General features: G+C 46.0%; 8 protein-coding genes, 1 long non-coding RNA gene, 2 other non-coding genes and 1 pseudogene across 20 annotated transcripts; 5 read left to right on the top strand and 7 right to left on the bottom strand.

Moving 5' to 3' along the window:
• Positions 1-8,826: 8,826 nt before the first annotated feature.
• Positions 8,827-24,073, top strand: Scnn1b (sodium channel epithelial 1 subunit beta). 2 transcript variants are annotated; one of them, XM_026392150.2, is made up of 12 exons: positions 8,827-9,137; positions 10,250-10,532; positions 11,695-11,885; positions 16,051-16,154; positions 17,779-17,942; positions 18,264-18,371; positions 20,342-20,459; positions 21,623-21,698; positions 21,795-21,852; positions 22,549-22,610; positions 23,413-23,488; positions 23,702-24,073. In XM_026392150.2, the coding sequence occupies exons 1-12, from the start codon at positions 8,827-8,829 to the stop codon at positions 24,071-24,073; spliced, it is 1,923 nt and encodes a 640-aa protein (XP_026247935.2). The 2 variants fall into 2 exon arrangements, with proteins under 2 accessions (XP_026247935.2, XP_077658878.1); XM_077802752.1 differs by lacking the exon at positions 18,264-18,371.
• Positions 24,074-28,717: 4,644 nt separating this feature from the next.
• Positions 28,718-92,546, bottom strand: Cog7 (component of oligomeric golgi complex 7). Its single transcript, XM_026392087.2, has 17 exons — positions 92,211-92,546; positions 88,226-88,374; positions 87,792-87,908; positions 84,712-84,880; positions 76,502-76,584; positions 75,616-75,738; positions 66,878-67,076; positions 61,376-61,503; positions 60,158-60,312; positions 54,882-54,998; positions 52,530-52,595; positions 49,736-49,922; positions 47,251-47,391; positions 41,734-41,817; positions 38,205-38,319; positions 31,249-31,392; positions 28,718-29,098 (listed from the first exon to the last, which is right to left on the bottom strand). Exons 1-17 carry the CDS (start codon positions 92,377-92,379, stop codon positions 28,932-28,934), a joined length of 2,313 nt encoding a protein of 770 aa, XP_026247872.1. The 5' UTR covers positions 92,380-92,546; the 3' UTR covers positions 28,718-28,931.
• LOC113185168 (small nucleolar RNA SNORA42/SNORA80 family) lies at positions 70,353-70,486 on the top strand. The gene has a single exon (XR_003301098.2). It is a non-coding gene; the product is annotated as a small nucleolar RNA SNORA42/SNORA80 family (small nucleolar RNA).
• Positions 92,547-101,285: 8,739 nt separating the features above from the next.
• On the bottom strand, positions 101,286-135,451 carry Gga2 (golgi associated, gamma adaptin ear containing, ARF binding protein 2). The gene is made up of 17 exons (XM_026392088.2): positions 135,276-135,451; positions 126,338-126,422; positions 124,964-125,039; positions 123,386-123,484; positions 122,188-122,311; positions 120,283-120,386; positions 119,224-119,304; positions 118,610-118,747; positions 115,691-115,772; positions 113,597-113,722; positions 112,682-112,786; positions 112,390-112,418; positions 111,879-112,012; positions 111,084-111,241; positions 108,449-108,618; positions 107,005-107,115; positions 101,286-106,519 (listed from the first exon to the last, which is right to left on the bottom strand). Exons 1-17 carry the CDS (start codon positions 135,373-135,375, stop codon positions 106,409-106,411), a joined length of 1,833 nt encoding a protein of 610 aa, XP_026247873.2. The 5' UTR covers positions 135,376-135,451; the 3' UTR covers positions 101,286-106,408.
• Positions 135,452-151,260: 15,809 nt separating this feature from the next.
• Ears2 (glutamyl-tRNA synthetase 2, mitochondrial) lies at positions 151,261-169,176 on the bottom strand. The gene is made up of 9 exons (XM_026392162.2): positions 169,020-169,176; positions 165,891-166,046; positions 161,862-162,051; positions 160,843-161,315; positions 159,530-159,638; positions 156,583-156,736; positions 156,336-156,466; positions 152,267-152,402; positions 151,261-151,810 (listed from the first exon to the last, which is right to left on the bottom strand). Exons 1-9 carry the CDS (start codon positions 169,156-169,158, stop codon positions 151,727-151,729), a joined length of 1,572 nt encoding a protein of 523 aa, XP_026247947.2. The 5' UTR covers positions 169,159-169,176; the 3' UTR covers positions 151,261-151,726.
• LOC113185165 (small nucleolar RNA U13) lies at positions 155,225-155,326 on the bottom strand. The gene has a single exon (XR_003301096.1). It is a non-coding gene; the product is annotated as a small nucleolar RNA U13 (small nucleolar RNA).
• A 196-nt stretch (positions 169,177-169,372) lies between the features above and the next one.
• Ubfd1 (ubiquitin family domain containing 1) lies at positions 169,373-181,414 on the top strand. 5 transcript variants are annotated; one of them, XM_026392074.2, is made up of 8 exons: positions 169,382-169,583; positions 169,772-170,104; positions 171,181-171,389; positions 174,469-174,534; positions 174,676-174,781; positions 176,077-176,141; positions 178,594-178,676; positions 181,032-181,120. In XM_026392074.2, exons 1-7 carry the CDS (start codon positions 169,559-169,561, stop codon positions 178,672-178,674), a joined length of 885 nt encoding a protein of 294 aa, XP_026247859.2. In that variant the 5' UTR covers positions 169,382-169,558; the 3' UTR covers positions 178,675-178,676; positions 181,032-181,120. The 5 variants fall into 5 exon arrangements, with proteins under 5 accessions (XP_026247858.2, XP_026247856.2, XP_026247859.2 ...); XM_026392071.2 differs by lacking the exons at positions 178,594-178,676; positions 181,032-181,120 and adding an exon at positions 177,376-177,653 and having other exon boundaries at positions 169,377-169,583; positions 176,077-176,121; XM_026392075.2 differs by lacking the exon at positions 181,032-181,120 and having other exon boundaries at positions 176,077-176,121; positions 178,594-178,677.
• Positions 181,415-192,794: 11,380 nt separating this feature from the next.
• Positions 192,795-200,523, bottom strand: Ndufab1 (NADH:ubiquinone oxidoreductase subunit AB1). The gene is made up of 5 exons (XM_026392176.2): positions 200,322-200,523; positions 196,518-196,640; positions 195,229-195,316; positions 193,923-194,022; positions 192,795-192,958 (listed from the first exon to the last, which is right to left on the bottom strand). Exons 1-4 carry the CDS (start codon positions 200,487-200,489, stop codon positions 193,931-193,933), a joined length of 471 nt encoding a protein of 156 aa, XP_026247961.2. The 5' UTR covers positions 200,490-200,523; the 3' UTR covers positions 192,795-192,958; positions 193,923-193,930.
• Positions 200,524-200,635: 112 nt separating this feature from the next.
• LOC113185124 (uncharacterized) lies at positions 200,636-227,927 on the top strand. Its single transcript, XR_003301093.2, has 3 exons — positions 200,636-200,709; positions 218,965-219,034; positions 227,855-227,927. It is a non-coding gene; the product is annotated as an uncharacterized LOC113185124 (long non-coding RNA).
• On the bottom strand, positions 206,566-233,825 carry Palb2 (partner and localizer of BRCA2). 5 transcript variants are annotated; one of them, XM_026392126.2, is made up of 13 exons: positions 233,687-233,825; positions 231,595-231,654; positions 231,378-231,477; positions 227,699-229,162; positions 224,488-225,167; positions 224,067-224,138; positions 222,214-222,375; positions 220,142-220,227; positions 219,088-219,249; positions 217,091-217,207; positions 213,100-213,187; positions 210,569-210,717; positions 206,566-207,153 (listed from the first exon to the last, which is right to left on the bottom strand). In XM_026392126.2, exons 1-13 carry the CDS (start codon positions 233,732-233,734, stop codon positions 206,943-206,945), a joined length of 3,399 nt encoding a protein of 1,132 aa, XP_026247911.2. In that variant the 5' UTR covers positions 233,735-233,825; the 3' UTR covers positions 206,566-206,942. The 5 variants fall into 5 exon arrangements, with proteins under 5 accessions (XP_026247911.2, XP_077658577.1, XP_026247912.1 ...); XM_077802451.1 differs by lacking the exons at positions 227,699-229,162; positions 231,378-231,477; positions 231,595-231,654; positions 233,687-233,825 and having other exon boundaries at positions 224,488-225,210; XM_026392127.2 differs by lacking the exons at positions 227,699-229,162; positions 231,378-231,477; positions 231,595-231,654; positions 233,687-233,825 and having other exon boundaries at positions 224,625-224,688.
• A 170-nt stretch (positions 233,826-233,995) lies between these two features.
• On the top strand, positions 233,996-260,307 carry Dctn5 (dynactin subunit 5). Its single transcript, XM_026392160.2, has 6 exons — positions 233,996-234,151; positions 235,081-235,149; positions 247,151-247,269; positions 249,673-249,784; positions 256,273-256,375; positions 259,045-260,307. The coding sequence occupies exons 1-6, from the start codon at positions 234,104-234,106 to the stop codon at positions 259,140-259,142; spliced, it is 549 nt and encodes a 182-aa protein (XP_026247945.1). The 5' UTR covers positions 233,996-234,103; the 3' UTR covers positions 259,143-260,307.
• On the bottom strand, positions 242,629-244,804 carry LOC144256931 (general transcription factor 3C polypeptide 4 pseudogene; annotated as a pseudogene).
• Positions 260,308-264,806: the final 4,499 nt, after the last annotated feature.

The following is a 264,806-nucleotide window of genomic DNA, read 5'->3' on the forward strand; positions in this document are numbered from 1 at the left end:
TGGAGCGGGATTCCAGTCATTGGCCAATGCTAAGCATGATCGGTCTTCTAGTGAGAAGTGGTACCCACTGTGGTGTTGATTTCCATTCTCCAGATGGCTAATGATGTTGAGAAGTTTCTCATGTGTTTAAGACCCATTCATCTCTTCTCTCTACCAAAGTGTCACTTCAAGTCTTTTGCCCATTTTTTAATGTGTATATATTTATTGTTATTACACATGTACAATCAAGAATTAACTAGGAAGATGATTTTTATTTTGTTCAAGTCATAAAATGGGACTAGTAATATTAGTTGTCATCATTATTAGTACTAAGGATATGAGTGAACTTAGTGAAATTTTTAATATATTAAAAAAATTTTAGCCAGGCGCCATGGCTCACATCTGTCATCCCAGTGACTCGGGAGGCTGAGGCAGGAGGATTACAATTTTGAGGTCAGCCTCAGCAATTTAACAAAGCCCTAAGCAACGTAACAAGACCCTGTCTCAAAATAAAACATTTTTTTAAAGATCTGGGGATGGGGCTCAGTGGTTTAGTACCCCTGGGTTCAATCTGTAGTAACAAACAAATAAACAAAAGTTAGTGGACACATAATTGTATATATTTATGGGGTACAACATGGTATTTAAGAACCCATAGATAATGTGCAATGATCAGATCAAGAAAGACGTTTGTCTTTTCTTTTTGTTGGAATATCCAAAGTCATCTCAACTAGCTCTCTTTAAATATTGAATTAACTTTTGTCCACCAGAGTTACTTGACTGTGCTATAGGACATGAAAAGTTATTTCTCTTGTCTAATTGCACCCTGTACCCATTACATCCGTTCTCCATTCCCTTTCCCTGCCCCACCACATTTCCCAACCTCTGGTGACCACGTATAAGTGAGAACACATGATATGTCTATGCCTGACATTTCACTGAACATAATGTCCTCAAGGTTCACTCACAATATTACAAATAACAGGATTTCTTTCTTTTTTAAAATTCATTTTACAGTAGGATGCATTTTTACACATTGTACACAAATGGAGCACAACTTCTCATTCCTCTGGCTGAACATGGTGCTGAGTCACACCAGTAGTGTAATCATACATGTGTATAGGGTAATAATAATGGCCGTCTCATTCCACCATCTTTCCCATCCCCACAGCCCTCCCCCTCCCCCCACTCCCCTCTACACAAACCAAATTTCCTTCATTCTTCTCTATACCCCTGCCCCACTATGGATCAGCATCTGCTTGTCAGAGAAAACATCCAGTTTTTGGTTTGGGGGGATTGGCTTGTTTCACTTAGCATGATATTCTCTAGTTCCACCCATTTATCTGCAAATGCCATAATTTCATTCTTCTTAAAGGCTGAGTAATATTCCATTGTGTATATGTACCACATTGTTTTTTATCCATTCATCCGTTGAGGGGCATCTAGGTTGGTTCCATAGTTTAGCTCTTGTGAATTGAGCTGTTATAAACATTGATGTAGCTGTGTCCCTGTAGTATTTTGATTTTAAGTCCTTTGGGTATAAACCGTGGAGTGGGATAGCTGGGTCAAATGGTGGATCCATTCCAAGTTTTCCGAGGGTCTCCATACTGCTTTCCATAGTGGTTGCACCAATTTTCAGTCCCACCAGCAATGTATGAGTGTGCCTTCCCCCCACCCCCCCATCCTTGCCAACACTTACTGTTGTCTGTATTCTTAATAGCTGCCGTTCTGACTGGAGTGAGAGGAAATCTTAGAATAGTTTTGATTTGCATTTCCTAATTGCTAGAGATGATGAACATTTTCCCATCATGTTTGTGGATCAACTGTATTTTTTCTTCTGTAAGGTGTCTGTTCAGTTCCTTAGCCCATTTATTAATTGAGCTATTGTTTTTTTTTTTTTTTAGTGCTAAGTTTTTTGAGTTCTTTATATATCCTGGAGATGAGTGCTCTATCTGAGGTGCATGTGGCAAAGATTTTTTTCCCATTCTGTAGGCTCTCTCAGCACGTTATTGATTGTTTCCTTTGCTGAGAAGAACTTTTTAGTTTGAATCCGTCCCATTTATTGATTCCTGATTTCGCTTCTTGTGCTTCAGGAGTCTTTTCCAGGAAGTCAGGTCCTAAGCCAATGTGATGATGAACATTTGGTCCTAGTTTTTCTCCTATTAGGCACAGGGTCTCTGTGTCTAAGTCTTTGAATAACTTTGAGTGGATTTTTGTGCAGGGTGAGAGAGAGAGGTTTAATTTCATTTTGCTGCATATGAATTTCCAGTTTTCCCAGCACCGTTTGTTAAATAGGCTATGATTTCTGTCTTTTTTTTTATGTCTGACTAATACTCCACTGGGTACAGATACCACATTTTCTTTATCCATGGATGGAAACCTAGATCGATTCCATACCTTGCTATTCCATGCCCCCCCACACACACACACACAAACACACACAGAATCTTTTGTCTTCTCATTTATTTGTCAGAATTATTTATATATCCTGCTCATAATTTATTTATCAGACATGCATCACAAGTATTTCCACCAGATGCATGGCATGCTTCTTCATTTTTCTTAAGTATCTCTGAAAGAAGATTTTAAAGAGAAGATTTTAATTCCAAGAAAGTGCAATTTACAAGTTGTTCCCTTTGGTGATGCATAATTTGAGGGTCTTATCCAAAAGACCCTCTCCTGCTCCAAGTTCACACAAGTTTTATCCTAGAGTTTCTTATGTCTAATTGACAGTTTAGGCCTTGTGTTAAGGTCTCTGATCCATTCCAAATAATTTTTGTACATAGTGTAGTGTACAAGTTGAGATTATTATTTTTTTGAATGTGGACATCCAACATCCACCTATTTCAGCATCTTTTGTTGGAAAGACTATCACTCCTCTGTTGAATTACCTTGGTACCTTTGTAGATCTATTTCTGGACTCCCTATTTAGTTCCATTGGTGTGTGTGTGTGTGTGTGTGTGTGTGTGTGTGTGTGTGTGTGTATTTGGTACCAGGGGTTGAATGTAGGGGTGCTTAACCACCAAGCCACATCCCCAGCCTCCCCTCTTTCTTTGAGACAGGATCCCATCAAGCTGTGTAGGTCCTCTCTGAGTTGCTGAAGCTGGCCTCAAACTTGTGATCCTCCTGCCTCAGCCTCCCAAACTGCTGGGATTACAAACACAAGCCACAATACCCAGCTAATATGTGTATTGTTATACCAATACCACACTGTCATGATTACTGTACATGATAGTAAGTCTTGATATTAGATAGTATTTATCCTTCAACTTTGTTATTTTTTTTTTTCAAAAAGATTTTAAAATTTTGCATATGGGTGGGTTTATTTTGTTTTTGTTATTTTAGTTCCTTTGTTTTTCCATATAAGGTTTAGAATCAGCTTGTCGATTTCTACAAAGGGTCTTATGAGATTTCTATTGTAATTGGGTCTAGAGACTGATTGGGATTGAGTTGACTGTAGAGGCTGATTCACATCTTACCATGTTGAGCCTCCTGATCCATGAACATGGTATAGCTCTCTGTTTATTTAGATTTCTTTAATTTACATTAAAAAAAAAAAACTAAAGGTGCAAACTAAATGGGGCCAAAAATATACTCTTGCTGGGGAAAGTGGGTGTCTACAGGCAAAAAAAATAAATAAATAAAGTCGATCCCTTGCCTCACACAACATGCAAATGAATTCAAAATGGAACCAAAGACATAAATGTAAGAGCCAGAACTATAAAACTGTTAGAATAAACATAGGAATAAACCTTCAGGGACCTTGGCAATAGATCCTCAGTAGGACACAAAAGCACAAGCAACAAAAAATATATAGCTGAGCACAGTGGTTCACAGATGTAATCTCAGCAGCTCAGGAGGCTGAAGGAGGAGGATCACAAGATGGAGGCCAGCCTCTTTCTCCCACTTAACAAGGACCTAGCAATTTATCAAGATCCTGTCTCCAAATTAAAAAAAAAAAAAAAAAAAAAAAGACTGGGATGTAGCTCAGTGGCCGAGTACTTGCCTAGCATGCACTAGACCCTAGGTTAGATCCCCAGGACCACCAAAAGAAAAAGAAGGCAAATATAGACAAATTGAGAATCATCAAAATCCTTTGTGCTTCAAGAAAGTGATAAGACAAACACAGAATGGAGGAAAATTTTTGCCAATCCTATGTCTGATAAGGGACTTGTATACAGAATATATATATGTCACTTAGAACCCAATAACAAAAGGACGCAAAATCCAATTTAAAAATCTGCCAAGGATCTGAATTGTCACTTCTCCAGAGATGATATATGGACCATGCAATTGATAGAATGACTCTAATCACATGGAAAGATGTTCAACATCATTCGCTATCAAGAAAAGCGCGATCCAAACTATAGTCAGATACCAGTTCACACCCACAAAGATGAATGTAATAATTTTCTTTAAAAAAACAGATAAAAATAACAAGCAATCATCAAGGATCTGGAGGAATTGGAAGCCTGGCACACGGCTGTAAAATAGTACCATCATTTCAGAAAAGACTGGCAATTTTTCAAAAGGTTCAGCATGGAATTGCAGGACGGACCGTGGGTAAATCCACCCCTAGGTAAACACCGGAGAGAAACGGAAACGTGTCCACACAAAAACTCTCCTGTGATCATCCAGGGAGGTATTATCAGAATAGCCCCAGGGCAGAGGCAGCCCGAATTCCCATCGCCCGATGAGTGGGTAAATGAGATGCGGTCTATCTGTAACATGGAGCAGTACTTGGCAGTAAAAGAAATGAAGTACTAGCATTAGCTATGGCAGGGTGAATCCCCACGACCTGCCAAGTGAAAGAAGCAGGTCCCCAGAGACCACCGAGTGTCTGACTCCATTTATTGGAAGTGTCCAAAATAGAGACAGAAAATAGATTCAGGTTTGCCAGGGGGCGGAGGTGGGGTGAAAAGAGGAAAAGCAGCTGCTGGTGGGTATGGAGTGTCTTGGGGGAAAAGAAAAAAAATCTTTTTTTTTTTTTTTGGTACCAGGGATTGAACTCAGGGGCCCTCAACCACGGAGCCCCATCCCCAGCCCTATTTTGTATTTTATTTAGAGACAGGGTCTCACTGAGTTGCTTAGAGCCTCACTTTTGCTGAGGCTGGCTTTGAACTTGCGATCCTCCTGCCTCAGCCTCCCGAGCCTCTGGGATGACAGGCGTGGGCCACTGCGACCATCAGAATGTTTTAATCTTGGTGTTGGGGCTGTCACTCAGTGGCAGAGCGCTTGCCTAGCACATGTGAGACACTGGGTTCCATCCTCAGCCCCACATAAAAATAAATAAATAAAATCAAGGTATCGTGCCCATCTATAACTAAAAATTTTTTTAAATATTTTAATCTTGATTGTGTGGCACTAGTTGAACAACTCTAGGAGCATACAAATTTTACACTTTATAAATGGGTGAATCATTTGCCTTGCAAATTAATGAAGTTTTTTTTTTAAAAAGTGGGAATTATTAAAATATTGAAGTAAATAAATACTGTGCAAACAGTGACAACCAATAAAACATTTTTTGGTCTTGAGTTATCCAGTTGCAATCTCTCATGCACAAGAGGAATATAAAAATTGACCCTAGAATAGCATTGCTTTGGATTTTGTCCAAATAAGAAGCTCAGACACACAGTTATACTTGGGCCAAAGCTCTGGGCTCTGTGTTATCAAATTGTGGGGATGGGGTGGGGGGAAACAATGTTTCCCCAAGGGAGTAGTCGTTGCCTCTTCTAAGAAAACAAACACTGCTGTGTGCAACATTGTATCGGAATCTGTTGCCAGTGACGCTCTCCCAGGTTCATGGCCAAGGTCTAGACAGTCGTCCAGGACTCTCTGGGGCTCGGGCAGGGGCTGCGCATCAGCCAGGTCCACACGGGGACTCCATTTCCACTTTGCTGGGTTGGTTGAAACTGTAAACTGATGGAAACCCTCTCACCACCCAACGGTGTATACACTCCAAACACAGACCTTATCGCTTGGAGGTGAAATCTGAGGCTGTTTGTAGTGTTTGTTGATTTATTTCTCTCACTTGTCTAATGACCCAAGGGACCACGCTAGTTAAGGTTCAGCCTGCGTCGAACAGCCCTGTTCCTTACCTCCCAAGTGCTCACAACTTTGGCTACAGGTCATACCACGGTTTACTTAATCTCGTTCTTTAAATCTGTCCCCCCACACCCCCCCACGTACACTTTTTTGGGGGTGGGGGGGGGGGGACTTGATTTTGTTACTTTATTTGGAACCTAAAGCAAAAATCCAGATCTACGAGCCAGGAGTACAAGGTCACCCTTAAAGCGTCAGAATTATTAAGTGAGAAGAGAAAAGGTGGGGGTTTTTTAGAGAGGCCCTTAGTTTACCTCTCCCACAAACTGCTCGCTGGAGCCAAACGGGCTCTTTGTCTGCACGAGACTGGCAAAGCCCTGCTCTTTCCGCACGGGCACACTTAGAGTCGCCGAAAATAATGTGTGAGGACGAAACAACCCGAGCCTCTTGCCTGGTGCCTGTGTGGTGGTACGTGGTGCTTCAGTGTGGCTCTTGTCATTGTTGCTACGACAATTATTATTATTATTATTATTATTATTATTATTATTATTATTATTTATTATTCTATGATGTCAGGGCAGGAAATGGACCAGCTGAGCAGAGATGCAGGGGGAGAGGGTCTGAACGTCCATCTTCTAGCCGTGACGGCCAGGGGAGGTACTTGGAGCTGGATCTCCATCAGGGGACAGAGGCACGGGGTTGGAGAGGAAGCCTGTACCACTCCCATCTCATTCCACAAGGGAAGAAAGGGCAGGGATGTTACCGTGCCCCAAATCAGTCCAGCACTGAACATGGGTGGGTGCTTAAAGACCCCCGTGTGGATACGGTCACCCGACATGATCTATTGAGCTGTTTGATGGAGTGCCAGGCCCCATGCTGGACATGGTCGAAGACGCAAAACTGCTGTCCTCAGTGGGTTTGAGATCTCATGTGGGGGGGAGCCCTGGGCACTAATAACTAAGGCACAGAGTCAAACCAGGTGAATTTCTTTTTTTGTTAACATTCTAATGACTGCAAATGACAGGTGTCCCGTGTGGATCAGCCGACCTAAGAACACAGAGGAAATGTCTTGGTTTCCCTATCCCAGGGATAAGTTGCTTTCAGGCACGGCTGGATCCAGATACCCAGATGGTGTGGCCAGGAACCTCTTCTGAGGCTCTGCTTTCCGGTGTTGGTTTTGTTCTCAGGCGGGCTTCCCATACGTGTGGTGCCAAATATCTCTAGCCTAGAAGTCTTGGCTAAAAAAAGTCGAGGTCTCTTCCTTGACTTTGTCTTTAACTGAGTGATGGAACTAAATCCCGATGGTCCGTATAACACTGATCACGGGAGCGTCCCCCAGAGCTGGGGTGGAGGGTTCCGGCAAGTCACACCGAGGAAGACCTGGGGGAGGGGGGTCCCCCTGCCACATCAGAGCAAGGGGGAGAGGCCACTGGGCCAGCAGGTGCCACGCTGCCTGCCATGGTGTCCCCAGCACGGAGTGGCTTTCTGAGGAGGGTGAGGGTCGTCCCCATGTGAACTCCGGAGAGCTCCCTGGAGGCGGGGGCCTTTGATCTGCATCGAAGGTAGAATTCAGTTGTCCCTGGGAATCCATCTCGAGTGTCCTGCTTCCAGGCTGGGGACAGAGCAGGGAGGAATTGGGTTTCCTGGGAAGCCACGCCCACCAGGCCCTGTGACACCGGTCTTCCTGTCACCTTGGGAGTCTGGGAGAGCGTTCCTCCCTCACCCACAGCAGCCACCTGACGCTGGGCAGCCGGCCTCACCCCATTCCAATCAGTACCCGCGAAGCTGCTGGAATGTTCTTTCCCAACCCCGATGACCTCACCCCCCCACACCCCCGAAGTCCCCGTCCTCCCCCAACAAATCTCAAGTCCCCAGTGTGGCCCGGGAGGCCCGTCAGTCCTGACCCCCCAGCCTGCGCCCTGGGACGTCGCCTGGGCAGCCCCTCCCCGCCTAACAACAGCAGGGACACTGGCCGCCAGGCAGTGCCCACGCGGTGGCTCTTGCCTCCCAGCAGCCTGTCGGGTGGGAGATGAGGATCACGGCCACTTCCCAGCCCCGGGAACTGACCGCCCAGAGAGTAATCGGCTCAAAGGGCCAGAGAGCGGCCGAGCCCAGGTTCAAAGCCAGACGCCGTCACCTGGTGCTTCACCACCCACCGCCCCCTCCTGCCCCTGGGGTCTCGGGGGACAGGACCCCAAGGCTGCCTGTCACCATCTGAGGTTGGCCGTCGGATGCAGTGGGTTCACTGACATCGTCCTGGCCACGGCCAGCCACTGGGCAGGGCAGCGAGCACGTGGAGTCCCGGGTCCGTGCCAGGTCCCCTGGATGGCTGGCACTTTGTCTGCGACTCCCGATGTCACCCTCTCGGCGGATTCTATGAATGAGGCAGGATGGGGCCGGGGGTGCGGCACGGGGGTAGTGCACTTGCCTAGCATGCCTGAGGTCCTGGGTCCAATCCCCAGTACTGCAAATAATAATAATAATAATAACAATAATAATAATAGAATTTGGCATGATCATTATCCCTGTTTTGCACAAGGAACACCCGAGGAGCTGAGAAGTAGCCTGTCCAGTAGGGTGTGAATTCCCACAGCAGCGAGAAACTTCTGTTTTGCTCATCATCGAGCAATTAGTGGCTGGTATACAGCAGGCGCTCCATAGGACCCATTTCGTGGCTGGTATACAGCAGGCGCTCAATAAGTGCTTTTTTTTTTTTTTTTGGTGGGACGGTTGGAGGGATGGAGGGCAGGAAGGACAGCAGGAAGGGCGGTGTCCCACGGCCCCCGTGTCTCCGCAGGGGCCACCATGCACGTGAAGAAGTACCTGCTCAAAGGGCTGCACCGGCTGCAGAAGGGCCCGGGCTACAGCTACAAGGAGCTGCTGGTGTGGTACTGCAACAACACCAACACGCACGGGCCCAAGCGCATCATCTGCGAGGGCCCCAAGAAGCAGGCCCTGTGGCTGCTGCTCACGCTGCTCTTCGCCGGCCTGGTGTGCTGGCAGTGGGGCGTCTTCGTCAGGACCTACCTGGGCTGGGAGGTCAGCGTGGCGCTCTCCCTGGGCTTCAAGACCATGGACTTCCCGGCCGTCACCCTCTGCAACGCCAGCCCCTTCCAGTAGGTGGGCCCTGGAGCGGCCTCTGGGTCCTCTTCCCCTTCCCTCGCTCCCGGGCCTCCCGCCTCCGGGGTCTGTCTGTCTGTCTGCACAGTGCACCTGGGCTTCCCGGGCAGGGCAGCCGCGAGGAGCCCGCACTGATCTGGGCGCTGGGAAGGCCGCAGAGACCAGCTCAAGCCCCCACCTCTCCCCCCACCAGAGCAGACGGGCTGCAGCGGGTCTCAATGTGGGATGGGTCATGATTGTGACACTTCTAAACTCCCCAGGGAGTGCTTGGGGTGTGCTAGGCGGGCTGCCGAGGGTCCTTTGGGGGAATTGGTCTCATGGTGACCCACACCACTTCCCCAGAGGCGGGCGCTATGTCTGTACGAGCTCCAATCTGCAGGTGAGGAGATGGAGGTTCAGAGAGGTGCATGAACTTGCCCAGAGATGCACAGTGGGCCACTGTGAGACGGGAACCCAGGGCTGATCTGATTCCACTTTTTAACGGCTCTGACATATTGCCCCTTCCCTATTTGACAACAAGGCTGCTGAAGGGGACCTGCAGGGAGAATCAAACTCATGAGGGTTGAGGACAGGCAGCGGGTCAGAGAAAAGTGAAGAGGAAGTGAGACAGCGCCCCAAGTGGCTGCCACGGTGCATATGCAAGGGCCCTGGGGCAGGCAGGGGGTTGGGGCAGGTGTTCCAGGAACAGAAAGGAGGGCCAATGTGGCCAAGCCATGGAGGACATTCTCATCCCAAAGAAAGTCCCAGAAAAGGATTCCCACCTCCTGATCACGATGATAGAATGTGGCAAAACAGAAAGCGCCTGGCATCTGGCACGTGGCCAGCGATCAGTGACCGCAAACTGAGTTTCACAGGGAAAGAGAAGCGGTCCCCTTGGGACCAGTACCTGGCACATAGTAGGTGTTCATTAAAGACTCCGTGAATGAAGGAAGAAAGGAAGGAGTGGGCGGTGGGAAGGCACGTGGGTGGGCGGGTGGGTGGAGAGAAGGACACTCGGGCAGGGCATCCTTCTGGACCTGGTGGCACCGCGCCGGGGGCAGGAGGACCCCAGGTTCCTGTCCCCCTGCTCGGCGCCCTTGCCCACCCGACGGGGCCTCTCCCCTTCCAGGTATTCCAAAGTCAAGCACCTGCTGAGGGACCTGGACGAGCTGATGGAGGCCGTGCTGGACAGGATCGTGGACCCCGAGCCGGGCCGGGCCAACGCCAGCCGCACCCTGAACTTGACCATTTGGAACCACACGCCCCTGGTCCTCATCGATGAGCGGGACCCCCGCCACCCCGTGGTCCTCGACCTCCTGGGGAGTGACAACACCATCAATGGCTCAGCAAGCGGCAGCCCAGCCCCGGGAAGGACGTGTAGCGCCCAGGAGTGCAAAGTGGCCCTGAGACTAGTGAGTGGTCCCCGGTGCACTGGGAGCACGGGCTCCTCTTCTCCTGGATGACGTGGCTCCACACAAGCCAGCAAAGGGCCTGGGGCCAGGAGCTCTGTCGACTCTGCCCAGGGCCCTGCTGCCCGGAGGGGCAGTTCCCGGGCTGCCGACGCCTGGGTTCTCGTCTGAAAAGCCAGCCTACCCCCGGGGGCTGCACGGCTCTCAGGGGCAGCAGTGTGTGTGTGTGTGTGTGTGTGTGTGTGTGTGTGTGTGTGTGTGTGTTTGTGTGCACGCGTGTGTGTTGGGGGTGAGGAAAGGCTGTGCTGCCGTTATGCCTTCCGTGACCTCTCTGGGCCTCAGCTTCTCCAGGATGAGGAGGATGATACTAGCCAGGCGCGTGCCTACAGTCCCCGCAGCTGGGGAGGCTGAGGCAGGAGGATCACAGTTCAAGGCCTCGGCAACTTAGCAAGACCCTGTCGCAAATGAACCTGAATTTAAGAGGCTGGGGATGTGGCTAAATGACCATGGGCCACCGTTTCCCAGGCAGAGGCAGGAGCCTCGGGGTGGCCTGAGGACACTGCCCGGGTCTGGCCAGGTCTGCAGGGCTGTGACTGGGAGGCCGAGGCCCCCTCTGACCTGGTTCCAGAAGGAAGGTCCCCGGCGAGGGCCCACAGAGGCCCAACGGCTGGCAGAGTTCCAGGGGACGGCCACCCTGCACCTCTGCAGTGACCAGGGCTGGACGGGCCCAGCGAGGTCCGTGGCTCCGTCTGACCAACCCCAGGACAGACGCCCCAGTCTGAGCCTCCCCGAGGCCCGTGCAGCCTCCAGGGAACCGTGGGAGTGTGCGCCCGGGGGCACTTGCTCAGGGGCTCGTGGGTGTGAGGTCACACGCGTGTGAATGGGGTCCGGCTTGTGTGGATCCAGGTGTCTGAGGCTGGTGGCGGACGAGAGCACACACCGTTGTGACGTGGCCCTGTGTGGCCCTGGGTGGGGGACCAGGTGGCCCTGTGTGTGCAGGTGACCACGCATGGAGGTCCCCGTGACCCGCCGCGGGGGGTGTGAGCAGGGAGCACACGGGTCACCCTCGCCCGGCTGGGTGCCTTGGGGGCAGTGGCTGGGGACCCGCAGAGGCGGAGCGCGGTCAGCAGCCCCCACACCCACGGGACCCCCTCGGCCCCCACAGTGCAGCCTCAACGGGACCTCGTGCGCCTTCTGGAACTTCACCAGCGCCACCCAGGCCGTGACCGAGTGGTACGTGCTGCAGGCCACCAACATCTTCGCGCAGGTGCCGCGCCAGGACCTGGTGGCCATGGGCTACTCGGCCCAGCGGATGATCCTGGCCTGCCTGTTCGGGACCGAGCCCTGCAGCCACCGGTGAGCCGCCCCAGCCACCCGCCGTCCCCTGCTCTGGGGGTGCTTTGGTTGGGGCTGCAGGGGGTTAGGTGGTGCCTGGGTCAGGGCACCAGGCTCAGCCTCACCGTCACAGGCTGAGCCTCACCCGTGGCAGGGGCTGGAGGCAGGGAGGCCGGCCTCCGGGGAACTTGCAGGGGGCCCCCCACAGGTGGAAGAAACCAGGGGCCGCAGGCCGCCTTGCAGGCTACCGCTTGGCTAGCAGGCTGCAGGCCGGATTCCAACAAGTCGCGATGATTGCTAAACCTGTGTGTGACAAGGACTTCAGATTATTGGCATCTCTGGGCCCCTCTTTTGCTCTACTGTAAGCGCTTCACAGTATAAAACTGCTTTATCCCTATGTCTAGAAGCCCCAGAGAAACGCCCTGTAATTTCCCCATCCTCCGCTTTATAGAGGATGAAACTGAGGCCCAGAGAGATTAAGTCACCTCTCTGAGGTCACACAGCTGGGCAGTGGCAGAGCGGGCAGCCCAGGGCCAGGCCCACCCCACGTCACTCTGCTACTCGCTGGAAAGGAAGACCCATTCTCTTCCCTCCCGGTCAGCCCTCTGCGTGAAAGGCACCCCCCAGCCAGCCTGGCCCAGAAATTCCCCCAACCTGTCTCTGGGCTGTCTCTCCCTCCCAGAGCTGACTGGACCCGGGTCTTCCCCACTGGGCCCTCAAAGGTGGCCCAGGAGCATGTCCTTCTGCCTTTGCCAACGCTGGGCTCCAACGGCGTGACCCTCCGCCCCCACTCTGACCCCGACCTCTCTCTCTGGGGCATAGTACCGTGGTCTTAGGGGCGCTCAAGCCACAGCTGGACCCTGACCAGCCGTCCGGGTGGGGAAACCTGTTCTGGGCAGTTTGCTTCTCTGTGCGTCGCCCAGGATGAGCACCCTCCCTCCGCTCTGGGGTCACACAAGCTTCCACAGGAGACGGACCACGTTCCCCTCCCTGGGCACTCCAGAAGGCGTCCCTAAGTCCAGCCTACACTATGGGGACAAGGACAGGTGGACAGGGCAGAGAGAATCGAGCTCCACCTCTCCTGGAGAGAGGCACAGATAGGATCTGGAATTTTTCCTCTAAGAAAGATTTATTTTTGCCAGGCCCCACGGTGGATGCCTGTGGTCCCAGCTACTCGGGAGGCTGAGGCAGGAGGATCGCAAGTTCAAGGCCAGCCTTGGCAACTTAGTGAGGCCCAGTCTCAAAATTAAAAATAAAAATAAAAAGGACTAGGGACGTAGCTCAGTGGTAAAGCACCCCTGGGTTCAGATTTATTTTTTTTTCTTCTCTATTTATTCATTCAAACATTTAATTATACCAAAATGAACGCCTTTATATTTAGGCTCTGGTTCAACACCACTGACAGCTCCTCCAGTTACCTCCTGCATCATTTGATATATCCCAATCTTCCAAAAAAAATTTATTTTCAGCACTTCCTTACCTTCTGACATCACAAGGTGCCTGAGCCATTCTCCAAGGATCCCCGTGTCCTTTTATTTGAGAATCATATTTAGAAAATAGGATCTGGGCATTGATATACCTTTTAAAATTTTTTTTTTATTGCTTCAGGGATCAGCTGACTTGCAACCACACAGTACCCCAGTTGTTATACTGCTTCCGGCTGAGATGGCCCATTTCCTAGTTTTGGGATTTTGGGGGGGCAGGGGGGTCTGGCTGTGTTTCCCAGGTGAACCTGGAGCTCCTGGGCTCCGGCGATCCTCCTGCCTCAGCCTCCCCAGGAGCTGGCACTTCAGGCCACCCCTGCACACCGTCTCTCCCTGCCTCTTCTGGAGACCTGCTGGTGTCCCTGGGCCCGCTTGGTTCCTGTCCCAGGAGAGGGTTTTGGAGGGAAACCTGGCTCTGGAACCGGAGGGGACCGGTGCTAGGAGCAGCCTCCCAGGGCCAAGAGCATGATCAACAAGCAAACAGTTGGCACCGAGGAGGAAACCCACTACGAGGCCGGGGCGGGAGGGACCTGGCCACACCCGCGTTCCTCCAGGCTGCATCTGCCCTCGCAGCTCCTGGGGAACACCGTGTCCCGGAGCCGGGGCGCGGTCAGCCGCCTGGCGTTGGCCGGTTTGTCCTGCCCGCCCCTCCCCCGTGGCCGCAGCCCGGATCCCACCCGGTGTGCGGGGGCTGCCCACAGCTTTTCCTCCCCCCAGGCTTGGCCCAAGCGGTGCCCCTGCCTGACGGCCCTGTCCCCTCCCTGTCCCTAGGCCTTGCCACCTCCACGGCTGCGTCTGTCAGTCCCCTGTCCCCACGGGGAACTGGGTGTCCCTCCTGGTGCTTATCTCCGCGATGCCCTTATCACACATCACAGTTTATTCAACAAATATTTACTAAGGGTCTGTGTCCTGTGTCAGGCCCGGGGCGCAGCCCTGTCAGCGGTAACAGCCACCACACACGTTGTGAGGCGTCTAACACCTCGGTCCCGCAGGGTGGCTGCTGCCACTATCCCGGGGACATAGTAATAGACAGGGAAAGGGAGACACAGAGCATTGAAGTCCCCGAGCTCACCGGCTGCTAACGGACAGAGTTCCAGGTCACCTGCTCTTGACCTTGAGCTGCCCAAACTCAGATACAAGGTCACACGGCCAAACTGGGCTCGCAGCCCAAGCGGAGGGAGGCAGATGACAAGTGAGCAAGATGATGTCACACTGGGGTGCCTTCGATCGGGGAAATCTAGAGGCGGGCGTGAGGGAGGCCGGGCAGGTGGGCTATGATTTGTCAGAGCCGAGGTTCTAGGAACTGATCGTCAACCTTTGTCACTTGACATCAGGGAGGGGCCATGGGAGTTCTCAGAGCAGGTGCCAAGGGGCTGGGGTTGGAAACATCTGGTGGAGGAGGGTAGAAACCCAAGGCTGCAGTTTGCATCTTCTTCTGAGAGCAGCCAGGGAAGGCTGAGCAGGGGCGTGGCTTGTCTGATTGACAGTTGTCCACAAGGGGCCCTGACTGCTGGCAGGCAGCAAGGGGGGCGGAGGGGACACCACACAGAGGCTTTGGCAGGGGTCTGGGTGGCAGGCGCTTCTCAGGCCAGCCCTATCCAGTTCTCCTCACTGCCTTCGCCCGGGGAACCCACCTCAGTCAATGTTTGTTGAGTGAAAAAATGTGGTTTCTTCCTCATTCCCCTTTCACCAAGGAGGAAGGCAAAGCTCAGAGGCAGAGAAAGCAGCTCAGCTCTGTCAGCCACGACAGAGCCAGCCCAGGACAGTTCTCAGATCTGATTTCTCGGCGGCCTGGGCTGGACCCACCTCATTCTGCTGACCCAGAGGCTGAGATGAAAGATACAGGAAATGGCTTCCTTATCGGGAAAAATCAGTGAAAACAGCCCTTGACTTTATGAGGTTATTTTGAGGATGAAGTGAGATTGTGTGTGCAGAAACCTTCAGCATGGGCCTGGCCCGTGGGAAGTTGCTCAATAAGTGTTGCGGAATATAAGGCTTAATAGACAGTTCTGCACAGCGGTTAATTTTTAACATGATTTCCTGTGCTTATCCCTCAACCACCCTTTTTTTTTTGGTTTTGAGACAGGATCTCAGTAAATTGCCGAGGCTGGCCTCAACTTGCCATCCTCATGCCTCAGCCTCCCTAGTTGCTGGGATCACAGATGTGCCAAGCTGCACCCCAGCTTATATTTGTTTTGGCTAAATATAAAAGAACAATATAAACACGTTGATAAGTATTTTTAAAGCATTTATGGTGGGCTTCTCTGCATCAGGGGATTCTCTTCTAGGGCCAACCTGAATCACCTCAGATAACGACCTCTCAAGATTTTTGGTTATACCTGCAAAGACCTTTTCTCCAAACAAGGCCTCATCCAGAGGCTCCAGGGGGTTAGGATGTGGACAGGTCTTTTTGGAGGTGTCTATGAGACCAGATGCAAACGCCTAAGAAAGTTCTTTCTCATGGCTAAACCAGAGAGCCTGTCCCCCAACTCCTGAGACTCGCTTCCTCCCTCTTTCCCAAGGGATCCTGGGAGTCACCTCTCTCTGGTTTCTGCAGGGGGATGGACAGAATGACCTGCTGCTCATCTCTCCCTTTCTGAGCCTCTCTGAGCAACGCAGGGAGGGCGGGAGGGCGGTGGGATCCCCTCTGCAGGCTGGGGAGGCAGGCCGGTGCCTCCCCCAGCCAGTGGCTCTTCTCTCAGGAACTTCACGGCCATCTTCTACCCCTACTATGGCAACTGCTACATCTTCAACTGGGGCATGATGGAGAAGGCGCTCCCCTCTGCCAACCCGGGGAGTGAATTTGGTGAGTCCTGGTTCTGGATCCAGAGGCCAGATCCAGGAGGCTCTAAGCCCTCTGCCCACCCCCACCCCCCAGGGTTAGACCTGGGCTAGCTCAGAGAGGCGTGGCCATAATGGAGCACCTGCTGTTTGCCTGGGGGCTGGGGAGGCGGAGCCAGGCGACTTCTCAGCCCCCCCCTCCCCACGCTCGCGCCCCTGGGGAAAGGGGCTGGTGTCCCGTTTTGCAGCCCCGCAAAGTGAGGCTGGGGACGAGGTGCAGCTTCAAGGTCAAGCTCCAGGCCAGGTAGAATCCCAGGTCCACCCCTCACTCCCCGGGTGATCCTGAGCTCAGGAGCTCTTCACTGGGAGAAGAGGCTCTTGGTAGCACCGCACAGAGAGGTCACCTTGTGAGTCACTCTGTCACCCTGCGGTGAACTGCTTGGCCAGGCCTGGGAGGCAGAAAATGCTGCATGTGCGAAGGGGACTGACTCTGAGAAGCCTTTGGACAGCTGCCCCGAGACCACCCATTAGTCCAGGGCACGCACTTGGCCTCTCCTACCCACTGCCTAGGGAACCCCAGGGACAGGGCGCGGAGGACTAAAGGAAGCAAGGAAGGACAGAATGGCTGACAGGGCGCGGTGGCCTGTCCCCCAGGGCCAGGCTGGCAGGCTGTGGCTCTCAGGCTTATGAGCTGGACACAGGTGGGAGCCAATCCTCCTCCCACCCCTCAGACTGTGACCTCCCCTCCCCCCCACCAAGAAGCAGGTCATCATTCAGTGACCATCAGGGCTCTTAGCCAAGAGGGGGTCAGTGACCCCCGTTCCTTAAAGCACTGTCCTCCAGGGACCCCTTGCTTCAGGGGGCAGAGCATCACAACCAGGAGCCAGCAGCCTGGGGGAGGACCCAGCGGCCCCGCCTCCTTCATGCGTGGTCTGGACCAGTCCCTTCACCTCTCTGTGCCTCGTTTGCTCTTCTAAGTGGGAATGATGATGGTGCCCATCTCGTGGGCCTCCCAGGAGCATCCAACAGCATCGGGTCCCTACAGCACTTCACACTGCTCTGAGCATGGGGCCAGGGCTCAGGCCACGCCGGCCCTTTTTGTCCTAAGCCCTGGGACTCGCTCCAGTGCCCACCTAGGCCAGGACTAAGGGGCACAGAAGGTCGGGTCTGATCCCCCAAGAAGGGCCCGGTGGGGAAGGAAGACAGAATCACACAAGGGAGGCAGGGGCCGGGAAGGAGAGTTTCAGAGCTAGGGAAGCCCCTGAGACCCGGTGTGGACAGTCACTTCTGCAGGAAGAGACACGGGGCTTTGATCTGAAGCAAGAGCAGGAGGTTCAGGTGAAGGGTGAGGCCGGCAGCCTCCAGAGCAGGAAGGAGCTGGGAGCTCAGAGGCCCTGAATGGGGAGAATGAGGGCCTGAGTGAGAGGGCACAGGGTGGGGTGGCTGGGTGGGTGGTGCTGTGTCTCCAAGATCTACCTGTTGTGGGGAAAAGATTATGGGGGCGGGGGCCAGGAACAGCCCTAGGAGGGGACAGGGGCGATCTGGGGTCTGGAGTTTGCCGGCCCCTCCGCAGGCCCTGGGGCACCCCTTGCTGCAGGGGGCTTGGACCAGGGGCTGGTGGGCTTCCCCTCACCCCCCCTTCCCCACAGGTCTGAAGCTGGTGCTGGACATCGGCCAGGAGGACTATGTCCCCTTCCTCGCCTCCACGGCCGGGGCCCGGCTGCTGCTTCACGAGCAGAGGACGTACCCCTTTATCCGAGAGGAGGGCATCTACGCCAGGACGGGGACAGAGACCTCCATCGGCGTGCTGGTGGTACCGCTGGGGCGCAAGCGCGGCCCGAGGGCGGCTGAGGGTGGAAGCCCATCTGTTAGGGCCAACCTGGCCGAGAGGAGGGGATCCGGGGCCCCAGCCCTGGCCCTGCCCCCCAGGCCCCGGACCCTGGGGGAACCCTGCAGCGAGCCCCGCTCTGGCGGAGGCTGAGCCCTCTGGCGCCCCCTCTGGCGCCTGCGGGTACTACAACTCCCCTGCCCCATTCAGCATCCCCCCCCCCCCCCGAGTTTGATGGGCGGGACGGACAGAGGGGGCCTTCCAGGGGTGATCAGGGGTCCTCTTGAGCAACCTCTCTTGCTCCAGGACAAGCTGCAGCGCATGGGCGAGCCCTACAGCCCGTGCACTGTGAACGGCTCCGACGTCGCCGTCCAAAACCTCTACAGCGACTACAATACGACCTACTCCATCCAGGTGGGCAGGTTGCGCAGGACCCTGGACCCTGGGGCCCCTGTCCACGTCTCCCGGCCGCAGGCCTCAGGTCTCTGAGAGCGGGCCCGGCAAGGCTGGCTGGGCTGGATTTTTGTAGGTAGCCACAGGCACAGTTCCTGGGTTGTCACCAGGGCCCAGGGCGGGCTATCTGCAAGTCCCCAGTTGGGCAGATGTGCCCTTGGGAACCCAAGATTAGAAAGGATCTTGCTCTGGGGTCTCCCAAGAGGGGGAAAAAAAATTACGAACATTACTGAGCTCTCAATTGTGTGCTTTGCATGCATCATATCATCCATCATCTGATCCCTTCAAACCTCCCAGGCAAAAGTAGAGTACTAATAGCCTTTAATAATACGTTAATGAGTTGGCTTATCACGTGTGAGGCAGGCGCTGTTGCAAGTATTTTACATGCTTTACCTCATTTAATCCTCACAACCACCCTAGGATGTAGAAACTATTATTCCCGTTTCAAGATGGGGGAATGGGGACATTTGGATTTACAGACCCCAATCTGAACACCTCATCGGTTTACCTGGGATGTCCCTCTTTATATCTGCCCTCGGCCTCCCTTGCTGCAGCTGGAGGTTTCCTTCTTGACCTGGTCTCCACTTCCACCCCTGTCTGTGTTGATAGAAAAGAAATGGAGTCCAACAAGGGGCAGCCCCGTACCTGCCTCCAAGTCTGGGAAACCCACATTTAGTGTTTTCCCTTTGGAAATTGACCACCACCCCCCACCCGCCACTGCCCACTTGCCCAGCTGTCTCACTGCACACTCAAGCTGGCTGGCCGGGCCTCCTTTGGTCTGCTGTGGACAGCTCTGGGAATCTTCCGAGTCTCGGAAGGGCTGGACAGACAGGCAGGCAGCAAGGGGAAGTGGGAAAATGGAGGAGGAGGCCCCAGCTCCAGAGGCCTCGTTCCTGGGAAACCAGCTCCTCCAAGACTCACCGGAGTCAGGGTGCCCAGCCGGACCCCATGGCCTCCTCTGGGCCAGGCTCCAGGTCCTCCTGGCCATGCCATTGACTCTGCTGTCAGTCCCACCCGCTGCCTGCAGGGACCCCACAAGCCCCTCAGGGAGAGCGGAAGGCCACACAGTGACCTGGGGGAGCAGGACAGGAGGACACAGAGGAGCAGGGTTGGAGCCAGGAGTCCATGGGAGCTGGCAGTCAGGACAGTGGACAGCCGCTGACTAAGGGCCTGATGCCACGCAGAATCCTCTGGACCCCAGGAGGCAAGGGTGACTGTCACCCTGTTTCCCCGTGAGTGAACTGAGGCTGAGGTTAATCACTTGCCCTAGGACACATGATTGGTCCCTGAGTGGGCTGAAGCCAGGTCACAATGACCTGAACACCCCGCAGCGTGCTGGGGCCCAGTGAGTGGAGACTCCCCACATCCAGCCCCAGGGCAGGGTGCGCCGTGTGCCCTCTCCTCGCTCCCCACCAGGGGACACTCTGCAGAGCCGTTGCCCATTCTCCTCCTGTCCTGGGCGGTCAGAGGTCCTTCTCGGGCTCTCCCTGGCTCTTCCCCCAGGAGGAAGGTGCTCAGGCCTGGCTTCAAGCTGCCCTCTGGGTCCCTGGATGCAGAGAGCTTGGCAGGGCGCTGGCACCTGAGGAGGACAGGTGGTGCCCTAGGTGTGAGCTTTGTGGATTGGGACAAGCCACTTCTGCTGTGTCATTTTTGGGGTGCCATCTATGGAGAGTCCTGGACTTCTGGGGCCTCGTCTGGGTCTCTCTGAGGTTCAGTGATCTGCTATGAGGCCCAAGGGGGAAGGACGGCCACACCCCAATGTCAGGGTCCGTCGCCACAACGTGGTCATCTCAAGCCTGCATCTTAGGCCAAAGGGCCTCTCTCCGGGGCCCCAGCTCCCTTGACCTGGGTGTTAAGTTCTTGGGGTCCTTCTCCTGCCACCAGAGAGGGGACATTACTAGCCAGGTCTGTGTTCCCTCCCCAACCTCCAGGCCTGTCTCCACTCGTGCTTCCAAGACCACATGATCCATAACTGCAGCTGCGGCCACTACCTGTACCCACTGCCCCAGGGGGAGAGCTACTGCAACAACCAGGATTTCCCAGACTGGGGTGAGTGCAGGTTCACGACCGCTGGGGCCAGTGTCCACAGAGCAGAGAGGAGAGCTGGGTGCCCCGTGCAGGGCCCTGGGGCGTGCCAGGGCGGCCCCGCCTCTGTCCACAGTCTGCTACCACCCATCCCAGGCCTGTCTGCAGGAACTCAGCCCTGTCTCCCCAACTCCATGAAGTGCCTGCTTGAAACACACAGGAGCGGGAGTCCGTCGGTCCTCCAGGGCATGTGTCTGTGTGCCACACAAATGCCAGCACAGGCATGAGCCTGGGAATGGGCCCGGGAGACAGCACGGTGTGTGTGTGGTTGTGTTTTCCAATGCACGTGTGCAAGGGCGTGTCTGTGTTTGCACCTGAGTGTGCAGGAGCACTTGGGGATGGCAGGACCTGTCTGTGCGTGCTGTGCTCAGGCACAGGTGGCTTCCAGTGTCTGCGTCGTGCATCCTGGCTTGGGTGCACACGTGTGCACAAGGCCATGTGCGTGCTTAGCAGGTGTGTCCATGTCTGAGTGGCATTGCTGGCCTCTCGGTGGCATGCTGGGCTCGAGGAGAAAGTGATGGAGTCCCGATGGTGATGCCCTCCAAGGGCTGCCCCCTGGAATCACAGGACAAGGAGCCCCTGCTGGGCTCCCACGGAGCTGGAGCCCAGGCCTGAAAGCCCTGGTGGCCTGGAATCCAACAACCTGGGTGTGGTCAGCAGTAGGGGTCCCGCCACCTCTTAAAACAAACATAAGTGCAGTGGCCCACACCTGTAATCCTCAGCCTCTCAAGAAGCTGGGGCGGGAGGATCGTGAGTTCAAATCCAGCCTCAGCAAAAGCGAGGTGCTGAGCAGCTCAGTGAGACCCTGTCTCTAAATAAAGTACAAAACAGGGCTGAGGAGAAAACCCCATCCACGGGCAGAGACGGAGAGGGCTCCCCAGGGGGTCCCGAGCTGGGTCTAGGGCACCCGAGGGAAGCATCCCAGGGTTAGGCTGCGGCAAAATGGCTGGAGATGGCTGGAGTCAGGGTGGCAATGATTCCCCATGACCATGGAGCGTGGGTTGAGACACCACATCCCCATCTAACCTCAGGCCTCGGGTGGCCCTGGGCCAGGAGGGCAGAACAGGGTGAAGGGTGGAGCCCCAGACCACCGTCCACCCCTATTGTCCATTCCTCTCTCCGCCCAGCCCACTGCTACCTAGACCTGCGGATGAGCGTGGCCCTGAGAGAGACGTGCATCAGCATGTGCAAGGAGTCCTGCAAGTGAGTGTGGCCAGGGGACGTGGGCACTGCCGTGGGCCAGCAGGGAGGGGGGCCGACGTTGGCAGGACAGCAACAGGGCTGGCTTCTGTCTTCCAGTGACACCCAGTACAAGATGACTATCTCCATGGCTGACTGGCCCTCTGAGGCCTCCGAGGTGAGACGGTGGGAGTGGCCACTCTCCTGGTCCCCATCTTTGGGCTGACGACAGGTCCCCATCTTTGGGGGGTGGTATTTTCCTCCTTCCTTCCCTCCCTTCTGCTCTCCCACCGACATTCCCCAGGCACCGGGCCAGCGACACTGCAGAGGATGAGATGGGCCCCAGGGTCCTGCCCTCGTGGAGCTTACAGTCTAGTCACGTACACAGAAGTAAGATCAAGGTCAATGGTGGCTGTGAGGGAGTAAGCAGGAGAGCACACAGAGGGGTCAGGGTCGCCCCTCTACAAAGGCGACATCTGAGCTGAAACCCAGAGGCTGAGCCAGCGGTGGGCAGAGCCAGAGGAGCCACGCAGAGGGGACGGCAAGTTCAAGGGGTGGGAATGGACCTGGGACAAGGTCCATTGTGGCCAGGCCTGCCCAGAATATGGCTGGAGACCCGGGCTCCCCTCCTGCCAACAGCAGCCGCAGCTTCCCCGGCGGCCTCCTCCTAGGGCCCCTTCCTGCGGTCCCTGGGGGCTTCAGGAAGGTGCAGGGCTGTGTTCCTCTTCCCCGCTGGTAGCATGGACCACGATGGACCATGGACCGCGATGGACCATGGACCGCGATGGACCATGGACCACAATGGACCATGGACCGCGATGGGGGGAATGTGAGGTGTGAGCACCTTGTTCTTAGTTGCCTTCTTGGGTTCTAGGACTGGATTCTCCACATCCTGTCTCAGGAGCGGGACCAGAGCCCCAACATCACTGTGAGCAGGTCAGCCTGAAGCCTGGGGGGCTGGGAAGCAGGGAAGGGGAGGAGCCAGGGCCTGGGGGAGGGGGTCAGATCCAGGAGCAGGGCTAGGGAGGGAAGCCCCGAAGGCAAGAGGGAGGAAGGCAGCCAGGAGGATGGGGTCTTCACCAGCCCCTCCCCCATCCCTCCCCCCCACCCCTCCCCGTCTCTCTCCACCTGCGCAGCACAAATGTGTGTTGAGCACAGGGAAGACACAGTCCATAGCACCAGGATGCTCAAGCCCAGAGACAGATGCAAAAAGGGCTCACAGCAGTGAGGGTCTGTGGAGCCCCCTCCCCTTCAGGGACAGGAGGGAGGGAGCCTCAATGTGCCTGAGAGATCAGGGGGGTCCGTGTAGGAAGTGGGTGAGAAACGGGGACTGTTCAAATAAGAAGCAAAGAACACACATGAATAGGGAGACCCCTCTCAGCCACCCTTCCCTGCCCCAGGGGCCCTAATCCCCGCAGAACTCCTCAGCACTCTGTGCAGGGTCACCGAATGTGGGCGGGTCACCGAATGTGGCCTGGCCTCCCTAGACCTGGGGAAAGGGGAGCTCAGAGCTGACCCTTGGGGCTGTCCCAGGCCAGAGCGTCCAGGAAGATGGCAGGACAGGGGTCCACAGGGTAGGTGCTGTGGCCCCGCGGTGCAGGGAGGCTGGCGAGGTGACCTGTTTGGTCACACTCCTGGCAGTGTGAGCAAGTCAGAGCAGGGGAGGGCCGGGTGGCCCCGTGGCTTCCCTCCCGGGGTGTGCAGGGAGCCCCGGTCCCAGCCTCCTGCTGCCTCGCAGGAGCGGCATCGTCAAGCTCAACATCTACTTCCAAGAATTCAACTATCGCACCATCGAGGAGTCAGCAGCCAACAACGTGAGTTTGGGGAGGCTCGTGACACCCCAAAGAGTGGCCATCAGGAAGGTCCCTCCAACCAGCTGAGCTATTTCCCCGGGCTGAGGTGGTCACCCTGTCCCCTTCCCTTCCCAGTCAACTGCGCACCCCACAGGAGCCCCTGAGCTGGGCGAGGGGCCAGAGCTCGTGCCCACTCTCCGCCCGGCCAGGCCCTCAGCGCCCCATTCCCCACAGATCGTCTGGCTGCTCTCCAACCTGGGCGGCCAGTTTGGTTTCTGGATGGGGGGCTCCGTGCTGTGCCTCATCGAGTTTGGGGAGATCATCATCGACTTCCTGTGGATCACCGTCATCAGGCTGGTGGCCTTCCTCAGGAGCCTGCGGCGGAGGCGGGCCCGGGCTCCCTGTGACAGCCCCCCGCCCACCGTGGCCGAGCTGGTGGAGGCCCACACCAACTTCGGCTTCCAGCCCGACCCCACCAGCCAGGCCGAGGGCTACCCCCACGGGCAGCCGCTGCCCATCCCGGGCACCCCGCCCCCGAACTACGACTCCCTGCGTCTGCAGCCGCTGGACACCATTGAGTCTGACAGTGAGGGTGACGCCATCTAGACCCTGCCCCTGCCCACCCCGGGCGGCTCACGAACTTGAAGCTGAGAAGCTGAGACCGTGGCTCAGGGCCTTGCTGTAGGGTGCCCTCTCCAGAGAGCCAGGACCACCGGTGTCCAGGGCCCGTGCCCCCTCCGTAGAGAGGCCAGTAGCCACTGCCAGGCCCAGGCTGCAGGGTCCGCAGGGTCACGGTGCAGGACGCCAGAACTGGGCTCTCACCTGGCTCCTGCCCTTCCTGTCCTGGGCCCACCTGACCTGCCCCCTGGCTCTGGAGACCCCTCTCCTGGTGTCAGGCCAGTGTCAGTCACTGCCCCAGAGACGCCAGGTGGGTCTACCATGTTCCCCAGAATCGGTGGCCTTTCCCTTACTGGCCTTGACTGACCTCTGTGAACAGGCTTTTAGCAAACGCAGCAGTGGAGGGGGGGCAGGGGTAGCACCAGGAGTGGGGGCCTACAGGTGGCACATGCGTCGTTCTACAAAATAAAAGTGGAAGACATTGCGTCCAGCTTTGCTCCTTGTCTTGGTGGGCAGCGGAGGTCCTCAGCGTGCCTGGGACAGGAAGGGTGTCTGTCCTGGCTGAGAGCCAAGGTCTTGAGCAGGTTAAGAGCGTTCTCTCTTGTGATTCCTACAGTTCCTTTCCAGCTGTTCCTGAAGCAGAGGCCTAGCGGCTTCTTCTTTTTTGGGGGGGAGAGGGGGCAGCAGGGATTGAACTTGGGGCACTTGACCACTGAGCCCCACCCCCAGCCCTACTGTGTATTTTATTTAGAGACGGGGTCTCCCTGAGTGGCTGAGTGCCTTGCAGTTGCTGAAGCTGTCTTTGAACTTGAGATCCTCCTGCCTCAGCCTCCCGAGCAGCTGGGATCACAGTGTGCCACAGCTAATGGCTACCATGCCACCCAACTATTTCTTTGGGTTTCAAGGACAGAGACAGCAACTCAAACCAGCTTAACCCATCAAGTCTCAAGTTTTCAGTTCTGTGAATGTTTCAATGAAATTGACACAGGTGCATTAAAATAGGTTAGAAGTCCCAGTCTAGAGCTCTTGTCTATTAAATACTAACATAATTATGTTATTAATAATTGTATATTGCACACTATGTTTAGATTTTTGTAGTATCTCACATCAAGGACAGTGGGACGAAACGGGTTAAAACAAGACACTCTCAAGCAGCTCAAACCGTTGGGTCTCCTCTGCTCCCCCAAGGCCACCTGTCCTTGCATTTGCAGCCCCCAGGCTGATGCTCATTGGCCCCTGACTGGGTCACGTGCCTGTTTCTGAACCAATGAGTGGTCCAGCTGGGTAGGCTGACCGACTGGTTGGCCCCCAGCGGAATCACCTGGTCCCAGGTAATGGGAAATGGCTCCTCGGGTTGCCAGAGAAAATTTAAGCTGCTCAGTTAAATTAGAATTTCAGATAAATATAAAAATGGTTTTCGGTATAAGTATATCCATGCAATATTTATCATATACGAATAAACCATTTGTTGTTTTTTCTGAAATTTAAATTTAAGTGAGCGTCCTGGATTTTTTATTGCTAAATCTGACAAACCTGATGGTTTCCCAGGAAGAGATCAGGGAGCAATTCCCAAAGAAACGGGCCTGACGGTCTAGACAGCTGACCACTGCAGCCAGCCCCCTGCTGCCACCCACCAGGTTCAAGTCTTGAAGCAGCTCCGGCTTCAGAGCCTGGCCCACATTCACAGTTAATGGTTCTTGGAGGTCACTGGGATTAAAGTCATCGGGGTGAGCACCTTTGATGGCATTAGTGGCTTCGTAAGAAGAGGAAGAGAGACCCGAGTCAGCACACCTGCTGTGTCTCGCCATGGGACGCCCTCTGACATGTCACGATGCAGCAGGAAGGTCCTCAGCAGATGCAGGCCCCTCGATCTTGAACTTCTAACCTCCAGAACCTTCACCTAAATAAACCTTTATTCTTTATAAATGATACAGCCTGTGGTGCTCAGTTATAACCACGGAAATCAGAGAAGTGGCAAAGCCGCCTTCCCAGCTGCCGGGCGCGGTGCCAGTGGCCCTAACAGCATCGTTTCCGGATGGGAGCTCCGGCATCTTGTGTGACCTGTGGACAGGCAGGTGCTGATCGTCACCTCCTTTTGCAGCCCAAGGTCACAGGCCCATCTGAACTGGCTTAAGCTTTGAAGGGAATTTATTAGCTCTTGTAGGCAAAGCCCAGCATGGCTGCGTGCAGGGTTCCCTGGAGCTGGTGTTTCTGCATCGACGTCCCCTTAAACAGGCTCTCTCCACGTTCTGCTCCTCCAGAACGTCTTTACGTCCCTCAACCCAGCTCCACCCCCATGAGCTCAGCAACAGAGGAAAGAGAGCTCGCTCTCCTTCAGCACCCCGTGAGAGCTCCAAGGAAGCAGCTCAGTTGGATCCATCTGGGCCACACGCTCATCCTGAACCCCTCACTGTGACAGGGTGCAGGAGGTGCTGCCTGACCCGGGGACCCCAGGGGGATCTATGGAGGGCAGCCCTGACAGACACCATAAGAGGATCTGTTTAGAGATATTCTGGAGCTGCCTGTGGGCTGTGAGTGGGGACCAGGCTGATGGTGGGCCTCATCCTGCCATCTTGCTCTCAGTGGGGCTAGGCCTTGGGATGATGGCCCCATCTCTGAAGGCTCCATCAAGCAGCCTGGCAGCCCTCTCCCCTGGGGCCATCCCAGAGCTTTTTAGGAATGAGAACTCAGGCTGGCAATGCCCAATTGTCTGGAAAATGGCATTCGATGACTCACTTCTAATACAAAAGGGAAGTGAGGTCATAGACGCTGGAGGACTAAGATGAGCATCGATCATGAACTTACTGGGCTCCATTGCCTCCACTGTATCTCAATGGCTTTGCAAATAATCCTGAGTTGGGCACCATTATGACCCTTGGTTTTCAGATTAGGGAAAGTGGCACAGAGAGTGGAAGTGCCTTTCTTGAGGTCACACAGCCGGGAGGTGGTAAAGCCACATCCAGCCCAAGCCCGACCATTCCAGACATCTCTTCTGTGGTTCTCACAGAGCAGCACGAAGGTCACCATGGTGAGTTTCCATCTTCCAGGAGCAAGTCCCATTTCAGGTCTCCAGCTCTCGCTTCTTCAAGGAAGGAGCCAGGCCTGCCTCCTGCCAGGGGCAGTCTGTGCTCCACCACGGGAGAAACCCAAATGTCGCTCTCAGCGTGGGTTCCCAGTGGGTGCTGTGTTGGGCAGTCAGGCTGGTTCCAAGGATGCAAGAACAGTCCCAGGGGACCCTCGCCCTGGAAGCCTGCGGAGGTGCAGGGTGCAGCTCTACAGAGCAGGCACAAGCACGCTGACCCGCCAGGACCAGGTGTCCACAGTGGGTCCCCTCACCACATACAAGGAAGGCTGCCTAGCATGGGTCAGAAGTGCAGATGCCATCGTCACCAGGCTCACTCCAAGCCCCAGCTCTGGTAGTCGAGTGACCCCAGGAAGACCCCAAACCTCTCCAAACCAGAGATAATACCTCTGCCTTCCACAGCTGTGGTGAGGATTAGCTGAGAGAATCCAGAGGAAGTGAAGCTTAGCTGGGCCCAGGGACCCCGAGAAGTGTTCACTTCCAATAAACGGCCCCTGAGACAGACAGCTGCTACTTCCCTTTTCCTTGCCAAGGAAAACTCGCTTTGTGCAGGGAGGCAATCAGCCCAGCCCAGCAGCAACTCCTGATGGATCTAGTCACGCTGCAGTGAGTGTGCCCCTCAGGGAGTTTCTGAAGACGTCCTCAGGAGGCCACTAGGGCTCCGCCACTGCTGTCTGCGCCACAGGCTGGGCACGCTGCCCCCCCACCCCCCCGCAAGACATGGGACAGCTCCACAGGGACGAGCTCTTAGCCCAAGGCATCAGGAGGGCCAGGCTGAGAAACGCTGGCTGAGCTGGTTCTGCTCCTGTTTTCCCAGCATCCCTGGCCGCTGGGGAGACGTCTGGGCGGGGCTGCTGGCAAAGCCCCTGCCCTCACGATGGGAAAGAGAGCGCTGCTGCTCTGCTGCCCCTCCCGCCTCCCTCTTCTCAGAGCACAGGTGTAAGGGGTCCCTGCCATGAGGCGGAGTCCAGCCCCGGGAAAGGGTGGAGATGACCCTGGCTGGTCCTGCTCCAGGCTGTGCAGGCACAGAATGAGTTCTGGGAGGCGGCCTTTGTCTTCTCCTTGTTGAGGAAAGTCAATTCCTCCTTGTTCTCGTCACTCAAATCACATTATTTTCTGTTACTTTTAAGCCAAACACAATCTTAACCAGTTATGAAAGCAACTGACAAAAAACAAGAAAAAAGAATGCATGCAGTTCACATCGCCCCACAAACCTCTAAAGGAAAAAGCCAGAGTCCTCCCGGGGCCTGCGAGACCCCATGTGGCCACCCACCTCCCCCAACCCAGCTTCCTCCCTCCCTCTGCCTTGTCCTGCTGACCCTGGGCCCCGTCAGCGCCCAGCCCAGAGCTCCCTGCTGCACAGCTGCACCCTGAAGGTCTGGGGTGGCCCCCGCTCACCCTGCAGCCTCCCGCCAGCACTGGGCCTTGTCCCCTGCTCACGGCCCCCTCACAGCCACATGCCCGCTGCCCAGCACGGACCCGTGGGCAGCACTCAGAGACTCACTGGGGGAAGAAACAGCCTTCTTTCATTTCGTTTATTCATTCCATTTTTAAAACGAGATCATTTTTTAAAAATCATCTGAAAAGTCCTTTGTAATAAATAAAATACCTCTTACGTACAACCTTTTTCATTATACAAAAGAACCAAGTCTTTTTAAAGCAACCTGTGCCTCATTGCTGGCAGGTTTTGAGGGGAGTCCACTCTGTAGAGCCGTGGTGCCCCCAGATACCAGCCCTGAGCCTCTCCTCGGATGGGCCGTGGGGTCAGTAGCTCACACCCCGCATGGCGGCCACCGTGGTGCTGAGGCGGCGCGGCAGACCCTTGCTGACCTGCCTGTAATCCTCAGGCTTGGCCTTCAAGAGCGTCCCGATGTTCTGGAGGGTGCGGGATGGCTGCAGGCCCAGGGCGTCCATCACGTTGATCAGGTAGTCTGCGGGGCAGGAGGAGGCAGATTGAGCAGTGTGAGGGACGGGGCCCCGAGGCCTCCCCTGAGCAAGGAGGGAGAAGCCCCCCAGGTCCCCAGAGCTGGGTACCTGCTCTGCCCCAGGGAGGCAGGCCTCCAGGCAGGGCCTTTCCAGCAGCGGCACACTGGACTCAGAGCTTGGCCAGAGTCAGACGTTAAAAATGTAATGACAGCCTAACTGACCCTTACCACCTCCCCCATGCCACCCACCCCCTTCCAGTGCCAGCCTGAAGGACAGAAGGGCCTCACCCAGAGCTCTGGGCTCTCCTGGGTTCCTGTCCCTGTCCCGGTGCATCCCAGTGCAGAACCCAAAGGGCAGGACACATGGACCCAAGGCAGCAGTGACCACCCCAGTGAAGACAAGGGCAGTGCCAGGGGCGGTGGCCTGCTATGCTGCAGGTTCCTGTTACAGGATCACCCCGGGCCAAGTCCATGAGAATGTCCAGGAGAGGACTCTAAGGTCCTGTCATTGTGAAAAGGAGCCCCAGTGATTCTAACAACCAGCATCTCGAAGGCAGCACAGGTCCGGGACCAGCAGGGACAGAGGCCACGAAAGCACCAGTGTGTCAGAGGTGATCAACCACTGGGTGCTGCCTGTCCTTCCTGGGCGGGCCCAACCCCAACCTCAGGGAAGCTTCAGCAGGTGGGCAAGGGCAGCTCCACCTTCTTCCTGCTTTGAGGGATGGGGAAGCTGCACTGTCTAGAATGTCCCCATCACCTCTGATCACTGCCTGTCCCTTCTCTCTGGCTAGACAGGAGCTGCAGGCCAGGCCTGGATGTTCCATTGTGTCTTCTGTTTAAGGCCCTGCTCAGGGCAGGAACCCCGGAGGTGGCTGCTGTCCTGAGGCTGACTCATGCCAACCCGGGATGAGCTGCTGCCCAGGAAAGAAGCTCGGCCAGGCACCTGCTCCTTGGCGGGTTCGCCCTCCAAACTGCGCTCCACTCGACCGCAGGCCAGGAGCTGCAGAATGTGAGCTGGCGGTCTACTGTGACATTCTCTTGTTTGGCCATCAATGTCCTCTGCTGGCTGTGTTCATGCCTGACCCGAATGCCTTCCAGGTAGGCTGCACCACCTTGGACCTCGCCACTCCCCCATCCTGCACCCTGACACCTCACGCATGGGGTCCCCCTCCCAGCTTCGTCCCCTTACGATGTGGCTCAATGAGCAAAGGAACCATCTAAGTCTCTGTTGCAGCTCATCTCCTAGCACCATGGCTGGCACACAGTAGGCACTCAATCAATGCAGAATGAGTGAATCCATAAATCTGAAGCTTAACAGGGAGGGGGAAACAACATGGACAACTGAAAGCCAGGGGCAATCCCGAATCTCACTCGCACACGAGTTCTGGTTGCTTCTCTCGGGGTGCTCCAGCCCAGGCTCACGGGGAATACCAGACGGCGTCTGAATTCCCTCCTCTGTCCTCCGAATGCTGTTCCCAGAGAAACAGCCAAACAGCTGCTCTCCTGTGCTAACTGCTGGGAGCTGACTAGGAAATGAGCAGGGAACCAGGCAGCGAGACTCCAGGCCCCACTGCATCCCTAACCACCCAGGGACCCAAAAGATGGCACCTCGCTTCTATTTCTTTTGAAGAAAAATGAGAGGCAGGAGTTGAGCCTGGCTCCGCTCTACAGCTGCCCATGTCCAAACTCACCAGGTCCTCAGGGGGCCGATCTTTCAGGCTCCCTCCACCTCCCTCCTGACCACCCAGGACTGCCTTGGGCTTGAGCGCAGGCAAGTGGATGGAAAGAATTCCGGGAACTGAACCTCTCTCCTGCCACCTGCCAGCAGCAATCAGTGCAGCTGGGAACAGGAGGCACTCGGCCCTGTCTCCTGAGGGAGCCCACCCAGCGGCCCTCACTACAGCCTTGTTATGCAAGAGCACCCGCCTCACAGGACTGCACAAGGTTCAGCGCAGAAGGCCCGGCAGGGCCAGGCTGCATCGCGCTCAGACTCCTCTCCCTGGAGCTCCCCTTCGTGGCTCTGGGCCTCAGGCTCATGAAGTCTGCACCTCTCAGGGTAGGGCCAGCTTCAGAGATGAATCCAGAACTGAAGCTAAACCCAGGACTTGGGATAAGATCCCTGGAGGGCAAGAGGGCGAGTTGCCCATGGGACCCACCAATGTCGGTGGCCAGCTGCTTGGTTGAGTGTGGGGTCAGCTCTGGGATCTGGAGGATCACGTCACAGTAGGTCTGCATGGTGGCTCTGGCGATGGAGCCCAGCCAGTTGTCGGCCATGTTGTCCAGCTCGGGCAGTTCATCCCCTGGAAGAGGAAAGGAGGTCACCAAAGCAACCCAGAACCCACTCAGAAAAAATTCACCTCTTCTGGGTGACTTGGCCCACGGCAGGAGTGGGCCAAGTGTGCAAACTCGACAGGGAGCTTATGGCCTCGATGGGAAGAAAATGCCAGAGACAGAGAACAAGGAAACCTCAGGTCAGCTGGTCCTGAGAAAGCACAATGTGGATCCAGAAATGCAAACAACCAAGCGAGGACAAAGGTTCCGCGCAGGCCACGAGAGCAAGTCCAGCCACGCTGGCCAGGGGGCTTCCACAATCAGGGAGGGAGACAGACAGCAGGAGAGGAAACCAGGGAGAGAAGAGCCCCAACCCGAGGGGGCCTAGGTGGGAGTGGGAGGGGCTGGAGAGTCATGTGGGAACTGAGACAGGCTCAAGGCCAAGTCCAGACTGAGCATTACCCAAACCCTGGGAGCTGTGTGTCTGTCACCTGCACAGTAGAGAGAGCCAGAGCCCCAACTTCCAGGGCTACTGTGGGAACTACAGCCACACGCAGGGCCCCCTGCAAGGTGCTCACACACTTGGAACTCAACACGCGGCAGCTCCTAGTTCTAGAAGGATCACAAGGAGAGGAAAGTGTCTCACAGGGTCAATGGGAATAAACTGTGGGGGAGGAGGCTGGTCACGGAGGCTGCCTGATGGGGCAGGACAGGGGGCACCTGCAGGATCGCAGTGAGGCTGCCACAGGACAAGCCCTTGCAGGGGACCCGGTCAGGCTGCGGCAGGGCAGAGTGGGAGGTGAAGCTCCAGGCCAGGGAGATGGCCTGGCCTCCAACGGGGAGGGACACCTGTCAGGAAAGGAAAGAAGGGGAGACGTGAGAGCCACATTAAAGAAAAGAGAGAGGAAAAAGGGGGGAGAGTATGAAGCCGACTGTGAAGAAGAGCACACCGTGGTCCTGCTGTGACCACCACTGAAACCAATGACACACGGCCCAGGCTCCGTGAGGACCGCTACCTGCACTCGGCGCCGGGGGACGTGTGGGAAATGGAGAAGCGGCACGGTGTGGCGTTGTTAGGTCGTGATCTTGTTTACACACCACCTGCCCCACAAATCTAAATTAGAAGGCTGAAAAGACAACCAGGGCTTGGTGGCAGATACGCACAAGGGCAACACGTGCAATCTCACGTTTCCCAGGAAACTGGCCGCTGGGGCGCTGCAGGGGCAGGGGAGCAGGTTTGGGAGAGGAATTTCTGACCCGAAAGTGACAGAGAACGGCAGAGAGCGCCTGCGTTTCAGAGCTGCTGGAGATGAAAGGTGACCAGTGTCTGGTGTGGGTCTCAATTGTCCCCAACAGCGTTGAGGCTTGGTCCCCAATTCAGCGATATTCAGAGATGGGGCCTCTGGAGGTGACTGGGTCAAGGGCTCTAATCCTTGATGAATTCATTGAATGGCTATTGGGAGGAGGTGGGAAGTTAGGTAAGGCCTCCATGGGGGAAGTAAGTCCTTCGGGGTGTGACCTCAAAGGCTGTCTTGTCCCTGGCCTCTTCCTCTTTGCTTTCTGGCTGCCGTGAGGTGAGCAGCTGTCCTCTGCCATGCTGTTCTGCCTCGCCACAGGCCAAGAGCAACGGGGCCAGTGAGGAACCATGAGTTGGAACTTCTGAAACTGTGAGCCAAGATAATCTTTCCTCCTGTAAGTTGATTTTCTCGGGTATTTTGTCACAGCAATGGAAAAACACAACTTCATAAAAATGGATGAAAAGGAGAAAGGGAAATGAGCAAGAGACCAAGGCTTGTGCCCCAGGAGACAATCCAGATGGAGGGGGATAAGCAGGCAGAGGAGGTCCCACACTGGGCATAGAGCTGCACCGTCCCTGTTTACTGAACGGGTGGGTATGGCTCTTCCACTCAGTGGCAGCAGTTCATGAGTCTGCACCTGCCCACAGACGAACACAGAGGAGGCTCAGCCCCAGAACAGGAGCCACCTGCCACAGCCCCCGGTCCAGGTATCCAGGGAGTGGGTGGACCTCTGCACCACGCTGTGCAGCGATTTCGTCCTCAGCCCAAGCCACAACTCCTGCCCCACTGCCAGCCAGCACTTGGACCATGACAAGGACACAGGTCTGAGGTTTCCTGAAAACAATTGCTACAGCCCAGTGTCTGTGCTCGGGAGCACGGGGGCAGGGGGCCCCCGGGACAGTGTAACTTCCCCAAAGGTCAGTGTCCTTGTGGGGAAAGGCCTCGTCAAGGTCTTTAAACCCTCCACGGCAGCTCTCCGAGAAAGCCCTTTCCCTGTGACAGAGGGCTCCCACTGGCTGTCACCACCCAGTTCTTAAAACCTAGAAACCGCCAGGTGCTGTCGGATGCTCACTGTGTAATTGTTCCCAGTTTTCTGTATGTTGGAAAATTTCCATAACAAAATGTTGAGAAAGGAAAACAAAAAATAAAGAAAAAACGAAACGCTCAGCCTGGCTGTTTTTGATGTTCTTATGTTCTTTTCAACCATGTTGAAATCCACTTGGGGTGGCCACCTGGGCAGTGCCCAACCCATGCCCAGCACACAGTAAACAATTCGCACACATCTGCTTGGTGAATGAGTAAATGAATGGGTGAAGGGAAACAATGGCTGGCTCACTCTATCTTCGTTTTTTTTCCCCTCTTCGGCAGTGTTGGGGATGGAACCCCGGCCTGGTGCATGCCGGGCAATCGCCCCACCACGGAGCCCCACCCGCCCGCAGACACAGATTCTAGGGAAACAGAAGCAATTCTGTCCTTCCTTGTGATGAAACCAGAGTACACACAGCACCACAAGTTTGCCAAGGAATCTGAACCAGCACTTAATCCTTAAACTAGACACAGAGAAGCAAGATGTATGAGTTAAATGATTAAGAGATTTGCTTCAAAGACTCTAGTGAAAAACATGAGAGAAATAGAAAAACCAGGGGCCATTTTTGAAGCTGGGCTTTGAGTACCTGGGGCTTCGTGACACTATTTGTGTGTGTGAAATTCCTATGAAAAAAATGTTTACATTTTTTTTTTAAATTTAAAAGCACATTTTAAGGGGCTAGGGACATAGCTCAGTGGTACTTAAGTGTGAGCAGACCCTGGCTTTGGTCCTCAGCACCAAAAATTAAAATAAATAAATGAAACTTAAAAGTACACTAGAAAATAGTTGAAAATAAAAATCACTGGCATGACCACAGAGTCCTTCAATAATAATAATTAACATTCTAGAGTACAGATACTTCTTGCACACAACAGAGAAATACATTCTTGTAAAATAACGCAAGAGGCACAGAAATATGAGTAAAATAACCATCCTTCACATCTTTGCTCCCACGCCCTGTGCCAGGCCCCTGGTCCCCCGGGACGGATTCTTCCAGGCCTGTTCCCAGGGCTTTCTCACTGTATGTACTCAAAGGGTGGGTTTGCTTTACTCTTGATAAAGACCACCCTCAGAAAGCCTTTACCAATTTACTCTCCACCAACAGGCTCTTCACTTTGGTTTTCTTCTGGTTTAAGTCATGAGCTACATTGTACACAGGACAGAGGTAGAAAGCACATCACAAACGTTTGAGAGAACAACTAAACGCCACTGGCCACGACACACCTCCCTGGGCAAGAGCAAGGCCCCTGCAGTGCCCAAGAGTCCCCACATGGCCCTGCAAGTGCCGCAGCAGGTGTGAACTGGGCCAGGTCTGAGATGGCCTCCTGCTCTGCCCTGCAGTCCGCCCCACAGGTCCCCCACCCCAGCATGCTGCCTGGCTTTGGGTAGCAGGGACTCTTTGGAGATTTGCCCATGCCACTGTGCGTAGCTCTAGCTCCCTTGCTTTCCAGGGTGCAGTGATTTTGTTGGACAGCCATATCATAATGCATGTACCCATTTTAATGCTGATGGACACCTGGGTTGCTTCCAGATTGGGCTACTACCAAATCATTATGAAGACCTTTATGATGTATCTGGGGCACATATGGATCTGTATCCAGGAATAAAACCTGACGGGCCAAAGGGTCAGCACATTATCACTCTTATTAGAAATGCCAGACTGTTCCCAGGCAGATATACCAATTTCCTGAGGTGGATCAAAGCTCTCTAGTCTTTTCTTCTTATATTTATATTCACAGCAGTTCTGAAAATGGAACCACATGGCATATGGTATACTTAATACACTGGGAACACCTTTCCAAGTCATTAAATATTCTTCTATAATATTTTAATGACTACATAGCATTTTATTATATGGATATACTAGAAAATTTTAACTAATAGCTGTAGTTTCTCATAATGTTTCAATGTTTTGCCTTTATAAAAAGTGCTGGGGTGAAAATTCATAGTTATACTCATGATTATTTATTTTTCCATGTTTTTATTGTGGCGTAGTAATCATACATAATAGTGGGATTTGTTTTGACATATTTGTACCTGCACTCATGATTACTTTATGAGCATAATTACATAGCAACAATCTAAAAGGTAATTCTGATCTTTTGTCAAACAGCCCTGCAGAAATTCAAATAATACAATATAAACTGTTATCCGTCACTATTGCCAATACTAAATGTACTGGCTTTAGTATGTACATGGCATCCCTCAGGATCCATGGGTGATGGATCTCAGGAACCCCAGAGATACCAAATCCAGATATTTAAATCTCTTATAGTATTTGCATATCATCTCCACTATCATCCTGTGTACTTTAAATAATCTTTAGATTACTTATAGCACCCAATACTATATACCTGGTTTCTATGCTATTGTTTAGGGAATTATGACAAGAAAAAAACCTGCATGTTTGGTACAGATGGAGATTTTTTTTCCCAAATATTTTTGATCCATAGTTGGTTGAATCCACAGATGCAGAACTCACAATCAGAAGCCCGACAGTATACACACACACACACACAATTTGATCAGTTAAAAATAGTATATTCCATTTTCATTTGCAGTTACTTGAAGATTAATAAAGTTAAATAAATCTTAATTTGGGGGAGTTATGTGAAGGCCTTCATGTTATTTACTGTATTTCTCTACATAATTGTCACAGATTTTATGCCCGATTTTTTTGCAAGTGGAGTGCGACCATTATGTGAAGCTTTTTTTTTTTTTATATTTTTTTAGTTGTCAATGGACTTTTATTTTTATTTATTTATATGTGGTACTGAGAATCGAACCCAGTGCCTCACACTTGCTAGGCAAGCGCTCTACCACTAAGCCACAACCCCAGCCCAAGCTTTTAATTGTGCTGGTATTACTTAAAAATCGTTTTTTACTAAACTATCTTTGCTGCAAGATTAGTATATTCAAAATACTCATGAATATGTGTTCATATAATGGTGATGATCATGCAGTGAAATGCAGCCCTTATTTTTCTGTGGGGGATTCGTCTTTGTCTTTCTGATCTGTAAGATCATTTATAAAATAAAAATATTAACCATCATTAGTCACATATGTTGCTGTTTCTTCCAGTTGACCATTTACCTCTTAATTTCCTTTTCAAAATTTCTATCTTCCATTTCAAAAGGTCTTCCATTCTCTCCCCTAAGATTATATTATATCCACCCATCTTTTAGCTTAGTAAGTTTCACATTTTAAATATGAACTGCAAATACTAGTCTTTTTAAAAATAATGAGTGTCTTTTGTTTACGGCCCTATGAAACCTATGGAAATTTCATTTGTATCATTTTTGCAAATGATTTATAGACATGAGACAACAATGTCTGTTCTCTGTGGGACCCAAAGCTTTCGTTCTGACGATTAAGCACACCAATTATCCTGCTCAATTCCTCTTCGCATCCTAAGTAAGTTTTCTTTTTGATGTCCCAAAGCCTAAAGGAGAGGTCTCCCCACAGTCCTGTGGTTTTGTCAAATTCTCATCGTATGACTGATCAGGTATGTATTACATGGTTTACCCTTTGTGTATTTCAGTGCCTTGTCATCCGACACTGAAGAGTATGTGACTATTGCAGGTTTACTGAAGGACTCACCTTTTATCAACATAAAAGAATCACCCAGGTCCCATCTGCTACCTTTTGATTTGAATCCAACTTATTTGTAACAATCATCCTGCTTTTTTAAAATTTTAGGCTATCTTCTGGCATTCTCAGTTTCGGGCCTTCTGGGGTGACTAGTTTATCGTCAGTGTGGAAACTCCCTATGAGCTGCTGAATCTTCCACATACCAGGTTGCTTCTCCTTGGGGCAGGGGGCCAATATTAGAAATTAGGATAATTTTTTGATCAATAAGTTCATGATCCCTGTTCAAATCTGTCAGGCCCAAATAACAAAAAGGAAGTATCTAAATGTATTATATTTTTGTCTGGTCAGTTTAGAGACTGGGGAGCCTTGGGAGTCAGCAGCAAGCTAAGGCTGCACAGAAGGTGTTGCCTCTATGGGGAGAGCTGATTTTTGACGGACCAAGCAAATCTGTTCCCATGAGGTGACACGTGACATGGCACGAGGCCCACATGTCAGGGAGCCGAGGGAGGTGAATGCTCAGCAGATCCCCATCCTGTGAGCTCCCTGCCACCACCAATCACCCAGGACCCTGGGCACCACCTCCCCAGCTGAGGGGCCCTGGGTCCACTGCAGGGTCTCCGCACTCCTCCAGGGCTGCCCTGCCTCCAGTTCCTTCCCCAACAGCCTGGCAGGAGCTCTGCCCTGCTGGAGTGCCGCTGCAGGAGCAACCAGTGGCCTGACGTTTTTCGGTCTCCACTGAATATTCTGACAACTATTTAAGTGGGGTTGAGAAAGAGACATTGGTGAGGAGTGAGGGTGTTAAAAACAAGCCTCAAGGGTCACTGGTCCCTTGGCCACAGGAGTCGTGGCTCCCTGGTCCTCTTACCTTGCTCAGGAGGAAACGGGAGCTTTCCGGCGTGCAAAGCCAGCTCTAAGGCAGAGTCCTCCTGAGTCACAAATGGCTCAAGATTCAGGGGCAGGGACATGATGTACTGCCCGATCTGAAACAAAAGAATGCACTTTCAGCTGGACACTGACGCATACGGGCACTACTTACGTGGGACACTTGTGCAGAGTCAATAACAGAAAGACAAAGTGGCCAGAGTTGGGTGAGCACCAGTGTGTGGCAATGTCAGCTATGGCGACACCTTCAAAAAAGCCAATGGCAGTTTGCGGAGGACTGTGGATTCACCCTTCTCAGCAGCGGCCCCGATATTCAGGGAGGCGTTCACACAATGCCCCCCAGGGAGGTGGTGGGTACCAAGGTGCTGTGTGAAACGTGAAGCACTGTGTGCACAGAAGTTCCCCATCCTGCGCACAAGGAAAACCAGGAAGTGCGCACGCCAACCAGAGCTGGCCCAGCAGGGACTCAGAGCCTGCCTTCCACACTGCATCTGGACGATCCAACAGGGGAAGGAAGGGGTTCTATTTGAAAACAGCCACTTATAACTGCAAACTCACTTGGCAAGAAATATGCAGTTTTCACAACACAAACTAGAAAGTAAAGATTGACAAAACCAGGCTGGGGCTGAGCTCAGCGGCAGAGGTTCAATTATCAGCATCAAGTAAATAAATAGATAAATAAATTAATTAATTAATTAAAGGCATTCTGTCCATCTACAATTACAAAAAGTAAAAATAAGACTGACAAAACTTTCTTGGCTGACAGGGAATCACAAATGGTCAGGTAATGCGACATTTGGGACAAGCCCACAATCATTGCAGCATTTGTCCTGTGTTGTCAGATACTCCTGTGACAGTTATCACGGGTATCTCTGACGCACCTATTTCTATTACAGCTCATAATTGTTTTGTGTTTTAAGGTAAGTATATATTTTATCTCAAAATAAGGCTGATTTGGGGGTTACAACAATATATACGTTCTAGAAAGGTCTTTTGAGACTGTTGTTGCTTTTCTTTTTTGGTGACATATTCTACGACATTCACCTTATGGACACTTAATTCCACAAGCTGCAAGTCAGAGGGGTACTAAGGACCTTCTCCATTGGGCTTCATACACACCTCACAGTGGCAAGCGCCTCTCAGAACGAGGGCTCCAGGAGCTCATGCAGAATCTACAATCCACCAGCCCAGAGGCCTCTGGGATGTCCACCCTCACTGCCCACCATTTAGCATGGTCTCAGCGTTCAGTGGTCTGTGTTGCCAACAAACAGTTCTTAGACTGGTGTCCCTCTAAAGAATTCCACAGATGGGAAGAATGGCATTTCTTTTCTTTCCTCTTCATTCATTTACTTAGCACACTCTCTCACTCTAACCAGATAAGTGGCCTCTTACCTCGCAACCACCACTATGGGACATTTCAGCTTGAAAATGGCAACAAATCATCTTTCTCCCCACAAGGCTAGGGGAAAGGAAAGTAGTCTGCTACTTTCTGCTGTTGGACTTTCCTTCTAATTCCATTCAACAAGCATTTCCTGTGTACCTGCTATGTTCAAAGACCCAGGCCAATTCCTGAATTTGGTACCTTTAGGTACCAAACTTTCAGGTTAAATCCATGGGCCCAGTTTTGTTTGAAATAGAGTGTCATATTATTATAGTTGGTATATATGTGGTTTTTAAATTTCCAAGATCTTCTCTCATTTTCACCCCTTTATGATGCTCACATGATTTTGGGGGGAGTGGGGTGGGGTGATGGTTTACCAACAAGGCAAAAAAAATTTTCAACAAAGCTCGACATTTTAATAATCTGACATCTTAAACTTCTATCAACTGGCCTTAGATGATAGGGCAGCCATCGTTCCTAGACAGATCCCAAGGCTCCAGCTTTCTCTTAGGGACTCTTGCCTCTATTTATTCTCTGGAACTCGGTGTGGAAATGGATGCTTATCATCACACCTGTGGGTATTTATCTACTATGCTCACATAATCAGTAAGCTGTTCTTGTCATCCCATGCCTGGGGAAAATGAAAATCTCTGGGATCAGACAGGCCTGGGTTTGAGCCCCAGCTCTACCTCTGCGCGACCCTGGGTGACTTACTCTGTTGGAACCTTGGTGTCATCACTGCTCATATGAGGATGAATCGAGACCTACTTCAAAGTGCCGCTGAGAAGGTGAAATGGATACTGTGTGATATGCACATAAAGCACCTGGCGTCCCTACTGGGTGAGTGGCTGCTCCCTCCCGGCTGCCCTCTTGTTCACTAGAGCCTTAGCCACTCCTAGGAAAGAGGCTACTGGACAAAACTGAGACCGTGGACCGTCTCACAGCACTGTCCTGGCATTTGGTGCACATTTAGTAAAGGTTCCTTTCCTGCTTCCAGGGGTGACAACTTCCACCACACGGCAGGGCATCATGGGTGGCAAGGGCCTGGACCTGGGTCTCATCCAGCTTCCTCACTCCCTACACTTCATTTCTTCAACCTTAGCATCAAGGCAGTTGGTTCTCACGTCCTTTCCAGAAACATCACTTTCTGAATCAGTCTAGATCACAATGCCTATCCTCCTAATCCTGAAGATATAAGCACTCCAATGCCTGGAAAGACCACCCACAGCTAGTCTCGTCCATCCGGGATGGCAGGCAGTGCCCTGGCACACAGGAGGAGGATGGCCACCGCAAACTCGTGCTGCTGCAAACAAGCCCCCGCTGAACACCAGCCTTCCCCCGCTGCAGAGCGGAGCTGCCATTCACTACTTCCAACTTAGAATAATCACTTCTCGAATTCCTTATCTGTTACAATTAAGTCACAACCTACACAGGAGCTGGATTCTAAGAGCTTCGGGTAGATAACCTACAACACTCCAGAAGTTTCTTACTATGTGAGGTATGCACGGCTGGGGTGTGTTACTCCTGTACAGTCAGTTATCTGCGCACACTGACAATTAGGAGCAAGGGAGCGGGGCTGCAGGAAGGAATGGAAGTAAAGGCCATATGCAGATGACCAGGGTGACTGTCAATTCCTGGGGGTGAGTGAGGAAGGCGGAAATGATTCTAAGGCCCCTCCCCCGCTGAAGGTATTTCCTGTTCTCTTTTCACTTTAAGCTTCTAGGTCTACCATTCTTCTTAAGAGATGTGCTTGGTGCCGTGAGGTTCACCACAAACGTACCCAGCACCGAGCCTGGCACAGGGTAGGAGCTCGCTAACTGTGTGCTGAACTTGAATTCAGAAACAATACGCACTGCTCTTCTCCAAGGCAAGAAAGAAGAATGTGACCACTGGCTCCTTGATTTCCCAGGTCCCAAGTTCTTACTGGACTCTCAAATCTAAAGCCCTCAGGAAATGGCCAATCTCATATTGGGAGAGAGGGAACAGGGTAAAAATGTCTTAGGGCCTGAAGTGGTTGTGTGTGTGGCTCTGCTGTCCAGACAACACCAAGGGGCAGTGAGCACCTTACCTAGAAGGCCAGAAACAAAAGACCAGGTGAGACCACCCTGGAGAAGCACCCGGAAGCCCTTACGTTGCTGATGTACTCCAGAGGGGTGAGGCTGAAGGCGGGCAGGTCATCGGTCAGGGTCTCGCCGATGCCAGCTGTGGTCCAGCTCTAGGGGAGGAAGGAGAGAACGCCGTTGAGGGCGCGTCTGGCAGTGCTAGAAACGCCACGCGAAGGCACTCGTAGAAGCGGCCTTCCTGAAAGGGGTCAACTGCGATCAGAACTGACTTCTGAACAACCCAGCGGCCAGGGGTTTCTCTTCTTCAAATCTCCTTGAAGCCCAGAGAAAGTAATCATTTCTCTCTCGCTGGGAACACCCCCCCTCAGTCCAGCTACTGGGTGGCTCGGCTCCCTTTTATCTCACTGGGCACATGAAACGAGAGTCAGATATCCTCGGATCCAAGTTTCTCCACGTCGTGAGGCCACCAGACAAGAAGCCATTGGGTACAGGGAGCCTCCTAGCCTTGGACCTTGGCACCCTGATGGGACCCCCCACGCCGTCTCAGGGACCATGTCAAATCCTGCATCTTGGGAAGGAGGCTCAGAAGCCCCTGGGCTGCAGGCTTAGCCCAACGGCAGTCCCCAAAGCAACTCTGCCTCAATTAAAGCTGCTGTTTGTACTCCTATCCGCCTTCTGGATCTATTTCTCCACTGACTCAGGCTCAGAGGGAAGGGAGAGGATGGAGCCTCCAAGCCTCAGCAGCCACCCTCCATCCTCTCCGTGACTCCGTGACCTCTGACGGACGAGGACCTCAGCCCCTCCACATGGCTCTGGCCAGTTATAGCAGAAACAGGCCGGACGTTCTGCTGGAGCTTCTCAGCACCCTGCAGGTGAACTACCCCCCACACGCGCTCACAGACCCCAGCTGGGCACCCCTCCTACACAATGCTGGCCTCCCGGACCCCACTTGAGCTGCCCTAACAGCAGCCTGGAAAACAGGTCCTTTCCTGGTGGCCCGTGGGAGTGACTCCTGAGGTCACCATGTAGCTGCTCTCAGCAGCCACCTGATGCCTGATCCGGTTGCTTGATCCTTTAAGTAGCATTCCGGGAATGGAATGACCACGTCCACCCCCCCACTGGGCTCCCAGCCCAGGCTCAGCCCGCAGGCCTCCGTGGCCGCCAGCACCGACTCCGCTGCTCCTGGGTCTCCTGGTCTTTGCTGTGGGTGATTTCTGTCCTTCTCCACCTCTTGAGGTTTCCTTGTTCTTGTTTGAGAATTCTTTCATTTCAAAAGATCCCACCTTTTTCCCAAGTAACTCAACCCACTGAGAAGCAACTCTAACCATCCACACTCACCAAGTACCTGTGAAGTGCGAGGTCTCGTGCTAAGCTCTGTGGAGCAGATACAAAGAAATCTAAGACTTGCCCTTGTCCTCAGAAGCTCCTTGGAGAAGCAAGATCGCCCTGATAGGCCCATGCTGCCTGCCCCCCACCCTGTGCACACACATGCACGTGTCCATGAGAGCTTTCAGGGTCACATGGGAGATTTTATCCCGCAAGAGCTCAGGCAAGCAAGAGCTCAGGGTGATCAGAGAAGGGCTGGCCATAGGATGTATGCAGTGCCCTGAGGCAGGAGTAAGGCTGGAAGGCGAAAATCAGGCTAGGGAAAGATCTTACCTCCAGCACATTGACTGCAAGAAGAAATGGGGGGGGGAGAGAAAGAAACAGAAAAAGAGACAGAGAGAGAAGAAGAGGAGGAGGAGGAGGAGGAAGAGGAGGCAGAAAAGGAGGAGGAGGAGGAAAGGGGGAGGAAGAGGAGGAGAGAGAAGAGTCAGAGGCAGGAGAGAGACAGAAAGGAAATCTATAGTTCAAAAGAGACCCAAAAAGACATGCCAGTCAATCCCCCTGTGCAGGATCCTGGATCCTGATTCAGTTAAAATGACTATGACATTTATAAGACAGTTGGAAAATGCACACTGGTGGATGATATGGAGGAGCCACGTTCTTCTTTTTCAGGGGTGATTGTAGTATTGTGATTATTCTTAGAGTCCTTAAATTTTAGATGATAGTTTTTTACAAAAAGACTTAAAAATAAAAAGTCTCTAAAAACAGACTGCCAGACTGGCCCTGGAGAGTGGAGGCAGGGGGATGCTTTGAATGGGGCGGGACCTCACCACAGCAATGCCCTGTGAAGACCGAGGCAGCAGCTGAGGAGGATGGGGTGCACAGGAGATGAGAAGCTCAAAAGCGGCTCAGAGATGGCAGGAGCCACGGAAACTGCTGGGAAAGACCAGTGACAGTTGGTGGTTCACTGGCAAAGAGGGCACAGAGAGGAGGCCGAGAAGTCGCCAGGCGGGAAACAGAGGCTCCTGTTAAGACCAACAACGGTGCCACAGGGCAGGGCAGGACCACTGTGGGGGCAAAGACCAGCGTGGCCACCATCCAGCCAAGGGATGGGTGCTGTGGGCTGGAGGCCGGAGAGGGCGCTGAGATGGCAGGAGCAGCAGCATCAGAATGGGATCCGTGCAGGAGGAAGAAGGGAGCAAGGAAGAAGTGTGGAAAGGGGAGAGACAGAGTGCGGAGCCTGGGAGAGGCTTAGGCCAGGCAGGAAAGGCGACCTGAGGAGGGCGACAGGGAAATGAGGTAGGTTATTTCTTAATTGTTCAAGTTTATTTAAAATGCCCTTCAAATGGGCTTTTCTACCCATCTGTCACCAGGTAATACAGATGAATGTCAATGATCTGATCTGAAACTGGATACGGTGTTGGTTTATAGTCTTAAAACATAAAAGGGCAACACAATTTACAGCAAATGTTAAAAGCAAACATCTAATGACCAGGGTTTAATTTTCAGATCCTTCAGGCCCAAGTGTTTGCCTTTGTTTTGTGTGCTCTGCGCTGGCTCGCAGAGAACTCCTTCTAATCTCCAGAGCTGCTGGGCCCATTCCCAGTGGCCCTCGGTGCTGCGGTGAGGCCCAGAGGTGAGATCCCAGCCACTGCGACTGAAGCATATAATAAAGAACTCTGGAATGCAGAAATGGAGGGGAGAGGACAGGTGGGAAGCAGAAACCTGTTGAAATGTAGAAGTCGGACCAAATAACTGAGGGAATTAATTTCAGAACAGAAGGTCAATATCTTAAGCTTTGAGAAAATAAAAATAATAATAGCAACCAAATCTTGAGGCAGAGCAGGGGAGATGAGTGATACAAGGAAAGCTAATACCCTCAGCGCTCAGAGCAGGTGATCAGTGTCAGTATCTGTCTAAAATGGAAACACAATTAACAAAAAGTAATGACTCCAGTCTTCAGAGTTCTCATCAACTTTTTTCTTAACCATGCAGATATCTTCAGAGAGCTAATATCTTTTGTGATGAAAAAAACAATGATCTCAAGTTCAACAATTTCATTTGTTCTCTTTTTTTCCCATTAAGTTCAAATAAAACTTATATTGTACGTGTTTTGCTTTTAAAAAATCAGCATGTACAGCAGAGCTCCATTTCTTCTTATGGATCTATCTGTGACTCTGTCTGGCAGCATTTAACACGTGTATGAGCAGGTGTGAAGAGAAGTCCAGATTGCCAGATCATTTCTAGATGGTGCAATTTTGAAGGGATTTCTTTGCACTTTCCTATATTTTTTGAGTTTCTGAAAATGAATATATGCATAATTTTTATTTTTAAAAATCAAGTCATTTCTTTTAAGACTAAGAATCATAGCAAGGGGCTGGGGTTGTGGCTCAGTGGTAGAGCACTTGCCTAGCATGTATGAGGCACTGGGTTTGATCCTCAGCACCACACAAAAAGAAATAAATATAATAAAATGATTGTGTCCATCTACAACTAAAAAAAAAAAAATGTTTAAAAAGAATCATAGCAGGGGCTGGGGATGTGGCTCAAGCGGTAGCGCGCTCGCCTGGCATGCGTGCGGCCCGGGTTCGATCCTCAGCACCACATACCAACAAAGATGTTGTGTCCGCCGAGAACTAAAAAATAAATATTAAAAATTCTCTCTCTCTCTCTCTCTCTCTCTCTCTCTCTCTCTCCTCTCTCACTCTCTCTTTAAAAAAAAAAAAAGAATCATAGCAAGGAAGAAAACTTCTGCTTATTAATAAGCGTCTACTCTGGGGCTGGGGCTGTGCTAAGTTCTATCATATGAGTCCTCACCAATCTGTACGTGAGAACGACTGAACCCTCATGGTATAGACGAGGAGGTGGAGACCTCAGAAGAACGAATAACCTCAGTCTTGCGAAGCAACGCGACCACGCATGGCAGGGACCAGGCCCTGAACACTCGCCGCAGCAAAGCTGCCAGGCAGCCCATCGTTTCTGCTCCAGTCTCGTCTAGTTTCACCCGCCTTCAATGCCAGAATGAGAAATGTGATTGGAGTAGACCCCTTGGCCCTAAGGAAGAGTGAAAACCACAGAACCTCAGGCACAGGAAGAACCTTACAAACATGGAGTTAAGCTGAGCCATTTTATTTATGGAAATTCTGGTACCCAGAGAGGGGGCGAGACGAGACTGACGTCTTATAGCAGCCCAGGCTCCTGGCCTCAGGTGCTTTCTGGAGGGCAGCAGACGGCAGAGAATGCATAATCATGCCATGAAAGTTCTTGCTGCTTCCTCGGGGGACATTAAAGGCCTATAACTCAGTATTTCCCAAAAGATTATTTTTCAAAAGAGTGGAATCCAAATGTACTTAGGAGTTGATTAAGCAAGGGGCAGTCCCACCCCATAATCCAAAAGGAAAGTGGTAAGATCTACGCTGGGTGGGAGGAGGAGACAGAGCAAGGGGAGCCCAGGACTCCTAGGCGATGCCTCCAAAGGGGTCGGGACAACCAGGAAAGAGCAGAGGGTGCAGGACGAGCATGAGAGACAACCCAGAAACAACCAGACTCAGGGTACCAGGAGAGAATGCAGCAGAACCCTCCAAGGCCTCCTCAAAAACACAAGATCAGATCTGATAAGGCGCTCTCCTGAGCCAAGCTCCAGGACCAATTCTCCAGAGACTCTCCTGTGGCATGAAAACAATTCAAACTCAAAAGGCAGCACGGCCTCCTGAGCTGGCCTGAGCCAGGCAGTGGCACACCCTCTCCCTTCCTCCCCGGGAAGGCAGGCTGTGCTTTCTGAGCAGGGAAAATGAATCAAGCCACACTAGCAATCCTAGAACACATCCTGCAAAAAAGCATCTGAGTAACTACAATTAAGATAAGAAATTCATGCTAAGGCCAGGGACAGCGGTGCTCTCCTACTGTAATCCCAGGGACTTGGGAGGCTGATGCATGAGGATTGCAAGGTCAAGGCCAGCTTAGTAAGACCCTCTCACGAAATTTAAAAAAAAAAATTTTTTTTTTTAAATGGCTGGAGATGTGGCTCAGTAGTAGAGCACCCCTGGGTTTAATCCCCAGTACCACAATAAATAAATAAATAAAGGAAATTCATGGGTAAGCCATGAGTTGAAATGACAACGTGGCCCTCTGCAGCCTAGGACAATCAATGTAGGATCCTCCTGAAGCAGGTGCGGTCGGGAGGGTTAAGGCTAGACTTAAATGTGCTCGAGGAGGAAGCAGAACCTGGGAGGAATCACCAAGGTCACAGGAAAACTCACCTCCATCTTGGAAACGAGTAGCAGCTGCTGTTTGATGCGCAGGAAGACGGAGTCGAAGGCCAGCTGGTGGGCCTGCTGGGTGAGCCGAGTCAGGGCTACCCGCGGTGCGGCCAGCAGGTTGTGATTACTGGAGCCTTTTTCCTTAGACAAGAAAATCAAAAGGCACTTTGTGAGGCCCTGAAACCAACCAAGGTATCAGCTACTCATGTTGAGAGTTACTGAGAGCAAAACAGTGAAAGGGGTTCTGTGTACACCAGTGCCTGAGCCTGGCTGCGCCCCAGGTCCCGGGGAAACATCCCAGACCACTGAATCCGAGTCCTCCAGGGTTGGAGCCCTAGAACCTAAATCTCTGACTCACTTTCCCAAGGTGATTCGGATGCATTTGGGCTAATATTTTGGGCTCATGGCTTGGCAGTTTAGGAAGACACAACCTGTGACCCTCCCTCAGGGATAGAGGAGGAGGAGAAAAAAACAATCAGAGGCTTCACACATGAGCAAGAGTGATGGACAGAGCCCTGATTCCCAGGGAGGTCAGGTCAAGTTACTCGGCTGAAAGCCAGGTTACGCACAACCTGTGTGAGTTCCAAGGAATGCCAAACAGCCTGAGAAAATACAGAGATGGAAAATGTAACCTTAGTTTTGCTATTACAAATGAACTGATTACAACAGACATGAATCAGATTAGCAATAAAGATAAATAGAGCTGCTTTAACCTAACCTCAGAAGCATGGATGAATGAGCTTACAGAATTGCCTTAAGAAGCATGTTTGTCAAGCTCAAGTGCAGCCAGTTGGTGGGCCACAGTGCAGAGACAGGGAGACCCTGGGAGGGAGAACCGGAGCCTCGGCTGTGTCTAACCTCACTGTGCAGTTCACCCCAGAGCTCTGGGCTGGTCAGGAGCACTGGAGACTGCATCTGGTGGGACAGAGAGAGCCACACCTTCTCCAACCAGACCACGAGGTGGGGAGGGTTCTGGACCTGATGACCACTGCCCTCTTACAACCCTGGGAGCCATTTCCAGGAAACCCTGACTTATCCGATTTGCTGGGAAGTTCTCCCATCTCTGAACCCAAGAGGCCCAAAGTGCAAAGTTAAAGGGAGCTTTACAGCAGACAAATAAAGATCTCAAAGAAGGGAGGAGGGGACCTTTATCCCCAAGTCCTCCAGACTCCTTGTGGTGGAACTCACAGCACAGAGGTTCCTGGGGTCTCTCTGGCCCATCTCTGGGGAAGCAGTGACTTCTCCAAATGCTGATTTGGGGTCCTCCTGCCTATACATATGGTCCCTCCTGCCATTCAATAAAAGGGGACCACACCAAACACGGGCCAGGGGCTCCCAGCTCCACCCATCCTGTGGACAGGTCTGCTCTGGAACGAAATACAGCAAGCCCCCGGCCATGGTACAGAGCCACAGTCTCAACCTGGCTTCTACCAGTAAGAAAGATCCATCTATCGAAGGGCCTCTAAGTTGCTTTTGTGAATTGAGCTGCCATAAACACTGATGTGGCTGTGTCCCTGTGATATGCTGACTTTAAGTCCTTTGGGTATAGACCAAGGAGTGGGATGACTACGTCAAATGGTGGTTCCATCCCAAGTTTTCTGAGGAATCTCCATAGTGCTTTCCAGAGTGGTTGCGCCAATTTGCAGTCCCACCAGCAAAGTACGAGTGTGCCTTTTCCCCACATCAACACCAACACTTATTGTTGTCTGTATTTTTTTTTTTTTTTAAAGAGAGAGTGAGAGAGGAGAGAGAGAGGAGAGAGAAAGAGAGAGAGAGAGAGAATTTTTTTTTTTAATATTTATTTTTTAGTTCTCGGCGGACACAACATCTTTGTTGGTATGTGGTGCTGAGGATCGAACCCCGGCCGCATGCATGCCAGGCGAGCGCGCTACGGCTTGAGCCACATCCCCAGCCCTCTGTATTCTTAATAGCTGCCATTCTGACTGGCGTGAAATGAAATCTTAGAGTAGTTTTGATTTGCATTTCTCTAATTACTAGAAATGTCAAACTTTTTTTTTTTTTATTTGTTGATCGAATGTATGTCTTCTTCTCAAAAGAGCCTGCTCAGCTCCTTAGCCCATTTGATTGGTTGTTTGTTTTTCTGGTGTCAAGTTTTGTTCGTTCTTTATATATCCTGGAGATCAGCTCTGTCTGACATGCGTATGGCAAAATGGTGCATCGGTACAACCAGAGAAATGAAAAGCTGTGCTGTAATTGTGTACAATGAATCAAAATGCATCCTGCTGTCATATATACCTGATTAATATAAAATTAATTCATTCATTAATTAAAAAAAGAAAGATCCATCGCCCTCCCAGCAGCATCTTAATGGTTTCAACCTATTTGGGTGATTAGCTCCTTAAAAGCCCAAAATGAATGAGAAAGAGAAGTGGTGGCAGGACACACAGAGGGCCTGGAACCTAGAGAGGGTGGGTGACAAAGGAGGACCTTTCGTTTGCAAGAACGCCATCGTCTGCTCTCCCACCTTGAGGGTATAGAGGGTCTCCATTAAACTGGCGTACTCGGCAGGGTCGTCTTTCTGGAGGTAATTGTACTCCTGCCACGGGTTCTTGGCAGAGCTCCTCTTGTCTGTCAAGATGCTTTCCTGAAAGCCAGCCAGGCTCCGAGGGCTGTAGGAGTCGGACAGATACTTCCCCGCTGTGGACAGAATCCTGTAATGAAAGCGATGGCTGTTACGCCCCGGGCTATTTTTAAGGAGCTCTTTTTCGCTGAGCAGTCAGATTATTCCTTTCTAAATTGTAAGACATCAAACGAGGCAGCAGAATGAAGGTCCAGTTCATAAGGGAATGAAGACAGCCTTCATTACTCAGGAGGGAACTGGACTTCAGGGGCGCAGTAGGGCCAGGTGATTCGGTTTCCTATTGAACACCCTAATGGACACCGTCTTCCTAATGGACACACGGCCTACCCAAGGGGAGCTCTCACACGCTGCCATCTGGGACGCAGTGTACTTTCTATGTAGAACATTCTTGCTATATGCGCATCACAGTGTGGAATAACCAGCTGCCGGGATGAGCCACCAACACTAAAGTCACAGAGACCACTGGGCAGGGCAGCGGGTGATCTGGTCCCTGGAGAATAGTGATGACTTGCCACATGCCTCTTTACCCACAGGATGCACAGTCCCACATGCTAGCTGCTTGCCGGGGAAATGCATGAGCGTGCACCGAGGAGGGAAAGCCACAGTTCCATCTATTTCCTTAGCTCATTTCCTTTTCACGATAAGTTGTTGCACACTCTTCTGCCCTAGGAACTAGGACACTTACACTGGATTCCCAAAACCTGGATGTCCATTCAAGTTGTCCTACTATGACACTTTCCTGATGAAATACAGATGCCCCTAGATTTACGATGGGGTTACGTCCAGCAACCCTTTATAAGTTGAAAGTGTCCCAGGTACAAAGTGCATCTGATCCACCCAACCTACTGGTCATCTTCGCTCACAACGCAGCACACCATAGAGCACCAGTAGCTTCCCTTCTGGACCGCATGGCTAAGGGTAGCTGAGCCTCACTGCTGCTACCAACATGGTGAGAGAAGATGGTAGCCTGAATATCACCAGCCCAGAGAATACCAAAACTCAAAATTCGGAGTGTGGTTTCTACTGGATGTGCATTCCTTTCAGACCATCCTAAAGTTGAAAAATTATGAGCAAAACCATAGTCAGGGGCCTCTGTACCAGTGTTCCAAAGTGAGTGGCGGACACAGGAACGCACAGAGAAACTGCAGTAATCTCCCTGTGTCTCACCCAAGCTGCCTAGGACTAGAGAATCTCTCCAGTGACACCCAACCCAGCCCTGCTTTACTCAGGCCATAAATCACAAAATGACTCCTTCTGCAAAGAGGTGAGAGCCTGGTGGCAACATCGGCTATCACTGCCGCAGACAGGAGTGTTCTGAGCCCCGGGGAGTGGTCCTGGTGAGAGTGTGGGTTCCCAAGGGGAGACTGATGGGGAGATAAGATAAGCTTTACAGGCGGCCACCACACAGGCCACACAGGCTGTGAGGCCTCCCAGACAGGAACACGGATGGCAACTGTCCCTTTCCAGGCTCAGAGCAGTCAGAAGGACATCACCCCCTTCAGAGGCTGCTCTCGTCTTTAGCCAAGGTGGAGCCAGGCTCTCGCTTCTCAAGGACGCAAAACGCAGCCAGAGAGGTTCACCCTCTCCCTCTCCTCCCTCTCACCTTCCTAACGGGACCCACCTTAGCCTTTGGATGGTAAAGATCAAGGAAACCCCGCATGTCCCGATGAGAAAAGATGTCTGGTAGATATACTCAGAGAAATGCCAGCACAAGGTGACACGAGGGTCGCTCACAAGCTCTGGTGACTCGGGCGACATCAAGGCTCAAGTCAGTGCCTCTCGGACAAAGCTATTTCTACAATTTTTTTTTAACTTAGAAAGTTATTACCTATAGCGAAGTCTACGCCTCAATGTCCCTTTGCCTATAAAAATGAGGTTAGAGTGGTAAGTGCCCACCTCCTCAGCCACTGGGGGGATTCATCTTAGTGGGGAAGCTCAGGAAGTGTTATAAAGGGGGAAGGGGACACAGGTGTAGGCCCAGCTGAGACAGGAGGATCACAAGTTCAAGCCAACCTGGGAAACAGTGAGACACTGACTTAAAATTTTTTTAAAAAGGGGGCAGGGGGTCATCTGGGGATGTAGCCAGAGTGTGTGCGTGTGTGCTAGGCAAGCACTCTAACCACTGAAAGAAAGATGGAAATATGGGAAGTTGGCACCCTTTGGACGGAAAAAAATGGGCCAACTGGGCCGTCTCAGGGTGATGTAAAAGCCCTAGCAGCATCACAGAAGAGGGGGACAGGGGACCAAATTCTCCTTGCACACACACCTGCTGCACAGGCTTTTACTGCAGGCTGGGGAAGGCTGTCTGGTTCCCTGCTCCTGAGATGGCCCAGGCCCTTCCCCACCACTGGAACACTGGAGCCCAATAACTGGCTTGACAAACATCAGTGAGTGCCCAGCCCATACACGATTTGGAAACAACGTGTACTGTTTCCTCCTTTAGGCTGAGACCTCCACAGCTAACCAAAATCACATGACTGGTGCCAGTAGAACAGCCTTGCCCTTTATAGGTGCTCAATAAATGTTTAATGATGACAATAATGACACCTTGTATCTAGGTTCAGACAACTCATGAGCTTTCAGATTTGACCATATGCTGCCCTTGTTGTACTGTACTGGATCAAGTTCCTCCAACCAAGAACCCCAGGGCCTGGACGACATGACACCCCGCTGCTACCTGTTGGCCAGCTGCTGCTCAAAGTCCCCACACTGCCGCAGGAGCTCTCCACAGGTGGCTATTATCCTAAACAAAACAAAAAGCACTTCAAGTTCAAGTACCTGGAATGCCAACATTTACCAGACAAACATTGTCTCATTCATAAAAATTCTAACTATTCACTCCTTTTGGTGGAGCTGTGCTCTGGTGAAGTCGTGAACCCTCTGCTGGACCACCTGAGCCATTTCACTAATTAGTAATTAATATAAAGGTAAATGGTGGTCCCCCCAATACCTTCCATGTTACTAGTATGAACCACAATTCTATCCAAGTGACTTTACATTCCAAAAACATTGGGCTTTATCTTTGAGAAAATGGGTTGGAAATTTCTGTATAATTTTAAAATCCACATGTATTACTTACAATCTGTCAGATGCCTACTATTTATAAGGCATAGAACTATTTTGACACTAGAAGTCTCTCTCTGCCTCTGGGCCCGTGAAGGCAGATGAAGATTAATCCATTTGCTTCTCAGAAATAAGCCTAGTGACCATCACGTCTGTATTTCATGATATTTTAATTTCCAAGTAATTTTACGCTAGACCTTAAACCCCACCTAGAGCCCTTCAACAGCAAACTCATAAGGTCAGGACAAATCCAAGGATTAAAAATATCTTTAGTTAACTTTTAACTTTCTCTAAAAGAGCCTGTCGTCACCAGGGTATCTGGGCATTCCATCATAAGAAAGGTTTATGAGAAAGTAAAATATTCCACTAGCCTCAGGTGCACAGAAAAAACCTGTGCAGAATATGTCCCTGTGTGCTACGCCACCACAGATGACAGGGGACTCAGTTAACCTCTAGAACATCACAGGTCATTAAAAATTAAAAGTCCAAAACAGAGTCCACGAGGTGGTGATCCAACACGGTCCTGGGTGGTCCCGGGTCACTCTGGACAGCCTTCAGTGGGCCTGGCTGTGCTCTGGCATGGGTCACTGCATTGCACACTACATGTGTCACCAGTATTTGGGCCAGGGACCAGGCAAGAAATGTAAGTGGGTGACATGGGCCAGACGAAGAATGGCTAGTCCCTTTAGAACTTGCATCCATGAGATTTCTTTTTATCTCAGCCAACAGAACAGCTGTTAGGCCACTTGGGAGCAGAGAACCTCGGCACTACAGAGAACACATGCCAGTCTCACAGGGACCTCGGCTGCCACCGCAGTGCCACATTGTGACAATGCAGGCATGATAACACCAGAGCATCCAATTTTGTAGGCAACATTAGAAATTTGGGCGATGTTAAATCCGGTTTGTCAGTGTTGGTGACTAATCCAATTTAAATGCTATGATCAAAAAACATGTCTGTAGGGCAAATCTGGCCATGGGCCACAGTCTGTACCCTCCAGCTGGACATGTCCAGGGCCAGACCTTCTCAGGCCACTCCTGATTGTACTCCCACCTACCTACAGGCTTGGAGCAACAGGCTTGGAGCACCTACTCAGTGGCCCACAGGTCACAGGACTTCCCCAGGATCTGGCCACTGACAATGGCTTGAGAGGGTCACCTGGGTGCCTCTCACAAAACTTTTGTGTGACCCTTTCCAGGACACACGGTGTTGTCATACCACAGAATGTGTGGTTCTCAGATCCAGAGGCAGGACCGCTGTCCATCCTCTAAAATATAAGCCAAATCATTTCAGGGCTGAAAAAGCTGCAGGCTAGAAGAAAAAACCTCACAACAAACATAAAAAATTAAGTCATTAAAGAAGATGAAGCTGGGCACAGTGGCACACTCCTGTAACCCCAGGGACTCAGGAGGCTGAGGAAGGAGGACTGTCACTCCCAAGTCAGCCTGGGCAACTAGTTAACCCCTTCTCAAAATAACAGATGAAAAGGGTTGGGGTGTAGCTCAGTGGTGGAGGGCCCCCAGGTTCAATCCCCAGCACCCTCAAAAAAGGGAAGACAAAGCTTTCCTAAGAACTTTAATTTATGAGCGGAGGAGTCCTTTTGGTGTTTTGTTGCTGCTGTTGGTTGGTTTGGTTTGTTTTTTGTTTATTGACTTGTTTTTGGAATCCAGAGTACTAGCTTTTTTAAAAAGGCAGTTGAAAAGCTGAGTGTGGTGGTGCCCATCTGTAATCCCAGCTACTCAGGAGACCAAGGCAGGAGGTCACCTGGGCAACTTAGCAAGACCCTATCTCAAAATAAAATTAAAAGGGTTGGGGATGTAGAGCACTCCTGGGTTCAATCCCGAGTAATCTTAGAAAAATAAATAAATAAAAGAGGCAGTGAGATTAAAAAAAAAAAAAAAAAAGCCTGATAAACACGTTTATTGTACAATTAGGCCCATGCTTAAATTGCAACCCCCACGTTACCTAATGGAGTTCTGAAAAGCTGTCCAGTCTTCTTGAAAAAGGGAGTTGGGAGGAATATCGTCCAGTTTGCACTTCTTTCGTATCGACTGGAGAGCACTGGTGAAATCAGACACATACCTAGAGGGAAGCGGAAAAATGACAGGTATGTGAATAAACTCCGCCACTCCAAAGACGCCTGCAATTCCACAGCTTTGGACAAATTGCTGATTACCTTGAGAATGTCTGCAAGTGGCTCCCACCATGGGAGGAGATCACTAACAAACCTCTGACCACAAAAATGCCTTCTCATTGTGGCAAGACCATCCAAACCACCTGGCAGGGCAACCTTGAGAGATGCTCAAGATGAAGAGGAAGGCAACAGCCACTAAGTCAACTCCAATGACAATCAGGCAAGAGACGGTGCTGGTAAATTCCCCTCATTCTAACAGATGCGTGTCTTTGGAAGCAGATTTGAAGAACTATTTTGAAAACCATGTGTCTACTGTAATAACCAAATGTGACGCAGGACACTGCGGGGCAGCTGCGGACATTCAGGGTACTTTTGTAAGCAAATCCCCTGAATTTAGACCCAAAGCCACGGCAGACGACCACACCTCCACAGCAGGCAAGGGCCCGGCTTCATCAGCACAGGATGGTAAACGTGGGCTCAAAGCCGGAAGACCTTCCCTCATGGACCGCAGCCTGCCCTCACTGAGTGAACATGCTTCTTTCCTTGCACCCTCCACGCTATAATCAAACAACTCAGTTAGTGTGTGTTTGCTCAGTGCGTGTTGCTGTGGGGGCCTGTGAGGTCTGTGAGATCAGGGACTGTGCCTCTGTAACTCATGATGGGTCCTGAGGAACTAGCACTGGGCAGAGCATAAAGGAGACACTGGAAATAGTTCCTGAATGAATGACAGACTTGCATGGCACTGTTGGACAAGCGCCTCTGGGTCATTGGGCCTCAGTTTCCTCATCCTTAAAGTGGATTTAATGATGTCTTCTGTATCACCTCACACAGTTGTTGTGGTGATAAAATTAAATAAATGACATAATATACATTCTCTGGAAAGAATAAAATGACTGTTGATGCGGAATGGGTGGTGTTTCTAAGGATTTAAATTTCTTGGAACATTAACACATCAGTTCATGTCCTTGGGCGGGTTTGGTGGTGGCAAGGATGAAGTGAGGGTTCTGGCTTTTGGAAACCAAAAAACTTGTGACTTTGGGTACATCGCAAGCAGCTTTCCCTCTCTGCCCTCTAAATCAAAAGCTCTGAGCGAGGGAGGTAGAACATGAAGCCCAGGGCCTGAAGAGTACGTGTGTGCAGTGGAGAGAAAGGCCTTTCAAGGTGCCAATGGAAGGAAGTACCTCAGACCACGACCCCACCTGCAAGCCACACTGCTACTCCCTCCACACAGGCTTCGGGCTTTAAAGCAGAAAGCTACAAAACTTGTGTTCCAGGGATGGCACCTTCCCTACCCACCAAGAGAGGGGACAGCTCCCTGAGGGAATTAGTTGTTAGGGGGCGGGGCCTGGGCCTCAAGGGCAAATTAGCAGGGCAATGCCCAGGAACACCAGCTTCAGCTGTGGGAGGGTAAACAACTGTGTCACACCCTGCAACTATGACAAGCATGCATTAGGAGACTATGCCATGCACAGTCCCCACGCTCTGCAGAAGTTCCTGACAGCATCCCGGGGGAAGGTGAGCAGACAGGACATCTCATTATCCTTCCATCTGGAACTGAAAATGGGTTTATCATGAAATCTCAGATGAAAGGGTAGCCTTTACCACATTATTTTTGTCTTCAAACTCTCCAACTCTCTCTCACTATGCACATTTCCAAATGTCTACACACAGAGTTGCTCTGTTCGGGATTTTAATTACAAGCTTTGCTTAATATCAAAACCACCATGGAAAGAAGGTATTATTATCATCAATTTACTCAGAAGGAAGATATTAAGACTCAGAAAAGACTGGTGACATGCTCAAGATCCTAACCAGTAAGTGCCAGGACCTAAGCCCAGGCTGGTCCCATTCCAGGGCCCTCCCACCCACCACAGCTGCCAAGTCCCTCATTCTGTGGCCAGGACATCGCCTGCTGTATTCTACAGTTTCCCTCTAGTTCAAGCCAGGCCAGTCTGCTCCTCCCTCCCCCTCCGCCCCTAACACCCTCCCAAGCCCGCCTCACCAGTGAACCATGTCCCATCTGAACCCTGCTTGAGTTAGCTTCAACCTGGTTTTCCTGACTAATTATATAAACTTTAGCTATTTTAGTAAATCTTCCCTCCTAGAGGAGATGACCTGATTTCACCATACAGTTTGAATTTTTAATATGGATATTATTTTTTAAAACAAAGTAAACAAATAATGAACAGAAGAACTAAAAGCAAAACTGTAAGAAGCAAAAGCTCAGAGAAGCAGGAGTTAGAGCAGCAGCCTTAAGAAATCTCAAGACCTCACCTTTCATGTGGAGACAACATTCAAAGTTTGTTAAAATTTTTTTTCCTTAAAGTTTGCAGGGAAGAATCAGAAAACTAAAAGCAAAATGTTCAAAACTTAGTTACTCATGAGGTCTAAAAAGTGATTAGGAAGGGAGAAGACTTTTACATTTTTATGTCTTTTCACATTTTAGGGGGAATTATTTCTAAAAGCATCATTTCTGCTATTTCATAATAAAATTCTTAGATCAAAATTTAAAAATTCTTTCAAGGCTAGGGTTGTGGCTCAGTGGTAGAGCATTTGCCTAGCAGGCATGAGGCACTGGGTTCAATCCCCAGCACCACATAAAAAGTTAAAGAAACTCAATAAAGGTCTTGTGTCCATCTACAACTAAAAATAGTTTTTAAAAAATCTTTCCAGGACTGGGGCTGTGACTCAGTGGTAGAGCACTTGCCTAGCAAGTGTGAGGCCCTGGGTTCGATCCTCAGGACCACATATGAATAAACAAATAAAGTGAAAAATCCATTGGCAACTAAAAAAAATTTTTTTTAAAAAATCTTTCCATTCACAAAATCCTGATAGTGACACGAAAGAGTTAAAACTTTGATTAAATTTGCTGCTGTTGCTGCTGCTTCTCTTTTTCTGGGAACACATCTGGACTCATCTGGGCACAGTTCCAGCCTTAATGCCGACACTTGGAGCTGCCCTGTGAAGGTGGTGACAGCTCATGGCAGTGACCAAGCGCTCTGGCTCAACAGCCCTTAGATCTCCCGGGGGTGAGCTTGGTATTTCTGGAATGACAAGAGCTTTCTAAACTCCCCCAGCAAAACTGCTTCAGTTCAATACGGGGAGTTCTGAGACTCAGGGCAACTTCCTTGTGGAACACACTGCGAGGGAAGGTCCCTTGGAGAGCATAAGAACATACTTGTCTATAAACTAAGACTGGAGCCCGTAACTTCCTGAGGACCCTTGCACCTCAATTAAACAGGTCAGAGGATCCAGCCTTTTACAGCTTTCTTTTTCTTCTTTCTGACAAAATGAAATTTAACTTTCCCTTTATTTTCCTTTCCTTTGGGAAACAGCATGTGTGTGTGTGTGTGTGTGTGTGTGTGTGTGTGTGTGTGTGTGCCTAAGCACATACACACGCAGGCATGCACACTGAGCTCTGCACATGCAAAGCATACAGTCTACCACTGAGCCACACCCACAGACCCTTCAGTAACAGCTTTACTGTGATATAACTCACACACAACAGAACTCACCCATTTTAAAGAACACAATCCAACAAGTTTTTAGTGTATTCCCAAAGTTGTAAAACCACGGCCACACTTTAAACCGTTTTCCTCAGCCCAAAAAGAAACCCACTCCATTTAGCAACCATCTGCTGTCTTCTCTCAGTTCCCCTGGCCTCAAGAAACCACAAATCTACCTTTTTTAAATCTTATTTACAGACTTGACTACCCCGGGCATTTCATATAGATGGAAGGACATAATATGGACTTTTGTGATTGGCTTCTGTCACTCAGCATGATGCTTATGTTGCTTATTTTATATTTTTAATTATATTGGAATATATGTTTGTGCTCATTGATTTTAAAAAATAAAAAATAACTAAAAAAGCTAAATCTCCTATGACTACAGTCTCAGTTTCCCCAGAGATAACCACTGTTTGGAGTGTCTTGCCTAACATGGGGTAAAAGTTCAGCAAACTTTTTCTATTAAGATCCAGATGGTAAATTTGTTGTTGTTTTCTCTATGCTGGGGATTGAATCCTGGGCCTTGCACATGCTAGACATGCCTCTACCACTGGGCTACATCACCAGCTCCCAGACAAGAAATACTTTTGGACTTTTGAGTCACAAGGTCTCTGTCCCAGCTACTCAGCTCTGCCTTCACAGTGGGAAGGAGCCAAATGTCCCAGGCAAGTGAATGGCATGGATGTGTTCCAATAAAACTTTATTTATAAAAACAGATGGCAGAGCAGATTTGATTCATGAGCTGTAGTCTGTCCACTACTATTTGATAGGAATATGAGATACATTTTTAAAGTATAAAAAAAGGACCAAGGGGGCTGGGGCTGTGGCTCAGTGGAAGAGCGCTAGCCTAGCATGCATGAAGCACTGGGTTCGATCATCAGCACCACATAAAAATAAACAAATAAAATAAAGGCATTCTGTCCATCTACAATCACCAAAAAAAAAAAAAAAAAAAAAGGAACTAGGACAGCACTCCTGGTTTTTTGTAAGTAAAGTTTGATTGGAACAAAACCACATCCATTTTTTCTGCATTATTTAAGACTGTGCAGGGCTGGGGATGTGGCTCAGAGGTAGAGCACTTGCCCAGCATATGCAAGGTCCTGAGTTCAATCTCCAGTGCCTCCAAAAAGGACTATGCTGCAAAGGTCTCTATTACAGCAGAGACTGTAAGACCCCAAAAGACTGAAATATTCACTATCTGCTTCTTTTTAGAAAAACTGCAATCTTGCTCTAGAAAATGGACCCTACATTTTGTGTGTTCTTTTTGCATAATATATTAACTTTCTACATGATTCTTCAACTTGCTTTTTTTCACTGAATACTGTTTTGAGATCTGTCCATGTTGATATGTGTAAGTCTAATTCATACTTTGCCACACAGGGTTACCTCGCGAATATACCGCATCTTATCTAGCCACTGCCTAATGGATGGTCATTTAGGTTTCTTCAAATGTTCCACCTTTACTAATGATGCTGCAATGAACATCCTTAAGAACATCCTCTTGGGCCCAGGTACAAGTGTTTCTCCAGTGTATTTTTAATTGGGACAGACAGTGCCTTCCAACATGGCCTACCCTGTTTTAGTTTCCCCAACCTTACTTGGCAAAGAGGGATTTCAGGGCTGTCAGCAGGCCGCAGGTCCCCAAGCCATTGGTGAACCTGGCACATCTGTCAACAGCTGCAGATGCCAGACTGAAGAGCTTGTTCACGGAGTGGCTCAGCTCCTGCACACAGTCCATCACTTCCCCGTGCTCCTGGTCAGAGGTGGACAAGCAAGAGCCACATGAGACTCAAGAATACCATGACAGACAACACGAAGCAGGCAGCCCACCCAGCCCTCTCCTCTCTGGAAAAATCACTTGAGGTTATCAGAAATACTGTCCTCAACCAGGACAGCTCTTCTAGAGCCCAAGCCCCATGGAGAAGGACAGTTGATATGGCCAGTGACACCACAGAAATAACTCACGGCAGAAAAGCATGACCAAATGTCTAGGCTGTCCCTACATTTTACATCTCTTTCCCCTTTTCCTTAAGATAGTACTTCCTCCTCTGGCTCTCAAGCTAGGACTCTAATTCTCCATACCAGTCACTCTAAATAAAAAGGTAGCAGAAGGAAAATGTTTCCCTCAAAAGCATGAAAGTAACTGAAGCAGAAGGAACTTTCTAGGTAAAATGGGGAAATAGCAAGAGGCAGCAGATTTTAACTTCTGTAAGATCAGTTCCTAAATGTCAACGCACTTCATGCTGGACAACCTCAAGTGACATGAAAACAAAATCACCTTTAAAAGGAGAAGCGCTCGATCCCCTCCCTCCTGCCCACACAGTCCCCTGAAAGCACTGTCCATGGATGTTAAGCTCCTGTGCCATCCACATCATCTTCCATAAACAGAAGTCCCCCTTAAAAATAAGTTACTAGGGGGCTGGGGTCTCAGCTCAGTGGTAGAGCACTTGCCTAGCACATGTGAGGCACTGGGTTCGATCCTCAGCACCACATAAAAATAAATACATAAAATAAAGGTATTGTGTCCATTTACAACTATTAAAAAAAAAGTTACTAAATCAGAGTAAGCTTTCCAAAGAATTTAGGCCTCTCATTTTACTAGATCTCTATGAGGGATTTGAAATGGAACACTGGTAGCATATTTGCGGCCTCATTTTACATTTGGATGGCAAGAGCCCGTAAGGATTGAAAGCCATCTCCCCACTCAGCTCTTTCTTTGTATACTTGACCTCACCCCCAACCCTCTGCCAGACTTGGCCGAAAGATCGGCGCACAGAATGCTTCCCAAATGGCCAGTGGTGGCACTGCCACGTTACCAAGGGCACAGCGCTGATCTGGATGAGGAGGTTGCTCTCCTCCATCTCGCCATACTTCAGCTGGTAGGGTCTATAGGGTCCGTACACGGCATCCACCAGCTCCACGACTTTCACCAGGTTGTGCTCCTCTTTAGGGAATCAGAAATTAAAAACAATAATGAACAAAGGATCTGAATTAATTGCTACAGAGCAACGGGAGAGAGGTACACTACTGGAACTCTTCTTGTTTTATCTTCAGGGGTGTCTACATTTTGTTAATCTGCTTTGATCATTCCAGGTAGCTTCTTCAACCTCATTTCAGTAAATATTTGGATACATTTGGGTTTTGTGCATTGTGTGCTGAAAGTACAATTGAAAGTACAATTAAGACACCCATCCCCTTAATCCTCCAACTCTTGGTAGTTGAGGATCCCTTCAGTGAAAACTCTGGTCAGGGTTAGGTTCTGCTACAGAGAAAGGTTCTGAAGGAAGTCCATCTTACTCTTCCGAGTGTCCTTGGACTTTAGGGAAACAGGAGGGCCCAAGTTCAGTTACATACAAATTTAAAACATGTTTGTATCCAAAATGTACATGTGCTTATTCTACAGTGCAGCAATTCAACTTCTAAGGATTACACCCAAGAAACAAACAATAGTGCAGGAACACAGTGTACAAGCAAGAATGTTCACGAAAACACTGCCAGGACAGGGCTGTGGAAGCAATCTGAAGGCGATGAGTAAGTGCAGCAGCCTGCTGACTGATTCCTCACAATCTCTGCTCCCCTCCAACCTGTCCTCCACACCGAAGGCAGAACACTCCCCAACAGAAGCCTGGCCACATCTCTGCCCTACTCGCCTCTTCCCAAAGATCTCTACTGCTCTTCAGCTGCAAAGCCTGACCTCAGGAAGTGGAAGATGGTGGCAATTAGGAGTGAAGGCCCTGGTTATGCATTCAGATGCCCATTCCCTCAATGACAAAATGAGGGAACTGATGCCAACAATCTTAAAAGGCTTTTGTTGAGTAGATAAAATGTGCCACATGCCACATCTTTAATATTAATTCTATAGCCACCTCCTCCTTCACTCTTCCCCTGGCTTCCAGCCTCATAGGAACTTCTGGTCCCACACTGAGCCTCCTGTGTGGAAGGACCCTCTGCTTCCCTACCTCTTTTCATCAGCTAATATCTTCAATACTCAACCAGCTTGATTCTGTTGGACTCAATTATCTTTCTTTGTTTATAAATGCTTAGGACCACCTGTTTTCTTGATAGTGCTCATCTCACTTTGTAATCATACATCCGTCAAGTGTGACGACTTGATTCTCTCCCACTGCGTACTCTAGGATGGTGTCTGCTTTTGTTCATCTTTGCATCCTCAGCTTCTAAACTTCAGTACAGTCCTCTGGTGTTTGAATGAGTAAGTTAAAAACATGTCGACCTATCCAGAATGTGGTCATGAAAAATCATTACATATATATTTGTGTATGTGTGTATCCTGATTGGGAACCAGGATTCTCACTGCAGGAAATGGGAGATGTAAATGGGCTTGAAAAAGCAAAAAGTAAAAATTTTATAGCATTAAATCTGACTGGGAAATATCAGTATAAATTGCCAATTTTTAAAAAATATGTATTTCCTAGCTCTGTCCACCAAAAGAGCCTAGAAGTAATGATACCTCAGCAACAATGAACAGCCATGGTGTTCAGACTCTCATTTCTAAATGCCAATTTTCACCAGAAGAAATTAGTCTCCCTGGAAAAACAGCTGACTCCAGGTGAGGGGTAAAGGAAAGCACAGGTGCTTCTGGAATAGTCTGTGCCAAAAAGCAAGGAAGCATTCAAAGACTGATTAGAGACATGCCAAAAAGATATGAGAGTCAGCTGAATGGGGACCCACAGTCCAAAAATGAAATAATTTGGACATCAAAATGATTGGTAACAATGAGGGGGCTGGGGATATAGCTCAGGTGGAAAAGTGCTTGCCTCAAATGCACAAGGCCCTGGGTTCAATCCCCAGTATTGCCAAAAAAAAAAAAAAAGAATGGTAACAATTAAATCATAACACACTGGATTTTTTAAAATCCATGAATTTTTGTCCATAAAGTGGGCTTCTTTGTAAGTATTAAAAAAATAATAAAATATTTTTAAAAATCCATGAATTCATAGTGACATCAAAGAGGCAGAAAGGGGGGCTGGGTGTGGCTCAGTGGTAGAGCGCTTGCCTAGCATGCATGAGGCACTGGGTTTGATCCTCAGCACCACATAAATGTAAAATAAAGACATTGTGTCCACCTAAAAAAACTTAAATAATAAATATTTTAAAAAAGAGGCAGAAAGGGAAATTCTTCTTCATAAGAGAATGCCAGCAGATAATTGTAGAATGAATGATATAATTACGAAATCACTATTTTACAATCAGCACTGTAAGAATTCATTAAGGCAAGGCTCATCGATGGGTGCTGATATCACTGGGCAATTGTTTCTTGGGGAATGGCATATTCCTATGAGCTCACAGTATCACCCCACAAATTACCTAATAATTACAAAGAGGAAAAGGTAACGACAATGGGGAGATCTGGAGGATACATTTACAGTGTGATTAATCTAACCTGTCACCGGCAATTCGACATTATGTGTTTCCTGAGGTGATGCAATGGGAAGTCACATCAGCATCAATGCAGCAGTTTTGCTAAAAATGTTTGAGATAAATCTACTAATAAAAGCCTGGAATGTGGGGCATTCCATAAGAAAACGACTTTTTCTTCTTCAAAAACGTCCATGTCATGAAAAACAAAAGAAAAATGAAATGACTGTTGTAGATTAAAAGAAATTTTAATCTACAGAAACAGGACAATCGAGGCAGTGTATGTACGTGAACCGGAGGTCAGTGCGAGGCAGAGGTGGGGAAGCCGCTATGCAGACAGACACCTGTGGAACTGGGGAAACCCGAGCACCCACTGCACGTTAGCTGACAATATGAAATCAAAATTAAGTTCTTGGGTGTGATAATATTCTACTGAAACCAAATTTAAGAATATAAACATATGGATACTCATACACAAAATCTGCACATATATATAATCCCAAACTGCTGTTTTAGAAGGCAGGTTGAGGATGATTTTTTCCCCCTTCCTTGTATTTTCAGGATTTATCTATAATAAATACATATTGCTTGTTAACTATAAAATCAACTTAAGTTACATTTTAAAAATTTGCTTTCTTTTCCATAATCTTTTATATTTTAAATTATATCATGTATGGGTATTTGTTAGTAAAATAACAGAAACATGTTAAAGGTAAAATAAAAGAAAATATATCAGAAATATATTTGATAAACAATAGGAAAAAGTCCACTACATAAGAATCTTTTAGGAGTATGTCAAAATTTTAAACACGGTTATTTCTAGCAAATAGGAATATAGGAGACTATGTAACATATATTTTCGTTGCTTTTTACAAACATATTTAATAACACTATTTTAAATAAATTACTCTAAGATATTAACAAGAAATAGATTAAAACTCCAAGCAGAACAGGCAAATAAGCAACCAAAAAAGAAAAAGAGATCATTTTTATAATTTTCAAACTTGCTAATGCTGAAGTAAATTAAAATGATATATTATTAACTGTATAAGAATCTGACAACGATGGAAGAGGCAGGAACGACCTGGTGCCTTTATTCACTACTATACAAAAATTGGCAGAAACTTTCTAACGAGCAAAGTAGGAAAAACATCTTTCAATTTTTCCACTTCTTCATGACTACAATTTAAAATTTATCCTAAGGACCAATCAGAATTAGGTTTAAACATTAATGGGTAATATAGTTCATAACAGTTGTACTTATAATAGTGGCTAAAAAATTCTAAGCCACCGCCAGGTGCGGTGGTGCACACCTGTGATCCCAGTAACTCGGGAGGTTGAGACAGGAGGGTCATAAGTTCAAGGTCAGCTTCAACAACTTAGTGAGACCCTGCCTCAGAAGAAAACATTTAAAAAGGGTTGGGGATAGAGCTCAGTGGTAAAGTACAGATGGGTCCAATCCCCTGTACAAAAAAAGATTAATTTAAAAAACAATTAAATATAATTGTTTATAATTAAATATAAAATTTTTAAAAACTTTTAAAATATATGTGTGTGTGTGTATATATATCTATATAATAAAGGTATTGTGTCCATCCACAACTAAAAAAATATAGATTAAAAAAAACAGGTCTTGGGCTGGGGCAGTTGGTAGAGTGCTTGCCTCACATGTACAAGGCCCTGAGTTCAATTCCCAGCACCATAAAAATATATAGCACAAGCTAAATATTTTTATTAATGCTTAAAACAACCTGCATTTACATTTGAATTACTGGGAAGAAATGCAATGCTGTCAGTGACTCCGAGTGATGAAGCTATGGGTCACTTTTAGCCTCTCTTTTATTTTTTGTGTTTCCAAAGTATTTTTCAATTAAAAGTAAAACAAAACATTATTTTGAAACCTTCCACAGCCATTGTCAGAAATCTGAACTCCCATGGCCGACGACAAAGCACTCCTCTATCTGACTCTGCAGAGGGTGGTTCTCCTCACTTAGGAAAGTCCATGGCCGTGGGCGGAATGCAACCTGTCCCCTGCCCTGCCTTCGTCCCACTCTGCTCCAGCAGGATCCACGGCCTGCACACTCTGTAGCCACCTGCCAGGGCAGCGTGGTCCTCTGGAAGCCGCCCACATCCACCGTGCCTCTCCCACACCTAAGGCGAGTGTGCCAAAAACACCTGTGACTCATCAGGAACCTGAACAACAAACACACTCCCTGGAATGTCCAGGCAATTAAGCACAAATGTCATTAAAGAGAATAACTATTAAATAAACGAAGTGAGTGACACACAGCAGCCACATGGCAGAACAAGGCCTTCCTCAAGCAACTTCCTGATTTGACAGCAGCATGTGTCACGAGGTCTATGATATCTAAAAATTTACGATGGTTTTAACACAGACGGAAAACAGCTGGGAAAACGCACCGTCCCTTGCATCATCCCCCCACAGGGAATGAGGTTGAGTGCTTTCCTCTCGGCCACCAGGAGAGCCCTTTTCCACACAGCTACCTGTAGTCCTAACACGGCTCCGCTGTCACGACAAACCTGCTGTTGCCCCTTCAGAAGCCCCTACAACCTAAGTGTCCCCTCAAACTTACTTTTGAGGTTGAACTAAGGTTTCGTGACTCGAAATGAAGAGAACACTATCCTCCCAGGAAGCCTGTTGCCAGCTCCTGCCACCTGCGTCTACCTGCCTCTTTCACATGCTAAGCCACAGCAGAAGGTCCATCAGTTCCCAGAGCCGAGAAAGCACTAGACAATACCCGGGATACTAGACAAGTATATTACAGCCACTTCCCTAAGGGCAGTTTCCATGGACAGCCTTCCATTTGTGTTGGAATCCTCCCCTTTCTGCACAGTCCCCTGAAAAAGAAACAAACCCAGGCCCCAGAAGCTGCAAAACAGCAAGTAAAGACAAGTCGGAGAAGGGAGGAAGGAATGCCTACGTAGGTGGGGGAGCAGTGCCACCTCCAACCCCTTGGCAAAGTGGGCAGTGGTGTCGTAGAACTCCAGCAGTTTGGTAAGCTCCAGCTCGGGTCCCGCCCTCTCCACGCCAGCGCTGAGGCAGATAGGCAGGGAGGGCACCAAGGCCCCCAGGGTCTGGATCAGCAGCACTGTCACAACCTCGTGAGGGTTCTTGAAAACCTGCAGTGGGAAACAGGCAGCTGTGTCAGCTCGCGCCACCAACAGGACAGAGTTCTTAAAGAAGCTGTTTTCTGGATCACTCGAAGAAATCCCCTTAATAGGTAAAAAGTGACTAGTCAAGAGCTACAAGCCCAAAGTTCCCCTCACTGCAGAGTGAACGTGATCAGAAAGCACAGCAAATCTGCAGGACCTGGAAGGTGTCTGGAATGATGGACAATGTCCTGTCCTGTCTACTGCTGCCACCACCCCCCAACCAGTGCCTTCCTATTTACAAATTTACTAAAGGCTTTCCTGCGGTGTTTAGATGGTACCAGAAACTGACTGGAGGGAGGGCTATGAAGGTGCCAAAGGAGAAATGGCTTTGGGGCAGGGGTGGGGGCACCAATTAAAGAAAAGCAATTCGCTGAATCACAATTGGAAGGATCTTTATGCAGACTCAGTCTGGCTGCAGCCTCTCCTTGACACTGATCTTGATGGATTCTCTTAAGGACCACACAGAAGAGTGTACCTAGACCCGTTAAAATTATTCATTGATAATCGTCTTTTCTCTCTCATTATATGTACTTTAGATTTCTTGGGAAATTTTTGAATAATGTACATAGTTCACTTAGAAGGGGGTTCTGTCTACACCACCAGGGTTGGTTAAGTACTTTTTTGTTAAAACATAACCTAGATATGTACAAACATGAGATGATACAAGAACTTTTTTTTAAGGCAAATCCAAGGCCAAAAAAGTACAAATTTAAAACTATAAACCCAAAAGAATTCAAAATTTCACTACAAAATACTCTGAGATAAATGAAAATGAAAAGAACAAAACAAAACTTATAGGATGCAACAAAAGCAATACTAAGAGGCCTGCAGAGCTGCAGGTGTGTATGATTAGAAAAAGAAAAATCTCACATGCACGACCTAAGCGCACACATTAAAGAACTAGGGGGAAAAAAATCAAATTAAACCCAAAGTTAGCAGAAGAAAATAATATGGATTAAAGTAGAGATAAATAAAAGGATAGAAAAATCAACAAAAGTAAAGTCTATTACATCAGAAATTGCAGGGTGTTTTTGCAAAGATTAATTAAAAAAAAAAACTGCTTTTACCTGGACTGATTAAGAAAAAAAGAGAAAGAATTTAAATTACTAAAATCAGATATAAAATTAAGGCATTGTACCCATTTTACAGAAATAAAAATGATTATAAGGGAATTCTGTGAACAACTGTATGCCGACAAACTGAATGAAATGGACATATTCCTAGAATACGAATAGAACACAACCCACCAAAACTGGCTCAGGAAGAGAGAACTGGAATCCTCCTCTACCTATAGTAAGGACATTGAATCAATAATCAAAACCTCCCCTCAAAAAAAGATCAGAATCAGATGACTTCACTGGTGACTTCTACAAAATATACAAGAAGAATTAAGGCCAACCCTTCTAAAACACTTGGAATAAAGCTGAAGAAGAGAGAATATGCTATGGTTTGAACTGTGTTCCCCTGGAATCTGTACGTGAAGTCCCAATCCCAATAACTTGAATGTGACTATATTTGCAGACAAGACCTTTAAAAAGGTAGCAAAGGGGAGCTGGGGCTGTGGCTCAGTGGTAGAGTGGGCACCTAGCACATGTGAGGCACTGAGTTCAAACCTCAGCACCACATAAAAATGAAATCAAGATATTATGTTCAGGGCTGGGGATGTGGCTCAAGCAGTAGAGCGCTCGCCTGGTATGCGTGTGGCTCCGGTTCGATCCTCAGCACCACATACCAACAAAGACGTTGTGTCCGCCAAAAACTGAAAAATAACAATCCTTATCTTGGACTCCAAGACTTTAAGAATTTTGAGGAGATTAATTTCTGCTGCTTAAACTTGCCAGTCCAAGATACTCCCTTACAACTAATACAGAACACTTCCTAACTCATTCTGTGTGGTCAGCATCATCCCAATATGAAAAGCAGATAGAAACTGTTGGGAAAACATATAACGGCAGCAGCACCCCAGAGAAAAACCCCAACATGGCGCCTAACGACCCTCTTTCTCCTCTTTTTTTTTCTTTCACTGGCGCGAAACGTTCCCACCAGCGCCAATGTTCAAATCCTGCTGGTGGGAAACCTTAGCCCCAATAAGAATTAACTTCTTGGGCTCTGGAACTGACATATGGAAGAGCTTGCCAATAAACGGGCGACCCGTTATCTACCTCAGTCCTGCGACCTCTCCTCAGACCTACATAAACCCACAGCCTTTTGTAATAAAGCGGAACCTCTCGGGTGATCTGTGTCGTGTGGTGTCTCCCATTCTTAGTGCGGTGCGGCGTCTTACAGAAACACTGCAAGAAAACCACAGACCAATATCCCTTGTAAATGTATAAGCAAAAATCCTCAACAAAGTACTAGAAACTGAATTCAGCAGCACATTAAAAGGAGTATGCACCATCGTGAAGTGAGATTTACTCCTGGAATGCAAGAACAGTTCAATGTATAAAAATTAATCAATTTAATATATCATGCCAACAGAATGAGGGGAAAATACATATGACCACCTCAATTAATGCAGAAAATCCATTTAACAAAATACCCTTTCATGACAAAACATACAAGAAACTAGGGATAGAAGGAAACTTCTTCCAGATGCTAGGGCCATAGGTGAAAACCCAGCTCACATCAGACTCAATGGTGAAAGACTGAAAGCTTTTCCTTCTAAGTTCAGGAACAAGTCAAAGAAGCCTGCTTTTGCCACTCTATCCAACATAGTACTGGAAATTCTCGCCAGAGCAACTGGAAAAGAACAAGAACAAGAAATAAAAGGTGTCCAAATTGAAAACAGAGTGATCTCTGTTTACAGATGACATGGTTTTATGTGTAGAAAATCCAAAATAATCCACAAAATACTGTTAAGAGTTAAAATTCAGCTATGTTGCAGGTAATAATATCAACACACAAAATCAGTTGTCTGTCAACACACTAACAATGAACAATCTGAAAAGGAAATTAATAAAAACAAGTCCATTTGCAATAGCATCAAAAAGAACCAAGTATTTAGGAATAAACTTAACCAAAAAGCTGAACAACTATACACTGAAAACTATAAAACAGGAAGAAATGAAAGAAGACAAATAAGTGAAGACATCCCATGTTCATGAATCTGAAGACCTAGTGTTCTTAAGATGTCAACACAACCCAAAGTCACCTTCAGATGGAATGCAAGCACTGATCAAAACACCAATAGTATTTTTTTTGGGGGGGGGGGATAGAAAAATCCATTCAAAAATTCATTTGAATGCATGGGTTTGGATTTATCTAGGCTTGTCCCTGGGGCCTCTCATAGTGTCCCATGCCAGAGCAAACTATGCCCCCAAACCGTTGCCTGGCCTCTGTATCCGCAGGCTGCTGGCACTGAAGTGGGTTGCACAGTGCATAAAAGGAACAACCACAAAAACAACTCATGTGGAAGCTCAAGGTACCCCAAGTAATCAAGATCGTCTTGAAAAAGGAGAGCAAAGTTAAAAGACTCGCCCTGTTTGGCTTCATGAAGAAAGGGGAATGTTATGGTCTGAACTGTGTTCCCCTAAAATTTATAAGTAAAGTCCTAATCCCAATACCTCAAGTGTGGCTGAAAACTTCTTCAAAAGTATAGTGATAGCATAAGGACAGACACACAGACCAGTGGAATAGAACAGAAAGCCCAGAAGCAAACCCAGACATCTAAGGCCAATTGATTTAAACCTGGGTGCCAAGGCCATTTCATAGGAAAAGCACAATCATGGCAACAAATGGTTCTCAGAAAACTGGATGTCCGCATGCAAAAGAACAAGGCAGGCCCCGGATCTTACAATGTGTAAAAAGTTAACCTGAGAAGGATTAAAGATCCTTAGCAACTGGTTATAGGATGGCCATGCACATGGTCCAAAATATGTATATATTTTTTTAATTCTCAGAGAATTTACAAAACTGCAAAGAACATTTGTTTCCCTTGATACTTCCCACATTAGACTCCACATAGTGCCACCCTGCTAGAGTCTGGGACAAAGAAATAGGGGGAAAGAAACAATCAAATCCAATAAATTATAAAATGACCAACTTGTGGCAGATGCTCCAATCTGTATTTCCTGAGGCAGTCATCCAGCCATCTACTGGAAGTCACGGTTAGACTGACATTTGGGAACTTAAAAGCACCCAAAATTAGAATCCATCATGTCCCCACTGAACTCCACAGGTGTTCCCTTCAACTTCCTACTTCTGTCAATAATGTCTCCACTCACCAGGATGAAAATCTCCCTTTTGACTTTCCTTTCTTTGAATCCCTTTATTGGTTACTAACAATTGTTTCAACGATTGTTCCTTCTTCAACTTGAACAGCACCAGCATCATCCCTACCAGGCAAAGGCTCTGTCTCCCAACTCTCCTTAGCAATTCACCCTATGTATCACCACCAAATTCTTTTTTTGTGGGGTGGGGGTAGGGGTGGGAGGCAGTACCAGGGATTGAACTCAGGGGCACTCGACCACTGAGCCCCATCCCCAGCCCTATTTGGTATTTTATTTAGAGACAGGGTCTCACTGAGCTGCTTAGTGCCTCACTTTTGCTGAGGCTGGCTCTGAACTCTAGATTCTCCTGACTCAGGCTCCTGAGCCACTGGGATTATAGGCGTGCTCCACCACGCCCAGGTCCACCAAATTCTTTATTTTAAATTTACTTCAAAAGTTCTATTATATTTTATATTTTTAAATATTGCGAGATTTGCCCATTATTCATAGTTTGGTATTGTTACTCTTTTTTATTGTAGCCATTCTGGTGGGTGTGTGCAGCAGTATCCCACTGTCGTTTTAATTTGCATTTCCCTGATGACTAAGGGCACTGAGCACCTATTTGTGGGCTTACTGGCCATTCATATATCTTCCTTTGTGAAGTGTCTATTCAAGTCTTTTGCCCATTTTAAAAAACTGGGTTGTTTGCCTTTTTGTTTTTTAATTGTAGGAGTACTTTATATATTCTGGATATAAGTCTTTGTCAGATATGTTTGTAGATGTTTTCTTCCAGTCTATGACTTAAGCAGAGGTTCTAATTTTGATGAAACTTAATTCATCAGGTTTGGTTTGTTCTGGTCTGGTTTTTGCAGTGCTGGGGATCCAACCCAGGGCCTCACACATGCTACACAAATGCCCTACCACTTAGCTACACCTCCAGCCCAGTTTTTCCATGTCTAGTTACTATTTTCTACAGCTAAGGGTCATCACTGAGCCCCCAAGTTCCAAGTCTGTAAACTTCTGTTGTTCTTTCGAAATGGCCACAGAATCTTTTTTGTCCAGTTACTTTAAAAAAGGGGAAACCTCTAAACATAAGGGGTTTAGGGGTCTTAATTGAAACATTCATTTTAAAAAAATGCCACTAGAGGTCTAGACATGACTTCACATATCGACCAACCAATGAGAACTCTCTGGAATACAACCATAGTGTAACTTCGCCCCCACCCCCAAGTCATTTAAGTTAAACCAGTCTTATCAACTTGGGCCACAGAAAGATAGTCCAGAGCTGCATTCACTACACACAAAAGCTAATTCAGGATGGACCACAGATCTAAATGTTAAAAGCTAAACAAACTCCTAGAAGAAAACATGGAAGAACATCCTTGAAACTTGAGGACTAACAATGACTTCTTAGGATACAGAAAGCAACAACCATAAAAGAAAAAACAAAATGATAGGCTTCATCAAAATCGAAACTTCTACTCAGGGCTGGGATGTAGTTCGGTGATGGAGTGCTTGCACAGTGCCTGCCCAGCACCTGCAAGGGCCTGAGTTTGATCCCCAGCATTGCAAAAAAGTTAAAAAATTAAAAATAAAACCTCTTTCAAGCCACAGACTGGAAGAGAATGTGCAAATGTCTACGAACATATCTGACAAAGGACTTGTGCCCAGAATACATAAAGAACTCCCACAACTAAATAATAAAAAGGCAAACAACCCAATGTTTCACATGGGCAAAGGACTTGAATAGACACTTCACAAAGGAAGACATCCAAATGGCCATGAAGCACATGAATAGGTGCTTAGTGCCCTTAGTCATCAGGGAAATGCAAATTAAAACCACAATGGAACACTACTGCACACCCAGCAGAATGGCTAAAATTAAGAAGAAAGACAACACCTCATGTTAGCAAGCACAGGAAGCAATCAGAACTCTCACACTGTGTGGGAGTGCAATAAGGACGACTACTTTAGAAAAAGGCCTGGCAGTTTCCTATAAATCCAAATATACACCTGCCCTATGATCTCAGAATTCCACTCCTAGGTGTTTACTCAGGAGATATGAAGACATGTGTCTTAAAAAAAAAAAAAAACACTTATAGAACAATGTTCATAGCAGCTTTATTCATAATAGTCCCAAACTAGAATGAGATCAAGTAGATCAAGTGTCCATCAATAAGAAAATGTGCAAACAAAACGATGTCTCAGTGGTAGAGCTCTTGCCTAGCATGTGTGAGGCACTGGGTTCAATTCTCAGCACTGCATATGAATAAATGAATAAAATAAAGGTTCATCAACATCTAAAAAAATTTTTTTTAAATGATGTCTATTCACATCATGTAACAGAATGTAACAGAATTCAGCAATAAAAGGGAACAAACTAGCAATACATACAAATGAGTAAGTCTCAAAAACCCACCAGATGAAAGAAACCTTGCCACAACAATAAAGATGCCTTGCCACAGGGTGTCTTCAATCTGTGTGAAATCCCACAGCAGGCTAAATTAATTTATGTAGGGGGAACATCAGAGCAATAGCTGCCCAGGAAGAAGTGTGAGAGAACTTTCTAGGTGGATGGTAATGATTCATGTCTAGAAAGAGGATAAGGTCACATCTATTTGCATTTGTTTGAATTAATCAAATGGTATATTTAAGATCACTGCATTTCATAATTTTACTTCAAAAAAACACAAATACTTGAACTCTAGTTAATAATACACACACACACACACACACACACACACACACATATATATATATATACATATACGTATTCTTAAATGAATGTTATATCCCAACTTGTTTTGAAATGAATCAAAAAATAAGGTTTGATGAGTAGATAGACGATGGATAGGATAAATCTGTGACAAAGCAAACAGCAAAATGTTCACTGTCCAGCTGTGAGGTAGGTACACAGGTATTCACTGTAGAATTATTTCAGCCTTTTTATATGTTGGGTATTTTTCATACTAAAATACTGGGGGAGGGCCAGGGGTGCAGTTCAGTTAGAGCATCTGCTTAGTATGTGCAAGGCCCTCATTTGATCCCCAGCAACAGGCGGGAAAAGGTTCATTTAAAACCTAGGGGAACAGAAATGTGGAGGAGACACACCTACAGACCCTGTGGCCCTTGGCCTCACCTGCACTCTGCTGAGCTTCTGGAGATGAAAGCCCACCTGACATGCTCACATCCCGTAAAGAAAACAGGCCACGGCCAAAGGTATAAATAAGCATAAACTTATGCCTTCAAAAGCAACAGTGAGGACCAAGCAGAAGTCTGAGAAGCCCCAGTTCTTTCTCCTAGATGATTCTCAGACGAGGAAGGGCATTTGTATGTACAGGCACGAGCCGTTTTTCTCCTGTGGTTTGAGCGGTGGTAGAAGAGGCCCGGGCAGTAAACGGGTGTGAGCAGATAGGCCTGCTGAAAACTCGTGATCACACAAAAACCACTGAGGTTCTTTTTCTCCTTAAAAAAACAAGCAAACAAAACCTTCCGAAGTTTGAATTAGGTTAGTTCAAGGAAGAAGAAGCCAGGATGGAGAAAAGGGCTTTAGCCATCCTCAACGCCATGACCCTGTGCAGGGAATCTCTCGGGTACATTTGAGTTTATTCCACCAAATGACTGATGAACATCTAAAGAGCAATCCACAACTAATGACGAGAAAAATAATAAGCCACACCACCAATAAGCCCAGTCCGTCATCACCCCAAGTACTCGGGCTGCTCCCCTTCTACAAGAGGGTCTGCTGCCCTCCTGGCCTGCAGACAAAGCAGTGACGCTCCATTCCCCTCAGTCTGGAAACGCCTAGAGACCTGGGGAGGGTAAGGGATGGGAAGCTTCCTCCTGAACCCTCTGCTTCATTGCCCCTGCTCTGAGGGTGCCCTCAACACTATACTCTTCCTCTAACTCTTGATGTCTCATGAGAGAAGGGAAAGTGACTGCAGGCCAGGTAAGCTTTACCTGAGGTTGAGATATGAACAGCTGGTTCACCCCACCACCGCCTGACTAGGGGCCTCCTGCCTTCAGATGTGAAGATAACGGCTTCCAGGAATTCCAAAGGCTCCCTTGCTGAACCACAGGCAGCACTGTCACATTAGATTCCACTTAAGATACGGATAAGAGTGATAAGAAGAGCTTTAATGGAAACCTAAGGACTTCACTGCCCTGGGTTTCCAAGCCTGTCTTTTAACCCCTTGGGTGTTGGTGACAGATGGGGACGTTTCCCGTGGGGCTCTGCAGCTGAGAGCAGGTGCTCCCAGCCAGTTACCCATTCCCCTAAAAACCAAGTAAGCTGTTACCTGCGTGGCCCACTGGATTTGCGTGTGCCAAGCAGCGAGCAAGGCGTCATAGAGGCCGGTGAGCTGGCGGTCCAGGGGCAGGTCACTCTGGCACAGCTCTTGCCAGGCTGCCAAAAGCTGCACCTGCAGAGGCACAACAGAGAGGACCTTGCTGGGTGCACTGAATAAGCGGCCTGCTCCAACTGCCCTTCCCTTCCACCACCCCAGTGAGCACTGCTGCCTGCTGTCCAGAGCCAAGTGCCCACTGAATCCATTCTCTTTTTTTTTTCCTAAAAAGGCAGAAAACAACAAAAACAGTAATCTCCTCTAATAATCATCCAAACCTTGAATCTGTCACCTTCAAGTACCTCTCTCCTTTTACCCTGCCCCAAAGACACGCCAGGGTGCTCCACCCAGTGCGCTGCGCTCTTCAGAAGAGACCTTACAGGTGGCTGTGAGGTGGTGCTAAAGCTTCATGTCCTCCCCTTACTGCCTCAGGACACAGGGGCTTGAAGGACTGGGCTTCAAGGACTGGAGGTCAGCCTAGGAAGCTGCTGAGTGTTTTGGTAACCTAACTTCATCAACCCCACAAAACTTAAAAAAGTCTTACAGTTTGCTGAAAGGCACAATAAAGCTTAAGACATGAATCTCCCTTAAGATACAAAAATGGGAATAAATTAAAACAATTTTTCAAGTCTGTTTGAATCCATCTAAATGAATCCAGCTGTAAATACAAAAGAGGATGAAAACTGATGAAATGTTTTCCAACTGGCAATTAGATGTGTCCATACACTGGACCAAGGGTGCCCCCTACTGGTCAACAGGAAGAAAAACAGCCCTTAAGTCTAAAACTGCTGTTGCCAGAGCTATGAGCACTCCACAATTGTAATGGTTTGCAGCTTCTTACCTTGTGACACTTGTAATAGTATGCAAGGAGCTGGGGCATCCGGTCAATTTCAGTAAAAACCTTCACAAATATTTTGGACTGATCTAAAGAACAACATAAAACACATATAAGACTGTTACCAGGTTTTCTGGTATAGCCAAGAGAAATAATTCACTAGGTTAAATTTCACAGGTTCTAGGGCTGGGGTTATAGTTCAGTGGTTGAGCACCTGCTTAGCAGTGTGAGGCACTGGGTTTGATCCTCAGCACCACATAAAAATAGAATAAATAAAATAAAAGTATTTTTAAAATGTGGCTCTATGTAACTAGTATTCAGAAGTTCCTAACTAGATAATGAATTAACTCATGCATGGGGATCATAAATATGAAAAAGAAGTAATGTTAGGAGCAGAGTATGTTACCCAATAATCAGACACCACAAGCTCTGCTTGTTAAAGTCAACAAGCATCCCTGACAAGCGTCACAAACAGAGCTGACATTATACATCAGCAAATCAATCAGCACATCTGAACAGTAAAATGAACTAGAATCAGGGTTGGCACTGGGCTGGGGGGCAAGCCTGGGGTATGAAATTTAAAGAAGCTATCACTCTCAGGGTTGTGCAAGCACACAACCACTTGCCTCACCTAGTCCTGGCCCTGATTTGAATCACAAACTGTTAGCGACAAGTACCTAAAATAACTGATAATTGACCTCATTTTGTAGGCAAGAAAACTGCAGCCCAGAGAGTTTTAGTGACTTGCAGGACTGCAAACTATAGCGGAGGTTGAAGTGCTGGCGTGCAATGTTCTGGCCTACAAAAGCAGGGATTTCATCTGACGTGTCAATCCAGTATTTATATGGTGTCAATCCAGTATTTATATGAACTGAAAAACACTGAGACAAGCAGGCCGTCTGTCAGGTGCCAAGAACAAACCTAGCTCTTAACTGCCTCAGGGTCTCTGTACTTACTGTATCTAAGACGATCTTCTGGTTTCTCCTCAGCCAACCTAGACTAGGTTCCTCCTGCAGTCCTGTCATGCCTTCCCTTCACAGAAATAATCTCAGTCTACATTGTTTTATTTATTATTTACATAATATCTGTCTTTCTTATCCACGCACACAAGCTCCAAGGAAAGCTGTATCATTTCCTATCTTGTTTCACTGTCCCCAGAAATTAGCACCAAACACAGCAGACACTTAATAACTGCACTAAGTTGAAGTCTGTTGAAATAGCATTGTTTCTCAGCATTATCAGAAACATGTTCATGGAAGAAAAAGTGGAAAAAAGAATAAGAAGAAAAAATCTACTGATAATACCATCACACTCTGACATACTAACGTTTAGATGGACATTTAAACAACACTGCTACAATGTGTGCCTTGTCTCAAGGTATAATCACAACTTTCAAAATATCTACCCTATAGAGTAGAATTTCTTTAAATGAATAATAAAGCAGAATTTGCCAAAACAGCAAATGGCATGTGCAGAAGTTATATCAAGATAGAGAAGATCAATATGGAAACAGGAATTGAACCACAATCTAAACCAATTAGACCCAAGAGCCACAAACAGCAAAATATGTTCTTCCCAGTAAACAGGGAATATTCTCCAGGACAGACCATAAGTTAGACCATAAAATAAGTGCTAATAAATTTTAAAAGATGGAAATCATACAGCATCTTTTCTCATCACAACAGAAATAAACTAGAGATCAATAGTAGAGAGAGAATTAGAAAATTAAAAATATGTGAAAATTAAACAACAAGCTTTTAAACAGCAATTAGGTTAAAGAAGAAATTCTGAGGAAAATTAGAAAATGCTTGTAGACAGATGGAAATGAAAACACAATATACCAAATTTATGGGATGCAGTGAAAGCAACTAAGCAAAGTAATTCATAGCTATAAACACATCCAAAAAGACCTCAGCTGGGATATAGCTCAATGGTAAAGCACTTGCCCAGCATGCACAGGCCCTGGGTTCCACTCCCAGCACCACAAAATAATAATAATAATAATGATAATAATAATAACAACAACATAACTCTAAATCTTAAAAAGAAACAAGATAAACTAAAACCAAAGACAGCAAAAGGAAAGAAAAAATAAAGATTAAAGCAGAGATAAATAAAATAGAGAATAAGAAAATAAAGAGAAAAATCAATGATTCTTTGAAAAGGAATCTTTGACAAATCTTTACTTAGATTCACTATGAAAAAGAGAAAGGACTTAAGACAACTAAAACCAGAAGTGAAAGAGAAAGCATTACTACCATTGCCACAGAAATAAAAAGGATCACACTGAGTACTTTAAATAATTATATATCAACACACTGAATAGCCTAGATAAAATGGATGATTCTTAAAAAAAATAAACTTTATAGAAATAGAAAAACTCTGAATAGACTTACAACTAATAAGAAGATTGAATCAGTGATCAGAAATCTCTTGAAAACAAAAAGCTCAGGACTGGATGGTCTTCTTGGTGAATTCTTTTATACATTTAAAGAAGAATTAACACCAATTTTTTCAAGTTCTTCCAAAAAAATTACAGAGGAACACTTCCTAATTTATTTTATGAGACTAGCACTACCATGATGCCAAAAATAGACAAAGAACTACAAGAAAACTATAGACCAATATCCCTGATAAATATTGACACAAAAATTCTCAATGAAATCTTGATAACATTAAAAGGATTATACAGGGCTGTGGTTGTAGCTCAGTGGGCTAGGGTTGTAGCTCAGTGGTTGAGTGCTTGGCTCACATGTGTGAGGCACTGGGTTCAATCCTAAGCACCACATAAAAAAATAAATAAATGAAACAGAGATATTGTGTCCACCTACAACTAAAAACATATTTTTTTAAAAAAAGGATTATACACCATGACCAAGTGGAATTTATTCCTGTGTGCCAGGATGGTTTAACAATGCAAGAATCAATTACTACTCCACAGTAACAAAATGAAGGGGGGGGTGATCTCCTTAATTGATGTAGACAAGGCACTTAACGCAATTCAATACTCTCTCATGTTAAAACACACTCAACAGACTAGAAATACAAGGAAACTACCTTAACATAATGAAAACCATATACTTTCTCTTTTCAATTCATTACATTTTTGGGGCACTGAGGATTGAGCCCAGGGGCACTGTACCACCAAGAACACTCCTGGGTTTACATTCCCATCCCTTTTTATTTTGATATAGGGTCTGGCTAAGTTGCCCAGGCTAGTCTTGAACTTGTGATCCTCCTGCGTCAGTCTTCCAAGCAGCTGGGATTCCGTGTGTCACTGTGCCCGGCTGCCCATATAATTTTGTAAAGCTCACAGCTAACAAAATATTCAATGGTGAAGATTATTCCAAGTCTTTCCTCTAAAATTAGAAACAAGAAAAGGATGTCCACTTCCTCCAAGCTACTGAATGTATTAAGGGAAGTATTAATCAGAGAAGTTAGCAAGGAAAATTAAAGTAATTCAAATAGGAAAAAAGAATTATCTCTGTTTGCAGGCAAAATCTTTTTTTTTTAATATTTATTTATTCATTTATTTTGGTTTTTGGCGGACACAACATCTTTGTTGGTATGTGGTGCTGAGGATGGAACCCGGGCCGCGCGCATGCCAGGCGAGTGCGCTACCGCTTGAGCCACATCCCCAGGCCCCAAAATCTTATATATAGAAAACCCTAAAGATTCCGCAAAAATCCTCTTAGAGCTGAGTACAGTAATGCACACTTGTAATCCCAGCTACTCAGGAGTCTGAGGTTGGGAGGATCACAGGTTTGAGGCCAACCTGGGAAACCCAGCAAGACCATGTCTCAAAATAAAAATAAATAAAAAGGGCTGAGAACATAGCTCAGTAGTAGGTAGTCCAACCCCCAGTACCACCAAAAAAAAAAAAAAAAACCTATTAGAAATAATAAGTTTAGCAAAGTTGCAGGATGCAAAATCAAATCAATACACAAAACCAAGTTGTTTCTTTACATTTAATGAGCATTATTAAATATTTTTAAAATTTAAAAAAATATTTTTTTAAAAATTTCAATTACACTAACATCAAAAAGAATAAAATACTTAGTAATAAACTTAACCAAATAGCTAAAAGACACACACTGAAAACTACAAAGCACTGCTGAAAGAAATTAAAGACACAAATAAACAGAGAGACAGCTCATGTTTATGGTTTGGAAGACTTAATATCATTAAGATGTCAATACTAGTCAAAGTGATCTACAGATTTAATGCAATTCCTCCCCAAATCTCAACAATCTTTGCATAAACAAAAAAATCCATCCTCAAATTTATATGAAATCTCAAGGGTCCCTGATAATCAAATCATTCTGAAAACAAAATGAAAGTCTCATACTTCCTGACTTCAAAACTTACTAAGGGGCTGGGGTAGTGGCTCAGTGGTAGAATGCTCACCTAGCATGTGCAAGGGCCTGGTTTCGATCCTCAGCACCACATATAAATAAAGGTACTGTGTGCAGCTACAACTAAAAAAATAATTAAAAAAAAAAAAACTTACTATAAAGTTACAACAATGAAAACAGTGTAGTTCTAACATAAGTATAGATATACAAACTATGTGTCTTTATGTAGTTTATATATAGACTATATTCTGTGGATTCAGATCAACAGTGGAACCGGAAACAAACCCCCATATACATGGTCAAATGATTTTCAACAAGAGTGCCAGATCAGTCAGGCACGGTGGCACATGCCTGTAACACCAGCAGCTCAGGAGGCTGAGGCAGGAGGATCACAAGTTCAAACAGCCTCAGAAAAAAGCGAGGCACTAAGCAATTCAGTGAGACCCTGTCTCTAAATAAAACACAAGAAAGGGCTGGGGATGTGGCTCACAATGGTTGTTAAGCGCCCCTGAGTTCAATCCCTGGTACCCTCATGCCAAAAAAAAAATGCCAAGATCATTCAAAGGAGAAAGGAAATTTTTTCAGCTCAAAAAACTGGATATCCATAAGAAAAAGGATGGACTCTTACAAAAATAAGATATTCAGGAGGCTAAAGCAGGAGAATCCCAAGTTTGAGGCCTGTGTGAGCAACTGAGCCAGACCCTCAGACTTTAAAAATTATATGTATAAAAAAAAGCAGAGGCTGGTAATATAACTCAACGGTAGAGCAACTTATCTAGCAAGCACAAGGACCTGGGTTCAGTCCCCAGGGCTGAGAAAAGAACTAATCCCACAGAATGAGAGAAAATATTTGCAAATCATTATCTGATAAGGGAGACAGGGAAGGGCAGGAGGCAGAAAGAGGAATGTAAGTACACAGAGTAGGGGAACCAGATATGACAGTATTTCAAATTATCTTTGAGAAAAATTATAAAGAAATCATACGGCATAGAGAACAAAGGAATGGAAAAAAGCATACAAGCAAAAAATATAGAAATAGACACATAAAAGACTGGAAATTTCTGTTTAAAAAAATAAAACCTAGGTGGGATGAAAATTATTACTAAAAGACATACAAGGACTAGACTTAAAAACAAAATTTGGACTGGAGTGTGGCTCAGTGGTACAGCACTTGCCTGGCATGTGTGAGGCCCTGGGTTTGATCCTCAGCACCACATAGACACATAATATAAAAGATCCATTGACAACTAAAAAATATATATATTGGAAAAAAAAAAGCAAAATTCAACTATGTGTCATTTGTAATAGACCACTCTAAAATAAAACATCTCAGAAAGTCTGAAGATTATAAACAAGGCAAAGACATACTAAAGCAAATAGAAACAAAAAGAAAGCAGAACTCATAATATTTAATACCCAAGTTGAACTGAGATAGAAATCATTCAATGGGGCCATGGCAAAATTTAATAAAAATGCTGTTTAAATACTAATAGAGCAAGAAGGAAAAAAATGAAGGTTTTCCAAGGTGGCTTCCAAGAAGCCAACACAATCATCATACCACAACCCAGCAAAGATATTCACTTATGGCATCTCAATAAAAAAAATCTAAATAAGATTAACAAATATCTAGCAGTACATTTATACACATACACATACAGAGTAAACACGCAAGGTTTGTTCTTAAAATGCAAGAATGAAGTCATACTCGAAATGTTATTTATGATTTATCAGTTAGTCAGTGAGTGGAAATAAAAATAACAAATTAATTCTGATAGATGCTGAAAAGGCACTTAATAAGTTTGGTAATAATTTTTATTTTTAAAAAATTATCCTTAGATAATTTTTAAAAAAATAAAAATGCTCACTTGATAGTATAATAAGTAAATAAATCTTACCTAACACAACAGTGCCTTGTTGCTGCCTCTGGAGTTACTGCATAACCCAGGAACTACAGAGAAAGATTCTCAGTGGAAACAGAGGCACACAGTTCTCCAGAGCTGAAGTGAAGGGACAGCAATTTGATAAGGCTTCACTACCCGGAAGGGGGCCAGACCTTCCAGGCCTTACCTCTGGAGCCAAGAGTGGGGAGAAACTGCCTTCTAAGGGAGCAGTGTGACCACGGGCACAGGCGGCTAAGCTCACTCGTCCACACTGCTTACCAACTATCCAAAGGGCCCTTCTCCAAGAGTTTTGTCCCAACTGGCCCTGGACAGTCCTGGTTTATGTTGTCCCAGATTAATTAGGAAAGCTCTCCCTTCAGTCATAAAAAAGTGTTCATCTGCAGCAACACAGATGACCCTGGAGGGCATCATGTTAAGTGAAATACGCCAGGCAACGAAATACAAACAACGTATGACGACTTCTGTGTGTGGAATCTATGAAAGCTGAACTTAGTGAAGGACAGTGGAATGGTAGCTGCCGGGGCAGGAGGTGGGGGAAATAGAGGATGTTGGTCAAAGGGTACACACTGTCAACAGATGAGTCAGTTCTGGGGATCTAATACACAGCATGGTGAATATACAGCTACTAACAATGTGCTATGTAATTGAAATTTGCTAATAGTAAATCTTAAGTGTTCTCAGCACAGTAAGAAAAAGTAGTAACTATGTGTAGCAGTTTAGACATGGTGTCCCCCAAAAGCTCATGTGACACAATACAAGGTTTGGAGGAGAAATGATTGGGTTATATCTAACCTAATCCCTGATAGGGATTAACTGAGTGGCAACTGAAGTGGTGGGTGTGGCTGGGAGGAGGTGGGGCAGTGGGGGCCTGGCTTTGGGGTATCTATTTTTCTCTGGTAAGTGGTCTCTCTCTCTGCTTCCTGATCACCATGTGAGCTGCTTCCCTCTACCATACTTTTCTGCCATGGTGTTCCACCTGACCTCCAGCTTCGAGGAATGGAGCCGCCATCTATAGACTAAGACCTCTGAAACTGTGAGCCTTCAAATCAACTTTTCTTCCTCTACAACTGTTCTGCTTGGGTCTTTTAGTCACAGCAGTGAAAAAGCTGACTAAAACACTATGTGAGGTGATGGATACACTATCTAGGTATCAAATCCTCATATTGCACATCTAAATATACACAATTCTACCAGAGAACTCAACTGCTGAAAAATAATATAACATCACAGTATTCTTGATAAGGGTCAAAACTTATTCCAATGTCACATTTAAGATTTGTACATTTCTCTAAATATAAACTTTATCCAATAATTATAATCTAATTTTGAACTGTACTTATTGATATGAATACTGAAGTATTTAGGACTGAAGTGTACTAATGTTTGCAACTTGAAATGGCATCAGAAAGACTAAGATGGGTCGATGGATGGTAGATAGACACATGATAAAGCAAACTGCAGCATAATGCTAATGCTAGAATCCAGAGAGTAAGTTCACGACATTTGTTTCAACTTTTCTGTATGTTTGAAAATTTCACATAAGACGTTCAAAACACATAAGCATCATAAGTTATAATTTAGTTCCATTTTTTTCCCTTTGTAGTACTGGTTATTGAACCCAGGGTTTTACACATACCACCCAAGAGCTATTCAACTGAGCTATACCCCTCACCCTTTTTTAAATTTTTTTTAGTACTGAGAATTTAACCCAAGGGTGCTTTACCACTGAGCTATATCCTTGGCCCTTTTTAATTTTTTTTCATTTGAGATAGGGTCTCACTAAGTTGCTGAGGCTGGCCTCAAACTTGTGATCCCCCTGCCTCAGCCTCTTGAGACATGTGCCATGGTGCGTAGCTACTTCCAGTCTTATAATCAACATCAAGACATTTTCAAGACTGAAGACTCAGAAAGTCTTACCTTTATAAAGAAATGTGCAGACACAAGAAAGAGCCATACTCACCTACAGACTGAGAAGTGAATGCTGCTACAATCTGAGGACTGGCCAGGGCCTCCAGTCTGTTCTTCAAGGCCTCTAAGTGCACACATTTTTCTGAGTAGTCTGGTGTATCCACAAGCATTGTCAAGCTGTTCTGCATGCCGGTTAGCTTGGCAGAAATCACAGTGATATCCTGTAAAAAAATGAGAATAGAGGGTATTTTTTTTTTTTAAAGATTTAAAAACCCGAATATTTATTTTTTAGTTCTCGGCGGACACAACATCTTTGTTGGTATGTGGTGCTGAGGATCGAACCCGGGCCGCACGCATGCTAGGCGAGCGCGCTACCGCTTGAGCCACATCCCCAGCCCCGAGGGTATTTATTTTAAAAGACTCCAGCTACCTCAATTGGGATTGAATAAAATACAGGAAAAGGCAACTCTTAATATAATAAAATGGCCAATAAACATTATGTTCAACATTATTGGTACTCAAATAACTGCAAATTAAAACAAGAATGTGCCATTTTCCTCTAAAAAACTGGGAAAGTTTTTAAAAAATTATGATAGCTATTGTTTGGTGAAGATGTAAAAAAAAAAAAAAAAAAAAGACACTCTGGTGTCATACATGTCTGCTGACTTACTCCAATAGCAACGTGACAAGAGTCTTAAAAATACATCATTTAACTTGGTATTTTCTCTTCCAGAAATGATTATTTCTTTAAAGGATATAGAGATATTGCTGTATTATAACTAATGTGATTGTAGTGTTAAAATAACAAAGCCTAGAAGCAACATAAATCTTCTATTACAACAAATAAAATATAAATTATGGGTCACTCATAATGGTATATGGAATACTGTACAGCCACCCAAAATTATGTTTTTGAAATGTACTAAATAAAGGTATTGTGTCCAACTACAACTAAAAAATAAATATTAAAAAAAAATTTACAACTTACTATTAAATGAAATAAACACTATAAAAAAGTATATAGACACAAGTCCCAATTTTATTTCATATACATCAATGTAATATATGTAAACATACAAATATATTTGTTATACACAGGTATAACTGAATGTACACAGTCATTACATCTGCATACATACAAAAATACATACCTAAGTAAAAAAGTGTACAAACATGTATAAAAAATACCTAACAGAGGCTGGAGCTGGAGCTCAGTGGTAGAGTGCTTGCATAGTATGGGTAAGGCACTGGGTTTGATCTTCAAACCACATAAAAATAAATAAATAAATAAATAAAGTTATAAAAATTATTTTTAAAAAATCCTTTACAGACTTAAAAAGTATATTTCTGGGGTCTAGAAATATGAAACATTTTCTTTCCTTCCTTGTGTACTGAATTCCTCAAATCTTGTAAGATACACATGAGTTTTTTAATTAGAAAAATAATTAATTAAGAAAGTACTACGTGATAGTATTCCAGCATTCAATGAGCTGTGATGTATCAGACACTGTATCAGACATCTGAGACTCCCAGATGAGTAAGGTCGCATTACAAAGATGTGGTCACAACTCAGTGGGATAGAAAGATTCTGATGCAACTTCAGAACAATGGCTCACGTGTTACAGGAGCAATCAGTTTTGCCTTGGAGAGTCAAGGAGCCGTCGTAGGGCAGAGCTGTGAAGGGTGGTGCTCTGACTGGACCTAGAGGGACGAGCGGAGGTCCACTCTGATGCAAAGAAAAGCAGAAGGACAGTTCAGGCAGAGAACTGAAGAGCAGAAGGAGATGGCACGTTGGTCTGGAACAGTCTCGGGGTGGGTGAACAGACATGGAGGGGTCAGCCAGGGAAACGCTGAAAGGCAGGCCACAACCTGTCCTGAAATAGGCTGCTCAAAATTAGGGGCTCAAAATCTATCCAGAAGAGAATGGGAAATCACTGAAAGTTACAATGGAGGGGAGGGAGACAAGGAAATGGCAAGTGCCAATTTATGCTTTAGGATATCCCCGTGGTCGCATGTGGAAGATAAATCAGTGTGGCAAAGAGACCAATGGACAGCTGTCGTAATGGTCCAGGAACAAATGATTAAAAGCATGACTAGAATCCTAGCACAGATAAAAAGAACAGATATAACTGAACAGGAAAGAAGGAGCAGTTAAGGCTTCTGGCGTTTCTAGGCTAAATGCTTGGATGGAAAATGGCCCTATTAACCAGGATGGGGAACACAGGAAAGAGTGATGGTTTATGGCTTTGGAGAGAAATAAACAAATCAGCCGGGCATGGTGGTGCACCCCTGTAATCCCAACTACTCAGGGGGCTAAGGCAGGAAGATCCTAAGTTCAAGGTCAGCCTGGTGACTTAAAAAGATCATGTCTCAAAATAAAAAATAAAAAGGGCTGGAGATGTAGCTCCGTGGTAGAGCACTGGCCTAGCATTCATAGGCCCTGGGGTCTATGCCTAATTCTGAAAAAAATAAAAATAAAAACAGAATTCAGTTTTTGAAATGCCAAATGCTAAGGAGAGTCCAGCTGGATATTGCTGGTCTTGTGGGCAGTTAGTTTCAAGTATCAGGAGAGTAAAGGGCAGAAAAACAAGATGTATTTAAATGACTAATTGACATTAGTAGTTAAAACAGTAAACCACTAATGTCAATCATTACAACCAGAAACCTTATTTATTTATTTACTGTAGGCCTTGGGGACTGAGCCCCATGCACGTCAGGCAAGCACTCTACCACTCAGCCGCATTTCCAGGCCTTTTTCTTCCTTTTGAGACAGGGTCCAAGTTGTCCAGCTGGTCCCACACTTGCCATCCCCCAGTGTCAGCCTCCAAGTAGCTGAACTGCAGCTGTGCACACCACCCCTGGCGGGGGCATGTTGGCTGAGGCTTCTCCTCCACTCACTCTCCATGACCAAGAGGCTTCATCAGGAAAGGTGTGCAAAGTGTGCGGGGGTGGGGGTGGGGACCTGAGAGCAGTTTCAGATTTTCCCTCAGGACGTCTGAACGTTTCTGTCTGCCGCGAATGACATCCCTGGAGGTTGGGGATATTCTGATGACAGGCTATCGCATTTGCTTTCCCCAAATCTCAAGCTCTCGCCTAAATGAATTTCCAACATCCCCTAAATAAAATGCCTACTTGAGTCTTAAATGTCTCCTCAATATCGGCGCTCAGCGTGCTCCACTTGTCCGCTTCTTGAAGAGATTCAGCAGCAAGCTGCATCCTGGACTTCACCTGGTCTATTTCCACCAATACCTGAAAGGAAATGAAGCAAAAATGAGGCAGGGTTCCTTTTCCTCTACCTTCCCCCAGTGACCTGAAGCATGAGTCTCGTGGCATGCTCCTTCTTCGGGTAGTTTCTGTACCCCAAAGCACCAATCACCTAGTCAATTTTACTCAGCATGCTGAAGAGATACGTAAGTGGAAAGGACGAAGCTGGAAGGTGACTAAGGTGATGGCTAGAATTCTGAGTTCAGGCTGGCCTTTGGCAATGCTGTGCTGTCCACCATCCCCTGTGAGAGTGAACACCTTCCAAAAACCAGAATCCCCACATAGGGCAGGAGCCGAAATACCTGCATCGACTGCGATGTGTCCTGTTCAAATTTTTTAATGTCTTCTTTGACAAGAATCATTTGTTCTTTTAGAAAAGATGCCTCCTGTTTAAGAGCTTCAACATCACGGAGCACTTTGGGCATGTTCTGAAGGGCCTGGTGACTTGTTTCTGTAGCACAAATCAAGAACAGCAACATGCACAAAAGGTAAAAAATGGAGCAGTCACCAGTGATAACTTTGAAATATAAGAGACAACAGAGAGAAAACTGCCGGAAGCAGTGCAAATCACACAGCTTTTAGAGCCTGCACCAAGTGTCAGGCAGGAGACAGGATGGGAGGGGAGAAGGCCTTAGTAAGGTCCATGTCCTCCTCCTGCCTCAGTGTCCTAAGTATCTTGGATCATAGGCATGTGCCACCACGCCCAGTAACTTTTGGCAATTCTTAGGATAAGTAACACTTTCCTAGGTACCATGGCTACCATATTGCAGACCCTGAAAACAAAGTGAGTCACATACTGAATCCAGGTATTTTATAAGTTTGAGGGATTATGAAGGTCAAGGGTGACCCTAGTTGACGAGCAGAGTCCACGGCAACCAGGTTGCAGCATATAAATAGTGGGAAGTCTCTAGTTAATCCAGTGGTTCTCAAACCTGAACCTGTTTCAGAATTACCCAGTTTCTCTCTCAGTAGGTGTGGGGAAGACCCAAGATCTGTATTTCTAATCCATCTTCAAACAACAATGCTGGCCCCAGGACCACACATAAGAACCACTAGCCTGCTCCTTCTGCTCCCCTCATCAGACTGAGAAGGCAAATTGTACCCCAAGAACTATGGCACCAGAGTCTAGGTGGCCACTCTGTGATCTACACAGGGACATGCCAGGGACATGACTGGTTTCTTCAGGCAGTCCTTTCAAAAATGATGTCATCCATGACCAGGTGATGGTGCTTTACCACTTAAACAATTTTATGAAATAGTCAAAAGTATGATGAGAAAGTAGCAATGCTGATTCATGGTCATTCCAAAATGTAGTCCACCGAGCATCAGTGTCAAAGGATATGGTTAAAATGCAGGTCCCGGGGCCATGGGCCAGAGACTTTTATTTAGTAGGTTTGGTTTGAGATCAAAGAATCTGTGTTTTATAATGAATATTCCAAGTATAGAATACAATTTGAAAATCTTTGCAGACCCTGATGTGTAATCTGGATTGGGAGGTCACCAGCAGAACCCTTTAGCCCTTGAAGAGCAATTCACTGGGAATCAAGCAAAGGAGTCCACAGTCTCCTGCTCCACCCGTGCACTGATTGGAACCTTAATATCCTGATGACATGCTGTAGAAACCTGCTCATTCAACTCTGCCACAAAATAGCAATACTGACCCAAGTACGGGTCTAAGGCTGAGGGACCAGGGTCAGAACATGTGAAGGTTTCTTCAACTGACTCAACAGGGCTGACATGGCCCCAGCCACGTCTCCCATTGGCTAAACCTCAGTCACTCTTCAGGTCCTGCTGACCCCCTGTGAACCTCTTTTTCCCTCTCCTTAGCATCCCCAAATTTAGCTGATTCCTATATCTATCTTAAAAATTATTTCTGACAGATGGTAGCACACACCTGTTATCCCAGACACTTAGGAGGCTGAGGCAGGAAGAATGCAAGTTTGAGGCCAGCCTCAACAACTTGAAGCCCTAAGCAAATTAGTGAGACTGTCTCAAAGCAAAATAAAAAAGGTCTGGGGATGTGGCTCAGTGGTTAAGTGTCCCTGGGTTCAATTCCTTGTACCAAAAACAAAAACAACAACAACAACAACAAAGAAAAAAAACTCTGTCTTTGGGGGAAGTGCTGGGGAGTGATATTGGGCAAATCATATTCTTATATGTGTGCATGTACAAATGTAAAACAAATCCCATCATTATGTACAACTATAATGTACCAATAAAATATGTGGAAAGAGGAAAAAAAAACTCTCTCTTCCAGTGGTTGCCTCCCTCTTGAAGGGTCAGGGCATTTTCTGGAGTGTCAGCAACATTCTATGTTTTGGGGTCAGTCTAAGTTATAGTAGTTGAATACACTTGCCCAAACTTGGCAAACTCGTCAGATAAGACCCATGCATCTCACCTATGTAAACTTTAGCTAAAAGAAAATGGTAAATAAATATTGAACTCTACTGTTTCGGGTTCTAACTGAAACTTCAAGAAATGAAACATACCAATATATATACCTACAACTGATTTTGAAATACACCAAAAAAATTAGATGGATCAATGAATAGAGGGAATGATGGATCAATGGACAGATTTGTGGTAAAGCAGGTACAGTAAAATGTTAATTGCATAATCTAGATGGTGAGTTTATGGATGTCCACTTCACCGTGGCTTAGTTCAAGAATCTGCTATAATCCTTCATTTTCTCTCCCTCTTATCCCTCATTCCAGAATCCATCAGCAAATTCTCCCCTTTCTTGCTCCTAAAAATATCCTGAAGTTCCTACCTCTCACTATGTTCACTGCCATTACCCCAGTTGGAGCCTCATTATCATCTCTCTTTCACAATCATGAACATTCAGTGGAAGGACCCAGCAATGTTTTTGTTTGTTGTTTGGTACCAGATTAAACCCAGAGGTGCTTAACCACTGATCCACATCCCCAGGTTTTTTTAATTTTTAATTTTTTTTTTTAAATTTTGAGTCAGGGTCTCAATAATTTGCTTATTGCCTTGCTAAATGACTGAGCCTGGCTTTGAATTCGCAATCCCCCTGCCTCAGCCTCCCAAGCCACTGGAATGACAGGTGTGTGCCACCATGCCCAGCTGTTCAGGGGCTCTTTATCACAGAGCTACCTCCCCATAATTAAAAAGGCTCTCACAAATTTCCAAATATTCCCAAAGATGAGGGCAAAGTGGAAGAAAAGGTTTTGTAGCCCACTTTCCCACTTCCTTAACACATATAAAGCACTTAGAACGTCATGTGATATACCAAGTCCTCAAGTGTCTGTTATTATACTATTATTCATGTCCTCCCTTTGCCCTAGAAAGTTCTCATTCAAGGCCTACTGCAGGGAAAGCCCTTTATGATTCTCCCAGACAAGAGATAACTGCACTTTTCGGCCAGCTCTCTGGGCTCCAGGTTCTGGTCTCCTTAAAGCCACCCTTCATTAAAATTTAACTATTTACATACTTTCCCCTCAGGCAGCAAGCTGCAGAGAGTTAACTTTTCCTCCCCAGGACCCATTTCTTGATACAAGACAGGAGATGCTCCCTAATTACTTAAAAAAAAAAATGCAAAGTACAATAAAGAATCTGCACTGAAAGAAAACCTCTAGTTCCTTTCCTTAAACAATGGGCTTATCTATAAAACAAAGTTCTATTTACTATTCGGTTTCAGCGGAAGCAATGTGTTTGCTTTTTCCAACAAAGCCTAGCAGAGGGCTGGTGTGCGGAATGTACTGAATCAACACAGAGCAAAATAAAGTCAAACAGAGGAAGTATTTGACGTGGCTACTGATAGATATTTTTTTTTATAACTATCCTTTAAAAAAATGGCTGAAGTTTCCATTCTGGCCAACCTATCTTCTCCCATTAACATAAAGATCCATTAAAATATTGTTTCATCCCGGCGGCTCAGGAGGCTGAGGCAGGAGGATCTTGAGTTCAAAGCCAGCCTCCGCATATTAGCGAGACCCTAAGCAACTCAGTGAGACCCTGTCTCTAAATAAAACACACACAAAAAAAGGGCTGGGGGTGTGGTTCAGTGGTTAGGCGCCCTTGGGTTCAATACCAGGTATCCCCAACACCCCCCTAAAAAAAAAAAAAAAGAAAGAAAGAAAACTAATGTGCAAAATTTGCAAGTGTTAAAGACAGTGCAGCAGCAGGCTGAGGCTTCCTCCTGGATGCAGTCGGGTCTGCAGGGCTATTTACTGCCCAATCCGGGCACGGCCAGGGCACCCCAGCCCAGCTCTGCCAGCCGGGCTCAGGGGAGGGGCTGGGGGGCCGGGCCCCCGCGCGACTCACCCTCCACGGCGTGGTTCACCTCCTGGATGAACAGCTGCAGCTTCATCACCAGGGTGGCTGCGTGGCCGTCCGCCTTCCCGGCGGCCGAGTCTTTCGGGCCAGCCCTGAAGGCCGCATTGATCCACTCTTTCACGTCGAAGTCGTCGGCCAGGAACTTGGAGAAGTCCATGGCGACACGGCCTCAGGCCTGGCGTCCAGGCCCGAAGAGTAGGCTCCGGGCGGCCACGGGGACGCTGAAGCGGGCGACACGGCGAGAAATACTGAAGCTGGCCTCTCTAGCGCCCGCAACTCGCCAGGGTGCACCCCTCAGTCAACCGGCTGGGGCTGCGACGGGAATGAGCCTCACCGCGCGCCGTACTCCTTCCGGAAGTGGGCGGCCATTACCATAGCGACTGCCGGCGCTTGGGAGGCGATCCCGGAAGCGCGAGCTCCTGGCAAGTAGGGTCGTCCCCGTTCGTGCTAATAGGTTTTAGCGCGTTTAATGTGCACAGTCCTTGAGTACTACTGGTCTCCCCAACGTCTAGATGAAGAACAGAGGCAGTTAAGTAAGACTCGGGCCTGCTGGCCCTGGCGCCTGGTGTTCTACTGCTCTCCCAGGGGGAGCAGGGGAAGCCCGCGGGTTCTGGCCTCTGCCCACCACTCTTCCTGCGGGTCTCACGTCGCTGTAGCCTCCTTTGTTGGCCTCCTTTCCCAACACCACCTTGAAAACCACCGGTTCTTGCTCTTATGGTTTCTTCTAGCCTAAAACAAACAACCACCTTGAAAACCACCGGTTCTTGCTCTTATGGTTTCTTCTAGCCTAAAACAAACAACGCGACACCTAGGAAAGGAGAGACTATGTGGGAGGCTTCCTGTGTCATAGGAACCCAAACTTTATTCAACTACTTGAGAGCCTCCTGCCTCAGCCTCCCAAGTAACAGGGATTACAGGTGTGTCACCGCGCCCAGCTAAGTCACTAGATTTTGACAAAGATGAAAAGGCCATCAGTGGAGGATTTCCAACAAATGATCCTGAGATAACTGTATATTGGAATGTAAAAATTTTTGCTATTCCTTCAATCAGCTGGTATTTGGGGCCTTTCGAAAATTTGCCCATTTCATTTAATTCTATAATTTGGGGCATAAGATTGTTCATAATACTACTACCTTATAATCCATTTTAATTTCTTTAATTTTATCACTTGTTTTTTTTTCCCCCTTGGTCAATTTGGTTGATATTTGTCAGTTTCATTACTCTTTTCAAAGAACCAGCTTTTCCTTTATTGCAACCTTTTCTGGTTTTTGTTTTCTACCATTGATTTCTGCACTCATCAGTTTCCTTTCTTCTGTTTTCTATGAATTTAGTTTGCTCTTCTTTGTCTACTATATTAAACTGGAATTTTAGGCTACTGATCTGAAACCTTTCTTCATTTTTTTTCTTTTTTTGGGGGGTGCGGTGGGGTTGGGTACTGGGGATTGAACCCCGGCTGTTTAACCACTAAGCCACATCCCCAGCCCTCTTTATTTTGTATTTACAGACAGGATCTCATTAAGTTGCTCACTAAGTGGCTGAGGCTAGCTTTGAACTCGTGATTCTCCTGCTTCAACCTCCTTAGCCTCTGGGATTACAGGCATGGGCCACCATGCACAGCACCTTTCTTCTTTTCTAATATCTTTAAATTACTGGTGTAAACGAAAAAAGCACTGGTTTAGCTACATCCCATAAATTCTGATGTTTTCATTTTCATTTGATTCAACGTATTTTCTTTTCATATTCACAGTATGACTTCTTTAATCCATGGGTTAAATGTGTTATTTCATTTCCAAATAGTTGAATATTTCTCAGATTTTTTCCCTATTGTTGGTTTCTAGTTTAATTCCATGTGTCAAAAATATTCCTGGTGTGATTGAAGCTCTTTTAATTGTGTGAAGACTTGTTATGACCTAAAATTGGCCTATTCCATGAAATGTTGTGTGTACTTGAAAAGAATATGTGGGCTGGGGATGTGGCTCAAGCGGTAGCGCGCTCGCCTGGCATGCGTGCGGCCCGGGTTCGATCCTTAGCACCACATACCACATACCAACAAAGATGTTGTGTCCGCCGAGAACTAAAAAATAAATATTAAAAATTCTCAAAAAAAAAAAAAAAAGAAAAGAATATGTATCCACAGTCACTGGGTGGAGTAGTAAAATTGATTACCAGTTTGGTTGAAATGTGTTAATTCCTTATAGTTGTTCTATCAAGTACTGAAATCTCCAACATTTGTTGAATTTATTAACCTAATATTATTCAATGGACCTTTGTCTCTCATAGAGTTTTTATTTTTTTCTCCTGGTGGTGGTGCTGGGGATTGAACCCAGGACCTTGTGCATGCAAGGCAAGCACTCTACCAAGTGAGCTATACCCCCAGCCCTCTCAGAATATTCTTATCTTAAAGTCTATTTTGTCGGATATTAATGTACCCATTTCAGCTTTCTTAGGGCTACTGTTTGCATGGCTAATCTTTTATATTCTTTTACTTTCTTTTTTTTTTTAAGAGAAAGTGAGAGAGGGGAGAGGAGAGAGAGAGAGAGAATTTTTAATATTTATTTTTTAGTTCTCGGCAGACACAACATCTTTGTTGGTATATGGTGCTGAGGATCGAACCCGGGTCGCACACATGCCAGGCGAGCGCGCTACCGCTTGAGCCACATCCCCAGCCCTATATTCTTTTACTTTCAACCACATTGTGACCTTAGAGGGTCTTTCATAAACAGCATAGAGTTGGACCTAGTTTTGCTTTTCTTTTTTTTTTTTTAAGAGAGAGTGAGAGAAGAGAGACAGAGAGAGAGAGGAGAGAGAGAATTTTTAATATTTATGTTTTAGTTCTCCGCGGACACAACATCTTTGTTTGTATGTGGTGCTGAGGATCGAACCCGGGCCACTTGCATGCCAGGCGAGCGCGCTACTGCTTGAGCCACATCCCCAGCCCCAGTTTTGCTTTTCTTAATATGGGCTAACAACTTCTGCCTTTAGATGGGGATGCTTAGATCATTCAAGTTTATTGTAACTATTTTGAGATAATTAGGTTCACCTTTGCCATTTTCTTCTTATATCCTTTCTATTCCATTTTTATTTCTTTGTCTCTTTTTTGGACCCTCTGTTCCTCCTTTAGTATTAAATGAACATTTTTTTCAGTGCTAGGGATCAAACCTAAGGTCTGATGCATGCTAGGCAGGCACTCTATCACTGAATCAGACCCCCAGCCCCCAAATGAGCATTTTAAAATATACTATTTTGACTCTTCTGATTTATTTACTATATATTTTAATCATTTTGTTATTAATTGTTCTAGGGATTATAATATACAGTTTCTTTTTCTTTTTTGGTAGCAAGGATTGAACTCAGCGGCACTTGTAACATACCCAGCCCTTTTTATATTTTATTTAGACAGGATCTTGCTAAATTGCTTAGGCCTTGAGAAGTTGCTGAAGCTGGCTTTGAACTTGCAATCCCCCTGCCTCAGCCTCTAGGATTACAGGTGCGTGCCTCCACGCCTGGCTGATTGAGTCATTCCTTTTTTTTTTAATATTTATTTTTTAATTGTAGTTGGACACAATACCTTTATTTTATTTTTTTTTATCTTTATGTGGTGCTGAGGATCAAACCCAGGGCCTCACACTTGCCAGGGGAGCGCTCTACTGCTGAGCCACAACCCCAGCCCCTGATTGGGTCATTCTTATTGATCTGTTTTCAAGTTCGTTGTTTCCTCTGTCATCTCAAATCTGTTGAGTGACAGTGAAGTTTTCATTTCAATTTACTGTACTTTTCAACTCCAGTATTTTTAGTTATTTTTATGCTATCTTGGTATTGAAAATCACTATTATTTGTTGTCATATTTTCTTTTTTTAAATTCAGTTTTCTTTTTTATCCCTGCTGCTGGAGATTGAACCCTTGAACCCAGGGCCTTGTCCCACTGAATCACAACTGAGCAGTAAACATGATTTTCTGTTTTCCTTTGGGGGAAAAATTTATAGATAATGAATGAAATCGCTGCTGTGAAGACCATCTGCCAAGTCCATCCTCTGGAGACATTCAGAGAGTTTCCATTTACTGCTCTTTCTCCCTCAGTATGAGTCATCTTTCCTGTTTCTTTATGTTATGTTTTTATTGAAAACTGAACGTTGCAGTTGCTATACTGTAGTACTAGAACAGATTCTGAACTTCTGGAGGTCATTGCTGTCCTTGCTCAGTAGCTTGCCTGAACTGACTTTGTGAACTATCTCCCTTATGGTATGTGGTCACTGATGTCTCTGCTCAGATTTTTTATTCTATTTTTGTTTTCTACATCTAGCATCCTACCTCCACAAAGCTTAGTGGCAGTTAACGATCAAACTAAAATTGTGCTACCGTTTTGAGACAGTAAGTCTGCATGGCCGGGAGCACATTCAAAGTTCAGGCCATGTTCAGGTGTGGCCCGGCACGTCCTGGCCACTCTGCCCTTCTGTGCTTGTTCAGTGTCTGACTGTGGGTTCAGTGTCAGCCGGGATCGTGTGGCTAGCCTGGGCTCTCTGGCCACTTATGAAGCCGTATACCACCTCAGCAAGGAATACACTCTCTCTACTGATGACCACACCTCAAACTTGCCCTCCCCACTTGCACACCTCAGCCCCTGCCCCTAACGTCAGGAAAAAAGAAGCCGCCAGACCCTCTGAGTTGGGGGGAGTGGAAGGGGGGGAGCACCCCCAGGAAAGAGTGACACAGACTGCAGATGTCCATGTCCAAACTTCAGCAGTTTTTCCGCAAGCGTGAGGGCTTCTCACATTGTCAACTCCCTTTGGTTTCCACCACTGAAATGATCACCCCAAATTTCCAGGCTCATAGCTGCTTTTTGGAAAGGGGATTTTTCATTCTCTTTACTTGACCACATTCAAAAGTTCTTCCCCTAAGTCCATCCTTTTTGAGACATGCAAGAGTGAGTTGACCTTTGCTACATGGCCCTAAGCCATGTCCAGGTCCCCCAGATTAGCTTAACATGGGGAAGTTCCACTTCCTACCAAATGCGCCCAGGAGGCCCTCTCTGATGGACATGTGAAACGTTGCTGGGGTAGAAGAAGTGGGCATCGGAAGGTGTGGGATGTTGAGCCACCGATCCTGACTTTGCTTGATATTCTCCTGTGATCCCGTGAATAGGAAGGAATGCCAGCATGTCACAGCATGAGACAGACCACAGTCACCAGCACCACCACACGTATAATTCCCATCTACCAGTTGTGTCTCTGATGAGCAGAGCGTAGGAACTTAACAGAAGAAACACCTGAAAATGTTAACAGGACCTGAGGCGGATGCTCAGGGACCAGAATTAGGTGGCAGCTGCATGTCTTATCCTTGGGATTAGCCCCATCACTAGCAGGAGAGACATGCTGTCCTCTTCAGAGCACCCCCTCCAGCCCTGCAGGGTCAGTGAGGAGTGCAGGTTAGCCAGAGTTCAGGATCTGTCCATCCAGGTCAGTGAACAGAGCAGGAAGGATTCCTCACATGTTTTTACAAACTTCTTTCACAGCTTAAAGCTTACTTTTTCTTACCCATCTTTCTAATCCTCCCAACCTTTCAAGGTGTTAGTCTTTCTTTTCTGCAGAACTGGGGGCTGAACCCAGAGGCATGTTCTAGCTCTTTTCATTTGTATGTATTTATTTTTGGTACCAGGGATTGAACTCAGGGGCACTTAACTATTGAGTCCCATCCCCAGCCCTTTTTTGTATGTTAGAGACAGGGTCTCGCTGAGTTGCTTAGGGCCTCGCTAAGGGGCTGAGGCTGGCTTTGAACTCGTGATCATCCTACCTCAGCTGTCCCAGCCACTGGGATTACAGGCCTGCGCCACCCGCCTGGCTTCATTTATAATTCTGAGACAGGTTCTCAATAAGTTGCCCTGGCTGGTCTCAAATTTATGATCCTCCTGCTTCAGCCTCCCAGGTAACTCAAATTATAGATACGTATCACGGCATCCAGCATTTTTTCTGTTTCAGAAAGAAGAAATTGAAGTTCAGGTGTGGCTGAGCTTGGATGAGGCTATACTGTGGAGACACTTAAATGCTGGGGAAATTGGTTTTATTTAATCAAAATAATCAAAGGTCATAATTAAAGAAATGGCAGATTTGTACTTCAGGGAGATTTAGTAGAGTTGGGAAGATGGTGGAGGACAGTACACTTAGCAAATGGCTGTCCTGGGAGAAGTTACAGAATAAAAATAGAAGTGAAGAGTGTGTAAGAACCACAGGGCAAGAAAGCACCAAGGGGCATGGCAGGTGCTGCTAGTTCTCCCCTGATTTCCGCTTCACACACTGGGCCTGTAGTCTCCAGAATAAAGATGAATCCCAATGTCCTTTAAAATTAGGGATGTTGTCGTCCCAGCTACTTGGGAGGCTGAGGTGGAGGATGGCTTGAGTCCCAGGTTGAAGGGCAGCCTGAGCAACATAGCAAGACCCCATCTCAAAAACGGATAAAGGAATTCAGTGAATGAAGTTGGGTGTGCCCAGGTGACTCAATTCTGGCCACTGGGATTTGAGAATTTCCACGTGGATGTCATGGAAGTGTTCTTTAAAGGATCAGGTGAACAACTCTCCTCCTCCCCTTCTTCCCCACTGGTTGGAATTCAGGTGTAAAGGCAGAAATTATAACTGCTGTCTTGAATCGTGACATGATATCTGGAGTGGCACTCTCTCCTCATGGCAGAGCAACAAGATAGAAGGAACTCAGCTGCCTCCCACCATGGATGGCATAGCAGCCCTCATCATCTCTGGACTGGGTTCTGGAATGAGAGTTATGTGTCAGCTCAAAAAAGATACAACATGGGGCTGGGGATGTGGCTCAGTTGGTAGAGTGACTGCCTCGCCTGCACAAGGCCCTGAGTTCAGTCTCCGGCACCACCCACCCACACACACACACACACAAAGATATGACGTCCTGGGGCTGGGATCGGAGCTCAGTGGTAGAGCGCTCCTAGCCTATGTGAGGCCCTGGGTTCCTTCCATCCCTAGCCCGGAGGGAAAAAAAAAAAAAGCTGCATTTCCCCTCAAAACAATTGTATGTTGAAATATAATTCCCAGTGTGAATTTGTGTGTGTGTGTGTGTGTGTGTGTTTTGCCGTTCTGGGGATTGAACTCGGGTCCTTGCTCATGGTGGGCAGCGCCCTGCCACTAAACTACGTTTCAGAGGCTGGCCTTGAATTTGAGATCCTCCTGCTTCGGTTTCCAGGTGGCTGGGATGACAGGTGCACACCACCACACCTGATCCCACTTGAGTGCATGTCAAAGTGGGGATCAGGTTATGAGGTCAGAATCCTCACAAATGGGATTAGTACCCTTATGAGAGGATTCAGATTCCTCACCCCTTCTGCCATGTGAAATACAGTGACAAGGCCATCGAGGAACCAGAAAGTGGGTGGTCACCTGACACCAATCTGCTGGCACCTTAACCTTGGACTTCCCAGTCTCCAGGGCTGTGAATAATAAATTGGCTGTTGATAAGCCATCGAGCTTATAAACCAAGAGAAAGTCCTAACCCGCCTCCATACCTCAGAATGTGACTTCTTTGACATCATTGCAAATATAACAAGATGGAAGTCATAGGTTGGGCCCTAATCCAATATGGTTGGCATCCTGAAAGGATGATCATGTGACGATGAGAACGTGACCATGAGGGCAGGGACTGGAATTCTGCATTTGTAACTGAGAAACACCAAAGTCTGCCACAAACACCAGATTCTCCTACAGGTTTCAGAAGGAGCACAATCATGGCCCCAAGTTCACACTTCCAGCCTCCAGAACTTAGGTATTTCTGTAGTCTTAAGCCACCCAGTTTGTGGTACTGTCACGGCAGTTCTGGAAGATAATACAGAGGAAACTACTAAGCATGTGTAAGCCACTACTGCTTTGGACTTTTTCATTTTTACAGCTGATCTTAAGCCTAACAAGTAGAGGGTATGAGTCAGATTTTATAAAAAGCGTCAACCTTTTCTGCTGCCTCTGGAAATATTAGATTATTGGCATCCTTAGCCCAATTTCAGTGGTCCCTTGGGAGCAGGAGAGGCTGTGAAAGGAATGAAGTGATAAAACAGAAGCTACCATTCTTAAGGTGCTTAGAGAAGCCTCAATCTCAGATGATTTTTTTTTTTTTTTTGTACTGGGGATTGATTGTACACTGAGCTACATCCTCAGCCGTTTTTGTTTTGAAGACAGGGTCTTACCAAGTTGCTGAGGCTAGCCGGGGCCCCTAGTTACTGAGATCACAAGCATGCAGCACTGTGCCTGGCCCAGTTGATTTCGACAAATAATTGCACCTAAATTTAGAGTCCCTATTGTATCTGGTATTTTGCTCAACTCATTAAATCCTCACCAAAACTTACAAATTGTTAACATTTTTTCTTAAGAGTATAAAACTGAGGCTGGGTTCAGTAGCACAGACTTGTAATTCCAGCAACTCTGAAGGCCAGGACAGGAGGATCCTGAGTTTGAAGCCAGCCTCAGCAACTTACTAAAAACTGAGGCCCAGAAAGGTTAAGTGGCTGCTCAAGACTCTTCAGGTGGCAAAAGACTAAAACCTGAACCCACCTGGGACTCCTAAGCCACTCTATCCCACTCTATCCACCAGGCCAGGCCCCTAAACAAGGAGGGAGAGGCTAGAGATTCAGGAAGCTACCAGAAAGCGACTCTGCCAGTTCTACTATGCTGCTCTTTGAACACACAGCCGCTTGGTTATGCCACAGGTTGTCAGGGGAAAGGCGAGCAGGGGGCCACTCACTTCTGTCAGCATTACTTAACTCATAGATAGATAATGGTGTCATCACAAGATGAAAAACAGCGAATCTGCTCGAGCTTGCCTAGACCCTCTCTGAAAAGGGACGAGGAATGTACTTGGCGAGTAGGAACTTTTACCTTTTGTATTTTAATTTTGAATCACGTGACTTTTACTGTTAAAAAAATTAACACTGAACATATATAAGTTTTATTTTCATCTTAGAAATGACAGAGAATGAAGAATAAATTCAAAGAAAACTTACATAATTCTGTGACCCAAAGATGACCACCAGAATGTGGACACAACACCTTGGTGGGCCATTTGGCTTTAAAATGGGGGTCTGTGCTGGGATACATCGTGGAGTGCTTGCCAAGCACGGCGAGGCCCTGGGTTTGATCCCCAGCACCACAAAAAGGAGAAAAAAAAATTGAAAACAGATTCTATGATAAATATAAAAGCCCGATCTGTTCTTCACTAGCAGCAGCTCTGAGGGCAGCTTCCTGCAGCCCATCTCATGGTGGACTGCTCACGTACTCGTCTCTTCTTAGTGACCAAACCCCCATTCCATGTGATGCGCCAATCTGATGTTCTTGGTTGTCTTTGCACCAATGTGTGAACACATAACTGAACAGGACAGGATGTGAGAGCAAGTGTCAGCACACCCTCTAGGAAGCCCTCAAAACAATGTTGGCATTTTCCCTTTCCTTTCCTCCAGCTCCTTCCTGCAACTCACAGTACAGACACCGCTGTGGAGCTGAGCCATCTTCTTGGAACAGGACTTCGAGGAGCTCGTCCTCAGGGCCTTTAGGGGATGGCAGGAGCCTCCGTTCTTATTGACTGTGATGTCTGCAGCAGAGATGGTTCTAGACAGCCTCTGGCTTCCTTTCTCACGGGAATGTAAACTGGGTGTTCTGGCCACTGTGGTGTATTGCCTTATTAAGCAGTAAGTGGTGCTGGGTGATTTTATTAGAAATAAATGTGATAAATGGCTTCTCTACATCTACTGAGAGGACTGAGGAGTTCTGAGCTATTAATGTAGTTGATGGCATTCCCAGAAATGCTTTGTGCAGTGTATTCTTTCACTATACTGCTGGCTCCAAAGCAGTATTTTAGCTAAAACGTCCCGCTCTTCTGCCTGTGTATAATCCCAGCAGCTCGGGAGGCTGAGGCAGGAAGATTGCAAGTTCAATGCCAGCTTCAGCAATTTAGCAAGACCCTGTCTCAAAGAATAAAAGGGACCTGGGGATGTGGTTCAGAGGTTAAGGGACCCTAGGTTCAACCCCCCATGCCAAAAACAAGCAAGCAAGTAACAACTGATCCGTCCACTACCTGTTCCAGATTTTGGTGTCAAGGTTTTAAATTTCAGGACGTTTACAAATTTGCTAAATAAATTCTCAATTTGTACCTCACTGAAAATATTTTTGTAATTTACAGTGACTTTGGCTTAAAATAAAAAGGACTGCATTATGCTTTTTAATTTCAAGAAATCCTTTTCCCTAGGTCACATGGCTAGTGAGAGCATCAGGGAAGCCCCTGGACTGCAGGAAGGGTTAACAGTCATTCCAAGCTGCTGGGGCTTCTGACCTCCACATTTGGGTCTGTCTCTGGGCCTGTATTCTGAGGTGTTATTTCAACTTCTAAAATTCTAAGTGGGATGAAGGAAGTGAAGTACATGTTCCTCTCAAGACGGAAAGTCAAAGGAGAAAGTCCATGCTTTCCAAAATGCCACCTTTCTAAGAACGAACATGGTTGGCTGCAGTCATGGCTGAGGTAGAGCACTCGCCTAGCATGCGTGAGACACTTGGTTCCATCCTCAGCACCACATAATGAATGGACATGGGATAACTGGCAATGTGTTGGACGAATGGCACGAGAAGCCTGAATTCTCAAACTCTGGACCTTGAGTACCTGAGTTAGGAAACCAAAGGCTTGGCTCATCTGAGGATGATGCCTGTGCTGTCCTACCTGGCCACACCCTGCTCTAGGTGAAAATCATCAGGCTGAAAAGAAACCCACAGCAAGCATTCCAGAATTCTCTTAGTTTAAAACAAAAGCAACAACAACAACAACAACAAAAAAAATCACCTGGTTGATAGAATTCATACTTCTGGGGCTGGGTAACTAATTCTTCATTGAATATACTTAAGAAACTTGGAACTAACATTGTAGTAGTTAAGTACGATTTGTATTTTAGATATTATCTTTGCTATCTACCTTTAATATTTGCCATTTCAATTAGTGCTATTTTATCTTAAATGGGTAATAATCATTTCCTTTTGGTTATCATTTATACTTTTATTTCTGGGCAGGGGTACCCAGGATTGAACCCAGGAGCACTCACCTACTGAGCCACATCCCCATATTTTTAAGGATTTTATTTAGAGACACAGTTGCTTAGGGCCTTGCTAATTTGCTGAGTCTAGCTTTGAACTTTCAATCCTCCTGCCTCAGCCTGCCGAGCCACTAGGATTACAAGCATGCACCACCCTCCTGTTTTCAATTTACTATCTATACCTCCCATTTATGTTCAAAGAGTGGCAGAGAAGGTGTGTGTGTGTGGGGGGGTGGAACCCAGGGCCTCACACATGCCAGGACAGTTGTTCTATTCCTGAGCCCCAGCCCCAGAGTAGCATTTTAGAATAGCATTTTGGCTGAGTCTTAAGTTCAGTGAAGGGATACAGGAAGAGGAATGAACTGCATATATAGTCAAAAAGATAAGAAAAAACATTTACCAAAGAGCTTGAACAACTTTATTGTTGCGGGGCCATGTGGGCTCTATTCTTGGCAGGTGATGACAGGAGAGTAGGGAGCAAACTTGCAGAAGGGCACTGGACGCCAACACAAGCAACCTGGATTGTTCCTACCCACCTACAGGCATTAGGAAGCCATTCAGAATTTTTCAGCCTAAGATCAAGTGCTCTGATTTGCTAGAGAATTCTGGTGGTGGCAAGTATGAATCACAACTGGGAGGCTACTGCAGTATCAAAACAAAACAAGAAAAAGCCAAATTAAGGCATGGAAATGTGAATGTAGGGGAAACAGACTACATGGGACAAAACCAAGTGGATGTACGTGAAGCACAAATGGAGGACCCAGGAAGTCTCAGACAGGTGCCTTCGGGTCAAAGAGCACGTAAGGAAACAGGGAGAGAAGGAGGGGTTCTGTTCTAAGCAAGAGGGGGGCCTCCGGCGGAACCTCACCTGACAGTCAAATCGGATCTGATGTCAGCAGGGAGAGGGAGCTTGAGATGAGGGTTAGGATCCACCTAGTGGTCTAGGGGGGCTTGGTTGCCAGGCTCAGTGTGTGGACTCAGAAAAGTCCGAAGGACCAGCCCTGGGAAAGCACATTAAAGGGGCAGAGGTAGGTCAAGAAATAAAGGTAAGCAGGATTCCAGACAGATGAGGACAGGAGACAGCACTGGCCATCAGTGCCAGTTCTCCAGCTGACACAGGTAAACTCGTCTCTCTCCGGAGGACCAGAAGATCCAGAAGTCCCTGCTCCATCCGCAGTGCCCACAGCAGTGCTGGCTACGACAGCCGCTGGTGGGTGAGGGAACGAGAGGGTGCAGGCCGGGCTCTACGCACTCACTGAATTTGGTGATTAGAGGAACTCATGGCATGAACCAGGGACCCTCCCAGGACAGCCACCTTCTTCCTCTCTTCCTATCCATCCTCTCTCCAAGTCTACCTATGCAGAGTACCATTTCTCCTGGAAAAGAGAAGGATCTTCAGGGATGCACATGAGTTCATCTCTAAACTACAGGATAAAAAGCCTGTCTTCTCATGTGCAGTCTCATTCACCCATATGGACTAAGTTCTTCACAGGCAGACACCGTCGTCCTGATGGGCACCCTTTAAAAACTTTATGTGATAGCTTTTCTGTAAGACACTGGAACGTGAAAATAATTTTGGGGTTACGATTAGTCTCATATGAATTATGCCAAATGAAGAAATCTCCCCCTCATTTATCTGTCTTATGAGTTTGCAAATTTGCTTAAAAATGAGCATCCCTTGAGGATCTTTACAGCTGCCATTTCCGCCAATTAATGTTGGCAGATTTCCAACTATATGCAGACATCAAGACCAGATCTCATGATTAAAAGCTCCAAACAGCCTTGCAGGTTCCTAGGTTGACTGCCACCCAGAAGGGCGCGTCTTGGCCCTCCCAGCCCTTCACTGGTACATCTCAGCCAGGCTCAGGCACCTTTTCCCAGAGTCTAGCTGAGCAGGACTTGTTAAATATGCACATCAAAGATCAGAGCAAACAGTAGATGCTCACTAAGGATCACCTGACTATATGCTTGAATTTCTCCTTCAGCTTATAAATGGAACAGATCTCCAGCTCTGCTCAGATCTTCAGGGTTTTGTCTTCGTGGGGTCTCTGGCTCTCCATCCTTCATGTTCTCCTTACTTCAACAGGAAGCCGGTTCCCTTCCAGCCCCTCAGCTCTAAACGCAACTGGCTCTGCGACTCCTACTTCCTCAACTTCCCGCAAGGCAGAATGGCCACTCAAGATTTATTCAATGCCTTTCATTCCTAAGCTCTTTCCATGTCTATCTGCATCACAGTCCACCATCTTGGATTGTGAAGCCGACAGGAAAGGGCTGGCCACTAACTATATGATTTATGACTAACCTGGTGTCACAATCAAAGAGCTCAGAGGAGATGCTTATGGAGAAAGAGGATGAGGATGGAGATGAGGGTCCTGAGTAAGGGCCCAGACAGGCTGCCCAACCCATGGAACCTAAGGCCTGGGGTCTGCTTTCCCTCTGCCTCAGAGGGTCCATCTAAGGGCGATTCTAAGGCACAGTGGTGAAGGACATGATTGGCCCACCAGGTGTGGTCTTCTGGTCTCACGGCAGCCCCTCGCTGGAAACAGTGCAACAAGCATTCCATTTCAGAGATCTTCCCAAACACATGCAAGCAGCATTCTCGAATGAAATGGAGACAAGGTCTTTCTTGGAAGAGTAGTGTCCCCAGAAGACACTCTTTGCCCCAAGACCAACCAGGTCCCTTTTAAGGTCCCTGAGAACAGCAGTCTGGGAGCAACCAAGACTTTCAAAGGCTGACAAGGCACAGAGTGGATGAATGAAAAGATAACATACATGAAAAAAACTTTGGCTTATAAAACCTCCAACCTGAGGCAGGGACATCGGTGTCCGGGACATCGGTGTCCACGACATGCAGAAACAGATGACTGCAGCAGAGATGGTCTTCAGAAATGCCCGGCAGCTTCCACACTGCCACCCCCAGCCCCGCTCTTCCCTCCCCCCAGCCCCCGACAGCATACACACAGTCTCTGCAGAATAGGTCAGAGGTTGGCATTCAGAGCCTGTGTCAGGAGACAGTTTTTGGCACTCTGCACTAAATCACGTGACTAGTTCCAACTAGACAGTGAGAGGAACGTGGCCCAAGCTTGACTTGAAGGGTCTGTCTCACGAAAAATTATGCTGCTCCCAAGACGGCCAGGTCTGGAAAGTCCTTCACTTCTCCTACTTCACTGAAAGGCTGCCCACCCTGGTTGAATGTCAGTTTATACCGTAACCGGATAGGTTCCTGGGAGGTGAGAGATACAAGACATTCAGTTAGACGGGAGCAACCCCGAGGCCAGCCAGAGCAAATGTCTCCAAGGAATGGCATTTATGTTAATTTCCCCCAAATGAGGGCTTCAAACAACTACTTGACAGACACCTGGCCTGCCTTCTTTGGGGCTCCAACAGGGGAGCCAGACATGTATTCTGGGAGCCCTTCCACACTTCCACAATCCTGAAGTGGACTGCAGTTCAGAGACTACTAAGGAAGAAGGCTTCACCCTTCAGGACTCCACGATATTAGAGGGAGCTCCTTGCTTGGTTCCCAGAATAACAGACCTGCTTTAAATAAGTCCCTAAGAAAATCACCAGCAAGGGATGTCCCACCAACGCCCCACTCCTGCTCCAACCAGAGGCTTCAGAGCAAGCCGCAGCGTGCCTCTCCCCTGCGGTTTCCTCCCTACAGTCCAGGAGCCCGTTTCCCTGCTCCCCAAGGACATCAGCACTCACTTTGTGAGGATTGTCGAGCAGCAGCATCTGAGAGATCACAGCTGGAGGCACCAAAGGACTGAACGCAGGAAGCTTGGAGCTGGAGGCCGGCTGCAGCTTCACTCTCATTGACTATCAGGGAAACAGCACATAAAACATTCCTACCGAGCCCCGGGCTCAGGGAGGAAATCAGGGCAACAGGAACCGGAACTCCACACCACCCATCCAGAAGAACTGGCTTCTTAGGAAATGTGGTATCTCAGTTCCCACTACCTGATGAAAGGACCCAAAGCCTTTCCTTCCACCCAAAATATATCTGAAGGGGTGTGGTCAGTGGCAGGCAGCATGAAGAGCTGCGTCACATCTTGGGTACAATTTGGGTACAATTCTCACTCTGCCTCTTACTAGCTCTGTGACATCAGGCAAAAACTCCTAAGTCTTCCGTTGATGGTTTATAAGATGAGAGCTGATAACAGTCCTTAGAGAACACCTTGAGGACAAAACACTTCACGGAGTCATGTGCTGCTGCCTTGAATCTTTTCCTTTCGGGAGATGCCCCTTCCCCTGTGATTAGGGTGTGGGTATTAATCAGTGGGGCCCTACTTCCCTTAAAAAGAGTGGGCATATTATCCCAACTTGGCCAAAGAGTTCATCTCCCTGGACACAAGTTACTGGTCAAAGGTGTGCAAGTAACCCCAGCAAGGCCCAGCAGAGCCCTTCCTGGGGCAGTCGATATGCACACCTCAGGCCACAGGAGCTTCTTTTCTTTTTTTAAAGAGATAGTGTCTCATTATATTGCCCAGGCTATACAAACTCCGGGTTCAAGCGATCTTCCTACCTTAGCCACCTGAGTGTATTCTGGTTCAGTATAGCCCCAAACCAAGAGATTCTTAAGCAATCATTTAAAAACCCACCTGGATTGATTCAGGTGAAGTGAGATATATTTAGGAACCCCCAGTTAAGGGAGCCAATAAAATCCCCATTCTATATAATGCTAAGTGAAGTAAGCCAATCCCAAAAAACCAAAGGCAGAATGTTTTCTTTGATATGAAGATGCTGACTCATAATGTCGATGGGTGGGGAGCATGGGAGGAATGGAGGGCAAAGGGGGGAGAGGGGAAAGGAAGGGGCGAGGGGTTAGGGATGACGGTGGAAAGAGTTAGACATCATCACCCTAAGTACATGTATGAAGACACCAATGGAGCGAAAATACTTTGTGTACAATCAGTTACTTGAAAAATTGTGCTCTAGATGTGTAATATGAAATGAATTGCATTCTGCTGTCATGTATAACAAATTAGAATAAATAATTTAATTTTTAAAAATAAATAAATAAAATCCCCATTCTATCATCAACTAGTCTGAGAGAGAGAGTTCTATCTCTTACACCTAACAATGTCCCATAAAGGATCTGGTGCTCATTCCTGAACAATTCAAAGAAGCTGGCCAGTAGTGGACGACTTACCTTTGGCACAGCCACTTGAAACATGATGTCCCAGACTGGCTGGGTAGCAGTGCTCATCATGGTCAGCAGTAACACCTGCACCTCTGGGTGGCCAGGGGCCCCCGTCTGGGAGAAGTGGAGCAGAATTCTGAATCCGTTCCGGTCATACACGATAACAGGAGGCAGGCTGCCTGGGAGAGAGGGACCACCAGGAGGGTTAGTACTGCCACCAACTGCCACGAAAGCCAGGCCTCAGAGACATGTGTCCCGAGTGCTGCTGCTCCTCCAGCTCTTGGACTTCACCGCTCTGCACCACCGTAAGCCAAGACCTCCTGTGTCTCCTATGGTCCTCCAAACTGACCTCTCTCCACAACCAACCATCCTAAGCATATTATCAGCTTTTTAAAAGACAACATCTTTTAAGGGAGATAAAAATAAAGTGTGAACACTGTGGAAAATACAGAATACTATAAGATTTTTTTATTATTATCACTATTGATTCTACCCAGAAATAAACAGCCCAAACACTTAGGCTTATTTCTTTCTGGTCTCTTTCATGACTACATACACACAGCCACATCCACCTGAACATTCAATTTTACAAAACCGTAAAGACAATAAATCTGAAATAGGCTTAATGAAATTCCAAGAGAAATCCCAAAGAGATTGTTTTAATTTAAGTAACAGTGGATTCTAATCCTAATTTGGGGGGAAAAAAACATGCAACTAACCGACAGACAAAAAAAAAAAAAAAAAAAGATGGGCAGGGCTATTTATGTTGGTCAATATTTAGAGGAAAACTGCACATCAAGTAAAGTGGAATAAATCAGAGCATGCAGAACAAACCCAAACACAAGCATTTAACAAGAATGACTATTTCAAAAATCAGTAGCTAATTTGATAAAGGGTATTCAGCTGACCTCTAAGCACCTGGGGAAATTTTTAACGAAGATCCTTATGCCAAATGTCACTTATCAAAATGGGCATCATAAAGATGTGGTTTTATACAACTGCCAAAGATTTAAAAGACTAAAAACATAAGTGAAGTGTGTGCTGAGAGTATGGGGAAAGGCAACCTTTTTGGAAGGGAAACTGATAATGCAGATCAAAAACTTAAAATCGACACCCAGCATTTCCCCACATTCAGGAATATGCTTGATAACCGGAGACCACGGGGAAAGACCACCCACTGTTTTTAACAACAAACAAGGTCAGCTTTCACAAAGGCACCGGGCCCAAACACACTTCTGCAATCTCAGCGACCAGGACACTCAGGCAGGAGGATCACCAGTTTGAGGCTGGTCTGGGCAACTCAGTGAGGCCCTATTTCAAAATAAAACAAAACTGGGCTGGTGGCAGAGCGCTTGTCTCACATGTGCTAGCCACTGGGTACAATCCCTAGTATCACTAAAAATGAATCACGGCACATCTATTTAATGATATAATATATGGAGCTATTAAAAATCCAGGACTTGGGGCTGGGGATGTGGCTCAAGCGGTAGCGCGCTCGCCTGGCATGCGTGCGGCCCGGGTTCGATCCTCAGTACCACATACAAACAAATATGTTGTGTCCGCCAAGAACTAAAAAATAAATATAAAAAAATAATGATAATAAAAAAATAAAAATCAAAGTTTTGAAGAACAATTAAGGGCATAAAAAATGCTATGAGCTTATAATGTAATAATAAATAAAACCAGACATCAAAATAGTCTATACATACTGTGATGTCAATTTATTAAGAAGAACATGTCCATACATATGGGCATGAGGCCCTGGGTTCAGTATCCACCACAGAAAAAAAAGGATATTAATAAAATTTCCATCTCAGCCCAGCTGGTAATGATTTAGATGATGATACTTTTCTGCTCTGTCTTTTCTAAAACTCTACAGTGAACATGTTTTCTTGCTTTTAACTTTTTGTTTAACTTTGTTTTGTGCCAAGTGTGATGGCACATGCCTGTAATTCCACAGACTGGCTCGGGAATTCAGCAAGACCCTGTCTCAAAATAGAAAAGGAGAAAGGACCAGGCACAGTGGTGTACACCCGTAATCCCAGCAACTTGGGAAGCTGACACAGAAGGATCATGGATTCAAATCCAGCAACTCAATGAGACCCTGTCTCTAAGTAAAATACAAAACAGGCCTGGGGATGTGGCTCTGTGGTTAAGTGCCCCTGAGTTCAATCCTCAGTACCCAATCCCTCAAAAAAAAAAAAAAAAAAAAGGAGGGGTTATATACCCAGTGGATATTACTCAGCCACAAAGAAAAATGAATTTATGGCATTTGCTGGTAAATGGATGGAACTAGAGACTATCACGCTAGGTGAAATAATCCAATCCCCAAAAGCTAAAGGCTGAATGTTCTCTCTGATATGCAGATGCTAACACACAAAAATGGCAGGGGGCGGGGTGGGGGGTAGAAGTTCACTGAATCAGACAAAGGGAATGAAGCGAAAAGAGGGTAATAGGAATGGGGAAAGATAGCAGAATGAGTCGGACATGACTTTCCTGTGTCCATATATGATACACAATGAGGGTAACTCCATAGCATGTACAACACAAAAATGGAAAGTTATACTCCATGTACGTATAACAAGTCAAAATACATTCTACAGTTACATAGAACTAAAAAGGGAAAGAATAAAACTGCACTTACTGGGCTTCACAGACTCCAAAGGGACAAACACTTGAGCCAGAGGTGTGTTCTGGGAAGCCGGGGAAGGAGCCAAAGGGCCAGCCTCCCAGGACCAACCTGGAGAGGACTTAGTACCTGGTGGCACTTCCTTGGGGATACTTTTCTGTGGGACATAATTCCTACAAAGAAATAAAAATATATCAAAGACAAACAATAACTATATAGAGAATTCCAGGAATCTGTGATTTGATTTTCTGAAGAGCAAGATGAGGAAGTGAATACACACACACACACACACACACACACACACACACACACACTTATCCACAGAATGTCCACGCAAGGCGGGTGACTAACATCCACACAATGAATTCTAACATAGCCCCTAAAGGGGATGAGGCAAATACATGCAAACTGGCCAAGATGGGCAAAAATAAGCCACAATAATGTACTGCCACATGTAAAGGAAAAAGCCAAGACTTTCCATGTTTTCATACAGTGGTTTTAGGGCCTCCTGTCATAAGTCTCTAGTGACTGAGTTTTGCATGACTTAAAATTACATGACAATTGAGAAAAATCAGGAAGAAAACTTCAAAATCATCAATTTGCCAGATCTTAAAAACAAAAACAAAACCACAGCACCCTTCATTGATGTCTTGGCAGGAGTGTACTTAGGACAAGGAGCAGCAGGGACGGGGAACGCAGCACATGCAGTCTCAGCAGGAGGACACCCCTCCAGGGAGAGGCCCTGCTGCTCAGATGCCATGAGGAGCTGTCAGGAGCCAGACCCTCTGCTTCTCTGGGCAGAAGACTCACAGAGGACCGGGAGACGGCTGTGGTGAGAGCAGATCCAGCAAGTTCCTGTCTGCGGAAGGGCTCTGGACTCCGCCACCTGGCGGTGTGTTGGCAGCAAGGTTCTTCTTTTCCTTGCAGCAGTTCTGACTGGCGACCTGCAGATGGACGATGGCTAAAATAAGGCTAGGGGGGTGAAGGACCATCAGCCATGGTGGGACTGTGGCCCCTTAGAGCTGCTGAAGCCTGGGCTTAGGACGTGTCCTTAGGAGGAGAAAGACAGACAGGCAGGAGAGCACAGGACCCCCGAGCAGATCTTCAGGAAGCAGGAGACTATACCACACAAGACGGGCTAAAGGTGGAGAGGTAAAGATGTCCGTCCTGGGGACCTGAGCCAGCGAGGTGCATGAGGAGGAGCACTGACCCCCATGTCCTCTAGGACTGTGCAGTAACCCCTCCCTACCAGGCCCTGCTGCCTCAGAAGGCAGGCTGGCCACCCCCTCCTCTGCCCGGGCCGTAGCAGGAGCTTCCTTACCTTGTTCATAACAGGAGCATCACTGATCCCTGTAAGAGAGGAAGACAGACGCACAACCGTCACTCCACCAGATTCCAGCTGGAGGTCAGTGGCACACCCCTCTCTAGGACCTCTGGAAACAACTTACACAGGGTCATTCAACTCACCCACGGCACAACTGCAGAGACCTCTCTGAGCTGCCTAGTAAAACTGACTCACTCAAAAGCAGGCCTACGCACCCTGAGGAAACCACTACCCGCTCCCTCTCCTCAGGTCCATTCTGTGCCTGAGCCCCACCAACACCCACACGAACCTAAGGCTTCCAGGTCCTGATGAAGCAAAGACTGTTCAGACCCACTGTCCACCTCCAAGTCAATCAGGGGGCAGTTCTTCATGCAGCCTGCTGGGTTCTGAAAGACTAGAAAAGAGACAGGGTCAGAGAATAACGAAAAGATATCAGACAGCAGTCTCCAATCAAGGGTTGGGGGTGTAAGTAAGTGGTAGAGCACTTGCCTAGCACGTGTGAGGCCCTGAGTTTGATTCCCAGTGCGTGCGCGCGCACACACACACACACACACAAAATCTCAACTCAAGTCAGCATCCCTCAGGCCTCCTCCTAATCAAAAGACCCTGTCCCCTCAACCCTCAACACACCCCAGAGCCACCTTCCACATCAGCTGGGGTCCTGACACACAATCTGAGCTGAGGTCTATACTATGGAGCAGCCAGAGGCCTGCTGCTCACACCAGAGATCAGTCTCCTCCAGAGGTCCCCTCAGTCTGGGCGGCAGCAACTTGGGCTTCTTCAGCTCAGAGGTCTTGGGAGGTTTCTGACCCCGGATGATCACAGCCACCTGTCATGCTTGATTAACACAGATACTGAGGGGTTCAGCAGCTGAGTGTTCCAGGAGATTCGGACACAGCTAGCCTCCAGCACTAGGAACCACTGAGGAAGACCATTCTTTTGGTCTCTAGCTCCCGTCATTCAGGAGGATTCAAACCCAGGCACCACACAGCCTTCGGCTTCCACAGGGTCCAGCCTGGCCGTCGGTTCACAACGGCTCCTGTGGTAGAAGCTGGCCATGTGAAACGCGTTCTCGCAGGAAAAGAGAACAGATTCAATCCTCTCATTTCTGTGCCATACTCCACAATACTCTTAGGGTCCATTTCCTTTACGGGATTTGTAGACTGCCCCAAGCTAGAAGGCGGGAAGAGCTCATGGTACACACCTCTAGAGACAGGCACGTCTCCCACTGAGCTGGGCACTGTGTTCCCAAAGGTGACACGGCCCTCCATCACCTGTTTGTACAGCAGAACTCCCTGGGTGAGGAGGTCATTTGCCTGGAGGATCTCCGCTGCAGAGGAAACGAGAATCAGAACCCTGTGTAGCTACTGACCACCTCAGCCCTCTCTACGCCACTGCACAAGGCAGCCCTCTGGGGTTCAGCACATCCACACCCTCTGTGCTCAGGCCTGGGCATGAGGCCCTATCAGACCTCCTTGCTGAACCCCTCGGTCCTAATACTTTTTTTTTTCTTCTTTTTTGGGTACTAGGGATTGAATTCAAGATGTTCTACCCTTAAGCTACAACCCAGTCCTTGCTGGCCTCAAACATGGGGCCCTCCTCCTGTCTTACCTGTCGAGTCTCTGCAATCACAGGCATGTGCCACGGTGCCTGGCAGCCCTAATACTCTTTCTCTCTCTCTCTCTTTTTAATATTATATATATTATATATATATTTATATATATATATATTTAATATATATATATATATATATATATATATAGTTGTAGAATTTATTGTCAAATAAATACCTTTATTTGTCTCATACGGTGTTAAGGATCAAAACCAGTGCCTCACACGTGCAAGGCAAGTGCTCCATCCCTGAGCCACATTCCCAGTCCTCCTAATACTCTAAGTTCCCACTGCAGTAGGAAATGAAACTTTTCACCATGTCTACACTGTCTGCCATAAGAGCTGACGGTAAGCACTGGAAATATGGTTCATTGAGAAACTAAAACTTTCAACTTTAACTTTATTAAACAAAAACTAACATGAAACTTTAGTCAATGTGGACACAAATATTTAAAAAATTTCTTATCACTTTATTCAGTTATTGGAGAGAATTTTTAGAAATGAGCCAGGAACAGTGGCTGAGACAGGAGGACCACAAGTTCGAGGCTAGCCTGGGCAGCTTAGCAAGATGTGTCTCAAAGTAAAGTAAGAAGAAGGACTGGATATGTTGCTCACTGGTAGAGCATTTGGCTAGCATGAGTGAAGCCCTGGGTTAAATCACCAACACCACAAAAAAAGGGAAGAAGGAGAAATAAAGTGTTTAGAGAACAAATCGGCATGTGAATTAGGATTTTTTTTGATTTTTATTTTTTAGTTGTTAATGGACCTTTATTTGTATGAGGTGCTGAGAATCAAACCCAGTGCCTGACACATGCGAGGTAAGTGCTCTACCACTGAGCCACAACCCCAGCCTTATGAATTAGTTTTTAAGCCTACATATTTTATAAAATTGCAAATGTAGATCCAGCATTTCCAAAGAAATGAAGCATCCAAACTGAAACTTACAGAATAAAATACACACTGGATTCCAAAACTGCATTAAGCCATGGTTAGTACCTACAAGCACGTCTAGTAGACACAGAATGGCAAGAGGACCAGGGCGATGTACAATAACTACCACAGGTCAAAGTGCTGGAAGATTACTTCTCAAGAGGGACCAACTGCTTAGTTCCCTCAAATTTTCTGGCTGTGAATGGAGGTTGCAAATCAACAGCAAGTGTTTTTATATTTAACGTGTGAGATATTTACAAACTCGGATCTGTGTACCTTTGACTTCACTGACATCACTGAGAAAATGGTCAGACAATAATTACATCGCAGGCCTCCTGAATCCACCTATCATGTATTCCTGCTCCCTCCGTTGAACCCGAATCTGACCAATCCCTGATGTAACTGGCAATATAAGAAATATCATTATACATCACCATGGGGTAGGAGGATACGCAAAATGGAGATCCGGAAGTCTATAGTCAAGGAAACTATTTTAAACGGTGGTGGGGAGGTAGGTGCTGTTCCCACCTCTGTGGGATGGCCACACACTTAATCTCATGATAAATGTCCACCCTTTTCTAGGCTTTGGATCTGCTGATTTCCTGTCCAAGCCCAGGTAACTCTGAAGTCAGTTCTGGGTCAGCTAAGGCCCCCTCCCCCAGCCCACTCCTGCTCCTGCACCACAGCAGCACAGCAGCAAGGACGCATCTGCTTTGCTCTTGAGGCGCCAGCTACTCAGGGACCAGAACCGCATTACCCAGGGCGTCGTCATCATCGGTGGTGTCTCCCGCCAGGCGGAACAGCGTGGGCCGCAGCTTCTCACACCTTTCATACACAACCTGGGGAAAGAGCACGGTTCACACCCACACCTGGGCCCCCACAGGCCCCAGCTGCGCCATTCAAGTGGGGAGCAGAGTCTGGGCTGCAGGAGGGCCCCTCAGCTTGCCCCAGACTCATGACTGACAGCAGTCAGTTTCAGAAAAAGTTTGGACTGTAAATATATGATTTTTAAAAAAATAAAAGTGTAAAGTCCTGAGCTCAGAAAAGAACCCACTGTCTCTGGGGGCACAGTGTCCCCTCCTCCTCAGGCCCGCTGGAACAGCTCAATGGATGACTCCCTGCTTGACCGCTAGAGTCTGAACTTCCCACCCCAACTGCTGTCTGATGCCCTGATCCCTTCAACAAAACTACCATCACGCCGCCCACAGGGCTCGCTCCCGTCTCAGCTGTAAGTCCCGTTCTCATCCTGGGGACAACCCACTCTCACACTGCTAAGCACATATAGCTCTGTGCAGCTTAGATTTCCATTTTTTTCTCTCCCGCAGTCCTGGGGATGGGGCCCAGGGCCTCACATGTGCTAGGCAGGTGCTCTACCACTGAGCTACAACCTCAGCCCTAGATTTCCCTCCTTGAAGGGGGCTGCACCATCTGACACTCCAGGCCTCCCTGACAGCTGACTGCCTCTCTCCCATTTCTGCTACGTGAAGAACAGCTGTGCTATTTTTTTTTTGAGAGGGGGGGGGAGAATTTTAATATTTATTTTTTAGTTCTCGGCGGATACAGCATCTTTGTTTTGTATGTCGTGCTGACGATCAAACCCGGGCCGCACGCATGCCAGGCGAGCGCGCTACCGCTTGAGCCACATCCCCAGCCCAGCTGTGCTGTTTAAAAGTCCAACACGCTGACCTTCCTGAAGGACCCTGGTGCAACCTCACTGTGGGAAGAGATGGGCTTTGGAGCGTCTGCCTAGCTCAAGCCCAGCACCCTTCAAAGTTCTTTCCTACCACCCACCAAGGAAGGCTGGCATGATGTTCTCCCTAACGCCGCCCAGTCCCAGTCCCAGGCAAGTCAGCCAGGGCAGATACACACAGCAAGCTGGCCAAATGGATTTTACTCTCAGGAATTTGGGATTGGGAAAGACTCTAGTTTGTTTCTGCTAGTCTTCTGAAGTAGAAGGACGGGTAACAAAGGAGCTATGTGAAGGCCATCTTTCTTTCCTCTGCAGAGAAACAGAAAGCTGGACCGCTGAGGGAAGGCTGAGGGAGGCCTGCAGGGGGAGGCAGAGAGCCGAGGGTAAGAGAGACGCGAACAGCAGCTTCAGGCAGTGCTGCAGCGCCCCACTGCCCACCAGAGGCCAGGGGAGATTCCTCCACAGGACAACAAAAGCACCAGCAACAAAAGCAAAAAATAAAGTGAACTTCTCTGAACTTAAAAAATTTTTGTGGTCCAAAAGATGCTATCAAGCCACTGGAGTAGCAACCCAGAATGGAAGCAAACTGTCTGATAGGAACTTGTATCCAGAATATATAAAGAACTCATATCACTTAAATAACCCAATTAAATGATTAAATGATAGGCAAAGGCTGGGCACAGTGGCACAAGCCTGTAATCCCAGCGGTTCAGGAGACTGAAGCAGGAGGATCGCGAGTTCAAAGCGAGCCTCAGCAATAGCAAGGCACTAAGCAGCTCAGTAAGACCCTGTCTCTAAATAAAAATAGGGCTGGGTTGTGGCTCAGGGGTTGATTGCCCCTGAGTTTAATCCCCAGTAGCAAAAAAAAAAAAAAAAAAAAAAAAAAAATGTAGGCAAAGGATTTGAACAGACTTTCTCCAAAGAAGATATTTAAGCGGTCGAAAAGCACATTAAAGAATGCTTGACATAGGCTGGGGATAGAGCTCAGTTGGCAGAGTGCTTGCCTTGCATGCAGAAGGACCTGGGTTCAATCCCCAGCACCACAAAAAAAAAGGAGAAGAATGTTTGACATAGCCATCAGCAAAATAAGGTCACAGTGAGCCTCTAATTCACACCTAGGACAGCTGTCATCAACAAGATAACAAGTGTTGGCAGGATGTGGAGAACTGAGACCCTTATAATTGTGTGTGAGATTGTAAAATGGTGCTACGTTGAAAACAGTTTGGCAGTTTCTCAAAATGTCAAACAGAGTTAGCATAAGATCCAGCCATTCCAATCCTCGGTATATCCCAAAAGAATTTAAAATAAATACAGGGTACTGGGTTTCTTTTAGGGCTGATTAAGATGTTTTAAATTAGATAATAGTGATGACTGTTTTTATGATATGTTAATTATCTCAAGGGTGTTATCAAAAAGAAAGATTGCTCTCAGAGTATGTAAGATATAAATAAACTAAATTGTGATATATGGCTGTTAGGAATGGAAAATGGGCAAATACTAAGGAAAATAGTTTGGCAGTTTCTTGAAAATTAACCACACACTTAGAATATGACCTAGCAATCCCACACCTAGGCATTTACCCAAGAGAAGACACATGAAGATACATGTTCACACAAAATGTTTATAGCAGCCTGTATCACTCAAAGCCCTAAACAACCCAAATAATCAACAGATGGACAGAGCAAGCTACATCCATGCAACAGACTAGCCTAGCCATGGAGGGAAGTGGTGCTACCCAGGGCAACAGGAGCAGGTCTCAATGGGAGCACCCAGTGAGAGCCAGGTGAGAACTCAGGACGCACTGTTATCAGTCCACTCACACCTACCAGAGCCAAAAGGGAAGCCTGCTGATGGGGGTGGGGGTGGGGAAGAGAGGAGGGAGGGGATGACAGCCACACTTATTATCTTGATGAAGATGATGGCTTCGTGGACCTACAGACACACTTTCACACACAGGGAGGTTTCCAAGTCGGAGCAGCAGGTCACCTGCAGGGCCTCCTGGTCCGGCGGGGCCTGCCCTGGCCTGCGGTACGTGCTCAGCATCTCCTGCAGCACCTTCACGTGGCTTCGCACTTCCTCCACCGCGCTGACTCTTCTGGACACCTTCTCTGATTTTTCTTGTTCCTTTTGGGATAAAAAGGACAGAGTAAGAGAGCAGAAGCCCTGGATGCAGCCTGAACAGAGAAGGGAAGGGGTACCGTACTGCTGGGGCTCAGGGCTCAACACTAGGTAAGTGGGGCGCTCACCTAGCAGGTGGGAAAATACTCAGAGCCAGAATTCCTGGGGCAACAGCACAGGGTGGGGGCCTGGTGACCTCCTTTGTGCTGCCAGCCTCCATCGTGTTGGAAAAAGAAAACTCCCAAACCTGGACTCTGTCCACACCAGTATGCCTGTCACTGGCACAGAGCCACATCTACAAAACGCTCTGAGCACCGCAGGCAGAGGAGCTGGGAAGCACAAGAGCACAGGGCTGCTCCCCGGCACCAGCCCGCTGCCCCTCAGGGCGCTCAGGGCTTGCCCGTCCACGCCCTCCAGCACACGGCTCACACTGACCATCAGCTCACACGCTGCTGACACAGAACCAACTGAAAAGCGCCCACCTCCTTGACCAGATTCTTGATGAGCCGGTTTGCTGCCTGGAGATCCTCAGGGTGGTTGCTCTTGAGAAGTCTCGTCAGAAGCTGAAGAATGTGGTCAAGAGGAGGGGGTGACACTGTTAATTCCCTCTGACCCTTTTCTCTCCCTGACCCTAACCCAGAGCCAAAGTGGCAGCAACAGAAGCCTTCATACCAACAGCAGCCCCCACATTACGTGCATTATTTTACCACGTCGTCAGTGATGCTGTGACGGAGACTGTGGCCGTCCTAATAACAGACTGCTGGTTTTCATGGGTGGGGGATGGGAGGATTATGTCCCCTAGCAGATATCTCGCCAAGTCTGGAGCTATTTTTGGTTGTCACAACAAAGAGAAGGTACTTCTGGCAAGCAGCAGAGGCCAGGGGGGCTGTGCTATCCACCAGTGCCCAGGGCAGCCCCCCCAGAGCACTACTGGGCTCAGAGGTCAAGCGTGCCGAGGGCACTGGGACCATGTGCTCCGCGACGGGGCTGACCCTCCACCACAGACGGCTGGAAGAGGGGACCTGCTCTGCTGGGACACTGGGCCCTGCCTCTCTTTGACATCACGTCGCCCCCTGGGTCTCGGCCTGGGATTTGATCACCTTCCTCCCCCTTCCCTTTCTGATGGGGGAGGCCACAATGGAAGGACAACGGTGAGCGCTGTGGGGGGAGCGTCAGGCCTACTGGCACTGAAAATGATGTCCACTGACATTGACCCTTTTCTCTCTCTGACCCTAACCCTAACCCTATACCACACATCTGGACCCCACACCCCACAGTCCCCTGGGTTACCCTTGGCACCTTTCTTCCCCCCAAGGTCAGGGGTATGGCATCAAAGTGTGGCATTTATTATCTGGCCCATCCACAAACACACGTGGACCTTCTGCTACCTCACGCCTAAGAGCCTGGAAAGAGATGGAACTCACCACCCTACCTGCCCACACTCTGTTCAAAGATCAGAGGACATTTCAAGAAAAGGGCCCAAGACAAGCAGCCCAGTCGGACTCCGTGAGAGCCGCTGAGGCCAGGGAGGCGTTCCTTACCTTGGACTTCTCTTCGTCAGCATCGAAGATGGAGCTCTTGGGCCAGGGAGAAGGTGGGGGCAAGATTTTGTCCACTGGTAGCTTAGGGTCTTGTTTTATGATTCCTGAAATATGCATTTCACAAGGTTAAGATATAGATATGGGTATGCGGGGACTTTAATGGGGTCCGGAAGCCCTTAGTTCCTGATACTAGGAAAATGTCAACATCCTTGAAAAGCCACACCCGGGGGTGACAGAGGTTGTGCATCATCTCACTGAGCATCCAAGGAGCCACCATGACCAGCCGTGTCAGAGCACAGCCAGCTTCAGCCCGCCTCCGTGGGCTTTAGGCTACAAAAATAATGACCACTGACCACCACCGTAGAACCTCCCAGGGCCCAGAAATGACAGCAGCATCCCCGGTGAAGCTCTTAAAAGTGCTACATGAGTGCATGTTAGGGAAAAATTACCCATCCTGAAACCAGTTCCTTCTTCTAAGAAGCCCAACGTAAAAGGAAGTCAGATTCCCAGCTTCCTGTCGGGACACACGAAAGTGGGAACATGTAACTAACCACCACCCCAACAGCAATAACAAAATCCTAGACACCTGCGATCTAACGCCTTTTCTCCAACCCATGAGACAGCTGAGATCACAGGACTACAACCAAATTAACCTGGAACCTAAGGTGAGGCAGAGCCCCCGGGAGCCGAGGAGGCAGCAATGGTGAGATAAGTTGCCCCTCTGCTCACAGGCCAGCGCAGGACTCCTGGGGTTACAAAACAAAGACACAAGCTCTTCTCCAGGGGCTCGAAAAGGAAGCTGGGAAGGCCAGACATTCCACTGAATCCTTTTCCATGGCTCCATGGAAGCAAAGCTTTTAAACTGCTGGGAGAAGGGTGACCACCTGCAGCCCTGGGAGCACTGGAGGGACCTGCTGCAGCTAGAAAAAGAACAAGGAAAAACAACCCTGTTCCCTGGGGCAGGAGCAGGATTCATGCCAGGATCTGTTCCCTGGGGCAGGAGCAGGATTCATGCCAGGATCACGGACAGATCATACCAACACCCAGGAACACAGTGCCTGCCCAACAGAGCTTAACTGGAATAGATCCTGCCCCTGCCCCCCACCCTCACCCTCCTCTAACGAGTAACAGCTGCCTACCATAAGGCACACACATGCAAGCACACAAAGGAAGCCGGGTGCAGTGGCACACACTTGTAATCCCAGCCACTCGTGAGACCGAGGCAAGAGGATTGCAAATTTGAGGCCAGCCTCAGCAATTTAGCAAGACCTTGTCTTAAAACATAAAAGTTGCTAGAGATATAGCTCAATGATAAAGCACCTCTGGGTTTAATCCCCAGTACCTTCCTGCAACCCCTCCTGCCCCCCCCAAAAAAAAAGAACATGGAGGAAGGCTCTCTTTAAGATACAGAGCAAAAGCTGGGTGCAGTGGTACATGCCTGTAATCCCAGTGAGGAGGCTGAGGCAGGAGGATTGTGAATTCAAAAACAGCCTCAGCAACTTAGCAAGAGCCTATCTCAAAATAAAATATAAAAAGGGCTGGGGATGTGGCTCAGTAGTTAAGCGCCGTAGGTTCAATCCTTGGTACCCCCCCTCCCCCAAAAAAAAAGAAGAAAAAGAAAGAAAACAAAACAACAGAGCAAAGGGAAGGCAGAACAGAGACTGAGAAAACTCCAGCAAGTCAGCCCCCAACCTAAACACAGGCTATTAGGGCACGACAAATCTCAAGCCTGGCGTAACTGCAGCCCCTCAGGAGGAAAGGTCCACCCATTTCCAGGGATAAAGACATTGACCTCGGTTTCCATCATCTATCAGAGTGTTCACCTTTGACAAATTACAAGGTACATAAAAAAGCAGAAAGAGCACACCACCGCGAGGGGACACTGCGTTAGCCACGGGGCCACACCTTGCTTCTTCAGCATCTGATAAGCATCTCGGATCTTGATGTCTTCTGGAAACCACACTGTCCAACTAAAGAGGATCTCGATGACTCTCCCTTTAACTTTTTCTGTGGCCCAGGCCCCTAAGTACTGAGAGTAAAAAGAGAAAGAATTAGAGACTTGAAAGGGACTTGTCCCTTAGGAGACCATCTGGCTGACACCCCCAAAGAGGCACAACGAGAGCCCAATTACCTGGCCAAAGCCCCTTCTGTCTCCAGAACGCTAAAATTAAAGCCCACTGTACATGGGCCAGAGTCAGAGCCTTGTCCACAACACTGGGGACATTCATGTTTTTACTAAGGCAGGGGCAGACTTTAAAAACAAAAGTGGGAAAGCGCTTGCTTCGCACTGGGTTCGATCCTCACCACCACATAACAAAATAAAGTTATTAAAAATAAAGTCTTTTTAAAGATTGATCTTTTCCCACTTCTTGGCACAGAAAGCTGGGCATGGTGGCACACATCTGTAACTTGGTAGGCTAAGTCAAGAGGACGGCCAATCTGGGCAACTTTGTGAGACCTTGTTTCAAAATAAAAATGTCAAAGGTGGGGAATGTAGCTCAGTAGTTCAGAGCCTGCTTCCCATGCCCAAACCCCTGGGCTCGATCCCCAGTACCACACACACACACACACACACACACACACACACACACACACACAACAGAGAGTTTCCTGAGTGATAAGGGTGTCTTGTTAGTCACAGGAAGCCCACTTGGACCACACCTGGTTCACAGCAAGAAAGGGGTCAACCAACGTTGGTTACTGAGAGTGGATCACTAACTCAGGTGCCAGTAGGAAAGAAGCAAAGGACCAGGCAAGAGGTGGTGTGAAACTCAGAGTCACACCTGGTCACCTCCCAGCACCAGGAACCCTGTGCCTCGGAGCTCAAGCTCCTCTTGTCCACACCCCCCCCAAATACTGTGCCATTTCAAAGAGCGGGAGGTCAGCTGGAGGGGTGCTGGCCAGCGGATAAGCACCCCACCTTCCCAGGGCATGGGGAGGAGACCACGTCCGCAGCAGGACCTGTTCTTGACAGCTGAGACAGGCAGGCAGGGCTTGTCCAGGTGTGGCCTGCCATGGCCTAGGGAAGCCTTTGAGTAGGATAGAGTCACGGCAGGAGTCAGAAGGTTGGGTGCAGTGGGCAGGACCAAGTCCAGTTACTCACTTTGGGAGACAACACTTTGATCAGCTCATTCAGGAAGCGGAACTTGGCCACCTCATTGTGGAACTTCTCACCACAGTGGTTCATACATGTCTCCAGGACCTGTGCAGGCAGAGGACGTCCATGAGAAGGAAAGCCAGTGGCTTCTCACCTTGAAACTGAGAGCACCTGCTAGTGACTAGTGAGACCAAAGCTAACCCCTCCTGCAGCCTACAGGGACCCTGAAGTTTTGGGAAAAGGAAACACTTTCAGATCAAGGGAAAAAAAAATGTTACCTGTTCAACATGCTATGTTCATGCCCAGGCAGTACCTCAGTGGGGTGTGTGTGTACCCCGAGGTCACCCCTCCTGTTTGGGACCCTATGGGCAGGTGAAAATGGCCTGAGAATCACTCACTCCCTGGAGGAAGAAATCGGGCATGCAGTGCCCAAGAACTGTGCCACCAGAGGTCACCTGGCGGCTCTCCAGAGGCAAGCTTGGCCCACACATATCACCTGCAGTCCACACTGGTTTTTCAATGTCAAGTCAGTTACCCACTTTTTTTTTTTTTTTTAAGTTAAAGATCTTAACTGGCTTTATTTTCAATTCTAGAACTGGGCAATACTTCATTCCATAAAAAAGAGTGAGTGTCCCCCAACATTTAAACATTCAGAGAACTCACATAAAAATCTGGACTTCTAGTTTCTCTTAAAGAAAACAAAAGTTCTAAGAAAACTGGGCCCCAACTCAGGCCTGGAACGAGCCAGCAGGTCCTCGGCGAAGCTGCCTCTGCAGACAGGGCACATGCTTGCACCCGCGGCTTCACTCATTTACATTCCCAGTCTGGACCTTGGGCACTGGATCTTGCCAGCCTCACTCTGAGAAGAACTTCCTTTCCTCCTCCTAAAGCGGCTGGGCGCTGCTCTACACGGACAGATCTGGCTGGGCAACTTGGCTCAGAACTCCCTCCAGCCTGCTGTTCAAAGACTGCGAAGGACAACCTCTCAGATGTCCCACCTCAGTGAAAAGGCCTGGGTAGAGACAAAGTCCCCCTCAGTCGAACCCAGGAGCACTCTACTGATAGACCCAACCTGATCTTTTCTTAAAATTGGGAGCCATCTCGCCACAAAGCCATGAAAACATAATTTGGGCTTTACTATAAATTACTGCAAATTCTGAACCTGCTTGGAATGCCGGCCCGTGCCTTGAACTCACCCATGCCTGGCTCTCTGACCAGATAGCAGCCCTCTCTGAAACTTTAGTGACGCCTCACAAATCTTGGCCTTCCCTGGCCAGATAACGACCCTCTCTGAGGCTCTAATGACCTTCATAAATTTTGATGTCGGGGCCAGCAAAAATGTAAACTACCATTAGTGTGATGCTCGTCAGAGTTCTGTTATCTGTAACCCCCCTTTGGTAACTTTCTGGGCTATAAAGCTGGGCTGCAGGAAAGCTGGGGTGCTGTCTTGTTCCTGTGGTTTTGAGTGGGAGAGGCAGCCCGGCCAGTCGAAATAATAAGCTTGCTTTAATTTGATTTTAATTGGAGTCAGTGGTCTTTTCTTGCGTGCTGGTCTAACATCTACCTCTGAGCGACCAAACTCACCGTCAGGGCATAAAGTGCTTCCTTCTCTTGTGGAGACTGGATCTTGTGGGCCAGGAGCCAGGGCGCATGTGTGGGGCTGAAGGAAAACAAACAGATCCGAACTGTGGGTGGGGAGGAAAAAACTAACTGGTCTTGCTGAGTGTGCTTGATAAAGTCACCTGTCTTCCAAGAGCTGGTGACGGAAAGCAGAGGTGGAATGTGACTGGCACCCAGTCCGGGGCACCCACCCCCACCCACCCTTGCTGCACCTGCAGCACTTGAGCTACTACTCCTCTGCCCAGGCCACATCTTCCTGCCCTTGGCCATCCCACCCCAGCCATCAGTCCCAAGAGACAACTCTTAGTGGAGCAGCAGGGGCCCAGACCCACATGCAGCCATGTCTGAGACACACAGAACCCATCTGTCCGAGCTAACTGCCCACTGAAGACTGGGGCAGGAAGCGGACAAGGCACCGCTCTCTCCGACTGAGTAACTGGCACCATGGAAGTTAAATATGAACATCAACCACTTGGTTCTTCAGCTGCTATCCAGGGGTTTGGGAAAAAGAATTTGATAAAACCGTACCCTGGGCTGGGGGTGTGGCCCAGTGACAGAGTGCATGCTAAGGCCCTAGGCTGAATCACCAGCACCCCAAAATTAAAAACCTAGCCAGCTGCAGTGGGGCACACCTGCAGTCCCAGCCACTTTGGAGTCAACTGAGGTGGGAGATCACTTGACCCCAGAAATTTGAGACCAGCCTGTGCTACAAAGGGAGACCCTCTCAAAAACAAAAACCAAAACAAATAAACCAACAAAAGCCAGCCAGGCCCAGTGGTACCCGCCTGGGATCCAGCTACTTGGAAGGCTAAGGCAGAATGAACCAGCTCCAGGTCAGCCTGGCAACTGTTACAGGCCTGAAAAGATAAACTTTCTTGATTTACTCATTGATTTATTCATTTCAGTCCTGGGGATCGAACCCAGGAGCACTCTACCTCTGAGCTACATCCCCAGGCCTTTTTAATTATTTTGAGACAGGGTCTCACTAAGTTGCTGAAGGTCTTGCAGTTGCCTGGGCTGGCCTCAAACTTGCAATCCTCCTGCCTCAGTTGCCCAAGTCACTGGGATTACAGGCGTGCGCCACTGTGCCAGTTCAAAATAAAATTTAAAAAGAAGAGCTGAGGATGTGGCTCAGGTCTAGTGTCCCTGGATTTAGTCACCAGCACTGCAAACAACAAACCCTCATGAATTTACTAATTTTAGAAAAAGAGATGGGGGGGGCAGGGAGAAAGATAGAAATCCTTCCTAACTGTGTAACAGCCATCAGTCCCAAGAGACAAGGGCCTGTGCTCAGTCTGGGGTCCCCACAGAGTCAAGTGTTACGTGAAGTCACCTTACCCATTGGGGTCAGTGTTCACCTGCTCACAGAAGTTCTGGATAGCCGACCAATCCTGTTCTGACACGCTTGGGTCTGTGGCTTTGTCTGCCAAGAAAATAAATGCTAAAGTTAAAGACCGCATCATAAAAAGGTTACACCCCCTTCCCCAGATACAGGGAGTCAAGGGCTGTGACATCACACCATCAGATCAGACTGTGCACTGCAGAGAGCGCTGGGGATCACGCCTGTGTTGTTAACGCTGTCGAGGGCCATGTCTGCACATATCATGCCCTTCCTGAATGTTTGCTGGGTAAATAAATGAGCAAATTAATTAACCAGGACACTGAAAGCGACTCCATTTTTGGGGCGCAGAGGCCCTCTGTCAGGACTACCCCATGCTGGCTCTGCAATGTGGTGGCACAGGGGTCCCTGCATGTGGGAGGCCACCTGTAAGTTTCCTAGCTATGTGACAGGAAGACAAGAACCTGCCACAGGAAGGTGGTCTTGGTTCTGACCCCCCACAGGCCATGCTGGGGGCTGGGGCTGGGGCTCAGCGGTAGAACGCTCACCTAGCACATGCGGGGCGCCGGGTTTGATCCTCAGCACCGCATAAAAAATAAATAAAATGAAGGTATTGTGTTCAACTACAACTAAAAAAATAAATATAGCTACATACATGAAAAAAAAAAAAAAAGAAAGAAAAAGAGCCATGCTGGTCCTGATGGAGCAGCTCTTTCAGGCTCTGGAATAAGAGGTCAGTCTCAGGGTATTTTGGTGCTATCATTCCTCTCGTCCAAGTGTCCACTCCACTCCTCTCAAACTCCTATCCATTCTTCAAGATGCATTTGAATTTCCGTCTTCTCTAGAAACCTCCTCTCTTGATCCAACCCACTAATTTTCTTCCCTTCTGATTACTTAGGGCTCCATCCTCCACCCAGAATCAACTGTTCCCTGTACAGTCACACTACGTCATGTGGAAGTCATGTGTCTTGGCCATGAGATTCAAAGGACACACCCACTGTAAATGCCAGGAGAACACGACAAAGGAGTGCAAGGCAATCACAGGATCAGTTCTGTACTCCCAGTCCCCACTCAAAGTTCTCTCCAGGTGCTCCAACACTAAGTACCCTAGCACCCTATCCACCATTCAGGTCCCAATTCGTTAAATGCTTCCCCTTTCATAAAAGCTTGCTTGATTTTTCTTTTTCTTTTTTGAAGACAGGGTCTTAAAGCCTCATTAAGTTGCTAAGGATGGCCTTGAACTTGTGAACATTCAGTCTTATCACCCCAGTTGCTGGGATTACAGGCCTGCACCAGAGTACTGGGCTTCTTGGATCTTTTTAATGCCCACCCCTACAAAACAGAAGCCCTCTCTTCTTCCTCAGAATTCTGGTCTTTTACCTTTCCTCACTGCATTTAGGTGGAGATCGCTAATTCTAGGGGGTCTCAGTAGGAAGACAGTATCTTCCTCGTGGGATTGTCATATGATTTAAAGTGGACAGCATCTAAAGTGTTCAGCACAGTTGGGCACGGTGGCAAATGCTGGTAATCCCAGCAATTTGGGAGGCTGAGGCTGGAGGATTGCAAATTCAGCAATTTAGGAAGACCCTAAGCAACTTAGCAAGGCCTTATCTCAAAATAAAAAGGACTGGGGATGCAGCTCAGTGGTAGCGCACCCCCCCTCCTTCAATTCCTAGTACAAAAATAAAGTACTCAGAACAGTAGCACAAAGTAATCAATAAAGAATCAATAAAGGTCAGCTCCTGTTACTCATTATGTTAATAGTCTCTGCCTTTTCCTGCAAAAATACATATAAATGCCCTTCTCTACCTAAGGGGAATAAACCCCTGAAGGCAGAAGCCCTGCATGCCCTGCAGTGCTCGGCACAATGCTGCACACAGGGACCAAATGCAGCTGCTCCCTGACTGTTGGTGAGGTGACTTAAGGTGACTTATCCAAATAAACCCCAAATTGCAAGTTGTACTTCCTGTTGATACTCAAATAAATTAAATAAAGCAATGATTTTCAGACTCTAGTCTCAATCACCTCAAAATAATCCTACATCAGTTAAGCTTCGATTTCAGTCCATTATAAGGTCAAGGTGGACACCTCAAAGGTATTCTGACCCCTACAGGTGACTGTACATAGAGGCACAATCCAGCCTTGCCCCTCCTCCCTGGCTGCCAGAGGAAAGAGACAGCATGGCTGGCACTAGCGTTTCAAAGAAAGGGAGAAACCACCATGGAGTTTATTCACCTCCAAACCCTTGACCAAGTTAAAGCAGCCAAGAGGTCTATAAAATGTAAGTTAGATTCTATTTTATTTGCTAGATCTTATGAGGATTTCCTCAGAGTTTATCATCATGGCCCAGAAGTAAGAGAAATAGTAATAGCTGCCATTTTATTTCTATTATTTTTTTCATTTCTTTCTCTAGCTGAGATTTGGGCCAGGCAACAGGCCAAGTATCCTCGGAACAACTGAGGTTCGCACCATTATCTCACATTTACAGATGTGGCCCAGCCACAGAGCAAGAGAATGGCAGAAGCGGAAGTCCAGTCCCACATCTGCCTGGCTCCAAGTCCCTAAGGTACCGACCGCTCTCAGTATTCTTCAGTTCCTTGACAAATGCAGGGTGGGCCTCTCTAGGGAAGGAAGTGAACAGTCTCAAGGCAGGAAGGAGGTCTGTCTCACTTACCTGCCACAGAACATCACTAGCCCAGATATCTACTGAATGAACGAGGGCTCTGTCTTTTGCTGTGCAGTATTTGACTGGCTGGCTGGACATACTGCCACTGTCAGGAGATGACGATTACAATTCCAAAATAACTGGGTCTCTGAACACATAATCCCCACCTGCCAAAGCTATTTCAGAGGCCTCGAGCAGCTCCAGAGAAAATGACCCTCAGAAGACCAGCAGCTGGGTCTAGACAGGCCACAGCAACTGCCCAGGTCTGTCTGACACCAATCCGGTCCAAAGAACAGCTAGGTGCCAGAAAGGCATGTCCAGGGAGAACTTAAAGGATTCCTTCTCTGTTCTATAATTATCAAGGCATTGAGATGGCTACTCCAGACTCCACCAGGTGGTTTACCCAGCTGAAACGTGGGTGAGACAAATGAGTGCCAAGAAATACTCTGTTCCCATTTATTTGCTTAATAAAATAAGTATTTGGCCAGGCTCAGTGGCACACAGTTGTAACCCCAACAACTTGGGAGGCTGAGGCAGGAGGATCTCAAGTTCAAGGCCAGCCTCAGCAACTTACTATTTTTTTTTTTTAAGATTTTTAGAACCTGCCTCAAAGTCAAACAAACAACAGGGCTAAGAATGTCACTCAGTGGTAAACTACCCTTGAATTTGATTTCCAGCCCCCCAAAATAAAATAAAATAAAATAAAAGCAGTGTTTACATGATTGATTTCAAGCCTGCTCCAGGATCAGAGGTCTTAAGAAAACAGCTGAGCTTCCAGCTGTGTGTGAAATGTCTTATTGGAGAAAGACTAATTCAAAAGTCCAATCATCTTACACCAGCTGTCAACCAACCCCGGGGTCACAACTCCACACTAGCAGCAGCATGTACTAGCAAGGGGAGGCTTGGGGGAGAGGAAGGGAGGCAGTCACCTTTAGCAACAGAATTCAATCCTTCAGCAGTGTGCACTGCACAGGGAGTCCCTCCCCAGGGGCACACATGGACTGGACATCCTGGAAGTCACTTTATTCAGCACACATGAAAACCTGCCAAGACCCACCATGAAAATGTTCTAAGCTGGACTCCCAACAGAGAAGGATGAGCTCAGCCCTGGAAAACCTCAGACTATAAATAGATTGCAATCCAGACCTCTCCAGAGCCCCAAGGGAGGAATAAAAGTGGGGCTGGAAGAAAGGATACATCACCTGGGAGTAGATCCAGGCAGAAGGAAGAACAGGATTTACCAAACACTCAATTTTTACTAGGCTACTGCTTTCCTGGCACCTCGGCCAGAGCTCGAATCCAGATTCAGAGACCAAGAGGACCAAGTGTTCATAAAAATAGCACAGGACTGGCAACCCCGGGGATTCCACCAACAGAACTGGTTAAATGGACTACAGTACAAAGACACAATGGGCATGTAAAACTTCCTTAAAAGGAGTAAGGTGGGCTGGGGCTCAGGGGCAGAGCGCTTGCCTAGCATATGTGAGGCACTGGGTTCGATCCTTCACACTGCATTAAAAAATAAACAAAATAAATGCATGCTGTCCAACTACAAAAATAAAAATTTTAAAAAAGAGTAAGGCAGCTAGCTGTACATGAAGTCACATGAACAATGATCAAAATACACTATGTGTGGGGGGCGTAGCTGCAGAACAGAATGCACAGGAGCTGCCATTTGTATTTTAAAGCATGAGTCTCTGACAGCTTCCTGATCCTCTGGGAACTATCCCTTCTCAATTCTAGGGCCAAGCCCAGCTGGGTCTGATGATGGCCTTCCCCATCTTCATTTCTAGGGATGGCCACCACCCCGCCCAGGTCCAGCAATCTTCATATTTCACTCCCACCCCCATCCAGATTCCAAAATGAACATAAGACCCAAGCTGGATCAACAAACAGAATGATAACTTTCTCAAATCAATAGGAAAAATTAATTATTTCTGTTGGGAGTGCAGCAGAAGACAAAGCAAAGTAGAGAAAATTCACATGAAGAAATGGGGCTGCTGGCGGAGCATGGGGGTGCACGCCTGTAATCCCCGAGGTTTGGGAGGCTGAGGCAGGAGGATCGGGAGTTCAAAGCCAGCCTCAGCAAAAGGGAGATACTAAGCAACTCAGTGAGACCCTGTCTCTAAATAAAATACAAAATAGGGCTGAGGATGTGGCTCAGTGGCCGAGTGCCCCTGAGCTCAATCCCTGATACCAAAAAAAAAAGAAAAAACAACCGAAGCTGAGCCGGCCCCTCCTGGGCCCTTGTCTGTGGTAAGCTACTTTACTGGCACCACTGCACTCTATAGTAAGGCAGTATTTAAGTGCTTTATCTATATTAAGGCCTTTCTTTGATCCCCCCAACAATCCTAAAGGGAGGTATTAATGCTGCCCCCATCTTAAAGATACGGTTGCCGTTCTTGCTCAGGCAAGAGCTGTCAATGACCCACCTAGAGCTGCGTCCTTCTCCATCCAGCTCAGACCCACCACGCCTCCCTTTAGCTCCCCTCCTGCCCTGGCGGACCATGAGCCTCTACTGTCCCCCCATCCCACCACCAGTACTCCTCCCTCAACAGTTAGGGTTGAAACTGTAGTTTTCTTTCTCTGCTCCCACACCCAGAACAAAAGGAAAACACGACCCCCAACACCCAGCCACCAAGACGACAGCACAGGTTTCTGATGTCCGATCTCAAGAGGGAGAAGGGTAGGTCGCCCGCTCTACCCCACCCTTCCTCAACCCCCTGCTCCAGGGAAATCTGGCAATGTCCGGAGATATTTGGGGTCATCAGAACTGGAAAGGGCAAGTGTGTTACTGCTATCTAGCGGGCTAAAGCCAGGGCTGCAGCTAAACATCCTTATCCCAGGACAGTCCACTACCACACAGAATCACCAGGCCCCACATGTCAAGGGCACAGAGAGAACAGCTCTGACCTCAGGTGTCCAGGTGGGCTCCCTTTCACTTCTTCTTCTTTGTTTGGTACTGGGGATTGAACCCACAGGTGCTTAACCACTGAACCACATCTCCAGCCCTTTTTGTATTTTATTTTGAGACAGGGTCTTGCTGAGTTGCTTAGGGCCTTGCTACGGTGCTGAGGTTGGCTTTGAACTCGTGATCCTCCTGCCTCAGCCTCCTGAGCCGCTGTCCCTTTGCTTCTCTTACTAGTCATTCCCGACCTTCCCTACTTTCCTCACATCCCCTCCTGGCTCAGCCCCTGACACTTCACATGGTATAGCAATGACAAACTAGTTCACATGTGCAATCATCTTTATCTCCTTCCCCAGACACTCAGAAACAAAAGCTGCCCTTCCTCCCTGTGGAGCCAAGTCACCCTTTCCTGCTCTGACTCTAACCTCCTTCCTGTCACCCCTTCCTTGCAATCCTCCTGCCACAGCCTCCTGAGCCACTGGGATTACAGGAGAGTTGCCGGGACAGGTGGCAAGTGCCACCACGCCTGGCTCCTTTACTCCTGCTAGCTACCCCTCTCTGTCCTTCCTTTCACATATAAACACCATAAAAAAAGGCCATCTGAGCTGGGCACAGCAGCTTACACCTCTAATCCCAGCAGACTGGGAGGCTGAGGCAGGAGGATCCCAAGTTCAAAGCCAGCCTCAGCAATTTAGCAAGGCCCAAAAGAATTTAGCAAGACCCTGTCTCTTAAAAAAAAAAAAAAAGAAAAAAGAAAAAAGAAAGTGCTGGGGATGTGGCTCACTGGTTAAGTGCCCCTGGGTTCAATCCCCAGTACGACCCCCTCAAAAAAAGCCATCTCCCATACTCTCCCCACAGATTACTCTGCCTGATCTTCACCGGGCAAACAGTCTTTTTCGGTTGTTGTTGGTACTGAAAATTAAACCTATGGGCACTTTCCCACTGAGCTACACCACTTTACTACAGAGCTTTATTTTGAGACAAAGTCTCCCTAAATTGCTGAGGCTGGCCTCAAACTTGTGATCCCCCTGCCTCAGTCTCCAGGCCTGTACCACTGCACGCAGTTGGGCAATTGCTGATGACTTTTAAAAACCAAAAAGATTTCACATAAAAATGGTTGCATAAGGCTTCCCTGAAAAACTGTAAGATTCAGCAACTTTGGGACATCACCCCAATAAACTGGAACTGAAGAACCCTTCTCGGGGGAGCGCCTAGGTTCCAGACACTCTCTCTATCTCCTCTAGCTCAGCTGCCATTTGTCATCCCACCCAGTCTACTTTTCTTCCTGCAGCTCTAGCCTAAGCTTTCTGTTCTCCACTGCCCCATGAACACAGCCTCCCAAATCACCTGTCTCAACCATTTAACATCTGACCTTTGAAGCCAGGCACAATGGCACATGCCTGTAATCCCAGCAACTTGGGAGGATAAGGCAGGAGAATCACAAGTGGGAGGCCAGCCTAGACACCTTAGTGAGACCCTCAGCAACTCAGCCAGACACTGTCGAAATAAAAAAGGGCTAGGGATGAAGCTCAGGGGTAGCACACCCCGGGGTTTGATCTCCAGTACCACAAAACCCAAAAACTACAAAAATATCCCAAAACCTTTGAGTTACTGAAATCAAAATTCCCCCGTCTTCCAAATTCTACTCCAATTTTAAGCAACAAAACTGCCTACCAACCACACCCTTCCTTTGTCACCTGTGCCCTGCCCCCAACCCCCCTCCCCCCTGGTTTTTCTGCTCCACCCTCAGACTGCTCTCCCTACCTGCCTCTTCAATGTTGGGATCCCCCCCCACCCCGCCCATGCTCTGTCTCCAAACCTCTGCTTTTCCTCCCCTGCACAGCCTCCCCGGCAAGCTCACTGTCAAGGAGCCAAGACTCCCAAATCACACCTCCTGCTCCTATCCTCCCTGGAGCCAACTGCCTGGAAAGCTCCTCTTCCTGGTGCTGCAAGCACTTCAAACTCTAAGGTCTTCCTAAGCAGCTCCTCCTAACAGGTGAGAAATAGGTGACAACTGGGACCTGGTCTGAAACCTGGGATCCATTCTACAGTCCTCCTATCTCTTGCCGGCACCGGCACTGCAAAGCAGACACTGCTGTTTCTCCTCTCCCTCCCCACTGCCTTTGTCTTAGCACCCTGAGCACCATCAAAAGAGCTTTTTATCTATGGCCCCTGCCAGAAGTCTCACCCTCTCTAAACAATTCAGCTCCACATGCTGCAGGCTTTCAGGCTTACTTGACCACGGATTCTCCTGCGGAAAAAATTCCTCAGCTACCCACCCCATGGATAAAATATCAGTTCCCTTCTGCAGCATACAAAATCTTTGTGGATCTTACACCAATGAGCAAATGAGAGTGCACCTCCTTCCAGATTCTCCGCTCCTTAGGCTTAGCACTTCAGCAGACTGACCTACTAGTTCCCAGAATGCTCCACATTCTCTGGTCCTCAGCTTTTGCACATGCAGTTTCCTCTGCCTGGAATGTGGTCGCCTCCATTGTCCACTCAAACACCTCTTCCGCTGTGACAACCCCCAGGTAAACAAACCGAATCCTCCCACCGCATGCTGACAAACGCCCTTCCCCGCAGCTCCAGTGAACCAGGTGCTGTTAGGGTCTGGCCAGCACCCAACAAAAAAAATGCCTTTGTGAGCTAGGACCCTGGGTTACGCTTCTCAGGACCACGGCACCTAGAAGAGTCCTACACCAGCGGCTTTAGGAGTCTCAATTCCTCATCAGTAAAAGGAGGATAATAAGAACCCCCCAGCCCCCAAGACCACCTTGAAACTTTCACAAGACACGACGTCTGGGCTGGGTTGCAGCCCAGTGGTAGCGCGCTTGCCTACCGTGCGCCGTGCCCTGGGTTCGAACCCCAGCACCGAACAAATAAACAGCTGGCCAGAGTAAACATGCACAAAAGGCTTTAATAAAGGCTTATTTTGACATTAAAAGCAACAGGCGGAAGGACTGCGAGAGGCTGCGTATTCTTCACTTGATCCGCTTACAGCCCAAGCGTCCCCAGCTCTCAGACGGGGTCATAACTGAAGCCGCCTCTTTGGGGTCCCAAGGAGGACGCCGGCTGCACGGGGTCGGCGCAGGAGGACAGCTCGCGCGCTAGCCCTGCAGCCGCCTAGGGACCAGAAGCACGGCCTTCGGGGGACAGGGCGTGCGCGGGGGGCGCCCAGGGCGTCCCGGCGCGGGTCCGCGGCTTCGCCGTCCCCTGGGGCTCCTCCCTCCGGGGAGCCAGGCGACCCCACCGCTCGCCTCCCCCGCGGCCGCCGGCCACAGAAAGAAAGGCCCCGGGAGGCGGGAAGCGAGGCCTCACGTGGGGCGCTGCGCCCGCGCCGAGGGACGGCCAGGCTACTCACTGAGCCACAGCTCCAGCGCCGCCGCCGGGCCTGGGGGGCCCTCAGCAGACTCGGTCCCGGCCGCCGCCCCTGCCCCCGCAGCCACCGCCGTCGCCGCCATGGGCCAGACCCCGCTGCAGTGGCAGCAGCCTCCCCTGCCCCTTAGCTGCTGCCGCCTGGCTCGACCCTGGGCTGCCGACGCGGCAGGCGCAGAAGGCCACGTGACGGGGCGTGGTCAGGCCTGGACCCGCCCAACCCAGGCCCCGCCCCCACGCGGGCTCGGGCAAAGGAGGACATCTCGGGCTCCCCTCACCACCTCTCTGGGTCTCCGGAGCCCGCCGGCAAGGTCAAAGTCAAATTAACCTTGCATGGCCTGCAGAAGTAGGGGTGCCAGATAAAAGGCAGGACAAATAATCATCCTTTTAGCATTTTTAATCCTGGAGGGTCTTCCCAAACTACCTTCTCCTCCCTCGCACCGTCCCCCACAAACCCTTGTTTTCTCCATTACACTATCGACTTATCAGACATCTATTTTGCGAAAGGACTCTAAATAAGGGAACCAAGCAGATGTTATCATCTGTCCACAAGATAAGTCAAAGGGCTAATTTTTACAGAATAATGGGCTGTTGAAACAAATGTGCAAGTTTCACAAAACCGGCTTTCCCCCAATGCTGAGAGCTGTCCTTCCAGCAGACAGAATTAATCCGCATGTCTACAAGCCAGAATTATTTTGTATTGCCACCAGCCATCTACTACTTAAAGGACTGCCAGACTTCTTTGATGAAAAGCTAGACCCTGGCAAGGTGAGCAGTCCACACGATGCCCAATTTTCCACTGAAGGGGGCTGGGGATATAGCTCAGTTGGTAGAGTGCTTGCCTTGCGTGCATAAGGCCTGGGTTCCAATCCCTGGCAACACACACACACACACACACCAATCTTCCACTGAAGTACAAAATCTTCCCTGCAGTCCCTTACCTATTTCACCCCACTAAGCAGGAACCTTAGTCCAAAGAGCTCTGTACTTCAGGACCCTCCATAATGCCTGACATATCAGGCATTACTGTATAAGTACTTGTTGAATGTGCAAATGAACAGTGAAAGCAATGAATACACAAACTAAGTTTAGAAGGACATTTCCTGTGCTACTGAAGCCAGATTTAAAGTTAGGTAGTCAGTGTAGTTAGGTAAATCGGGTCTAATATCAAATGAGATTTAAAATGGAGGCCACTTGGAGAATGAATTCTGGGAAAAATTGAACAACACTTGGAATGTTAATGAAGTCCTGGAAAAGCCCAAGGCCAGAGCCCATCCCAAAGAAGTGTTAATGAACAGCCCCCAGCAAACTTGAAGATGCTGACTTAGAAGTCCTTCCTGCCCAGATTACTTCTTTGACCCACCTGTGTCCAACCCCTCAGGCCTTCCCACCTACATGCCATCACTGAAAGAACTATAAAAAGGGGAGACAACCGCACTTCCATGGATTCTATCTCTTGGGTCCCCTTCTTCCTCTGGGAGAAGTCTTTTCTGCTGTCCTTTAATAAACTTCTAATTTCCACTCTGACCTTGCCTCAGGCGTGCTTCTCTAGTGTTATATTTCAACCTTGGGGAAGCAAGGACCGTCACCGTCACCGGTCAACAGCGGTAACACTACCTTAATTCCAAAACAAATCCCCTACCCACACATATTCCCATCTGTTCATAACGCCCTTCAACACTGAAAATTATGAAACTACACTGAATGACATATGATTGGACTGTTTACTGTATGTCAGATCCTATGCTAAGTACTTTGCAGTTATTGGTCTTAGTGGATTCAAGCTACTATAACAAAATGTCAGACCAGTGTCTTTTTTTTTTTTTTTTGGTACCAGGGATTGAACCCAAAGGCACTGAGAACCGTGCCACTGAGCCTCATCCCCAGCCTTTTTTTATTTTTTATTTTGAGACCGGGTCTCACTAGGTTGCTTACAGCCTAAATTGCTGAAGCTGGCCTCAAACCTACAATACTCCTGATTCAGCCTCCCAAGCCGCTTGGATTACAAGCATGTGCCACCACACCCAGCTACACCAGTGTCTTAAATAACACACATTGATTTCTGTCAGTTCTGGAGGCCGGGAGGTCCAAGATCAAGATGGCAGCAGACTGGGTTCCTGGTGAGGGCTCACTTCTTGGTTGCAGATGTTCACTTTCTCAGCGACTTGCTCATACGAATTTTAAGGGGACACAATTCAGTCTATAATATCACCCATACAGGGAAAATTTTACTTTAATTTTGTAAATTTAACTGTACTTTAATAATGAAAATTATGTATGTATTGTTTAAAGCATACCCTCTTATGTCACCTGATTTGGGTTTGGGGAAAAGAATTTTACATCTCTGTAAACTGTAGGTAACTGACACCAGTGGAAAATTATTTCTCTCCATGGACATGCAAATGAATACTATCCTGGGAACACATAACCCTCTTCCTGTGGAAAAACCAGTTTGGCCTCCATTTGCACAAGCATTTCCATATCCCTGATTTATAACCTGTTCTCTGGATTCTCCTTTGAACTAGTTTTAACAGCTCATCAATTTCTTCATTAATGAGCTAAATAATGCTTTTAACGCACATTAGTCTCTTGAAAATTCTAAACATCTGGCAACATTGGATCTGGTTTTCCTCCTTGCACCAAATACCTAGAAATGTCAAGAGGCTGCAGTTAGAAAGAACGGTTCTCTAATTGCCAAAGACTACCCTTCACTTCCTGAGTATTTCTTATACTTATTACTTACTCTAAGTACCTTCAGTTATTTAACATTTTGACATCTACATCAGTGTTTTTCAGACTAACATGTATCAGAATTATCTGGAGGGCTTGTTACAGATTGCAGGGTCCCGTCCCACATTCTCTAATGGAGTAGGTTTGGGTTGAGGCCCCAAAATTTATCTTCCTAAAATAGATTAAAATAAAGGAAATGGAGAAGGAAGGATAGGATAACATAAAGATAAAGGGAAAATGGGTACTGCAGAAGGAGATGAGAGGTAGAGTGGAGGGATGGTAAGAGGAAGCAATGTAGAACCAACATTTTTTTTTTTTTTTTTTGGTACTGGGGATTAAACTCAGGGGTACTCGACTACTGAGCCACATCTCCAGCCCTATTTTGTATTTTATTTAGAGACAGGGCCTGAATTGCTTAGTGCCTCGCCATTGCTGAGGCTGGCTTTGAACTCACCATTCTCCTGTCTCAGCCTCCTGAGCCGCTGGAATTAAAAGCATGTACCTCTGCGCCCAGCTTAGAATAAACTTTTAAAAAGTCATGTGCATATTTACATATACCACAGGGATCTCCACCTTTATGCATAGGTATAGCTCCGTTGGTAGAGTGCTTGCCTCAAATGCACAAAGCTCTGGGTTCAATCCCTAGCGCAACCAAACATAAAAATAAAGAAAGAACCAATGAAATATAAATACACAAGGGAAAGGAAGTCTAGCAGAGGAAGGAGAATGGGGGAGGGGAGAGGAGGGAGGGTGAGAAGGAAATGGGGAGGGGATCATGCACTGAAATCCAGTTCCATGCACCTGAAGGTTGTTGGGATAACCTCAACTATTGTATAACTATAAAGCTCTAATTTTAAAAAGTTTTTTAAAATAAATCTTAAAAAAACAAAACAAGAATTTATCTTCCTAATGAGTTTCCAGATGATGCCAACCCTGCTGGCCTGGAGACTACAGTTGAAAGGTTAAAGAATAAATGGACCCTTCGGGGCACAGTGGCGCATGCCTGTCATCCCAGTGACTTGGGAGGCTGAGACAGGAGGATTTAAGTTTGAGACCAACCTTAGCAACTTAGTAAGGCCCTAAGGATTTAGTGAAGCCATATTAAAAAAAAATAAAACTATAAAAGGGCTGGGACTATAGCTTGGAGTTAGAGCGCCCTGGGTTTCAATCTACCGTACTACAAAAAAAGAGAAAAGTATAAACCCACTATTTTGTATAATTACTATACACTAATAACTATAAAATAATATTTATTAAAAAAAGAATTCATAGCTGGGCATGGTGGCACCACCTGTAATCCCCGCTACTCAAGAAGGCTGAGGCAGGAAGACCACAAGTTTGAGGCCAGCCTGGGCAACTTAGTGAAATCCTGTCTCACCAGGGAGGAAGGGGGGAAGGGAAAGCAAAAATTCCAGGGAACGATATTGGCCAAATTATACTGTGTGCATGTACGAATATGCAACAACAAATCCCACCACTGTACATAACTACAATGAACCAATAAAAAATGTAGGGAAAAAATAAAGAAATCTTGCCTCAAAAACTTTTTAGAGGGGCTGGGGATGTGGCTCAAGCAGTAGCGCGCTCGCCTGGCATGTGTGCGGCCCGGGTTCGATCCTCAGCACCACATACCAACAAAGATGTTGTGTCCGCCGAAAAACTAAAAAATAAATATATTAAAAAAAAAAACTTTTTAGAAAGGGACTGGGATGTGGCTCAGTGGTAGAATGCTCCTGGGTTCAGTCCTCAGTATCATAACAAAAATACATTAATACGTACATACGTACATAACAGTTAAGAATTCAGATTTTAAACCAGAAGCTGCCTCTTCTCCAAGCCTACATTTTTGTGATTAAGTAGTTGTACCCCTTTTAGAGATGGCTTGGTCTCTCCAACTCACTACTCCTTTCATTTATGTTACCTGAGTTCCTGTAGGCACCTGAGTTTGTGACACTCTCGCCTCGTTTCATACCTCATTCATACATTCTCTTAACATTCCAGATCATACTGATGGATTAAGTACTGGGCATAACACAGGAAGAGGGAGATGAAACCTGTGGCTCCTGCCCTCAGTGGCTCCCAGTCCAGTGGGGAGGCAGGACTATAACAGGGCGACAAGACCCCAACAGGGTGGGGTTCTGCTCAGGAGGAGTGAGCTGCCTGGGAAATAGAGAGTCTGAAATAATTAGTAAGAAACAGAGCCAGGTATTAAAGCAGCGCCTCTGACAGGTCTTCTAGTCCTGATAGGAGCTGGAACTGAATGACTGAAAAATGGCCCTGATTCTTTATTCACACACAATTCACATATGAGTCATGATGGCTTCCGGCAAGGAGGTGTGAGCTGCTTGGGAAGGCACGGTGGCACCCCCCTGTCATCCCAGATGCTCAGGAGGCTGAGGCAGGAGGATCACGAGTTCAAATCCAGCCTCAGCAAAAAGCAAGGTGCTAAGCAACTCAGGGAAACCTTGTCTCTAAATAAAATACAAAATAGCACTGGAGATGTGGCCCAGTGGTAGAGAGCCCCTGAGTTCAATCATCAATACTAAATAAGTAAAGTAAAAATAAAAAGTCTGAAATAATCAGTAAGAAATAAAAACAGAGCCAGAAATTAGATATAAAAAGAGGAGCCCCTGATGGGTCTTCCAGTACTGATGGGAGCTGGAACTGAACTACTGAAAGAAGTGCCCCCCACTCTATTTAAGGGAAAGTACATCAAAGGCAGGGATAAGGTTTCAGCGGGAGGAGTCTTGTTTGGTGCTTGCTTCTTGGTGTGGCAGGGATTTGCAGTAAACAGGGTGACTGGCATTTGGGAAAGACACACCCATCTCCAGGAGGCTGTGTGGCTCCAAAGGGTCATTCCCATCTCCAGGGCTGGGCTAGAACTTGAGCAGTGAGCTAGAACAGGGTACCCATGGATTGCGTTCACAAACCAGTGGATTCCGACTGGGAGCTTCCGAAACAGGCTTCCCTGCCTGATGGCTTTAACATCGCTCAGTTTACACACAGCTCAATTCACATGTGGGTCACGGATGGCTTCCGGCAGAGGACCTCATCTAAATGGATATAGAAGTAGAGGACTCTGACGCAGTCAGGAAGAGGTCAGGGAGAACCCTGTTGAAGAAATGATGACTGAGCTGAGATGGGAGGGATGAACAGTGATTAATAAGAGAAGACAGGGGGAGGAAAGGAGGATCAGGCAGAGGGATCAGCATATGCAAAGCCCTGTGATGGGGAAGAGCAGGGCCCTCTGGGGATCTGGCACCCATCCAGCAGTCCAGCACCTCGCACTGTGCCCCAGGTCTCCTCCTGTGTGCTCAGGCAGCCCTGACTGCCATTTCCTTCACTATGTTGTGAGGAAGATCTGTCTTGCATTTCTGGAGAGTGAGTTTTTATAGGCAATGACATTTCTATTTCATTGAATGTCTGGTACTTAACTGGCACAAAATAATTAGGTTGGAACAGCCCTCTGTGTCGCTTCCTGCCTAGCTCAAAGCACCAGGGCAGGTTAACTGCACCTCTGACCTTCTTTCTCTACTTCTGCATGTTCCGTTCCATGGGCCTGGAATGTCCTTCAAATAACCTCAGGGCTGGCTTGTCAGATTTAGCAAGTTAAACTAACAGAATTCCAGGTAAATATGCACTTCTGGTACAAAACAATGATTTTTTTTTTTTTTAGCATAAGTCCTAGTGGGGAACTTACTAAAAATAAAAATTAAAAAATAATTTGTTTTTTATCTGAAATTAAAATTAAAAAGCAGCTGGGTACAGTGGCACATGCCTGTAATCCCAGAGACTCTGGAGGCTGAGGCAGGAGGATATAGAGTTTGAAGCCAGCCTCAGCAACAGTGAGCTGCTAAGCAACTCAGTGAGACCCTGTCTCTAAATAAAATACAAAATTGGGCTGGGGATGTGGCCCAGTGCGAGTGCCCCTGAGTTTAATCCCCAAGACCCCTCTCAAAAAAAGAAAAATTAAAAAGCAACAAGTCACCTCCTCAAGAGTGTGTTCCCTGACTTGCCTCCTTCCCAATTACGTATATAATCATTTCCATGTGCCTGTATGGCTTTGCCTTTGCCTGTCCCCCACACTGCTGTCACCTGTATACTTTCTACCACTGATCTAACATCCCCAACCCTTTTTATATTTTGAGACAGGGTTGTGCCATATTGCCAAAGCTGGCTTTTTTTTTTTTTAAGAGAAAGTGAGAAAGAGAGGGGGAGAGAGAGAGAGAATTTTTAATATTTATTTTTTAGTTCTCGGCAGACACAACATCTTTGTTGGTATGTGGTGCTGAGGATCGAACCCAGGCTGCACGCATGCCAGGCGAGCGCGCTACCACTTGAGCCACATCCCCAGCCCCCACAAAGCTGGCTTAGAACCTGGGGTCCTCTTGCCTCAGCCTCCTGGGTTGCTGGGATTAGAGGCGCGTGCCTCTGCTCCCAGTCCACACACTTGCGTTATCATAATCATTAATTTCTTTCCAGGCTGTGATCTCCTTGAGGCAGGAGTCTCATCTTTTGTCCACTTGTTTTTCGTCTGTGAAAGCTTAACAAATATCAACCCATCAGTAAATAGAGGCCACAGACCTCTGCAGGTGGGGTTCCACAGCTGTGGCCTGTCTTACTCCTCTGCACACTCCCAGGCCCCCAAGGACCTGGCACACTGTATGTGTCCCATAAATGACTGAAGACAAAATTGGATGGACTCAGCCAGACAGATTATAGATAGAAAAGACCCCTCCCTTTTGGGCATCTGTCCTAATGCAGTCAGGATGAGAAAAATGCTGTAGAGGCCAGATATGACTTTCCTGGCTTGGACAGAAAGGCTAGGACCCCAACATTTTGACCTGAACTAAGGGTAAGAGGGAAATCCCCAGGGCCTCATAAAGAGTTTAATGAGAGCCTAGCCAAGCTTGTACAGCCTTCTAAATTTAAAGAGCTGTCATGTTCACATTCATATCATGTGAGTTACTAATGAAAATAGTAACCACAAATGATGTGAAGTTCCTGAACACTGCAAAACAGTATCTAATTAAACATAGGACTTTGGCAGAGCCAGCCACTCTGCGCTTGACTTCACACCCTCACCATCTGATCCAACCAGATGTCTGTCTGGGCTTATTCAACATTTACTGACCCTGTACTGATCACAAGTTCAAAGCCAGCCGCAGCAACGGCAAGGCGCTAAGCAACTCGGTGAGACCCTGTGAACAAGTGCCAATCTCAGCATTGGAGGCCGTGTTGGACAAGACGCATGAGGCTCCTGAATGTGTGGACCTTAGGATTGGACCCTGACAAGTGACTGTAGGACCAGTTACATAAACAGTCATTTCCATAACCAACTCTTAATTGTGTGCTGCGGAAAAGAACAGGGTGCTGATTAACGAGGAGGAGGAGGCCTCTGGAAGAAAGTCAGGGGCTTCCCTGGGGAGGTGCTACTGAAGCACAGATTTGAAGGCTAAGAGGAGGATGAGGCAGAAGGGGAGAGCAGAGGGTGGACAAGAGTGTTCTAGTCAGAGACAACAGCATGAGCAAAGGCGCTCAAGAACTTAAGGCAGGCTGATGTGGTCAAGGACCAGAGAATAAGAGGCCATGGGCAGAAGGAATGAGTGAGGTATCACTGGAACATGGCAGATCTGCCAGGCCCTTTGATGGTTAATCATTTTTCTTTCAATTTTCTTGGGTAAAACACACATAAAACATATTCTCTTAGCCATTTTCAGCATATAGGTCAGTATTATTAAACACATTCATAATATTGCACAACCATCACCACCACTGTGATAATTAATTTTATGTCAACTTGACTGGGCTACATAGTTCCCAGATAGCTGGTTAAACATCATTTCTAGATATGTCTGTGAGGACGATTTTGGAAGAGATTAGCATTTGAATTGATGGACTGAGAAAAGCAGATGGTCATCCTAAAGGTGAGTAGGCCTGATCTGATCTGTTGAGGGCTTGAAAAGAAAAAGGTGGAGGAGGTTGAATTAATTCTGCCTGACAGCACGAGTGGGGCACTGGTACTCTGCCCTTGGTGCTGCACCACCAGCCTTCCTGAGCCTCCAGCTTGCAGAAAGCAGATCATGGGACATTTTAGCTTGCATTATCGTGTGAACCACTACCTTATCTTAACCCTCTTCCTAGATAAACATCCAGCTGGTTCTGTTTCTCAGGAGGATCCCAATACAGGCCAGAATAGACCACGATAAGCTGGTCATGACTGCAGCCCTCCTCCCCATCCAATCTTCTTCTTCCAGGGCTCCCTGCTTCTGCTCTGGCCCTGCTCAGATCTCTCTTCAGCACAGCTGCCAGAATGATTTTACAAAAAAACACAAATCTGACAATGTCACTTCCCTGCTGGGAATATCTCAAGGCTTCTATTTTGTGAAGACCAGATCCTCATCTTCTCTAACTGAACGCCCACTTTGTTCAGGTATCCAGTACTCCCCACCCAGTCATGAACCCCAGGGAAAAGCAGACCCCACCCCCAGCTCAGACTGTCTACAGGGATCCTCACTTCCCCAGCAATGACGGGGAAGTCAGGAGGGGGGAGGGTGCGTCAAGAAGAGTTTCTTCGATTTTAGAAGAGACAGGACCACAAAGAGCTGCTCTCTTCCCAAAGAAGGAAGTTCAGAGAAGCGGCCACCTGTGCAGACAAACCCAAGGCTGCTGCAGGTGCTGGGGCAAACAGAACAGAGGTGGAAAGACCCTGGCTCTCATGGACGTCACTAAATCAACCAGGCCTGGAGGCTGCCCTACCCCTGAACTTCCTGTTATGTAGGACAATAAATCATCTTGTTTAAACTGGTTAGAATCTGGATTGTGTTATTTGCACACATACTCCGATACATTTTGCTTGGCAAATAAAAGGTCATTCAGTTCTCATCTCTTGCCAGTTTCTCAGCAGTCACCTCTACTTCTCCCCTGACCCCAGCGCTTGGATCCACTCAAGTTCAATTTTCTTCCCTCTGCTTAGGACACCCTTCAAACCCCCATCTGCCTGGGAAATTCCTACTCATTCCTCAGAGGTCACATAATCTGTTAAGTTACCTGATGGCTCCTCTGGACTCTTATTGCTTTTTCAAAAAAGGTTTTCCTTTTCTCAGTATTAATTTTCCTGGTCCCTGGGAAGGTAAACAATTTTGTCATAAGCAAAACTATTAACTGATAAATAGAAATTGAATCCAGAGGCACTTTACCACTGAGCTACCTCCCCCGTCTTTTTTGAGACAGGGTCTCACTAAGTTGCTGAGTGTCTTACAAAATTGCTAAAGCTGGGTGGCTGGGGATATAATACAGCTCAGTTGGTAGAGTCCTTGCTCACATGCACAAGGCCCTGGGTTCAATCCCCAGCACCACCAAAACACAAACAAACAAAAAGAAAACAGCTAAAGCTGGCCTCAAACTTGCGATCCTCCTTAGCCTCCAGAGTCACTGGGATTACAGTGTCACTGCACCCAGTTTGAATAGACAGCTTTATAATCCCAGCAATCTGGGAGACTGAGGCAGGAGGATCACAAGTTCAAGGCTAGCCTGGGCAACTTAGTGAGACCCTCAGCAACTTAGTGAGAACCTGTCTCAAAGTAAAAAGGGTTGGGGACTTAGCTCAGTGGTGAAGCACACTGCATTCAGTCCCTATTATCAAAAACAAAACAAGTCTCTCATAAAGGTAGTATCTTCCAGGTCATGGATTAAAAGCAAATTATAGGCAATGGATCAGAGAGCTAAATAGCAAGTCTTGCAAAGAGGTAAGATTTCCTGGGGTAAATGAAAGTGATACTGGGGGACTATTAGAATGTGGCAGAGAGGCACCAGCTAATGACTACCACTTCTGAAGAAATGGAATCTGACCGACAAAGCCCTCCTTTTTTTCATGATTTTTACTTGAATCCATCCTAAATATCAGGCAGTGTGCCAGGCGCTATGATTATATCGAGGAGCAACAGAGAACTCCCATGTGCCTTCATCTTTCATATATACACATACCCAGTGCAGATACTGGGGATGGAACCCAAGGACACTTTACCACTGAGCTGCGTTCCCAGTCCTCAGCCTCCCAAGTGACTGGCATTATAGGAGTGTTACTCTACCTGGCCAATCTGTTGTTTTTTTGAGAGAGTGAACATGAACAAATGGACTATGTAATTTAATACAGTAATTAGTACCATAAAAAGTGATATGAATGAGATTCCAAATTTGGATATAAAAATCTAATTTTCTGGAGAAGATAATTTCTGAGTGACTCTTAGAGAATATACTCAGGGAAGGAGCTGCCCTCTCACTCACTACAGGAGGTTCCCTGCAGCCACGGTCATATTACACAATTGTGTCCCACTGACCACAGCTGAACGGACCAGGGGAAGAAAGCTGACCCAATGAGCCAGTTAGACTCTCTCCTGGAGTATGGCTAGTCCACGCGGGTTATCTTGGCGTTGGTCGGAGGAGAGAGGAGTCAGCTTTGGAGCTGGGGCGGTTCTTCGACAAGTACAGAGATGCAGAAAAGCCAGTCTCCAGAGGGAAGATGAGAGGACAGGGATGGAGACAAATGTCAGAAGCTGTGTGGTCTCAGAGGGACAAAATTCGACTGCCTGGGGTCCCAGTGGGTTTCAGATAGATTCTAATTTTTCTGAGGTCCAGTGGAAGTACTGCTCTTTGGATCCGTGAGAGTCCTAATTCTTATCTATGAAATTAATTTGATAGATTCAGTTACTGAATATGTTTTGTCTTGCAACCAAGTTTCTAAGAAAGAAAATAACGTTGATCACGATGGATGATAGCTAGTGTTTATCAGGTGCCAGGCAACACTCTCAGAAACTTTGTGCTATCTATGCTAACCCACGTAACTCTTGGAGGCAGGTAAATTTTTATTCCTATTTTAAGGTTGAGGAAACTCAGGTGTAGAAGTCACACAGTAAGTGGCAAAATCAGCCTATGAATCTAGACAGCTGGCCTCCGTGTTCTTTACCACTGTGTTATTCTCTCAAAAACAGCAGGGGACAGACTTGAGGTTATTCACAATGCATGAAGTCATTTCAAACATTTCTACTAGTCCTGAGCAAAACCTCCAATTAGGAGATGCATGCTTTTGCCTGGCAAGGTGGTGCACGCCTGGAATCCCAGCCACTCAGGAGGCTGAGGCAGGAGGATCCCAAGTTCGAGGCCAACGTGGCAACTTAGTAAGACCCTTGATAACTCAGCAATACCGTCAGCAACTTAGACACTGTCTCAAAATAATAAACAAATAAAAGGGCAAGGAATACAACTTAGCGACAGAGTACCCCTGAGTTCAACCCCAGTACCACAGGGAAAAAGAAAAAAAAAAAAGACATTTTCTATACAGCTCACACCAATTGAGGAAGCATAGCAGCAGCTGCATCAATTTGGCATTTTTTAAAAATTGTGCTAAAGTTAAAAAAAAACTTATTATGATAAAATGTTTTTTTTTTGTGGCAAAACACAAAAACATAAACTTTACCATCTCAAACATTTTTAAACGTACAGCTCAGCGGTATTACAGACATACCTCTGTGCCACTGTCACGAGCACCCATCTCCAGAACTCTCCCTCCTGTGAAACCGAAGCTGCAGAGCCATTAAGCAAGGACTCCCCATCTCCTCTGCCGCAGCTGGCGACCTCCACCCACTGTCTGTAATGGGGCTATTCTAAGCACTTCCCATATGTAGAATTATGGAGCATTTGCAGTTTCGTGACTGACATTTACTTGGCACAGGGTCTTCAAGGTTCTTCCATGTTGGCAGCATATGTCAGAACCAGTTTAGCATTCTGATCACTCAACTCTGTTAAAAACACTCACATTTCCTGGGCACGGGCCAATGCATTTCTTGTAACCATTCTTAACATCTCAGAAGCAGAAGCTTTGGTGCCACTTGGTAGTTGGGCTGAGATTCTGGGTTGTCACAGACCTGAGTCCTTTTTTTTTTTTTGAGAAGAGCGTCCCGTTATGTTACCCAAGCTGGTCTCAAGTTCCACATTCAGCCTGAGTTCTGACTCATTTCATATCCTCAATTGTTACTTAACTTTTCAGAGCCTCAGTTTCAATGTATATAACTTTGGAAAAAACACCACTTTTCCCCTGGGGTTGTGAAGTTTTAATGAGATGATGGGTTACAGTATTTAAAAAAAAATTAATTTGAATTTTTAAAAAAATTTTATTTAATTTTAAAAATTATTTTTTTTTAAAAATTAATTCTTAGCACCGCTTTTAAATTTTTAAAATTAATTTAAAAGCGGTGCTAAGAATCAAACCTGCTAGGCAAGTGCTCTACCACTGAGCCCAGCTCTACCCCAGCCCCAATGGGTTACAGCATTTGCCAGCACAATCAGAAACGCACAACTGAGGGAGGCTGATATATAACACCACAATAAATCACAAGTTGTTGTTTTGTTGTTGTTTTTTGTTTTTGTAGTTGTAGATTGTCAGAATGCCTTTATTTTATTATTTTTATGTGGTGCTAAGGATTGAACCAGTGCCTCACACATGCAATGCAACCCCTCTGCCACTGAGCTACAGCCCCAGCTCCTAAGTATTGTTCTTATTCGGTGTCCTCCTTCTGTGGTCAACACCCATTTCTGCAGGTACAGGCACTGAAGCAGGATGCTACTTCATCTGAGGAAAGACACTCAATCACACATACACTAACATTCCAGCCAGAAAAGGAAACTAGCAGCTTTTCCTTATAGCTCTACAACTAGTTCCAAATAGCACCAGCAGTTTCACTTAGAAAAAGACATAGTTTTTCTTTTCTTCTTTTTGGTCTTCAGTCATAGTTAAGATAGACATCTTTTTCTGGTACTCATCAAGAAGGCTCTCACTGGCTGGGTGCAATGGCACACGCCTGTAACCCCAGTGGCTCGGGAGGCTGAGGCAGGAGGATTGCAAGTTCAAAGACATTACTCCTTCTCTGGAACAAGCTCCCTAGTTTTTCTTGAGAACTGTTCCTCCATTGGCTATCATTCCTGTGGGGCTACCTAGTTCTGGCTAAGAACAACATGACCTCAGTCAGCTAACCGAACAGATTCAGAATCTCAAATCTTTAGCTCAACCATCCAAAACTGAATGAGAAAACACAGAAATAAGTAACAACAACAAAAACATAACTGTAGGGGCTGGTGATATAGCTCAGTTGGCAGAGTGCTTGCCTCTCATGCACAAAGCTCTGGGTTCAATCCCCAGCACCATAAAACAAAACCACCATATAACTGTAGCTTATGGTCCCCACTGTGGACTGAGACAAGACTAGCCCCTAGCTCCTGACACCTGGTTCCTATCTTGTCCTAGGTCTGGTCTTTCACTTTTCCATAGCTTCTTTGACTCTCTCATAGTCTCCAGTTAGGAAGAGTTGCAAGTCTATTGCTTCCAACCAAAGAACTTTATCTGGAGTATTTTTAAATATATTTTAATTACACATGGACACAATATCTTTATTTTGTTTATTTTTACGTGATGCCGAGGATGGAACCCAGTTCCTCACATGTGCAGGCGCTCTGCCACTGAGCCACAGCCCCAGTCCCTATCTGGAGTACTTTTAAGCAAACATGAGGACCCTATAAGGCTCAACAAACTCTTTAATCTCCTTTCCCTACTCTCCTGGGCAAAAATTAAGGTAGTTATCTATTATTGCGTAATGAATTATCCCAAACCAAGTGGCTTTAAACAATAAACATTTACTGTATCACAATTTGGGCATGTCTGAATCCCAGACCAGTGTCACTGAGCTGTTCTGGCTCTGGGCCTCTCATGCAGGTTGCAGTCAAGACATTGGCCAGGACTGTAGTCATTGAATGCTTGGCTGGGCCTGGAAGATCAGCTTCTAACATGGTTCACTGTTCAATCCCCAGCCCCACCCCACCCCCAAAAAAAAGCAGCAGCAGCTAACAGCTAACATGGCTCACCCACTGGCTGTTGGCAGGGCCCATCCACAGGGCTGCTTGACTGTCTTCATGAGCTGGAAGCTGGCTTTCCCCCAAGTCAGGGATTCGAGACAACAAGATGGAAGCCACAATATACTCTATGACCCAGCCTCAGAAATCAAGCTGTGTCGTTTCCTAAACAGCCAGCACGGTCCAGGGTGGAGAGGAACCATACAAGGGTGAGTACCAAGAGGCAGAGATCACGGGGGCCACCTTAGAGGCTGGCTGCCCACAGAAGGCTACAAGCCTTGTAAGGGCTTTGTCCCCAGGCACCAGCCTCCTTTCCTTTCAGCTACTCCTAGTCACCTAAGACCCTAAGAAGAAATCTCATTTTGGAAATCTGCAGACAATGACTTACAAATAATGGCACAGAGGTGGACGTGGAGAAAGACACACAGTGGCAGGGTGAAGGTCTCCCGCCCAAGGATCCTATCCGGAGAACCAGAAACAGATGACCTTCAGAGAAAGGAGTCACAGGCTGCCCAAGGTTCAAGGACAAAAGTAGCATAAAACACAGGGCTCACCCTTGGCAGAAGTATGATTTCTCCCATTTCAACCCCAAACAAAGCCTGCTCAGCCCTGCTTGTCTATTATCTGTCGTTTTAACTCTAAATTGCACCACAAAAGTGAGATAAATAGTTCGGGCTGCTGCCAAACTGTGATGAGCTGAACTGTGTCCCCTTCCAATTCATATGACAAAGCCCTAACTCACAGAATGTGGACTGCATTTGGACCCAGGAGCGTTAAAGAAGTCACACAGTGAGGCTGTTAGGGCGAGCCTTGATCTGACTGGCATCCTCGTCAGAGGAGATGAGGCACAGGGAGACACCAGGTTTGTGTGCACAGAGGAAGACCCTGGGAGGGCATAGCAAGGAAACGGCACCTGCAAGCTAAGGAAAGAGGCTTTGGGGAAAACTGCTCCATCTTGGACCTTCAGCCTCCAGATCTGTGAAAAAATAAATCTCTGTTGTTCTGCGGTATTTGGTTATGGCGGCTGCAGCACACTAACCCCTGAGCTCTCTGGAGTTACACTGTTTGGGGCTGTGTAATGTGATTTGAAAGAACATGTTAGGAGCCACAGCAAAAATATTGATATAGGCACCTTTGGATTTAATGACTGCCAGCCAGCAATTCACATTCATATGGTAATTGGACTCATGCTGTCTAGCTGGCCCCATTTCAGGACTCAGGTTACTCATGTCACTCTTGTAATGGGAGAGTTCCCATTGGTTGGGAAAGGATGGTAGGAGGGTGTTCCGGGGGAAGGGGAACCCCCCCCCCCCCCCCCCCCCCCCCCCCCCCGGCTCAGGTAGGAGACACACATGGCGGACCCACCTGTTAGGGGACGCACACGGCCTCTCTCTAAATAAAACTTTGTCTCAGTTTGACTGGCTTGTGTTCTTGTGCCCAACCGGGTTGCAAGATTGCAAGCCCGCGTGCACTGACAGCTCAGCAGGGAATCGCTCAGCAGGGGTGCCGCAGGCAGTGCTCGGCAGCAGGAGCGGGACTCAGCCGGCCCGGGGCCGGGCAGTTTGCGGCAAGAACAGACACAAGAACATCCCTTCCAGAGTCAAGGAGGTGAGACGGCTGAAGACCTGCCATGGAGCATGAATACACCGTACATGTAACACATGTATGCAGCAGGGATTGCAGTCCACATTCAGCTCCTTTCGTAGTGCTCCGGAGGGCCCCAGGCCTCCCTTTCCTCTCCTCTGAAGGCAGCTCCCAGGTCCACAGGTTCCTACAGCTGCCTCCAGTGTCCTGCACATCTTCTCCCTAACTGGAGAGCACCTTCTGGATTCGTTCCCGCACTTCTGTTGGTCCCAGGGACACCATCATCTCAGCTACAGGGGGTCCTTGCTAAGAAAGAAAAGGGAAAACAACGCCTTATTGTCTTAAACCGCCTAAGGAACTTGTGCTGAGCCTCAGCCTGCAGAAGACATGCCCAGGCCAGCCCCAACCCGGCCGCCTGCATCCCAGGAGCAGGCCTTGTATTTTATAAGTCTTGGACTTCCTGGATGAGGATGGGTCTCAGGGGACTGTCTTTCTGTATTAAGCAAACTTGTTATGTCTCCTACCCTCAATAACCTGCAAACCCCGTGAAGGCAGGGATCACGTGTCCGCACCAGACCTAGCACGGGGCTTACTTACAGCAGCTACTCCCTAACCACAGTCCACCGAATGACTGAAGGAGAAGGCGATCATGTTTCACTCATCTTTGCATCCCCCAAAACTGAGCTCAGAACCTGGCAATAAATGTGAGTTGCAAAGCTACGGGAGGTCCCAGGGAACGGTTCAGCCCAGCTCCCTCCTCACCAGCTGTCCACTGAGGGCCACTCGGAGGAGTTTCATCACGTTACTGTGCTTTGTGCCTTCCAGACCTTCCGACAGCTTCTTCAGTTCTCCATTCAGCACATCCTGCGTTAAGCTCACGCCAGATTTTTCCAAAAGCCTAGAAGAGGGTCGGTCTATAAGGGGCTTGCGCAGGTCAATGGCAAATGGGTGGGAGGGTGACCTTCACAGGGTTATCACTTAACCACAATACAAGCCCAATTGTGTGTGTGTGTGTGTGTGTGTGTGTGTGTATGTGTGTGGTAGATGGTAGATATCTACCATCCCCCATTCAAGCTGGAAAAACAAAAACATCAAGGGGACCACATACAGAGATAACCCAAGCTCGAAGTCACCATAAGAGGATTTTCTAATTGCTACCTCTGAGTCCTAAATCTCTGTCCTAGTTTTCTCATGTGTGTAAGTGGGGATAATTACAGCATCTGCACTGCACAGGGCTATGTGGAAAGTGGAAACCTGAAGGTGCTAAGCACGGGGCCTAAACACAAGGTATACACTGAAGAGCATTAGGTTACATGTCTCCACAGAAAGTTTAAAAACTCAGCTGCCACTTATTATATTCAAGAGCTCAGATACATTACAAGAGGACTTAAAAAGAAATTTAGAAATGGATTAGACACAGGATAAAAGAAGAGATAATTTCTGAAAATTATCTGAAACACAGTTTCAAGACTGGCTGGGGAAACCTATTTAAGAAGCATCCAGAAGATCAGAGGAACAGACTGAGACCAACTTGCTACAGCCTCTCTTCCCACAAGCCGAAGCACTTAAGGATCTAAACTCCAAGGGGCCAGTCACTACCCCCCACCAAGTTCTGGTGTCCAGCTGAGGTCCTCTCCGAAAAGCATGCTTGAGTTTCCAGAGCGATTTCCCATTCAACCACAGCGTGACTGCAAACCATCTGGTCCAGCTCTGAGTGAGGTAAGCAAGAGGAGGAGTAGGCTGGTTGGTGTATCCACAGAACTTCCAGCTCCCTAAGAGTCTACCTGAGATTTTAAACTGGAGCCCCTAAAGAGGGACTGAGGCGGGGCGTCTCACTGTTACAGATGATCCATGAGGCCGATCTGACATGACCTGCTACTCACAATGGGGTCCACACAGCTGGGTTCCAAAGGTCAGCTCAGCATGAACTACTGGCTCAGGGAACGGGGTTCATAAGTGATTTGAAGAAATTGCTTTTTGCACACACTCCGTGTTCTTACTAACTGCCAGTACTTCAGCAACTAGCTTCAGTTTAAGACAAAAATGTCCAATTCCTACTGCATCATTGCCATGGTCTCAATATTTTTGTCTTCCTAAATTTGCATGTTGAAATCCTACCTCCCAAGATGATGGTGTGAGGGAGTGGATTTTGGTGAAGGAAGGGGATTGGTACTCATGTAAAAGAGACTCCAGAGAGCTCCCTTATCCCTTCTGCCAGTAAAAGGACAGAAGAGCAATAGGCCACAAAAGCAAGCCCTTAACACTGAATCAGCTGGCCTGCTGATCTAGGGTGGCCGGCTCCAGACCTCAGAGAAATCACGTCGAAGCCACCAGTCTATGGTACTTTGTTATGGTAGCCCCACTGGACAAATATAATCATTAACTGGGCCACATGATTGCAGCTACTTATGAAATTAAAAAGATGAAATATAAAATATAAAAGGTAACTTGGGGAAAAAACCCAGATACTCCCCCTATTGTCATTATAGGCAAGCAGGCTGCCAAGGAACGGACGAAGGGATGACAGCCCCTGGCGGCCACTCATAGCAGCTCGGGACATGGGACACGTCAGAACTGGCCCAGAGCTTGGCGTGGACACAAAAGGGACTTCTAGTGATCTGGCAGCTTCTGAACATTCGGGTGTCAAATTTCCTGACTTGAGTGGGAGTCCAGAGTCTGTGAACTCTAATGCCCTGGCAGGAAGGAAGAGTCTTGGTGAATTATACCTAATGGCCCCACTGCAGATGTCTGAATGAAGAGCAGTGGCAATGACAACTACCGGGAGTTCATTCTCCAGAGTCACTTACAAAAATGCTTACTAGTACCCATGTGAGGTCCTTCACGGCAGCATTACTTGTAACAGCAGAATTTGGAAGCAACCCAAATGTGCAGCAATAGGAGACAAACTCAATAAGTTATAGTAAGTAGCTATATATACATATAATGCATCTGACATATAAAACAGCACACTGAACGCAAACACGCACGTTTTCTATCATTTTCTAATGTAATAATCACAGCAAAAGCAGAGGTAAGTACAACAAATATCTGTGGTTTTGGCTGCTAAGCATCCATCCCGTTTTCTTCTGATACCAGTTTCCCAAATCTCCTTGGGGAATTCTCAGCCATGTGTTAGCTGGAGGTCCACTAAGAGTCCTGCACATGGCCTAGGTCTATGCCAACCACCACATGGCATTCCCCAGGCCTCAGTGGTTCAGGGAAAGGAAGATAAAACCAATCAGCTCCTATTAATCTCAAACCATAGGGAAAGAGGTAATCCTAGAATACTGTCTGAAGCCGTTTTTTTTTTTTTTTGGGGGGGGCAGATACCGGGGATCGAGCTCAGGGGCACTCAACCACTGAGCCACATCCCCAGCCCTATTTTGCATTTTATTTAGAGACAGGGTCTCACTGAATTGCTTAGGGCCTTGCTAAGTTGCTGAGACTGGCTTTGAAATTGCGATCCTCCTGCCTCATCTTCCCGAGCCTCTGGGATTACACATGTGCACCACCGTGCCCAGCTGGAGCTGAGATTTTGAGGCATACAGTGGCTGAGGCTATCTTACAAAAACTGTGCCGTTAATGATCCCCCAGCATCCCTTTTTCACTTTATCTATTTAGCAGGGTTGGGGATGGAACCCAGGGCTTCACATGTGAAGCAAGTACTCTAATACTGAGCAAATCCTCAGCCTTGATTTATTTCTTTTTTTTTTTTTTTCACGTCAGGCAGGCAATGTGCTGATATTGTAACAAGGCTTAGAGGGAGGGATATCTCACACAAGAGTGTGAACACCCAATCATCACACTTAAGAACCGGAGGATCAGTCTTATTTATTTTTCAAAGACAGGGTCTTGTTTTGTTGCTCAGGCTGGTCTTGAATTCCTGAGCTCAAGCAATCCTCCTGCCTCAGCCTCCTATGTAGGAGGCACTCACCACCATGTCCAGCTTTCTCCCTTTCTTATGCAGTAATAGAATTTTAAGTTGGGCACGTGGCTGTCAAATATTAAAACTACACTTCCAGATTGCCTGGCAGCTAAGTGTGGCCCTGAGACGTAACTCTAGAATATGGGTAGAAATGGTATGTGCAGCTTCAAGGAAGGTCCTTAGAGAGAAGGAATGTCACCTTTCCTCCCTCCCCTTCTGGTTGAATGGTGGACAGTCCATGAGCCACCACAGACCACAGACAGGAGTGAAACTGAAGAGACCCTTAGGACAAAGATAAAAGCTATTCAGTCCCAGGCCACCTCCTGCAGGCTGCCAGGGAGATATGGACTTCCATTTCTTCGGGTAGAGAGCCCCCTGCCACCTGCCCAATACAGAGCTCTGCAGAGAAAGCAACCATGGAGGAGAGCGGAGAGGTGTCGGCCACATGGTGTGGCCCCTCACCAGCAGAATCCAGGCAGCACGTCCTCTGGCCTTGGTAGGCGTGGACACCCTTCCCCTCTTGCTTGTGCCATCCTTGGTTGTTTTTACCCTTGTAACCAAAACAACTGTTATGGTTCCAGAAAGAAGCAGTTCCACAGACAGATGAGGAAACGAAGCTCAGAGAGCTCCACTTGGCCAAGAGAAGCCACCTTGGCAAGAAGAATTAGCTTGGTAAGTGGCAGAGCTAGGATGCAGCCCAAGTCGGGCCAAGCCGCTGAACCCACCGCCTGCGCCCAGGGAGAGGCTGGTCCTTTAGGCTACCTCCTAACCTAAGAAAGCCACAGTGAGCGATTCTCCCCAGCACAGGCCTAGGCTGGGGGTCCCACAGGCCAGGCCAGGGGGAAGGGGCCGGGGGAGAGAGAGGGGAAGGAGAGTGGAACCTTGAGCTCAGTCTGCAGTACTCACCTCAGCAAGCGCTCGGCGATCACATCCACCTTCTCTGAGATGGCGCCCAGCTGTGCTCGACCCACAGCAGGCCGAGTCCACAGGTAGGAGTAAGCTGGGGAGACCAAGTCCTGTAGGCGGCAGATGTGACCCTAGGGAAGGAGGCCATCATTGCATGTGCTGGGAGTGAAGCTCTAACCGCCCTGGAAGGTGTTTAAACCCACATTTGGAAGGAATGGCTCATCCTCCCAAAGTGCCACCTTCACACCTGTCGCAGCAAGATGATCCTCTCCACATAGGCTGGGTCCAGGACATCCCGGTCTTGCAGACGGCTCCCAAATGCCTTCTCCACAAGGGCCTGCAGCTGCCCCACCAGATGGTGCCTCTGGGACTCACTGCTCACCAGCCGTCGGAGGTGCAGCCTACAGGAGAAGTCAGAGGGCCTCGCTGCCTTGGCACCCAACCCCTCTCCCCAGGGAAGCCAGCTGGCTTGAAGAGTGACACATCACATGAATCCCCTCCCCCAGCATTAGAAGCAGGACTGTACTTCACACTTATAAAAGGAAGGGGAGATAGGGGATCTTACTAAGGTTACAGTCAGCCCAAGGGTCGAGGCCACGGCAGACAGGTTTTGTTGCTAGCACTTTTAATACAGTAACTGACAAATTCGTTCTCTTTTTTTGGATGGGGGTGCTAGGGATCAAGTACAGGTCCTTGTACCTGCTAAGCAGGCCTCACCACTGAGCTACACCCCATCCCAGGAGCTGGTTTTTAAACGAGGAAGAGATCATGTTAGACAGTCAGGGCTTCCTTTGGAAAATGAGGGGAGCTGCTGCAAAGGGCCCTCGTCCGCACAGCTTCCACTGGCTGGAGCAGGCTGGAAGCCTGGCTTAGACCCCAGAGGCCTCCAGGTCACCTGTTCCTCTAATTCCTGGTCTCTTACTTGGCTCTCCACTTCCCTCATGCTCCCTGTCTGGCCTCAACAGGCATCTAAGTTTATAAAGCAGAATCTGGAACGTCCGCCTCCTATCCTTACTACATGATGGGGCTTTGGTGTAAAAGGAGAGGTAAAAAATACAGACCCTAAGATTTGAAGCAGAGTGTTGTTTGAAGTGTTTGTTGAAGTTTAAGTCTGGCTTTTCTTTCCAGCTCAAATCTCTCTATTTCAGAATTCTTTTAACTGTGGATTCTCTTCTTTGGAAATAGTAAAATCTCTAAGAATCCAAGCCTCAAACCAGGTCCTGTCATCCTCAGTCCCCTAGGCTGCCATCCCCTCTCCTTGGCAGGACTAGAGGGGCCAGAGAGAGAGAGAGTGGTACAGGGTCAGGGACCATTCTGAGATACTGGGCTCCTCCTCTGAGATGTGGTAAAGAAGGCAGGGAGCAAGGAGTGGAGAAGCACCTCACAGGCTCTGGAAGGACGGGCCTGAGGACGAGGCCTGCCCGCCAGGTGTTTGCAGTAAGTTACACAACCACTGGGAGGCGGGGATCCTCACCATAAAGATAAAGTGGGGACAATAAAAGACCTCCTCACAGGGTAGCTATGACAATTAAATGAGGGACTGCAAGTACAGTCCTGATAGCAAGGCCTGCACGCCACATTTGGAAACTACTGACAGGAGAGGGTCTGAAAAGAGGCTTTGGCATGTGATAGGGTGGAGAGGTGAGACCTCTAGAGAAGTTTCTGGAATGCAAACTGGTCAAAACACAGTTTTAAAACAAATTTTTAAAAGGTATGAAGGAAACACATGAATGCAGTACTGAAACTGTTTTTAGAATCTGCTTAGCAGCTGGGTGGGACAGTAGAAAGAAAGAAAAACAAAGACGGAAGAACAAAACAAGACCAAAAAAATCCAAGAGCCCCTCATGGCCATGTTTGAAATAATACCTGTAAGGTCCAGGACCTGGGACACAGCAAGTGCTAAATAAAAGTTAATGACTATTGTCACTTTCACCACACCACTAGTACTGTTGCTGCTATGGCAACTATATTTATTATTGTTTCTTAAATAACCACAGCAATGGCTTGAGGAATGTCTGAAGATAACCACTTTGGCTACATTAAGCCTTTGGCAGCAATCCCAATGCTTCACCCCATCCCTGACTCTCACTAAGCAAAAGTCCACCTCTGTCTTTCTTATGACCCCTCCCCGCCACTGGGTGCTTCTGAGAGGACTGGAATGAAACACTAAGTATCTCTCCTGTCCTGGCCCCATTCCCCTGGAAATATCACTTTCTCTATAATAAAAAGAGACATGCATGTGGTGTTTAACATGTACGCTGCACTCACTCTTGCACACTCCATGCAAGAGACGGCCACTGTTCACTGTGGAAACTTGAATTATTTAAATTCTGACTTGGACTTTGCACAATAACCCAGGGCAAGATCATAAGACTGACCTCGAGGTCTGATGGGAGAAGTACATGAAATGACATCCTTAGAACAACTGCAGGGCAGGTTGCCTACCATGCATGCAGCCCTGGGTTCAATCCCCAGCACCAAAAAACAAAACACACACACACACACACACACACACACACACACACAAAATCTGCAGGTGAAGTGAATCTCTGCACCAGTAGGAGCTTATCCCCAAAGCAGTGCTCAAAAAGGTGCTGAAAGGTGCCTGGTCCCTGACAGTGCCTGGCCCCAATTGGCAAACTGGATCAATGGCCTTATCCCTAATGCCCTTTGACTGACACGTCACAATGATATCTGAACTTGAACGGTGAGCCTACTGGAGGTTCAAAGTGAAGACCTACTTGATAGCAGCTAACTGAAACATTAACCTGATGCCATGAGATGGTGCTGGTTCCCTGAGCTGGCCGGGGAGAGGATGGGTAGACAGATTCTAAATGAAGACGTTCCCCTCCAGGCTTTGGGTCATAACAGAATCCATGCAAGGGGTGTCCAGAAACAATGGCAATGACAAAATCAGCCCCACCCATTTACTGAGCACTTTCTGTGTGCCAGGAGTTGTGCAAGATACCTTCACGCAACACTTAATTCTTACAACAATCACATATGATGGGCATTATTAGCCCTAGAGTAAAGAAGATAAAATGCAGGCCTGAGGAGTGACTTGCTATGACCACGCAGCATTAGACACTAGAGCCAAAAGTCACAATCAGGTGCATGGGACTCCAGAGCCCACTCCACCTTCCACCGTGAGTTACAAGGCCCTTTCCTAGCAGATCTTCATGCTCCCTACTCACCTGTTGAATTCTGGGAGCTTCTCCAGGTCCAGCAGGGCCGAGTGGCAGGTGATCCGAGTCAGGTCGAACTGTGCTATCAGCTCCGGCAGGGTCCTGCCCATTTGGTTCTCTGCAAGTGAGGCCCGTCAAGCGGCTCAGCTTCCTCCCTCCCGTCCTCCTTCCACTTTCTTTTGTGGGGGAGAAGGGGACAGAATCTTGCTATGGTGTCCAGCTGTCCCTGAACTTGTGATCCTTCTGCCCCACCCTCCCAAGTAGTTGGAATTAGAGGTGCACACCATCACGCCTGACCTCCTTCCACTTCTGAACACGAGAACTCTGGACTCCCCTTTCCACTCCAACCCCAGGGATCTGAATTCTAGATATTAAGGCCCAGATGAGCCTCTCATTTTCAGAAAGGGTTTTTTCTGTCAGTAAGGTAAATACAAGTCTGAAAGTAGGCAAAATCAATCCTTGTTACCCTAAAAGACACCAGATTCCAATTTGATTGTAAAATATACTGATGCCCAGAACCAAATTTGGTTCCAAAATGCAACCACTGTTCAGAACTGCAGTGCCTGAAGCTGATTCATATAAATAGCTGCTCCTTCCTATGCGTCAGTAGGCATAATGGACATGGAAAACACTCAAGTGCTAGATCCCTTACTAGCTGTGTAACTCTGGCAAGCTACTCAACCTCTCTGAGCTTGACAGAGGGATTAGTCCCCAAGCAAATTTTAAGAGTTAAATGAAGTAAAAGCAGAATAAATCATGAGCAGACTGCTCTGGCCATATTTCCAGAAATCTCTGCCATAAGAAGTCATTCTATTTGATGCTTGATTCTACAAGATCTGGGTTCTAAATTCTGGGCCAAGTTTAAGGACTCAGTTCGGAATAAACTGAATTTGTAGTAATATTAGTATTATGGTTAAAGTATATGCTTGTATAATAGCAATAATCACGGGAGTTATAATTTTTGGGATTATTATACAGCAGGCTCTGAGCTGGTAGCCTTGTGTTCATGAGCTCAGTTGAATTCTAACATAACCCTGAGGCAAATATTTATCCCCACTGTACAGATGAGGCAAATGGTACTTTAAGCTCTATAAGAACAGGAACTAGGCCTACTGTGGTGATTCTCTGGAGCCCCAGCACTCTACGAGGTGTCTGGCTCAATAAATATTTGTTGAATATTGTTGAATAAAAAAATGAACGTGTCCAAGATCACGTGGCTGGTAGGTGGCAAAGTTGGGACTGATGACCAGGTCTGCCTGGACCAAGGGCCCTGTTCCTCAGTGTCACACTCCGCCACCCTGACTGCTCTGTTGAGTGGGTACCTGCAAACCCCGAGCCACAGTTGGTGATGATATCGAGCAAGGCTTCAGGCAGAAAGCCAGCAGCAGCAAAATGCTCCAGGAAAATGTCCCCTTGCCTCTTGGACAGCTTGCTGCCATCCCTGTTGAGCAGCAGGGGCAGGTGGGCAAAGTGTGGTGGCTGCCAGCCCAGGGCCTGGTAGAGAAGCAGGTGCTTGGAGGTGGAGACGAGCCACTCGGAGCCTCGTAGCACATGGCTGATGCCCATGTGGTGGTCGTCCACCACACAGGCCAGGTGGTACGTGGGGAAGCCATCACTCTTCAGGATGACTGGGTCCCCCTCCACGCTGGCCACTTCATGCCGACTCCAGCCATATACTAGGTCCTGGAAGGCTGGTGCCTCCTCCTCCAGGCGGAAGCGGATAGCAGGCTTGGGATCCTTGGCCAGTTTCTGGGCCACCTGCTCCTGGCTCAGATTCCGGCACCGATTGTCATACCTGTTGGGGAGCAGAGCAGCATAACAGCTAAGAGAAATGCTGCTGGACGTGGTCCTACCTTTGTCTCTGATAGATGCATGACACTGGGCAAGTCACTTACCTCCTTAAGCTATTTCATCATCCTAGAATGGGAATAATAGTAGATGTTGTGTGGAAAACTGAGATGACACAAGAGGCAGACACTCATGTTTGCCACCGTATCAACTATTCCCCTCTTCTCCCTGCTGATGAGGAAATGGCAAGCTGCCTGGACTGAGGGTTGAATCTAGACAGCAGGCAGTGAAGATTTGAGGCCTACCAACAGCCAGGGAGAGAGGATGGAAGCAGATCCTCCTGGACCAAGCCCTGGGATAACTTCAGGCCTGCCTCAGACCCAACTGCAGCCCTGAGCTAAACCCCGAGCCAAAGAACCTGGCTCAGTGGTGCTCAGACGCCTGACCCATAGAAACCATGAGGCAACTAAAGCTGGAGGTAACTGGTTATGCAGCAACAAATGACAAACACATCCAAGTCTGGGGAGGCATCGGAAATAGGCTGTGGCCTCACCGGGGCGTCTGATGGCTCCTCAGGGCCTCCTTCTTCAGGAGTTCCAGCCGCTGCGGAGAGCAGAAACAGGGATAGGCAGCTCCTGTCTTGAGCAGCGCTTTTGTGGCCTGGGCATACAGTGCCAAACGCTGAGATTGCTGGTAGGGCCCCGCAGGACCTCCCCGGCGGGGGCTCTCATCAGGGGGGATGCCTGGAACACAGGTAAGGAATCACTATCAAATAACACCCAAGAGGCACACAGTGCTCATTCCCAGGAGCTATCACAGGCGCTTTGCATGCTAAACCTTTCAGGGCTCAGAAGGTCACAAGGTCAATACCATCCTAATTTCCCTTTTCCAGATGAAAAGGGAAAGACAGAGAGGTTGAGCATTAGAGGCCATAGTCTGGTGGAGTGAGGAGTCAAACAAGGAGGGAATGGGCCCTCCACTGCCCATCTCTCCATCCACCACTGCCCTGATGAGGGAGGAAACCAGCCCAGGCCTGGAACAGCGAGTGGACCAAGGAGAAGTAAGCAAAGTTCAAGACAAGCCTGTCAGGCTCGGATGGAATCCTGACTGCGCCACTCACTAATTGTGACAGGGATTGCAGAGTGCTGATGAGTGAGTGCTAGGGTGCCAAGCTCTCTGCAGGTTTCTTTATGTGACCTCCCTGAAGCCTTGACGGCCCTCCCAGGTAGATGCTGATATCCCATCCTGTCAGGAAGAAACAGAGGCCCAGAGGTGGCATGGTACATTAAATGGTCAAAGATAAGGGGCATCACCAGCCCCAAACTCAGGCTTGTAGGCCCCAAACCCCCATTCTTTTCCCCCATTTTTTTATTGTGCATTATACTTGTACTTAACGATGGGATTTCCTGCTACATGTATGTACATGCCCACGATACAATTTGGCCCATATCACTCCCCACATGTCTACCCTCTCTCCCCATCTCCTACCCCTTGTTGCTTTCCTTTAATGATCATGAGACACCCCCCACACACCTTTTCCTTTTTTCTGTCTAGCTTTCACATATGAGAGAAAACACAACTCTTGACCTTCTGACTTTGGTTTATTTCACTTAATACAATGGTCTCAGTTCCATCCATTTTCCTGCAGATGACATACTTTCATTTTTCATTATGGCTGAATAAAACTCCATTGTGTATACATGTCACATTTTCTTTATCCATTTATCGTCTAATGGACACCTAGGCTAGTTCCATAGTTTGGCCATTGTGAACTCTGCAGCGATAAACATGGGTATGCATATGTCACTTTAGTATGATGACTTTAATTGTTTAGAATAAATACTGAGTACTGGAGTAGCTAGGTCAGATGGTGGTTTCATACCCAATCTTTTGAGAAACATCTATACTCATTTCCATAAAGGGTTGTTCTAATTTACAATCCCATCAACAGTGTAGAAGTGCTCCTTTTTCTCCACATCCTCTTCAGCATTTATTATGGTATTCTTTTTTGGTGTGGGGGGCGGCGGGGTGGGGGTACATTAGGAATTGAACTCAAGGGTGCTTAATCACTGAGACACACCCCAGACTTTTTTTATTTTGAGACAGGTTCTTGCTAAATTGCTTAGGGCCTTGCTAAGTTGCTGAGGCTGGCCTCAAACTTGTGATCCTCCTACCTCAGGCTCCAGAGTGCTGGGATTACGCGTGTGTGCCACCAAGTCCGGCTATTGTTTGTATTCTTGAGGGCTGCCATCCTGACTGATATGAGAAGAAATCTCAATGCAGTTTTGATCTGCACTTTCCTAACTGCTAATGATGTCGAACATTTTTTTTTTCACGTATTTGTTGGCCATTTGTGTTTCTTTGAGAAGTGTCTGCTTAATTTGCCCACTTATTAACTGCATTATTTGGGTTTTTTGGCGTTAAGAATTTTGAGTTCTCTCTCTATATTCTAGATATTCATCCTGTGTCAGATGAGCAGAACTCATCTCTCCCATTCTGTAGGTTCTCTCTTCACATTCCCAATTGTCTCCTTTGCTGTGCAGACGCTTTTTAACTTGATGCCATCCCATTTATTAACTCTTGGCATTATTTCCTGAGGTTTACAGGTAGGATAGTTTCAATTTTTGCTATAATCAAATCTAAGTTATTCTCGGCAGGCCTGCCTAACCCAGCATCCTACCTCCTCAGGTCATATAGGATAGACAACTGTAAATGCTTCCTGCAGAGAGAACACGAGGATTGGAGAACACATGGAAGACTCTACCCTCAAAGAGCCTTCAAAGGAATTAGGAAGATAAAGTCACGGGTTGCCCCACGGCACTTCACGCTAATATAAACACTGCAGGTGGATGGGACTGGGCTCAAACCTACTGATTTACATGCAATGTCTGAAGGAGGCAAAAACAGGAGGCAAATCCATAGGAAGAGAAAGTAGATTAGCAGTTGCTGAGGGGTGGGGGAAGTGGAATGAAGAGTAACTGTTAAGAGACAGCAGTTTCTTTTCCAGATAATGAAAATGTTCTAGGACTAGTGGTGACAGCTGTACAACAAGGGGAATATACTAAAAACCACCAAATTGTGCACTTCGAAAGGGTGAATTTCAATTATGTGAATTATATGTCAGTTAAAAAGAAAAATGACACCCAAAGTGAGGAGCTCTAGACATCAGCCACCCTGGGGACCTGTTCCCTGCCCTGAGAACCGTGCGGGGGTGTGTGCTCCGCCGAGGGGCTCAGACCTCACACACCCATCAGGCTGTACCAGGAGCTCCAGGAGCCAGGGACCATCAGCCTGCTCATCACTCTACCCCTCGTGTCCAGCACAACACCTGGACACATGGCAGGAGCTCCATGAGGTTCTCACCTCAGCTTTGCTTTAGCTCCAGGCAACCCCTGTCCTCAGATCTCCAGTGGCCCTGCTTTGTTCACTGCCCTGAGGCCACGCTGGCCTCCTGGCCACTTCTCAGATCCACCCGGCACTTCCTTTCCTGGGAACTTTGGGACTGTGATTCCCTGGGCTTTGAGCAGTTTCCCTCAGGTGATTCCAGGACTGGCCCCTATTTCATTCAAGTCTCCACGCCAATGACTCCTCTTCAGAAGAGACTACCCCACTGAAATGAGCACTCCTCACCCAAGTCCCGACCCCTTATCCACACCTCTTATCATCTCTTAACATCAGGGCAACAGGAATGAGCTGATGAGTCTGTCCCTTCTCCATGAGCACCGGGTCTTTACCTAATGTCCCCAGCACCTGGACTGGAACATGGATCACAATGAGTGATCTTACTAAATACATTCCTTTATTCAATGAGCCTCAAAGGAATATGTGCCAAAACCTATAATAGAATCTATAAATAAAATGATTTCTGCCCTTTAGAAACTCAGAGTCTAGTGAATGATTTACACGAGATGAGAGCACACATCTCAACACAATCTTGGTATTTTCCCTTAGGGTCATTAACTTTGACCTGTCCCTAGCAGAGGTTTGCAGGGTTGTTTTGACCTGGGAAACACAACATACTCCTCCTTGTTTTCCCTGAGCTTAGCTGTCCTCAGAATTAAACTTTCCACAAGATCAACTTCAGAGACTGCACATATTTTGTTTGGCTCATATAATGTGGTTTAAAAAAAAGAAAGTCTGAGCTCAGACTTAACAATGGGAAGTATTCATAAAATAAAAATGAAAAATAAATAAATTGCACTTCTGTCCCTCTTGGAACCAGAGGACTGGACAAGCTGGGCCACATTCCCATGGGACCAGGAGCTGCAGCTCAGAGGCACTGCCTCTTTTAGAAGACTCCTGCTTCCTCTGCTCACCACAGGCCCAGCTCCCCAGTTCCCACTTGCCTGGGAGTCTTGCCTGGCCTGGTAGGGAATGGACTTGAGATTCTGAGATAAGAACAGGAGTCTCAAACAGCCTTGGAGCTTGCTTTAGGAGCCCTGGCATCTTTCCAGGTGGCAAATGCCACCTCAGGTAGCATAAATGTACCTTTTTTCCATTCTCCACCATGAGAAGATCTACAGACTCCTTTTCCTGCTCCCTATTCCTTCCTTGAAGATGGTCCTCTCCCTGCCAGCCTCACCTGCCCACTCCAGCATGTCCTCAATATTCTCTGCTGCCCCAGGCACAAGGCGGCTCTGATCCGTGTCTTCCAGCCTCAGGATGAAGCTCCCCTGGTGCTTCTTGGCAAAGATGTAGTTGTACAGGGCAGTGCGGAGGCCACCTAGGTGCAAGAAGCCTAATGGAAAAGAACAATTCAGACAAGTCAGGGAAAACGAAATCACAAGTCTCAGCTGAGGGGCAAACAAGTTCTTCTTGTGACCGAATGTCTCAATGAATTAAAGACCAAATATGGCTCTGCCTGTCCCATCTCCCTGACCAACAACCAGACAGTCAGACTGTCACAAAAGAGGACTGGGTGGTGGACTCATTTAAGTTCTCATCTTGGAAGTGGAAGATCATCCATGTTCTGGAGCCTGTCGTTTTGTAAAAATGCTCCAATTGTCCCCAAATGTATCCACCACTCTACTTTGATATTTGCCTCAAGGACACATTTCCCTCAAGGAGAGGTAGAAAATTACCCATGGAAGCCGTATCATGCAGGCATTTAACTTATGCCTTGGTCTCCTTTGGGAGACCAAGTTAATTACAAGTGAATAACAAATTTAAAATTCTATAGCTGGTGCAGTGATGTATATCTGTAATCTCAGTGGCTTGAGAGGCTGAGACATGAGAATCTCAAGTTCAAGGTCAGCCTTGGCGATAAACTGCTTCTGGGTTAAATTCTCAGTTACTCCCCCTCCAGAAAATACTTTAAAATCCTATTTTGCATATATACTCTATGCACACCTTATAATTTAATTTTGCATACTTGAGCACTAGCTTTAAATACTAACCAAAACAAAATCTGACTCCACAATATTTTCCTGCACCAGAGTTTAAACTTTTTTTAAAATATATATATATTTTTTGTAGTTGTAGATGGATACAATACCTTTATATTTATTTTTATGTGGTGCTGAGGATCAAACAAGGGCCTCACATGTGCTAGGCAAGCGCTCTACCACTGAGCGCCAACCCCAGCCCCCAGAGTTTACACACTTACTTTTTCATCATTCTTCACTGAGAACTTAAATTTAAGTTTTCCTATGGCTGTCATCTCCCCTCCCCTTACTTTCTTTGGTCTAGTCCAGAGACCTGAGTCTCCACAGTAAGCTCATCTACATTTCCAGGTATCTGAGGAAGCACAGTTTTCCTCCTGTTTCAACATGGATTCTGTGTGTGACCTTTGCCACCACAAAACCAGTGGTGTTCAATGGCACTGGGTACTAGGAACATGAAGGACACAGTCCTCATAGTTAAAAACAAGGTCTCTGACATCACATTTACCTGGATTGAAATTCGGCATCTATCACTTACCAGTTGCTACCCTTTGGGCACTCTACTTAAATTTTTTGAGCTTTAATTTCCTTATCTGCTAGAGGGATTAAAAACAAAAAATAGGCCAGCCGTGGTGGCACACATTTGTAATCCCAGTCTCTCTGGAGGTTGAAGGAGGAGGATTGAAAATTAGAGGCCAGCCTTGGCAATTAGCAAGACTAAATAAATAAACAGATAAAGAGCTGGTGGGGGGGTGGGGTTGTAGCTTGGTGGTAGAATATCCCTGTGGTAGTGGTACCTACAGTATCAAAAAAAAAACAAACAAACCACTTTATTACAAGGCTGTTGTGATATCTAAATGCTTGCTGCTGAAATATTCCTTCAATTAATTTTTAGCTAGCACAGTAATCTATGCTGCTTGATAATTCTTTTATCTGTTTGTAGTCAACAGCTTTCCTATACAAATGAGCTCTTCCTACAAATCTTCAGGGAAATGGGAATTATAATGATCATAACAGAGGGTACTGTTCATCAAATGTCTTTTATAAGATTAGACCTTACTAAGTGGCTCAGCTACATTGGCTCAAAACCAAGGCAAGTACTATTATTAGTTCTACTTGACAGACAGTAAAACTGAGGCTCTGCGATGTTAAGTAATTTGCCTAAGTTACACATCTAGGAATTGGCAGAGAGAGAAATTTGGATCTAGACAATCCTAGGACTTGGCACTCTACCGTTAAGTACTCCTAAAAGCAAGGCGCACAGTCTAGTGCTGATACGCTAACTGTTGCCAGCTCACAACAGACTAGCATAGAAAGAGTAAAGGTTTCGAAACATGTAGCAACTATTTTTTTGTATAGCAATTCAATAGAGTAAATTTTGTCTGTTGCACTGAAAAAAATAAATGGGCTTCTATGTCCTATGTTTTCAGATCTTCCGTTTTCCTAGTACTTCGTTTATATTGATTTTTACAATATAATTGTGAAGTTATATTGTAAAAACACAACTGAAAATTAAAAACCACTGCTTCCACCATGGATGATTTGAGAAACACTGCTTTCTATATAGGATACAGTGTGCATAGAAAGCTGTCATGTGCACTTGGAACTTGGCCACAAAGATGCTTATCTGCTAGCTGCGGGGTATGGAATGAAAGGCTTGCCAAGCGCAAAGCAAAGCAAAGCGGGCAGAAGGTAGCCTTGGTGAGAAAGAATGTTGGGAGCTGGTGTGGTAGTGGGTTGACAGGAGGTTGGAGACAAGTGGGTCTCCAGCAGGTTACACAATGGATCTCTGCTTCGCTGGCTTGCAAAGCTCTCAACGCTCCTAACCGCGGGGCTTTTGCACCTCCCACTTCCTCTGCCCAGGTTTTCCCAGGAGCTTCACATAGGAAGACCCCTTGGTTCTCGGTTCTCAGCTCACACGTTCTCTCCTGAGCAAGGCCTTCTTGAGCATCTCACCCTAACCTCAGCTTCCTACTCTGCTCTGTTTTCCGCATGGCCCCTGAGACTCTAGAGTCACTTTTTATAAGTGGCCACTAGAACACAGACTTCATTTTCAGTGACCACCATCCCGACGTCCAGGACGTGGCACGGTGTATACTCAACACGCGTTTCTTGAATGCATGAAAAAAGTGATCTACAGAGACGTTGCAGAGATGTTCCCGGAAACGCGAAACCTTTCCGCTCCCGGACCTCAATTTCTGCCTCTGTAAAACGGGGTCGCGCTGCCCTCCCCCGTCTGACGCCACCGGAAGGGATTTGTTCAGGAACCTTCGGGGGGCGGGGACGGGAAGGTGGGCCGCGGCCTGCAGCGTCACGTCCGCCAAGGTTACCTGTGGGGCTGGGAGCGAACCGCACTCGAACCGCAGTCCCGGGATCGATGCCCAGGCTGGATTCATGCCGTCCCACCGAGCGGCCCAAGGCCGCCGGGGGTGTCCGGAGCCGAAGCAGCCTCTTCAGGAGCGTCGCCATGTGGGCTAGACTCGCACACGTGGGCTTCTTAGTGCGTCACTTCCGGGGACTCCTCCCAGCCAATCTCCCTCTGCCACAGAGAGCGCCGCCCCGCCCCTTAAAGGCGCAGGCCCCTACTTTGAAAACACGCCCCCTAGACGGCAGCTGCCAAACTCGACCACGAGGGGGCGGAACCCAGCGAGCGGGCGATTTCCCGGACCCGCCCCCGCCGAAGGCTCGGGAAAGCTAAAGCGTGGCAGGGGCTGGACCAGGGAAGCGGAGGAGGCGGGTCTCCATAGAAACCTCCACCTGTTTCCGGCCAGGCTGAGCGAGATTAGGGGCTGCTGCGGGGGCCAATCTCAGCCAGCTCGCTTCTTCCCAGCGGCCTCTGCGGGAGCGGTGGGTGTTGTACACAATCATCATGGCGGCGGCCGGAGCCCCGGATGGTGAGTGCGGAGGGGGTGGCCGGCGCGGGGCTGGGACCCAGGCTGCGGGCGCTCGCGGGCGGGGCGGGGATGCGGCCTGGACCCGGAGGGAGGAGCGTGTTTCGGGAGCGGTGAAGCGGCGGCGCCCGGCCAGAGTCGGGTTCCAGGCCCAGTCGGCGGCGAGCGCCCACCCCCTAACCCCCTTGCAGGCATGGAGGAGCCTGGCATGGACACGGAGGCCGAGACCGTGGCCACCGAGGCGCCCGCGCGGCCCCTCAACTGCATGGAGGCCGAGGCCGCGGCGGGGGCGGCGGCGGCCGAGGATTCCTGCGACGCGCGAGGCAGTCTGCAGCCGGCCCCGGCCCAGCCCCCTGGGGACCCCGTGGCGCAGGCCTCGGTCAGCAACGGCGAGGACGCGGGTGGCGGCGCGGGCAGGGAGCTGGTGGACCTGAAGATCATCTGGAACAAGACCAAGCACGACCTGAGGGTGCCTCTGGACAGCACGGGCTCCGAGCTGAAGCAGAAGATCCACTCGATCACAGGTAATCTCGGCGCTGACAGCCCGCTCCCTCCACCCCACCCCCTTTAGCGTCTAGTGCTTACGCTGCACTAGACATTGTGCTCGCTGCCCTCTGGGCATCGGCCCCCTCGGTCCTCCCAAGTCAGTGCTTGCATTCCTCCTCATCTGGTTAATAATGGGCAGAGGAGACCCTCCATCTCTGAGCTAGCGAGTGGCCCAGCCGAGATTCCAACCCAGCTCCGACTCTTTTAAGTCTGTAACGTCGCTAGTAAAAATCACCTGAGGCACTCGTTAACTTTACAGCACCTCGGCCCTTCCCCGGGAGATTCTGATTCAGTGGGTTTGGGATTCGGCCAGGAGCTTATTTTTTTAGCATATAATCTTAGATATCCAACTTTCACAAGGAAAAGTTAGGAAATAACTGCTGTTGGCTGTCTTGCTGACCCTTCACAGGTACTCATATGTATTCATTTTCTCTCATTTACACTTATTTTTTTTTTCATGTATAGTTCTTAACCATTTGAAATGATGCTCTTTTTTCTCTCTGTGGCCTATAAGCTGGGTAAAAGCAGTAGCTTTGTCCTTATTGACTTCTATATTGCTGACACCTGTGAACCCTCCCTGAATATTTGAGTGATTGGATGATGCACAGTTTGGAAACGGCAGTAGCTAAAAAAAATTTTTTTAAATGTTTTTTAGTTGCAGATGGACACAGTACCTTTTATTTTATTTATTTATATGGGGCTGAGGATTGAACCCAGTGCCTCACACATGCTAGGCAAGTGCTCTACCACTGAGCCACAACCCCAGCCTGTGATAGCTAAATTTCATTGAGCAATTCATTGAGCAAAAACAGGCACTATGCTGAATGTTCTACATTTGTCCTGTCTCTTAATCCTTATAACAAATCTATGCAGAAAGGTCTACTTTCATCTCTGTTAGAAAGTTCTGGAATTTGAGGCTCAGATGTGAATCACCCAGGTTCACAAAACAGATGATGATGGAGCCCCTGTTCACTTCCTGCTCCATCATCAAAGTACTGTATGGTCCGTGCATTTTTTTTTTCCTTTCATTCTTTGCCCTCTACCTTTTCCCAAGGTCTCCCGCCTGCCATGCAGAAGGTCATGTATAAGGGACTTGTCCCTGAAGATAAGACGTTGAGAGAAATAAAAGTGACCAGTGGAGCCAAGATCATGGTGGTTGGCTCTACGATAAATGATGTCTTAGCAGTAAACACACCCAAAGATGCCGCACAGCAGGACGCCAAGGCCGAAGAGAACAAGAAGGAGCCTCTCTGTAGGCAGAAAGTGAGTCCATCTTGTGCTTGTTGGTCCTGAGAAATGAGAGGCTTTGTCTTCTGCAGCCTTGGTTGATGATGTTCTCCCTAGAATAAGCTCCTTTTTGGACAGGGCCCCTGATGGAAATTTATGGCAGCAGTTGGGTGCAGCAGAGTGGAGGTGACAGCTACCTGAGATTTGCAACTTTGTCTCGTCTGGCGGGTCAGTGTGTCTCAAGTCTACCTACTTTAGGATAAGGCCTTTGAACAGGGAGGCTTCAGACCAGATATGAAAAGAAATTAGATGTGGGCTTCTCTATCTGGCTGAGTGCAAAAAAAAAAAAAAAAAAAAAAAATGTCAGTACTAGTATTAAGCCTCCATTTTGAAAAGTGCTTACATTTGAGTTTTTGTTTGTGGCTTTTCTCAAATCAACAAGTGTAATTCTGAAGAGGCATGGAAATCAACCAATTTCAGAGTTCCTCTGAGACTGACCATTTCAGGAACTCGAATGAAGCTGAATAGGAAGATAATGACACTTTTTTATTTATTTTTTTTGTCCTCCTGAACCATGAAATGAGGACCTGACTTTTCTCCGTTGCTCGTTTGGATAGAAGAGATCCAACTTTGTTTTGTAATCATTGTAGCCATTAAAATTCCTTTTATTTTTACTTATTTTATTTTATTTTTTTGGTTGCTGTAGTGGGGTTGGCAAGTGCTCTATTACTGAGCTACATCATCAGCCCTTCTGAAAAATTTTGTTTTGAAATGGGATCTAGCTAAGTTGCCCAGGCTGGTCTCAAATTTGCAGTTCTCCTTCTTCAGCCTCCTGAGTGGCTAGGATTACAGGCATGTACCACTATGCCAGCTTCAAATTCTTTTTTTGTTTTTAGGAAAAGTGAGATTATTTTACTGTAAAGGTAACAGTTTAGGAAAATCATTGTTCGTGATCTTATTACCCAGTGAATCCCACTTGTTGCTGAATAGCTCCTTGTACAGAAAACAGGTGTTCTCATTTTAATCTGTGTCCTAAGCAGAGGAGAGCAACTTGGACTGATACCAGTTTTAGTGATAATAGGTACAAAGATATATGGCCAACATTAGGAAACCTAATTTTGTGTTAGAAATCTGTAATCCCTTTTGTGTGCTTTCAAGTTTTCAAAAGGGTTCTGAAAACCAGGAGTGCTTTTATAAATATGCAGCAAAACCTGATTAGAGTGTGAATATTCACATTTTGCTCTAGAAATATTAACATACTGGTGACAAGTTGCTCCCCCAGGCCCCATAGAGGATATTATATAATTTTGAAAGTATATTTTCTGAAACTGTTTTTTTTCTTTTTGCACATGGACACAATGTCTTTATTTTGTTTATTTTTATGTGGTGCTGAGGTTTGAACCCAGTGCTTCACACATGCTAGGCAAGCGCTCTGCCATGGAGCCATAACCCCAGCCCTGAAACTCTTAAAGTCTAAAATATCTGTGTATAGGAAGTTTTGTGTTGGTTTTGCTTTTTGGTGCTGGGGATTAAACCTGGGGCCCTGTACATATTCTACCACTGAGCTACTCTCCTACCCATCCTTAGGATTTTAGATAAGGGATCATAGACCTATATTACCATCCAAAAGGTGTTTATTTGAAGGTTTTTTCACACTCCACATAAGGGGTCATAATATCCTGTAATGTGTTCTCTTTTCCCACCTTCCCTGTCACATGTATGAACAGATCTGAGTGAGCATTCTCACTGGTCACACCCTTAGAGCATAACATGCCTTGTAAATACAGGTTTTAAGTGACTGGTGGTAGCTTAACAGGCTTAGAACTGTTCTCCACAGTGCAGGAAGGATTCTTCAAAAGGTGCTTGTAAGGCATGACTCGTAATTATGCTTCCCACCTGTGCCACTTTGTTTGAGTGACGCCAGTTATTATGAGATATGACATGGCCTAATGAGGGATCCAGTCCCTTCAGCTTTTTATGGACACGTTCAGGTATCTGGAGCTGATGTGCAGGGTGACTCTTTGCTGGCAGTGTGGCATTCATTCCTGCCACAGGTTCTGCATGCCAGTGAGTAAGTGAGCTGGCTCATGGTTCCTGGTGCTTACATTTGACCAAATTTTTACCCTCTGTCCATTCCTTGTCCCCTAGTGCCAGCTTTACCAAGCATTGCCCTAGAAAGCCACAGTTGGAGAAAAGATGAGACTTGAGACCTGTAGGGGCCATGGATTCGAACCCCTATGAGCTGCCTCACCTCCTCAGCGTTGGGTGGGAGTGAGGTTTGAGACTTCTTAGTGTCAAAGTAGTCAGTGTTTCTGCTTGGAAATGTAATTCCTCAAGTTTTCTTTGAGGCTGGGGTTAAGGATGGGGCAGTAGGGAAGACATCTTCGATGGGCTGGGGGTCCCTTCTCAGCAGTTAGGTTGATTACCAGCATCTTGAAGTTCTCTTTGGGAGTTGAAATTGACAGATATTGCTGACATTTTCTACCTGCCAGAAGAGCAACACCCTTTGCAGCTCTTATCAAGGTGTTTAATCCTTTCATTGGTGACTTTTTGCAAAGAAAGGGAGTAGAACATTTGAATGAGCAATCTGGAAATCCTCTTTGCTCCAGAAGTTCGTTGGATATTATAGCTACATTGAGCTGATTAAATAATTAAATTAAGTATTCAGTTCTTCAGTCTTATTTCTGTTTAATTATTGCAGTACCAGGGATTGAACCCAGGGGCACTTTACTACTGAATTACACCCCTTTTTAAATTTTGAGACAGGATCTTGCTCGGTCGCCTAGGCTAGCTTTGAACTTGTAATCCTTCTGCTTCAGCCTTCCTGGTGGCTAGGAGCATACACTTGGCAGTTCTCAGTCTTACTACCCACATTTTAAGTGCTTAATAGCCTCATGTTGACTGATGGCCAACACAGGTGTGGACGATTCCCTCATCACAGCAACTCCTAAGGTCAGCACTGCTCCGCTGTGTCAAGGGATCATGGTCTGCAGACATTAAAGGCTTCTGCACAAAAATGTTAAAAGACTTTCTTCATCCCATTTTGAGACAGAGCAATGTGACTAAATTGTAAACAGCTGTGTCACATGACAGTCTCTTCTGGCTTGTGTTGTAGCAACACAGGAAAGTGCTGGATAAAGGGAAACCTGAAGACGTCATGCCGTCTGTCAAGGGGGCCCAGGTAAGCCCGACTTCTTTGTGACCATCTGGAAAGGAACCAGTCCCACCTTCAGAGAGTCTTGTAATTGTGTCCTCACGTCCTGTCCCTTCTTTTCTCTGTCCAATTGTCCCTGCCCCTCTCACCATGTCGTCGTGCCTCCAGGAGCGCCTGCCAACGGTACCCTTGTCCGGCATGTATAACAAGTCTGGAGGAAAAGTGAGACTCACCTTTAAGCTCGAACAAGACCAGCTGTGGATTGGCACTAAAGGTAAGTTGGTTCTCAGCCTCCTCCCAGCCCACGCCTGCCTCTGCCGCCCAGCAGCACTGGTTCTGAGGGCTGCCGCTCCTCGTTGGAACCTCTCGCCTCACTGCTTTGTGTGCTTCTGGCTTTTGAATTTGCTTTTAGATGCTCACGTCTTGTTTGGATTCTTTTTGCTCCTGTGCAGTTTGATACCAGAGCCGACCTGTTGAACATTGGCTCCTTGCACAGAGAACCAGAGGTCCAGAACATGTGGCCCAGGGCCAAGTGCTGGTCTCCGTAAAGGGCTTTATGGGCTTACTTAGACACAATTTGCAAAAAATCAGGAGATTTTACTTAATCTGATTTTTGAGGGGCTTCTCTTGGGGAAAAAAAATCAAAAGATTGGGGCCTGCCTTCCCATGGCACCGAGGAGCTAGAACTGAGTAGTGGTTCGCAGTGGGCCGTGCTCCTCTCCCCGTGTAGCCAGCTTGCTCATTATGTCGCCTGCCTGGTCCCTGTAGGTCAGTAGACCTGTGCTAGGTGAGGTTTCCTGACTGCTGCCCGAGTTGCCCTCCGCCCTGCTGTGCGCAGTATCTGGGTCACCCTTGCTGTTTCCTGGGGAGTGTCTTGGACCATGCTCGCTCTCCCTTCCCTTAGTGGTTACAAAGTCTTGTTGGTTACATTCTGTAATGTCTGTGTCCCTTTCTTGGCCACCGTGCGTGTGTGTGTCAGGGCTATTAACACCTCTCAAGTTGTGTTAAGAGCAAGTCTGCCACCTCCCTGCTCGGCCGTCATCTTCTGTCCTGTCCATGTCGTGTACTCTTTTTGTTTTGTTTTTACTTATTTTTTAGTTGTAGTTGGACACATTACCTTTATTTATTTATTTTTATGTGGTGCTGAGGATGGAACCCAGGGCCTCTCACATGCAAGGCGGGCGCTCTACCGCTGAGCCACCACCCCAACCCCCCCAGTCATATACTCCTTTTGTCACTGGCTCCTACATTCAAAACACCTTTGGCCCCTTAACACCAAGTTCAAATGCCTGAACCCAGTGCTGCGTGTTCTCCACAGTGAGCCCCAGTGTAGATATGTTGCCTGCTCTGCGTGCCCTGCTGTCCCCGTGTGTCTCGGCTGACTTCCTCCGCTTCGCTCATGCTGTGCCCTTCCTGTCGTTAATGAACTCTTCAGAGGCCCTGCCGCAGTGCCCCCTCCTAATGAAGCCTCCCTGATAGCTCCCATCCCCTCCAAATGAACTGCTGCCGCTTCTGTTCCTCATGTCCCCAGAGCACTCATTACTCTCTGACTTGTCTGTCCCCCGTTAGATTCCCGGAGGGAACCGAACAATTCACCTGTTTCTGGCCAGCACTGTAGGTATTCAGTGTGCGAGGTAAATGCTAAAGAGAAGTATAGGGGTCCCATTATCTGAGGCTAATTGGTTTCAGGGACAGGCCATTTGCTATGACTCCACTAAAATGGGACCAAAGTTTTATAGAAAATAAAACTTGGGACAAGGGTGGCGGGGAGTGAGATTTTTATCATCTAGAACATTCTAGAACCCAAAAGTAAGTTTCTTATTTTCAACTCTGTGCTGGTTCTTAAAATGAGCAGATTGAAATGCCAAAAGCGCTTGAGTTTTCTAACATTTTATGGTAACTTGTTATAGTCTCCATTTCACATGCAGCTCAACTGCATGGTCAGAGCAAGCTTTGCAAATTTGGAGGGGCTCCCCGGTTTCTCCAAGGGCCTTCAAGCCCTTCACTAGACGGCTCTTTCCTGCCCCCCATCCTCCTCATCAGCAGCCAGCTGCCCCGCCTGTGTTGGCTTTGCAGGTGATCTCGCTTGGTTCTCCATCATTGCATTCACTTGCTGGAGCGCATAGACCTCCTGCCTCTTGCCAGGCTTCTCCCTTGGCTTGTGGGCAGCCCACTTGAAGGCAGTTGCCAAGGTGGATCCAGGAAGAGAGTAATGTGCAGGAGGGTAGGTGCAGCAGGGTCTGGTGAGGCCTGAGTCTCTCCAAGCTCGCTGGGCCCTCAAGGAATATCTTTGTGTTATGAAGTTGTGTAGGAGATGCATAGTAACCACGTGGACAGACTTAACTAAGAATTGCCCGTCCTTAAGTTGGAGGTTTTCAGTGGCCGCCTTCTTGCTTTGGCTTGAGGGCAGAGCTCTCGAAGCAGCTTCCGAGCTAATGAGAGCCTCCTTCCTCACCAGCCCTGGTGCCATCCAGGCTCGGCCGAGGCTGAGACCTTACTCCCACCCAGACCTTGGGGTCGGTGTGCCTCAGAGCCCAGGGAGCAGATGCCCTTCCCACTGGCCCAGGAGTCCTGTTATTAGTGGCAGTACTTGGAAAAGGACAGCTTGTGCTGGGAGCTGGCTGCTAGCCACTGGCATTGTCTTTCCACCAGCCAGAAGCTGCTATGGACGACCCTCCCTGTCCATCCCTGTCCGTGGGGTGCTTTGCTAAGTAAGCGGCCCCCCCCCCCCCCCCCCCCGAGGCTTTTCTGCTCTCCTTGCTGCTTGTGTAGGAGGAAGCCGAGCTGATGTCCTCGGGCACAGTGGAGCAGGAAGCACCCGCAGCTCCAGGAGCCCTGAGCCCTGTTTGTGGCTCTCGTCTAGTTTAGTTGCCATCACCCTGGAACGGGGATCAGCAGGTCCAGTCTCTGAAGGTTTCAAGAGAAGCCAGAAATGCATATTTTTATGTGAAATCTCCAGACATTTCAAGGTGAAAGCTGTTTTAGAAAGTTTCAATCTTCACCACTGGTTTAGAGATCTGGAAAGTCGAAGCCTGAGAGAACATCTTTGGGTTCCTTGCCCCTGATCCCCATTTTTCAGAGGCAGGGCCCCCAGTGTGGTCAGCAACAAGGCCAGAACCCTGTCTGTAAATTGCTAGTCGGGCCGCTTGCCTATTTTCACATTCTACCTTTCCAGATTTTTCTTTCTGCCAAGGCTGCCATGGGTCCTTCTCTCCTTGATTCAGCTTGCTGGGAATGCCCGCCCCTGCCTCACACCCACCCTGCTGCACGGGGCTCCTGCCCAGCAGGCTCATTTCACTCCAGGCACCCTGTCCGCCACCTCTTTCTTAGCGTCTTCAGCCCGTGTCATCAGTGTTGTTTCAGTCGTCATTCACGCCAGGTCATAGATATTGGCGAACACCTGATGTTCGCACCGAGGGAGAATGCTCGGCAGGGCCTGGTGTGGAAGGTGGCCTTACAGCTGGAGCACTCCTCCCTCCTGTGAGAGCCCCGGGAACACTGTTGCTCCTCTGTCCTTGGCCTCTTAACTCTCCTATGCCAGGTGCCCAGGATCTCGGCCGATGCTGGGCTTGGGCCGTGAGGGTATAAAGGAGTTTCTTGGTATTTATTTAAAAAACCATCAGACTTTGAAAACTATCACCAGGGAAGATCTATTTCTGCTCTCAGAAACTTTTGTCATCATTCCCAAATCCTGTTCCCCATTTGCTCCTGCAAAATTCCAAGTCTCCTTGCTGGGAGTGGTGGCACGTGCCTGAAATACCAGCCACTTGGGAGGCTGAGGCAGGAGGATGACAAATTCCAGGCCAGCCCGGGCGACTCAGCAAGACCCCGTCTCAAAATCAAATGGGCTGGTGATAGAGCTTAGTAGGAGTGCACCCCAGAGTTCAGTCCCCAGTACGGAAGAAAGTTCCCAGCTGCCAAGCAGGGATGTAGGGGCACTATTTAAAGATGCTGCCCCGTGGTCCCTCAAGGGCCTGGTGCCATAAGCAGTTTACTGTAGATCCTGTAGCCTTGGTGAGGGAGGGACTGCTGCAGCCCAGGAACTGGGGGGCCTTTGAATAACCACTGTCGTCCCTCTCAACCTAGAGCGAACTGAGAAACTGCCCATGGGCTCCATTAAAAATGTGGTCAGTGAACCTATTGAAGGACACGAGGACTACCACATGATGGTAAGTGGCCTGACCTGGCCCCCAGCTAGGTGCCTGTTCTGCCTTCTCTAGCAGGGGGTGGATTTCAACTGAGCTTTGCTATTGAAGAAAAGACATTGTCTTCTAAGGACTGTGTGTTTCTTGTGTTTTCTTGTCTACTTAGAACTTGACCCATGACCCTCTTCTCAGTTCTGTTTATTTTGCAGCTGCCCCCCTACCCCCCCACCCCCATGCCGTAGCTGGAGGGGCGGTTTCTCCTGTGCTGTTAGACTTCTCCTGTGCCTCCCTCTCACTTGTCATATTTTGTTTTTAGACCAGGAAAATAAATACGAAGAGGAGGAATGGGTTGTGGATCTCATTTTTAAATTTTTCTTGCTTTTAAAAAAGAGAGCACCCCCTGGCCTTGGTGTTGAGGAGTCTAGGTGGTCTCCCTCGTGGTGTCGATGCAGGGCCAGGCTCTCCGCAGGGCACAGGCTGTGCTTTTCCGGGCAGTGTGTCTGGAGCCACTCCCCAGGTCTGCAGAGCAAGCAGTGTAGACCAGGCTCCCTTTTCCAGCACTGTTTGAAGGGGTCCCCCCTCCTTTTTTTTTGGTAACTTTTCAGTGCTGAATATTGAACTCAGCCTCAAGTATGCTAGATCGAGGGGCCACTTTATACATGAAGTTTAACTGCCTAAACTCCGAAGTTGCTATGACAGGGACTTGACCTGAGCTAGCAGTGGTGTGAGGGCAGGACCATTTGCCCTCTTCTGTGAGGAGGGAGGTTTTTTCAGCGTCTGTGGATAGTGGTGCCACTGTGTCCACTCTGTCCCAAGGAGAAGGAGCAGTTCAGTGGTTTGACCAGCGGGTGGTGGTACGAATTCCATGGCAGAGGGATCTGTCAGAAGATCTCCTTGTTAAAGGGAGAAATCGGCTAGAGAGGCAGCCTGTCCCTGTGCCTGCCCTGTATGGTGGTGCTAGTGCAGGGCTGTGGTTGGGACCCTAGGCTGCAAGTTCCTGTCCTTCCTGAAAGTGGCCACAACATCACTGGGGCTTCTTTCAGGCCCATCCGTGGCCCTTCACCCTGCTCCGCTGCAGTCTACACGACTGCAGACAGGTTTGATTTGCCTTCATTATTTTTCTGTTTTAATGGTGGCATTTTTGTATTTGAAGTATTTGTGTGAGCATTTTGACTCTGTAGGGTTTGCAGCCTCAGATTTCAGGCGGCCCGATGGTAGGGATTACAGACAAGTTGAGCCCACCACCCTGGACATCTCTTCAGGACTTAGTGTGCATGGTAATGAGTTGGTCCTCAGAAAAGTGTTCATTTCTCTATGGAGTCATTGCTGGCAGAGGGTGGTTCTATCACTCCTCCTTCTAAACACTGCTAAGTAGCACTTTTGTATTTACTTCCCTCTTGAAGCACATGCCATTTCTCTAGCTAGATAAATGTGTCACAGTTCACAATTAGAGAAATGTGGCTGTGCTCTTCCACTTTTGGAGATGAGTTTCTAACAGTACAGGAAAGGAAAGGGAATACCACAAGCCATCCATCCCCCCATCACTGAGAACAATTGCAAATCCTTTGTAACTTGGTTTAAATCTTTTCTTCAAATAAAAAATAAATTCTGCCAACAGCAATGATGTCCCCATTGTCTTCCCCTTCCCCCATTCCCATCATCACACCTGTGTGTCTTTCCATCTACAGTTCTCTTATGTATATGTCGACGAACAAGATCGAGTATTTTTTTTTCCGGTTTTCATAAAGGACATCATGGTGTGTGCTGTTCTGCAACTTGTTTTTTTTCGTTCGACATCATGTTCTGTCATATGAACTCTAGATGCACAAGGACCAGCTCATACCTCTGTAAAGCACGCCAGTGTTTATATGAATAGCTTACACCACTCGGGATCCCGCATCCCCTTCCTGATGGATGTGTCGTTGTTGCTGGGGTGTTAACGTCTCCGATAGCGCTGTCTCAACGTGCCCACCACTCTCCTTGTGCATGGTGTCAGGTTTTCTAGGGCAGCAGTTCTCAAACTGGTCTTGAGCAGTGTTGGATTACCTGGGAGCTTATTGGGAGTTACTCAGGCCCTGCCCCAAACCAAAACTCCCAGGGTGTGCAGCCTGCGGTCTGTTCTCCGGAGCCTTCCAGATGGTTCTGATGCACATGCACGTTTGCAAGCCGCTGCCTTGGGGTTGGCCATGCTGAGCCTCACCCCCCTTTTCTTGTCCTGGTTTTTAAACATGTTAGGAGAGTGTCCCCCTGTGCACAATTGCATTTTGTTTTCTTCCCTTTTGAATGAATCCACTTCCCAGCCCTCTCCCCGTGTGTGTGGTTCTGCCTGCTTGGTCGCCCGCCTCTGAAGTTGGCTTGGTTTTCCTTTTTCCCTTCCAGGCGTTTCAGTTGGGCCCCACAGAAGCCTCTTACTACTGGGTGTACTGGGTTCCAACTCAATATGTGGATGCAATCAAAGACACTGTGCTGGGCAAATGGCAGTATTTTTGAAAGCACTTTCACCTCTGGCCCAGGAGACTGACCCAAAGTGAAGGACATTGCCGGAGAGGCCTGCAGCAGCCCTGGATTTCAGAGTTCTGGAACTTTGTTCACACACACAAATCTCGATTCAATCGGAGGTGATGTGGTGACTGAAGCCAGAGGTGATGTACTTTCACCATTAGCTTAATTTTAACTTAAAATCACCGAATCCCTTTCTTGCAGTCAGCTTCATACCATTTTTAAAGTCAGTATGGTGGAAATCAATAAATCTGAATTCCGAACGTGTTGTGTGGAATACTCTTAAGTCTGTTTGAGAGTAGATCTGCCAATTATGTTGAGAAGGAAATGATGAAAAGCTTTGAGTTTTGTTTTTGTTTTTGTCTTTTTTTAAAAAAATGATTTAAACTGAAATATTTTCATAAATCTTTGGTTGCAAACATTTGGACTGCAATGTGATGAGTTGGGGTATTTTTTTTTTTCTTTTTCCTTGGTGTAAAATTGTATGCAAAATGTTGTGGGGGGTTAGTAAGCCATTTTTTTCTGTTGATTGATTGAGATTTCTTTCCTTTTTTAATTTTCTCACTTCCCTAGATTTGAGTTTTTGTTTTAAAAACCCAAAGATGTCAGTTCCTCTTTTGGTACCTCATCCACACTTCCTTTCCTGGGCTCTCTCCCACGTGCTGCTGCTGCTTGGGAATGCACATGGGAGACGGGAGCTGCTGGGTCATGGTCAGGGAGCCCTCGCCCTTGCTGTGGTGGTGTTGAGCAGCAGAGTATCTCACAAGTGACTCCTGTCTAAACGTCTTACCCTTCGGGCCCCGACTTGTGGGGCGTTCCATTGCCTGTTCAGTGGTCGTGGGCAGCCCTCGCTGAGCGGGGCTTTGAGGCCCAGCCTGGCCTGGATGTGCCTAGGCTGGGCTCCTCCAAAGCCCCAGTTTGGAGAAGGAGCCAGGTGAAAGATAGTTGGTGCAGCCATATAGCCACAGATCCAGAGACCTTCTTTCTTTGGAAGTTTTCAAGAAATTCTTAAGCAGTCCAATGATTATTTCAATTATGCTTCTCCATTTGGTCCTTCTGCTCATGCATTAAGTTCAAGTGTCCTTTATCCCAGGTTCAGAGAATGCTGCCTTTCTCAGTAAGAAGACACCTGACCTAGCGGGTTGGCCAGTGGTGTTTGAACAGTGAAATGGGATAAATTGCTTTCATGATCAGCTCTCCTCTGGTTTCAGCCCTTATGTTCTTCGTACATGTACACTTCTGTCATCTCCTATGGCTTGATTGACTCTGAAATGAGGGACAGTCTCTTGGTGGATGACACCCTCTGTGCTGTTTGCTGTATCTCTGCTGCTGTCTCTGCAATTCTCCTCTCTCTGGTTGCAGGCTCTCATAGTAAGGTCTGGCAAGAAATCTTCCCAACTTCACACTTTGGATTCTAAGCTGTTCCCCCTCATTCTGTGAAATGTATTAGCATGTGTTTGCCTAAGATGACTATTCCTTGTGAGCCAGTTAACGACGATATTCTACGCCCTTCCCTTCTAAGCTGTAGTTCAGGAATCTCCATAGACAGACTCTTGCTTTTCGTGGTGTAGTCAGTGCCAAGTTACGCATCTGGGCAGGAAAACCTACGCTTTTTGGGGGCATAAGGTATGGATGTGAAGTGCAGCGTCCAAGAACCTGCCTGTTTGCCATCGTTGGAAAAGGAGCAGTAACTGCAGCTCTTGTCCCTGTTGGCAGTCGCTGGGGAAAGGAGTGCACCTTTGCTGCTTGTCCCACCTCCTGTGGTTGACAGGGCTGCAGGGGAAGGGATCAGGTAGCAAGCAGAGCGTCCTCTGGGATTAAGTACTGCCCTTTGTTTGCTGATGTCCCCATCCTTGAGACTTGTCTGACAGTGCCATGTGCCCAGTTTTGGTCTTTTTGTCCCCAGAGTGGCTCTGAGACCCTTCCCACCAGCCCCCTCCTCTGCCCCCACCCTCCTCCCTCCCAGCCAGAGCGAGTGTGCCATTGTCCCCCTGCTGCCCCGGGGCCAGACTGCTTCTCACTCAGGCTGGTGTCATTTCAAGAGGACCAAAGCCTGCGTGAGCCTTTTTATTTTCAGTAAAATGGTGCTTATTTCCTTACTTTAAGATATTATATATAAATAATGACGTAAATGACACCTTTTCGTGTGGAGCTGTTGAGTTCTGCTTCACAGAGCTCCCTCAATCTGTCGTCACAGTCCTGAGCTCTGCAGGAGACCTTGCTGGAAGCCCTCGGGAGAGCAGAGGAGGACAGCACCAAGGCCCCTGGGGGAAGCGTTAGGGACCCACCTCTGGGTCCCAGCAGTCTTCACTGTTTTGTCACTCAGTCACATCTGCCCAAATCCATGTGAGCAAAGCCCAGTGCTCCCCCCTTTAGGTAGCCACACAGTGTTGTGTTCTCCCTCAGGATCATTTCTGTACAATTCCTTCACTGTCGGGTCTGAGGGGACCAGAGCTTTCCCTCCCTGTGGAAGGGGGCATGCAGGTGGATAAAGGAAGAGCTGACTCCAGAGAGGGCCTCTGAGGGCGTCACCTGAAGCTTGAGATGGAGAGGTCCTGCCCTGGGGTCTGTCATCTCGGTGCCACCCAGGGGGCTTCTTTGCTGTCCAGAATTGGTAAAGCGTCCTCCTCCGGGTCTCCACTCGAGGACATCATGCCTTTCTTTTCCTCCCTGAGGAGACTTGGCAGAGTCAGGCAGCCTCGGAGCCCTGCTCAGCCCCCCATGCGACCCTTTCCAGTCAGCCTGGTCGGAGGACCTAGACCGTGAGTTGCTGGAGCTCTTTGGTGGGAAGTATCTTAATCCATGATGGCTCTTTAGCAAGTGGCGTTTGCTCTTTTTAAATGAAGTTTAACTGAGGATTCACTTTCTCATAATCTTGTGGACATGGTCGGGGCCAGGCTAGGCCCTCAGTAGGCTCCTTAGTTGCTGCTTTACCTGAGGAGGGCCGAAGAGGTTGACTCTGCTCCCTTGCCACGTCTCAGAAAGGTTGCCATGTTTCACCCAGAAGGGCCGTGTTTTCTTCCTCCTCTTTAACCATGTGCCTGGAGGAGCCATGCCGGGCTCTTGCCTTTGGCCCACCCTTTCTTTGCCAGGGGCCGAGAAGGAGAGGGGTTAGACCCGGAGTCCCAAGGGCAGGCTTTATCCACCCATCTGCTGAGGGACCCTCTCTCTCACTCCTTGCCTCTGTTCATGCCTGTTGTCTTGGAAGAAGATGGTCCCTGTGTCTTAAGGCTTGTGGTGAAGTCATCTGCAGTTAGGGTCGGCACCTGTTTCCTTCTTCCCCAGACCTGCAGCCTTTCTGAAGTCACAGTGGTCCGGAGCCCATGATACGCAGAACATCTGGTAGGTTTACCTGCCGGCCGAGTGCTTGAGTGCTTCTACTGCTTTCTAAATTTCTGAGAACCTTTCTCTTCTTTGTTAAAGAGCTCTGCAGAGTTATTTGACAATATGTGTAAGTACCATGTTTCCTTGTGGCGTACGCTCTGTTCTGGTTTGTTTTGAAATCAAATGCCTGTTTGGGAGGAGATGAACGTATTTAGTCTATTAGATTTGCGCTGCTGGATTTTTTTTTTTTTTTTTTTAAAGTGTAACCTTGACTAGCTGTCTTATTGTTTATCCTGTAAGATTAGTCTATCAATTAAAGTTTGATAATTAATTGCGTCTCTTTCCTTCCAATCCTTCCTGCGTCTAATCCTTACTGGGGACTGACCAACACTTGGAGCTGGGCCTGAGGCCATCTTTTGCCAGCTGTGGTCTTATTTGGCTGTAAGTAGATCCAAATTTATTCTCTGCTGAAACAGTTGAGAATAAAGAGATGCTGGTTTTATTTACTCTAGTGGTCCAAGTGACCAGCTTGCGGGTCAGCCACCCTCTGCTAAGGTGGCTACCTTTGTCTGCTCTGACCTCCACGTGGCAGAGGTGCCCCCTGCCCTTACCCCCCTGACTGGGTGCCTTTTGCAACCTCACCAGCCACTTAGCCTTTGAGGACACATTCAGTTAAACACTTGAACAGAGCTCCAGCTCTGGCCACGTGCTACCAAGACCCAGGAAGAGGGAGGGGGGAGGATATTATTACCAAAAAAATGGGACAAGAACAGAATCCTTGGTCTAAGAAGTGAGAACTGGTCTCTCAGAACTGGTTTGGACCCTCTACCACCCCCGGACAGTAGATAGTGTCTCTTCTTCCCCGTGATCTAAGGGTTCTGGAAGATTTGGTCTCATTTCCCTGTTCTGGCAAGGGGAGGGCGTCTGTTCTTTTTCCATTTTCGTCTTGCCTCCTAATCCTGATGGAACACTGCTGGATTCCTGTGGCCCTGGCCGTGATGCGGAAAGGACAAGGTGGGTTGTCCACCTGCTGTACGTTGGCTGGTACCCACCTGGAGAGAATCTTGTGTCTCTGCAGAGGGTACTTCTGGATTTTATACCAATTCCAAACAATTATTTCAGGCACCTTAAGACTAACAGGAATGATTGGTTCTTCTCCAGTGGAGAATGAGGTCAACCCCAGTGTGAATATTTTTACTCTACTGTTGGGAAATGTCTGGCATTTTCTCAGCTTTGGGTAATTTAACAGAATCCTTCCTACACCAGGGACCCAGCCACCAGACAGGTATCGGGGCAGGAGACAATGCTTTTCCTCCTCTTGCCGGAGAGCTCTGACAAGACAGATGTGCAGTGGGAATGAGGTACTCTCTCCCCCAGCCTCCGCCCACACACTTGGCTGCTGGCAGCTGGAACTCTGTCTCTCTGGCTTTGCCTAGTTGGAAAGCTGGTACAGAACAGTTAACATCCCTACACCATTCACATAGGTTTGCCAGTTATTAAAATATTAGCCACCTCTGCTTTCTGGTCTAGACATACCAATTTGTTTTGCTGAAGCACTTGACAGGCGTGCTGACGTTGTGACACTTCTAAGAGTGTCAACATGCATCTCCTAAGAAGGGTGTTTTAAACCTAAGAAAATCACCTAAGAAAATTCCTATCAATTCAGTGATACCGTCCCATAGGCCAGCATAGCTTTCAGAAGAATTTCAGTTAATTATCCAGTTTAAAATCTCTATCTAGCCTTGTGTTGTTTAATTACCATTTTAACTTTTCTACTGTTACTAGTCTTGGCTTTTTTTTCTCACCTTGAAGTAATTCCCTTCTCTGTGTGTGTCGCCCCACCCGCTGCACAGGGGCTAGAACCCGGGGGCCTCATGCATGCTAAGCAGGTGCTCTACCCCCAACCCTAAGCCATGTCCCCCAGCCCTCCACCTGCATAGTTTGTCTTTTCATTTGCTACTCCTCTCCATCTTGTCCTGAGTCTGCTTCTGCGTGGGTTTCTCATGGCTAGGGAGCTATGGTCCTGGAGGAGGCTTGTCATGGAACCAGATCCCCAGAGGGCAAAGTCCTTTTGTTCAGTGATCATTCATATCCTGTTCTAAGACTGGGGCCCATAACTGAGGACTCTCGTGGTTCTTGGTGACAATTGACACAACTTAGGCACAGGGATGTGGCTCCTGTAACTCCAGAGTGTCCGACCTAGCCCAGTGCCGGTGCTTACATCACATTGCCAGGCACCTGCCACATACCTCTGGGCTCTGCTTTTTCTTGGTTGACCTAGAGCCTGCAGACTAGCAACCAAGAGGAAAGAGAATCTCCCCACCTCGAGAGTTCAAGTAAAAGTCCCAGACAAGGCTTTTAAGGGCTCGTTACTCCTGCTTTCCACAGACAGACATGGTGACCTGCAGCATCCACGCATGCGCTGGTCTGCGTCTACCCATCGTGAGCCTCAGGGATTTCGGGTAGATATTCCAAAGCTCAGAATATAGCACTTTGAGAGGCCACCTAGCAGGGTGTTGACCTCTTGCTATGTGCCAAGTAAATGCCACTTGGAAAGAACCTCCTCTAGGGCTTCAGCCCTGGGGTGAAGATTGGGAATCAGAGGAGGTTCCTCTGGGTGCTCTAAACGCGCTCCGTCCAGTCCTGTGGTCTCAGCTCCTCCACTGATGGTCCAGGTGCTCCACTCATCATGATGTGCATGATATTGTCGCTCTTCTTCATGTCCCTCCTGTTACCCCACTTTTGTTATTAGCAGTATCTTGGGCTCGGAGAAGTAGAGGCTTAGCCACGTGAGCGTGGCTACAGTGAGGCTACATTTCAGAACTCCAGTTTGCCTGGTGCTACTGTAAGTCTGCCCTTACTCCCCTAACAACTGTTGAGAACTTAAAGCGGTTTGAATTTTCCTTTCTTAAAACTCTGAACCTTGGCATTTATGTATTGTTTTCATTAACTTTATTAATAAAGTAAATATTAAATTTGCTTAATGTGCTCATTGATTTGCTATTTTAAAAACTAAAATAGTCATACGTGCACTGGATACAGAGATGTCAGGGGATAGGTCCATCTCTCAGTTCCCAGCTTCTCAGCCCATCACCTTAGGCTTCAGCACCTGAGCGTCCATTCCCTCTTAAATCTCTTACTGGTGTGAGAGGGCAGGGTCCTTTTTTTTTTAAAAAAAAAAAAAAAGAGAGAGAATTTTAATATTTATTTATTTATTTATTTATTTATTTATTTATCGTCGGACACAACATCTTTGTTTGTGGTGCTGAGGATCGAACCTGGGCCGCACCCATGCGAGGCGAGCGCGCTACCACTTGAGCCACATCCCCAGCCCAGGGCAGGGTCCTTGACAGAAACCTGGCAGAGGAGGGAGGCACCCAGACTCCAAGCCTCATTCCCCAGCCTGAGCTTCTCCTTGAGCCCTTGTCATTAGGTCGCCTGCTCGGGTATTTCACAAGCATCCCAAATGTACCATGTCCCAAACTGAAATCACATCCCCCTTTAGATATGATTCTCTCCTCTGTTATGTTCGAATTTGGGACCCCCAAAAGACCACCAGAGAGCAAGATCAATGTAAGCAGCAAAGAGGTGTTTATTGAGAGCTAGCTCGGTCCTCCGCGTGCACACAGCAACTGGTGACGCTGAGAGGCCCCGAGCCCAGGGTTTGCAGCAGTTTTATACATTCTTTGGAGAAGGCAGGGACCTCACATACATCATAGCATCTCTTAGCAAATCATCACACACCGCGGGAAAATCAAATAACAACTCTAAAACCTGATTAGCACATTCACTGGCGGGAACAAGTTGGGTAGGGGTGATTGGTTAGTACAAAAGGGGTATTCACTTGAACTGATTGGTTTGAGCCAAGAGGGGTGTCCATGCTGAACTACATGGTTTCCCAACACGTTATCAACCACCATAAACTACTGGGAGGGTCATCTGGCATCCCAGGTATTTCCCTGTCTCATGCTGATTGGTGGCTGCTAGGGGGTTGCTATGGGTCCCCACCTAGCCTGACTGAGTCGGGGACACCTGGCACAGCAGATCTCTCCTGTTATTTGTAGATAAGCAACTTAGCAGGGTGGGAATGTGCCTAGGAGTGCTCTGTGGGTCTTTCCAAGGACAAAGGTGATGTCCCTTCCTTGGACAGGCTTTGTTCTGAGGTAGAGGCTGGTTTTTCACCTCATCCCTCTTTATTTATTTATTTGATATTGGGGATTGAACATAGGGGCGTGTTAACCACTGGGTTACATGTTACCTCCCCAGTCTTTTTTTTTTTTTTTTTTTTTTTGACAGAGTCTCAAACTTGGGATCCTCCTGCCCCTGCTTTCCAAGCTACTGGGGCTATAGGAGTGCACCACAGTAGCATGCCCTCCGCCCTCACCTGGTTTAGACAGCAACTCCCCAGTACTGAGTAGCTCAAGCCACAAACTTCGGAAATTACACTCAACTGATTCATTTCCTTCTTCATCTGGTCAACTTCTGCCATTTTATTCCCAGAATCCTCTAGTCCATCTCTTTACCCCCACCTCCAAATCATTTTTCTCATGGGCACTTTGAGTAACCACCAGGATCATCCCCTTCAGTCCACCCTTGGTATAGCCGCCAGCAGCTGATCTCAGGTACATCTGGATGTCTCCCCTGCTGGCCTCCCCTCCCCTTGTGGCACTCACTGCCAACAGGTTCCTCCAGCAGGTTTTCCTGTGTGGCCTAACCCTGGCCACTTCTTTAACCATAGGTAACCCACCCAACCTGGTCCCCGCTGGCACTGTGCCAGACTGAACAGGCCAGGCCCCGCCTGCTGGTTTTGCCCGCACTGCTGCTTCTGTCTTCATAGCCCTAGAAATTACCCTCAGCCTCCACTCCCCTTAAAACCTTCCCCACGTGCCACTTCCTCAGCTTCCAGTGGATTAATGCCAGATTTCACACTCTTCACTTTTATTTTTCATTTATTATACAATGTAGTATAATTTAGAAAACAGTGATTAACAATAGCCACATCTATATTATCTCTCTTGGTGACGATCATTATCATTTTGATGTTTTATAGAAATTGGATCATTGCTATTTTTGTTTAAAATATCAATCTTTCCATTTCCTATAAAATTGTTTCTGCTCATCCAATCCCATATTGGATCAAATTATAAGTCATCAGCATACTCCTTGTTACAGGTACATAAAATTTTCTCCGGTTTGAGAAATTTTAGACAGGTGAAAGCATAGTCCAGTGAGCTCACATGTACACATCAATTAGTCACCAATTCACAGTTTGCTTTTTTTTTTTCTTTTTCCTGAATCACTTGAAAGTCAGCTGCAAGCTGGGTATGGTAGCTCATGCCTGTAATCCCAGCAACTCAGGAGACTGAGGCAGGAGAATTCCAAGTTTGAGGCCAGTTTGAGCAACTCAGTGACACTGTTTCAAAAAATAAAAAGGGCTGGTGGGGGCTGGGATTGTGGCTCAGTGGTAGAGAGCTTGCCTAGCACATGTGAGGCACTGGGTTTGATCATCAGCACCACATAAAAATAAATTGTGTATTGTGTCCATCTATATTAAAAAAAAAAAAAAACTGGTGGTAGAGTACCCTGGGGTCAATCTGTAGTACTAAAACAATGACAAGGTCAGCTGCAGACTTCACTGTTTCACTCCTAGATATTAAATGTCTCCAAGAACAAAGTAGTTGTAACCACTGCATATAATCCTATTACACATAAAAAATTCAACATTGTTATCACTTAAGTACAGCCCAATTGTCCCAAAAATGTCTTTTGTGGGGTTTTTCCTCCCAATCCATTTCAGCAACACATTTCTCAATTTGTTCTCTCTTTGGTCTCCTTTAATTAGAAGTTATCCTGCCCTTTTCCATGACGATTATTAAATAATTATTTATTAAACATTTTTAAATGAAGTACATGTCTGATACTAGAGATTGAACCCAAGGCCTCATGCATGCTCTGAGATACATTCCCGTCTTGAGATAGGGTCTGATTTGCTGAGGATGACCTTCAACTTGCAATCCTCCTGCCTCAGCCTTCTGAGTAGCTGAGATTATAGGTGAGCACTGTAACTAGCTCTAATTTTTTGAGATTTGAGACAGAGCTTCCCCAAGTTGCCTAGGCTGGCCTCAAACTTGTTATCCTTCTTTCTGTCTTAGCCTCCTGAGTAGCTGGGACCACAGGCATGCACTACTGTGCCTGGCCCATAACATCTTTAAGAGTCCTAGCTCTATACTGTCCTACTTTCTGGATTTGTTTGCTTATGATCAGATTCAGGTTACACAGTTTTAGCAAGAATACCTTGAGTGAGTGATTTGTTCCCAGTGCATCACATCAGAAACAGCTTAGGAGACTGGCTGGTGGCATTATTGGAGATGCCGTCACATGGACTTTGTCTTCCTTACTAGACTGTGAGCTCCATGAGACGTACTATTTACCCTTGTGTACACAGGCCTGGCAGAGTGCCAAGCACATGGTAGGCACTTCACTGTCTGAGCACACTTGCTGTTTGGGGACACAGAATGAAGCAGCTGGCAGAACAGGGAAATGGCTGGAGGAGGGTTAGGACTAGGTCTTGAAAGGCCCACAAGCCACCCTTCTACAAAGGGAATGGCTCACAAGATGCACGATGTCCTCACATTTTAGGCCATTAAAAAGCATGCAGCTACAAGCCCATTTATCCCGTCTTCTAATTTGGCTAGTGTGCTGCCTCCCTACTGTGGTCCAGAAGCCTCCAGTGAGTTCTTACAGCGGAAAGGCCCTGCTGGGGTTTGAACACCCAGATCCCAAAAGGCATTACTCATGAATTATCTGTGCAGTGTGATCCAGTGAACATTTCCCCTCGATCTGGCTCCAGCTGGAGTGATGTGACTGGACCATTTTACTGCAGGTATCAGCAGTTACCTGGTGGCAGTACCACCTGACTTAGTGTTTGGCAAAAACAACCCTGACACGTTTTTTGCAGTACCACATTTGTAGTACGGACCATAGAAGAAATTTCATGCAGCCTCTTTGGTTCCCTGTTGGGTCCCCAGTGCCTAGTAAGCACTCAGGCTATTTGCAGAATGAATGCAGCTATAAAAATGTCTAAGGAGGCGCCTTTTGATCCAAGTTGGCAGTTTTCCAAGGTACCTTTTTTTTTTTTTTAAAGGAAGGTACATTTTGACTATGATTGCTTCCTATTATCAAAAAAAAAGGGAATTGGGCTGGGGTTGTGGCTCAGTGGTAGAGTGCTCACCTAGCATGCTTGAGGCACTGGGTTTGATCCTCAGCACCACATAAATATAAAATAGATTGTGTCCACCTAAAACGTAAAAATAAAATATATATATGAAATATGGGTACATATATATAATGAAGGGAATAGAGGACTGGGGATATGGCTCAGTTGGAAGAGTGCTTGCCTCACATGCACAAGGCTCTGGGTTCAATCCCCAGCACCAAATACACAAAAAGAAAAAAAAAGAAGGGAATAGGCCTGGAGTAGCTAGGGTGACACAGCAGGAAATGACCACACTGGGCACCCCAAATGGGAAGCAGGTGTGAGGGTGGACCCAGTTTCAGAGCTGACTGCTGTCCTACTACCTCATCCCTCAGCCAGATCATCTGTCAGCAGGTGTCTCAATTCAGTGCCTCTGCTCAGTGACATTACTTACTGCAGGCTGTTGGTTCTTGGCAGTTTCAGTAGCAGGAAACATGTCTGACACAACTCAAATCTCATCAAGACCCTGCAGTGTACACAGGGCACTCGGCTGACGTGTAACAAAGGGACACAATGCCACACTGACCTTCCAGGAAGAAAGAGCGCCTCCCACCCTCCAAAACTTATATTCTATTTATTTGAAAAGAGATCCTTAAGTAAGAGATGAAAAACGATTCCCACATGCCGATAGCAGCTAACATATGATCATCCATTAGCTAATGGAAGCGATAAACAATTCTGTGAAGCAAAAAAGTCCTTTCACCACTCATTCCTGGCACTGAGGAGGGGGAGGGAAACTTATTCCAAGTACACTGCTAGAAAAGCCATGTATTTTTTTTTTTTTTAAAAGAGAGAGTGGGTGAGGAGAGAGAGAGAGAGAATTTTTAATATTTTTTAGTTCTCGGCGGACACAACATCTTTGTTGGTATGTGGTGCTGAGGATCAAACCCGGGCTGCACGCATGCCAGGCGAGCGCACTACCGCTTGAGCCACATCCCCAGCCATGTATTTTTGATAGGCATGAATATCAATGACAAATCAGACAAAACTTTAAAAATATTAGGAAGTTTCAATCTATAAAGGCACTTTATAGACATCACTGAAAAACTGAAGATGAAGAAAAGTGTTGGTTTTATAGATTTATTTTCAAAGGGCAGTACACTTAGAGAATTTAAATACAAGTCCAGGAGAACTGCTCTGTCAAGGTCAGTGACGACGCCAGAATGGGTTCTCACTTCCACACACTCCCCAGGATCATCCGAGTCCTCTCTCGGTGAGGAAGAGGGGTCTGGCAATGACAAAGCAAGTTCAGTATTTGTCTCTGGTGTAGTCACCAACTCTTGAATGACATATTGAAGGTACTAACTCCAGTGTAACTAAATGTTATAGATTCTAATATGGTGTTTTAATTTACAATGTCTTTTGATGGCTCTGGAGCGCAAGTAACAACAACTTGCACTTTCGGGGAGACTGCTGCACTGGCCAGCAAGGAAGCAGCACACACTGCTTGCTCTGCCTTCACACCGGCCCAGTAGGGCCTTCGCTCCAGTTTACCTGTCAGGAAACCTGCGCAGCCAAGCAGCCCAGCAGCCCTGCCCAAGACCACCAGGCTGACAGCACATGGTACAGCTGCGAAAAATCTTGGGTTACTAACTCCAAAGTCCATCCTCTTACTCAGGAGGCCACCGGGCCATTTAGCCTCCTGGACAGTAGGGCAGGCAGGCCATGGGTGGGCAGTTGATGGAGACAGAGGTCTGTTTCTGGGTTACCTTGCTCAGGGTTTTGTGCAGGATTCTTTTTATGAGGATGGCCAACAATCAAGTGAATCCATCCAGGAATGACTGCTCTCAACCTCTTGAGGACAAAAGGTCATCACTAGCATGATGCTTTTTGAATGGCAGGTAAACGAAAGTAGCCTGCTAATTTATTTGTTTGTTTGTTTATTTATTTATTTGCGATACTGGGGATTGAACCCAGGGGTGCTCTATCACTAACCTACATCCTCATCCCTTTTCATCTCAAAGACAGGGTCTTGCTAAGTTGCGAAGGCTGGCTTTGAACTTGTGACCCTCCTTCCTTACCCTCCCAGGTCACTGGGACTATAGGCATGTGACACCACATCCAGCAGCAGCCTGCATTTTAAGTGAAAATCTCTGTCAAGCATTTCCATCTTTCATTTCTTCTTGAGTCTTGCTTTATTGAAGAACCAGACAAATTCTATGGGAGGACCACATTTCATAAGTCATTTTTACCTGATATTTTATTCATATACATCCTTCTTATCTGCAATGTAATCAACAATTTCTTGTGGACACATTAACTTTTCTGCATCTATATCAGGAATTTCAAACCCTAAAATGAAAAAAATTAAAACAATGTGTGAATGTAGAAAAAGCAAATCCTTTAGAACTGAAAGCACCTAAAACTACCAAAATTCTCCAGCAATTTTGAATCCCATTTAGGTTGTGAGTCCGTGAGGTTTTAGACTGTATGCCCACGTTGAGTCTAAAGGGGTTTTGTTGTGGTGGTTGTTTTAAGGACAGAATTAGATTAACAGAAAACTCCTCCTCTTCACATATACAACTCAATGGTTTTTAGTATATTCACAAGTCTGTACAGCTATCACTATTATCTAATTCCATAAGAATTAATCTCATCAATCTAATTTCCTCAGAACATTTTTATCACCCCTAAAATAAAACCCAGTGCCCTTCAGTCAGCAGTCACTTCCCATTATCCCTGCCCTAGCAACTGATCTACTGTCTCATGGATTTGCTGGTCACATTTCACACAGTGGAATCATGCAGTGTGTAGTCCTCTGTATCTGGCTTCCTCCACCTACATTGTCCTCAAGGTTAACTCATGAAGTATTATGTTCTTCACTCCTTTTTATGAATGTTTGGGTTTTGATAGTTACAATTTACAAAGTGCTCACTTTAGTCCAAATATTATGCAGAGTACTTTACACACAATCTCTAATTCTCACAGCAATCCCAATCTTGAGATGTCTACTATTGTCACCCTCATTTTATAGCCAAGGAAAAGGGCTTTGAGGGATGCAATGCTCAATCCAGACCCAGTACTCAGACACTAGCAAATTAGATCATACCTCGAGTCAACCCGTGAGGAATTTTAACCAAGGCCTGCTCTGCAGAATGGCACAGAAGTCCCTTTGCTTCCTGAATTTATTCAATTCAGGAAGCAAAGTTAGTAATTGCTAACTTACTCAGATATTAGCAAAGAGCTTTATAAAGGTCTCATTTGTACACAAACAGTCCCGAACAAAGACAATTTGGACAGTGCACGTAAGGCATTATGAAGACCAAGCCAGAGGGTGTACTGTGTCCTCAGCATACCTGTTACTTCTGCCTACCTAGCTGCTGGGTCATCAGCGTCTCTACAAGTGAAACTTTTGCCCTTCATCTTGGACCTGTCTTAGGAATCTAAGCCCCTCAGGCCTATTCTGGCCATTCAGCCCCCAGCTTCTAGCATTTCTTTCAGGTTAATCCACCTAAATGAAGAATCAGAATATGCAGATGCAAGACTAATGCATGTTACCAAACTCGTCTTCCATGGCCATGATAATCTCCACTTGGTCCAAACTGTCTAAGCCCAGGTCTTTCATAAAATGGGAATTTACCGAAAGCTGTAAGAAAGGAACCAAACAAAAAATTGAGTCTGTAAAAGCATTTGCTTCCAAGGTAACAGAGCAATACAATGGCATTTAATCATCATCATAGACTTTTTAAAAAATATAGGTGTCTTAATTAGCATTACGTATTTGATCTACAATGGCAGGTACACACTATGCTTAAAGGTACCTTATTTGACTTTGTTTTAAAGTGGTTAACAACATAAAGCAAATGAAGGCACTCACGTTACATTATCTTACTCTGTGTGTGTGTGTGTGTGTGGTACTGGGGACTGAACACAGGAGTACTCTACCCCTGAGCTACATCCCCAGGCCTTTTTAAGACAATGTCTCGCTAAGTTGGCAAGATTCACCTCAAACTGTGATCATCCCATCTCGGCCTCCCAAGTCACTGAGATTACAGGTTGTGCGCCATCACACTCCAGCTTTTTTTTTTTTTTTTTTTTTTTGGGCCACTCTTCTGAATAACATCTGAAGGAGTTTGGTTTTCTTGCTGCCTTACTGACAACTAAGACCCTGCACCTTAGATATAACATTCCCCTTAGGAATAGCACATGGCTTCAGGCCCAGTGGTGTGCACCCATAATCCCAGAGATTAAGGAAGCTGAGGCAGGAGGATTGCAAATTCAAGGCCAACTTCAATTTAGCAAAACCCTATCTCAAAAATAGAAAGAGCTGGAGATGTAGCTCAGTGGTAGAGAATCCCTGGGTTCAATCCCCAGAACCATATGCATACACAAAATAAAAAATAGCATACAGAGTGCCTAGAATGTGAAAGGCTAATGCCACCAAAAAAAAAAAAAAAAAAAAACAAAACAAGCTGTGCTCTCATACAAAAGATTTAGTTATTTAAAAAGGAATGTATACTACCACTTGTGGCTTTTTTTTGGTAGTGAGGGAATTGAATGACAGGGTTTCTCATATGTTAAATGTACCTTCTAGTTCTGATTTCAACCCCAAACCCATTTGTTTTTAAAAATGGGTGAGACAAACACATGGAATATATACTTACATAAGCTTTGAATATATCCGTAAAGACACAGAAGCTGGTGACACTGGCTGTCTCCCAATGTTAGGGGAGCTGGGTGGCTGGGGACCAGGGAGGCTGTTTACTGAATATCCTTTCAGGACCTTTGAATTTCACACCATGTGCTTAAATATGCTAAAGAGAGAAATTTAACCCACCATCAATTACCTTTTCTGGATCAATCTTGTCATAGAGTTTCAGGACATACAAAACACGGTCCTTGATTCCCTCTAACGTCAAAGGGGGTGCATCACTATACTGGCGGCACAATTGTGTAACTCTCCCTGGAACCTAGAGCAAAGGCAGGAAGGAAACATGGCCATGAACCCAAAATGCCTCTAAATAAATGCACAAGTAAGTCTACAGGTATCTTTCACAAGGCTTTTGGGACCATACAGAACCCACATCATCTGATTCTAATTGTGGCCATGGTACCAAGTCACAATACTAGAAGTCTCAGAAACCCTAGCAGTAAGCAGCATCAAAATGGGCCTGGGGAGGAGGTGGTTGGTGGGGGCTGGGGTTGTGGCTCAGCGGTAGAGCGCTTGTCTAGCACGTGCAAAGAGCTGGGTTTAAGCCTCAGCACCACATAAAAATAAATAAATAAAAGGTATTAAAAAAAAAAAAAAAAGGCTAGGGATGTGGCTCAATGCTTAAGTGCCCCTGGGTTCAATCTGTGGTACAAAAAAAATAAAATAAAAGGAAAAAAAAATGGGCATATTTCCCCTCAAAGCCAGGCCTAGCCTCTCTGCCTCCTGGGCTCAGTGCTCAGGTTCTAGACGTTCATCACTGTTCAGTGAGACTCACTACCACTAAAATCGTCTAGGGCCTGCAGACACAGCAGCCTGTTTCCCCATGGCCTCACCAACATCCCAGGGCCTCTACAAGGCACTGCAGCTTTAGTAGCCAGGTGTGAATCAAAATAACCCAAGACAGACCTGTCATGGTACACTCAAGACAGTCCCTGTGAACCTACTGAGAAACAGGAAAAAATTTAAGAAAAAAATGATATGAAGAGGAATTAATGCTGAAGAAAGGGGGAAAGAGAAGAGTGAGGCCACCAAGTGCCCAGGGCCCAGAAGTAAAGCAAGCAGCTGGTAGGTGCTGTCCGTACACAGCTACCCATGTGACCCACTGGGTGTCAGCATCAACCCAAGCATCACTAGGAAGTGCTTACAGAGGCCAGTTTGGTGCCATGGGATTAAATTAAATTTAGCTGTTTGGGGTTGGGGATATAGCTCAGTTGGTAGAGTGCTTGTCTTGCATGCACAAGGCCCTGGGTTCAATCCCCAGCACCACTAGTAATAATAACAACAACAACAATAATAATAAATTTAGCTGTTTGGACTCTGGAAAGTTACTTAGCCTTTGTGTTTCTCAGTTTCTTTACCTGTAAGATGGGGATAAACAACAGTACCATGCTCACAGGACTGCTGGGAGGCATCAGTGAGGTGAAAGAAAGGGCTCTGACCTCTGCCTGGCGTGTGCAACTCAGTAGGAACAACTTAGGGTTATCTAGAAGGATCTTGAGGACAACCTGCCACTGTGATGCCTTCGCTGTGGTGATGCCCCAAAATACTAGATACTGTTTTTTCCCTTTCAGTCTCTTTACTGATCTTTTTTTCTTTGGGGGACTGGGGATTGAACCCAGGAGCACTTTACCACTAGCTACATCCCCAGCCCATTTTCTTTTTCCAGACAGGGTCTCAGTAGGTTGCTGAGGATGGCCTTGAACTTGCATCCTCCTGCCTGGGACTCATGAGTGGCTGGGATTACAGGCATGCACCACTGTGGCCTGGATTCTTTATTGATTTCCTATCGTTAAATCAGGCTATGGTGCCGTCCTGAGTATTTGACACACAAGATCTCTTTGAGCTCTGACAGTAACCTTATGAGATACTTGGTACTATCACTCCCCATTACAGTTGAGGAAGCTGAGGCAGAGAATGGCTATAATCTTGCCTCAAGTCCAGCCACATAACTTCTTGGAGAGTCTTACTGTTCCTTGTTGCAAGATCTCAGCTTACAGAATGAGCAAACACCTCCCCAACAGCCAACACCTTCCCCAAGACCTACACTCAACAATTATATGCAACAGAAATTGCCTCTCCTTGACATCAGGGAAGGCACTATTTGCAGGAAGAGTGAGTCCTCTGGAGTAGTAACTCAAACTGATCAGTTTCCATCAGGATCCATCTTATTTTACTGGGGTCCTCCCCTGCCTGAGGGAAATGCAGAGGAAGCTAAGGAAATGACTATAAATCCCGCTCTACAACCTGTCCCCGAACAGCTTTGTCCAAGTAGCCCAGACATCTCAAACTCAGCTGTTGAAATAAACTTCATACATGTCTCAAAACTCTGGCTGCAGACCTCCAGCCATCTAGGAGTCTAGCCAGGAACCTGAGGGTCAACCTCCACTCTTCCCACTCTCACCATCACATTTATTAAGTCACCCAGCTTGGCAGAGTGGGAGGAAAGGCTCATTCCTTCAACAAACCTTGCTAATTATTCTCTCCCAGTGACCTCAGCATTCTCAATACCTAACTTAACTGTTTGTCCATATCTTTGAAAAAACTTAATCAAAACCACTTTGTAAATATAAATACAATGGTTCCTCTGCTGTGTATGTAAACCAAGAAGAGGCAGTACATTATCTTCAAGAGCCTTGCTTATTCAAAATATGGTCCAAGGGCTACCAGCTGCAGAATTCATGAGAATTCCATGGAAATGAAACCCCTCAGGCCCCTTCCCAGCCCCACTGGATCAGAATCTGTATTTTAATCCAGGTGACCTGTATGCCCAATGAAATTTGAGAATCAATGCTGTAAGACGAGGATAATCATGTCACATTTTGCCTTATGCTGAAATCAGTCTCAGGACCCAAACACTCAGCAACTATACTACTGAGCTTTTAGCCCCCAACTTTAAAATGACATTTACCTTTTGATATAGCCAAGAGGACACTGCCCAGTGAATTATTAATCCATTACACTGTCAGTGAATCTCAGCACTAGCTGCACAAAAGAATCTCTGATTCTAGATTCTGACTTGGCCTGGGCATCCATATTTTTTATTGTAATATGCAGTCCTGATTGAAACCACTATTAGAGGAAGCCCATCAGCTTGAAAAGGGGTTTCTCAACTTGACCTTGGGAGTCTTTAAAGCTGTAATTTTGTTTTTTTTTTTTTTTTTGGTGCTGGGCCTTGTGCATGTGAGGCAAGCACTGTACCACCAACTGAGCTATATCCCCAGCCCTAAAGCAGTAATTCTTAATCTTGGATGCACTTCAGAGTCATATGGGGAGCTTAAAAAACAAAACAGAACTGCCATGTCAGGGTCCCATTCCAGAGAACTAAATCATGAGGAGTGAGAGGAGGGTCAAGGGATTTCTTTTCTTTCTTTCTTTAGACTTCATCAGATAGGAAAGCTACTTTACCTGTTCGCTATCCTTACTTCCAGAAGGTCAAAAAACAGGTAAACAACGGTGCCAGTGGGGAAAATTAAGACAGAAATCCAGGAAAAAGAACTACTCTGCACCCTATCATTACTCTCCCTCTAGAAAGTGATGGCGGTATTTATCATGGTGACCACAACTAACAGCGACCAGTGTTTTGATGGCTGACCAAACAGGTGCCCTGCCTGCATTATCTCAACTAACCCTCGCTGCCACTCCACCACCCCGCCGTTCAGTCCGGGGCTCGGCGAGGCGAGGAGACCAGTTCCGCGGGGGCAGCCGGCGCGGGAACCCCGGGTGCGGGGGAGTCTGTGCTCGGCTCTGAAAGCAGTCACCAAGTCGCCGGCCTCCCGCAGGGGCCCACCAAACACGGGTCGGCGGCGGGGCTGGGGAGCCCACCAAGGCCCCCCGGGTCACCTGCTTGCAGCTGGCACGGTCCGGATGCCCGCTACCCCCTGACCTCCAGCGACCGGATCCCTGACCCCTGCCAAACCCCGGCAAAGTCACCGCGAGTCACCTGCGTGAGCACTAAGGCTAGCTGTGTAGTCCCGGGCCACGTCCGGTTCCCCGCGGAACACAAAGCGGTGCTGAGCGGCCGGGCCAGGGCGGGTACGGGGACACGAGGCAGCGGCGCGAAGGCCGCAGGCAGGCGGCGGACACAGGAGGAAAGGACACGAGCCGCCATGGCTACGCCGACCCAGGATGCACTGCGCCGCAGCCTCAGGCCCAGATTTTGTCCCCGCTACGCACAGAGCGGCGCTATCTGGCGCCGCCGGCGGTAGCGGCCCCTAGCGGCCCCTGGCGGCACTGCGCCCTCGAAGCCGCGCAGCCCGGCCGTCCAAGTACTTAGTGCTAATGGCACATCTGCGGTCTTCCCTTGAATGCTAGTCCTTCATGCAAGAAAGGTATTTGGTTTTATTTCTTCTCTGAAAATTCTGAAATACATTTATTTAAAAGTTGTGATGTCACAGTTCGTCCATAGGAATTTAAATTTAATAGTTTGCAACAGTTCAAAAAGTGAGAATCAATTTCAATACATAACTAAGACTAATAAATGTAAGGTATAGGCTACAACAATATACATGTCTTAAAAAGTGCCAGGCAACATATAAGTAATATTGTTAACAAAAGTGGGTAAATTAGCCGGGCTTGGGGCCATAGGCCTGTAATCTCAGCAACTCAGGAGGCCAAGGCCAAATTCAAAGCCAGCCTCAGCAACTTAGTGAGGCCCCATCTCTAAATAAAATATAAAAAGGGATGGGATGTGGCTCAGTGGTTAAGTGCCCCTAGGTTCAATCCCCAGCTTAAAAAAAAAAAGAAAGAAAGAAAGAAAGGTAAATTAATCTTAGCTATTCAGGAGAGTAAATTAGAAGGATGGTAAGTTCTAGGTCAACCTTAGCAACTTAGTGAGACCTGTCTCAAAATAAGATAAAAAGGGCTGGGGATGTAGCTCAATGGGACAGTACCTGTTTAGCATGCATAGCAGACACTTGAGTTCAACCCTCAAAACTGGAAGAAAAAAAATAAAAAGAAAAACCCAAAAGAGGTAAGTGGATTTGGGAAGTTTATGCTAATTTGAACATATTTCTCAGCTAGGAGCCTAAGGAAATTGATTTAAATTGAAGCACACTGCCATGGTGAACAATCTAAAAATTCCTTTAGTTTCATTTTTCCAAGTAAAATGAAATATATCATCTTTGAAATAAAATGCATTGTATGAGCCCATTATGATAAAATTATTCCTATTTATTCATTCACTAAAACGTTGAGTCTCTATAATGAGCTTATTACTGAGGCCATAGCAATGAGCAATCCAGAGAGACGGTCTATTCTCACAGAGTTTTACATTCTGGTATAAAAATAAAGACAATAAACAAAAATATGTGAAAACAATGCAGTAGTATTCATAATAGCCAAGATAGGGAGTCAGTGTTGGTGTCCAGCAACAGATAGGTAAAGAAAATGTGGCATCAGGGTAAGAAGGACAGAGAGATGTTGGATAATAGGTACCAAATACAGTTAAATAAGTTCTAATTATATTTTTACTTTGTGAACCATCTTTCTTAGTCTCCCAGCACCACCATGCCCAGTTTACTGCTCTGCATATTAAGCGATTGGTTTTTGGTTGTTGTTTGTTTTTTGGTACCAGGGATTGAACCCAGGGGCGCTTAACCACTGAGCCACATCCCCAGCCCTTTTTATTTGTTATTGTGAGACAGCGTCTTGATCAGTTGCTTAGGGTCTCACTAGTTGCTGAGGCTGACCTTGAATTTGGGATCCTGCTTCTGCCTATTAAGTTGCTGGGATTACAGGCATGGGCCACCTCAACAGGCTTTCTTAAGCAATTGGAAGAGCACTTGTATTACGAATTGGGAGTAACTGCCCAGGCTCCATTTTAAGTGGCAGTACTCCATTCCTGCTGAAAACTGGCTCCAAAAAAACTCTTGCCTGGAGTTCTATGATCAAGGCCCTGATCTCTTCACAGAACCTATCCAGTATTTCTGTTATGTATCTCAGAAGTGGTTTCAGACACTCGTCGTCGTCTAGTATGTGAATGAAATCTGTTGTGCTGTAATAAGAATGTGGGGTCACCTATAATCCCAGCAACCTGCCATCCTCAGGTTTAGTTCCTAAGCAACTTAGCGAGACCCTGTCTTCAAATAAAAAATAAGAAGGGCTAGGGGTATGGCTCAGTCACAAAGTGCTCCTGGGTTCAATTCCCAGGACCAAAAGAAAAAGAAGAAAAGAATTTGCTGTGTACTCCCCCTGCCCTTGAGAACGTGCAGTCTTCCCATGCTCCGATTTGTGAGAACTTGATGTTACGTCCCATGGTATCAGAGCCCACGTGGAAGTTAGGTCAACTCCTGGACTTCAAAGTACACCTGAACCCAGGAGTTCTGGCAGACACTGTGAAAACCCAGGCTGGGTGGCAGGCGGAACTTTCAGCCCCTTCTCCCAATGTCAAGAGCTCAGGCTGGGACAGAACCTGGGGCCTGAAGCCAACCCCTGCCCAGTCCTCTGGCCTCTGCTTTGCTCAGGCCAGTTTCTCCTGAGAACAGCTTGCTTGTATAAAGGTGCACCTTGAACTTCAGTCAGACTTGACTTTCCCCACAGGCCTGCTTCCACCCTGGCTGAGCAATTAGACTCTAATTATTTTGGAACACACACGATTAATAAATCTCACCTACTAAAGTATATTTCCTGTGAGATTTGTTCTCATTTTTCTCTCTTTTGAAACATATGAACCTAAGAAAAAAATTCTCTTTGTATGGCAGTAGATCCCCGTGACTCATAAAATCATATTTTAATCATCTCCTTATTTTAAGCCTATGTTACATTTAATACTATGGTCAAACATAACAAATCACCTCTTATTTAAATCATATAATTGGGGAGAGTTCCTTTACCCTCCAGCAAATTCATGAAGAGAAAATGTCTACATGGTCTGTAAAGTAAAATGTCCGACCTTAAGATTCTCCTTCGTGTTTGGAGAAGCTTTAACAAAGAACATCGATGCCTTTCGGTAGCACTTCCATCACAACATGGATGGGCATAGTGGCACATGCCCATAACCCCAGAGAATCAGGAGGCCGATGCAGGAAGTTTGAGGCCAGTATGGGCAATTTAGTGAGATCCTATCCTAAAATTTAAAAAATAAATAAATAAAAAGGGCTGGGGATGTTGCTTAGTGGTAGGTGCTCCTGGGTTCAATCCCTAACACTCCCTCACCCCCCAAAAAAGAAAGGCTAGATGAATGGATGGACAAGCATAAATGCCATCACCCGTCATTCCTCCCTTTTTCTAGCCCATCTGTACTTCTGTCTCAACCCCTCTGTTGTCCCTGAGACCCTGCAACACCAGTCCTCTCTTCCTCTTTAAACTTTCTTTTATCTAGATCTTTCCCCTGAGCCCCTGAACATGCTGAAGTTTCTCCCAGTCTAAAAACAAAGCCAGGGACCAGCATGGTGGCACATTCCTATAATCCCAGTGGCTTGGGAGGCTGAGGCAGGAGGATCATAAGTTCAAAGCTAGCCTCAGCCATTTAGCAAGACCCTAGGCAACTCAGTAAGACCCTGTCTCTAAATAAAATAGAAAAAAGAGCTGGGGATGTGGCTCGGTGATTAAGTGCCCCTGGGTTCCATCCCCAGCACCAATAAATAAATAAACAAACAAATAAAAACACAGCCTCCTTCACTGATCCTTTACATACCTCTAGTATCCCCACCTCCTTTTATAGTTGAGCTTCTTTTTAAAAAAAAAAATATTTATTTTTTTAGTTGTAGTTGGACACAATAGCTTTATTCTATTTATTTTTTTAATGTGGTACTGAGGATCGAACCATTGAGCCCCACCTCCAGCCTCCAATTCACTCTTTTTTAAAAAAATATTTTTTCAGACATTGATGGGCCTTTATTTAGTTCATTTATCTATATGTGGTGCTAAGAATAGAACCCAGTGCCTCTCACGTGCTAGGCAAGTGCTCTACCACTGAGCCACAACCGCAGCTTCTCCAGTTCACTCTTTAATTCACTCAACTGGCTCCTACCTCTGACCTGAATGTTCTGTGAAGCTCACTACTACATCTGAGATGGCCAACACCAACTGATAAGAGTCTCTTTGGCAATTCATTTCCTGCCTAGTTTTTATGGCTGTACTTCCTCTGCTCATTTAAAGGCTGGTTCTGAAAGTCTGTCCTTGACCTACTCTTGACTTTGACTCACTCCAGAGACTTTAACTCCCGCCTGCATCCAGCCAGGCCTCTCCTCTGAGATTCACAGTCCTACATCCAGGTGTCTGGTCAACATTCCTAGTGGATGATCTGTAAGCATCTGAATTAATTCTCACCGTCCCTTTTGTCTTTTTTTGTACCAGGGATTGAACTCAGGGGCATTCGACCCCTGAGCCCCATCCCCAGCCCTATTTTGTATTTTATTTAGAGACAGGGTCTCACCGAGTTGCTTAGTGCCTCCCCATTGTGGAGGCTGGCTTTGAACTCCTGCCTCAGCCTCCCGAGCCACTGGGATGACATGCGTGTACCACCTGTGTCTCTATTTCATTGTCACCCACTAAACCAGAATTTTAAGACTCCTTCATTTCTCACATAATCAGGCACTCACTTAGTCTGGCCCATTTCTTTTCCCTCCTAAATCTTCCATTCCTTCTGTTTCATTTCCACTGTCTCTACCATAGGTCAGTCCCTACTAGTGTTCCCCTGCCTCTGCTCTTGGCCTCCAAAAAAGTCCATTAGCCACTCTGTAGCTAGAGTAGGATATCATCTCCTCACTGCTCAGACCCTGGAGTGCAGAACAAAGGGCTGGTTTGTTCACAGTCCTCACAAGGCTGCTGGCTACCTCTATGGCTTCCTAACTCCATTCTTCACAATGTCATTCTCCAGCAATCCTGATCCCTCCATCCTGTCCTTCTGCCCGAGACACCCTTTGTTTCTGCTGTGCCTGATTATCCCACAAGACTTGGCTAAGATGTCACCCTACTTAGTTTCTTGGTTGTGCCTTTGAGCTTCCATAGTACCTGAAATGTAACAGTACTTGTTACTTTGTCACAGTCCCCAATGCTATAGGGAACAGACCTTACAACACTCATTTTTATACCTGTAGTGTCAAGTGTGTACTGTTCGTTCAGTAGTTACTGGACTGGAATCACTGCTTAGCTCTACTGTTTTATTTTTTGCAAAACTGGGGACTCAACCTAGGGGTGCTGGAGTACTGAACTACAGCCCCAGCCTTTTATTTTTGAGACAGGGTCTCACTAAATAGCTGAAGCTGGCCTCAAAACTTGGCAATCCTCTTGCCTCATCTTCCCAAATTGCTGGAATTATAGGCATGCCACCTTGTCCAGTTCCACTCATTTTTTCTTAACTCTTTTTTTGTAGTGTACAGGATTGAACTCGGGGCCTCCTGCATGCCAGGCAAGTGCTCTACCACTGAGCCACATCCCCAGGCCAGTTTCAGTAACTCTTAATTCAAGATAAAATGTTTCTCAGGGGTTCTTGAGTAAATTAAATACTTTTGAAAAACCATTATCTATGATCTGCTAGTGAATGAACTAGAGTTCAGATATGCACAGGAAAGTTGTGTTTTATATAAATGGATCAAAGGATATAAATGCAGTAAGAAAAATCACTACAGTGAATATTAAAAATGTCTTTTAAAAAATGTACTCAAAAGAATACCATGTAAATAACTAAAGTAGCTTGAGATAAAATTTCCAATGATACCAACATATTAGCGCCTTAAAAATTTCTGTTAGACCACTTAGGCAAAGGTGAAGGCAATGAACTTAGGAAAGTTATGTCATTGGCTCAAAAATGACTCTAGAGATAATGCAGGCACTGGGACTAGGGAACCAGGGATCGGGCTCAGTGGTAGAGTACTTGCCTAGCATGCCTGATGCCCTGGGTTAGATCCCCAGTACTCAAAAAAAAAAAAAAAAAAAAAAAAAAGTGAGAATCAAAAAACAGTATTTCCAAATTAATAGATTTGTATCACTTTTAGTATATATGTGAAAGTAAAGTAATACAAATAGCATAAAAAGTATACTGCATATTAGTATATTCAGTTAAGTGAAATTTAACTCCTTATGCAAACATTATTGGCTAAATATTCTAGCTGTATAGTAACTAGTTCTTGTTTTTGAAAATGAGCTAAATAGGTAAAAAAGAATATGCCAAGCAGAATTTATCAAAATAAATATTTATTGACATTTGAATTTTTATATACACTTATTAAAAGCAAATGTGCAAATATTGGGAATACAAAAACTGACCCAAAGCCCTTTCCCCTCAAAGTAAGTATAAACAAATATTCAAGATCAGTAGTGCCACCACCAGCAGAATAAAAATAAGTCTCTCTGGATGGACACAAGTAATTATTATTATTTTTTTAAATTTATTTATTTATTTTTTAGTTTTCGGTGGACACAACATCTTTGTTTGTACATGGTGCTGAGGATCGAACCCGGGCCGCACGCATGGCAGGCAAGCATGCTACCGCTTGAGCCACATCCCCAGCCCACAAGTAATTATTTTAAATGTCATTCAGATATTCCTTTACAGTTGTACTCCAAAGGGGAAAAAAAAAGAGGCCACACATATCCAGAAAACTGTTATTTCCCTCTTAACTTATATGTAGCGATATATAAATATATTTCCATCTTTTTGTCCAGCCAGTAAGTGAGAATCTGTACCAGACCATTTAACAAAAGACCAATTTTGGTCAGAGATGGGTGGAAGGACAGCAGTACAATGACCCAGAAGTAAGTCCCAAATGGCAATTGTCCCAGAAGTCAAGACTGCTGCTGCAAAATGATCTTTCACGTCCCCTTCTAGGAACCTGGTACCAAGCAGAGAAGAGACAATTCAGATTACATGTCAAAAAAGCTTTTTTGTTTTTTAAAGTATAAAAAATTTTTAAAAAGCCCCAAACCAAGTTCCCTCAAGCCCTAGAGCACCAACCAGAACAATCTCCCTGTGGCTGTGGGTGCCCAACCCGAGAGGACCAGGGGCTCGTGTGTGGCACTGCAGTCCCTGCCTGTCCTCAGGTTGCACACCGGCCCCTGGAGGCCTTCCTCCCTCTCTTCACACTAGCCAAAACCAGTCCTTTGCAGTGGCTTTGCTCTTACTATTTCCTCGCCTGGGAGGCTCAATCCCCAGATCTCAGCAAGGCTGGATTCCTGTCATCATCAGGCATGCCACTGCCGTAAAAAGGCCATACCCAATGAACCATCTGAAAGAGCACACATTTGTACCTGTCCCTTCTGTTACATTCTCTGGTTTTATCTTCGTAGCACTTTGCACTGGGTGACATTATCCTACTGCCATACTTGGTGGGGTGTCTCCCCTACCAAACCATAAGCACCATGAAGCAGAAATCTGGTTGCCTTTTACCAGTCAGCTACCTGGGTTTGGATTCCAAGTTCTAGAATGTAAGAGTTATGTGATTCTGGGCATAAACTAATTCCATCAGCAAAATAAGGATAATAAGGGCACCTGTTTCATAAGACTGTTGTGAAGTTGAATTAAACAGTTCATATAAAAAGCTTATGGGCTGGGGTTGTGGCTCAGCGATGGAGCGCTCGCTTAGCACATGCGAGGCCCTGGGTTCGATCCTCAGTACCACATGAAAATAAATAAATAAAGATATTATGTCTAACCAAAAAAATAAATATTAAAAAAAAGCTTATAAGAGGACCTGGGGATCTAGCTCAGTTGGTTGAGTGCTTGCCTCACATGCACAAGGCCCTGGGTTCAATTCCCAGCTCCACCAAAAATAAAAACACTTATTAGTACAATCCATGCCACACAGGAAATGCTCAGTAAAAAATCAGCTTTCAGCTGGGCACAGTGGCATATGCCTATAATCCCAGTGGCTCTCAGGAGGACTGCGAGTTCAAAGCCAGCTTCAGCAATGGCGAGGAGTTTAGCAACTCAGTGAGACCCTGCCTCTAAAATCAATAAATAAAAAGCTTTTATCTATTATTATCATTCAGTGTCATATCATCAGCACTTTGCAGAGCCGGTGCCTATGCAGCCTCAAGGAATATTCTCTGAATGAACAGAATGATATTTTTATCCCCTTACTGCTACCCAGCTCTGAATACCTAACCCTTTACTCTTCGGAAGGTCCTCGAGCCGGCACTGCCAATTAGATGCTCCTCCATCTTTTTGCTCCCAAACAATGTGAGCCCCGTGTGCGGCATATGGTGCACCTAACAGCAGTCTCTAGTATTTATTTCTAACTTCCACGAGATTGGAAATAAAGGTGCTTTGTTATGGTCTCCTCCAAAATTTATCTGTTGAAATTTAATCATGATACTCGGAGGTGAGGATTTTAGGAGGTGATTAGGCCATCAGGGCAGAGATCACGCGAACAGGACGGTGCTCTTATAAAAGAGGTCTCAGAAAAGTTGGCTCATCCCTTCTATCAGATGAAGACACAGTGAAGAAGTGCCATTTATGAATAAGGAAATGGACCCTCACAGATGGAATCTGCCAGTGCCTTGATCGTGGAATTCCCAGCCTCCGGAATGATAAGGAATGAGCTTCTGTTATTTGTAAGCTACCTAGTTTATGGTATTTTGTTATAGCAGCCCAAACAGATACTTCCCACAGGATTGGCATTAAATAGGCTTTCAAAGTTTGCTGAATAAATGGGTTTAAAAATTAACAGGAGCTGGGTGCAGTGATGCACGCCTGTAATGCCAGTTACTCAGGAGGCTAAGGCAGGAGGACTGCAAGTTTGAGGTCATCCTTAGCAACTCAGTGAGACCTTGTTTCAAAATAAAAAATAAAATAACAAAAAAAGCTGGGGATGTGGCTTAGTAGTCAAGTGTCCCTGGGTTCAATCCCTGGTAATCTCCTCTGCCCCCCCAAAAAAGTGACAAAGGAAATGCTTGACCAAGTAGTTATCTTCATCTTCAGTTTCTAGGGCAATTACCACAGTTCTCTCTTCACACCCAAAACAGCAAGTTCTATGTGTAAACACAAATTGAAGATAATATTTATGATTTTTGCAGGTGGGATACTAGGGATTGAACTCGGAGTGCTCTACCATAGACCTACATTCCCCAACTTCTTTTTATTTATTTTGTGATAGGGTCTTGCTAAGTTGCCAAGACTGGCCTCCAATTTGCAATCCTCCTGCCCCAGTCTTCTGAGTTGCTGGGATTACAACTGTGAGCCACTGCACCTGGCTCAGTTATGATATTCTTGTTAAAAAACATTTGCAGAAGTGCCACAGCTGGCCAAGTGTACATGGACAGAGACTATCTTTTGGATCAAGCAGGTTTAGCACAAGGTCCAAAGAAACAGGCATTAAAACCATCCAGGTTCCTCATCCTTACAAGTTATTAAAGCTAGACTCTACTCTGTATTGACTATATTTTTCCAATCCTTGCTGCTAATTTCACACATCAATAAAGGTAGTCTCTAAGACTTACATGTTCAGATGTTGCTTTGTTGACCTAACAATATCCACTACTTCTAAAGTTTATCAACTCAGAACCCCCCGGGGTGCCAATAACTGTGTCATTAGTGTCAGTCAGTACCCACGAGTAGAAATGTTTATCAATAAGTAACAACTGCCTGCTTAGTGGAGGCTCAGTCAGATTTCAAAGTGAAGATGTCTTCCTAAAGTGTATTTAAAAGTTCCTTAATTCAGGTCTTAAGGAAAGAACATGCACTGTGAGGATTCCACAGAGAATGTGCGATACTCTGTGTATTTAAAACATTTTCCTAAAAAATAAAAATAAACATTTTCCTTACAGAAAAAAAAAGGGCTTGAATACACATGTATTTTTTTGAGGGGTTGGGTTACCAGGGATTGAACTCAGGGGCACTCAAACACTGAGCCACATCCCCAGCCCTATTCTGTATTTTATTTAGAGACAGGGTCTCACTGAGTTGCTCAGTGCCTCACTTTTGCTGAGGCTGGCTTTGAACTCATGATCCTCCTGCCTCAGCCTCCCAAGCCACTGGGATTACAGATGTGTGCCACTGCACCCAGATTGAATACACATTAAAGAAAAAAAAAAAAAGGCAATCTAAGCTCATACCGATGGGGATCAATGGATATAAGGGAATCTGGGAGTTTGATTCAAATCAACTAACTTCATCCTACTTCTTAACCTTACTATTATAGTATTTCATGTTTTCCATTCATTAAAGTGACACAAAGGTATCTCGTTTTTGTATCTGCAGAGTGCCTTCCAAACTGTCACAACCATAGATCAGCAGTCACATGCACTTGCCTTCCAGCCTGCCCCTGTGGGAGACAGTACAGCATCACGCCCACATTCAGGGTCGTCTTAGGGTTAATCACAATCAGCTGAAACACGGGGCTGCCCAACGCCTCCCTCTCTTTGGCACAAGAATGACTCAGAACAACAAACAGGAGCCCCTAATTTAAGGAAAAAGAAATCAATAACCAAATACACCATTAAGAGCATGTTTGGCAGAGATAAAAACCAAAGAATAATAGGAACGATCAACAGGCTCCACAGTACCCAGGACTGAACTACTGGCTTCAGTTTTTCTTCAGACAGAAATGCTGACATTACCACCAAGGCTGGACTCCCAGCTTCTTGAGCACAGGGCTCCCAATAAGTGCTTCGGCCAGTCTTGCCAAGCAGGAATCTAACTGACCTATCGACTCCTCCATGACTACAACATCTCATGCAAATTTCCATTTGCGGAAATGTTGTACAGGGAAGGAGGACACAGACACACATACAGGGAGTCCTCGAATTACAAATACTCATCTGCAAGTTGTTTTTTGGAAATTCAGAACACATTTTTCCATAAAAACAACTTAAAAAATATTTTAAATTGTAGGTGGACACAATACCTTTATTTTGCTTATTTAGTTTTATGTGGTGCTGCGGATTGAACTCAGGGCCTCACACATGCTAGGCAAATGCTCTACCATTGAGCTACAACCCCAGCCCCTAAAAACCACCTTTTAAGGGGAGACTAGAGTCTTAGCCCAGACCATAATAGCCTATTTAAAACTCAGACACTATTACTCTCTACTAAGGTAACAAAAAAAAAAAAACTACAAAAGATAAAACAAACAAAAACAACAACAAAAGATACTGTCACGTATGGCTGTTTCTGTGGGAAAATCTGATCCAGTTTTAAAATTACAACTTCTAATAATAATATCAGTGTGTGTATACATACATACATACAAATATGTATGTACACGTACAGACATATATACATTGAAATTTCTCTTTGGGACTAAGACAGGGAAAATTAAACTGTAAGGTCATTTTACGATTAGCATTCATTTTCTACTTTCTGCATTTTTGAATGAATTTTTAAATAAAAATGAATTACCTTTGTATTTAGAAAACTTGAGAATCTTAAAATGTTAAAGGCAACATACTTAACAGAGTTAACACACGATGGCCCACAGGCCAATTCTGACCCAACCCTTATTTTTCCTGAGGTAAGAATATTTTTCAGTTTGAAATGGTTAATTATATGAAATTCGGATTTCCTTGCTCACAGTTTTATTAGAATACAGACACATCCATTCATATATGTCTAAGGCTGATTTCATGCCATAATAGCAGAGTAGAGAATTACAACAGAGACACTATTTTCAGGGAGGGTGAAAATATTTGCTATGTGGTCCTGGATGGAAAAGTATGCCAAGCCATCAGTGCTCTCTGGGGATGCAGGTAAGTGGTAGAGCACTTGCCGAGCACATGTAAGGCTCTGGGTTCATTTCCAGCCTACTAAACAAACAAATAAATAAAAAGTGAACTACTATTTTTGAAGGTTGGCTTTATGGGGAACTGTTAGTGTCTAACATCTGTTGCTGGGTTTTTTTGGTAGTAACAGAGATTGAACCCAGGGGGCACTCTACCACTGAGCTCCATCCCAGTCCTTTTTATTTTTTATTTTTAGATAGGGTCTCCCTAAGTGGTCCAGATGGCCTCATATTTGCAACCCCCTGCCTCAATTTCCTGAATAGCTGGGAATGTAGAGGTGTGCCACCTTGTAAGGCCTACCTAATATATTTATGTTAAATGTTTTAATATCAAGAAAGTATTAATGCTGTAACACAAAAGATATAAATTTATTTAAATGCACAATAGATAAATTCTAGAGACAAATCCAACCTTCTTGCTTCAAGGATGAAAAATATTAGGCTCAAGATTATGTGACAGATTTTCTAAGATCACACATCTTTCATGTTTACAGCATCTGGGTGCTAATGCTCTCAGAGTCACCACTGATACCCAGCAAGTCAGTGTCTACACGAGCACTGAGCCTCTGCTTGGGCTTTTAACAGTAGATGCTCATGTGGGTTAGTCCTCACTTGGGGACAACTAACTTCAACCTGTTTGGATGTCAAAACTAGACTGTAAGTTAAGTCTATTAACAATGGTAAGTAACTACGTTTGTTTCTATATGAGAACACTTAAGCCCAAGAGAAAAACATGTCTAAGACAATTTAATCATCCTCTCTAAAGGTACTCATTCATATCTCACATCATTTATGGCAATGTAGTCTGGAGTCATATCTCATAATAGGCATATTTTTTAGTCAACAAATTCATAACTGGGAATAAACATTTGCCTATAAGTCATAAAGCCAGGAAATTCAATAAGTAACTACATTGAATCAACACTTATCTTCATTCATAAATGTCATGAAAAAACAAACATTGATATCCAGTTTTGGAAAAACTGTCAACAGGGAGGGTCTGCTGGTGAGACCAACAACAGCATGTAAGTCAACACCAAGCAGTCCCAGAGCAGCACTTACCATTTCAGAATAGGCTTTGTGACAGACGGAAGCTTGAAAAGAATCGTCAATGTGCATCTTTTTCAGGAGTTGACCAGTTTTTAAATTCCTTAAGACACCAGAAATAAATAAGCTGATCACATTCTTCTGGCAAACTGGTTTTCACATAATATTATTTATCACAGCATAAATAAAAGGTGACCAAGGGAAAAACTAAGGGACATAGTACTTCATTTTTGTTTATTCACAGATTTAGCTCAAAGTAGAACTATAGGTTAACTTTGCCAATAGTTTGATAGTTTAGCCTTAGTTAAATAGACCTATTTATCTGCTCCACCACTAGAGATAACTCTCCAAATTCCATGAGAACAGTTTTCCATTATCTCATTTTACTTGGTATTGAACAGGCACATGGGACAGTACTATGATTATGATTTTGCTATGCCTAAATTTTCCATGGGGGACAATGGCCAGGAAACCAAACTTTTTTTTTTTTTTTTTTTAAAGAGAAAGTGAGAGAGGAGAGAGAGAGAGAGAGAGAGAGAGAGAGAGGATTTTTTATTTATTTATTTTTTTAGTTTTTGGCGCACACGACATCTTTGTTGGTATGTGGTGCTGAGGATCGAACCCGGGCCGCACGCATGCCAGGCGAGCGCGCTACCACTTGAGCCACATCCCCAGCCCAGGAAACCAAACTTGATTGGGTGAGACTATACCAAAAACAGATCTAGAGTCTACATCCATTATACGTTTACACTACAGCTAGACCAAGTTAATGGAAAGAGAAGGAAAGACTGAGAGTAAAAAATGGAAGAAGAAAGTAGAAAAGAGGGTGAATACAAGGAAGAAGAACAAATGGAACATTTGTGGGAACCACATCCTGGCTTTGTTGAGGAGTTGTGACTCTGAGCCACAAGATGAAGTCCAAGTTCCTTCACGGCATTTATAACCCTCATGAATCCAGTGCTACAATACTACATTATTCGCCTCTCCCTTGCCTGAAATTTTACCAAGCTTACGACATTGTGCATATCCATGGCTCTAGATCTTTGGTCAAGTTATCTTTCCTCTAAAGGCCAGTTCCCGTCCATTTCCCATGGCAGAGATGATGTCCCAGCTCCTCCAAGATGCAGGAACTCAATTTAGACCCTCTCTCCTCTTATGAGTTCACAGTCTTCTCCTCTCGTCTAATTCTAGTACTGTCCATATGCCTCATTTTGTATTTAATATATGCTATGATAGGATTTAACATGTTCATTCAACAAATACAGAACTTTCTTTGGTGAGAAACTGTGTTTAAAAACCTGAAGAAAGAAAATTAAAATTTCATGGGCACATGCAAGGTTTTCCTATTAGGAAAACCAGAATACATTCATCCCCTACAGAAGTTGGCATATGCTCTATATTCAGTAATTGCTTTTTCCCCAGATCCCAAAGCATGTTGCCCAAACCTCTATCACTTTGAATGTGTGTGAAGTATAAAAGAATTTCACTGGAATTATACACTGTGAATTGTAAAGGAGTCTTATTTACCTACTAGATTTTAGAAGCCTTGGGACCAGGATTCAGATGCTTCATTTCTACATCTCTCAAAGAGAATGGGACACCAGTAGAGATTCAGTTATCTTTTGATTGTATGAAAAATGTTGCTCAGCAAATATAGCTTAATCAAGATAAAATATTTAAAATTCCAGCAAGTTACCAAATATGGCCACTCAAATCCCAAGTGTAACATGAATCACTATAGATATCTAACAGATCAGAAGTTAAATAAGAAAGGTGATGCTGGGTGTGGTGGCACATGCCTGTTATCCTAGCACTCCGGAGGTTGAGGCAGGAGGACTGGGGGTTCAAGGTTAGCCTGGGCAACTGAGTGGGACCCTGTCTCAAAATAAAACATAAATCAGGACTGAAGATGTAGCTTAGTGGTAAAGTACCCCGGGTTCAATCTCTAATGCCAAAACCCCCTCAAACAAACAAACAAACAAACAAACAAACAAACAGATAGACATTACATAGAGCCCAAAAAGTCAAATGATAGTTTCTTTAGATAATATGGTTGATGTCATTTGAGTACTAGTCTAGGCAAGGAACTAGGGAAAGCACTAAGAACAGATGCAAGACATAGCACTTATCTTCAATTGCCAGAAAAAAGAAAAAATATATAATGTAGTAACTAGTAAGTAAAAAACAAGGGCCATATAAATTTAAAGAGGGAAACATCGATGAAGCTGAGATGACAGGAAACTCAAGGCAGCTGTGGGGTGAAGATGTTCCTTAACAGGATATCCTGCAAGGGAAGCCTAGTAAAGAGATCCCTCTCCACTCCCAACCTTTGTGATCTATTACAACCCAAACGCCAAAGGTCTACTACTAGAAAAAGGGCAGGAAAAAAAGAAGCTAAGGAGTACAGAGTACTAGAGAAGACAGTTTTGTAGTACAGCAACAGGAAGCGGAAGGTGAAGAGAAGTCAACATGGCGGGAGTGTAGCTCAGTGGTAGAGTATTTGCCTAGCATGCACAAGCCCCTGGGTTCAATCCCAAGTACCCCGGAAAAAAAGAAAGAAAATGATTTGGTTGTTGAATATTGACTGATGGCAAGGAGACCAATTATTATATTATATTTAAGTCCTGAGTCAAATAATTAAGGTCTGGACTATAGAAACAGGAGAAAGAATAGAAAGACAACTTATAGAAAGAACATTGTCTTCAAATAAGGCTGTACACAAACCCTGGGAAATGCACCCAGAGTGGATACTGCTGTTCTAGGTGGCAGGGCCTCTGGAAATGGTGTCTCCTGGATGACTAGAATAATGAAGACAAATTTCAGAGGCTCTCTAGTGGAGAGAAGACAAAGTTTCTCTCAGTGGCCATGTTTTCTAGTTTATTTCCAGAGGGCTGGGGTCATATGATACATAATAGATAGGGTGGTGGTGACACTAATAATTTCCTCTTACTAAGACCCATTTTAGTCCCAAGGAAACAGTTAACAGACAAGGCTATTGAGCGGGAGAAAAAAAAAGTCAATATATTTTCCTAACAAATTAAACTTATAAGTGCCTATAGCTGGATATGGCTCTCTCCTGTACTCAGACAAAAAGTGGTTGGGTGGTTAGGGACTCTTCCCTATACTAAATTTGTTAATTTGGTTCCTATATGTTATCAAATATGTTATATGTGTTTTGTACATCTAGTAATTTTGGATTACATCTTGATACAATATGTTGCAAAAACTCTGGATTCTGTTAGGTTCCTCTGAAAACACTGATTATGTTGTTTGCTTGTTCTAATAAACAACTAACCTGGCTGAATTTCAAATGCTGAAATTCCAGTTCAGTTCTTTTGGCCTTACTTGGGATGCTCACAGTCCACCCAGGTAACGCAGTTTACAGGATCAGTCAGGTGGTTAGGTAATAATTATATTCAGAATTTTGGTTTCCTCTTTGGTCTCCTTTTTAGGACTTTTCTCCCTCACTTTCTAGCTGCTGTGGCCACCTGAATTCTGTCTTTTGGTTCTTTAAGTTGGCAGGACAAAATGTTTGCTATTAGGCTTTTTGTCACCCAGAAATCAGGACTGGGGACTGCCCCTGGCTCAAAGCTTTAAGAATAAAAAACTTGTTCTGTGCCATTTACTGCTTCTAGGTGAGAAATCCATTATCTTTCTTTTTTTTTCTTGCTCTCTGGTGTCTTCAGATGGTTGTTTTTATATTTTTTTCGAGAGTTTGTAGTTATTTGAGGTAGGAAAATTCATTTGACAGAAATTACTCAATTATTAAACAGAAGCAAAAACAACTGTACATTTTTACAACAAAATTCCATTTATTTTAAACTAGTCTACTCTAAATGAATGCAACTCTCTTGGTAAGACAAGCATATAACATCTGACAGTTAAAAAAACCCACTAACAACAACCATGTTTACACAGTCTCTTGTCTAACCATCACTGTCCTGTACAGTCAGAGGCATACCCCAACTGAATGATGAGAAAACTAGGACCTCAAGGGAAGGCTTACCAGATAACAATGTTGTTCATGATAGTAGTACCAAGCAGAGCTTCCTGCATCCCTTGGACCTCACCAAAAGTAAGTATAGTCTCTTCAGGGGGCATCAAAAACTGTTTTTCTTTGCTTCTGAATTTAAAAAGTATTAAAAATTAGTATGGTACACTAAAGCAGTTTTTTTAAAATTTTGTACCAGGGATTGAACTCAGGGGCATTCAACCACTGAGCCACATCCCAGCCCTCTTTTGTATTTTTTTAATTTAGAGACAGGGTCTCACTGAGTTGCTTAGCACCTCACTTTTGCTGTGGCTAACTTTGAACTCCCGATCCTCCTGTCTCAGCCTCCCAAGCCGCTGGGATTACAGGCGTGCCACCATGCCTGGCAACAAAGCAATTTCTAAGAAGTCCTTCACACATTATTGAATTAACACAATAAAATTTAAGCTAACACTGAAAAAAAAAAATTAAGCAGATAACTGTATATTCTAAACTTCCTACAATGAATTCACATTTCTTCCCTATTAGCTACTTGGGATGTTGCAAGTATCTCAATATCATCATATCCAATATTAAGCTCAAACTTTCTCTTTAAATCTCATTTTTTTTCACATTTTTATCTCAACAACTATACAACCATCTACCCAGATGACCATCTCTGAAACCTGCACATTATTCTTGTCTCCTTCCTCTCAATCTAGTCACTCACCATGTCTTAGTAACTTTATTGTCTCATTTCTCACAAATTTGTCTGCTTCTTCCCATCTCTACTAAGACTTTTGTAACTTAAGCAAACACTTATTTCTGTTTTGTTTTATTTTGCAGTCCTGGGGATTGAACCCAGGAGTGCTCTACTATTGAGCTACATCACCAGATTGTTTTATTCTTTTGTTTGAGACAGAGTCGCACTACATTGCTGAGGTTGGCCTTGAACTTACAATCTTCCTGACTGGGCCTCCTAAGTCACTGGGATTATAGGCATAGGAAACTGAGCCTGCTAATTATTTGTCTCTTGCCTAGAATAATGCCACAGGTCATGAATAAATAAGACAAATAAGGTCCTTGCCATTTGTTATTAGGAAACATGAATAATAATAGTGTAACCAGCTGCAGGTACAGCTCAGTGGTAGAATATACATGTTAAGCATGCACAAGGCCCAGGGGTCAATCCCCAGCACAAAAATAAAATCAAAGAAAAAAAAAAAAAAAAAGAAAGAAAGAAAAGAAAAAGTGTAATAAGGATATGGCAAAGAAGATATCTGAGTTCAGTTTTCTACAGGTTGAATTTGAGGTGTCCTCAAGATGTTTAAAAAACAGGCACAAAGGCCTAGAGCTGGAGAAAGAGCACAGAACTGAAAATGGATGTTTCCAAGTAGTCAAGTCAGCATCTGGAAGGTCACTGGAGCACTGGACACCAAATGTGTGGAATGAGGACTGGGTCCAGGACTTTGAGGTGGTACTTTGGACATGAAACCCAGGGCCTCACACATGCTAGGCAGGCACCTACCACTGAGCTACATCCCCAGCCTGGCTTTGAGGTTCTTCTTCTTCTTGTTCTTTTTTTGGTACCAGGGATGTTCAGCCACTGAGCCACATCCCCAGCCCTTTTCATATTATATTTAGAGACAGGATCTCGTCGAGTTGCTTAGGGCCTTGCTAAATTGCTGAGGCTGGCTCTGAACTCTCAATTCTCCTGCCTCAGCCTCCCGAGCTGCTGGGATTACAGGCATGCACCACTGAGCCTGGCTGAGGTATATCTAATATGTAAGGGGAATGCAGAGATTTCAAAGAAGTCTGAAGAAAAATCAAACTCAATTCACTTATGTTCCCCACTCTGCTGACTTCTTTCCTGTCATGTCTGACCTCTGCTTTTTCTGACTTGCTTCTAGGTGGTAACCTGGCACTGAGACATTCAATACAGAAAAACAGGATCCTAATCATCTCCTTTCTCTGAAACCTGTGAGAAAATGTTTCTCCATCTAATAGTCACAATCAACCAATGCTTTGCTTACCTTCCGTCCTCTGCAAAAGTCATGATTTCCACTTGCTGATCACAAAGGGTCCCACTGCTACTAACGAGCCTCTTCCTTGTCAGGCCAAGCACAGCTTTTATGTTTCCAGATTTCAGTAGTACTTGTTTTTCACTTTCATCCTCAGAGGAACAAAGTAATGCCCTGAGGAAAAATGGGGAGAACCCAGGAGTAAGCCCTCTTTTTTTGGTACTGGGGATTAAACCCAGGGGTGCACCACTGAGCCACATCCCCAATCCTTTTTATTTATTTATTTTTAATTCTTTTTTTAGTTGTAGATGGACACAATATCTTTATTTTATTTTTATGTGGTGCTGAGGATCAAACCCAGTGCCTTCTACATGTGAGTAAGCACACTACCACTGAGCTATAACCCAGTCCCCTTTTCATCTTTTGAGACAGGGTCTTGCTAAATTGTTGAAGCTGGCTTTGAAGTTGCAATTCACCTGCCTCAGCCTCTGGAGCCGCTGGGATTTCAGGCATGCACCACCATATCCAAAAGAATATATACAACATTTGTCTGTATATATTTTAATATTTAATATTAAAGGGCTAAGTGCAAATTTCAAATGGAAATTTCAATCAAGGATGCCATTTGTTGATTTTTTAAAAAACTTTTTTTAGTTGTAGATGGACACAATATCTTTATTTTTATTTGTTTATTTTTATGTGGTGCTGTGGACCGAACCCAGGGCCTCATGCATGTGAGGCAAGTACTCTACCACTGAGCTACAACCCTAGCCCGATTTTTCTTTTTTTTTTAAACAAATCTCTCTTTAAATCTAAATCCAAATTCTTTTTTGAGACTGAAGCCTAGAGCTGGCTATATACCTGTAATTGTAGCCACTCAGGAGATTGAGGCAGGAGGATCCCAGGGTAAGGCCAGCCTGGGTTATATAGTGAGATCCCCATCTCAAAAAACAAGACCAACCAACCAACCAAAACCCTAAGCCTAGGTGATAACCTCCACTCAAAACAAGATGACAGAGACAAAGATAAAGGGAAAAAAAGAAAAAGAAATCACCTTGGGAATTACCTGATTTCTCTGATCTCCAAACTTCCCAAAGCCACACATACAAGATTACAAACATCGGGCACTGGAACTATTTGTAATACAGGTACCTAAATAAAACAAAGCACCCTCAAATTATATTTGGTTGTTTAACTTTAAATGTTCCAAAATTTATCACATTCTTTTATATTCTCACTATACCAGGACTGTTTCCGACATGTGAACAAATGTGAATAGGTGCAGAAAATATCTTCTTTTTGCAAGTTGTAAACCTATGTATATATACTATTTGCATAAGTTTAGTTGGCATTTCCTTCAGCAGAAAAAAAAAAAAAATTCCTTTTTTTTTTGAGATAGGTTTTGATGTGTTGCTCAGCCTGGCCTTGATCCTTTGAGCTCAAGTGATCCTCCTGTCGCAGCCTCTCCAATAGTTGGGACTGCAGGCGCACACCAGTGTGCCCACTGAGTTAACATTTATTTAGTGCAATTTATACTTATGATAATGGGAATAATTAAGTAAATTCTAACAAGTGAATAAAGAGAACATTATGCTGCATTTAAAACTATATATTTATCTTAGTTGTTCAAGAAACTGAGGCAGGAGGACCATTTGAGCCCAAGAGTTCAGGGCTAGCCTGGGTAACATAGTGAGACCATCTATTAAAAAAAGAAAATTATGTTTAGGGGCTGGGAGTATAATTCAGTGGTAGAGCATGTGCTTAGCATACAAAAGGCCCTAGGTTCAAGCCCCAGCACCAAAGTAAATAAAAAAACTAAATTAAAATGTTTACTCACTGAACAAATATTTATTGAGCATCTCTACTGAGCACAGTGCTAGAAGCTGTGAGAACAGTGGAAAACAAGAATGAAGTATAAACCAGTATGAAGAACACGTTAGCCACAAGGAAAAATGCTTATTTACATGGTAAAGGAGAAAAGACAGATTAAAAAATTTAAAGCATACTAGGATTACAACCATGAAGCTCTGAATGATAAAGAAAGCAGAAATGATGTTTTGGTGAAGGGCAGGGAACACGGGTTTAAGGCAGTTTAAAAGTCAGAATGGACATGAAATTCAAGCTCCACAAACAGGTCTTGTGTAAAAATTCTTTTTTAGATAAACAGGTAATAAAGCACATCTTGATGGCAGAGTCTAGATGGTGGGTACATGGTGTTCAGTGTACCATGTTTCTGTATTGTTAGGAGCCACAGCAAAAATATTGATACAGGCACCTTTGGATTTTATGACTGCCAGCCAGCAATTCACATTCATATGGTAATTGGACTCATGCTGTCTAGCTGGGCCCATTTTCAGGACTCAGGTTACTCATGTCACTCTTGTAATGGGAGAGTTCCCATTGGTTGGGAAAGGATGGTAGGAGGGTGTTCCGGGGGAAGGGGAAACCCCCCGGCTCAGGTAGAACACACACGTGGCGGACCCACCTGTTAGGGGACGCACACGGCCTCTCTCTAAATAAAACTTTGTCTCAGTTTGACTGGCTTGTGTTTTTGTGCCCAACCGGGTTGCAAGATTGCAAGCCCGCGTGCACTGACAGCTCAGCAGGGAATCGCTCAGCAGGGGTGCCGCAGGCAGTGCTCGGCAGCAGGAACGGGACTCAGCCGGCCCTGGGCCGGGCAGTTTGCGGCACTGTATGTTTGAAAAAAAAATTTTTTTTGGTACCTGGGATTGAAATGAGGGGCACTCAACCACTGAGTCATATCACAGCCCTATTTTGAATTTTATTTAGAGACAGGGTCCCACTGAGTTGCTTAGCGCCTCACTTTTGCTAAGGCTGGCTTTGAATTTGCGATCCTCCTGCCTCAGCCTCCTGAGCCACTGGGATTGTAGGTGTGCACCACCATTCCTGGCTGAAAATTTTCATAATAAAATGTTGAGAAAATAAACCAAAATCTTTCTGCTCTGTTACTTCTGGTCAGAGATCCCAATGTTGCCAAGCTGTTTGCTATATTATCACACAAATGACTACTAAGATATCTAAGATTCTTCTTTTTTTGAGGTGCTGGGGTTCAAACCCAGGGCCCCATGCATGACATCCCTGAGTTCCAGTTCCATCACTTCTAAGGTTCTGACTTACCTCTGTGAAATGCCAGGTGTAGATTTTTTCCCACTGCCAAGTATCCAGAGGTCTCCAAAGAGAAACTACATATTCACAAGCTGTTATGATACATGGCTCCTTAAAACCAGCTCGTTCCCACCACATGGCACTCACATCCACAGAACAGGAACCAGAAGGATTCTGACCCAGAATGGTAACAACAGTTATGTTAAAGGGATACCTGAGGTCTGTTTCATGAAAAGAATAAATATAAAAAATGACGAATTACAAGGATTAGATGAACTACCAGGTAGTAAAAAGTTTTATGCACATCAAAAGAAAGAGTTCTGTCGATCTTATTTAAAAATATTGCCTATAGACATGTACATGATGACAGATTTAAAACGCGTAACTCCAGGATGGGATAAATTCTTATTTAAGCACAAAAGGACAGTTCATGAGAACTTAATAATTTGGTAACATTCTGGTAAGCCATTCATGAGTTGTAGAGGGAGTTACATTGAAATCACATATAATATGCTACCTCTAATTATGATGAAGAAAACACTGTGTATTGAAACCCCCAGGACATTTCCAGGAGAAATTCACAATTGTACACAGATTTATTGAAAATAAGAAAAATAAGGTTAAAAAAACAAACAAACAAACAAAAAAACCAACAAATGAACAGAAGGAAGAAATTTTTATCAAGGATAAAACTGAAATAAGTTAAGGAGAAATACTAAAAAATATTCAATTAATACTTAATATAGGGGCTGGGGTTGTGGATCAGCAGTAGAGAGCCTGTCTACCGCATGTGAGGCCCGGAGTTTGATCCTCAGCACCACATAAAAATAAATAAATAAAGGTATTGACAATCATAACTAAAAAATAAATATTAAAAAAGAATTACTAGGGCTGGGGATGTGGCTCAAGCGGTGGCGTGCTCGCCTGGCATGTGTGCGGTCAGGGTTCGATCCTCAGCACCACATACAAACAAAGATGTTGTGTCCACCGTTAACTAAAAAATAAATAAATAAATAAATTATCTTTCTCTCTCTCTTTTAAAAAAAAAAAGTTCCTGCCTTTAAGTGGCAGGTGTCATTAAAAAAAAAAAAAAAAGATTTACTACAACCACAAACTATTTTTTTTTTTTTGAAGACCAACAGAAAGGACAAATCTCTTAAATCTGATGTAAGAAAAAAATACTTTAGAAACAGAACATAGGTACAGTATCTTTTTATGATATTTTTTAGTTGTAGATAGACATAATACCTTTATTTTTTTAAATTTTTATGCTTAGGATCGAACCCAGTGCCTCATGCGTGCTAGGCAAGTACTCTACTACTGAGCTATAACCCCAGCCCATCAGTGGTTCTTAACTGGGAGAGATTCTGTACTCCAACTCTTCCTCTAATGCCACTTGTAATGTTTGGAGACATTTTCAGTTATCACCAATAAAGCCAAATTTCACTACATCAAAATCTGGAACTGCTACACATTTCCTTATACATCACCAAAGTGATTATCTTAGAAGCATACCATCTGAGTAGGAGAGGTGTGATTATCTTAGAAGTATACCATCTGAGTAGGAGAGGTACGAACGACTCTTATCTCAGTGTGTCCATCAAAATGCCTGATTTAGTCCCTAACTTGAACTACTTTGCTCTTGGCAGTAGCCTCACATAAACTTTGAGGAAAGCTCAAAATAAAAATACAGGTTAATATTGTAAAAAAAGAATTCAAATTGTTTTTTTTTTCCCCTCTAAATCTCTTATGACTGTCTTTAATAAGAACAAGATGGTATATGGTCAAATTCCATTTTCTTATCAACTCCTTAGATTTTTAACATGTATGTTACAAGACACATAATAACAGAATATTCTTCTGACCTTTAACTTGGAAATCAATTGTAGGCTGCCCGGGTTTAAGCTGTCACAGGTGGGAAGATCTGCTACTTTAGTCTGTGCAAACAAAAGCCACACCATTAATATACACTTTATGTATAAGGTTGGCCTTCACTCATTCAACAAAATAGTTATCTCATATATTATTTTCTCTAATAAGAGAAAAGTTCCAAATGCAACTGTTTCATTGATGGCAAAAAACAGGATCCCCTATGTTTAAAAATATATTTTTTAATTAACCTTAATTTCTCCAGAATGAAATGCATGTTCACAATGAAATCATGTTAAAGAAACAAGTTAAAACATTCTTAAACATCAAGAAGCAATGGTGAGGAAGTCATCCTGTCTGTATTCCCTAAGATATTTCATTCTTTCAGAGAAAACTTCACAAAGGAAACACTTATACCTGTTCAATGGAATGTTTATGCAACTCCAGGCACCTATTTCCACAGAGTTGATTTTCTCTGAAAGTGAATGACTCAGTGGGTAGAGGTGTTGCTTGGAGGCCAGAGTCATGGTCATGGGCAGGCTGTTCTTGCCTACCTGACACATGCAGGCTGGTTCCCAGTTTGGGTGAGCTGGTGGGACTGTCGTACTGCTTACTGTCACGAGCCAGGCTGACTGTGTCTTCCGGGGTAGAAAGCTGGGATGTAGAGCAAGTTTGTCCAATGACCTTGGCAGATGCTTTTTCACAGTACGCCTGGGAACCAAGGGCTGGAGTAGTGCCTAACATGGGGAGAGCAGATGAACACAGGTCCACAAGGGGTGTGCTGTTATCGTCAGATGCAGAAGTATTTAAAGGAGTAAAAAGTATCATGGACGAAGAAAGGCCCTTGTTGGTAGGCTGGTGTTTTAGATTTGGTATTTGACGATGTGCTTTTCTTAGTATAGCAATAAGGTCCTCTTCTGAGTCCTCCATTTCGGCACCTATTTGTTTAGGACTCAGTTCCTCCAGAACACAATTGTCCTCTTTAGGATACCTCTCCCTGCACATTTTTGATTCCAGAGGCTCAATAAGTTTTTCCGAGCAGGACTTCAGTTTTTCAAGCATAAGAGGCCCAAAGTCGTCTTCAGGTAACTGAAAGTCTGTGACATTGAGAAAAGACAACAGTTGCTTTAAACTTAGCATTTCATTTTTATAAAATGGAACACTGAAAGCATCATCCAAAGCTAAATAAGCATTATTAATGGAAGAGAGGGAGTCCTCTTTTCGACAATGAACTTCCTTCCCTAAAATAGAAAATTGAGCAACAATAGTAACAAAACCCAACAAGAGATATTAATATCTAATAGTGAGTTTTTAAATACTAAATAGTAAAAAATGTTCATTACTTCTCCTACTCATGACTTTGAAACCTGATACAAGGGCTTAAAATAATTACAGAGCCATGAGAAGTGTCACATGCCTTTAATCCCAGCCACGAAGCAGGCTGCAGAGGGTGGTTAGCAAGTTCGAGGACAGCTTGAGCAATGTAGTGAGACTTTCTCACAATTTCTTTCTTTCTTTCTTTTTTTTTTTTTAAGGATTAGGGATGTAGCTTTGAGGTATTGCACTTGCCTAGCATGTACAAGGTCCTGGGTTCAATCCGGTACCTTCCCCCAGCCAAAATAAGAGGTAGGTGGTTAACTAGCAGCTATCCTTTCACAGGACCCCACAGTGTGGTACTGACAGTGCTAAATGGGAGATGGAAGAACGGGGTCAAGTCCCAGCTTAACCACTGAGCTACTGTGCAGCTGTGGGTAAGTCAATTTACTTTCCCTTTCAAGCAAAAATTTATTTCCCAGCAGCTTGGTAGGCAAGAGGATCACCAGTTTGAGGTCAGCCTTGGCAACTTAGTGAGACCTACCTCAAAATAAATAAATAGAGAGAGAGAGAGAGAGAGAGAGAGAGAGAGAGAGAGAGAGAGAGAGAGAATGCGTGCGTGCGCACGTGCGCGAGCTGGGGCTATAGCTCAGTGGTAAAGCATCTCTGGGTTAAATCCCCAGTACCATTAAAAAAAACAAAAACAAAAACAACGAAAAACTATTGTTCTTGGGCTGGGGATGTGGCTCAAGCGGTAGTGCTCGCCTGGCATACATGCGGCCCGGGTTCAATCCTCAACACCATATACAAACAAAGATGTTGTGTCCGCCGATAACTAAATAATAAATATTAAAAAATTCTCTCACTCTCTCTTTAAAAACAAACAAACAAACAAACAAAAAAACTATTGCTCTTAAAGTATCTGGGGTCATATACTATTCAAAATGTAGCTGCATATAACTGATGAACCAGTACAAACTGTCATACATATGTATAATGTAATATTCAGTTCTTAAAAAAAAAAAGAATAAAGTACTGATACATGTTACGTTGTCTATGTATTCTGAAAACATCATAAGTGAAAGCTGTTAGACCCAAGGGTCACATAGTAATTCTATTTATATGAAATATCCACAGTAACTAAGTTCACAGAGATAACAGATTGGTAGCTGCTGAGTGTAGAAGCAGGGGGAAAGGTGATAGAAAGCAAATGCTTAATAGGTATGGCATTTCTTTCTGAAGTAATGAAAATATTTTGGAACTAAACAGAAATGGTAGTTGCATAACATTATAAATGTACTAAATGCTACAGAATAGTTCATTAAATTTAAAAGTTAATTTTAGCTTATGTTAATGTCACCTTCAGAAAAACTTTTTAAAAAAAATGTAGCTGTAGGTTACTAAAATCCCAGTGGAGCATTTTGAAATATAAGAAAGAACATTTCTAGATTACTGGCGTGCATACTTCTTGATTTTTTTGCATTCTTGTTGACTTCAAAGAAGATAAGGAAAAAAAGTCATGATTATTATTTTAAGTTAATTTAATAAATTACAGCTCACACACTAAAGTCTATGTTCAAAGTTACAGAGCAGCCCGCTGCCTACTTTTGTACAAAAAGTTTTATAGGAACAGTCCCAATTACATATTGCCCACGGCTGCTTTTGCAGGACAGCTTAGTACTTAAGGTGGAAAGAATAAAACTTGGTCTATACAGGGTGTTTGCTAATAACTTACTTAAAGCCACAGTGATAATCCAGTTTTTATGCTCAGTTTATCAGATATGATTAACTCCTGAGAAAATGAATAAAGCTAAAATTACAATATATCCTTGCTTGTTATCCTCTAAAATCTTGTCCTTTTGATTACATGATCACTTCTAATAGTTGTTCAATAGATGCTCACTCTAAAACTTCTGTTTATTTCAAAACACTGTCTATATTAGTAGTATGCAACAACAGTAAGAATAACAATAACAATAATAAAACCTTTGATAAGCACCAAATTAAATTTCCTTTTCAGTGTTGATTGACTTTTTCAAACATATGAGTGAACTCTAGTACCACACTGCCAGGTTTCAATCTTGGCACTGTTATTTCAATTAAATTACATTAATTAAAGTTGTTTTAGTCTCCCTGTGCCTTACTTTTTCCTTAACTGAAAATGAAGATAAAAATAGATTCTGCCTTATGTAGGGAAGCTGTGGTGATCCAAAGAGCAACCGCACAGCATTCAGAAAAGTGCCAGGCACAGTAATTATCAGCTATCATCATTGTCATCAAACACAATCTAATTTACCTTGAACTCTCTTCTTACCATGAATAATGGCTTTTTCATTCTGCTGCCTGCCCAAGGTGACTTCTTCCTTGGATCTGTTAACACCCAATGTGCTGAAAATTGGCCAAATCAGTTCACTATGACCTACTGCTGGGGTGCAGACTGATTTCCTTTTTCCTCTGTGTCTTCTACCAGATGGCTGCACAAGAGCCCTCCTAGAACAGTCGTTATCTTCAGTGGACCCAGGGGGAGAGCTGACTTCAGGGGGAGAGAGAAGCTCCTGAGGAGGACTTCTTGAGATTGCTTGTGCTGTGCACGTGTCCAAAATCTCAGTTTCACTCTGGGCACTATTTTCATTGGAAGGGTTTAAATTTTTAGGTGCTTCCTTACTTTTATTTTTAAACTCCTTCTTCCTGCCACCCAAGTGATTTTGAATTACAGCTTCTAGGGCTACTTTCTTCTGGCAATCGGACATGCGACGTGTTGTTCTAACATAGTATTCCGCCGGAAACAAAAGGCCTTCAAGCACTGTGCAAGAATGTATTTGATTTTCTGTAGAAACAGAAGGGACTGCTTCCGGGCTAAGACTCTTAGATTGACTTAGAACCTCATTTTCTTGAAGATTTTCATTTCTATCATTAAAAGCATTAATGGGAGATTCCTTGGTGTGATTTTGTTCTTTTAAGTTTTGCTTTATCTTTGCTGGTAAGTTATTATAAGGGAGTTCACTTGCAGAACATGAATTATCTGCCTCTAATGCAGGACTTCTAGGCAGCTGGCCAGTGGTGCCTGCAGCTTTATTTACTACTGTGCTATCTGGAGAGACAGTCATTTGGTGGCCTTGTACCTCCAGGTTTATGGGTGAAGTAAGGCTAATGTTTTTAAACCCCTGAGTAATGAGTTCACAATTACCTTTAGGAGGCATATGTTCAAGGTCCTCATGATTACTGTTATCTGGTATAGTATGCAAAGGATCTTCAGTGTTATTGGAGAAATTATTTCCTTTAAATGGGGTATCAACTCTTTCTGATTTGGCAGTTGATGGAATTAATATATTCTCTCCATCAGTTTCTACAAGTGGTGCTGGAGAATCTGGAATTTCAGACTTACAACTTGAAAGGGAGGGTATTTCAGTTATTGGTGACCTAGGATTTTTGCTACCGATTGCTTCCTGTTTCTTTAGTCTTTTTCCAGAGAGTATGAGTGAATCAGTGTCAAAGAAACCTTCGCCCTCCTGTGAGACATGTGCTCTCTTTGGCTGCTTCTTTCTTCTCCCTGGAAGCTTACTCTGCCTTTTCTCACTATCAGGGCCATTTGCCCTGTAGGGACAATGTTCTTGGATGTCATCCATTCCTGAAATACGTAATCCTTCTTCTGGGCCATCTTCAGGGTTAAAAGACTCAGGCTCAGCAGCAAGTGTTATGGGTGTCTTTTCTCCAGTGTTGCCATCCAGACGGGCATTGATTTGTAACTCCTTATAAGGAGATCCTTCATTTTTAGGTTCTAAGGGGGAAAAATATATACAAATATTATTTTCCTTTTAAAACAAAACAAAATAATACCCCATTTTTATTTAAAAAAATCTCATAGGACTACAGTGATAGAGTGCTTGCCTAGTATGCATGAGGTCCTGGGTTTAATTCCCAGTTCCAGGAAATTATACATAAAAACAAAAATTATAGTGTATGTATGTACATATACATACATACACTATAATTTTTATTATATATATAGACAAACACACACGCAAACACTCATTTGGGAAAAAAATCAATGGCATTACATTTTAGGCAGGATTCACGTTTTTAAAATTCTAATAAAGTACAGAATTATAAATAAATGTAAGCAAATATAATTATACTGAAAAGGTGCTTTTTAAAATGGAAAGATTTTTTCTTTATCACAATTATGGTTTCTCTTAATTTTAAAAAAATTCTATTAATTTCTTTTGATGCTGGGGACTGAACCCAGGGCCTCACGCATGCACCAGCTGAGCAATGCCCCCAGCCCCTCACCTGTTTTGTGTGCATGTACTTATTTATTGTGAATACTGGGGACTGAAACAAGGACCTTACACATATTAGGCAAGTGTTTCATCACTGACATATATTCCCAACCCTTTTTTTTCATACATTTAATTGAGACAGAGTTTAACTAAATTGTCTGGGCTAGCCTCAAACTTGTGATCCACCTGCCTCAACTGTCCAAGGAGCAGCAATTACAGGCATATGCCACCAGACCTGGCATCTTCTTTTCTTTTTCTCAAGTAATTTTAACATTACTTTCTCATTTCAAAAGCCCCTAATTTTACGATTAAAAATTACTTGAATTCTGACACCAAAAATGACTAGTTTTTTAGAGTACTGTTAATCTAAACTTTTTTCTCTACGCACATGTACATACATCTTTTTACAAAATCATCTTTATGTTAAACAATATGAAACCTGAGGGAAAAAAAGAGCAATTGAATAAACAACTATATGTATAGTTTTTTGCTCACAGAATGGGAAACAATACTAGCAAATCATATCTGATAGGAACTTAGGCAGAATCCCTACAACTCAACAACACAAAGACAACCTAGGGCTGGGGATGTAGCTCAGTTGGTAGAACATTCACATAGCATGCATAAGACTCTGAGTTTAATCCTCAGCACCACAAATAACATAACTAATTAGAGGTATTAAAAAAATAAAATGAACAAAGAATTTGAATAGAGATACTCCTAAAGAAGATATACATATCACTACAAATACACGGAAAGATGTTTAACATCACTGTCACTAAGAATTCTGTACCTAATAATAAAATGTATATATAAACTTATACATGGATATTTATTGCAGAATTATTCATAATAGTCAAAAGTGGTAACAACCCAAATATTCACTAATTGATGAATGGATAAACAAATTGTACATATTCAATGGAATACTAATCAGCTGTTAAAGGAACAAAGTACTGACAGAAACAAGGATAAATGTATGGATGGATGCACACTGAAAACATTAAGTAAAAGAAGCCAAATATAAAATCCCACATATCAGGGCTGGTTCTGTAGCTCAGTGGTAGAAATGCATGCATGAGGCACTGTGTTCGATCCTCAGCACCACATAAAAACAAAATAAAGATATTGGATCCACTTACAACTAAAAAATATATATTAAAGAAAAACCCCACATATTTTAAAAATTCCACTTCCACAAATTTCTGGGGTAGGCAAATTCAGAGACAGAAGTAGATTAGTTCCCAGGGATTGGGACTAGGAAGGAGTAGGGAGGGCTGACAATGGGTATAGGGTTTCTTTTTGGGGTGATGAAAATGTTCTTGACTTAAGTGATTACAGTTTTCACAGTATTTGTGGATATGTAAAGAACCACTGATTTGTACAATTAAAAGGCACTCTACCACTGAAGTATATTCCACCTTGTCTAGCAAATGCAAGGAGGCTCTGGGTTTGATCCCTAGCCAAAAAAAAAAAAAAAAAAAAAAGTTAAGTTTTATTAAAAAAAAATCCTTCTAATATTTAAACGTGAAATTGTTTTTTTAACATTGAGGAGGGAACGAAAACTAAATAAACATTTCAACTCAAATATAGTTTATTGCTTGAATTTTATGGTAAAATGTATTGCTTCTTATCTGTGGCTGTGGAAAAGGATAGCTTAATGTTCCTGGAAAATTATAGTAAAACAAGTATAAATAAGTAGGCTGGATTTACCTGAGTGGTTTAGCTGTGATGAGATTTCCTGCTGGAGCGAGCAATCCTGTTCTGCTGTTTTCTTAACAGAATTCTTAACCTTCTCGGCTCTTTGGGCACGCTGGAGAAAACAAAAGCAGCTCAAGAAATACCTTCTTTTTAATGCTTCATTACCGTCGAGAACCGTTTTGATATATTTTGTACTACACCTTTATCTGAGAGAATACGATTCACCTACCTGAAGGCGGGCCAGTGTCTTGCTGTATTCCCTTTTCAAGAATGCTAATTTTTCCTTCAACTGGAAGAAGAAAAAACACCAACAATGCTGAGCAGTGGAAAGGTAGAGACACAGTGCCTATCAGATAGGGGTTGGCGGTGCTCAGTGGGGTTTCTCAGCAAGACGCAGGGAGGGAGTGGGTCTGGCCCACATAAATCTACTCTCAGCTCTCAAAAGCACCAAGCTCTTTACTCTTAGAATCTTTGCACAAACTGTTTCTTTCACCCAGAGCATGTCCCCCTTTTGCCAATTCATCCTAATTCCTTTAAGCCTCAGCTTAGATTTTTACTTTCCTGGGATAGACTTCAAGTTCTTCTCCAAAACCAGATTAGGCACTCCATTCCTCTCTGTGCTACCCTTATCACAGTATTTACAGTACCAACTATGTTGTCTGCTTAATTCTGATTCTTTTCTCCCCACTCCCATGAGATTCTTGAAGGTGGCAGGAGATGTCACCCTATAGTCATTCAACAATCATTCTCTTGACTGCTAATGGTCCAGGTATCTCTAGCACCTGGAATATAACTGATACCCAGTAGTATCAGTGGGTATCAGTTATCTCAAGTGCTAGAGATAGAGTGGTCAATGCAATTTACACTCAGTTAAGGGTAAAGATAATATACAAGAAAACAGATAAGATTTCACAGGGTAATAAGTACCTAGATAAACTGGGTGATAAAAATGGTTAGGGAGGCATTACTGAGGAACACCATTTCAACTAACTGACTTGCCCAGATTGAGGAAGTCAGCTTTGGGAAGATCAAGGGGACAGATATTCTGGACAGCAAGAACCACAAATGTGAAAGCTGCATGGTGGGATGGGATAAGTTATTTGAGGAGCACATAGAATGCGGAATTCCCAGACAGGCACACAGTAGATATTCAACAGAGATCCATTAAATAAAAAAATTAATGAATTGGGCTGAGTCAAATTATCATTCTCTAAAAGTCTGGGTTCTCTTTGTCTCTCTGGCTTTGGTGGTTCAAAGGATTCTGAGCTGCAAAGCCACATCTTTTTTTCTGCTTTCTAGGAATCTTAAAGGCACTCATCCTTCCAAGATCATGTAGTTTATAAATGGCACCATTTAAACTTAAGTAGCAGGGCTCTAGTTGATGCACTTAGCTCTCTATGCCACCCTGCTTTGCACCAGCCTTATCAAGTGCTGGGAGTTATCTTGTTTACTTGTAAATTATCTTTTCACCTCCAAGAGCAGTTAAGCAAGGCTAAGAAGACTGATGAGTTAATGTGAATGAGTTTAGTACACTTTTAGCACAGTTAGCAGGAGATGCAATCAAGTTAACAGCAGCACAAGAACCTGGAAACAAGCTAGAAGCCTCTAAACAGATTAATATTTAAAGAAACAAGATCACTTCCAAACTACACCATCCTCACAGAACTTTTTTTTTTTCTTTTAAATAAGGTAAGAGAGGGGCTGAGGTTGTAGCTCAGTGGTAGAGCACTTGCCTAGCACGTGTGAGGCCCTGGGTTTGATCCCCAGCACCGTGTAAAACTAAATAAACAAAATAAATGCATTGTGTCCATCTATAACTAAAAATATTTAAAAAAATAAGGTAAGTGAACATGTCCTAACATGGATATTAAAAATGGGCAAAAACAGAACTTGCAGAACCATTCAGATCATGCACTTATGAACATTCTCCTCCTTAATAAGTACATATGACTTTTTGGTGGCTCCTACCACCACACACACACAGAGATCTGGATGTACACAGGCGCGGGGTGCAGGAAATCCAGATTCAGATGTGGGCGTAGGGAGGAGGAAGGATGTCCAGGGGGACTCAAGCTTTGTCCCCGAAGCTCTGCACTTTGTATTTATGCACTGCTACTGTGATGAAAATTTATCTTGTTTAAACGCCACCACGTGAGCACCGCGCCGCCCTCCACACTCTCACTTCCGGTGCCCCCGCAACCCTAACAGAAGAGTGGATCCGTGGAGGCTGCTGCCTCAGACAGGGGAGGAAACCAGACCAGGCCGAAAGTCCTAGGCAGCGGGTCAGAGTCCCGCGTCAGCCCTCCCCACGCCCGTGGCACCTTTTCCTTCTCCGCACAGCTGAGGGGCTTCCCGGAGGGCTCTTCCATTGAGCTGGAGGCCGAGCGAAAACAGCAGCCCCGGCCCTGCGGACGCGGGGACCCAGTTGGACCTAGGTCCAGGAGGCACCCCGGGAAGGAATAGGGAGCCGGGATCCCCTCAGCCCGCGATCAGCTGGCCCACGCGAGCTCAGCGCGCGCCCTCAATTCCGGCCAATAAAAACACACCTCTCGGCCTGCGCGTGCGCAACCCGGGATTGCCGAGCAACACCGCGGGGTCGTCTAGAGGAGAGCCGAGCTGTCGATGAGACCCGAGTCCCCAGGAGAGCGGAAGTGGAGGAGCAGCCGGAAGTAGCCGGAATCTCTGACTGACCGCCGGGCTTTGACGCGCTCCGGAGGTGCCCAGAGGCGGTGGCGGCCATGGAGTTGGGCGAGCTCCTCTACAACAAGTCCGAGTACATCGAGACGGTACGCTGTTCGGACATCTGCCCTCCGCTTCCTAAGACTGGATCCCTTTGAGGCCTGGCGGGCAGTCGCATCCTATCCCTGCCCCACCCACCCTGGGTCTCTTTGGCAGTTCGTCGCTTGTTACCTAGTGTCGCTTCGGGTGTCATCTGATTCTGTTATTTAGTCTGTGCATGGCTGGTTTGGGCCGTGTGCATTGATTCTATTCTTTATGGTCAACACATGATATGTCTTTGAAATGCTGGTGACAGAGCAAGTGACCATGTGACTGTTATTTTGGTTTTCGGTGCTTTCTGATAAAGCTCTATGATAATGGCAAAGTCGTTATCCTCGTTATATGATTCTAAAACTGAAGTATGAAATTGGGACTCGAATCCTCCTTTCTGTCTGATGTCACTAAGCTACAGAAGTACTGATTATTGATCCATTCGCTGAATCTTTAGGTAGCTAATCCATTCTAGCTTTTTTGGTACCCTGAATTTTCATTCCATTTTAGACTGCACTCCATACTGTGCAATATGAGCCTTTTCCTTTCTTGCTTTCTTTTATTGTTGAGACAGGGGTCACACTATGTTGCCCAGGCTGGTCCAGGACTCCTCAATTCAAGCAATCCTCCTGCCTCAGTCTCCCAAGTATCTGGGACTATAGGCACAGGTCACCGTGCCCCACTCCAGTGAGTTTACTTGATGGAATCTGTGAGCCCAGAAACCCTCTCAGTTTCCTCACTCTGGGTGGTCTGGTTTTGTTTGGTACCCGGGACAGAACCTTGCCGATGGTCTTCATCACTGAGCTACACACCTAATCCTCCCCCCTTTTTGACACAGCTAAGCTGGCCTGGAATTTTCAATCCTCCTTTCTCAATCTCTTGGGTGTCTGGGATTACAGGTTTTCACTATTGCAGCTGGCTTACCCCATTTTATGTTTCCTTTTAGGCATCTGGGAACAAAGTTAGTCGCCAGTCAGTGTTGTGTGGAAGCCAGAACATCGTTCTCAATGGCAAGGTAAGGGACAAAGCCTGCTCCAGGATGTACACCTTGCTTTCTTTCCACTGATTATCATGTTAGCAAGATAGACAAAATGTTGCAACATCTCCTGTTTATTGTTGTACATTTTCAGTTCTCTTTTTTTCTCCAGATTTGATTTTTTAAATTTTTCAAAATATATGTATTTTTTGTTTGTAGACGGAATTTATTTTTTATGTGGTGTTGAGGATCAAACCCAGTGCCCCACATGAGAAGTGAACACTCTACCACTGAGCTGCAACCCCAGGCCCCAGATTTGACTTTATTGAATGCAAAAAAGTTTCAGTAAAAGAAAGCAACAGAAAACCCTTTTTCTTTTATGCCAGAAAATAATACAGTGGTACTCAGAATCAAAATTATTGTACAATATTGTAGTGTGCCCTAAACCACTGGACACAAAACATAAATAGGCAATAAAACATTTTAAGGTAGAAACTAAAGTAAAACTTGCCAAATTATCTGATTAATGATAATTAATAGTTGAATGTTAACTGAAACATAAAATTAATGTTTTTAATGTCTGTGAAATGCTGGTGACAGAGCAAGTGACCATGTTACTTGCTGTTTCAAAATAAAAAGGGCTCACCTCACATGTGCGAGGCCCTGGGTTCAATCCTCAGCACCACATAAAAATTAAAAAAAAAAAAATGTAGATCTGAAAAAGAATATACTCTTTAAAAAGTTAATGTGAGAAATAGGAAAGATATTAAAATATGAGAAAAATGCAAAGTAGAATCTGAAAGTCTTGTAATCTTGTAATCTAAATAGATTGAATTAGCAAAGGGATTAGTATAAACCTAGGAAGAGTATTAGAACATTTCAAAACCAGAGAAAATACCAGAAGATACATGGAAGCTTCACAGACTCTGAAGTCCATAGTTAATTTCTTGTCATCTGAGACACACAGACTTTTGCTGTTGTTTTTATTTTTTTCATACTGGAAATTGAACCCGGGGATGCAGTTTTATCACTGGCCACATCCCCAGCCCTTTTTATTTTGAAACAGGGTCTTTTGAAACAGTTGCTTTGGGCTTCACTAAATTGCTGAGGCTGGTCTTGAACTTGCAATCTTTCTACCTCAGCCTGCTAAGTCACTGGGATTACAGCCATTGTGCCCCTCATGAGCCACACAGTATTGAAATTTACTTCCCTTTAAATGTTGCATCTGTAACTTCCAGAGGAAAAAAAAGTTGAGAATATAAGCTTAACTATAACTAAGAAATCACAAGTATGTTCAGTAGAAACACAATTAATGTCTGTGAATTGCTGACGACAGAGCAAGTGACCATGTTACTTGCTGTTTCAAAATAAAAACCCACTATATTATGAGATTTAATGGAAAATAAATAGAGTTAGTAATTCCTGCTTAGACATACTGTTCCTGCAGAGAATTAGAAAATTCAGCTTACTCCCTCTGACTCATTAGCAAATGTGTGAAGGTTTTTTGGAAATCTCTAAGCTAATTCTGAAGCATTTTCTTTTACTGTAGGGAAGAATTATTTTCTTGTGATGAAATAGATATTAAAAAATAGCCATCCTAACTATTTTTATTATTTATTTATTTTGCTGTGCTGGGAATCAAAACCAGGGCCTCATGCATGCTAGTCAAGTACTCTACCACTGAGCTTAACTACCTTTCATTCTTAGCCCCATTTTATTTATTTTTAAGTATATAATTAATGAATATAATTAATTATATTCATGATGTTGTACAATCCCATCATCATTATCTATTTCCAAAACTTTTTTTTTATCTCCCCAGATAGAAACTCTGCACCCTTTAAGGACTAACTCCCCATTCTTCCCACTCCCCAGTCTTTGGTAACCTCAGTATACTCCATCTACTTTCTTTCTTTCTTTTTTTTTTTTAATGTGGGGATTGAATTGAGTCTCACATATGCTAAACATGAGGTTTACTACTGAACTGTTGCCCCCTAGCCACTTAGTCTACTTTTTGTCTCTAAGAATTTCCCTGTTCTAGATAATTCATATGATAGAATCCTTTTGGACTGGATTATTTCACTTAGCATAATCTTTTCAAGGTTTATCTATGTTGTATCACCTCAGAATCTTTTCCCTTTTCATATCTGAATAATATTCCATTGAGTGTATATTCCACATTTTGTTTATCCATTTGTCTCTGGGTGACACTGGGTTGTTTCTCCCTTTTGGCTGTTGTGAATAATGCTGCAGTAAATATTGGTGTACAAGTATCTGTTTGAGACCTAGCTTCAGCTGTTTGGGGTGTGTATCTAGGAGAGGAATTGCAAGGTCAAGGGTGATTCTATGTTTAATTTTTTGAGAAATTTCTTAACTGCTTTTCACAGTGGCTGTACCATCTTACATTCCTACCACCAATGTACAGGATTCTGATTTCTCCACGCACGTCCTCACCAGCACTTGTTATTTTCTGGTTTTTGAATGATAGCCATTCCATTGGGTAGGAGGTAGTATCTCATTTTGGTTTTGTGTTTCCCATATGATTACTGATGTTGAATGTATTTTCATGTGCTCATTGGCCATTTGTATATTTTTTTTTAGGGAAAAGTCTGTTCGGTCCTTTGCTCATTTAAAAAATTGTGTTGTTGGGGCTGGGGTTGTGGCTCAGTAGTAGAGTGCTCGTCTAGCATGTGTGAGGCCCTGGGTTCGATCTTGCACCAAATAAAAATAAGTAAACAAAATAAAGGTATTGTGTCCTAAAAACCCAAATATTTAAAAAAAAAAATTTGTCTTGTTTTTTTGTTGTTGAATTGTAGGAGTTTTCTTTATATTTGTGTCCTTGACAATGTCCTTTGATAAAAGTCTTAACATTTTTTTTTTTCTTTTTGGTGGGGGGGAGTAGTGGGGATTGAACTCAAAGGTACTGAACCACATCCCCCCCACTTTTTTTTTTTTTTTTTGGTGCTGGGGATTGAACCCAGGGCCTTGTGTATGCAACCTAGTGTGCTCTACCACTGAGCTACATTCCTAACCCTTTCTAGTTTCCTTATTTTGAGACAGAATCTCACTAAGTTATAGGGGCTGGACTTAAATCTGCAGTCTTTCTGCCTCAGTCTCCTGAGTCTTGGGATTGCAGGCATGGGCCACTGTACCAGATAGTCTTGGCACTCTTCTAGAAAATCTGTTGGTCATAGAGTTTGAGTTTGTTTCTAGATTTCTTCAATTTTTTGTGGTCAGTCTATATGTCTATTCTTAGTACTACATTGTTTTAGTTGCTGTAAGCTTGTAATAAGTTTTTGTTTTTAAATTTTCTATATTATATTTTAACCAGGAATTAAAAGTCCTGCAACTTGATTGTTTTGGCTATGGAGGTACCCTTTTTGTGTATGTGTGTGTGTGTGGTGCTGTGGATCAAACCCAGGACCTTGTGCATGCGAGAAGCGAGGCAAACACTCTACCAGCTGAGCTATATCCCCAGGGCCCCTCTTTAAAAAAAAAAAAAAAAAAAGATATTTTATTTGGTAATTTTTTTTGCCATACACAAAAGAGTATGTGTGACATCATGTCACAAAACGTAAGAATTGCCCAGTGTGTTAAATTTTTAATTTTTAATTGTGCCTTTAATTCTAGTGGCTTGGGAAGTTGAGGCAGGAGGATTGAAAGTTCAAGACCAGCCTCAGCAACTTAGTGAGGCTCAAGTAACTTAGTGAGACTCTGTCTCAAAATAAAAAGTCAAAAGGGCTGAGGGTGTGCCAGTGGTAGAGTGCCCTGGGTTCAATCCCTGATACCAAAAAAAAAAAAAAAAAAAAAAATCTACACCTATGAATCTACCACCCAAATGAAGAAATGAAACATAATCAAAGTATAATCATGCGTGCTAACATTTTGTTCCCCCCATCTCTTTCTTCTGCCTCCCTCCAAAAGGAAACTGCTATCCTGAATTTTCTGACTTACTAAATTATATTGATATTATATTAAAGAAATTGACCACATACATATTTGTCCTTAAATAATACATATTGTTTAACTTTATTAGGTTTCCTATGACTTACATTTTTTATACTCAGTTATAATAATGATTGTAGGAAACACTGAAATCACATGAAGTACCTACCATAGTTCTCAGCTTCCATTTGTAAGATTCATTGGTGTGTGCATTTTCATACTGTGTTCAGTTCCACTTAATCAGTCTCCTGTTGGTGAATAGTTACATTGTTACTAATTTTTGCTTTTGTAAACAATCCATTCATATTTCCAGCCTCTCTCCATTTCAGAACTTTGTCAAGTATATTTTTTTGTGGGGAGGTACCAGGGATTGAACATTGAGGGACACTGCCCACTGAGCCACATCCCCAGCCCTATTTTGTATTTTGTTTAAAGACAGGGTCTCAGAGAGTTGCTTAGCTCCTCACTGTTGCTGAGGCTGGCTTTGAACCTGTGATCCTCCTGTCTCAGCCTCCTGAGTTGCTGGGATTACTGGTGTGTGCAACTGTGCCCGGCATGTCTGTTTTCCTTTATATCAGATGTGATAGAGCCTGCAGGGTGAGAGAATGGTCACTTGGGTGAAGAGTATAGAGTGTGAACAGTGGAAAGTGAGGCAGGCCAGTGTCAGTGGTGGAGGCTTGCCCAGCATGTGTGAAGCCCTGGTTTCAATCCCCAGCACCACAAAAACAAATACCAAAATAAAATAGTAGGGAGAAGTAGGGCCTGGTGAGTTGGAGGCTTGAATGATAGCCATCCCATTCAGCTGAATCTCAGCTGAAGCTGAGGTTACTGTTCCGGAGCTTCTGATTTTTTTCCCAAAAGACATTGGAAATCGGAAATCTGAGTGTTTTAAATGAAATGTCCCATTAATCAAATAACAACATCTAATTTAAAAGATTTTTTTAAAAATGTTGTGTCGACCAGATAAAACAGATTTGCAGGTGCAGTACTTAAACTTCCAACTTGCTACTTCTGCCTTTTCTACTGTTTATTTTAATAAACTGTTTGTTTTGATATCACTTTCTTCTCTGTAGATCCTTATATCCACCTGCTTTCATTTGAACATCATCTTGTGCCCCCCCCCCCTTGGTAGCAGAGATTGACCCCTCCCCACTCTGTCTGTCTCTTTGGTAGCAGAGATTGAACCCAGGAGTGCTTACTCACTGTGCCACACCCCCAGCCTTTTTATTTTTAATTTTGAGACAGGGTCTCACTAAGTTGCTTAGAGCCTCCTTCAGTTGCTGAGGCTGGCTTTGAACTTGCAATTCTCCTGTCTCAGCCTGCTGAGCTGCTGGGATCACAGGTGTGTGCCACCTTGCCTGGCTTTGCTTCTATTTTGAACCTGATGTCTAGTTCTCATTTCACTCCTTGTGAGAAATCAGGAATTGAGTCCCTCTTGCCAACTTTCTTTTACCACTTGTGATATAGTTTACTTACCTTTTTGTGCATATTTTAATAGATTATTATTTCATTTTTAAATTTTTATTTATTTATTTATTTTTTGACCTTTAAATCTTCCTTTTTATTTAAAAAAAGTCAGGTGTAAATATACATATAATTCAAAGCCAAGCACAAAGTTTAGTAGCATGGCGTTGGGTAAACATAAAATATATGTCACTATACACAACACAGACTCATTTTTATATACAGTCTTATTTTCGTACAAACAAGCTTGATATTCACTTTCATATATCAAAGTACAAATCTGAGTCAAAGCCTTGAAAAAGACATAATTCATTGACATTTTGCATTTAATTTTGCATTAGTACCCCAGAGAGAGAGAAAGGGAGTGGGGGGGGGCAGAGCGAGCGCTCTCCGTGAACCTACGACCCTCATGTCAGCTGGCTGAGAGGGCAAGGACCCAGATCTGCCGCAGCCACTCACACTGCCGTCCTGGCCGCCTCCCAGAACCTGTTTCTGTGTGAGATTAACAGGGATTTGGGATGAGAATCAGAGCGCTGAGGGTTTTCTCCAACCCACGTACAGAACTTCCACCAGGCTGCCACACTGTGACAATTTCATGGGAGAGCGACACCTTTTCCCCATCTCAAGTCTTTCTTGAGAAGAACGAACAAGTCCTCGGAGGTTGCTGGGGGCCTCGACCTGGGTGTCCTCTCTCTGGAGCCACAGACGAGCCCCCCACCCACAGTCAGGAATGTGGGACAGGGAGCAGCAGGGACAGACGCCTCCACACCAGAGGGGCAGAAGCCATGGAAACCCCATTCCTCTGCTAGACTGGCCCGTGGCCACCGTACCATGGAACACAGCACAGCAGCAGACGTGAAGCTGCGCCCTCTCCCAAGACAACCTGGCCAGCGCCTCCTGATACTGCCTGTTGCTGGGCGGGTGGGCGCTGTGGGACAACAACAAAGAACAAAAAACAACAAAAAACCTCACAAAATAAGAGTGAAGAGTTCGTATTTTGAGTTCCCATCTGACCTTCCAGAGCTATGTACTACTTCAAAGTGCAGTCCAGTTAATCAGCACTGATCCCTAGGGCACTTACTCTAAAAACCTAGGAACACTGTGATTCCAGAATGTCTATTAAGCGCAATTAATAGAGACATGAACCGTGACATCTCTTCAGACTACAAATACCGATATTCCAAACTCCAAGGAGCTCTGCAGAGCAGGAATCCCAGGCTCTGCTCAACTCGCTGCACACATCTATGGCACTAGAGCTCTCACTGCCCTGTCTCCAGAACTCCCTGGACAGACTCCTCCTCAGTCACCATCCAGCAATGTTGACATTAAAAATACTTAAGTTCCAATTTTCCAAAGAAGAAAGCATTTTTCCTCTTTGCACAGCATCTCAACCCAGGTTGCACAGATGGGTGAAGCAGGCACTGTCACCCTCACATATGTTAAGGAGCAGGATCAGCAAATCTGATGATACGGAGACGATCAGAAACACATTACAACTGTTGGCTTCGAACAGTCACCTGATCGTGTGATACATTAAAACTGATTCAGTCTTGGCTTTAACTTCTTAAAAATATAGAATTTTAAAGGAAAATGTTATCCATATGCATGAGAAACCAGAGTCAACTGGACACAGATCTGCAGCTATGCACCGGGAGCAAAACATCAGCCCACACATTGTTTTAATACTTTTAATATCTGTTGGTGCATGGAATGCACGGACCAGGCTATTCAAGCCCTCTAGAGCCATGGGCCGCCTCAGACCAAAAAAGGATAAGACCTAACTCAGCCCAGAAGGCCCTCACATGATTCTCTACCAGAGACCACCAGGTTCCTAGATTCCATAGGACAATTTTTTGTTCAAACTGTTTTCATCAAGACACTTGAAAGTAAACGTTCCTCATTGGGTAAGGAGCTGGGGGACCACGTTCATCTCAAAATGACACCAAGCCTTCAGTCACTTGAAAGGTATCTTTTAGTCCTGGAAATGGTGTGCGCTGCCCTCCCAGAGAGGCCCTGGCGACGGTTAGGAAGAGCACCTCTCCACGCAGTCGGCTTCCTCCAGCGCATGGCTTCCCATGCTCTGGAATGCTCCACAGCTCACGCCCTTCTGCCCTCCACTACTGCATTCAGAAGACAGGAGAATCACAGAAAGGACAGGGGCTCTGCAGCAACCTCTTAATCCAGTCAGGATCTTCTGGGGCTGGGTGCTGAGCGATGCTGTCATGGAGCAAACACCGTCTGTATATCAAGCTCTGGCAGGACTGGTAGGTTAAGAAGCACCGGAGCCAGATGTGCCCATTAGAGCAGACGGCCTGCTTGCGATCTGTGAACGGCAAGATCTCTTTACACAAGCTGCAGTGTTCAGGGAAAGTCTGTTTATTCATCTTCTTTGAGATGTGTCCGATCAGCACCCGAGCCGTTCTGTCCTCGTACTCTTCATCAGACATTAGAAAGTTGCAGAGCCCTCTGGTGGGGATGCTGGTGTTCTCTGTGATCCAGGTGTGCAGGTATACTTCCCCCAGGACGCGCTTCATGTGCTCCCTGGTCAGGTGCATCTCCACAGCCTCGATCTTCCCTTGGATCTCAAGGAGCTTCTCCTCCACTGCCTCGTGTCCTCCACCGTCTCCCGATGGGGGCAGTGAGTCGTCTGTGGGCTCCTCTGCTTCGCCCTCTCTGCTCCTCTCTTGCAGGCCTGGCTTAGTCACCTGCCTGGAAGAGGTGCTTTCTTCTTGCTGCTCATCCTCTGCATTGCCCATTCCAGGAGAGTCAACGATCAAGATTTTTGAGTCTTCATGGGCAGGTTTCCATAAGGCTTCTGAAGGAGTTTTCTGCATTGACTGGTATAAAATCCTCAGGAGAAAAAGCTTAAAATGCCAAAAATAGGTGACTCCACTGCTTTCGATCTTTTTTTCCAAAGCTTCACGTAAAAACTGAGGGATATGTTTATCTTTTAAAATTTTCCAGCGTACTAGGTCTATTAAATCCACCTGCTTAAAGAGGTTCTGCACTGAAGTCTCCAGGAGCTGAGCAGCTGCCTCCTCAAAGGTTTTGAGAGTAACGAACTGGACCTGATAATTTTTGTTGACAGGATGAAGGCCATTGACCATGCCCTCAGTTGTGATGATGGCCAGATACGCACCACACGGGCTCACTGCTATCCCATGAGTCCTCACTGAGCCAAACACATCTGAGAGTTTAATTAACTGGTGCTCGAACTTTAATGCGACATCTGTGAAGATGGGAATCAACTGCCTCACCCTCCCATCGCTGGAACAAGTGTACACGGTTCCGTTCTGTTTGTCCGCAGTCATGGAGACAATGGGCAGGGAGTGAAGTCTGTGATGTGGGAATTGTGAACATTCAGACCTGCCTTAGAGATCAAAAGAAGACACCAAAACATGTAGGAGCCTCTTGCAGCCACCACCAGGCTGCAGCTGCACTTCTGGTAGGGGTGATAAAGCGGCACGCACTTAATGCTGTGCACAGGCAACTGGTCCATTTCTTTCCACAAGACAACAGGCTGCCTCAAGGTGAAGTAGCCCTTGACTGCTTTGAGATTGACAGGGAGAATTTTTACGGGTCCAAAAGCGCTCCCCACAATAAGGCCACTCATTTTCCGATTATTGTGCTCATATTCCCACCAGAATAAAACACTAGGGGAGCTGATTCCAGACTCGATCGTGTTGCATGAGGAGATGGACTCCTTTCCTACAAAGGGCAGCTGAAATTGCCACACGGCAATGTTACCGTTCTCAAAGAGGACAGCCAGGAGCACACTGCCCACGTCCCAGCACTCATTGTTGTGCCTGACCTGCTGAGTGGTGCAGATGCCCGACCACTCCATTCTGACTGGGGTCTGCATGCTGTGCCTCCTCTGAAATTCGGCAAAATCCCCGAGATTTCCCTCTGGAGCCTCATTTTTAGAGAGCCTGTAACTGGTCTCATAGAGACTCTCTCCGTAAATCTCAGTCAGATCAACCAGCTGGACCCACTGGAGTCCACCTGGACAGTCAGGAGATTGTCCATGGTCAGCGCTGCCAAGAGGACCTGCCATTTGCATCACAACCCATGGGAGACCAGCTGGTGCATTTGAACCCTCTCATTGGTGGCAAGGCCTTCCCCTCAGGGTTGAACACCCTGTCCAACATCAAAGTCTGGCTGATGGTGGGGTCTTTGGAGCTGGCAAATTTCTCCTTGCACTTAGCAACTTCTGATTTTGAGCCAACTTTGAGCAGGCAGCTGTTGAGAGGGGCGGGCACCGAGGTGCGGTGGATCACCAGGTCCTGGCCCAGGTTGTGCACGTCGCAGATGAGCTCCAGCACGGTGATGCGGGATGTGGACACCCACACGCGGTGGTCCTCCGACCAGGCCAGCGGCTCCAGGCCGCTCTCAGCTTACTGCAGCTTCACGGCCGGTTCCCGCCGAGTCACCATGAGGCGGAACGAGGCGCTGGGCCCGGGGCCTTCCCGTCCCCCTCGCCCTCCTTGTCCTCGGTCGGTGTGGCCCCATCGACTGCGGGGCCCCAACCAGGCCTTGTCATGTCCCCTCCCCGCAGAGGTCGCCGCCCCTCGGCCGCCCCGCCTCGCGGCCACCGCCCCCAGCCTCATTTTTTTATATAGCTGAACAGTGTTGTTATAGAACTTTTTAAGATATGTACAAAAGTAAGGAGAGCATATTGAATTCTCATGCATTTGTTCACCAGCTTCTACAGTTTGCAATATTCTTTTTTTTTAATATTTATTTGTTTCTTTATTTAGTTTTAGGTGGACACAATATTTTCATTTTATTTTTATGTGGTGCTGAGGATCGAACCCAGCGCCTAACGCATGCTAGGCAAGCGCTCCACCACTGAGCCATAACCACAGCCCCAGTTTGTAATATTCTTATGTTTGGGTTTCATCTCTATACTCACTAAATCCAGACCTTGTTTGACTAGGGTCAGGTTGAAGAGGCTGGAATATTTTAAAGCAAATTACAAACTGTTGAGCATTTTATTTGTAAGTGCTTTAATGTATACCACTAATATTTAAAGGCTTAAAAATGTGTAGAGTGCTACTATTGTAATTTTAAAATTAAAACCCCAACACTTTCCTATGATAGGTTGCACATCCTTAGTCTAAAAATCCCAAACCTCAAATCCTCTGAAATCTGAAACTTTTTGAATGTTTAAAAGAGATTGTGAACAGATTTCAGAGCTTTCAGATTTTGGATTTTCAAATTTCAGTGCTCAGCTGGTGAAGTCTGTGCAAATATTCCTAAATCCAAAACATTCACAACTCTTCTGGTCCCAAGCATTTAGATAAGAGATACCCAATCTGTGCCATCTAATCCTCAGCCCATGTTCAGTCTCTCCAGTATCTCAAGATAGCTTATTATTATATCTACAAGGGATTGTTTAATGTGGCCTTTATCCTATTCTCCCTCCAAATCATTGACTTCCTGTTTATATCTCCTTTCCTTATACATAGCTATTACCTTAAATAAGGCCCGTTATCTATTTTTGCCTTGATCTGTTCTAGTCATCTAAAGGGTCACTTTTCCTCCAATCTCACCTGTAGACTCCAGACTACTTCCAGAGTAATTCTTGTTTATTTGTTTTTTGGCAATGCTGGGGATTTTACCCAGGACCTTGTACATGCTGGGCAAGTACTCCACCACTAAGTTACATCCCCAGCCCCAGGGTAATATTTCTCAAATGAAAAGGGAGTTCTCTGAATTCTGTGTTTAAAAGTATTTCATCATGGGGCTGGGGATGTGGCTCAAGCGGTAGCGCACCTGCCTGGCATGCGTGCGGCCCGGGTTCGATCCTCAGCACCACATACAAACAAAGATGTTGTGTCCGCCAAATACTAAAAAATAAATATTAAAAATTCTATCTCTCTCTCCCTCTCTCTCACTCTCTCTTTAAAAAAAAAAAAAGTATTTCATCATTTCCTTATAGATTTCATCAGTCTCCTATGAAAAGCCTAAGCTTCTGTGTTCACACGTGGAATTCGGCATGGCTTGGTCCCTTGAGAATGTCTACTGTGTGCCAAATATGAAGCATTAATCCCCATAGGTTAGATTTCTAGGTGTGTTGTTCAGCCTCTCCACTCAATCTCAGGGGAAGCCAGATTTTACTCCATGCGTTGTAGCACTTAGTCTGAGTTCTGAAATTGGGAGCTGGGCAGGACTTCATTGGGTCCACCTCTGGGAGCATAAGTTGGAGGTAGTCAATAGTGTTGGGAGATAAGAAAAAAGTGGGAGCAGCCAGGACGATCACTGAGCAGGCAGCCAAGGCTTGGGCGGGGTGGGGTGGACCTTTGTGAATTCAGAAAGACAGGTGCACGTGCCCTCCTGTAGGCATTCTCAATAAACGTTGAGTTCACTGAGTCCTGTTCATGGTGGACTAGGGCAAAGTTTGTGATATACTGGGAATATCCCAGTGTCATTCTGCAGTCAGTGTTGTAAGAATCCTTACTGCTTGTGACAGAACATTTGATGCAGTAGATCATAGCATAACTCTCAGTGCCCTGGTTTTTTGTTTGTTTGTTTTGGCTTAGTTTGGTTTTGTTTTTTCGAATTGTTAGGTTTTGCATTTTATTGTTTTAGGTTATGTTGGTAATTTTTTTAAATGTGCTTTGTTTTATAGACCATCATAATGAATGACTGTATCATCCGAGGGGATCTGGCAAACGTAAGAGTTGGACGCCATTGTGTTGTGAAAAGTCGTAGTGTCATAAGGCCACCATTCAAGAAATTCAGCAAAGGGTATGTCATTGAATTATCTTGGTTCAGTCTTGGGCAAGATGCTGGTGGTGATGGTGTTCTTGTGTTGAGTTATGGTGTGGGGAGCAGGTCTGTCCTATTTGGGGCACTGAGTAAGAGTTTGCTGTAATGAACACATCTCTTGTGGTCGTGATTTTAATTTGGCTGATGCTAACCAATTCCAGAAACAAAATCCACTTAAGCTGGCAAAGCAAAGAATGTTGTGCTTTAACATACAGAGGCGTATTTGACAGGACCTAAGAGTCTTCTACCTAAGAGGAGAAAAAGGAGCCAGGCCTCACAAGGGCCTAGAGCCTGCGGCTGGAAAGCCAGCAGCAGTCAGCACACCTGTCCTATCTCTCCTCTCTGTCTTCAAGATGATGCTGTGTGTTCTTTTCTGTCCTCTCTCTCCATCCCCACTTTCTTCTCTGTCTGATTGGCTGCATCTGGCCCATTGGCTCTTGGAGACTACCATACTGCCTCAACCCCTTGCTTATCACTTCTCTTTTTAAGCTCCCAACATGTGTCAACTAGAGATCTTACATCTTATTTCTAAATTCCTGGGATAAAGATGGTGGTTAGCTCAGTTTGAGTGAAGTACCTACCCCTGGTCCAAATAGCTGAGGGTGGGGCAAAATTAGGATTGACCTGATCCCTCAGTAGGATTAAGGACAGTCCAAGAAAGGACCTAGACAGAACAGAAAGACCAACCAGGGTGTGGTGTTCTCTTTGCATCTCTCCTCCGTGGCTAATTGCTTTCCTGATTCTGACTTATGGCACCACCTATATTTCATCCAGTAACTCAGCCTGCATTTATTGAGCACCATTCCTATACCAGCCATTGGGTTATAAAGCTGATTATATAAAGATAGATAAAATAGAGTTTCTGCCTCAAAGTTCTCAAAATCTAGAGGTAGAAACAATTATATAAACAACTACTATATAATACGATATTAGAATGTGATAGCTGTCATATAATGTGATGCTCTGTCACAGGTGGCAGAAGTTAGAGAAGGAAAGAGAAAGGAGCACCTACCTTAACAGTAACACCTAGGAGTAGGTCCTGCAGGAGTAAACCCATATTTCCTATAATGACATTGAACTCTGGGCTCCACACAGGAATTGGGTTAAGGAGCCATTATAAATCATTCACGTGAAAATATTCACCCATTAGCTCAGAATGAACTAAGGGTGGGGGGCAGGGTAAGAGGACCAGAAAGCTCTGTGGTTTCCTTTTGGGGACTCCTATGGTGACTGCTGCTCTGCTAAAGTTTGATGAGATCAAGGATTTCCTTGTTGCACAGGGGTAAGGACTAAAAATAATAATGAATTAACAAAGATTTAAATGAATTGTGAGTCATGGAGGATAGCTACTAGCTCTTGACAAAATTTTTCTGACAATGTGACACAGGGCTGGAAAAGGCCAGTAAGCAGATAGCTACTTTATATCCGTTCTGGGCCAAGTATTTAAAATATGATCCCATAATATGATCACAGATCATGGTTAATGACACTTGAGGAATCCTGGCAAATGGGAATGAGGTCGGAATTCTAGACAGAGCCTGCTGACTGCCATTCCTCCTTCAGGTCTTGGCTCAACTGTTACTTTCAATTCAGCTTTCCCCAACCACTGGTTGGGCAAAGTTATATACTTTTCCTTGTTACATATTCTCAGAACTTGGTATTGTGTCTCTGTAGCACTTACACAGTTGTAACTAATTATTTGTTTAGTCAGTTACTTCAGTCTTACTTATTCTCTTGACTGTAAACTCCTCATGGACAGGATTGTGTCTTTTGCTTACCATATATCCTCACTATCTGGCACATAATAGGCACTGAGTAAATATGGTGATTTTAAGAATCTTGGAGATTAAAAGTTATAGTGCATGAACCTGATATCAGTTCCTTGAAACATAGGGCAGATTACTAAAAACGTCATCAGCGGCCATTGTCAAAGGAAGCAGAAATGAGTGAACATTCATTTTTATTTGGTGCCTGCTCTTATTTTTTTCCACATTTTTTATTGGTGCCTTATAGTTGTACAGAATGACGAGATTTGTTGTTACATATTTGTACCTGCACACAATATAACAATATAGGTTGCCCAGTACCAGTCCCCAGCGCTTTCCCCCTCCCTTCCTGTCTGCTCTTTTAACTTTGAGGATCTTGCTTCTTTTGCCATGCTGTTTCCTTACACATTTCTTTGGCCCAGTATTTCTGATCTTGAGTTACCAGTCTCACCTGCATTCGTCATCTTCAACATGGTAGAGTTTTATGGCCTGGGGATGCTTAGAACAGTCTCATGGGAGACACGATGAAGTTGAGGTTATGATCAGTAGTTCTATAAACCTTGAACCAAAGTACGTTGCCTTGACCTTTCTTTCTCATCTTCTTTTCCTTCTCTAGTGTTGCATTCTTTCCCTTACATATCGGGGACCATGTCTTTATCGAGGAAGATTGTGTGGTCAACGCAGCTCAGATTGGTTCTTACGTTCACGTTGGCAAGAACTGTGTGATTGTGAGTATGGTGACTCAGCTAATTAAGCAGCTTTGTCCCTCTGCCTCCATCCCTTAGGTCAGTGGGGGTCTGCTTCTGTGACCAAGCAGGATAGTAGTAGTTTCTAGTCTTCCCGAGGTTGGGTCTTCCTTACTGGATTTGGAATTTTTTCTAGGCATTAATAACAGTGGCTAACCTTATAGAACCTCTGACATAAGGTGTTAAACTCTTCCTTTAGTCACTCACTTAATTCTTTCAATCATCCAAGGGTGTTTAGGTACTGGTATTGTCCCTATTTGCAGATGAGAAGACCGAGGACCTGAGATGTTATAGTAAGTGGTAGATCTAGGATTTAAATGCAGCCATATGATTAGCTGTGCTGCCACATAATCTACTGGTTGCTTTAAAAATCAAGGAGCTTATGGCCTAGTGGGGGACAAGGGATCTGAAGGGCAGGTAGAAATTGGCACAGAAGATAAGGGGAGCTTGGACAGTCAAAAAAAGGGAATGACATGTAAAAGGGTTAGAGTCACCAGATGACATAATGACATAATGCTAGGGGACCTGCAGGTAGTGCAGGGTACAAATTGGCTCCCTGCTCAGCAGTACCTGTAGGTCCCTGGTCCACAGGGAGAATAAGTGTTGGTTGGTTTATTTCACCCAGCCAAGGTCTGGATTTCTTGCTATTTCATAGGTGAAAAACTTGATTTCTTTTGGGGATTCTAAGAACATAATTGGTGAGAATATTAATGACCAGAGCCTATCTGCCTTAATGTTTAGGGAAAATGTTTCCTACATTTTAGATGTATGTCTTAGAATAGATTCTAGGAAAACTGAAGACCATCTTCATGGTTTTTTGTTTGTTTTTTTTTGTTGTTTTGTTTTGTTTTTTTTTGATACTGGGGATTGAACTTGGGGGCACTTAACCACTGAGCCACATCCCCAGCCCAATTTTTTTTTTTATTGTTGGTCGTTCAAAACATTACATAGTTCTTAATATATCATATTTCACAGTTTGATTCAAGTGGGTTATGAACTCCCAATTTTACCCCGTATACAGATTACTGTATCACATCAGTTACACTTCCATTGATTGACATATTGCCATTCTAGTGTCTGATGTATTCTGCTGTCTCTCCTATTCTCAACTATCCCCACTCCCCTCCCCTCCCCTCCTCTCCCCTTTTCTCTCTCTACCCCCTCTACTGTAAATCATTTCTTCCACTTGTATTATTTTTCTCTTACCCCTCCTTTCCTCTTATATGTAATTTTGTATAACCCTGAGGATCACCTTCCATTTCCATGTGATTTCCCTTCTCACTCCCTTTCCCTCCCACCTCTTCGTCCCTACCCTGTCCTTGGTTACTCCCCTTATATCAAAGGAGTCATTTGGTATTTGTTTTTTAAAGATTGACTAGCTTCACTTAGCATAATCTGTTCTAATGCCATCCATTTCCCTCCAAATTCTATGATTTTGTCATTTTTTAATGCAGAGTAATACTCCATTGTGTATAAATGCCACATTTTTTTTATCCATTCATCTACTGAAGGGCATCTAGGTTGGTTCCACAGTCTTGCTATCCTGAATTGTGCTGCTATGAACATCAATGTAGCAGTGTCCCTGTAGCATGCTCTTATTAGGTCTTTAGGGAATAGACCGAGAAGGGGAATAGCTGGGTCAAATGGTGGTTCCATTCCCAGCTTTCCAAGAAATCTCCATACTGCTTTCCAAATTGCCCAGCCCTATTTTATGTAGAGACAGGGTCTCACTGAATTGCTTAGCACCTAGCTTTTGCTGAGGCTGGCTTTGAACTCGTGATCCTCCTGTCTCAGCCTCCCAAGCAGCTGGGATTACCGGTGTGTGCCACTGCACCCGGCCATCTTCATGTTTTTGTTTTTTTTTTTTTTTTTTTAAGAAAGAGTGAGAGAGAGAGTGAGAAAGAGGGAGAGAGAGAGAGAATTTTAATATTTATTTTTCAGTATTTGGCGGACACAGCATCTTTGTCTGTATGTGGTGCTGAGGATCGAACCCGGGCAGTACGCATGCCAGGCGAGCGCGCTACCACTTGAGCCACATCCCCAGCCCCATCTTCATGTTTTTGATGGTTGTTTCCCATGATATAGAGTCAGCTCTCTGCCCTGGATAAAATTCAAACTGTAAAGTTTCAAAAAAACAGAACAAAAACAAAAACAAAAAAAAACTTGCAAAAGCCAAAGTGGTGCATACCTGTAATCCCAGGGACTTTGAAAGCTGAGGCAGGAGGATCACAAGTTCAAGGCCAGCTGCTGTGACTTAGTGTTTCTCAAAATAAAAAGGTCTGGGGATGAACTGAGTATTAAAGTACACCTGGGCTCATTCCCCAGAACCAAAAGAAAAAAACCAACTGGTAGAAACCAGGCAGTTCAAACTGCAGAAGCCACGAGGGCCCAGCAAAGGGGGACAGTGCAATGGAGAACCATGTTCTGCAAAAAGCACCCCAGCCTGACCAGTGCAGATCCAGGGCATGGGTGTTTTGCCCAGCATTCATCTGCAGAGGAACTGCCCAGTGTGTGTGAGACACAGAAAGTCTTGGTTCAGCTTGACATTGAAAAAAGGTGGGAGATGGAGTTGATCTCCAAATAGGAGAGAGGAGAATGGGGACTGCTAGGGGGTGGGAAAGGGAGGGAGGGTGAGAGGAGAGAGGGTGGGTAATGCATCCTAAAATATAGTAAGGAATAAGTTCTTGTGTTCTGAATCACAATAAGGTGACTATAGTTTAAGATGACTTATTGTGTATTTTAGGAAGAACTTTTTTTTTTTTAAAGAGAGAGAGAGAGAGAGAATCTTTTTTTAATTTATTTTTTAGTTTTCGGAGGACACAACATCTTTGTTTGTATGTGATGCTGAGGATTGGACCCGGGCCACATGCATGCCAGGCGAGTGCGCTACCACTTGAGCCACATCCCCAGCCCTTTTAGGAAGAACTTGAAGAGAGAAGTTTGAAACCTCCACGTGTGTAAAGAAGTGATAGGAGCCCTGGGTGGTATGGTGGCACACACCTGTAACCCCAGAGACTTGGGAGCCTGAAGCAGGAGGATCGAAAGTTCAAGGCCAGCCTCAGCAATTTAGCAAGGCCCTAAGTAACTTAGCAAGACCCTGTCTCACATTAAAAAAAAAAAAAAGAGGGCTGGGGATATGGCTCAAGCGGTAGCGCGCTCGCCTGGCATGCGTGCGGCCCGGGTTCGATCCTCAGCACCACATACCAACAAAGATGTTGTGTCCACCGAGAACTAAAAAATAAATATTAAAAATTCTCTCTCTCTCTCTCTCCCCTCTCTCACTCTCTCTCAAAAAAAAAAATCTTTATTAAAAAAAAAAGACCCTTTTAAATTTTTAAAGGGGCTGGGGGATGTGCCTCAATGATTTAGTACCCTGAGTTCAAGTTCCAATAAATAAATAAATGAAAATATAAGGACTGGGGATGTATCTCAGTGGTAAAGCACCCCTGGGTTTATCCCCAGCACCGAAAAAAACAAACAAAAAAACCCCCCAAAGTAATGATAAGGAGGTAAAATGATTTAATTAGTCCACATTTATATACACAAAGTATCCTACTGTGCCCTATAAATATGTGGCTATAGTATAGAAATTACAAAGAAAAGTAAGAGTGAAAGGGTGATAATAAAATCTGTCCGCTCCACTCACCCTGTTTGCCAACAGCTAACATTCCAAGCCACAGCTAGATTTTTCTGATGTTTTCTTTGACAAAGTAAAAACATTACCATAGTGACCTAGTCCTGTCATCTGTCCTCTATTCCCAGAGCAAAGTGTCTGAAAGGTCAAGATGCAGATTCTGTTTCTAATGCTTAGGGAGTGCTAGGCTTATCGCCAGATGCTCTGCTTTTTGCACCACTTTACAGTATATCCGCTTATGGCCTAGTCATTGTTAATATCCGCAGACTTGCTTTGGCAGGTTCTTAGATAATCTCAGGAAAAAGATTGCTAGAATTCTAGAATCTCAGAGCAGTGGGAGCTCTTTTAGAGTCTAACTATCCGCATGACACACAGCTCCTTCCTGGAGTGTCCCTTGTGATATCTAACCATTGCTTTGATGTGTAAAACTATAGGTATTAATCAGAATTACTCAGATGCCTGAAGGAAAAATTTAACAAGCAGCAATAATAAGCACTGTTATTGTCCTGTGAGTGTTATATTTACTGTCTCTTATATTGACAACATTCCTGTAGGTTGGGTTTTACATTATTTCATGGGTGAGGAAACCAAGACTCAGAAATGCCTCAGAAGCTGTCACACGAGCAACATGGTTACAGCTCTTGATTCTTCCTTAGAAATTCTCCAGTGAAGAATAAAGAAGTGGTTCCCGCTGGGCATGGTGTTGCACGCCTGTAATCCCAGCTACTCAAGGGGCTGAGGCAGGAGAATTGCAAGTTCCAGACCAGTTTGTACAACATAGAGTACCTTCTCAAAATTTTTCAAAGGAAGAAAGAACTGGAATGTGGGTAGTATGCCCGAGATCCTGGGTTTAGTCCCCAGTGCTGCCAAAAAAAAAAAAAGTAGTTTAGCTTTTCAGCTGTTACCAGTCCAGTCATGCCTAAGAAGTACCTGCCTGTTTCATGTGGCTTCGAGAATACTTCTGAAGCCCAGTAAAGCATTATTTCTCTAAGTGGGCAGAGTGGCCAACTAGAGAACACAGCAGGTGCCTCAGGCCACCTGGTGGCTGGTGGCACACAGTGAAAAGATCCTTCCCACTGTTCAGGGCCCTTTTGTCATGGATCTCACTGTGGGACATACCGTGCTTTATGCAGTACATCTGTTCTTTTCCACTTAGCACCCCATGTGCTTAGTCTGAATTATTAGGAGCTTAGCCATGACAAAAGTCTTAGAATTAATGTTAATTTGGGATCATCAGGGGAGAGAGCCAGTTGCTATGTCTTTGAAATTGGCACTAGCAGATAAGTCACAGGAAATAACTTTCCAAGGAAGCGTGAAGAGCTATGCTTATAACTTGCTTTAGAGTTGAAGATGTTGCCAAGTATTGCCAATGCCACTGTCCCTCCGGATGGAGCAGCTTAATCAGCCACATAAGGAATTCAGACCTTGGAGCTTTAAAAAAAATTTGATTTGGATATTTAATAAATGGGAACTATTTGGACATGACCAAATCAAAGGTGTCTTTCATAATGTTTGATAAAATCTGAAGTCTGGATAGGTTAGCATTATCCTGGTATTTTTAAGATTTCCACACTCTCGGGCATTCCACTGTGTCAGATTTTCGAATGAGAACAGAAACGAGTTTATGTTCCTTGGTGAAGTAAACACAGCTTATGGGGAGAATGACTTTTATTCAGTAAGTAATCAAAGGTACAGCCTTGAACTGTATACACAAGCTGCTCTTATCCCACTAAACACCTGAGTCTCCTTCTTGCCCTCAAAATGCTGTGGATAATGGCAGAATTGAAAAATGTCAGCAATGGATAAAATGAAGCATAAAGTTCATCCCAAACACTCAGCTGTCACTTGCCCACGGGAGAACAAATGAAAGAATAACTTCCTGTACAAATGAGTTTGTCAAGACTTTTCCAGGAGGAATTGACAGAAGAGCACACAAACAAGCCTAAAACTGGTAGATGCAAAACCTAATGCATTAGCCTAATATAAATGAAGAATATAGAAGTAGATCCTAATTTTGTGCCCGGATGGTTCCAAGGGTTCAATTATTGATGCCAGGAGAATTAGTCCTCGAGCAGGTTCTTCTTTCATGGCAATAAGATGGCTGTTCTTGGCTTCCATCTGTCCACAGGAAGCCCCAGAGGAAAGCACCTCTACTCCCATTAGTCCCAGCTCAAGTGCTGAGGTTGAGGTTCACTGGACTTAGCTGCCTGATAGACCAGTTCCCTAATCAGTCATTGTCTTAGAACTTGGAGTTTGGCACGTGGGCTGAAGTGCATAAACTGAGATGGGAACAGGGTGGCTCCCAAAGAAAATATAGATTCTGTTATCAGGAGAAAAGGGAGCAAACAACAGATGCCCACCAAATCAAGTCAAAGAGAAAATTAAACAGAAGTCTTTTTTTTTAATGTTTATTAGTTATTGATGGACCTTTATTCATTTGTTTACATGTGATGCTGAGAATTGAACCCAGTGCCTCACACGTGCTAGGCAAGCACTCTACCACTGAGCCACAACCCCAGCTAAACAGAAGTTTTTGAAGACCAAAGTTTGCATAGTCTCTAATGCCTAGATGACATGCACTGTCCCTGGCATACAACTCTTCCCCCCAAATGTACACACACACACACACACACACACACACACACACACACACACTTCTTTCTTCTCAGGTCCCACGTAAAGCAGGCAATTGCAACTCACCCTCTTGTTCCTGTCCCTGGCTATTACACAATATCATGAATGGAGAAAATATAGAGTCACCTTCTACACAGCTGACTAGATAATCTTTACTGCCATTTCCTGACCTGTTTCCTAGTAATAAAAATTTTAATTTCAGGGGCGCAGATGTGTGTTGAAAGACTGCTGCAAAATTCTTGACAACACAGTGTTACCTCCAGAAACCGTGGTCCCACCATTCACCGTCTTCTCAGGCTGCCCAGGTAACCTTGGTGTTGATTATTTTTATTTTAACCTCTTTAAAGCTTAATTTTATTTTTCCATCCCAAAAGTAATGCGTGCAGTTTCTGTCTTTGATAATATGTTGACATAGCAAACTTAAAAATCTTCTAGTACCTCAAAATGCTATCTAAAATATGTCAAACTTTTCTTTCTTAAATGCATAATTGGGTTCACAAGAAAATAAGGAGATTGTCAAGGATGAAAAATGAAGAGAAAACTAAACCCAAGCTGTGAGATTACAGAGGTTGATGCTGTCTTCATAACAGGGAGGTCTAGGACATGATACTCAGGGTGGGCGAGGGGAGAAAGCCTTGGACCTATAATGCAGAGAGATCCTCCAATAACCTTGAAAGGGTTTCCTTCAGGCAAAGAGTAATATAGAACAAATCTGCCACCAGGACATGGAAAATACATTTCTTTTGTGGCCTGGACTCTGGCTGGAAAAAGAAGTTTCTTTTTAGAGAATTTTGACAATGGGCTTACTCTCACATTGGCTGGAAATTTGAATTTATACTTCTTGAATGGCTGAGAAATCCTAAAACTGAGAAGTTAGCCTAAAGCATGGTGTAAGACCAGTAATATTCTTGAGATGCCAGAGAGGAGCAATGCATGACCTCCTGAGCCCCTCATGAGCTCAAAGTTCCAAATTATAGACGTGAGGAAACAAAATCCCTGCTCATTCCAGAAAACTCTGAAGACACTGAAAAGCAGAAGGAAGAAGAAAACCCCCGGACACCTGCCACCCAAGACAATCTCTGTTCCCCATGTTGACTTGTGCAGTCACCAAGTCACGCAGCATATACAGAGACACATCACAGATTGGAAGATGCAATATGGTATGAAGAGAGACATGTGACAGTACTTGATACCTTCCACTGGGTGGTTTTAATTGCTTTTCCAATTAAAAAAAATCTCATCACTCAGATCATTGATTATGAATTTCAACGATGTACAAAATCATCACTCAGTTTCTCTGGGGAGGGCAGTTGGCCATTCTGTGTCACGCTTCTCTGCTTTTGCTGAGAAGAAACGAGACTTTTTTTTAGTAACTCTCTCCATATTGGAATCCCACTGTTTACCCAACATGCATCTGATCTGAGTTGAAAAGGATATTGGCAGAGAAAGATCTTAATCTTTTAAAACTTATTCAAGTTCCTTAGCACCAGCTTCTTATTGTCATTGAACTTTGATGACAGAAGACAGGGAAGCATTGGTTGGTACTTCAAATTTAAATAATAAACACTGGTTTTGAAATGCCCTACCACTGAACTACAGCCCAACCCATTTTATTTTATTTTACATTTTGAGACAGGGTCTCACCAAGTTGCCCAGGCTGGCCTTGAACTTTCGATCTGCTTGCCTCAGCCTCCAGAGTAGCTGGAATTACAGACATATGCTACCATATCCAGCTTCTCATGAAGGATTTCTGCATGGGAACTTAAAGGTCTCTGCATAAACGAGGAAACAGTCTTAGAGAGGGTGGGTTGGCCTCATGTCCAGGCTGATTAGTGGGGAAACCTTGACTGTCCCTTAAGACCCTTATAGAGATAGAGTTGGTTCTGTTTGCACTGTGTCAGGACTTCTCGTTTCTTTTATGTAGTTTCACAGATAAATGTCCACCATCTGGATACGCTGTTGGCTGTCTTCATCTTTCAATCCAGAGCCACAGGGTTGCAGGAAAACTGGCATGTTTTTGGAGAGCAGCACGTGATATAACCAAGTCATGGGACAAAATGAAAGGGAAATCAGCCAGAAAGGATGAGAGTCAGGAGCCAAGAACTCAGGTGCCTGCAGGAGCCAGATAGACAAAGCAAATGGTGGATGTCATAGCCTGTCAGCTGCTTCCTGCAGGCCTGATCAGATCATCTGATGTTGTATGAGGAGCTAAAAATTGGAATTTTGATGTGATATCTGTATGTTTTTGAAGAAAGACCGATTCTCCTTGCAAAGCCAGACTAGGCAACTTAGTGAGACTCTGTCTCAAAATAAAAAGGTCTAGGGATGTAGCTCAGTACGGAGTGACCCTGGTTTCAATCCCATTATTTAAAAAAAAAAAACAGAATAATAATAACAATAATTTAGATTATCATACCACAGGATATGAATGTTGAAAGTTTTGCTAGCTGTTTCTGAAGTGCCCTTTAAGACAGTTGTCTGAGTGTAGTGCCTGCAAGTTCCTGCCTGTGATTACTGTATGTCTTTCTGTGGAGGACCCTTCTGTGGTCCTCCCTTCCTCGATTTATCTATGTCTGCTGTCGTTGGGTTTGGGGTTTAGTTTCATTGCAGATAGGATAGTTTCTTACCTCAAGGACAAGAGTAAGGCTGGCTCAGTGGGAGTAACACCAGAATCCTGGGAGTGGGCAAGTCCTGGTCTGGAACAGCCTCTGAAATAATCAGCAATGCTCTAATTCTTGGGATCTTGCACTCATGTCCTATCTACATCTACCTGGGCCGATTCTTTGTTTGGAGAACTGTATAGTTGCTTCCATGCATTCACAAATTCATATCATTTAGAAGATATGATCAGTGGAATACTGTCAGTACTGAAGATTTGGAAAACCTAGTATTTAGATAAAATTGAAAGAAAGGTCTCCTGTAGGCTGTAGGCCTCCCTGGCTCCCCTTGGTTGACCAGGTCTCTCTTTCCTCAGGACTCTTCTCAGGGGAACTTCCAGAATGTACTCAAGAGCTAATGATTGACGTCACCAAGAGCTACTACCAGAAGTTTTTGCCCCTGACACAAGTCTAGTGTTTCTGCTTCATGTCTTGAATTTGGTTGAGCTCTAAGATGAACTTGGGGACGAAGTGAGCGTCAGCATCTCCAGGAGCTTGTGCGTGTTTGACACTTCCTCCTTTCTTTATTTTATTTTATTTTTTTAAATTGAGAATGTTTCAATACTTCACGGCTCTAAGCTCTTAAGAATTTAATAAGAGAACATCTGGAGGAGTCGGCTCCACATGCTGTCTCACACCTTATCTGTCAACCGTCACTTCATCCCATTATCTGTGGAACACAGAGTTGACCTTCCTAACTCTGCAACACTCCCGGCACCGTGGTCCCGTGGATGCTAGATCCAGGCTGAGAGGGGCCTACAGGGCACAGCACTCCCCCAGGGTAGAGGTAACAGGCAGGTGTGCCGCTCATGGCCACGCCCCCTCACGGCACCCCACTCAGAGGACACTCAGCTCTGTTGCTGCTGACGTGTTTGACCAGTGGCCACAATTGCTCATAATCCTGGAGAAAGTGTGACTTCTGAGCCCTGATTCCTGTTGTCTGTTGGTGGTTAGTGTGTCTCTTCCCCAAATTACTGTCCCGAGGTGGTTAATAAAAGACTTTCTAGCATTCTGTTCCAGGGCCTTTGGCTTTCCCTATAAGAGAAGTCCTTAGCACCCCACAGTTTGTATTTGCAAAGTTCCAGGTTTGAGTCTCCCATGTAAATGGATTAGTCAGGTAGTCACTCCTTGCCTCAAAGTATTTGTCTGATTTCATTGAAAACAAAGCATTTGTGAACACTTGCTCTCTGACCTAGAACCATTCAACCCACCCCGTATTTGCATAAAACCTCACAGGTCATATGTATGCATGAATGGCTCTTAAAATTGTCTGGTGGGCACAGAGCCCAAGGAGTGACGCGGCCAGCGGTATTCTTACCATCTCCTCTGGCCAGTCGCACCACCCTTCCTGGTCCTGCTCTGACTTCTTGGCTTAGAAAGGAGGTTTAGAGTGAGGAGCTGAGAAGGTTGGCCTCCTCAGGACTCTGGCCTGCTGAAGGTGAATGGGACAGATTGGCTCAGCCTGGAAGTCAGAACCCAGTAGGAGCCAGCTTGACCTATCTTCCAGTTGTGGGGTTTGCAGAAAGAGCCTTATGTAATCATCTCCGCTAATTCTATTAAAACTCCCTTCTGGTTTGTCATTTTTTGTGTGTTTGTGCATTAAAAGATGTACACATGGATGAGTTGTTTGAGGGTGAGCATGCTCCACTCCCAGCCATGGCTGCTGCTGTTCCCCAGGCTCTTCACCATGTGCCTGGTGTCAGGTCACCATCTTTCTATTCATTGGCTCACTTATTTCACAAAGTCCTGGACCCAAGAGATCCTCCTGCCTCAGCCTCTTGAGTAACTAGGACTGTAGGTGCACACTCTGCCTTGCTTATTTCTCATCAACTCTGTAAGGTGGATGTTATTCCCAGTTTACAGACAAGAAAACAACTCAGAGACGTTAGACAGTTTTGTCTAATCCATACAGGGAAGAAATGGCTGACGGCCGCATGTCTGTCTGGCTCCACAGCCTGCACTCCAGCTGTGCCCTGAAAGATGAGACAAACTTACCTTGAGCTTGTCTGCTGTGTGTCCTCTCTGATGCCAGCCAGCCATGATAAGTCCCATTTTTCCTGCTCTTATCCTGGCATCTCCCCAGGGTCCTTCGTCCTTCTGTGCCACCATAAAAGTGAATCTCAGAATTGGCAGAGTTTAGACTTCAGAAATCTCCCAGGGCCTGTCTAACAGACTCCCATCCAGCTGTGTTCGCACATCTGCAAAAGGAAGCCTGCCGCTTTTGCGAATGACTACCTACTTTGTTGGTAAACAACTGAAATGTATGGGATGTTGGGGGGCCTTTCAAAACAAATGTACTTTTTAAATCATTAATTCAAGCCCATAATTTCAAAAATCAAGTCCAGTTGCTAGAGAAAGGGGATATCATGGAGTAGGTCTCCTCAGTGCAGAGTTCCAGTCCCACATTCTGTGTCCCAGATGCAACCTCTCTGAACAGTTTTGGGTTCTCTGTTATAAAAGACAGGCTGCGCATGCACAAGCAGATCCAGGTGTGTGCCCCAACTCTGTTTATTCCAACAAGGGAGCACCCACACCTGTGTTCTGCATCTGGCTTCTTAATACATCTTAGAGATGGTTCCATACCAGGACTGAAGAGTTATAAATAAAAAGTACCAATCTTGTTGAAGATTCATAGAATGTTTACTATGTACCAGATACTCTTCTGAATTCTTTACATTATTTAAATTGCTTAAATCTTTACAATTGACCATGAGATAGATCTAGTCATTATCCCCAAGGGACAGAGGTTAGGTAAATGGCCAGATTAACCCAGCTGAAGTGGCAGGAAATCCAGGCATTCTGGTACGAGAGCTGGTACTTGCAGCCAGTATATGCTACAATCCCTCCATGCTGCGAGATTCTGCATCGCCCAGAATTGTGACTCTGGCCAGCCCTTGCTTTACAGAAACCAAAAAGTGAATATCTTGCTTTTCCAGGCAGGCAAGGAAAAGGAGATGGGGACTGGATCTTCCAATAATGTGTGCCACTGGCAGAAAGGCTAGTGTCCCCTCTGAGAAGATGTGTCCTTGCAATGTGCCCTGTTGCCTTGTAGCTACAGCTGTGGTCTGATGATTATAAACAGAAGCAGCTTTCCTGGAAGAAGGTGTTTCTTGCATGAGTTAAGCGGTCTTTACGATTTGTACCATAGTGTTAGACTCTGTAAAGGAATGTGCAAATTAGATTAGAAAAAATCCAGTTAGGATGCTTTGTTGCATGTGATAGAATCCAGCTTGAAAGACCAGTATGGCCTTCAACAGATGAATGGATAAAGAAAATGTGCATATATACACAATGGAATATCACTCAGCCATAAAGAAGAATGAAATTATGGCACTTGCTGCTAAATGGATGGAACTGGAGACTGTCATGCTAAGTGAAATAAGCCAGCCCCCAAAACCAAAGGCTGAATGTTCTCTCTGATATGTGGATGCTGACATAAAATAAGGGTGTGTGTGTTTGGGGTGGGGGGAATAAAAGTTCATTGGATTAAACAAAGGGGAATGAAGAGAAAGGAGGGGGACTGGGAATAAGAAAGTAGAATGAACTGGACTTCACTTTCCTATGTTCATATGTGAATGCACAACCAGTGTGACTCACACCATGTTTAAACACAAGAATGGGATTGCGTTTAGACTCCATGTATGTATAATATGTCAAAGTACACTCTGCTGTCATGCATATCCAAAAACAACAAAAAATAAATAAAGCCAGTGTGGGCAGAAAGGAGGGGCGGGTTATTGGCTCCCAAAACAAATCATGGAAAGACAAGCATGAGCAGTAATGTAATGGGAACCTTGGGCAAGTTATTCCATCTCCCTGTGCCCTGGAATCCTAAACTGCAGACAGGGAACAACAGTAGCCCCTCAGAAAGCTGGAGGGGGTACAGTTAAATGAGCTGTATGAAGGGACAGTTCCTGGCACTTGGCACTCCAGAAGTAGTAACTTTGCAGGGACAACTCTTTGCAAACATGTGAACTCCATTGAGCTGGCTGGCTTTCCTCTTTTTCATTTGCACATTAGTAAAGGGACATATTCGGCTACTGTAACAAAGAAACCCCAAAATGTAGTTCCTCCAGCAAGATAGAAGTTTCTCTCATCTCACAGTGCGTAGATAGGTAGATGGGCCAAGGCAGGTGAGTGATGGGCTCCATGATGTCATCAGGCACCCCAGCTCCTACTGTATTGTCACATTGCTGAGAGCCACAGCCAAGTCGGAATGACGCATAGCATTTGTGCCAGAAGGGAGTGGTTGAGAGGTGAGGCCAGCGAGCCATTGAGATGATGATAGTTACGTTAAGCTGTGTATTCAATTATATATTAGACCCTTCCTGTCCGCCTGGGGCGGAGTTAGAGTTAGGGTTAGGGTTGGAGTTCTCTCCGGGATTCCTGGTGAGTTCGCATTGGTTGGGGAAGTGCCTGAGGAGGGATTTCCGGTTGGTGGTTCCTGGAAGGGCCGAGTGGGTGGCGTGCGGGCACGGGGCTCGGATAATAAAGGAGTTCCTGTTTTGAACCTACGTGTGCCTCGTGCCCTTGTGGCTTTTGTGCCCAGCCAGACTGCAGCATCACATGGCCACATTGGACAGCAAAACCTCAAGGAAGCGGGCATGGTGGTGCATGCCTGTAATTTCACTGGCTCAGGAGGCTGAGACAGGAGGATCTCAAGTTTGAGGCTAGCCTCAGCAATTTAGCGAAGCCCTAAGAAATTTAGTGAGACCTGTCTCAAAAGGAAAGGAAAAATGGCTAGGGAATATAGCTCAGTGGTAAAACACCTGGGGTAAAATCCCCAGTACAAAAAGGAAAAAAACAAAAAACCTGAAAAAAACCCCAAAAACAGATTCTAATAGTGAAAAGGGGAAACCTGACTTTGGGAGACACAGGTAAACTTGTGCCAACTTCTGCTGTGTTGCCTCCTTTTCTCAACTGTAAGTGGCTTTCTCTGTAGTTTTTTTTTTTTTTTTTTGGTGGGGCTGGGGATTGAACCCAGGGTGGGTCTTGCGCGGCAAGCGCTCTACCAGCCTCTGAGCTCTATCCCCAGCCCCTCTCTGAGCATTTGAGGACATAACAACTATCAGCTCCAGACTCGCATCCTGAATGAAAGGTTCCCCTACCTCCCAGTTTTAGTTTGGCAGATCCTTGTTGGATTGATCACTGTGGCCAGTGGTGTTTGGCTCTATGATGAGCCCAATCTGGGTCATGAGCTTTCCTCTATGCCCCCTGCCAGGTGGGGAAGAAAGCCAGGCTCCATTACCGAAGCGAAGCGAGGTTCTGAGAAGACAAAACCAGTATCTACTACAGACAGTAAATGAGTCTATGATTATGTTCTGTATCGTTTGAAAGTGTGTTAATGTCCTGAGTGTGTATCCTAGGAAAGGCCAGCTGGACTCTGTCTCTATGGTGGCTCTGCCCCCAGGGACAGTCTGTCACCAGATAATTACTTTTATACCCCCCCCCCCAGAAGAAAATCTCTTTGTCCTTGAAGTAGTCCCAGAAGAGGAGGCAGATGGGAAAGACCTGACTGGGAGCCTTCCAGTTGGCAGTTGGCTTGGGGCAGAGAGGGAATGGATCAGGCTCCCAGTTAGATCCCAAGACTCCAAACGGGGTCATGGGATCCATCTCTCTTCCGCTCTCACCTCTGCTCTTCTTTGAGTTGGCACTATTTTCAGGCTCCATGGTGTGACCCCACAGCTCTCCTTATTGATAGAAAGGGCTTCCCTTTGCTGGGGAAAACCAACCAACCCACCTGGATTTGGTTCTTGGTTCAGACTGGACAGTATTCAGACTCCAGTCATCACTGTGGCCAGGAAGTTCAAGTACACCGACTTCTCCCAGCCATGTACCTGCATGGGCTGAGAGCTGGCACCCGGTGGTCAGGGGTGATATCAGAGGAGGGTGGGAGGACCAGGCAGGAAGAATGATCAGGGGCCATCCAGTCCTCTTCCTTTTTCTGTTGCCTTCATTCCTCTGCCTGCTTACCTTCACCACCTACCTCGTCTCTCTTCACTGTCTGGCGGGTACCTTCTGAGGATACTCCTGAAGGGGCATCTGAGCCTCAATTAGGGAGCAGAGGGAAATATTGCTT

The sequence above is a fragment of the Urocitellus parryii genome, chromosome 9 (genome assembly GCF_045843805.1).
Source record: "Urocitellus parryii isolate mUroPar1 chromosome 9, mUroPar1.hap1, whole genome shotgun sequence".
NCBI classification, from domain to species: domain Eukaryota; kingdom Metazoa; phylum Chordata; class Mammalia; order Rodentia; family Sciuridae; genus Urocitellus; species Urocitellus parryii.

Excerpts from the sequence above, each read along its gene's own strand:
- Cog7 (XM_026392087.2), bottom strand. The coding sequence starts at position 92,379 with ATGGACTTCTCCAAGTTCCTGGCCGACGACTTCGACGTGAAAGAGTGG. Across the intron at positions 76,585-84,711 it reads ATTCACTTCTCAGTCTGTAG|ATCAGTCCAAAATATTTGTG; the intron begins GTGAGTATGGCT and ends GTTGTTCTTTAG. Across the intron at positions 54,999-60,157 it reads CTGAAATCCCTCTTTGCCAA|GTATGTGTCTGATTTCACCA; the intron begins GTAAGGTTGGGG and ends GCTTCCCTCTAG.
- Palb2 (XM_026392126.2), bottom strand. The coding sequence starts at position 233,734 with ATGGAAGAGCCCTCCGGGAAGCCCCTCAGCTGTGCGGAGAAGGAAAAG. Across the intron at positions 224,139-224,487 it reads ATAAACATTCCATTGAACAG|ACTAAAGTAGCAGATCTTCC; the intron begins GTATAAGTGTTT and ends TTGTTTGCACAG. Across the intron at positions 217,208-219,087 it reads ACTTTTGCAGAGGACGGAAG|AAGCAAAGAAAAACAGTTTT; the intron begins GTAAGCAAAGCA and ends TTTTAAATTCAG.
- Gga2 (XM_026392088.2), bottom strand. The coding sequence starts at position 135,375 with ATGGCGGCGACGGCGGTGGCTGCGGGGGCAGGGGCGGCGGCCGGGACC. Across the intron at positions 125,040-126,337 it reads GTGAACACTGACCCCAATGG|CCCCACACATGCGCCCTGGC; the intron begins GTAAGGTGACTT and ends GTTTTCCTTCAG. Across the intron at positions 118,748-119,223 it reads TCAAGAATCTGGTCAAGGAG|GAACAAGAAAAATCAGAGAA; the intron begins GTGGGCGCTTTT and ends TTATCCCAAAAG.
- Dctn5 (XM_026392160.2), top strand. The coding sequence starts at position 234,104 with ATGGAGTTGGGCGAGCTCCTCTACAACAAGTCCGAGTACATCGAGACG. Across the intron at positions 234,152-235,080 it reads AGTCCGAGTACATCGAGACG|GCATCTGGGAACAAAGTTAG; the intron begins GTACGCTGTTCG and ends GTTTCCTTTTAG. Across the intron at positions 247,270-249,672 it reads TTCAAGAAATTCAGCAAAGG|TGTTGCATTCTTTCCCTTAC; the intron begins GTATGTCATTGA and ends TTCCTTCTCTAG.
- Scnn1b (XM_026392150.2), top strand. The coding sequence starts at position 8,827 with ATGCACGTGAAGAAGTACCTGCTCAAAGGGCTGCACCGGCTGCAGAAG. Across the intron at positions 10,533-11,694 it reads GCAAAGTGGCCCTGAGACTA|TGCAGCCTCAACGGGACCTC; the intron begins GTGAGTGGTCCC and ends CGGCCCCCACAG. Across the intron at positions 18,372-20,341 it reads ATACGACCTACTCCATCCAG|GCCTGTCTCCACTCGTGCTT; the intron begins GTGGGCAGGTTG and ends CCCAACCTCCAG.
- Ndufab1 (XM_026392176.2), bottom strand. The coding sequence starts at position 200,489 with ATGGCGGCTCGTGTCCTTTCCTCCTGTGTCCGCCGCCTGCCTGCGGCC. Across the intron at positions 196,641-200,321 it reads TAGCCTTAGTGCTCACGCAG|GTTCCAGGGAGAGTTACACA; the intron begins GTGACTCGCGGT and ends CCTTTGCTCTAG. Across the intron at positions 195,317-196,517 it reads ACAAGATTGATCCAGAAAAG|CTTTCGGTAAATTCCCATTT; the intron begins GTAATTGATGGT and ends CCTTTCTTACAG.
- Ears2 (XM_026392162.2), bottom strand. The coding sequence starts at position 169,158 with ATGGCGACGCTCCTGAAGAGGCTGCTTCGGCTCCGGACACCCCCGGCG. Across the intron at positions 152,403-156,335 it reads ATCGCCGAGCGCTTGCTGAG|GCTTTTGGAAAAATCTGGCG; the intron begins GTGAGTACTGCA and ends ACCCTCTTCTAG. Across the intron at positions 151,811-152,266 it reads TGGCCCTCAGTGGACAGCTG|CAAGGACCCCCTGTAGCTGA; the intron begins GTGAGGAGGGAG and ends TTTCTTTCTTAG.
- Ubfd1 (XM_026392071.2), top strand. The coding sequence starts at position 169,559 with ATGGCGGCGGCCGGAGCCCCGGATG. Across the intron at positions 169,584-169,771 it reads GGCGGCCGGAGCCCCGGATG|GCATGGAGGAGCCTGGCATG; the intron begins GTGAGTGCGGAG and ends ACCCCCTTGCAG. Across the intron at positions 176,122-177,375 it reads ACCTGTTTCTGGCCAGCACT|TTGCCATCACCCTGGAACGG; the intron begins GTAGGTATTCAG and ends CGTCTAGTTTAG.